Source organism: Neoarius graeffei, chromosome 9 (genome assembly GCF_027579695.1).
Source record: "Neoarius graeffei isolate fNeoGra1 chromosome 9, fNeoGra1.pri, whole genome shotgun sequence".
NCBI lineage: Eukaryota > Metazoa > Chordata > Actinopteri > Siluriformes > Ariidae > Neoarius > Neoarius graeffei.
The window spans coordinates 30,770,099-31,058,456 of record NC_083577.1 but is presented as its reverse complement, the minus strand read 5'-3'; the positions used below and the strand labels follow the sequence as shown (position 1 = coordinate 31,058,456).

The 288,358-nt window shown below is 41.5% G+C and overlaps 6 protein-coding genes and 2 long non-coding RNA genes across 12 annotated transcripts; 2 read left to right on the top strand and 6 right to left on the bottom strand.

The window, feature by feature from the left end:
• Window positions 1–76,511: 76,511 nt before the first annotated feature.
• On the bottom strand, window positions 76,512–97,360 carry nmi (N-myc (and STAT) interactor). Its single transcript, XM_060929301.1, has 9 exons — window positions 97,164–97,360; window positions 92,823–92,897; window positions 84,667–84,825; window positions 83,413–83,529; window positions 83,019–83,199; window positions 80,528–80,634; window positions 80,246–80,432; window positions 77,449–77,552; window positions 76,512–77,184 (listed from the first exon to the last, which is right to left on the bottom strand). The coding sequence occupies exons 1-9, from the start codon at window positions 97,194–97,196 to the stop codon at window positions 76,981–76,983; spliced, it is 1,167 nt and encodes a 388-aa protein (XP_060785284.1). The 5' UTR covers window positions 97,197–97,360; the 3' UTR covers window positions 76,512–76,980.
• Window positions 96,824–131,877, top strand: parp14rs3 (poly(ADP-ribose) polymerase family member 14-related sequence 3). 3 transcript variants are annotated; one of them, XM_060929300.1, is made up of 26 exons: window positions 96,824–97,652; window positions 102,847–103,028; window positions 103,314–103,338; window positions 103,446–103,604; window positions 103,790–104,026; window positions 109,432–109,668; window positions 110,344–112,412; window positions 112,527–112,623; window positions 112,728–112,832; window positions 115,909–115,971; window positions 119,868–120,044; window positions 120,116–120,282; window positions 120,378–120,408; window positions 120,533–120,637; window positions 121,461–121,523; window positions 121,718–121,894; window positions 121,988–122,160; window positions 124,563–124,713; window positions 124,786–124,905; window positions 125,059–125,121; window positions 125,270–125,446; window positions 128,083–128,265; window positions 128,370–129,002; window positions 130,757–130,911; window positions 131,004–131,178; window positions 131,264–131,877. In XM_060929300.1, the coding sequence occupies exons 1-26, from the start codon at window positions 97,481–97,483 to the stop codon at window positions 131,557–131,559; spliced, it is 6,192 nt and encodes a 2,063-aa protein (XP_060785283.1). In that variant the 5' UTR covers window positions 96,824–97,480; the 3' UTR covers window positions 131,560–131,877. The 3 variants fall into 3 exon arrangements, with proteins under 3 accessions (XP_060785283.1, XP_060785281.1, XP_060785282.1); XM_060929298.1 differs by having other exon boundaries at window positions 96,825–97,652; window positions 124,560–124,713; XM_060929299.1 differs by having other exon boundaries at window positions 96,826–97,652; window positions 103,317–103,338; window positions 124,560–124,713.
• Window positions 131,878–146,668: 14,791 nt separating this feature from the next.
• Window positions 146,669–181,765, bottom strand: ubxn4 (UBX domain protein 4). Of its 3 annotated transcripts, none has more exons than XM_060929294.1 (13): window positions 181,597–181,765; window positions 179,853–179,955; window positions 179,628–179,656; window positions 177,655–177,773; window positions 169,632–169,773; window positions 169,294–169,426; window positions 166,277–166,331; window positions 165,992–166,156; window positions 162,947–163,074; window positions 161,992–162,094; window positions 152,853–152,984; window positions 147,444–147,658; window positions 146,669–147,340 (listed from the first exon to the last, which is right to left on the bottom strand). In XM_060929294.1, the coding sequence occupies exons 1-13, from the start codon at window positions 181,676–181,678 to the stop codon at window positions 147,202–147,204; spliced, it is 1,545 nt and encodes a 514-aa protein (XP_060785277.1). In that variant the 5' UTR covers window positions 181,679–181,765; the 3' UTR covers window positions 146,669–147,201. The 3 variants fall into 3 exon arrangements, with proteins under 3 accessions (XP_060785277.1, XP_060785278.1, XP_060785279.1); XM_060929295.1 differs by having other exon boundaries at window positions 147,444–147,655; XM_060929296.1 differs by lacking the exons at window positions 161,992–162,094; window positions 162,947–163,074.
• Window positions 181,766–193,110: 11,345 nt separating this feature from the next.
• On the bottom strand, window positions 193,111–197,374 carry LOC132891583 (E3 ubiquitin-protein ligase TRIM39-like). The gene is made up of 6 exons (XM_060929293.1): window positions 196,853–197,374; window positions 196,604–196,699; window positions 196,281–196,511; window positions 196,130–196,152; window positions 195,925–196,043; window positions 193,111–193,981 (listed from the first exon to the last, which is right to left on the bottom strand). Exons 1-6 carry the CDS (start codon window positions 197,249–197,251, stop codon window positions 193,446–193,448), a joined length of 1,404 nt encoding a protein of 467 aa, XP_060785276.1. The 5' UTR covers window positions 197,252–197,374; the 3' UTR covers window positions 193,111–193,445.
• A 4,633-nt stretch (window positions 197,375–202,007) lies between these two features.
• On the top strand, window positions 202,008–213,513 carry LOC132892141 (52 kDa repressor of the inhibitor of the protein kinase-like). Its single transcript, XM_060930535.1, has 3 exons — window positions 202,008–202,119; window positions 211,121–211,430; window positions 211,833–213,513. The coding sequence occupies exons 1-3, from the start codon at window positions 202,008–202,010 to the stop codon at window positions 213,511–213,513; spliced, it is 2,103 nt and encodes a 700-aa protein (XP_060786518.1).
• Window positions 213,514–222,472: 8,959 nt separating this feature from the next.
• Window positions 222,473–222,801, bottom strand: LOC132891184 (uncharacterized). The gene is made up of 3 exons (XR_009655293.1): window positions 222,750–222,801; window positions 222,611–222,640; window positions 222,473–222,500 (listed from the first exon to the last, which is right to left on the bottom strand). It is a non-coding gene; the product is annotated as an uncharacterized LOC132891184 (long non-coding RNA).
• A 1,229-nt stretch (window positions 222,802–224,030) lies between these two features.
• LOC132891183 (uncharacterized) lies at window positions 224,031–224,423 on the bottom strand. Its single transcript, XR_009655292.1, has 3 exons — window positions 224,357–224,423; window positions 224,164–224,269; window positions 224,031–224,058 (listed from the first exon to the last, which is right to left on the bottom strand). It is a non-coding gene; the product is annotated as an uncharacterized LOC132891183 (long non-coding RNA).
• Window positions 224,424–283,420: 58,997 nt separating this feature from the next.
• LOC132891182 (E3 ubiquitin-protein ligase TRIM35-like) lies at window positions 283,421–287,713 on the bottom strand. Its single transcript, XM_060928650.1, has 6 exons — window positions 287,304–287,713; window positions 287,055–287,150; window positions 286,732–286,962; window positions 286,581–286,603; window positions 286,376–286,494; window positions 283,421–283,959 (listed from the first exon to the last, which is right to left on the bottom strand). Exons 1-6 carry the CDS (start codon window positions 287,700–287,702, stop codon window positions 283,421–283,423), a joined length of 1,407 nt encoding a protein of 468 aa, XP_060784633.1. The 5' UTR covers window positions 287,703–287,713.
• Window positions 287,714–288,358: the final 645 nt, after the last annotated feature.

Here is a 288,358-nt window from a genome sequence, read left to right as displayed (position 1 = left end):
TGTAAAACTTCCATGGTAGCGAGTGACCGTGACAGTTTGTAAACAAACATGGCCACCAGGTTTGCTTCATTAAAAGCAGAAGATTTTCAGAGAATTTTGGCTCCTTCATGTGTAGCTGTCGATGTTGATTTTAAAAGTAACAGTAAATTACACAGGGGGGAAAAAAATTAATAAATAAATAATTGGCTTGACTGCACTACCATTGGCCTGTGCCTGCATTGGCCTACACTAGCACTACACTGACTAGAAGGTAACTGGACTGCCGCGCTAACAGCACCGAGTCATGGGTAAGCTCATGTTAGCCTTTGCTAACGCTACTGCTGAATGCTACACTGGCTAGAAGGTAACGGGACTACCGCGCTAATAGCACCAAGTCGCAGGTAAACTCGCGTTGGCTTTCGAGAATACTGATATGAAGAGTGTGTGTGTATGTATGTATAATAATAATAATAATAATGTCTAGCGACGGCACGGTGGTGTAGTGGTTAGCGCTGTCGCCTCACAGCAAGAAGGTCCTGGGTTCGAGCCCTGGGGCCGGCGAGGGCCTTTCTGTGTGGAGTTTGCATGTTCTCCCCGTGTCCACGTGGGTTTCCTCCGGGTGCTCCGGTTTCCCCCACAGTCCAAAGACATGCAGGTTAGGTTAACTGGTGACTCTAAATTGAGCGTAGGTGTGAATGTGAGTGTGAATGGTTGTCTGTGTCTATGTGTCAGCCCTGTGATGACCTGGCGACTTGTCCAGGGTGTACCCCGCCTTTCGCCCGTAGTCAGCTGGGATAGGCTCCAGCTTGCCTGCGACCCTGTAGAAGGATAAAGCGGCTAGAGATAATGAGATGAGATGAGATGAGATGAGATAATGTCTAGCTTTTTTTTCATGGTCTATCAGATATATTCCATTCAGCTAGCATGATATTGAATGAGTCAAAGATAAGTTCAGTATCATGCTAGCTGAATGGAATATATCTGATAGACCACTCAAAGCCAGCCAATATTATTTAAATGTGATGTTTACTCTCAGTGTGTATATGAGCTGTCTGTAAAGTGGAAGGTCACCAGTGATCAGATGAATGACTGGAATGTTTGTTGTAATTTCCACTCTTTTTGTATTTTGGTTCTTAATCCTCTCCAGCAAATTGGTAACCAGGTTGGACACAAGAGACTGAAACTGAGAGTTTATTGACCTGTGGTTTATGAGTCAGAGATGTGGCTGGCTCTTTTCCTGGTCTTCTCAATGTTGTCATTACTGTCTGTTGGCTATTGCAGAGGTCAGATCCCTTCTAAATCTGTGGTTCAGGTCCTGCTTGGATGTTTTCCAGCACTCAAGGAGATCTGCAAAAGCACTGACCAAAGTTTGGCCTGCATTCCTAAAGCTCTGGCATTAAAACAGAGATGAAGACATGATCAGGATGCAGGGCTGGCCCAGAGATCTGTGATGAGTAAAATAAAATATACAAGGTATCTTATACTACAGGAAGTGGACAGGACTGGAAAAAGTAAAAAAAAAAAAACAAATGTGAAAGTGAACTTATTGTGTGAAAATATTACTCGAATGATTATGGTTTAAAAAATTTTAAGAAGAGGCAGGAAAAATATGCATTTAAGTGTACTGTATACATGTAAAAAAGTCAATTATTTTTAACAGAATTGTCATTTATTTTTGTCCCTCACTTCAAAAGTTCCAAAAGTTAGTAGTGGGGATAGAATTTGTACAACTTGATTGGTACAAAATCCAGTGAAACCTAGCAAAATCAACATCATGATTTTTTCACTAATTTGTGCAAAAATTTGTGTTTTCTTTTTACCGTTTAAGTCAAGTTCATGTGTATAGTGCTTTTAACAACAGACATTGTCGCAAAGCAGCTTTACAGAAAACAGTGTTGTGATCAATTCACTAAACTTTGAGTCCAGTCTTGAGTCCCCAGTCAGAGTCAAGTCCAAGTCATTAAAAAAAACTTCGAGTCGAGTCCGAGTCAAGTCCACTACTGATCCAAGTTGAGTCCGAGAACAAGACTCCAACTGCACCATTTGATGGTGGCTGTTTTAGCACCATTAACATTCATTTGTTCCTGAACATGACATACGAACAGGTGAATGTGCTTCTCAGGGAGTGTGAAGTATTCTGTCAGAGTAAACAATCCAGAACGGCAGGCAAAATCATAAAAGAATGAAACGGGCAATAGGTCGAGCAAGGCACAAACAGGCTATCGTAGACTCGGCAGAATCAAAGACGTCTCGTCTCGTCTTCTTCCGCTTTATCCGGGACCGGGTCGCGAAGGCAGCAGTCTAAGCATGGAAGCCCAAACTTCCCTTTCCCCAGACACCTCGGCCAGCTCCTCGGGAAGAACACTGAGGCGTTCCCAGGCCAGCCGAGAGACATAGTCCCTCCAGCGTGTCCTGGGTCTTCCCCGGGGCCTCCTCCCAGGGGGACATGCCTGGAACACAAAGTAAGTGTGTTTTCACAGTTTTTATATCAGTCCACTGATTGCGCTTTAATCCTGTGCAGGTGCGAGTCGTTTATGGCGCGTGTGCGAGAGTCCGCTTGGCGTGCACACTGTCAGGAGCGCGCCTGAGAGACTATCTGATGCATGCGCCAAGGCACGCAGGTGTGACACTCTTGCACAAAATTAGTACAAAATTAATATAAATATAAATATCTTATGCCAAATTATTATGGCATGTTACAAAAAATAAAGAAAAATTCAGAGTCCTCGTCTCCAATTTACGAGTCCAAATGCAGTTAATGCACGAGTCTGAGTCCAATTCCGAGTCATCAGTTCTCAATTCCAAGTCAAGTCATGAGTCCTTAAAATTAGGGCATGAGTCGGACTCAAGTCTAAGTCCTAGACTCGATTACTACAAGCCTGACAGAAAATTAAAGACTTTAAACACATGAACTGATTTTATCCCGAATAAATTTATTATTTATAATACAAGTTTAAATGTTAAAGTGGAAAAGGCAATTGAGACTAATTATTCAAAGGTGATTCACTGTGGTATCTGTCAAAAACAGCTTGAGTTACATTTGATGTTTTAAGTATTGTTACATTACATTACAGGCATTTAGCAGATGCTCTTATTCAGAGCAACGTACAACATTACAACATACCCAGAGCAGCCTGGGGGGTTCGGTGCCTTACTCAAGGACACTTCAGCCATTCCTGCTGGTCCGGGGAATCAAACCAGTGACCTTTTTGGTCCCAAAGCTGCTTCTCATGTTCATTAGACCATGGCTTCCCCATTTATTGTTAATACATACAGTTTGTTCATTTAATGTTTTCTACATTATCCTTCCCAATTTGGTCACCTGCCAATTCAGCTCTTCCTCCAGGGAGGGTGAAGCCCAACATGTGCTCCAAGACACATGAAGCCAACCAGCTACATCTTTTCAAACTGTTGCTCATGCTGCATTCCAGAGCAGTGTAACATCCTCGAAAGAAAGCCATTTCTGCCCTCTTCTGTACACATGTTCACAGACTTCCATTATTGGCTTGTGCCGCTGTGATTGACAGGGAAGAAACAGTGTGCCATCTCTCCCACCTAGACAGCACAGCTGATTTTGCTCCTTTGGCTCCCAGTCACACTGAAAAAATTTGAAAACTGAATTTGAGGAGAAAATTCCTTAATACTAGTGAAATTATCTTGCTGCATGGACAGATATTTTTACTTGATAAGACATCTGAGAATAAGTTGGTTGCAATCTAGAACTAGGTTTATGTGGCAGCTGGGGCGTGGCCAAGCGTCGGTCTGTGACCGGAGGGCGGAGTCGGGGAAGGTAAGTGGCAGAATCACTGCACCTGAGGTTGATTAATGTGTTTGTGTGTCTTCCCCAGTGACTGCACCCTATTTAAGGAAGAGAGCAAGAGCAGAGCAGGCTCTCTCCCCAACCTGACCACAACAGATGTGTGTGAGTGAGTGAGTGAGTGAGTGAGTGAGTGAGTGAGTGAGTGAGTGAGTGAGTGAGTGAGTGAAAGAAAGCTGAAAAGCAAGCTGAAAAGCTATAATAAATGGGTTTTGTGAACTCAGTTCTGACCTGCCGTCCTTCTGTGCTCCAGCCACCCATCCGAACTGCTACAGTGGTGCTGAAACCCAGGATTTGGAGCGCCGAAGCAGAACAGCCCCATGGAGTCCTCCCCTTTCGCCGAGCTGGTCCACGCCCTCGCCACAGCCCAGCAAAGCCAGCACCAGGCACTAATTGCCCTCTGGAAGGAACAGGAACAGCGGTTCAAGGCCCTGGTGCTGGCTCAGCAGGAAGAGCGACAGGCGTTCCGGCACCTCCTCGCGTCGGTGGGGTCGACCGCTGCGGGGCCGTCCCCCTTCACCCTGACGAAGATGGGCCCGCAGGACGACCCCAAGGCCTTCCTCACGTTCTTTGAGCAGGTGGCAGAGACCTTGGGGTGGCCGAAGGAACAGCGCGTGGCACACCTCCTCCCCCTGCTAACGGGAGAGGCGCAGCTGGCAGCACTACAGCTCCCCGCCGACCGCCAGCTGGCCTATGCGGACCTTCGCCGGGCCATCCTCCAGCGTGTGGGGTGCACCCCCGAGCAACAATGGCAGCGCTTCCACGCTTTGCGCTTGGAGGAAGTCGGCCGTCCATTCGCGTTTGGCCAGCAACTCCGGGACGCCTGTGGGTGGTGGTTGAGGGCCAACATCCGCGACGCCGAGGGGATCATCGACCAGGTGGCGCTGGAGCAGTTCATCGTGCATCTACCAGCCGGAGCTGCAGAGTGGGTCCAGTGCCACCGCCCGGCATCGCTGGATCAGGCAATCAAGCTGGTGGAGGACCATTTGGCGGCTGTCCCGACAGCAGACAACCTCTTCTCCCCTCTCCACTCTCTCTCTCTCCCCCTCTCCTCCTGTGTCTCATCCTCGCCCCGTTCCCCCACCGCGGAGGCAGGGGCCAGCCCCACCCCAGCCAGCCCGCCGCACCCGCGGTGCCCTCCCGTTTCTCCCTTCTGTGTCTGTCTCTCCCCCCCCTCAGGTGAGTAAGCCCCAGAGCAGCCACCAGTGCAGAGAGGAAGCCCGGGCCAGTTTGCTGGCACTGCGGGGAGCCGGGCCACCTCCAAGAGCAGTGCTCGGTAATGGAGGTGGGTGCAGTGGTTCAGATCCCCGACGCGCCAGGAGCCGCCCTCGATCGGGCCGGAGCGTATCGCATACCGGTGAGTATCCAAGGGGATACACATCAGGCGTTGGTGGATTCTGCTTGTAATCAGACCTCAATCCACCAAAACCTGGTGCAAGACAAGGCATTGGGGAGAGCACAATTGGTGAAGGTGTTGTGTGCGCACGGGGATGTTCACAGCTACCCTTTAGTGTCGGCCCACATTTTTTTTCAAGGGGAAAATTTTATAGTGAAGGCAGTTAATCCTCGCCTTACTCACTCGATAATTTTGGGGACGGATTGGCCAGGATTTGGGGAATTAATGAGTCACCTAGTGAAGAGTGGGTCCTGCCATAATTTAATAAGGGGAGGTCCCGGTGTTGCGTTGGCGGGAGCAGCTGTCACAGAGCCGTCTACGTCCGCTCCGCGTCAGAGTGAGGAGCCGCTGGCTCCTCCTCTCTCTATCGGGGAATCCCTTGCGGATTTTCCATTAGAGCAGTCGCGAGACAAGACTCTGCGGCATGCATTTGACCAAGTGAGAGTAATCGATGGTCAAATGCTCCAGCCAAACACCACCCCGTCCTTCCCCTACTTCACAATTATGAAGGATAGATTATACCAAGTGACGCAGGACACTCAAACTAAAGAGTAAGTCACGCAGCTGTTGATTCCGAAGAGCCGCCAGGAATTGGTATTCCAGGTGGCTCACTTTAATCCCATGGCTGAACACTTAGGGCAGGATAAAACAATAGCCCAAATAATGGCCCGGTTCTATTGGCTGGGGATTCGCGGCGATGTCCATAGGTGGTTTTCGGACGTATTCTCGCCCCTGCCTGGCCGCACCAACCTCATAGAGCACCACATTGAGATGCCCCCGGGGGTGGTAGTGTGTAGCCGCCCTTACAGGCTACCCAAACACAAGAAAAAAGTGGTTCGGGAAGAACTCGTGGCCATGCTCGAAATGGGCATCATTGAGGAGTCCCACAGTGACTGGAGCAGCCCGGTGGTCTTGGTTCCCAAGGCCGACGGGTCGGTCCGGTTCTGTGTAGACTATAGAAAAGTCAACACGGTGTCTAAATTCAACGTGTACCCAATGCCTCGTATTGATGAGTTGCTCGATCGACTAGGCATGGCTCGCTTTTACTCGACACTGGTTTTAACAAAGGGTTATTGGCAGATCCCCTTGACTCCATTATCCCGAGAAAAAATGGCCTTTTCCACACCGTTCGGCTTACACCAGTTTGTCACACTTCCTTTTGGGCTGTTTGGGGCGCCCGCTATGTTTCAGCAGCTGATGGATAGGGTCCTCCGCCCCCACGCCACCTATGCGGCCGCCTATCTCGACGATATCATTATCTATAGTAATGACTGGCCGAGGCACCTCCAAAATCTGAGGGCCATCCTTAGGTCACTGAGGCAAGTGGGTCTCACAGCCAACCCGAAGAAGTGTGCGATTGGGCAGGTGGAAGTATGGTATCTGGGCTTCCACTTGGGCAATGGGCAGGTGCGTCCCCAAATTAACAAGACAGCGGCAATTGCGGCCTGCCCGAGGCCCAAGACCAAGAAGGGGGTGAGACAGTTCCTGGGGCTGGCTGGCTATTATCATAGGTTTATACCTAACTATTCGGACATCACCAGCCCGCTGACTGATCTGACTAAAAAGGGGGCACCAGATCCGGTCCAGTGGACGGAGCAATGCCAGCGGGCTTTTCCTGAGGTAAAGGCTGCACTGTGTGGGGTGCCACTTTTACACTCCCCTGACTTTTCTGTCCCCTTTATGTTACAGACGGATGCGTCGGACAGAGGGCTGGGGGCTGTTTTGTCCCAAGAGGTGGAGGGGGAGGACCACCCAGTGTTGTACATCAGTAGGAAGCTGTTGGTGCGTGAGGGGTGCTACAGCACCATTGAAAAGGAGTGCCTAGCGATCAAGTGGGCGGTCCTCGCCCTCCATTACTACCTGCTGGGACACCCTTTCACCCTCTGTTCAGACCACGTGCCCCTCCAGTGGCTCCACCGCATGAAGGATGCCAACACGCGGATCACCCATTGGTATCTGGCACTCCAACCCTTCAACTTCAAGGTGATCCACAGGCCGGGGGCGCAGATGGCCGTGGCAGACTTCCTCTCCTGTCAAAGGGGGGAGTCAGCTGCAGGCCGGATGGCCTCCCGGCCTGAGTCGGGCGGTGGTGGTATGTGGCAGCTGGGGCGTGGCCAAGCGTCGGTCTGTGACCGGAGGGCGGAGTCGGGGAAGGTAAGTGGCAGAATCACTGCACCTGAGGTTGATTAATGTGTTTGTGTGTCTTCCCCAGTGACCGCGCCCTATTTAAGGAAGAGAGCGAGAGCAGAGCGGGCTCTCTCCCCAACCTGACCACAACAGATGTGAGTGAGTGAGTGAGTGAGTGAGTGAGTGAGTGAAAGAAAGCTGAAAAGCAAGCTGAAAAGCTATAATAAACGGGTTTTGTGAACTCAGTTCTGGCCTGCCGTCCTTCTGTGCTCCATCCACCCATCCGAACTGCTACAGTTTAATAATCTCAGAACTGGTATTTTGTACTCTTCTAGTAAGAAATGCTCGATCGTTTCAACTATTTTCAAGATATTTTCACCTGCTAAGATATAATTTTTTGCAGTGTAATAGGGCAATGACGTCTCTGGTGCACCATTGGGATCCTTAAATAAAGTAAAAACACACAGAAAAATGTGTTCCATTAAATTGTAATGTGCATTTGTAAGGTTTAAATGAAAATGGTAGGAGTTTAAATGAAAGGTTTAAATGAAAATGGTTGGAGTTGCATGATATTGTGGCATACAGCATGTGAACAATTAGTGAGCCATTCCACCAAATCGGTGCCATTTCCGTCCCTAGAAAATTATATGTATAAATGCACATAAAAATGTACTTTAAAATACATTTCCTTATTACGCAGAAGTCCTGCACATTGTTCTGATTTCAAATTTAAGATATATAATTGTAAGAATTAATAAAAACTACCTAAAACACTGAAAAATAGCATGTGTTACCTGTCCCCGCACTCTAACTTTATACTTAACTATGAAATATTATGAATAAAATCCTTCAGAAACAGTATTTCTTTTGCACTGTTGTGTGACTCCATATCCTATCCATGGTTTAAATATATTTTTTTCATAAGAAATCCACAATATCTTAGTTAAAATACACATTTTAGTCATGTCCCTGGGTTTTCACTCAGTCCTGTTACCCAAACACATTACCCCATCTGACATATTTGGAACATTCCATAAATCACATGCTCAACAGGAAGTTACATCAGTTGTGTCTTCTGAAGGCCATGGGAAGACCAAAAGTTAGTTCTCTCATTTACTTTTCTGTATATTTGATGATTTTTTAACTTTGACTGATAAGGGGGCGGCATGGTGGTGTAGTGGTTAGCGCTGTCGCCTCACAGCAAGAAGGTCCTGGGTTCGAGCCCCGGGGCCGGCGAGGGCCTTTCTGTGTGGAGTTTGCATGTTCTCCCCGTGTCCGCGTGGGTTTCCTCCGGGTGCTCCGGTTTCCCCCACAGTCCAAAGACATGCAGGTTAGGTTAACTGGTGACTCTAAATTGACTGTAGGTGTGAGTGTGAATGGTTGTCTGTGTCTATGTGTCAGCCCTGTGATGACCTGGCGACTTGTCCAGGGTGTACCCCGCCTTTCGCCCGTAGTCAGCTGGGATAGGCTCCAGCTTGCCTGCGACCCTGTAGAAGGATAAAGCGGCTAGAGATAATGAATGAATGAATGAATGACTGATAAGGTCAATGTCAACATATTGTCTTGTTACTTAAATTATTTCTTAGATGATATTTGTTTATTTTAAAAATACAGATTTTTGGTAAATCACTAGATTGTGCTAAGTGTGGTCATGCTATTAGCGATGACGCCATGTGGCTTAATTCCATGTATTAGCTAATCCTAAGCTAAAAACTCAGTCCTGTTATTTTCAGAGTTTTTGTAACAGGACTGAAAAAATGCAGCCATCTTTGACTTCCAAACCTTGTAACGTAGCCTGAGGTTGACCAATACACATTTTGAATAGTTAAATATGTGTGTTATTATAATCAGTGTTGAAAAGATATAACAAATTAAGTTTAATTTGGGAGTGGTACAACAAGCAAATGGCACCCATTCGGTGGAATGTCCCTAGTAACTTTATACCTTTATCAGTCATTCTTATCTGTAGGGATGGATTGTCATGCCCTTAACCATAGTAACCCTTTCACAGTACAGTTTGAACACACCAATCTCTGTACTCGACGCAATGTTCTATCTCCACCCATTCTTCTGATGCCCTGTAATGGTATTGGATACAGAGGATACCAGATACCAAATACAGTGATGTCACGACTGCTTTAAACCAGCGGCGGAACCAAAATTCTGCCTCTCTGGTGGTAGATTCCACACATGAAAGAGAGAAGCCATGCATTGGCGCTACAGAAGGACAGAGAACAAAGAACCAGCTATTGATACCAGACTTTAGCCAAAGTTCAATGTATTTTACCTTTGCAGAGTTATAATAATAATTGAACTGGTTAGTTACTGCAGCCCACGCAGTGTTTCAAAGAGAAAAGGTGACCAGATCCCTTTTCCCTTTCTCAACGTCGAAGAATTATAAACAAGATTCCTTCTAGATCATCGGACAACCGACAGGACACTGAGGATCTTCAGCTGACGAGCTGTAAGTAACAAAACTGTCTTCTTCCTTGATCTGTGTTCCACGCTATCTTCGGATAACAGAAGGCTCACTTTCAATCGCTAACAAGAGCAATCACCCCAAGTAAGGCTAGCATCTGGGCAATCGTTAGTTTTACTTGTAGCTAGTTAATGTGAAGAGTGTTGTTTATTTGAATTCATTTATGATTTAAATGTATGCATTTTGATTCACATGAAGGTTGGTCTTAGACCGCATGTTGTTTATTTACTTTGTTTACTATCTGTATTTAGTTAGATTGTGCATGCTCTCTCTCTCTCTCTCTCTCTCTCTCTCTCTCTTTTTAACTCCCGCCATATTGCACAACACCCCTCAACATTGGGTTTTCAGGAGTAGCTAAGGTTGAGTAGAAGTTTGGCTTTGAGGCCTAGCACAAAGGCTCGCACATTCCATTCACAGCCTCACTCCCCTCCTCCTTGTCATGTGCATGCGCACGCCCTCTCTCCCTAGCTCCTCCTCATCTCGTTAGTGCGCAGCTGCACACACACGTACATACCTACAGGGCCGTCGACAGGGGGGGACAACCGGGTATTTTGTCCCGGGCCCAGGCATGAGGGGGGGCCCAGAACTGGTCCCTCATGAAGATGCCATTAATCATTCTGTTTCATTTCAAAATGTGTTGATTTGGGGGAGAAAAATGTGCTATATTTGCATTCAATGAATGATTTCTGGTTCTTTTGCCTTTATTGTCTTCGAAAATAGATTCAAGAACCCACCTACCACCCCTAATGCAGAAATGGTTTGGTCTTTGATTAAGGCGCCAAATAACATGGCACTATTCCATCATAACGCTTCGACAATAAGCGTGCGAGCCCGTTTGCCAACATGCACAAGTCAGGAGCAAAGAAAAGAAAAGAGAAAAAGAGATGAAGAAGCCAAGAGCCTCAGGGGCTCACTGCATAGATATTTTAGAAAAGATTCAGATGATGCAGCAGGTGGTGAAGGCAGTGGGGCAGCTGAGCCAGGTAAGACACAGATAACTTTTTTCCAGCCCCGTAATGTAACCCCAGCACGCGCGACGCGCCATTCATAATTATAAAGTAGGGGATAGCAGGGTACACTGAGTGAACACTGAAATGCACAGGGCATTGAATTATTTCATAAACATATCAGTTTAATAACACTGTGTTGCATATATCTCAATGAAGCAAAGAATAGCACATTGGCCCGCAATCATATCCAAATGTTTTAGGCACGCTTGCTGAGCTGCGCTGAGCTGGACTCCGGTTAGCTGAAAGCCTGTGGAACGCTGCCTCTTGTTAATTAAACCTTATTTTGTTGGAAATCATCCCGTGTAGATACGACGGCATGTGAAATTGCCAGCTAGATAGAGTTTAATGTAACGAATGGGCTATAAATGGGGTGTTTTGAGGTTAGTCTGTTGCAAAACATTAAACTTTCACTTAGACTGGATACTCTTCAAACAATTCCCTTGCTCAAGTGAAAAATGATAGGCCTGTATGAAAAGCGCAATTAATGAAAGTAGCCTAATAAGCCCTAAATGAATAAAACAACCTCTGTTTTATTGTTGTTGCTTACACGTTAAGATTTTGAAATCTTCTCGGTCCAGTTCTATATCCGGGGAACGTTGTAATCCTTTTGGTTTATCCGTAATAAACGTGTCAGCCCCCAGGTCAGATAGGCTAATGTTACGTGGTTGGGAGGGTGTCAATTTTTTTTGTAACATTCTAAATCGAGTACAGAAAGGACGTTTATGAAAAACAAGACAAAAAATACACTGAAAAACTCACTGTACACATCACTAGTGGTGATGCTTCTATGTTCAGATTTTGGGAAAGCCATAACTCCATTCTCATTGAGGCCCAGTTCCATCCCGTAAACAATCATTTTGGTTTATCAACTACCTGCGCTCAAACATGTCACAGGAGAGGCTCAATGGGCTGGCTATGCTCTCTATAGAGCGCGAACTTGCAAAGAAGCTGGACTTCAATGACCTTATTGACGACTTTGCCACAGCAAAAGTCCGGCGCATTGCATTTTGCACCTGAATAGTTGCAGACTAAGGAAATGTTCAAACTGTAAATATGTTGAAATGTTGAAATAAAATGGTTGACTGTTATAATGGGCTTGGAATACCTGTTATTTAAGGGTTGGAGTGAATGGAGACTGTGAAAAGAGGGGTTGGGTGTGGGTGGTTGCTGTGTGGCGATGTGCGTGCGCGTGTGTGTGTGGGGGGGGGGGGGGGGGGGGCACTCAGATTATTTTGTCCCGGGCCCAGCCAAAGCTGTCAACGGCCCTGCACGCCTACACTCTCTCTCACACACACACACACACACACACACACACACACACACACACACACACACACTCACATAGACACACCTAAACACGTGATTTCCCTCACATTTTAACATCCACTCGCCCCTACACTGTAAACTTGTATATAGCTTATTACTTCTGATCACCGTTAGTGCCTTAGTTATCATCATATACACTACTGATTCTTATTTGTACATATTGTATCACCATATTGAATTATTCCTTGGCTGCTATTGTTGCTATATCTGATCAGTATTAGTTTGCTAATTCATGTCAGCTATTTCAGTAAATGGTATCTTTGGAATAAACTGTGTCCTGTTTATTGTTACAATATTCACTGAAGTGCCAACCTCTGCCAAGAAAAGTATTCTAATTGCCTTCACCCATTTGGTTGTATGAATGTTATAGATCTAGAGTAAATGTATTACATTAGAGCTACAATACTCACTAAACTATAGCAGCATCACCACCAAGTTATTCCAGTGATTTTAACAATTGAGCTATAAACTATTAGACACTTGAATTAATGATTAATGAATGTATGAGACTGATTCCTTTTTATATGAGACTGATTTGATAAACCTACATATCGCTCCTTTAATCAGTATTCAGGATCATGCTCTTCTGATTGATTTTATTTTCTTTCATCCTTTTCCCCCACTTTGCAGGAGAGTTTGAAGCAATCTGTTGTGCAGATGCAGACACTTAACTGGTTGTGTTAGCATTTACAATAATACTGGAATGCTTTGATCCAGAAGTTTTGTTTTTTTTTTAAATGACATTTAGCAAAGGTGGTGTAACCGAAATGTTAGTATGGTAGGGGACGGGGACTTTTCCACATGACCTTTTGCAAGTAAACAAGCAATTTACAGCCAAGCCGCCATCACTATTTTTCAATTCTGTCTGCAAATATCTGTTAATGCCATCAGCTGTCTGAGTTCCACAGAGGCTCAAAATCTCTATCACACACACACACCAGACATCAGAACTGGGATTGGGTATGGAATGCAAACTTTTGCAAACATTTGATCAATTGTGATTAAGTAAAGGCAAAAACTAATTCGGAAATCTTACTTTCTTAAACCTGAAAGGCAAAACCTTCTGTTCAGACAGAAAAGAACACACACTCACACACACACACACACACAGTTATTCTAACCTCTACTTTTATGTGCCATTTCAGTTTCTCATAATACAGGCTCAAACCAGAGGATACTGTGGCATTATGATGCCTACCATATGCTTTTCATTAATGTGCTGCATTACACATTCTCCTTTATAAGCAAAGGGTCGCTTTAGCAAATTCTCAGGGTGCAGTGACTGGGCAAACAGTTTTGTAGGTAGGTTTTTGTTTGTTTTTTTTACATTGGCATTTTTTGGCAATGCTCACTCATAAGGAATCTGGCTTTGGTTATGAGCCTTGATCTCCTGAGCTGTGATTGTTCAGACATACTCTCCATATTGTGTCATGCTTCCAGCAAATAAAGCTTATGATTCATCCCTGAAAGTGTCAGTGTTGAAATACACAGTACCATGGTGACCCCGTTTTGTCCCTTGAGTGCCTGTGATCTGAAAACTTTAGGTGTTTTTGTAATATGTAGGATAAAGAGAGGCATTTGCTGCCTAAAACATTCCCTGCATCCTTATAATTTCAGTCTTCTAAATATTTTTATTAAACAAGAGGACATACACTCACCACACACTTTGATAGGAACTTGTTCTTGATTGTAAGATTCCTGTTCTTGGCTGGCAGGAGTGGAAACTAATGTGGTCTTCTGCTGTTACATGCTGAGATGCTTTTCTGCTCACCATGGTTGTAAAGAGTGATTGTGTGAGTTACTATATCCTTCCGGGGAAAAAAAAAGCTTGAACCAATCTGGCCATTTTCCTCTGACCTTTTTTATCAACAGGGTGTTTGTTTCCACCCACACAACTGTCACTCACAGTGTTTTTTTGTTTTTTGCACCATTCTGTGTAAACTCTAGAGACTGTTGCTTGTGTGTGAAAACCCCAGGAGATCAGCAGTTTTTGAAATACTCAAACCAGTCCATCTGGCTCAAACCAACACTCATGCCACAGTGAAAGAAAGTCACACTCAAATCACAATTTTTCCCCATTCTGATGTTTGAAGTGAACATTAACTGAAGCTCTTGATTTGTATCTGCATGATTTGATGCATTGTGCTACTGCTGAGAGATTGGCTGATTAGAGAACTGCATAAAACATCAGGTATAAAGGTGTTCTGAATAAAGTGGCCAGTGAGTGTACACAGTATGTTTTCTTATTTCATCTCTCGTCATTATCTTTGCTAAATCCTGCCAATGTTATGAGGAGAAATAACCAGTTACATGTTTCTAAACCATTCTGCTTTATGTACATGTTAAAACTTTCCTGAAATATGGACAAGGTCCAAATCTTGGCCTGGGTCCTTTCATTCAATAGAGTTTATCAACTTTTATTCAAGTGGACAGAACCATTTCCTCTCAAAACAGCCATGAGCTTTTATGAGGAAAGCAGATATTAATTGTTGGCTGACTTTCTGGAAAATATTCTCTTTGCCTCTGGAGTCATTGACACATGAATGTTTTGCAGGGAACCATAGAAAGGGGAGTGGGGAAAAAAATGCAAAAACTATCTCTCCCAGGGGTTGAGATTGTGCCCAAACCCAGGCAAAAGTGCTTACTGAGAGCTATAAGTAACCTGGTACTATCTGATGTGGCTAACGGCTGTGTTTTCACCATAATAGCATCAAAACACTTGAGCAAAATATGATATTAAATATGATTGCCTGAGTGTTGAAATGTTGTATGTTGAAATGAGGTTTGCATTTGCCACCTTTTGAATACGCCCAGGAAGAATTACAGAGGAAGGATCAGATTTATCTGTGAAACAAGATTTGGAAAACTGATTAGGAGAGGAAAAGGCTGTAATAAGGCCAACACAATTTTCATTGACCTGTAATTCCTTATTGGCTTTGCACAAGAGATGTTCTTTCCCCCAGAAGAGCCATACAAAAAAAGGCTAAAGAATTTAATTTATGCTAAAATGAATTCAATTTTTTCATTAATTTATTAATATGTTTAGTTATGATTTCATGGAATGTATCATGTAGCAGAAGTGCAACATTACGTCTCATGTCAATGTACAACTGAGGCAAAAGTCTACACATAAATAGTAACTTTTCCATTAAAGGCAGATCACGTTCATACATATTAGATATGCATATACATGTATATATTATATAACATGCATAATGTACAATATGAATAATTATACGCTCACCGGCCACTTTAATAGGAATTTGCTCTTGATTCTAAGATTCCTGTTCTTGGCTGCAGGACTGGAACCCAATGTGGTCCTCTGCTGTTGCATGCTGAGATGCTTTTCTGCTCACCATGGTTGTAAAGAGTTGCTATGAGTTACTATATCCTTCCTAGTAGCTCGAACCAATCTGGCCATTTTCCTCTGACCTTTCTTATCAACAAAGCTTTTGTTTCCACCCACAGAACTGTCTCTCACTCACTGTTTTTTGTTTTTCATGCCATTCTGTGGAAACTCTAGAGACTGTTGCTTGTGTGTGTGAACCCAGGAAATCGGCAGTTTCTGAAATACTCAAACCAGTCCATCTGGCTCAAACCAACACCCATGCCACAGTGAAAGAAAGTCACACTCTGAGATCACAATTTTTCCCATTCTGATGTTTGAAGTGAACATTAACTGAAGCTCTTGATTTGTATCTGCATGATTTAATGCATTGTGCTGCTGTCAAAGGACTGGCTGAATAGAGAACTACATAAAACAGCAAGTGGATGGGTGTTCCTAATAAAGTGTCCGGTGAGCATATATACATACATATGACCTGCCCAAGGCGTACCCCACCAAAGTCAGCTGGGATTGGCTCCAGCTCACCCATGACCCTGATGGATAAGTGGTATAGACCATGTATGGATGGACATATACAGACATACATATTAGAGAATCTTCATATTTCATTCAGAAGTGAATCTGAATCAGCTTTTGAACTGAAATCATTATTAATATACCTTAACCTAATCTATTCAACCATTTTCATCCCTCGTCATGGATGTGTAACTTTGAATTGGGAAGTTCAACAACAGTTAATGACAAAAACATTGTGAGAGTTGTGAAGAAACACCTAAAAACAATAGTCAATGACATCATCAGTAGCCTCCGCAGGGCAGGGGTGAAGGGATAACAATGCACTATTCGTAGAAGATTTTGAGGCCATGTAGAAGATAAAGGGCCAGTCCACAAGATGCAACCCATTCATCAGTAGTAAGAATCTGGAAGCCAGGTTGGAATTCACAAAGACATACAGAAATGAGCCTCAAGAGTTCTGGAACCATGATCCAAAACATATGAGCTCATCAATCAAGAATGGTGGAGGTAGTGTCATGACTTGGGTTTGCATGCCTGTTTCTGGAACAGGCTCACTAATCTTTATTGATGCTGTAACTCATGTTGGTAGCAGCAGAATGAATTTAGAAGTCTACAGAAATATTTTGTCTGCCAATTTACAGAGAAATGCATCCAGTTTAATTTGGAGAAATTATATCAAACAGCAAGACAATGACGTAAAACTCACTGCCAACACAACAAAGGACTTCACGGAGGTGGTGGTGGTGGTGGAAGATTTTAGACTGGCTAAGTTAATTACCAGACTTTAACCCAATTGAGCAGCGTTTCACATCTTGAATCCAAAGAGACTTAAAGGAGAAATCCCCAAAACAAACAATAACTGAAAGAAGCTGCATTACAAGTCTGGAAAAGCAACACAAAAGAAGAATGCAACAGTTTCCCCTATCTGTTCCAATACATTTGCTCATATCAAATGTGTGTAATCTGCCACCAAAGGTGCCATGTTCTAAGTTGTTTAAAACATCAGGAAATGAAATCTGAAATTCTGATCTATTGTCTCATATTGATCTTTAGGTTTCAAACCCAAATGTCTTCAGTGTGTCACAAAAGCAAAAGACTTGCCCATGCAAGTCTTGATTTGTACAATTTGTGCATTACTATCTTCCCCCAGTACATTCAGGGGGACTTTATGGTCTGTTCTCTAGTCTGAGTAAAAAAAAAAGAAAAGAAAAGAAAACAATATATGACCTTGTAGCTCTTTTCAGAACATGGTTAGCAAAGAACCCAGAATAGAGCATTACAGCTACAAGGAGCTGTTAGTGAATCAGCATTTGCTGCTCTGCTGTGACTCTTCAATCTACATTAACTGATTTTCATTCGATTTAACATTTCACGATGTCCATTTAGTGCCCCCGTCTCGTCAATCATACTGTCTTCATATTAGGAATGCAGCTGCCCGTGGGAACGTCTGGAGCCTGGACTCGGGTTTCTGGGTCTCGTAAAAAAACAAACAAAAAAACCCAAAAAAACCCTCCACTGTGTGGATTTATTATAGAGAGGTCCTACTTATACACAATCTTAGGCTTGCTGTCAGTGCCAGCTCAGGAAATTTTACTCAGTTTCCCTACACACACACACAAACGCTGAAACTCTCCAGACAGGAAAGAAGCTTGGATCTCATACACAGACACAATTAGACTGCAGTTAATAAGGAAACAGTTCACAATGGCACATACGTCTAAGGCTTAAAAGCATCTCAGTGTCACATATAGATGTTGGACATATGACAAAAAAAATCCACAACTAGATAATAATAATAATAAAGGAAGGGCTATTTATCATGATGTTGGCTGGCCTTGTATTCTGCATTATATGAGAACTAAAATGTAAATAATTCAAAATTTTTAATAATAAAACTGTCATTGTTTTTTTTAAACATGTCAGTTATTTTGCATAAATTCTCTTTTGTTGTTTGTTTAAAATATAATATGCAGAATTATTCGAAGCCCAATCACTGATGATTTATGAACATGAGCTTCTTCTAATGTACTAAAGACAATTCTGATGTTCCCACCAACTTCACTGAGTTAGTTTATAAGAAGTATGTCATCATTACAAATGATGCAACCAGGAGCAAAAACAGCTTATTCCGGGTTATTTTACAAATGTATTGGTTATTTAACAGTTATTCCAAAAAATTGAGTCATACATGAGCTATAAGCCGTGTACGACAAGATTGAGTGGAATAACTGTTTTATTCTATCCACATTCACTGGATTTTGAGAAAACAGAGCATTTTTATTTGTATTTTTTTGCAAATTCGATAAATAAAAACTTTATACAAAACATTTTTTGGGGTTTTGTTTTCAAGTAGAGTTTTTATTTCGTTCTCGGTTGGTTGAACAACATGTGCCGCCATTTTGTTCTTCTCCTTCTTCTTTAGGGTTTTTTGGTGGTTGGAAAACCAACTTAAAGGTGCATTACTGCCACCAACTGAGCTGGAGTGTGGAACAGGAGATATTGGGGGGGGGGAACTATATTCTTTTAGCTATTTCTGTTTCTTTTAAAAACTTGATACCGCCATTTTGTTTTTCTCTACTCATGGTATACTGTATAAGCTGATAGCCTAGTAGTAGAGTAGCCAATCAGAGTGTGTGATTGCTCATATCCAGTGAATGTGGATAGAATAATTCCGGTTATCCTACAGTGTGGTTGAATTCTCGATTCTAACTGGTCAGAAAGTGTCGAACAGGTTTGTATAAGAGCAGCTCTGACTGTAGTACAAGCTATAATTCAAATCATAAGTTTATATTAACGTGCACATCCTAATGTTATTGTTTCTATAGCAACAACACATTCACAGGGGCTTGTAAGAAAGATGCTACCGAAACCTTGTGTAATTGTTGCTGGTATGATGGTAAGCTTTTCTATAACGAGATGTTTATTCTTATATATATATACACACACACTACCATTCAAAAGTTTGGGGTCACCCAGACAATTTTGTGTTTTCCATGAAAAGTCACACTTTTATTTACCACCATAAGTTGTAAAATGAATAGAAAATAGAGTCAAGACATTTTTCTGGCCATTTTGAGTATTTAATCGACCCCACAAATGTGATGCTCCAGAAACTCAATCTGCTCAAAGGAAGGTCAGTTTTATAGCTTCTCTAAAGAGCTCAACTGTTTTCAGCTGTGCTAACATGATTGTACAAGGGTTTTCTAATCATCCATTAGCCTTCTGAAGCAATGAGCAAACACATTGTACCATTAGAACACTGGAGTAATAGTTGCTGGAAATGGGCCTCTATACACCTATGGAGATATTGCACCAAAAACCAGACATTTGCAGCTAGAATAGTCATTTACCACATTAGCAATGTATAGAGTGGATTTCTGATTAGTTTAAAGTGATCTTCATTGAAAAGAACAGTGCTTTTCTTTCAAAAATAAGGACATTTCAAAGTGACCCCAAACTTTTAAACGGTAGTGTGTATATATATATATATATATATATATATATATATATATATATATATATATATATATATATATATATATATAATGAAGTCTCCAGGGTCAGTACTTTGTATCAGTCAAAGATAAAGCTGTCATGCTAAGTTTTCCCATATGGAAGAACCTTCAGAAAAGAGGATGATGCATTTTGAAGTTAACATGAGAACCAGAGAAGCACATTTTTGTCTTATTTGCTTCATGCAAGTAAAAAAAATAAGAGAGAGCGAGAGAGGAGGGGGGCTCTTTAACAAATAAAAAATTGTAATTGTTGGCAAACCGTTCTAGTATATGAGGAATAAAACACTTCAGGATGTGCTGTTATTGGAAAATAATCAACATCAGGCTGGTAATGGAATCACACTAGCTTCTCATTGTCTGTTTTCCCATAAGAGCATGCCAGGTCATGTTTTATTCTTTGCTTATTTTTGAAAGCTATATTATTTGCTGTTGCTGTTGGAATTCTTTGCACTTTAACTGTTGAATTGTTTACAGTCCAAGAACATAAAGGTCATGTCGACACGATCGCCCACCCAGCAAGTTCACCACTGTTCTTTCACCATGGACAAGAGAAAGGAATAACAAACACACTGTGTTAATATTTCTTATTCAAAACAGATACACGCCAAACGAATTCAGGAAGGATGCAAGAATTACGCCAACATAAATGTAAAACACAGAGTGACCTGCACCACAGAAGAAGTTGCATGATATCTTTTAATGCATTTTCTATTAGAAACCTGAGCAGACTTCAATTAGTAGCCAAAACAAACTATATGATTAAGTGAAACATAATCCTTTGTTGACCAGTGGATTGGTTGAAAAGTACAAATGACCTGTGTCCAGAAATCTGCCTCTCAACTAATATATACAGTCCTGTGCAGAAGTCTTAGGCACTCTATAGTTTTTTCATACAAACTTTGTGATAGATTTCTATTTTATGACTTCTACAGAATCGAGTCAGTCCAAAAACATTTTAGAAACCAAACGTTCGTTTTCCAGCACAAAATTAAATGTTACAGGAACAAAAAGTTTGTATCTGAGCAGCACATTGCATAAGAGACCACTTTTCAGATGAAAAAAGAAAACATAATGAAGGCTGCTAGGTTTTGGTGCAAGATTAAGAAGCGAGTGTGACAGTCAAAGTGTCCAGAAGAACTGTGGCTGGTTCTGTAAGATGCTCAGTAAAATCTACAGCTCATTTCCTTATAAAAGTGCACTCACTGTACCTCAGACTACTATTTTTTTTTTTTTTTTGAAGCAAAGGGTCGTCTCACACCAAATATTGACTTTGTTTCATTTGTTATGGCTTGTTTATAGTTGTTGTTTTTTTAAATGTTGAAACATTTCATTTCATTATTTTTTAACCATTTTTGGTCTCCAGCATTTCTTTACATGTGCCTAAGACTTTTGCACAGTATTGTATGTCATCAAGCAGTGTTGTTAAATATGAACATTTCACTGTTAAATGGAAAGTAACAAACTACACATACTCTTCTGACAGTACTTTATTGTAACGGTTCTTTTTTGAGTATGATTAAATCATAGTACTTTAACTTGAGGGTTGGGGGGGGGGGGGGGGGGGGGTCAGTGTTGCCAGATTGGGAGGTTTCCCGCCCAGTTGAGCGGTTTCAAGTGCATTTTGGTGGGTTTTGAACATATTTTGGGCTGGAAAACGTCAGCAGTAACAGATACTGCTGACGTTTTCCAGCCCAAAATATGTTCAAATCCCACCAAAATGCACTTGAAACTGCTCAACTGGGCGGTAAAAATCCCAATCTGGCAACACTGGGGGGGTGCCTGTTTTTATTTTTGATCACCATCTCAGAACATCCTCAGTTCTTCATAGCATGAATTTCTCAAGATGTTGGAAACATTCCTATGAGGTTCTAGTCCATGTTGATGTGATTAAATCACATAATTGATGCAGGACATTCATATTGCAAATCTCCCCTATCACCTCATTACATCCAAACCATTTTGCTCTGGGTAAAATAGTGTAGTCACAAGAAAAATATAACCAATTTAGCAATATGTCAGGGTTAACCAGCTCCTGTACAACAGAACCCAAAGAATTTCTCTTGGTGCTGCTGTCAAAACATGTTCATAATTAATTAAAAAAAACACAAAAGAATAAAAATTATATGTATGTGTATATGTACATGATGCTGACTATATTTAATGTTTAAAGCATACATTTTGAGCATATGTAAAGATTAAATGTGGAAAATCAACCCGTTCACTGATTTGTCCCTCTGGGAGAATCTTCAAATGCAAAATTATACAACACAGTGTTACTAATTTATTGAAGTAGGAAGAATTGCTGAAGAATGATTATTTCTAAAAGTGCATTGTATTTATACATATACTGATCAGCCTTAACAGTAAAACCACTGACAAATAAAGTGAATAACATTGATGATCTCATTACAGTGGCACCTGTCAAGGGGTGGGATATATTAGGCAGCAAGAGAACAGTCAGTTATTGAAGTTGGTGTGTTGATATGAAGCAGAAAAAATGGGCAAGTGTAAGGATCTGAGTGACTTTAACAAGGGCCAAATTGTGATGGCTAGATGACTGGGTTGGAACATCTCTAAAATGGCACATCTTGCGGGGTGTTCCTGGTATGCAGTGATTAGTACCTCCCAAAAGTAGTCCAAGAAAGGACAACCGGTGAACAGGCGACAGGGTCATGGGTGTCGAAGGCCCATTAATGTGCATGTACTATACAACCCCGATTCCAAAAAAGTTGGGACAAAGTACAAATTGTAAATAAAAACGGAATGCAATGATGTGGAAGTTTCAAAATTCAATATTTTATTCAGAATAGAACATAGATGACATATCAAATGCTTAAACTGAGAAAATGTATCATTTAAAGAGAAAAATTAGGTGATTTTAAATTTCATGACAACAACACATCTCAAAAAAGTTGGGACAAGGTCACTGTGAGACATCCCCTTTTCTCTTTACAACAGTCTGTAAACGTCTGGGGACTGAGGAGACAAGTTGCTCAAGTTTAGGGATAGGAATGTTAACCCATTCTTGTCTAATGTAGGAGTCTAGTTGCTCAACTGTCTTAGGTCTTTTTTGTCATATCTTCCATTTTATGATGCGCCAAATGTTTTCTATGGGTGAAAGATCTGGACTGCAGGCTGGCCAGTTCAGTACCCGGACCCTTCTTCTACTCAGCCATGATGCTGTAATTGATACAGTATGTGGTTTGGCATTGTCATGTTGGAAAATGCAAGGTCTTCCCTGAAAGAGACGTCATCTGGATGGGAGCATATGTTGCTCTAGAACCTGGATATACCTTTCAGCATTGATGGTGTCTTTCCAGATGTGTAAGCTGCCCATGCCACATGCACTAATGCAACCCCATACCATCAGAGATGCAGGCTTCTGAACTGAGCGCTGATATCAACTTGGGTTGTCCTTCTCCTCTTTAGTCCGAATGACACGGCGTCCCTGATTTCCATAAAGAACTTCAAATTTTGATTCGCCTGACCACAGAACAGTTTTCCACTTTGCCACAGTCCATTTTAAATGAGCCTTGGCCCAGAGAAGACGTCTGCACTTCTGGATCATGTTTAGATACGGCTTCTTCTTTGAAATATAGAGTTTTAGCTGGCAACGGCGGATGGCACGGTGAATTGTGTTCACAGATAATGTTCTCTGGAAATATTCCTGAGCCCATTTTGTGATTTCCGATACAGAAGCATGCCTGTATGTGATGCAGTGTCGTCTAAGGGCCCGAAGATCACGGGCACCCAGTATGGTTTTCCAGCCTTGACCCTTACGCACAGAGATTCTTCCAGATTCTCTGAATCTTTTGATGATATTATGCACTGTAGATGATGATATGTTCAAACTCTTTGCAATTTTTCACTGTCGAACTCCTTTCTGATATTGCTCCACTATTTGTCGGCGCAGAATTAGGGGGATTGGTGATCCTTTTCCCATCTTTACTTCTGAGAGCTGCTGCCACTCCAAGATGCTCTTTTTATACCCAGTCATGTTAATGACCTATTGCCAATTGACCTGAGTTGCAATTTGGTCCTCCAGCTGTTCTTTTTTTGTACCTTTAACTTTTCCAGACTCTTATTGCCCCGTCCCAACTTTTTTGAGATGTGTTGCTGTCATTAAATTTCAAATGAGCCAATATTTGGCATGAAATTTCAAAATGTCTCACTTTCGACATTTGATATGTTGTCTATGTTCTATTGTGAATACAATATCAGTTTTTGAGATTTGTAAATTATTGCATTCCGTTTTTATTTACAATTTGTACTTTGTCCCAACTTTTTTGGAATCGGGGTTGTATATTTATACTACATCATTGATGTCAGTGAAACTAAATGCATTTGTTTTTAAACTGATGACAAGACCACAAAACAGCACACACAATGTCCACTCGCCTATTTAAGTCCTTTAGGAGCAACAACCATTTAAAGTTTTAACCCAAATATGGGTTTTATACAGTTCTGCCTTGCATTCAAAATTCACCCATCAGAGAACTCGGAACTGGGAAGTCGGAACTGGGAAGTCAGAACTGGAAAGTCGGAACTGGGAAGTCGGAATTGGGAAGTCGGAACTGGGAACTTGGAACTGGGAAGTCGGAACTGGGAAGTCACAATTGGTTAGTCGGAACACGGAACTGGGAAGTTGGAACTGGGAACTGGGTAGTCGGAACTGGGAACTCGGAACTGGGAAGTCGGAACTGAGAAGTCGTAAGTCGGAACTGGGAAGTTGGAACTGGGAACTCGGAAGTGAGAACTGGGAACTCGGAACTGGGAATTCGGAACTGGGAAGTCAGAAGTAGGAACTCGGAACTGGGAAGTCGGAACTGTGAAGTCGGAAGTCGGAACTCGGAAGTCGGAACTGGGAACTCGGAACTGGGAACTCGGAACTGGGAAGTCAGAACTGGGAACTCGGAAGTGGAAAATTGGAACTGGGAAGTCAGTTTTTGCACATTTTTTGTTTGCAAAGTGTTTGCAAATCTTGTACAAGCTTCCTCTGCGTTCATGAAAACTGTAAGCTTTGGTTTTCAACCTCTGAATGTTACTCCAAAAAAAAATATTATAAGTTTGCAGTTTTGTACTTGCACTTCATCAAACTTGCAGAAAGTTTGATGAAAGTTCCAGAAAGATATTTTCCAAAATGCAATTTAAGTTTCCTAGTTCACATTTCCCAGCTCCCACTTCCCGTTTTCAAGTTCACATTTCCCAGCTCCCACTGCCTAGTCCCAATTTCTCATTTACATCCATCTCAAATCCAATCTATCCCCCATTTCCCAGTTTCCCATTTCTTTCCATTCTCAATCCATCCATCCCTCATTGGTTTATATTGAATTTAACACAAAGTTTGTGTTAATGTTAATGTGTTAGTGTTAATGGCTTTTCTTATATAAATTGTGTATATAGCAGTCAATTAGACTTCGCCATCTGCCAACAGGTAGTCTGGCCCACTCTTCCTGAGCAAACTGCTCCAGCTGTTTCAGGTTTGAAGGGTGTCTTCTCCACACTGCATGTTTCAACTCTTTCCAGAGATGTTCAATAGGATGCAGATCAGGGTTCAGATAAGGCCTCTTCAAAATAGTCCAATGTTTTGTTTTTTGCCATTCTCGGGTGCTTTTAGCTGTGCGCTTTAACCCCCAACTGCTCCTCAGGTTGCTCTGGGAATGTTGTATGTCGCTCTGGATAAGAGCGTCTGCTAAATGCCTGTAAGGTGACTTTTAATTTGTATCGCAATTTTTTGACCCTTCACAAAGTTCTCCATATAAGAGCTTTTTTGGTAGCCTGGTGCACCTCCATAGCTTGTACATAAGTCAGGCCAGTTATTGTCGTGCCCCCAATAAATGCCTCTCTGGACTTAAGAGATTGTATTCCGATGACACAAAAGATTACGATGATCGGGAAGCTACAAAGATGCCCCGCAGTGTCCTCTAATTGGACAGTTCTGTTGCTCCGTTGACTTGTAAAACTCAGTTCATCCCGGCACCAGATGCCTTACTCAACCATTGTCCTGTAAGAGTGTCTTCTGCAAGACAGCACCTCCCTGCTGCCAGAGGCGCACTATTGTCCGTACCCTGGACGGGGGCCCTTACCGGGTGCTGCAAGCTGAGCCTGGAGTAGTGGGTAGTGGACATGTCACTATTAGCAGGGTATTAGCATTTAGCAATCTGTCCAGTGGTTTCCACAGCACAAGATTAGTCTGTTTCCAGTTTGATCCTCCATCCCACTTGCTGGAAGACATCAAGACTAAATGAAACATGAAAATGTCAGCAATGGTGATGCTCAGCAGAGCACTTTTCACACATTCCTGGCTTGTCTTGGAGTGTTATATCAATTCAGCACTGCAATCTGCTTATTATAGATAGTGGAGTGATGGAAATAACATGCTCTTCTGTGCATCTTTTCGTTTTGTTTTAAATCTGTCATTATACAAAGCGAGGTGCCAATTCTTCAGTCTATATTTGCATTTCACCATCTCATGGTGCTGGGAGAAGTGAGTGGGAGGAAGAATGATGTTACTCTACACCAAAGCACAGTGGGAGTTCTGGAAATGTGCAGTGATACACTGAGAATAGTGATGAAGAAAAACATTTGACATTTAGATGATGAAAAACAGTGTGCTGGTATTGTATCATCTGGTATTATATGATGTATCCTCAAAAAGAAAGTACACTTTTCATCAAATCAATAATAAAAATTCTAATGTTTATCCGCAATTATATAATGGGTTTGGAATAAACCCTTCTCATCTGTCTGGAAGGGGGAATTTCCTTTCCAGTCTTGCAGTCAATGTTTTTTTCTACCTCAACAACCTCTCTTCTGATGGCATAAATGCCAGCCGAAGCTGCTGGGATGGTGGCCACAGACCACCGAGGAGAACAGAGCAATTTCACAGAGGGAGGCAAAGGAAACATGGGCCAAGGTTTAGGCTACAAAGCCCCTGGTGCATGCTTTGGTCTAGAGCCAGAAGCTCTTGATTGGTTGTTTACAGCCTGAGCCATATGCTGCACAACATCACTGAGATCATAACCTTATTTAGAGGCTGAATTTTGTTCCACTTCAATGCAGGGCTTAGTTTATCATAGTTTATTAAAAAGAGTCAAATCTTCATACTGGAATAACCCATTTTTATTGAACTCATGTAGAAACAATGTCCTAATAGACAGTAAAATAAAGTATTACCATTTGTTTAAGCATGTGTAATACTACAGCACTACATTCAACTGTTATAGTGTCTTGCAAAAGTATTCATCCCCCTTGGTGTTTGCCCTGTTTTGTTGCATTACAAGATGGAATTAAATGGATTTTTGGGGAGTTAGCAGCATTTGATTTACACAACATGCCTACCACTTTAAAGGTGCAAATTGTTATTTTTTTGTGACACAAACAATAATTATGATGAAAAAAAACAGAAATCTGGAGTGTGCATAGATATTCACCCCCTTTCATATGAAACCCCTAAATAAGAGCTGATCCAACCAATTCACTTCATACAGTAAGTCACATAATTAGTTGATTAAGATCCACCTGTGTGCAATCAAAGTGTAGCATGATCTGTCACATGATGTCTGTGTAAATCAATCTGTTCTGGGAGGACCCTGACTCTGCTACACTACTAAGCAAGCTACATGAAAACCAAGCACGTCAGAGACAAAGTTGTGGAGAAGTATGGATGAGGTTTGGGTTATAAAAAAAAAAAAAAAAATCCCAAACTTTGAATATCCCAGGGAGCACCATTAAATCCATTATAGCAAAATGGAAAGAATATGTCACCACTACAAACCTGACAAGAGAAGGCCATCCACCAAAACTCACAGACCAGGCAAGGAGGGCATTAATCAGAGTTTCAACAAAGGCACCAAAGATAACACCAAAGGAGCTGCAAAGATCCACAGCAGAGATGGGAGTATCTGTCTATAGGACCACTTTAAGCTGTACACTCCACAGAAAAGGGCTTTATGGAAAAGTGGCCAGAAAAAAGCCATTGGTTAAAGAAAAAACTAAGAAAACATATTTGGAGTTTGCCCAACAGCATGTGGCAGACTCCCCAAACACATGGAAGAAGATTCTCTGGTCAAATGAGACTAAAATTGAACTTTTTTGGCTCTCATGGGAAATGCCATGTGTGGCGCAAACCAAACATTTTTCATCACCCTGAGAACACCATTCCTACAGTGAAGCATGGTGGTGGCAGCATCATGATGTGGGGATGTTTTTCATCTGCAGGAACAGAAAAGCTGGTCAGGATTGAAGGAAAGATGGATGGCACTAAATACAGGGCAATTCTGGAGGAAAACCTGCTTGAGTCATCCAAAGGTTTGAGACTGGGACGAAGGTTCACATTCCAGCAGGACAATGACCCTAAACATACTGCTAAAGCTACACTGGAGTGGTTTAAAGAGAAACATTTAAATGTTTTGGAATGGCCTAATCAAAGCCCAGACCTCAATCCAATTGAGAATCTGTGGCATAACTTGAAGATTGCCTGTACACCAACGCAACCCATCTAACTTGAAGGAGTTGGAGCAGTTTTGCTTTGAGGAATGGGCAAAAATCCCAGTGGCTAGATATGCTAAGCTAATAGAGACATACCCCAAGAGACTTGAAGCTTCAATTGCAGCAAAAGGTGGCTGTACAAAGTATTGTCTTTGGGGGGGTGAATACCTATGTACACTCCAGATTTCTGTTTTTTCATCTTAATTATTGTTTGTGTCAATAAAACAACAATTTTCACCTTTAAAGTGGTAGGCATTTTGTGTAAATCAAATGGTGCTAACCCCCCAAAATCCATTTTAATTCCAGCTTTTAATACGATAAAACAGGACAAACACCAAGGGGGATGAATACTTTTGCAAGACATTGTAATTCTGTATTGTAGTGCTCGACAAAGGTTTGCCAAAGTAATCCTGAGCCCAAGTGGTTATATCAGCTTTAGATGAATGACAGTTCTTGATGCTGTGCCATCTGAGGGATTGGACATTCCTCTAGATTCCTTGAATCTTTTAACGATATTATACATCATAGAGGATGAAAAATCCAAATCCCTTCATACCTTTCTTTTGAGAAACACTGTTTTTAAACATTTCAATTATTTTCTGACACATTTGTTGGCAGACTGGAGATCCTCGGCCCATCTCTGCTCTTCAAAGGCTAGGCCTTTCCTGGATACTAATTTCGTACCAAATCAAGATTACAATCACCTCTTAACATGACCTGTTTCAAATTGTTTTACCTCATTACTAGCCCTAAATTGCCCCATCCCAACTTTTTTCAAATGTGTTACAGGCCTGAAACACGCACTGGCCACTTTATTCAGAACACCCACACACCTGTTGTTTTATGCAGTTCTCTAATCAGCCAATCCCTTGACAGCAGCACAATGCATAAAATCATGGAGATACAAATCAAGAGCTTCAGTTAATGTTCACTTCAAACATCAGAATGGGGAAAATTGTGATCTCAAAGTGTGATTTTCACTGTGGCATGGGTGTGGGTTTGAGTCAGATGGACTGGTTTGAGTATTTCAGAAACTGCTGATCTCCTGGAGTTTTCACACACAACAGTCTCTAGAGTTTACAAAGAATGGCGTGAAAAATAAAAAAAACATTGAGTGAGTGACAGTTCTGTGGGTGGAAACACCTTGTTGATAAGAGAGGTCGGAGGAAAATGGCCAGATTGGTTTGAGCTGCCAGAAGGATATAGTAACTCATAGCAACTCTTTACAACCGTGGTGAGCAGAAAAGCATCTCAGCACACAACAGCAGAAGACCACATTGGATTCCACTCCTGCAGTCAAAAACAGGCATCTTAGAATCAAGAACAAATTCCTAATAAAGTGGCCGGTGAGTGTATTTTAACACATGAAATTAATTTGACCAGACAAATCATGAAATATCTTGGGTTCATACTGTCTGCAATTAAATACAAGTCAAAGTAAATTTAGAAAATCACTGCTTTCTTTTTTATTTTCATTTCCTACACAATCCTAATTTTTTCTGATTTGAGGTTGTATTTCTTTTTTACTAAATGTTCCTTTTAGCCTTATATTTATCCATTCATCCATCCATTATCTGTAACCACTTATCCTGTACAGGGTTGCGGGCAAGCTGAAGCCTATCCCAGCTGACTATAGGCGAGAGGTGGGGTACATCCTAGACAAGTCACCAGGTTATCGCAGGGCTGACACAGAGACAAACAACCATTCACACTCACATTCACACCTACGATCAATTTAGAGCCACCAATTAGCCTAACCTGCATGTCTTTGGACTGTGGGGGAAACCGGAGCACCCGGGGGAAACTGGAGCACCCAGAGGAAACCCACGCAGACACATGGAGAACATGCAAACTCCGCCTTATATTTAGTATTTTGCTATTCTTGTTTTTGTCTTGTCTTGTTGCATAGATTTTGGATTTGCCCATGTTGTACTGTTTGCTGATCGCCTGACTTTCTGTCTGCTCTTGTTTATTGCTTTTAGCTTCATCTTTTGGGGCGCCATGGTGGTGTAGTGCTTAGCACTGTCACCTCACAGCAAGAAGGTTCTGGGTTCAAGTCCAGTGGCCAACAGGGGCCTTTCTGTGTGGAGTTTACATGTTCTCCCTGTGTCCGTGTGAGTTTCCTCAGGGTGTTCCGGTTTCCCCCACAGTCCAAAGACATGCAGGTTAGGCTAATTAGTGGCTCTAAATTGACCATAGGTGTGAATGTGAATTGTTGTCTCTATGTGTCAGCCCTGCGATGACCTGGTGACTTGTCCAGGATGTACCCCACCTCTCGTCCATAGTCAGCTGTGATAGGCTCCAGCTTGCCTGCAACCCTGCACAGGATAAGCAGTTACAGATAATGGATGGATGCTCCATCTTTTGGAGCTGTTTGCCAGTTCCTTTGAAATAAAACACTAACCTGTACTTGCATCTGCCTCTGACTCTGTCACATAACAGCTTATTTAAAATCCAGACAAAATTAAGCCCGAAAACTGCTTAACTGTGAAGCTACATGTGGATTTACAATCACAGTCCACAACAAGACATTATTGAGCAATATTTAAGATCTTTAATATCACATCACATAGCACAATGGGTTAAGAATTAGATGAGATTTAGTTAAGTCTAGATGAAAGGAAGATCTGTAATGTCGTGATATCGGTGCATATTCACCCTTTCTGAAAAGGAGTTCCTCAAAGGGTCTTTTCATATTTAAGTGCTTTTGGCTTCCTAAAGAATATCCTGCATGGAATCTTTTATGGCAGGGAAACAGTACATTCTCCTAGAGGCACACACTGAAGAATACTTTTCTAAGACTTCTTCCTAAGCCTATCCTACTATTTATTGTACTATAACTAATTGGACAATTGGATGATTGGTTGTTTATTGACATCTAAAAGAGAGTTAATAAAAGAGTCAAGGGTAGAAGCTATGGCCTAAAGGTTAGAGAAGCAGCTTTGGGACCAAAAGGTCACTGGTTTGATTCCCTGGACCAGCAGGAATGGCTGAAGTGCCCTTGAGTAAAGCACCTAACCCCCAACTGCTCCCCAGCCTGCCCACTGCTGTGGGTTGTCAGGGTCTTGTTGTACAACGCTCTGGATAAGAGCATCTGCTAAATGCCTGCAATGTAATGTAGAACTGCTGAAAAAAAAGGCTTCCAGTAGAACATAATGGGTGTATGTAAACAGCAAGTGGAGCTGAGCTCTGTACTATCATTAGGTTGAAATGTAAATCATAGCATGGTGATAATAGGAGGGTCTCTCAACAGCAGGACCAAAGAAGAAAACATCAGAGATGTCAACAGATAGAGATCATTATAGCACAGATATACTGTATTAAAGATTATTATTAAGAGATGAATATACCAATATGACATTTGAAAATGTAGAACGTTTAGAAAGGGCAGGGTACAGTATGCTAAAATGTGAATTAATTTGTAATGTCTGGAGAAATTTCATGTATTGTTAAAGTTGTCTGAAAAGATATGGCAATGATAGTCCATACTAGAGCAATGGAAAGAGAAGCTTGTTTATCTCAAGCATACAAACTCTGCTGTGGATCATGGTGCAGACATGGCTTGGGCATAATGCTGGGGGAACTGACCTAGTTCTCTTTATCGACAGCACCATCTGGATGAATTATGAAGCTTATACAAGCTCAGTACTGGGCGTATCTTCACCTTGTAGTGGGGCTACAAAAAAAAAAAAAACGATGCTGTAATGGAAATTTCTAATAAACACTTCAGAATGCTTAGCAGTCGTCTTTTCAGTTATTTATTATAGTAGATCATATAAAACAGATATAAAAAATAGGAAAGGAAAGAGAAGAATAGAAGATGACACTACTTCTGATGATGCCAAGAGTACGCACACTCTGAGTTGTGTTTTAGTGGCTGTTATCTATTATACTCTAAAGGCATTCGCTTACTGCTTGCATCTTCATGTGATTGGCTCAAGATTTTCTATGAAGCTTTGTTAAAGCGTGCACCTGGCGTGCTCTGGTATGTGCAGGCGGATGCATAGTTAAGGAGAACTCAGGCACCCTGCTTATTACCAAGGCCACAGAAAGGCGATTACAACATGGGAAAAACATCTTTCTCAGTTCACTAAGTCACTTGAGCTCAACATACAGAAACACAGAGAATAATAATGTTCATCCATTAAATTTCCCTCACAATGTTAAAATAAATATGTGGTTTTTAACACCAAAATGTGACTGACCATGTGAATCCTTTGACCTCAACTGAAGACAAAATCTCATCTCATTCTCATCTCATTATCTCTAGCCGCTTTATCCTTCTACAGGGTCGCAGGCAAGCTGGAGCCTATCCCAGCTGACTACGGGCGAAAAGCGGGGTACACCCTGGACAAGTCGCCAGGTCATCACAGGGCTAACACATAGACACAGACAACCATTCACACTCACACCTACGGTCAATTTAGAGTCACCAGTTAACCTAACCTGCATGTCTTTGGACTGTGGGGGAAACCGGAGCACCCGGAGGAAACCCACGCGGACACGGGGAGAACATGCAAACTCCACACAGAAAGGCCCTCGCCGGCCCCGGGGCTCGAACCCAGGACCTTCTTGCTGTGAGGCGACAGCGCTAACCACTACACCACCATGCCGCCCTGAAGACAAAATGAAAAAGCAAAAAGAACCCGCAAATAAAAGAAGTGAATGTGGGTGAATTAAAGATTTGGCAATACAAGAAACACAGTCTTGCATCTTAGACCTGTGGAATTTTCATGGCAGACAACTTACCACAGACTTTTTTTTTCTCTAGCCCACTGACAAACACATACGATTTCACTTACTTACCACTAACTGATTCTGTAAACTTTTACTAGTCCAGTCCAAGAAGATTATTGTCTCTGTGTTCAAACATTTTTCAAGTTTTCTGGCTCAAAAGCAGAGAGTGAAGCGGCTGGGATGAGAGTCAACACCTCCAAGTGTGAGGCCATGGTTCTCATCTCATCTCATTATCTCTAGCCGCTTTATCCTGTTCTACAGGGTCGAAGGCAAGCTGGAGCCTATCCCAGCTGACTACGGGCGAAAGGCGGGGTACACCCTGGACAAGTCGCCAGGTCATCACAGGGCTGACACATAGACACAGACAACCATTCACACTCACATTCACACCTACGGTCAATTTAGAGTCGGCCATGGTTCTCTGCCAGAAAATGGTGGAGTGTTCCCACCAGGTTGGGAGTGAGTTACTGCCCCAAGTGAAGGAGTTCAAGTATCTCAGGGTCTTGTTCATGAGTGATGGTAAAATGGAGTGTGAGATGGACAGGCGGATTGGGGCAGCATCAGCAGTAATGCAAGCACTGTACCAGTCCATCGTGGTGAAGAGGGAGCTGAGCCGGAAGGCAAAGCTTTCAATTTACCAGTCAATCTATGTTCCAACCCTCACCTATGGTCATGAGCTTTGGTTAGTGACCGAAAGGATGAGATCGCGGATACAAGCAGCTGAAATGAGCTTTCTCTGTAGGATGGCTGGGCTCACCCTTAGAGATAGGGTGAGGAGCTCAGACATCCAGAGGGATCTCGGAGTAGAGACGCTGCTCCTTCATGTCAAAAGGAGTCAGCTGACGTGGTTTAGGCATCTGATTAGGATGCCTCCTGAGTGTCTTCTTTTGGAGGTTTTCTGGGCACATCTAACTGGGAGGAGACCTCGGGGTAGACCCAAAACACGCTGGTATGGGAACGCCATGGGATCCCCCAGGGGGAACTGGAAAGCGTTGCTGGGGAGAGGGATGCCTGGAATACCCTGCTTAGCCTGCTGCCACCACAACCCGACTTTGGATAAGTGGAAGAAAATGGATAGATAGATAGATAGATGGATGGATGGCTCAAAACCAAGCATGGAATGAAAGAAAGAAGTGCAGAAAGCCAAATAGTAACCTTAAAAATCCTGAAGCTTGTGGCCAGAAAAGTGCACAAAAGACAATGCATTTCCAACCATTGTGTATGAAAACAAACAAACAAACAAAGAAAATGCCCCATCAACTCAGAATGGAAACTTGGGAAGGTCTCCTCAACCCTAAGTTCAACAAGTGATGTCAAATCAATATCAGAATGGAAACTTGGGAAGGTCTCCTCAACCCTAAGTTCAACAAGTGATGTCAAATCAATATGGCTGCTCACAGTACCAACAGGAAACAAAGTAGCACTTCCTTACTTTTAAATGAGTTATACTGTATTACTTGTATATTTGCTGTATTGAGGAGGTAAATATACATCACTCATTATAGTTAGCTAGACAGTTCTTAACAACTGACGAACATGGAAGCACCCAGGTTGAAAATTACACAATTCTGAGTTCTGACTTCCCTCTTCCAAGTTAAGCTATGTATCAGATACTCTGTGACCCATGGGCCTGAAACTGAAACTACTGGTAGACTCATTAGCATCTAGTGATGCCTGACATATACAGTTACTTGTACACAAAGGATTAGGAGCAGCACGGTGGTGCAGTTGTTAGGACTGTTGCCTCACAGCAAGAAGGTTCTGACTTTGAATCTCGTGGCCGACGGGGGCCTTTCTGTGTGGAGTTTGCATGCTCTCCCCGAGTCTGCGTGGGTTTCCTCTGGGTGTTCTGGTTTCCCCTACACTTCAAAGACATGCAGTTTAGGTTGCACAAGCCAGTGCATACTTAGTGCCAGTCCCAAGCCCAGATAGACTGGGGAGGGTTGCATCAGGAAGGGCATCAGGTGTAAAAACCTATGCCAAATCAAATCATGATTATCCACTGTGGTGACCCCAAATGGGAGTAGTCAAAAGAAGAAGGCTTGTACACAAGGGATTTACAACCAAGTGCTAAACATCACAACATTGTGTCATTTGTCCAATTATTTTTGGTCACATGAAATAGAAAGAAGTTGTGTGTAAAATGAGCAGCTACTTACATGATTCCCCAATACAGAATCAAATACCCTACAAATACTAATAAATCAAACATTTTGCAGGAACTGTTTAATGCCAAATGCTGTGTTGGGTTGTACTGAGCCTAGAATTCTAACTAATGCTCATGATTAAATATAAAGCATTATGTCTGTTGGGTAATGTTCATCTAATGTGAACTTAGATTCTGAAATCATTCTGAACTCTACGAGGTGTTTGGTTTCAGCAGTTTGTTTCCACCAAACTTTTTTTGTCATTAGTTTGGTACAAAGTCTAAGTTTGAATCATACATTTATACAGATTGTGACCATCAAATATATACAGGTCCTTAACGGCCCTTTGTTTTAGACAGGTTTGGCCTGCAGAAGCATTCAAATAGGCCGTGATGTCGTAGTTCATATTTTTATATCTCTTGGTTATGTGGATCCCATGGTCACAATGATGGGCTGGTTCATATTACTGGTTAAATGATGTAACCATGTCCACCAGTGTATCCAGCATGGGTCTGTTTTATCTCCAAAGAGAACCATGGCTCTCACAGTTCCCTGAGGCCACAGAGGAGTAGACACCAAGGACATTTCAGAGTGTTACCATAAAAACAGTCAAACTAGATGTGTTGAATAGATCGTATTGGCTAAAACTGGACGAAATGTTCTTTGAGCACATTTGAATAGCTAATCACAAGACTAAATCTTTGTCAAAAGACAATTATTCAGATAGAAAAACATAATTCAGAAAGGTTATTAGCCTATAAACCAGACCTGGGCATTTTACAGCCCGCGGGCCGCATCCGGCCCTTTGGTTCATTCTGACCGGCCCGCGTAAGGTTAATTAGAAATTACAAAATAAATGTATTTTCTAATTTTACCCCATGCATGGACTGAACGTGCATTGCTTTTATTTTGAAGTTGTGTTCAACAAAAACGCAATGTGTGCGACATGAACATGACATGAAATCCCACGAAACCTAATCCCGTGATAACTACTTCCGTAATTTGTCCAGACCAACCACAAACTTGTACGTCATCCTTCAAACGGTCCAGCCAATCACATAGTGTGATGTCACCAGCAGGCGCCGGAGCCCGAGCCGATCTGTAGATCTGATACCTACACCGAATCAACGTTGCTGGGAGCAGATCACAAGAAGACTTTAGCCCTCAAAATGTCTGCAAAAAGAAGAAAGGTAGATGCCGAATGCAGGGCTTTCAACAAAACATGGACTGCTAAGTATTTATTTACTGAAGTCAGAGATAAAGCCGTGTGTTTAGTTTGAGGAGAGCAGATCGCCATGTTCAAAGACTACAATTTGAGTCGGCATTACCAGACGAAGCACGCTGAGAAATACCGAAACTTGACTGATGCTGAAATAGTGCGGACATCGGAAGCTTTGCTGGCTAAGCTAGAAAAGCAGCAAGGCTTTTTTACCAAGCATCACACATCCAGGGATGCAGCAACCAAGACCAGCTTTGTGCTTTCCCACAAAATCGCTAAAAACAGTAAGCTATTCTCGGAGGGGGAATTTGTGAAAGAGTGCTTGGTAGACTTGGTGCTTGATATTTGGAGTAGAAAGACAATATTGTGATGTCTTTATTGTGTTTTGGGGTGAATGTGACTGAAAAAAAATGGTACAAACATTCACATTTTGTTAACCATTGTTTTGGGAAATTTGATTGAATAAATTACATTTTTTTGTAAGGCAACCTCGTTTTTTCCATACTCTTACCAGTCTTAGCAGCTTGTAAAAACAGTGTTATTTACTGCTTTATATTAAGAAATACAATTAATATTATGCAGAATTTAGTTCAGCCTTTTGGTCCGGCCCTCCACAAAATTTTCTGTTTCTCATGTGGCCCCATGGAAAAAATAATTGCCCACCCCTGCTATAAACTATCACTAAATTTCCTTGAAAAAATATGCTTACATGAATCATTTATGAATAGCAAGCACTTTATATGTCTTGTGTAAAAATAGTACATTAATTTGAAGCACAAAAAAAAACAGTGGCATAGGAGAACATACTGTTTCTATGTCATGTTTGAAACATTTGAGTCAGAGAGGGAGGATAAGGGATGAAGCTGGCCAAGGGCACCAAATGTGTTAGGTCCAGTACTGAGTAAGAAATATTAATGCTATTTAAATACTAGAGGACTAAAGTTATTCATAAGCATGACCCTGCTTAATCCCCCATCTCCTGAGCCTCTCCCCATTTAAGCCATATTGATTCTCCAATAACAGCTCTCTCTCTCGTTTATCTCAAGGCCACACTTAATCATGATGGCGACCTCTGTAGCTCATTACTGTTTGAAATTCCACACTTACTATGGACTGTAGTTTTGGATTTTAATGTTTACCTTCTCATCAGACGTCCGGTTCCTGGAGGCTCAAATGTTTTCCTGTTCTGCAATTAGTGTCACCTGGTGCAACAGAACATCTGCCAAATCTGAAGGCTGAGCTCACTAATTTAAACAAGAGGCCAACATAATCGCTTACACACTTCACAATTGATTCAATCCCCCTGGATGCTCTCCAAGCCGTCATCATTCCCACTTCTGTCAAAGTTTTTGTGTGCCTTGCATATGACACCAACTGTTTGTACCCTCTTGCAAATTCTGTCCCCACATGTCGCAGCACCATCTCCCTCTGCTCACCACTTGATTGGAGTTTGAAATGCATTAATTTGGCTATGGCTTTTGCTGTGGATATCAAATCAAGTGGAAATCAAGCTTGTCTTTGAGGAAGTAAACAATCAGATATTTTGCTCATGATTTTGTAATTTGTGCTATTTTAATTTACAGTTTTATCTGTCCGCTTGGTGGCACGGTGGTGTAGTGGTTAGCGATGTCGCCTCACAGCAAGAAGGTCCGGGTTCGAGCCCTGTTGCCAGCGAGGGCCTTTCTGTGTGGAGTTTGCATGTTCTCCCCGTGTCCGCGTGGGTTTCCTCCGGGTGCTCCGGTTTCCCCTACAGTCCAAAGACATGCAGGTTAGGTTAACTGGTGACTCTAAATTGACCATAGGTGTGAATGGTTGTCTGTGTCTATGTGTCAGCCCTGTGATGACCTGGCGACTTGTCCAGGGTGTACCCCGCCTATCTGTGAGTGGCAAAAGTATGTGAACCTCTAGGATTAGCAGTTAATTTGAAGGTGAAATTAGAGTCAGGTGTTTTCAATCAGTGGGATGACAATCAGGTGTGAGTGGGCACCCTGTTTTATTTAAAGAACAGGGATCTATCAAAGTCTGATCTTCACAACACATGTTTGTGGAAGTGTACCATGGCACAAACAAAGGAGATTTCTGAGGACCTAGCAACTGAAGGCCTAAGCAACTGAAGGCCTCTCTTACCTTGGCTAATGTTAATGTTCATGAGTCCACCATCAGGAGAACACTAAACAACAATGGTGTGCATGGCAGGGTTGGAAGGAGAAAGCCACTGTTCTCCAAAAAGAACATTGCTGCTCGTCTGCAGTTTGCTAAAGATCATGTGGACAAGCCAGAAGGCTATTGGAAAAATGGTTTGTGGATGGATGGGACCAAAATAGAACTTTTTGGTTTAAATGAGAAGCATTATGTTTGGAGAAAGGAAAACACTGCATTCCAGCATAAGAACCTTATCCCATCTGTGAAACATACTGCCGTATATCACAAAGAAGCCAATATGTTTGAAAAATAAATATTTTATAGGCTACTATCAAAAGGATAAGCACAACTACAGGGCAAGTACACTTAAACATAAGGTGCAAATATTTTTTGTGCCTTATGTTTAAGTGTACTTGCCCTGTAAAAATTATTACACTTTTGTTAAGTATATCTTGAACAAAAGTTTAAGTATAAGCTTAATATACTTTGACTTTTCTATATACTTTTCAGTATAAGCCAAGTATACTTATGTATAACTTTATTAAGTATATCTCTGATAAGTAAATAAAAAGTAAACTGAAAGCATATACTCTTATTTTTAGTTTAAAAGAAGTATACTAGAAGCACACTTGAATAAACTTCTTTTTTGCAAGGGCAGGGAAACATACGTAAGAATCCCCGTCTATCTGATCAGCTTTGATGAAGTACAGTTTCTTCTTTTCCAAAGTAAGGCAAGTCATTTTAGCCTACTTTCACCTCTAGTTACTCCACGTTGTGCAGCAAAGTCTGAAATCTGGTCCTAAATATGATGATCACAACAGAAAAATCACATGACTGAAACTCTAGGATACCAGATTACAGTTATAAACCATTCTGTAAACATAGAAAATAGTAAATATGTCAGGGAGAGTGGGGAGACTTGGAATAATTTGGATTTCCCTAAATTAATTTCAACCAATCAGGTTTTAGATGACATCAGAAGATAGATGTTGCCCCTTAGAGTAACCTACTTCCTTTGGAGCCATGAAGCTGGACACCGCAGTAAGGTCTGTGCAGGTAAATATTTTATTCAACCAAAACTTGTATTTTCTACTTCACCTCCACCTCCATTCTATGGTGTAATGTAAGCTGGTGAATTGGGGATCTGTTAAGAATTAAAGTATGTAGCCTAGAGTTGCTTTCTATAGTATTATTTATTAAACTTAAATTCTGGGGGGAAAATAATTAAGGATTTTGTTTGTCTCATCTCATTATCTCTAGCCACTTTATCCTGTTCTACAGGGTCGCAGGCAAGCTGGAGCCTATTCCAGCTGACTCCAGGCAAAAGGCGGGGTACACCCTGGACAAGTCGCCAGGTCATCACAGGGCCGACACATAGACACAGACAACAATTCACACCTACGGTCAATTTAGAGTCACCAGTTAACCTAACCTGCATGTCTTTGGACTGTAGGAGAAACCAGAGCACCCAGAGGAAACCCACGCGGACAACATGCAAACTCCGCACAGAAAGGCCCTCGCCAGCCACGGGGCTCACTCGGACCTTCTTGCTGTGAGGCGAACCCGGACCTTCTTGCTGTGAGGCGACAGCGCTAACCACTACACCACTGTGCCGCCCCTTGTTTGTTTGTTTGTTTGTTTGTTTGTTTGTTTGTTTTTCAAAATGACCAGATGGGGAGAGTTGGGACAGTTCATGATGTTACAGGTTTTTCCTTGTGGTTTACAAACATAAAACTGTTTAAAAAATTTTGTTAAAAATGCGGGCGTGTACCTGCACGAGGATTAAACTTAATTCATTCCTTCTTGAGAATGGAACTGTTTTGTCGAGTCGGGTTTTGGGTAAACTGACTTTTTTCTATCGCTGTAACAGCATTGTGTGTTCATACAGTTCATATTTTACAAGTCTTGATAATAAATAAAAATTAAATATGTAGGATTAAGCTAGGTATTTTATTTTTGTCCCATGTCTCCCTTCAATGTCTCATGTCTCCCTGCAAAAAATAATGACAGGAAAAGTGAAGCTTGAAGACCAGTATATGTGGCGAGCTGAGATCTAATGTTGTGGTAAGAGGGTATAGTAAATACTCTCTTATGCTAGCCTGGCAAGCCAGACTAAATGTGAATATTTAGTCTGGCCTCGATCCGTAGACATTTCTGAATGGTGGGGGTGGAACAAACCGCTGTCTTTCAAACTGTCTCTGTGTGTATAGGCCAACGCTCTGACCAATCAGTGCAACAGTGACTGTGACGTAGTCAGAGCGCGCAGTGGGGGAGGCCTTGAAATAAATAATTTTTCAAAATGCGTATTAATTAATAAACAGGTTCTAGATATTAAGAAGTTTGGAGATAATGACCACAAGTTTGGAGTCTGTACCACATACTTAACATACACTCATTTTTTTCAAGTGTTTTTCAAGGGTTTGCTTAAACTGTTTTTGAGAGTTTTTATTTAGTGGTGTTTGGTGAAATAATTTCCCTTAAATTTAAAATAACGGGAAAATAAGAAACAATCAAAAAGTAATGTTTCAAAGCTGTTTATTAATTCTTCATACTGCACAAACTAGCCCCATCCTTTTGGCTACGAGCGGAGCCAGCTGGTAGATCAGACTTTTGCCATAGCCGGTCGGCAAAACAGCGAAAACGTCCTTCTTGAAAAGGAATGAGCAGAGAGCCTCTTCCTGCTCATGTTTCAATGAAAACTCCAAGTCTAATTCTTCTAAACTGATTCCAAAGCGGAGTCAAACGCGCGCTGTTCACTAGCCGTAGCCATCTTTCCTGTTGCGCTTTCTCCAGCGTCGCGCAGCTTTGTCGTCACTCCTGCAAAAGCCCGCCCAAAGAATCCAAACAAAAACCTTGCATTGTGATTGGCGGGCACGATTTGATGCCCGGGGTGTTTTTGTTTATATGGTGCGAGGCTAGACCCATTCGCTAGGCAAAAATATTTTTGGCCGCTAGGCGGGTGGGTCTAGTTTACTAGGCTACTCTTATGCAATATGAACGTGACACTACCTGCAAAGAATTTTACACAATCTACAAAAGCTTAAATCTTGTCCCAAGTCTCCCTGTTCTCCCCTAATTTCAACATTATTTGCGTTCACCAAAATAGAAAACCAGAAAGTGAATTACCTTTTTCATTCACTAAAAAACGAACTGTATATTGCTTCATGATATGATGTAATGGGTAGCATGGTGGTGTAATGGTTAGCACTGTCACCTCACAGCAAGAAGTTTCTGTGTTCGAGGCCAGCGGCCGACAGAGGCTGTGTGGAGTTTCCTTCAGGTGCTCCGGTTTCCCCCACAGTTCAAAGACATGCGATTAGATTGGGCTGAAGTGCCCTTGAGCAAGGCAGCTAACCCACAACTGCTCCCTGGGTGCTGTAGTATAGCTGCCCACTGCTTTGGGTATGTGTGTGTGCATGTGTGTGTTCACTGCTTCAGATAAGTTAAATGCAGAGGAGAAATTTCACTGTGTGCTTAAGTCTGTGCTTGAGTGTACGTGTGACAAATAAAGGCTTCTTCTTCGAATGATGTTTATAGTAACTGCCATATAGTGTGCCAGAATGTACAGATTTCCTCACATTAAGAACAAAACATTTATATAACACTAAGTTTAAAAAAGAAAATTTAGTTTTTAACATATTTGTTGTTGTTGGGTTTTTTTTAAACTTTATACTCCATGTGCCAGTTTGTTCAGTTGTATGTCTGCAGTTGCAACCTCACTAGTCATGAAGGACAATCATTTCACAGGTCTCTGTTAGCCAACAAATCTGTAAGCAAGCTGGCTTTCCAGTGTAGGAAGGAAATTTTAGCCTGTCCAAAACATTAGTGCTTTGCTCAGCATATTTCTTACTTATTTATTTCCCAAAAAAATGACTTCAGGATTTTGCTGGGTATTGCAATAAAGCTGTAGGCCACCTGGGGGGGGGGGGGGACAAACACATTTTTCAACAAAAAGGCAGTAAACCTTGAACTGGTTTGTATTATGGGAGAAATATAGTTTGATGCAGATTAAATATATACAGTACCAGTCAAAAGTTTGGACACACCTTCTAAGATAGTGTTTTTCTTTATTGTTATTAATTAAAAGTCACTTCATGTCTTAAAGTAATGATGGATGTCATTTCTCTTTACTTACTTGAGCGGTTCTTGACATAATATGGATTACTACAGTTGTGGAATAGGGCTATTTACTGTGTTTTGATAATTTACCATTTACTGTCTGATCTCAAACGCATTAAGAAGGAAAGAAATTGCACTAATTAACTTTTGAATGAATGAATGAATGAATGAACCCTTTATTGTCACTACTCAGTGCCAGCGAAATTAACCATCAACCCGTCCTTACATATACACATACATACAATTGACAGAGGGGGAGTAGACAGGACAGGAAGACAGGGATGAAAAGAAAAAAATATGGAGAACATGATGAGAGGGGAGGAGAAAAAAGCAACCCCCACACTATGCTCCTGTGGGGAGTACAGTGTGGGAACATTAAAAAAAACACCTCAGCACATAAGTACAAATAACACAGTACACTTTATAACATGAAAACTCAGGACTTGAGGGGGAGGGGGGAGAGGGTGGGGGCGATCGGGGGGGTAAGGGGGGAGGGGCAGAGGTAGAGGTAACCCAGCACAAGCAAGCAGCCGGTTTCTGCAGCCACAACGGCGCTGGTCGCGCACCCGCTTGTCACACTGGGGGTAAAAAGCAGCGACCGTGGGAAGTGGGGGAAGGAATGCAAGAGCGTCTCACTGCAGTGATCTTCAGGGGGAGTTGTTGTTCCAGCAACGGCCTTGGCCAAGGTCAGTGCTGTCTGAGGGAGCCGAAAGCAGATAAGATTGGGATTGTTTGGTCTTGGGGCGAGTAGACGCATTCTTTTACATGACTACTCTGTTTGTTCATTCTGGTCTCCGAATCGATCCATTTTCCTTTGCAAAGACAAAAGCTTCTCCATGATGTTATCCATGTTGCGGTTCAAGTTCTGAATAGCCACAGTCTGAGTGCTGACAGCTCTGCCCACCACTTCAATCATGTCGGGCAGCTTTATGGGCTTTGGACAGCTGTCACCGTTTTCTGATTACCTTGATAAACCAGGGCAATGCCTAATCCAATCAGCAAAAGACATGTGATCATGGTTCTGAATAGGTAGATGTCTTCAATGTCCTCCACAGAAAGAACCGCCAGGCACACGAGCCAGCCCATCATGTAAAAACATTATGGGATCAGCGGAATGACTTCGATTCAGAGCAACTTTATATTCCTTGTCCTGCTCTCCCTCTCCCACGTGTCCATCGTGTAGCCAGCTGCGAACGTTCCAGCAGGACAGGACAGTTCCCCCGAACCCAGGCTTCTCATTGAGAAAATTGTGTCAATTGCGTGAAGAGACCAGTTTATCAATTCCATGATTTTTAGTTTAGAGAGCAGTGCGGAGAGAGTCTCTCAAAAGTATAGACAATAGACAGATGAGACAGAGAAGCAAAAGCAGGGAAGATAAGGGAGAGGAGAGGCAGAGAGATGCGACCGCCTTCCATGAGAGCATGGAGTAGAAGACCAAACGAGGCACCTGTTAATTGAAAAGCATTCCAGGTGACATCCTCATGAAGCTGGTTAAGATAATGCCAATAGTATACAAAGCATCATCAAGGTAAACATTCCACCATGTTTGTGTACAAGTGACTATAGTCATAATGTTTAGTTACAAGTGTGGCAGCGGGGGCGTGGCCAAGTGGCGGTCTGTGACCGAAGGGCAGAGTCAGGGAAGGTAAGTGGCAGAATCACTGCACCTGAGGTTGATTAATGTGTTTGTGTGCCTTCCCCAGTGACCGCGCCCTATTTAAGGAAGAGAGCAAGAACAGAGAGAGCTCTCTCCCCAACCAGACGACAGGAGTGTGTGTGTGTATGTGTATAGTTAAGGCTGAAAAGCTATAATAAACGGGTTTTGTGAACTCAGTTCTGGCCTGCCGTCCTTCTGTGCTCCACCCACCCATCCGAACTGCTACAGTGGTGCCAAAACCCAGGACTTCGAGCGCCGAAGCAGAACAGCCCCATGGAGTCCTCCCCTTTCGCCGAGCTGGTCCATGCCCTCGCCACAGCCCAGCAAAGCCAGCACCAGGCACTAGTCGCCCTCCAGAAGGAACAGGAACAGCGGTTCGAGGCAACGCTTCCGCCAACAACGGCAGCGCTTCTGCACTTTGCGCTTGGAGGAAGTCGGCTGGCCGTTCACGTTTGGCCAGCAACTCTGGGATGCCTGCGGGTGGTGGTTGACGGCCGACAACCACAACGCCGAGGGGATCATCGACCAGGTGGTGCTGGAGCAGTTCATCGCACGTCTACCAGCCGGAGCTGCAGGGTGGGTCCAGTGCCACCACCCGGCATCACTGGATCAGGCAATGGAGCTGGCGGAGGACCATTTGGCGGCTGTCCCGACAGCAGGACAGCAGACAACCTCTTCTCCCCTCTCCTCTCTCTCTCTCCCTCCCTCTCCTCCTGTGTTTCATCCTCGCCCCGTTCCCCCACCACGGAGGCGGGGGCCGGCCCCACCCCAGCCAGCCCGCTGCACCCGCGGTGCCCTCCCGTTTCTCCCTTCTGTGTCTGTCTCTCCCCCCCCCAGGTGAGAGAGCCCCAGAGCACCAGTGCAGAGAGGAAGCCCGGGCCGGTTTGCTGGTGCTGCGGGGAGCCGGGCCACCTCCAACAGCAGTGCTCGGTAATGGAGGTGGGCGTGGTGGTTCGGATCCCTGATGCGCCAGGAGCCGCCCTCGATTGGGCTGGAGCGTATCGCATACCGGTGAGTATCCAAGGGGATACACATCAGGCGTTGGTGGATTCTGGTTGTAATCAGACCTCAATCCACCAAAACCTGGTGCAAGACGAGGCATTGGGGGGAGCACAATTGGTGAAGGTGTTGTGTGTGCACGGGGATGTTCACAACTACCCTTTAGTGTCGGTCCACATTTTTTTTGAGGGGAAAAATTTATAGTGAAGGTGGCGGTTAATCCTTGCCTTACCTACTCGATAATTTTGGGGATGGATTGGCCGGGATTTGGGGAATTAATGAGTCACCTAGTGAAGAGTGGGTCCTGCCGTAGTTTAATAAGGGGAGGTCCCGGTGTCGTGTTGGCAGGAGCAGCTGTCACAGAGCCGTCTACGTCATCTCTGCGTCAGAGTGAGGAGCTGCCAACCCCTCCTCTCTCTATCGGGGAATCCCTTGTGGATTTTCCATTAGAGCAGTCGCGAGACGAGACTCTGTGGCATGCATTTGACCAAGTGAGAGTAATCGATGGTCAAATGCTCCAGCCAAACACCACCCCGTCCTTCCCCTACTTCGCAATTATGAAGGATAGATTATACCGAGTGACGCAGGACACTCAAACTAAAGAGCAAGTCACACAGCTCTTGATTCCGAAGAGCCGACGGGAATTGGTATTCCAGGTGGCTCACTTTAATCCCATGGCTGGACACTTAGGGCAGGATAAAACACTAGCCCGAATAATGGCCCGGTTCTATTGGCCAGGGATTCGCGGCGATGTCCATAGGTGGTGTACGGCGTGCCGCGAATGCCAGTTAGTAAATCCAGCATCCATTCCAAAAGCGCCTTTGCGCCCTCTACCATTAATCGAGACCCCGTTTGAAAGAATTGGGATGGATCTCGTCGGGTCATTAGATCGGTCAACACGAGGGTACCGCTTTATATTAGTTCTGGTGGACTATGCAACGCAATACCTGGAAGCGGTGCCTCTTCGCAATATCTCAGCACGCAGTATTGTGGAAGCGCTCTTCCGCGTTATCTCCTGAGTTGGAATCCCGAAAAAGATTCTGACTGACCAAGGCACCTCGTTTATGTCACATACACTAAATGAACTGTATAGGTTTTTGGGTATTAAGCCGATCTGCACCAGCACACCCACAAATGGACGGTTTAGTTGAATGGTTCAATCGCACTCTCAAGAATATAATTAAAAAATTTGTAAGTGAGGATGCACGTAATTGGGATAAGTGGCTTGAACCCTTGTTGTTTTCAGTGCGAGAGGTCCCCCAAGCCTCCACGGGGTTCTCCCCATTTGAATTGTTATATGGGCGTAAGCCACGCGGCATTCTACAGTGGTGCTTGAAAGTTTGTGAACCCTTTAGAATTTTCTATATTTCTGCATAAATATGACCTAAAACATGATCAGATTTTCACACGAGTCCTAAAAGTAGATAAAGAGAACCCAGTTAAACAAATGAGACAAAAATATTATACTTGGTCATTTATTTTCTGAGGAAAATGATCCAATATTACATATCTGTTAGTGGCAAAAGTATATGAACCTTTGCTTTCAGTATCTGGTGTGACCCCCTTGTGCAGCAATAACTGCAACTAAACATTTACGGTAACTGTTGATCAGTCCTGCACACCGGCTTGGAGGAATTTTAGCCCATTCCTCCATACAGAACAGCTTCAACTCTGGGATGTTGGTGGGTTTCCTCACATGAACTGCTCACTTCAGGTCCTTCCACAACATTTCGATTGGATTAAGGTCAGGACTTTGGCTTGGCCATTCCAAAACATTAACTTTATTCTTCTTTAACCATTCTTTGGTAGAACGACTTGTGTGCTTAGGGTTGTTGTCTTGCTGCATGACCCACCTTCTCTTGAGATTCAGTTCATGGACAGATGTCCTGACAGTTTCCTTTAGAATTCGCTGGTATAATTCAGAATTCATTGTTCTGTCAATGATGGCAAGCCATCCTGGCCCAGATGCAGCAAAACAGGCCCAAACCATGATACTACCACCACCATGTTTCACAGATGGGATAAGGTTCTTATGCTGGAATGCAGTGTTTTCCTTTCTCCAAACATAACGCTTCTCATTTAAACCAAAAAGTTCTATTTTGGTCTCATCCGTCCCCAAAGCATTTTTCCAATAGCCTTCTGGCTTGTCCATATGATCTTTAGCAAACTGCAGATGAGCAGCAATGTTCTTTTTGGAGAGCAGTGGGTTTCTCCTTGCAACCCTGCCATGCACACCATTGTTGTTCAGTGTTCTCCTGATTGTGAACTCATGAACATTAACATTAGCCAATGTGAGAGAGGCCTTCAGTTGCTTAGAAGTTACCCCGGGGGTCCTTTGTGACCTCGCCGACTATTACACGCCTTGCTCTTGGAGTGATCTTTGTTGGTCGACCACTCCTGGGGAGAGTAACAATGGTCTTGAATTTCTTCCATTTGTACACAATCTGTCTGACTGTGGATTGGTGGAGTCCAAACTCTTTAGAGATGGTTTTGTAACCTTTTCCAGCCTGATGAGCATCAACAACGCTTTTTCTGAGGTCCTCAGAAATCTCCTTTGTTCGTGCCATGATACACTTCCATAAACATGCGTTGTGAAGATCAGACTTTGATAGATCCCTGTTCTTTAAATAAAACAGGGTGCCCACTCACACCTGATTGTCATCCCATTGATTGAAAACACCTGACTCTAATTTCACCTTCAAATTAACTGCTAATCCTAGAGGTTCACATACTTTTGCCACTCACAGGTATGTAATATTGGATCATTTTCCTCAATAAATAAATGACCAAGTATAATATTTTTGTCTCATTTGTTTAACTGGGTTCTCTTTATCTACTTTTAGGACTTGTGTGAAACTCTGATGATGTTTTAGGTCATATTTCTGCAGAAATATAGAAAATTCTAAAGGGTTCACAAACTTTCAAGCACCACTGTAGATGTGCTGCGGGAAAATTTGGAGGAGGGACCTTCACCAAGTAAAAATTAAATCCAATACATTATTTACCTGCACGCAAAACTCCACACACTCACCCACCTAACCCAGGAGAATTTGCGGCAAGCCCAAGAACGACAAACCCGCCTGTACGACAAGGGTACGCGCCTCAGGGAGTTCGCACCAGGAGATAAAGTACTCGTACTGTTGCCCACATCGAGCTCCAAATTAGTCGCCAAGTGGCAAGGACCCTTTGAGGTCACACGGCGAGTCGGGGACATTGACTATGAGGTGAGGCGAACGGACAGGGGTGGGGCGCTACAGGTTTACCACCTCAATCTGCTCAAACTCTGGAATGAGGAGGTCCCCGTGGCATTGGTGTCAGTGGTTCCAGAGAAAGCGGATCTGGGGCCGGAGGTTCAAAAGGGAACATTGGCATCACATACCTCTCCGGTCCCCTGTGGAGACCACCTCTCCCCGACCCAACTCGCGGAGGTTGCCCAGTTGCAGACCGAATTTTCGGACATATTCTCGCCCCTGCCCGGCCGCACCAACCTCATAGAGCACCACATTGAGACGCCCCCAGGGGTGGTAGTGCGTAGCCGCCTTTACAGGCTACCCGAACACAAGAAAAAAGTGGTTCGGGAAGAACTCGAGGCCATGCTCGAAATGGGCATCGTCGAGGAGTCCCACAGTGACTGGTGGTCTTGGTACCCAAGGCCGACGGGTCGGTCCGGTTCTGTGTAGACTATAGGAAAGTCAACGCGGTGTCTAAATTCAACGCGTACCCAATGCCTCATATTGATGAGTTGCTGGATCGACTAGGCACAGCTCGCTTTTACTTGACACTGGATTTAACAAAGGGTTATTGGCAGATCCCCTTGACTCCATTATCCCGAGAAAAAACAGCCTTTTCCACACCGTTCGGCTTACACCAGTTTGTCACACTTCCTTTTGGGCTGTTTGGGGCACCCGCTACGTTTCAGAGGCTGATGGATAGGGTCCTCTGCCCCCACACCACCTATGTGGCCGCCTACCTCGACGATATCATTATCTATAGTAATGTCTGGCCGAGGCACCTCCAACATCTGAGGGCCGTCCTTAGGTCGCTGAGGCGAGCAGGGCTCACAGCCAACCCGAAGAAGTGTGCGATTGGGCGGGTGGAAGTACGGTATCTGGGCTTCCACTTGGGCAACGGGCAGGTGCGTCCCCAAATTAACAAGACAGCGGCAAATGCAGCCTGCCCGAGGCCCAAGACCAAAAAGGGGGTGAGACAGTTCCTGGGGCTGGCTATTATCGTAGGTTTATACCTAACTATTCGGATGTCACCAGCCCGCTGACTGATCTGACTAAAAAGGGGGCACCAGATCCGGTCCAGTGGACGGAGCAATGCCAGCGGGCTTTTTCTGAGGTAAAGGCTGCACTGTGTGGGGGGCCACTTTTACACTCACCTGACTTTTCTCTCCCCTTTATGTTGCAGACAGATGCGTCGGACAGAGGGCTGGGGGCTGTTTTGTCCCAGGAGGGGGAGGGGGAGGACCGCCCAGAGTTGTATATCAGTAGGAAGCTGTTGGTGCATGAGGGGCGCTACAGCACCATTGAAAAGGAGTGCCTAGCAATCAAGTGGGTGGTCCTCGCCCTCCGTTACTACCTGCTGGGACACCCTTTCACCCTCTGTTCAGACCACGTGCCCCTCCAGTGGCTCCACCGCATGAAGGATGCCAACGCGCGGATCACCCGTTGGTATCTGGCACTCCAACCCTTCAACTTCAAGGTGATCCACAGGCCGGGGGCGCAGATGGCCATGGCAGACTTCCTCTCCCGTCAAAGGGGGGGGGGGAGTCGGCTGCAGGCCGGACAGCCGCCCGGCCTGAGTCAGGCAGTGGGGGTATGTGGCAGCGGGGGCGTGGCCAAGCGTCGGTCTGTGACCGGAGGGCAGAGTCGGGGAAGGTAAGTGGCAGAATCACTGCACCTGAGGTTGATTAATGTGTTTGTGTGTCTTCCCCAGTGACCGCGCCCTATTTAAGGAAGAGAGCGAGAGCAGAGAGAGCTCTCTCCCCAACCAGATGACGAGAGTGTGTGTGTGTATGTGTATAGGTAAGGCTGAAAAGCTATAATAAATGGGTTTTGTGAACTCAGTTCTGGCCTGCTGTCCTTCTGTGCTCCACCCACCCATCCAAACTGCTACAACAAGCTTATTTATTGTAGCCTGCTAGTCACTATCATTCTGCATTCTGTAATAAGATTTCTGAGGACTTTAGCTAATGTTAGTTGATACCTGATAGGTTAATTTTGCTAACTCCTGTGCTAATGAATGTGTCCAAATTCACCAGCAAGCCAGGATCCAACACAAATCCACAATCCAGTCCATTTCAGATATTAGCTTGCTCTCACTTACCTGCCTATTGAGCTCGCATGTTTCCTGTTCATTGTCACTTTTGTGCACTTTGGCGCTTGGAGTGTGCAGCAACACATCTCAGACTGCAACTCTCATATAGTGCCATGCTCAAGCTCATTAGGATTAACTGCCATGCACCTGTTCCTGATCAGAGGGCAATCACAGCTCATGCATATAAGGACTCTCCTCACACACAGAGTTGGTGAAGTATATAATTTGTTCCTTGTATCTGATGTTACCAAGCTTTTATTGCTGTTTCACTACTCTGGTTTCAACTTTGTTTTCTGTTTTTCTGTCCACATTTTGCCTTACCTCTGACACCCTGTTTATGCCTCACCTGATCTTTGCCTGTCCCAGTTTATGCTCTTTGCCTCATGTTTCGGTATTGTTTGCCAGTTTGCTTTAAATAAACTCTTCATGCACTTACATCCATCCATTGCACATCTATGTGACAGAACACTTTGCCTACAAAATGGATGTAGTGGAAGAGAGCAGGCACACTGAGCAACGCCAAGCTCTAGGGAAAGGAAAACCCCTAGAAATTTGTTGGCAAGGGGCTGATACCGTTGGGGCCAACAAGGCAGCCAACAGGGAGGCCTTCACTCCAGAGCTCCCTCCAGAGGCTGACAGTCATGTTGGATGTCATCTGCCTAATGGTAACAAATAAACACCTTCATAAATAACAAGCCCACACACCTGCGCCAAACAAGCATATTTAACCTTAACTAACATCCATGTTGTAGCTCCAGTTGTACTTGGGAATAAACAGATTTTCCTCACTCATAGCCTAATAAATCTCCTCCTAGCTCATTTTATGTTTGCAATTTCATAAAGTTTAAGAGGTCCTTTTCTTCTTTTCTTAGGTCTATGTTGATGAAATTAGACTTGTTAGCAGTCACTAAAGCCACATTAATAGAACTGGGCTTTTTTTTCCCAGTTCTGGTCACATATGACATATGGCCACAGCTTAAGCAATCTCCTGAGCCAACCCTTAAAAATATTATTAATATTGTGAGATAACCTACACAAAAAGACAATACATGCTGGTTGTAGTGACATGATGAGGAATGAACCTCCATTCAGGCATGACAACAAAGCTTAATAAAAGAAAGAAGCCCAGGAAGAAAGCCGAAAAAGAGCAAACTACAAGTGGAGCGCTTAATATGGCAGAAAAAAGTGAGATCCAATGAATGTATGTTGAGTTGAAAGACTCGTTAAATAAAGGGATTAAAAAACTCAGAGATGGTCTTAAAGAATTCAGTGTGGGTTGTCAAGACAGTTATGCAACAAACAACGGATTTACACGAGAACTTAGAGATGACAAGAACTCACGTGGACCATTTGGAGGTCAGAGTGAGTGAATTGGATGATGCTGAGAATAATCTTCAGAAAATGGCAGAATTTCTGAGGTGATGAATTGAGGAACTTGTTGAACAGATGGACTACTTGGAAAGTAAGTCCAGGCGCAAAAAAATGTGTATTCATAACAGTGGAAAAAAGCAAAGGGAATAACATGATTACTTTTCTCAATCGGCTGATCGTTGAGGTTCTCGGAGTGTCAGGAAAAGTCAATAATATTCAAGGCCACTGTAAAACTATAAAGAGAATAAAAACTCGACACAATCGATTGTTGCTATCTTCCTTAATTCTGATACCAAAAAAGGGTGTTGAAAGTAGCATGGGATAAGAAAGAAGTGATGTTTAAAGGTACACATATTTACTTCGATCACAACTTCACCTTTTACAATTGAAGTAAATATGTGTAGCTTTAAACATCACCAGGCAACAGAGATCAAAGTACAAATCCATTAGGGACCAGATGAAAGCTCAGAATATCAAGATGCATTTTCTTGCACCAGCAAAACTGAAAAATGTCAATAAAGATGGAACTATAACGACCTTTACAAACCCTACAGAAGCAGCAAAGAAATTGAAGATGAGAGACTTATATAAAACTGGCAGAGGAGAGATGGTGCACCATGATGGAAAATAAAGCCCAGGTACGCCAGGGTATGAAACTAACTTTTTGATTGAGGTAGGCTGTTGCTATCACTATCCTTCTGACTGCTCTCCTCAATGTCTTCCAAATATGGTGGATGATGATGATGATGATGATGTAGCATGACTCCCTTCTCCCTGGTTGAGCCTGCAATGAGCTGTTTACATCCCTAGGTCAACAACTGGCTTTGGTCTCTAAAAACTCTGTTGTCATTTTAGACAAGTAGATGTGCATCAGGGATAAGAGGCAAAAGTCTGACAGGCAGGGTCTGTACATGCTTTTTATCATACTGAGATGTGATGTGAAAATCCCCTCTCACATGCAGCACTGTAAGGGACAACTGATTGACTTGAATGAATGTGAATGTGGGAGTAGCTATCTGGATTGCTTGTCTTCACTATGTTACCCAAGTCATATACAGAGGAGGGCAGCACGGTGGTGTAGTAGTTAGCACTGTTGCCTCACAGCAAGAAGGTTCTAGGTTCGAGCCCAGTGGCCAATGGGGGCCTCTCTGTGGAGTTTGCATGTTCTCCCTGTGTCTGCGTGGGTTTGCTGTGGTTTCCCCTACAGTCCAAAGACATGCAGTTTAGGCTAATTGGTGACTCTAAATTGACCGTAGGTGTGAATGTGAGTGTGAATGGTTGTTTGTCTCTATGTGACTTGTCCAGAGTGTACCCTGCCTCTTGCCCATAGTCAGCTGGGATAGGCTCCAGCTTGCCTGCGACCTTGCACAGGATAAGTGGTGATGGATGGATATACAGAGGAGGCTGCCAAACATTCCCTTCCTTGCTTTAAGCGCATCCATTCTCTTAAAGTGGTGTCTCTGTCAACAGACAAGCTGACCTCGTTTTTCTGAAGCATGTTACTCAGTGTTGTGTTGCCTAAACTGTGGACCTCTTGCATTTCATGAAACCAAGTTGAAAGATTAAAAATGAAAAATTGATCACATGATTTGAGAGATTCACATCTGCTTTCAAACTCATGAATTCCACCTCTAAATACATCAATCCTGTCTCTGTCAGCATCAGCATTTAATCCAATCTCTTTTCTGTACTCGCCTTCACTATCAGACAGAAGTGGCAGTAGTTTAATAGGTACTTGGACCTCCTCTTTGCATTCACCAATAGTCAAGTCCTTCTGCTGGAACCTGAGGGAGGTGAAGTACAAAATGTTTCCAGTATCAAGTACGTTGGCTAGGAAACACTGAAAACGATCTGTGCTCTGTTTTAGGTCACTGTCATCACTTGTATCTACTTGAATTTGAAGACAGGTAATGTCGTGGAAACTCTCTCAAGCAAGAATGCTCCAAGGTCAAAGAGTTTACAGAAAAGATAGATTTTTATTTAAACAGTAACAAAAGCCGAGTCAGTCTGCAGAGTGATCCGACTCAAAATCCCAAAGCTTTCATTTTATAGTGCTTTAACATAGTGTTCCATACAATTTAACAATTATAATGAATTCTGATTGATTCACACATCACACCACATCTGGCTTCTTTTCCACCAATATTTTCTACTGGTCCACATATAGCTTCTAAGTTGCAAATTTGTATCCACCAATATTTTCAGTGTGACAATGACATCATTAAAAAAAAAAGAATACTTTCAGGTCTCACTCTATTTCCAAGGCCACACTGAACTAACTAAAAAATAACATTTAAATAAGACTTTATTCTGATCTTGTGCATGAGTCAAAGTTCTGTAAAAATATAATGTTTTAACAAATCTACTTGTGATTTCTTTTAAGTAGGATCAACTTTATTTACTCTTTACTGAAAATCAACATGAATCAATATATAATCAGCATAAGACAAATCAGAGTATATGTGTGATTACATCAATGTGTGATTGTTGGCTCCTTCAATCTCGAAAGATCATGTTGATCTGCGCCAGGGGTCATCCATCAGTTGTCGAGTTGCAGCGCCTAGTTGACTGTATAGGCCGATGCCTGAGCCACACGGTCTGCTACAGTTGCTGCAGGTGAAATTGCTTGGTCGGGTGTCTGTTGTTGCCGACTGCAGTCTCCACTGTCGTCGGAGCCTCCTCTCCCCCCACCAGATCTCTCTCGTTTCCTCAGCTTCCCCAATGATGGCCTTAGTGGTGGACCACCAGCCGGCGCGGTCTGAGGCCGCCGTCTCCAGGTCTGCTGGGTTGAAGCCACCTGCCCTCAGGTCGCACTTGTACACGTCCTTGTAGCATAGTGCGGGTTGTTCTGTGGGTCTGGAGCCTGTGGCCAGCTCACCATACAGCACATCTTTTGGGATGTGGCCGTCGTCCATGTGGCTGACGTGGCCTAGCCAGCGCAGGCATTTCTGGGTCAGCATGGCAAACATGCTGGGCATCCCTGCCTTGGCCAGGACATCGGTGTTGGTGACATGGTCTTGCCAGGTGATGCCCAGAAGTCTTCTGAGACAGCACATGTGGAAGGCGTTCAGTCTGTGTTCCTGGTGGGAGTAGAGGGTCCATGCTTCACTTCCATAGAGGAGAGTCCTCAGCACGCAGGCCTGATACACTCTCATTTTGGTGTTAGTCATGAGCATGGTGTTGTCCCAGACTCTCTTCGCAAGAGAGTCTGGGACACATATGTTTTTATGCATATGTGTGGTTATGTATGCATAAAAACATCAACAGTAACAATGCCATTGTAAACTCCAACACTGACTGCAGCTCTGTCTGTGCACATTGAAACCAACTTCGTCTTCCACTCATCCCCTAAACCGCGTATGGAAGCATGGACGAGTTGTAAAAGCCTGTTCACTATGTTCTGAGCTGTTCGATTCAACCCCAAATTAATTAATCCAAGAAAATCTGAGGTAAACTCTCCATTGTTTGACATAACACAATGTACACAATTCCCTGCTCCACTTTTGTTATCTTCTGAGCCATCAAAGAGCACACCCCAAAATTCAGCTACCTTCAGTTTTTCACTCGATTCTGATTGATGCTGGTCCCCCTTCTCGTGAATGATATACAGTCCCAACTTTAACTCCAAGCCTTTTGAAAAGCACAATGTCCTCCTCATTTGAATGCATGTTAGGACATGCATGTTTCACTTTGTGAAAGGTCAACAGAAAAATATAATTACTCAGAAAAATATTATTATTATTATTATTATTGTTATTATTATTATTATTATTAATAAATAATGTAATTACTCATTTTTTTTAATGTTCAGGTTCAGTCTGGCATTTTTGTTTGTTTGTTTGTTTGTTTGTTTGTTTGTTTGTTTGTTTGTTTTTGAAGGTGGTGTAATATTAAATTCATTACTTAATGTAGCTTGCTTCTTGGACATATTTATGAATATGATAATCTTAAACCAGAGAAAAACATAAGTTAGTTATAAGGTAATCTAACTACTCGCTGGAGCTAAGCTTGGTAACTTGAAATAAATAAAAAAAACACATCCACTTAATCAAGAATGAAGGCTACAAGTTACATAATTACCAATTACCATTTCATAATGGCTGTTTATTTTAGTTTAGTTTATTGAGTTTGCCACATTTACACAGACTACAAAGAAAGAGAAAAATAACATGTAAAAATAATAATCATATGAAGATAACTATCCATTATCCATAAGTGCTTATCCTGTGCAGGGTCTCAGGCAAGCTGGAGCCTATCCCAGCTGACTACGGGCGAAAGGCGGGGTACACCCTGGACAAGTCGCCAGATCATCACAGGACTGACACACAGAGACAAACAACCATTCACACTCACATTCACACCTACAGTCAATTTAGAGCCTCCAATTAGCCTAACCTGCATGTCTTTGGACTGTAGGGAAAACCAGAACACTGACTACGTTTACATGCACATCCAAATCGAGCTGCTGTCGGTAATCGAGCTGAAGGTCCCAGCAGAGTGCCAGAGAAATCCAATCCTACATGCACACAATGAAATCGGGCTATTGTGTGAGGTGCATTGTGCACCCGAGCCACAGGTGGCGCAACACGCCCCATCGTGTTGGTACACTTCCGGTTGTCGTCATGAAGAAGAGCTATTCAAGAGTGTAAACAAAGTTATCAGTTCCATGTTCTCCATTGCGCGTTTTTCTCCCGTCCATGAATTTTAATATATTCAACTCCTTAAGCTGAATGAGCATGAACTCTGTCTCCTCATTGCTCCAGAAGTGCACGTTTCTGCTTGCCTGTGGCAGTGGGGGCGTGGTCAAGCGCCAGTCTGTGACAGGAGGGCGGAGCCAGGGAAGGTGAGTGGCAGAATCACTTCACCTGACGGTAATTAACCTGTGTTTGTGTGTCTTCCCAGTTACCGCGCCCTATTTAAAGAGGCAGAGGGAGAGCAGAGGGGAAACCTCATCCCGGGACTAGAACACAGCGCACGCGCGTGTGTGTGTGTGTGTGTGCGCTTCTCTCAAGAATAAAAGTAGGCTGTTAAACTGAAAAGTCTGACAATAAAAAGCCTATTAGTACCAGAAGCTTTGTCCTGCCGTCCTCTGTGCTCCACCCACACTTCAGAGAGCTCTACATCGCCATTTTCTCTTCTTCGTTTGTTCCTCCTGACCTCTTCTGCTGCTCGCTACTACTGTTGTCATGCCGACCAAGGCTGTTGTGTTTCCCGCTTGTGGTCTCGTCACTCATCACTTCCGGAAGTAGCTCGACAACTAGCTCGATAGGGTATACATGCACAAAGTAGCTCGGCAGAAATCGCATAAACTAGGTCGTGTAGCTCGATTCCGAGAAATCAAGTTCGGTTCAATTTCAGCCGAATTAAGGTGTATACATGGCATTTTGAACTTCGATTTCAGTCGAGCAACGGCAGAAATTCGATTCTCTCTATGTGCATGTAAACGTAGTGACTGAGAGGAAACCCACGCAGACACGGGGAGAACATGTAAACTCCACACAGAAAGGTCCCCGTCAGCCACTGGGCTCAAACCCAGAACCTTCTTGCTGTGAGGTGACAGTGCTAACCACTACACCACCGTGCTGCCCTGAAGATAACTAATTATAAACAAATGAAATGTGGCAGGGGACAGGAACAGGTCTTGCATCCCAATAGCCACCCAACCCCTACATGTTAAAGCATGGTACTACAAAGCTTACACAATAAAAAATACACTATAAGGAAAATAAACAATAAAAAATTGAGCTGATATAAATGAATGTATGTATTGATTAATGAATATAAGATATATAAAAATTAAGTCAGACACAGAAACCGTACAATATTAGCACTGAATGACAAAGAGAAAAAAAAGGAAAAGGTCAAATAGATAGACATGACAAAGGAAGGCTATATATTCAAAACTAGGCATAAAACATTGAACAAATCAATCAATTTCATTTCATTTTCATGCTCTCTTACCAGTGATGCATGGAGAATGTTTCAGTAGGTAACTGTGTCCCAAAAATGCCTAAAATGTTGGAACATAAAAGTCCTTCTTGTTGTAATACATGTTATAAAGTGGTATTCGGGGCTAGCTGGTTAGCATGCTAACTTCAGTGGATATCTCTACAACACAATACATGGACATTGTGAACATTACGTCAAAACTGTTACTTCTTCATATTCTGTTGATAATTTTTTTAATGTTTTGAACTAAAGTTCTTACAAATTCTGACATGTAGTACAAAATGGGGACACACCAAACACTACAAAACTCATGTGACTCATAAGAAATTCACGTAAATATTTCAAAGATCCTACTTTTCACTCAATAATATAATGTGTAATGAAAATCATTGTATTAAATTAGAAAAGAATGCAAGGAGAAGCATTTTCACTTATGGTATCTGTATGCTGTATAATAATTTCAAGAGTAGAACCAACACGAGTGCTTTGTTACTGGGAAGTATATTAAACATCACTCTTTGTTGGAGCACTTCAGCCCAATGCAAGCTGTAGCAAAACTGTTAATCACTGACGGCACACTCTCTGTAAAGTGCTGGATATCGTCTCCATTCTGCAAAATCTATCATCTCAATTGTCCAGTTAGAAGACTGTTTGTTGGTAAGAACTACGCCGTAATAAAAAAGTTATACAATAAATTTCCCAGCACCAATGTCGTCATTTACTACCAGCCCACACATCAAGCCTACTCACCTGGTCCAAACAGCTTTGGCTAATGGAGCCTAGAGCAAGAGGTTTGGCATTGATGGACCATGTAGCCAAGGGCCTTCATACTAAAACCTGTACCAGCACCAAGCTTCATCACTTTCTTCCATCTACACTGAGTGAATCGATCCATCACTCCCCCACACCAGGGTTTGTATGTTCAAGTGAATTAAGCTCAGTTTCTCCCATACAGAAACCCACACAGTCTTCAGGCAAGCAAGATGGGGGCTGTTTTGCCCAGTCTCGAATGGCATTTCAGCCTATAAGTCATTTGATCCCACAATTTAATACATTTTAGTAAACAGGGCTGCATCTGATATCACCAGAATTCTATTTGTCCACTGTATAACATTGTTTTGTGGTGTATCACCACAAAGCAATCGTATCACTGACAAAAAATGAAAAAGAATCAGTGCTACATGAAAAGAGATAACAGATTAAATTGATTGATTTTCCAAACAGGGATGGTAAAGGGATGTTCAGTATCCAGTTTATTTTACTAACCAACAGGATTGCAGGTTAAGTAAATCAGTCTAGCTCTTGGACCCCCATGGGAATATGAGTCACTGTTTGCATTGAGAAAGAAAAAAAAAACTACAAAGATTGCAAGTATTCAAATAAACAAACCTAATGACATGAGTTGGCCTACATCAGCTGTAAAGAAATGGTGTCAAGGCCACCATGTGTAACTCATTATATGGCTCAGAGAGGAAATTGTGTGTGTGTGTGTGTGTGTGTGTGTGTGTGTGTGTGTGTGTGTGTGCGCGTGCATGCACGTGCACACACCGACAGAGTGTGTAGCAAAACTTCACTCAGGAAGCAGTATGGGTGAAATACCCTCATATGCTAACAATTACCCAGGGCTTTATCAGAACGCCTCCGAATCAGAGCCAAAAATCCAAGTGATCACCTCAGATTTATTTACACATATTGGCTTATTTATATCTTTGGAGACTTTTAAAAAGCTCACAGGAAACAGAGTCTGCTTTCTCCATTTACAACAGAGCCTGCATTCAAATCTAAGCTGGTTTAACTTGAAAAATCAGAGGAGGTAGTTTTAAGTAACCTAAGTGAAGCTGTCACTGTAAAACTCATTACATGACCTCTATAGCAGGTATTACACAAGATATTACACTCGATCTCAATGGAGGCTACAAATCTGCCAGATCTTTTTATTCCTGGATATCAGTGAAAATTCTCATGTGGCGCATTTTAGATTTTGATTAGAAGCATATAAAAATGGTTCAAACCCTTAATTAACTCTCAGGAGTCTTCAGTGGATCCAGTCTTATATTTCTGTGTCTCGTAACGACAAACATTTCATTAATTATACTGTAGTTATGGAAAAAATAATGGTGGTTACTGAATATTCCTCAAGGCGGCATGGTGGTGTAGTGGTTAGCACTGTTGCCTCACAGCAAGAAGGTTCTGGGTTCGAGCCCAGTGGCCGACAGGGGCCTTTCTGTGTGGAGTTTGCATGTTCTCCCCGTGTCTGCATGGGTTTCCTTCGGGTGCTCCGGTTTCCCCCAAAGACATGGAGGTTAGGATAATTGATGGCTCTAAATTGACCGTAGGTGTGAATGTGAGTGTGAATGGTTGTTTATGTCTGTGTCAGCCCTGTGATGATCTGGCGACTTGTCCAGGGTGTACCCCGCCTCTCGCCCATAGTCAGCTGGGATAGGCTCCAGCTTGCCCTCGACCCTGCACAGGATAAGCGGTTATGGATAATGGATGAATATTCCTCACACCACAGCACTGTTGAATTCTCAAGTTGTTAAATTGTTTTGAATATTCTTGTTCTCATACATATTTTTTTTCTGTATTAACAACTAGTTCACTGGAACTTCTTTGAGAGACATTGCACAGAACCTAAAAAAGTGTTGTTATTATTATATAAGTGTAAATTAGTCGAGTATTGTGAAGTTGTACACAGTCATGAAGTAGGTGGGAGTGTGCGCTTAGAGCTTTTACAGCTCTTACTCATGTCTGCATTGGTTTCTTCTTTCTTCCCAAAAACATGCTGGTATGTGGTTTGGCTCAGATGAATTACCCCAGTGTGTGAATGTGTCATTCCCAAGCATTTCCAGGATAGGCTCGAGATGCAGAATGACCCTGTATTTATTATGTGAGAGCATGTAGGAAAGCTGGTCTTCCTATTGAAGTTGGCCTTACTAACTACATAACAAAGATCCGGCCCTTGCTAGACTTTGCCAGTCCCAGTTGGGGTGGTTTGCCTGAGTATCTCTATGTGGAGCTACAAAGAATGCAAGATCATTGTCTGACGATCCTTGGACTTCCAAAGGACACCCTGGAAGCACTGGTCCAAAGAAAAAACACTATGACTAAGAACGAACTAAAGCGTATGATGGACAGTAACAACTTTAACTACTTATTTCAATAATCTGAATCTGTACACAACTACAGCCTAAGGCATAGCAAAAGTAACCAAGCACCGCTTTCCAGAACTAAGAGACATCAGCAATCATTCATCCCTAGAACTTTGAGACTGTAGCTGAAGGAGCTATCTATTTAAATAATATTGGCTGGCTTTGAGTGGTATATCAGATATAGTCCATTCAGCTAGCATGATATTGTACGAGTCGAAGACAAATAGCTGAATGGAATATATCTGATATAGCATGAAAAAAAGCTATTATTATTATTATTATTATTATACATACACATTTGATAGAACAATTATAGATTTTACAAAAAGTTAAGAACAGGGTGTAACTTTCCAATATTGAATGCTGATTCTGAGTGAATGTAATTCAATGTTTTGTCAATCCAATGTACATGTACAGAGTCAAAGTTCTAGCAATTAAAATGGTACAAGTCCAAAAAGCCTGAAAAACAACCCAACTTATATGCAAGCTATATACAGGTTTACAGTTCAAATTCAAAGTTACTTTTGGTAGGAGTTAATTGTTACACTGTAGTTGTTCAAAACAAAAGGGCTTTGCTGAGTGAAGTCCACGAGTGAAGTCCTCTTGTAAAAGTCTCCGTCACTTTCCCTCACCTCCAAGTAAAACTTTAACAATATTTCCGCTATTGCGCTCTTTTCCAGTTTTTCAATGTCTGTTGACGTGTTTTTCTCTTGTAAGTATACATGAAGAATATCCAGTGATGTTTTGACAGCCTTTCGGATGTCCAGTATATCTCATCTCATTATCTCTAGCCGCTTTATCCTGTTCTACAGGGTCGCAGGCAAGCTGGAGCCTATCCCAGCTGACTACGGGCGAAAGGCGGGGTACACCCTGGTCAAGTCGCCAGGTCATCACAGGGCTGACACATAGACACAGACAACCATTCACACTCACACCTACGGTCAATTTAGAGTCACCAGTTAACCTAACCTGCATGTCTTTGGACTGTGGGGGAAACCGGAGCACCCGGAGGAAACCCACGCGGACACGGGGAGAACATGCAAACTCTGCACAGAAAGGCCCTGACCAGCCACGGGGCTCGAACCCGGACCTTCCTGCTGTGAGGCGACAGCACTAACCACTACACCACCGTGCCGCCTGTCCAGTATATCTTTCTCTTTAAATCTTCTGCTTTTAAAGAAGCAAACCTCATGGCCTTGTTTGTTTGCAAACTGTCACAGTCACTCGCTAGTATGGAAGTTTTACATCTCCAACGTCTCTCTTTTCCAGTTTTTCAATGTCCCTTGGTATGTTTTTCTCTTGTAAATATGCATGAAGAATATATAATGAAGTTTTGGTAGTCTTTCGGGTGTTCGGTGCGTCTTTAGTTTCAGTTTTCAGTTTATTAACCCCGCCGACAGTAGTCGGAGGGGTTATTATTTTCACCTGCGTCAGTCTGTGTGTGTGTGTATCTGTCTGTCTGTCTGTCTGTCTGTGTGTCTGCAAGATATCTCAAGAACCAATGGATCGATTTGGACCAAATTTTGTACATGTGTTGCCAATCACCCAGGAAGGAAACCATTAAATTTTGGAGGTCAAAGGTCAAAGGTCAAGGTCATGGCAGAACTTCGAAATTTTCACCCAATGTATTTTAATAGGGAAAAGGCGGGGTTTGCACTCGTTAGAGTGTCCCTGTCTAGTTTATTTTGTGCTTAAACCGAGCACTGAATTAACCCTGTCTTCTCTCTTTCCCGGCCGACAAAGAAATGATTGTGCGCACACGCAGCAAAAAAAAGCTTTGTCATTGGATCTTTGCATGAGCTCCAAAGTGTGACGTTGTGTTGTCTTGACAACATGCAATATTATAACAATATTGCATGCTCATTCTCTATTGGGTACAGTGGTGTAATACATGGAGGATAAGCGATATGATAACAATATTGCATGCCATCAGTAAACCCACTAGAAGGGAATAGAATGCATGTTTTTATTTCATGGAAAAAGTGGCCCGTATGTATAATAATCTATCATATTTAACATTCACATAAATATGCATATATGAACTATAGTAATTTATTGACTTTTTATTGTTTTATTTTAATGTAAAAGACACTGTATTTTTCACAGTAGTGTTTTAATAAAGATATTATTGTTAATCAGGAAAAGGCTGTGACTGAAGATGGATGAATGAACGAATGTTTAGTTCTAAACTGTGGATTTGTGTTTGTACTGTACGTCACTGATTAAATACATGCAATAAACAACATATTCCATGCCTGAAATGAACTTTCTCACTTTTAATAGGTACAGTTCCAACAACAAACCTTAGCTCTGTGAACCATAGCTCAAGTGGGTAAGCAAATGATACAGTGTAGGGGTTCCAACTTACCCTAACATTAAAGGATATGGGACATGGATTTTTACCTGGGCATAATTATGTATAAAGGACATAAGAAATGCCATCTAAATCACTGCAGGGTGTCAAAAATGTGAAAATCATCACATTATTCAAGTTTTTCTATACATCAGAGTAAAACAAGGATTCGTTAATGAGCTAGGTGGTCACGTGACCCGTGACGTCACAAAAACTTTCCAAGGAGCCAGCGCTTGGGAATCTAATGTAAACAGGTTACCGAAATGGACACCATCGACAGTGATATTCCCAATGTTTCACAGAGATGTGAAGTTAGACCCTATCAATTCGAACCGATAGCTGGAAATTCACATGAACATAGATCTTGTATTTACTCTGATGGGTCAGATGATTCTGAGAGTGAGAGTTCATTCAGCCCTCATGAAACTGAAAGCGGTCGGCTGGATAACACTTCCTGGTAAGTTAAAAACAATTCTGCTCAAAGGCTAATGATCTGTTGAAAGAAGTATTATTTTTGTATCATACATTGAAAGTTCATCATAGATCTAGCTAAAGTCCGTTGCAAGCTAGTTTTTTTTTTTGCTGATATTTTTCGAGATTGATTGAGATACAATGCTTCCAGAGTCCGAGATGAAAACATTCAAAATGGCGAAACGAGTCAGAATTATGATAATCAATAATTGATACACCCAAAATTATAATACTAATCCTTACCTCGGCTTTCAGTCGCTTAGCGCAGAGGTCTTCAACAGGGGGTCGCGAAATCGCACCAGATCACTCATATCAACAAAAATATTCCTGCCCTGTCCCCTGGCCTCCGTGCAGGGATGCAAACAGCGCGCCTTTCGGCGGATGCCGCCTTTTTCACGGCTGAATCGCGCAGATCCGATTTAAAAAAAAAATAAATAGCGATGTTGGTTCATGGAGCATGAGGCATGAAGTGTAAGGATGAGAGAGAGGCGGTTTGGGTCGGGAAGCTGCGCGCATTTGTGCAGCCTGGCACAGATGTGTGCGGCTTCCCAATCTGAACTGTTTTTTTTTCTCATCCTTATGCTTCCTGTTTCATGAATTAATATCGCTCAGTACCTGAGTATTAATGTTGAAAGAATCCTCAGTGAAATGGTCCGAATACAGTTTGTGGGAAACAGTAGGTGCAAAGTTTTTTTCAACAGGTGTTCTGTAAAGTTGTCCTACCAAGCCTACTGCGCATGCACGAAGCCTACTGCGTATGCGCAGGTGAGCCCACACTTTCCTCAGCTTCGGGTCCTTGGGGAATGCAAAAAAACTTACTCCAGGGCATTTCCCATTGGAATTATTGCAACCATAAGCAGCACAATACACCATGATGTCCAATGTATGATGTCCAATGTACTTTAAAGACTATAAAAACAATTTTCTTGTCATCCACTTCTCCATTCATCTACCCGCTTGTGCTGTGCCCGAAAGTTTTTGTGACATATGATCACGTGACAGCAGCTCTTCCGGTTACAAAAAATGCATATCGGAAGTCGAGCAGAAATGCCATATAATCATCACGAATATAACGATTTTGCTGAATTTAATAGATGATTTTGTATTTGTTGATGCAATTAATTCATATTTTTAATGGAAAGAAACTGATATAGCGTGCTTTTATGTTTCATGTCCCATATCCTTTAAGGCTTTGTGTAAGAAATAAATGTAATGTTTTTCAACTGGTGTGACAATGTAGTATATCTGGACACAAATCTATACCCAACACGTGTTGTTATATGTTTTAGTAACAGAATAGTAGGCATAATTTTTTTTCACCAAGGGTCAAATGTTGGCGTGTGTGTGTGTGTGTGTGTGTGTGTGTGTGTGTGTGTGTGTGTAATAAGCAACTCGTGTCATGCCAAAAGTGACAATTTCTCTTGCAGACATTCTCATTAGCATTTCCAATCTCCAACACTGCAGCTTTCCATACATCTGCCACTCAGGAACTGAACCAAGCCGCATTATGAGCCAGTCAGGTGCAAAGATTACTCTGTGTCCATTCTGTCTTCCTGGAGTTGCCATGGGAGATTGATCCCCTGTCAATGAGCACTTTAATGGTCGGCTCATAGAGTGGCTGAAGCCTTGTTAGCCCTGTCTACATTAGTATGTGACCACACTATCACAGCCATAATTGTTGAGGAAACAAGCTGGATCATGTTTTCAAACCTTTTTGGCTAACAATATAAGGCGAAATCGCAAGGAAAATTTGGACGCAGTTCAAAAAAGCTTCCTAGCATTGGCATAATGTTTAATCTTAAAGAGAAAACATGAAAATTAATTAATATTGTGCAGATTTAGCCTTTATAATACAATGATCTGTAAACCGTTCCTACATTGTAATGGTAGCACACCTCCACTCTAATGGCGCCAACGTCATATATTCATGCATTAATCCTGATCATATTTGAAAGGTTCTCCTTGGCAAAGGCCACATTTGTCTGGCCCATAGGGTGAAGTCACTATTATTCCAAAATCAACTGGAGAGCACTCTGGGCCCTTCAGCTTGGGCCTAATAGGATGGCGCAGTCACATGCAATAACACTCCAATGAAACCCGTTTATAATGAGCGCCCTTCCCAATGACGGAGCTGTCTCTGCAGACCCATAAATGTCTGGAGGAGGGTGTGGGCCAAGTCTCTCTATAAGCGCTGGATTACTTGAACTAGGAGTCCAATTTCATGTGAACTACAATCAAAGAGATTTTTCTGCAGGCTCTTCAAGAAACCACCAAGTGATGGATGGCTCTAGACTGCCAGTGAAGTTCCAGATCCAGGGAATGATGTGTTCAACTTTATATATATATATATATATATATATATATATATATATATATATATATATATATATTTTTTTTTTTTTTTTTAAAGAAAATATTTGCTAGCTGTATGGGTATATGACTGTTTTTTTTTTCTTTGTTTCAGATCAAGCTTCTTTTCCACTGACAGTGCGGAAATGTGATTGCTTTCACAAGACACTTTTAGACGCAACTTACATCTGGTATAAAAAGCTGTTACAGCGTGTTACGTTATGGTTGATGTAGAACATGATGACAGATTTTCACTATGATGCTGATTAATACTTTCTCCTAAAATAGTACAAATGCCATTTCTCTGAAGTAACACAAAATGGCCTTAATGAAGTTACTTACTCATCCTTACAGAAGTTACATCATACTGTGTCTTATTCTGATCCTGAGTCACAGCGTTGCTTGAATTTAGGTCTGTTGCTGTTGCAGCAGTTGCCAAACTCTGAACGTTACCATGGGTGCTGTTTTTCACTTTTCATTTTAGTGCTGATTTGGATCTAAGTTAGAATTTACTTCATTTCAGTTTTACAACACCTTTGTACAATTGGCATGGCACTTTTTACACCATAGTGGTTGTATTATAACAGCTAATTCACAGGGACTTGTATGGCGGACGCTCCTCATAATATAAGATTAATAATAAACAGACCTTTTAACAAAGTAAAGGTCCAATTGTTGATATGGTAGAGCTGTCTGTAAGAAGAGGTTTATTTAATGTTTATGAAAAGTCTGCACCATGAGAGAAGTTTTCCACCATGAGAAAGTCTTCAGGACAGAGGGATTTACGCTTTCTGGTTTCATACTGGTAGCATAACAAACTACACCATATGGCCAAAAGTTTGTGGACACCCGACCATCACACTCATACTGTACGTGTGTGTTCCTTCTCCAAATTGTTTCCACAAAGTTTGAATCACACAATTGTATAGGACGTCTTTGTATTCTGTAGTGTTACAATTTCCCTTCACTTGAAGCAAACCTGTTTCAGTATGACAATGCTCCTGTGCACAAAGCAAGCCATGAAGACATGGTGTTCCAAGGTTGGAGTGGAAGAATTCAAGTGTCCTGCACAGAGCCCTGACTGAACTTAACCCCACTGAACATCATCGGGATGAACTTGAAACACTGACTGCACTCCAGGCCTCCTCACACAACATCACTGCCTGGCTCTACTAATGCTCATGTGGCTGAATGAACACAAATCCCTACAGACACACTTCAAAACCTACTGCTATGGTATAAAAGGAAAAAAGGAATTTTGGGACATGTTATGGTGAGAACAATCACACTGATAACAACAAGCCCTTTCATGTATAGTACTGTGCAAAAGTCTTAAGCACATGTAAAGAAACACTGTAGGTCAAAAATGTCTTAAAAATCTCATCTCATCTCATTATCTGTAGCCGCTTTATCCTGCTCTACAGGGTCCCAGGCAAGCTGGAGCCCACCCCAGCTGACCACGGGCGAAAGGCGGGGCACACCCTGGACAAGTCACCAGGCCATCACAGGGCTGACACATAGACACAGACAACCATTCACACTCACAATCACACCTACGGTCAATTTAGAGTCACCAGTTAACCTAACCTGCATGTATTTGGACTGTGGGGGAAACCGGAGCACCCGGAGGAAACCCACGCGGACACGGGGAGAACATGCAAACTCCACACAGAAAGGCCCTCACTGGCCACGGGGCTCGAACCCGGACCTTCTTGCTGTGAGGCGACAGTGCTAACCACTACACCACCGTGCCGCCCTGTCTTAAAAATCTCATCTCATCTCATTATCTCTAGCCGCTTTATCCTTCTACAGGGTCGCAGGCAAGCTGGAGCCTATCCCAGCTGACTACGGGCGAAAGGCGGGGTACACCCTGGACAAGTCGCCAGGTCATCACAGGGCCAACACATAGACACAGACAACCATTCACACTCACATTCACACCTACGGTCAATTTAGAGTCACCAGTTAACCTAACCTGCATGTCTTTGGACTGTGGGGGAAACCGGAGCACCCGGAGGAAACCCACGCGGACACGGGGAGAACATGCAAACTCCACACAGAAAGACCCTTGCCAGCCCCGGGGCTCGAACCCAGGACCTTCTTGCTGTGAGGCGACAGCGCTAACCACTACACCACCGTGCCGCCCTGTCTTAAAAATAATGAAATTAAATGTTTCAACATTAAAAAATACTATAAACAGTAAGCCGTAAGCCATAATAAATGAAACAAGGTCAATATTTGGTGTGAGATGACCTTTTACTTTAAAAAAAAATAGTAGTCTCAGGTACAATGGGTGCAGTTTTATAAGGAAATGAGCTGTAGGTTTTACTGAGCATCTTGTAATGTTCTTCTGGACACTTTGATTGTCACACTTATTTCTTCATTTTGCACCAAAACCCAGTAGCCTTCATTATGTTTTCTTTTTTAATCTGAAACGTGGTTTCTTTCTCTGGGTGGCACGGTGGTGTAGTGGTTAGCATGGTCACCTCACAGCAAGAAGGTTCTGGGTTCGAACCCAACGGCCAGCGAACCCAGTGCCTTTCTGTGTGGAGTTTGCATGTTCTCCCCGTGTCTGCGTGGGTTTCCTCTGGGTGCTCTGGTTTCCCCCACAGTCCAAAGACATGCAGTTAGGTTAATATGGGACGGCCTTGGGCTGAGGTGCCCTTGAGCGAGGCACCTAACTCCCAACTGCTCCCCGGGCGCTGTTAGCATGGCTGCTCACTGCTCTGGGTATGTGTGTGTGCTCATTGTGCATGTGTGTGTTCACTGCTTCAGATGGGTTAAATGCAGAGAGGAAATTTCACAAGTGTGTGATGCATAAAGTTGTGCTTTCTTTCTTTCTTTCTTTCTTTTAATAAGCGGCAAAGTCTGTTTGTTTGTCTTGAGCTAACGTCCCTATTTCTCGATGGATTTTCACCAAATTTGGCAAGTAGGTCCAGGGATGACCCAGAATTTTGCAGATGTAAGCAAAATTCATGTACGGGCCCCAGGTAGGTCCCTGGGAGGCACAACATCCACCCACCCCCTCCCTCAATGCCTTTCATGTTACATTTATCAACACAAACTCTCAACAGATCTTCACTAAACTTGGCACATAGGTACAGGAGATAGCCACAATTTGGCAGAACTCAGAAATTCCATATTTGGGCCCCAGAGGGTCCCCGGTGGGCCCCTGGGTGGTGGATGTTTGGATTTTTGTTTGTTTTGGGTTAACATGACCATTTCTCAACGGATCTTCACCAAATTTGACATGGTAGTCTGGGAGCAACCCAGAATTTTGCAAAACCCGGGCAACATCAGGTAACCTGCTAGTATGTAATATGCTGCTCAGATACAAAAAAAAATTTTTTTCTGTAACATTTAATTTTGTGCTGGAAAATGAAGAAGCGTTTGGAACTCTAAAATGTTTTTGTACTGGCTCGATGATGTAGAAGTCATAAAATAGAAATCTATAACAAAGTTTGTATGAAAAAAAATAGGGTGCTAAACACTTTTGCACAGTACTGTATGTTTCCATGTCTACTCTATGATTGGTTGCTGGAAATGAAATGCATTTCTGCTTGCAGATAACCAAGAAAGTGGTATATGTTGTATAATGCATTATAAGCCACGTAATGTTGTATACTGGCCAGTTTTGAGGACTTTTTTATTTGGTTTTGCATTTTGTGTGTAGGTTGAGACTAGGAGAAAAGGAAGAGTATGGAGAAGACTGTATGAGGCAGCAGAATGAGGTTCCATTGCATGAGTGGCATCATGTGTGAAACTTTAATGGCAGATGGTTGACCCCTCAAGCTGTCCTCAAGCTAATCTGCTGTTTCATAATGCACCCATTTTCACAGCACCTCCCTGCTGTGACAACCTCACCTCTGAATAATTCAGAAGAAGTCCATCCAGGCCGTACTCCAGACCTGGGCTGCGTGTTGAAGATGGCTGACTTGCCCGACTGAGCTGCATCATGAAGTACATTTTAATGAGAGAACATGACTTTTTATAGCAGAATCCTTCCCAGTGTTGAAGAAGAGCTCTAAGATCAGTGCAGTGCATGGAAACAAGCTTTGTATTGAGCTCATAATCTCTGTTATGTTGTGTTTTATGAATATGAATACAATATTAAACATATCACCAGTAAAACAATTTGTTGTGAAAAAAGCTGTGCCCATTTTCCCCTCTTGCGTATAGCCTTCATCTGGGAGACGCCAGGCTTTTGACCTTGTGTAGCTTGTCTCTATGGCAACCGTGACTTTAAACATTTTTATGAGATTTACTGCCTCACATGTGAAGAAAAATTAAAGCAGTACCTGTCTTAAGGCCAAAAACTGAACCTCAAACTGCCAAACCTTGCAGCAAAAAACGTTCTCAATAAACCATGAGTATTACTGCGAAATGTGCATAAAGTTATTAACTCTTTAGTGACATAAACTGAATATCCCACTTAAAAGCAGTAAAATACAGATGGGGATTAAAAGAGGATTAATCACTAGGATTTTCAGCTAGTTCCCTAAAGCAATTTCTTTCTGGTTTTATGAGGACGTCGTGTGTCATGGAGAAGAACATCTAGACCCAATAAGTAACACAAAATAGACACAAATAAGGAAAAATGGCATTATCAAAGTAAAGGATTTAACTTTGCTCAAAAGTTATCTGTTCAGAAGACCCTCCCAGTTCAATGTTTTATTTTGTGAATGGTTCACAAGGTCATTTTCAATACATGGTATGATAATATGTAACAGGCTTGTAACATTGCCTGTATCTGGTAGTGAGGCAAATACTTGTATCAGTATTAAACTGGACATCAATTAGTCTTTCCTTCATCCATCCATCCATCCAACCAAGTAAACCCAGGGGTAGAAATGTCAACAGTGTCAACCTGGTCTGTGAATTCTCACTCTAACAGTTCCTCAACCTCAGCTACATCACTTGAGTTCATAATTAGTCTCAACTAGTGTCAAGAGACTGCCCCCCCCCCCCCCCCCCTTCATGCAGTTATGCTTTTTTGTTTGTTCCTGTATGTTCTAATGCAGGAGTTTTCAAAGTGTGGGAGAGTCAGCCCCCCCTCGGAGAGCAAATAAACAACAGCGCCCCCCCCCCCCCCCTTACAATTTTTGTTGTTGCTATACTTAATGTTCCATTCGTATTTTTTAAAAAATGGTTGTTGTACACATTATTTTTTCCTTTTTCACATTTTAAACATCTGTGCTTTTTAAAACATCTTGTTTTACACATTTTAAACATCCTATAGCATCGTTAGCTCGCACCTCTTGGCAGACAACACACTGTGGCAGTGGAGCATCTTCAGATCCAGTCCATGAAAATCCAAACTTTAAATAATCGTGGTCATACTTCCTTCTTTTTCCAGTCCCCCAGGATTCCGCAGGCCTTTTTTGTGATTGTTGCGGGCTAAAATGTCTGATGTTGCGGGGGGGGGGGGGTTTCCAAAAAAATTGCGATGAAAGTTGCGGTGTTTTTTAGGTTTTTGTTGCGATTACATTGCGGGAGGAAGTGAAAGTTGCGAGAAATTGCGATTTTCCCTTTTTGTGATTAAAATTGAGTGATATGTTAAATATTAAGTTATTACTGAAAAACTATTGATTAAAAAACAAAGACACTGAGAAATGGTCCTATAAACATCTTTACCAATATAAAAGATTACCAGGACTACAAAAATGCAGAAAAATAGGCTTTACTTATCCAAATGCACCTGTTGGTTCAAAAGTTAAAGTGCAGAGAACCTCACAGCACAACATGAAGTTAGCTTCAAATATAATATAATATAAATGCCTCAGCTTTCATGTAAGAAAAAAAAACTATTAATACTAGTACCGTGTGCAGGCAGTCTCTCCTGAAGACTAAATTAAACAATAATATACACGAATAAAATAAATGGCTCAGGCTTCATAGAAGAAAAAAACAATTTGAACAGAATCTCACAGTATGATGCTGAAGCTGCCTAAACAATGGAAAATAAAATACCATTTTGGCAAAAATGTCGGCATCCATTAACTTCTTGTATTAAGTAAAAAAAAAAAAATAATAAAGTGCACACAGTCCTTCACTGTAAACATAACACACTTTCAGTGTTGCCAGATACTGCTGACGTTTTCCAGTCCAAATTATGTTCAAAACCGCCACAGAGCACTTGAAATCGTCCAATCTGGCAACACGACGCGCATGCTGCTTCTCTTGAACACACGGAAGTAAGGCGGAAGGTAGTTTGTCGACGTCACCTCAAGACGACGCCAACGATTGGTCAAATTTGCGGGAAAGTTGCGGTGATTGGATATAATTGCAACACCGCCCTGAATTCGCGGGGATTGGTTGAATTTGCGTTGAAGTTGCGAATCGCAACATCCTGGAGGCTCTGTTTTTTTGCTTGGCCCAGACTTTGTCTCCTCACTCACTGTAGCTTTAGGTACTAAAAACCGATCCATTTTGTCTCTCACGTTGCGCCCCCCCGAAGAACTCTGGCGCCCCACACTTTGAAAAGCCCTGTTCTAATGAATTGAATTGGTTCTATTTCCCAAAATATAAAACCTAATTTAAACCATCATGACCCTGAACAGACATCGCATTCATGTTAATACAAGAAGAATTCAACGCCAGTGGCATCAACAGAGACGCCTCCATTGCTAGCATGTCCAGTCCTTCTTGTTACTAATTTGTATGCCAGAAATACCCTTTAAACTTTAATTCTTCAAATGTGAAGGAAACTATTGAAGAATGCAATTTCTGAACTTGCTGTGACCTTGACCTTGTTTGGATCAATTCCAAAATCGAATCAGTTCATCCCCTGGTTACGTTGATACTGTAGTTCACAGGCGTAACTTTAATAAAGACAGGTGGGGACATGTCCCCACCAACTTTGACAGGGCAGGGGACAGTCCCCACCAACATTTCACGCCTTTTCCGAACGTTTAGAGACACGCGCGACTGTTTTCCCCTGTTTTATCCCATGAATGACAAGCCCCGCTGTTGCCGCCGCTTAGCTGCTGTTTTGAGAGCTGTAACCTGATTGGCGGCAGCTCTCTGCTATGTGTGTAGCAACCAACGACTCATTGGTAGCAACGTCTAGAACTATTGGTATTCTAGTTCTACATAACGCGTGTGGTGTTGAATGGTGATGGCAGGTTAGCGGTGGTGTCATGTCGGAAAAAATGACAGTTGATATCCGGAGATTTTTTCCGAAAACAATCAAATGTAAGTAATGATGTCATATTGCCTCGTTATAACATAATATTATAGCATTTCACTGACTTTAGTTCTCCTTTCTTATTGTTGTTATTGTCTTATTGTTATGTTGAGATGTTCGTTTCTTTTTGAAATGTTTTAAATTTTGTAATAATTTGAATTGAATTGTTTGACTTGCAAATACATTTTGTGGTTTGCACAAATTACACAGATTATAAAATCACCTAGATTTCCTTTATATGTAAGATTATATTATTAATTTGTGCCTTGTTGAAACTGCTACACCTGTTTCTTCCCAGACCTGGTGTAATCCTGGTTTAGTCCAGGTATAATCTAGTTTATTATTATATTAATTCTAGTTTAGTTTGCTCTTGTTTGTGGTTTAGCCTTGGTTTAGTCCTGATGTGATCCGTGTTTGCCCTGGCTGAAACATTGAAGTTCTGGTTTAGACCTGGCTCGTGTATAGTCCTGGTTTAGTTTTGAGTAGTCCTGTTTATGTGCTATCCCTTACCCCTTAGTTTGTATCTGTTTTGACTGAGCATTGTTGGTGGCCCTATTGTTTTTTTGTGACACTAGAATCAACAATAAAAAGATGGCAATGAATGTTTTAAGATGATACTGTTTATTGTGTATTTTTTCATAGCGGTTGTACTGCAGGACACAAGTCCTTCCACAGAATCTAGTAATAATGTGTAATGTGTATATAGTTCATATGTAAAGTATGTTCAATCAACCAGTGTGCAAGAGAGTATTTGGTAGGTGTATTTTACCACCTTTTACCCATCAGAGTGCATCAGATTGCTTTATTTATGTGTGAAAATTCACAAAATTTTCTGGGGCAGGATCCCCCCCAGTTCTACATTTGTTTGGTCCATCATGTTTCCAGCCTTTCACTGCATACCCATTGACAGCCTGCCCTGAAATGGTTTTCATAAAAGTAGTGAGGCCATAGTACGCATCTCAAAATGCATCAAAATTAAGCCTTAAAACGGGATCTTTCTAAATTTTCTCCAGGGGGACCATGCCCCCTGACCCCCCTTGAAGGGAAGTATCGTGCCTGGAAATGTCCCCACCAACTTTGAACACAAAGTTACGCCCTTGCTGTAGTTCTATATAAATTGTACAAACATTCAGAAACTTGTTTCTGAGATATTTCACTAAAGAGAATCTCAGGTGGACACAGATGTATGGAAACCCAAAAACATAATGCCACAGAATGCATTGCGGAGGCATAGAAAGTGGTCTTTCTTGGTCCTGTTAGCATCATACTAGACCACTGGTTCAAACATTAAAGCAAAAAATAAAAATTCCTTCTTGTGTGAATAAGTGTGAATAGTGCACTTTGTATTTGTTTAAAACACATGATCTGTTCAATCCAAGTTATGTGTTCATATTTGGTTACATATGCATGTACACTCACTGGACACTTTATTAGGAACACCCATCTACCTGCTGTTTTATGCAGTTATCTAGTCAGCCAATCCCTCGACAGCAGCATAATGCATCAAATCATGCAGATACAAATCAAGCGCTTCAGTGAAATTAATGTTCACTTCAAACATGAGAATGGGAAAAATTGTGATCTCAGAGTGTGACTTTCACTGTGGCATGGGTGTTGGTTTGAGCCAGATGGACTGGTTTGAGTATTTCAGAAACTATAGATCTCCTGGGGTTTTCATACACAACAGTCTCGAGAGTTTACACAGAATGGTGCGGAAAACAAAAAACATCGAGTGAGCGACAGTTCTGTGGGTGGAAACAAACGCCTTGTTGATAAGAAAGGTCAGAGGAAAATGACCAGATTGGTTCAAGCTGCCAGGAAGGGTATAGCAATTCATATAATCATTCTTTACAACCATGATGAGCAGAAAAGCATCTCAGCAGGCAATAGCAGACAGAAGACCACATCGGGTTCCACTCCTGCAGCCAAGACCAGGAATCTTAGAATCAAGAACAAGTTCCTATTAAAGTGGCTGGTGAGTGTATATACTGCACACATAACATTTACTAATGATAATACCTGAGAGCTTTCCTACTTTCTAATACTGACGGATCCCTGGTCCTACACAAGCAGCCTCATTTTGCATCCATTTATCTTGTCAGTCTTTGAAAGGTTTAACTTGTAACAGAAAAATGAAGTGCAAAAGGAAAAAATGTTCAGCATAAGCTAAGATAATGTGCAAATGTACTGAGAAGGTAACATCCCAGTCCTCATGTACTGCATATTTTAGTTTATCAATTTTTTTTCTTCTTTTTTGTGATGCAAAGACCTATAGCATATACCTTAACTCATTTTCAGTGTTTATGTCTCGCATCAGGGGCGGCACGGTGGTGTAGTGGTTAGCGCTGTCGCCTCACAGCAAGAAGGTCCGGGTTCGAGCCCTGTGGCCGGCGAGGGCCTTCCTGTGCGGAGTTTGCATGTTCTCCCGGTGTCCGTGTGGGTTTCCTCCGGGTGCTCCGGTTTCCCCCACAGTCCAAAGACATGCAGGTTAGGTTAACTGGTGACTCTAAATTGACCGTAGGTGTGAATGTGAGTGTGAATGGTTGTCTGTGTCTATGTGTCAGCCCTGTGATGACCTGGCGACTTGTCCAGGGTGTACCCCGCCTTTTGCCCGTAGTCAGCTGGGATAGGCTCCAGCTTGCCTGCGACCCTGTAGAAGGATAAAGCGGCTACAGATAATGAGATGAGATGTCTTGCATCAGTCTTCTGCTTTGTCTGGTAAATAGCATTTTAGCCATAAGTCATTTCCACCTCATTTCCAGCATAAACCATAACAATGGATGAGGTCTAATCTTGTCTAATCTCTTTTTCAGAACTGTTCAGAGGATAGGATCCTGAAAGCAGAGACACTAAATGGCCAAAAGGCTGTTTCTGGGGTTCAATTTGACGCTGCAAAGGCATTAATTATTTACAACCACAGTCTGTTAATCTTATTTAAATGACTGTGAATGGGTTAAATGTTTATTGCTACGTATGTATATGACTTCTCTTTTCAATTGCTTTTTTTTTTCCAAGTAATTAGAACAGGAATTGTTGTACGTGTTTATCGTGTATGTATTTTTCAACATTATTTATCTCTGACTGATGGTCTTATTGATGCTGAATGCGTATGTACATGCTGATTCTTCTAGCCATTTGGGAGTGTTATACAGCTATCATCTTTCGCCTTTTAATTCAAGTCTTCAGTTAAAGCCGAGTACTGCCATCTAGTGCGAACAAATCCGAGCCGAGAATTTAAATCACAGCCAAGATCACAGTGAACCTTGACCTTTCTGAGATTGCTTCCGTCATGAAGAAAGACATACAACAGCAGCTTTAATAGATACGCTGCAGCCTCGTCTTGAATAAAATAAGGTTTATTTGTGACCTAAAAGGATATCAAGCTTGGTTAACATCGAGCAGAGAAAATATACTCACAATTAATAGTGTGAATCAGAAATATTGAAATAAAAATAAGGCAATCGCTGCTTTTTCTGTGATAATCCTTGTGCATAAAACCCAATTTCGCTAACATTCAATAATTAGTCATCTGTTTCACATAGCATAAGCCATCTCTGAGTAAAATATTAAAGGGAGTTACAGTACATTATTATTATTTGTTCAAGCTAATTGCGTTGACCATTTTTGAGAAGGAAAACCAAATCATAAGCCAGCCCTTAGTAAAGATATACCTGATGATACCACATTTACCTGAGTTATATATAGGAAAAGATCAATCTGGCATGAGATTGCTATAAGAAAGAGTCTGCTTGTCACTCAGCAGTTAAGCGTTGTGTGCTGTATCTGCAGATGATTTGCTTAAACTTAAATTATGCTTCCACTTCAGCGCAGTCCTCATTGAAGAAAGCCCTCACTTTCTTTCCATGCGGGACATATTTAATGCTCTCCACTTCTCCGCCATAGTTGCTGGGCTTCTGGAAATGGATCTCCAGGTGGTCCTGCATATCTTCCTCATCACTTACATCCTGAATGCCTCTGAGCAGTACGGTACGCTTTGGCACCCCCAAGAACGTCTAGAATGGAGCAGATATCACCCAGTAAATAACACACAGAGCGCAGAGAGTGGTTATTGAAAACAGCTTGGCCTGGCTGTACACCTGTTAAAGCAGTGTTATAGAATCCTGCTTCTGGAGACGCCACAAGAAACCAATTTCAACCTCATGTAAAACTTCTTAATCAGAGTCAGGTGTGTTGGTAAGGTAGAAAGTGCCAAAATACAGTATGCAAGTATGCAGATGTAACCCTAAAACACATTTTACTCAACATCAGCAAATCACCTGGAACTTCTTCAGCTGGTAGTCATACAGTGGTGCCACGCTGACTTCCATCCCGTCTCCGATATCTACGTAGAAATTTCCCCTAAGGGTCAAATTCTCTGCAACTACAAATGGAACAAAAAAGATGCACATCACTGAAGACGCTGCAGTTCTGTATCTTTATGAAAGAAGAGAGCAAAATGCTGATCAGCAGTGAACTATAATTTTTATTTTTTGCTGGAAGATGAGCTTGCAAGAGTTGCTCTTAACTAACCTCCAACCTAGGAAGAGCTGTGACTGCATATTGTATATGTATGGCTAACGTAAGGGTGTAATTCAACACTGCTATCTGTATTGGTTTAGTGCTCCAAATATGTGTAAAGTCTTTGAATTTATACCCAATGTTGGCATGGTTGAAACTTTTTTAAATTAAATATTACTCCTGCCACTATGCCCACAGAAACAATGGAAAACACTGAACAAAATCCCAGAGGTAGAAATGCCAACACTGACAGCATGGTGCGTGAATTCTGGCTTTGAAAGTTCTTCAAAGATGTGCACAGGACTGTTTTTTTAATGCTGCTAAGTACAGTTATTATTTTCGGTCGTTCTAAAGAATTTACTTGGGATCTATTTCTTTAAAATATAAATAAACTAGTAGCCTAATAGGTGGCATGGTGGTGTAGTGGTTAGCACTGTCGCCTCACAGCAAAAAGGTTCTGGGTTTGAGCCCAGTGGCCGGTGGGGGCCTTTCTGTGTGGAGTTTGCATGTTCTCCCTGTGTCTGCGTGGGTTTCCTCCGGGTGCTCCGGTTTCCCCCACAGTCCAACGACATGCAGGTTAGGCTAATTGGTAGCTCTAAATTGACCGTAGGTGTGAATGTGAGTGTGAATGGTTGTTTGTCTCTATGGTGGTGTTTACATTAGACCGTATCAGCGGATCATCAGATTAACGTTTTTAAAATGATTCGCGTGCACACAGCAACGCCAATACACGGATACGCTTGGCTCCGCAGGCATCCTGCTCTCCAAATCACTTCGCCCTGAACAGCGAGTGCCCTCTGGAGGGTGCGCACTCCGGCCCTGCGCAGCTCACAGAGCGCGTGAGTGAAGCGCACGAGCAGTGATTCGGGACAAATAGCAGGAAGTGAAAGTCCGCGCCGTTTTTCAGCAATCGCGTCACATGACCAACGTGGCATGACCAACGCCAGCGAATCAGGAAGGTGGATGTCACAGTGACGTTGTCCAATGATGACGTCAGCTAGTGCTCAGCACTGCGTATCCTCGTTCCTCAATGTTTACACAGCACCAGATCAGATACGTACTGGGTTGAATACGTGGGCCCTGGCGGATTCAAACTGTTCCGCCTGTGGAGTCGTTTCCCAGCGTTTTAATGTGCACGGACAGTGCATCCGCGACGAAAACGATACGGATACGGTCTAATGTAAACACCACCTATGTGTCAGCCCTGCGATAACCTGGCGACTTGTCCAGGGTGTACCCCACCTCTCGGCCATAGTCAGCTGGGATAGGCTCCAGCTTGCCTGCGACCCTGTACAGGATAAGCGGTTACGGATAATGGATTACCCTGACCAGGCAGTTACTAAGGATGTTATAAATGCATCTGTACCACGTGGTCTTTCTTTGTTCTGCAAGCTTCATATCTGACTGCTCACTTGCATCCGAATGAAACAATGGAACTCGTGCAACTATTTTGTTGTGTCCTAATCTCAACCAGACTTCTGGTAAGATTTCTCGTACCCTTTCTAAAAACAAAATACTGTAATAAAGAGTACACCTCCTATTTGTATCTGTATTGGTTTAAAACACATCTGTTCAATCTGAATGTTTGTATTTAGTTACATCCCATGTTTCGTGTACAATGTCAATGTTAATACAGTACTACTAGATTAACTGCACTACACTGCCATCTAGTGTTGACAAATCACAACCAATATTATAAATAACAGCTGAGGCTCTTGGAGTGGTAGACCCAATATTCCATCTGCTAATAATAAAGTCTGAAGTCTATGTAGCTGAAATATAATTTCTTGGAATAGAATTCATGAGAATGTACACTACCGTTCAAAAGTTTGGGGTCACCCAGACAATTTTGTGTTTTCCATGAAAAGTCACACTTTTATTTACCACCGTAAGTTGTAAAATGAATAGAAAATATAGTCAAGACATTTTTCTGGCCATTTTGAGCATTTAATCGACCCCACAAATGTGATGCTCCAGAAACTCAATCTGCTCAAAGGAAGGTCAGTTTTATAGCTTCTCTATAGAGCTCAACTGTTTTCAGCTGTGCTAACATGATTGTACAAGGGTTTTCTAATCATCCATTAGCCTTCTGAGGCAATGAGCAAACACATTGTACCATTAGAACACTGGAGTGAGAGTTGCTGGAAATGGGCCTCTATACACCTATGGAGATATTGCACCAAAAACCAGACATTTGCAGCTAGAATAGTCATTTACCACATTAGCAATGTATAGAGTGGATTTCTGATTAGTTTAAAGTGATCTTCATTGAAAAGAACAGTGCTTTTCTTTCAAAAATAAGGACATTTCAAAGTGACCCCAAACTTTTGAACGGTAGTATATATAATTATAAAATCAGAAATATAATGAATATACAATTCACAGAGTAATGGTCAAGTAATTCATGGATTAATCATTCATTTCAAGATGAGAAAGACACCTTGAGAAGAACTAAACTCAAAAGGGAACCCATCCTCTTCTAGGTGACACTGGATAGCGGGATTATAAACCACTCAGTATACCCCTATAGAACAGAAATGTGCAACACATACAGACCTCCAGTTTTGAGGAAGGTAATGCGGCCTGCTCCAGTCTTCACATCGTATTCTATTCTCTCCACCTCGCCTCCACCAAGGCTTGGTTTTGAGAAGCCGAGCTCCAAGCGGTCTCTCATTCGTTCCTCAGGCAGACAAGCAGCAGCGTTTGAGAACTCAATGGTCCTCTTGGACACCTTAATATGCACCTGTAGAGAAGAAACAGTGATCAGAAACAACCCTGGTTTCTTTTTCACAAGGACTATTTTGAACTGAAAGATGAAAAGATGCAACCTCAAGGTACCTCAAATTTTGCAGAAGGTTCAAGAGTTAAGGCGCCTGGCTTTACTTCACTCCTGGTTTTGTCGCAGGCCACAGTGCACTTCGGCAGCCTGAGGATCTGATCCGCAACTGAAAGACAGGATGAGGGAAAATGTCAGGTTATGCAGTGCAATGGCGATTAACATGATCCATTTTCTGGTTCCTGTAAGAGGGGAGCTTTTTGTAACTATCTGTGATTATAACTGTTTTCATATGTAGATGTTGTAAAAACACAATGTGTAGAATGTTTCAAGCAGAAGTCTTTTATAAGGTGTGTGTGAACTGGGGATTAAAATTTCATATAATATTCAATCTGTGGTAAAGTTCTATAGCAATTACCTAATTCTTATTACATGGCTTTGTTGAATACTCGATACTGATTGGTCAATTACGGCATTCTGTGGTCTTATTTCTGTATAACAGACCGTTGCTATGGACAACATCATTAGCGTAAACAAGGAAATCATATTTAAATCAATAAAATAATTTTTAAATCAATATTTTGTGTCAAATTATTGGTTTCTTGAGCAAGTAGTCATGTAATAAGCTTGATAATGTATAACAAGCCAGTCGTTATCACGAAATAAACCACTTCAAGATGATTCAAAACCCTTTTGCGTTGCATCAGGGTCCTGCATCACCCTATCATGGTTTATTGACTGGCTTTTTTTCATGGTATATCAGACATATTCCATTCAGCTAGCATGATATTGAACGAGTCGAAGACGAGTGCTAGCTGAATGGAATATATTTGATATACCACGAAAAAAGTCAGCCAATATTATTATTATTATTATTACACATACGCATTCCTTTAGAGCAGGGGTGGGCAATTATTTTTTCCATGGGGCCACATGAGAAACAGAAAATTTTGTGGATGGCCGGACCATAAGGCTGAACTAAATTCTGCATAATATTAATTGTATTTATTTATATAAAGCAATAAATATCATTGTTTTTACAAGCTGCTAAGACTGGTAAGAGTATGGAAAAAACGAGGTTGCCTTACAAAAAATGTCATTTATTCAATCAAATTTCCCAAAACAATGGTTAACAAAATGTGAACGTTTGTACCATTTTTTTCAGTCACATTCACCCCAAAACACAATAAAAGACATCACAATATTGTCTTTCTACTCCAAATATCAAACAAGATACATCATATTATAATAATGATGCCCACATTTGTAGTCTAATCACCTCATTTGGTGTTTTTTATTTGTTCAGTGAGAGAAATCTAGTCTCTGTTGGTCTTTAACGAGTGCATCAGAGTCAGGTTGAATGTCTGAGGTGGAGATGCGAAGCACAGCTGACAGATGATCATCAGTCGATTCGGTGTAGGTATCAGATCTACAGATTGGCTCGGGCTCCGGCGCCTGCTGGTGACGTCACACTATGTGATTGGCTGGACCGTTTGAAGGATGACGTACAAGTTTGTGGTTGGTCTGGACAAATTACGGAAGTAGTTATCGCGGGATTAGGTTTCGTGGGATTTCATGTCATGTTCATGTCGTGCGCATTGCGTTTTTGTTGAACACAACTTCAAAATAAAAGCAATGCACATTCAGTCCATGCATGAGGTAAAATTAGAAAATACGTTTATTTTGTAATTTCTAATTAACCTTACGCGGGCCGGTCAGAATGAACCAAAGGGCCGGATGCGGCCCGCGGGCCGGAAAATGCCCAGGTCTGGTTTAGAGTGTTCAATGCATCTTCCTCTTTCAAAATTCTCTCAAAATCTTTCGTATTTAACAAAGCAAACCTGGCGGCCAGGTTTGTTTACAAATTGTCACAGTTGCTCGCTAACACGGAGGTTTTATGTCCCCGACATGTGACATTATGCTGTCTTGACAATCATGCAATATCGTAAACAATACTGAATGCTCATTCTCCATTGGGTAGAGTGACGTAATACACGTAGGATAAGCGATATGCTAACAATATTGCATGCTATCAAACCAAATGAATGAAACCTGCTAGAAGGGAATAGAATACATGTTTTTATTCCATCGAAAAATTATCCTGTAATTCATGATAACGACCATCTCGCTGTACATTATCGCTTACATATTGTCTATTGCAGTAAAGTGTCTAAAGAGTCTAAAAACCTGTTCTAATATGTTCTATATTTTCTATATTTTTAGGTTATGTTTTTGCCTGTTCCCAATGTAACCCAAAAAGTAGTGAACGGATTGTGATGAAATTTGGAGGAAAGGTGATCCATTCGCCAATGAACAGCTGATTAGATTTTGATGCAAATCTGGATATGTATGTGGATTCAATATTTTTTGTCTTTTCCCAACATAACTCAAAATGTAGTGAACAGATTTGGATGAAATTTGGTGTCCAGCTTTAGTATTATCTGAAGTTCAAGTGATTTGAATTTGATGTTGATAACATGTGGCTTGGTGGAGGTATACACTCTACTGAGTTCCCTTCCAGTTCTATAAGGAAGATGCTGTTTTGGACTTTACCTTTCTCTTCTTCAAAAGTGAGGAGGGCTTCGCCACCTTTCAACAGAAAGAAAGGTCTCTGGATGACGGTGAACACTGCCCTGATATCCTGACCAGCAGGCTCTTGCTCATCACTCTCATCTTCCTCATTTCGTTCGATGCGAGTAAATTTCATTCTTTTCTCAGGGATCTGAGCTTTGATCTGAGAAAGTACATTTACACCAAGTTTGGTGATTAATGGATGTAACATGTTTGCATTATTTTCTATAACTTTTATGAAGGGGCAACTTTTGTTTGGCCATAATTACAGAACAATATTTAAACCAGAAAGTTCTGTACTGCCCTCTTGTGCTGTTGTAGTTTATTACATTACACCAACTCAAAGCCACAGCACACATCCATAACCGGTCATTACCTTAAATCTCTGTTGCAAATTGTCCGTTTCAGCCTTCTTAGCTTTGAGCTGCGCCATTTTCTGCTGGAGTTTTTTCTGCAGATCCTGGTTAGCCTTTATCATGTCATTTATATCCATCTAAAAGAGAAACAATTGTCTCAAGTAAGTGAGGCAATAGCAATAGACTTATAGTTTAGGAATATAAATATGACTTTAGTTATGCAGCCCAAATTTGTATTTGATTGAAATTAGTAAAGATCAAATTTTAACATGATTGTGGTATTTACTGTACATGGTGGTGTAAGTGGTTAGCACGGTCGCCTCACAGCAAGAAGGTTCTGGGTTCGAGCCCAGTGGCCGGTGGGGGCCTTTCTACGTGGAGTTTGCATGTTCTCCCCGTGTCTGCGTGGGTTTCCTCCGGGTGCTCCGGTTTCCCCCACAGTCCAAAGACATGCGGTTAGGTTAACTGGTGACTCTAAACTGACCGTAGGTGTGAATGTGAATGGTTGTCTGTGTCTATGTGTCAGCCCTGTGATGCCCTGGCGACTTGTCCAGGGTGTACCCCGCCTTTCGCCCGTAGTCAGCTGGGATAGGCTCCAGCTTGCCTGCGACCCTGTAGGACAAGATAAAGCGGCTAGAGATAATGAGATGAGATGAGACATCCATCCAGTATCTGTAGCCACTTATCCTGTACAGGGTCACAGGCAAGCTGGAGCCTATCCCAGCTGACTATGGGCGAGAGGCGGGGTACACCCTGGACAAGTCGCCAGGTCATCGCAGGACTGACACAGAGACAAACAACCATTCACACTCACACCTACAGTCAATTTAGAGCCACCAATTATCCTAATCTGCATGTCTTTGGACTGTGGGGGAAACCGGAGCACCCGGAGGAAACCCACGCAGACACGGGGAGAACATGCAAACTCCACACAGAAAGGCCCTCGCCAGCCACTGGGTTCGAACCCAGAACCTTCTTGCTGTGAGACGACAGTGCTAACCACTACACCACCATGCTGCCCATGTATAACACTAAGATATTATAATAATAATAATAATAATAGAGGTTTGTGTCAATTTTTTTGTAATAAATAACCATTAAAATGCTTGTAATGTCAATTAAATAAAACAACAAGCAGCAAATGAACAAAAATATCTAAATGACTAAATTAAACTGTATTTAGTAACAACATGCATAAACCAAAATTTTAACCATTAACTAAAATGGCATTAAATAAAACATCATGCAGTTTCATTGTATCCAGCATACCGTACCTGTATATCATTCACTGTTTTGCTGAAGCTGGCTGTAAGTTGCTCTTCAGCGTTCATCAAATCTGTGGTCTCCTGCTGTGCTTTCCTCTTTGCCTCTTCTGTATCCACTTTCTCCAGAAACAACCGGGATTTTTCTGTATCTGCATCCTCCACTAATTTCTATTAGAGTGAATAATAATAATAATAATAATAATAATAATAACAACAACTTCTATAAAATTATCTAATAAAAATGGTCACTAATTAATTTAAAAAATAATTATTTCCCTCTTGTGTATTGTCATTATAATATTTTACGTCACTCAGTTTGTTCCACATTGCTACTATTTATCTGATGTGTTAACTGAAGCACAAGCAAACTTGTTTTAAAGCACGACAGGTTGAAATTACTTGGTCACATTAATAATTTTTAAGGTAATAATTTGCATATATAACACATCTACTCTTCAACCGTAGTAATAAAAAAAGCTTATTTCACTGCTTTTGTCCATCTGCAACCACTGCTTTATGCCCAGGTCAGACAGCAGGCTGCGACTAGTTTTCAACTACTTGTGTCTATCTGCGATATCAAAATCGCAGGTAGATGCAAGACTGGTCTTGCATCGACGCACGACGATGCAGATAATGGCAGAGTGTTGCAGAGGGTCTTTAGCAGAAGCAGGCTGACGCAAGTAGATCACGATCTGTTCGCATTTCAGCTGCGATTCGCTTCCAATCGGTATAAATAGAAGGTTGACGCGTGTAGAGGCAGGCGGTCATGCAACGCTTGAGCGACCAATCGCGGGTTGAAACAGTTTGGAGTGTGTGGAGAAGAAGAGAGGAAGGCAAAAATGCACATTCACACAAACTCTGGGACTTCCACAATACTCATAGTTTATTAATTTACTACAGCAAAATTATCCAAGTTAATTTCCCAGTGTTAAGCAAAAAAGTGTTAAAATATTGAGTTGAAATGGCACTGTAAAAAGTTTATTTAACTTTAGGAAGTGTTAAATTAACACTGCAGAGATTGGGACAAAATAAAACACCAGCATAGTGTTAAAATGGACTCTCTCAGAGTTGATTTAACACTATAAAATTTGCTGTGTACATTTCAACCTTACCATGCCCGGTTGAACATTTCTATCTTATCATACATGAAGAAAATAGAGGTCACACATTCCCTAAACGTTACTCTTGAGTTAAGGAGCGAAAAGAAAAGGAGCTCATTAACAGACACCCATTTCCAACAAGGTGCACGGCTCAACGAACAGAAAACACAAGTATGAGCTGATGATGCCGCCTGTCTACATAACACAGCAAGGCACATTTCACAATTTCTACTGTTACAATGTGTGACAACGACGAAGGATTTAGTGCAAAACACCTGTGTCCACTTGCCACCCGACCGATCGCAGCATGCGTCTTTCTGCCGTCTGACCTGGGCATTAGCTCCGCCCACTTGGCACATTCCTGTCACATTACATAACCCTGAAAAACTCTCATCTCATTATCTTTAGCCGCTTTATCCTGTTCTACAGGGCCGCAGGCAAGCTGGAGCCTATCCCAGCTGACTACGGGCGAAAGGCGGGTTACACCCTGGACAAGTCGCCAGGTCATCACAGGGCTGACACATAGACACAGGCAACCATTCACACTCACATTCACACCCACGGTCAATTTAGAGTCACCAGTTAACCTAACCTGCATGTCTTTGGACTGTGGGGGAAACCGGAGCACCCGGCGGAAACCCACGCGGACACGGGGAGAACATGCAAACTCTGCACAGAAAGGCCCTCGCCGGCCACGGGGCTCGAACCTGGACTTCTTCTTGCTGTGAGGCGACAGTGCTAACCACTACACCACCGTGCCGCCTCCTGAAAAACTTTCTTCCTAATTATATACACTACCGTTCAAAAGTTTGGGGTCACTTTGAAATGTCCTTATTTTTGAAAGAAAAGCACTGTTCTTTTCAATGAAGATCACTTTAAACTAATCAGAAATCCACTCTATACATTGCTAATGTGGTAAATGACTATTCTAGCTGCAAATGTCTGGTTTTTGGTGCAATATCTCCATAGGTGTATAGAGGCCCATTTCCAGCAACTCTCACTCCAGTGTTCTAATGGTACAATGTGTTTGCTCATTGCCTCAGAAGGCTAATGGATGATTAGAAAACCCTTGTACAATCATGTTAGCACAGCTGAAAACAGTTGAGCTCTTTAGAGAAGCTATAAAACTGACCTTCCTTTGAGCAGATTGAGTTTCTGGAGCATCACATTTGTGGGGTCGATTAAATGCTCAAAATGGCCAGAAAAATGTCTTGACTCTATTTTCTATTCATTTTACAACTTACGGTGGTAAATAAAAGTGTGACTTTTCATGGAAAACACAAAATTGTCTGGGTGACCCCAAACTTTTGAACGGTAGTGTATTTAAATTTATTATAATTATAATTTATGATTTTTTTTCCAAACCTTATAAGCCACACTTAGTGTGAAAACAGATGACACCACATTTATTTTTAAACGTGTTTTTTCTCAAAATGGTGTGTATCATGACAAAATCAGTCCAGTTGGTCAAAAAAAAAAGGGGGAAAATAAGAAGAGTTGTTTTATTGGATATTCTAGCTCTATAATTAATTATCTTTAAAATAAAGGGTGATTCATTTGGTGCAGCCAATCCAGAGAAATTAGCGAAAATGTATCATCATCTTAACAGAAAATCAAGTTAGGAGAAAATTAGCTATAAATTTTGTGATGTATAAATGGAAATTAATGCAGAGCACACATCTATTTGTCCTGCAAAGTCATATTTATAGGTTTTGATGATAGATATATTATAGGTTAAGGAATGTATTTACAGCAAAAATAGAAAGAAAAAAAGATATGTGGGTCATTTTCTAATGTAATCTTGTTTAAAATCTCAGAAACAGGGATGAAAACGAAAAATATTAAAAAAGTCTGAAAAAAGCCGGGGGTTTGGGGGCCGCAGGCACCCAGCAGGGCCCGGGGCAGAGCCCCGGTGGGGGCCCAGGGGGCGGGAGCTAATGATTTTTGGATATTTTTTTTTTTTTTTACCCCAAAACCATTCATTTTATCAGCAAAAAGTTGCAATTTATTTGGAAATAAATTCCCCTTCTTGGTGGACTACCAGGTGAAAATGATTAATATGGTACAAGAGACTTGTTTTTAATCAATTCACATTTGATGATTTCAAAAAAATCAATGCACCTTTTAATATAAACGAGCTCTACAGTATTATATTTCTGCATTTTTGCTATTCATGTCTTTGAATATTCTAATCCTTTAAAATGAAGTGCAAACCAGAAAAACGTTCTATCATGTAATTCTCTTAAGCTTTCTTCTGATGTTATCATGGTAGCAGGAGGTCTTACATATTAAGCAGGCAACATTCAACATCACTTATCACTTCCCTTTCGACTGTTGTGTGCACTAACAAGGTTTTATCTGGACAGGATGTTGTGTAATGTAATACAGATACCATATGGTCAATTTGAAGATCAAGATGGTGATTTTGAATTAAAGAACAGGCATGTACAATTGGCATTATATATTGGAACTTTTTTTAAAATCAAAAACTATAAGTTCATCTCGGCCGAAAAAATTTGGGCAGATGCTCCCGCGCGGCATGCCAGCAATCCCCCCCATGAAATGAGCAATAAGTAGGAGAGTTATACATGGTATCATACCTAAAATTTTATCAGAAATATAGATATGATACTATGATTCTCCCCAACATGCTACATTAGATAAGCTAACCTCATTTATAAAAGATACACACTTATATATGACATGTATTTGAAATATATATATCAGGGCTTTACATTAACTTTTTTGCTCACCGGCCACTGTGGCTAGTGGTTTTCCCAAGTCACTCGCCATTCAGCCTTTTCACTAGCCACAATTTTGTTGCCAGGAAATCGCAGTTTTTTTCTTCACCATGATACGTTAAAGTTTGGAAGATCTAGATTTAATTATGAATGGCAGCGTATAATGTATCTCTACAGGAGCACTCAAGTATTCAGTGCTGTTAAGGTCGCTCCCTATATGAAAATATGCAACCAATTCAGACAAAAATATAAACAGAGTATTCTGTTTATTGAACTCAAATTCAAGCCCCTTACAATATGAAATATCGTATAATATGAAAAATAACATTCAGTACAACTGAACTGATTCTAATACTAAAAGTCCAATTCAAAACATTTTTCACTGAAAAACATTTGATGTTTTGATATGCAAGCATTATGTGTATTATCAAGTATTATTATACGTTTTGTGTATTATCTATTAATAGGATGTGTGTGTGAACATGTGTAGAGAGAGACATTAAATGTCCTCATTACATTCAGGGGAATTAGCTCAAGTGGTAGTGTGCTTGCTTAGCATGTAAGAGGTACTGGGATCGATGCCCACGTTCTCCAAAACAACAACTGCCCCCTTGCTTGCATTTTCTTAATTTCCTGAGGGAACCCGCCCAAAGGGATCAATAAAGTTTTATCTAATCTAATTTAAACATCAGATGAGTCTGAATGGTCCATGAAAAATGGTCTTCGTGACCTGAGGCTTCCAGCAGGCCATAAGTTGATAGCTGGGGCGAGATCAACTTCTTTACAATCGCGTGAACGTTTCTAAACAGCAGCTCCATCCTTTCCAGCTCAGCCGACTTCATGACAGCCAGGGACTTGAAAGCAATGCTGTCCTGAAGTGAACCAGCCGTCTTCGCCAGTTTTGATGTTATAGTACCGATGTGTGCATTTGACTTTTCGTGGTCCTTTTATAGTTTCGAGTTTAAAATTACTGGTGCCTGTCTTTGCCAGACTTTCTACAGTCTTCGCAGTACATGGCATTTTTGGTTTTGCTATGAACTAGCCAATCTCACCCGAACTTCCATTTGTCATTGAACTGTCTTATCTTCCTATTAGTGTCTTGTTCATCTCCATGGCCGCAGCCAGCTCTGAGGCCCCCGCGGTCCAGACCTTGGTCATTTTTAAGAGCTGAAAATACATTTGCATGCTAAATATTCAATGGATAAAAAAATAAAGAACATTAAAACATCTCCGTAAAAAGTGCATTGTTAATTATGTTAAACGTTGATTCTGTGTTCTGTGTCTGTTTCGTGCACATGGCTCTGAGACCAAGAACACAAAAACGAATGAGAGCGTGACTCGGGGGAGGAACGCAGTGCAGGAGACATGGGGTTTCCATGGTAACCATCAGTGCACTTTCCTGAAGCTGTTAAATTTACATTTTCGAAGCAGCGCAGTTGTAGCCTGCCTTGTTTGAGATTTTAAAAATAAATCATTTGATAAGCCAAAGCAATAGAGTGGAAAGTTTAAACTTATGTTTGCCTTGGATAACTTTGCCTAAAACATGGTGGTGTATACCGATTTTTTTTCCCAGAATGTTTTTTGTGACGGTGTAACGGATGCCAAATTGTTAATGTATCTTAGTTCCATAGGCTACATGGTTAGGGTATCTTTTGTCCTCATTGCTTGAGCCAGATCAAACCATTAAACACGCTTAAATTATTCTTACTCTTGCCAAATACATGATTTTTTTTTTTTCAAAACTGATGATATTCAGTTCAAACACTATTAAAAGTAATTTCAGGAATAGATCCCTTGTGTGATGTGTAATTCACCCCTCTCATTTAAATATGTCGAACATTTTTTCGGCGCGCACTTTGTGCATCACGGACCTCGGTGATTTTAAAATGCTGCTCCGGCCCTGATCATCTCTGCCCCTTTTTCCTGAGCAGCAGGGTTTGAAACTCCAGCTATATGCCGCCACATCGTGTGCTTGCCAGTCGTCAGCAACTCTGTCGCTTCGTTCATTAACCGCAGGTTACCGTATCATTGTTTTTATCTGAGATGTTAATGAACGTTCTAAACAATTCTAACATGTTGTCAGAATGTTTATGCAGGTGCTCATGGGAGTTGTAGGCACATTATATTACATTGCAATGTGTTTATTATATCAGATGCCTTCAGAGAAAACTACAATTAAAATATATTGTCATACCACAGAATAAACCACCCGCCAAAGTGGCGAGTGGGACTAAAGTCATTACCTGCCAAAGCCGAATTTTACCCGCATTTGGCAGGTGCTAATGTAAAGCCCTGATATATATATACACACACACACCATGGCATTGATTCGTGCGATATACATTATGAATATAATGAATCATTGAACAGGCAAAATAATTTTCGACCTACCTTTGTGTTTTTTGGTGTATATGTGAAGTTCGATAGTCCTTGCCCCTCTACTAGCATAGTTTATCATGTCAGAACACAATGAGCAAAGTACTTTTCCTGGGACGTCTATTTTCCATATGTGATCACCGAGCTTCGTTGCGACAGTCTGCTTGTCGATCTCGACATTCAGTGTTCTTTCTAACCAAGCCCATCGAAAACAGTTCTTTATTCCTGCACCTTTATCAATCTCCCTCGCTCGATCCTCTTCTTTCTTATCTAGGACTTTTGCCATTGTCGATATGCTGAAATATCCTGCCTGAATACATGGGTCTTTCCGATGTTACCAATGCGTATCGTCAAAAAGTGTGTACGGTCGGTGAACGGCGATTGCAAGCCACGCGTGGAGAGCATGCGTACTTGTGTTTATACACTGCACACGATGGGATTTCCCGAAAATTCTACCGCAAATAAGTCAAACATTGTCGCAAAAGTGAATGTTAATTACGACATGTCGAAAGACTCGAGTGTGTTAACCCGGAGCCCACCAAGAATCAAGACGTTATAAGGTGACCACAGATCGTTAACCATACACCCCCCCCGAAAATTTCTCAATGGATTTACATCGATCTCAAAAACGATCATTTTGGTCTGAAAAAGTCGGAAATCCGCCGATCGGCGGAAAATTCTCATCCCCACAGAAAGAACTTTTGCTACACTGGACTCATTTTATGGTGACACACCCCAAATCAGTTTTCTCTTTGCTCAGAAACAAAAATCAGTTTCTAGCTGGCCTGTTTTCATCAGAGGGGAACCATCAGGGCCTTCAGGGAAGGCCCAAACATATCAGCCTTTCAAATATTATATTTAATTTCTTTCATTCTTTAATTTCTTTCATCTTTCATAATTTCGTTATAATTATTCTCTTCTAATTTGGCCTCATTTTCTATCACATTGACTTCAGAAATGAAAGGGTTACTGTCCTGAAAACATTAAAATCAAGTTATCCAGTGAGATTTTTTTGTTTGTTGTCTCTAGGCTGAGAAGAGTTTAGAGCCGGCGCACTCACTGGTTAGGACTTCATTGCCGGGACAGAAGGCCATGGCAGTCTATGTTTATGTAGGAAGTGACAGATGAATTAACCAGTCAGATTTTGATTTATAGTAGGACGGACCAAAAATGTATCGCCCTCGGCCTTCTCGAAGGCCGACGCGAGCTTAACCGCAAGTCGGCACCGTCAGCGCAGCAGTGAAGTAACCGTCCAGCCAGTGTAGTGTTTATCAGTAGCGTTAGCGAATGCTAATAAAGTGATCAAGCCAGTGCTATCGAGAGCAAGTAGCACAGGCTAATGACCGAGAAACTAAGATTTCTGTATCCAGATGCTTCTTCCACGCTGCACGCTCGCTACAGTATTTTTCACTCATACTTAAGCATTCATTTCCCTATGTAATTTAGTTAGTTACTTTTAAAATCAACATTGACAACTACACACAATGGCGCGACCTGGCAGCCTGCCACGAATCCCTTACAAAATCCTTTGCCCTGTTGCTTTTTTGGTGTGTCTGGCTAAGTTTTGGCTGCGCTCAAGTCCCAGCTCTAACAGCAACAGTTTGCCACTGATATTTATGTAAATTTATGTGCCTTGCCTTCCTATCCTTATTTAGACACTTATTAAAGAGGAATTTCTTAAAATGTTGATAACGGTTTGATTTACAACAGATTCTGTCCTGAAAATCTCATTAATTTTATATCTTTATTTGAATGTAATGTTAATTTTATAGCATTTCATGGTACTTACTTGATTAAACTATAAATAATTGACATTCAAACAAAATGTTCTAGCAGAATTCACACCAATCTCATTGATACAAGATTCAAACTTTGCATATACAAACAAACGGTGGTCCAATTTGATTGAAAAGCTAAATAAAAAAACATGATGTAGATGTAAACGCACTTTCCATTTCTCCAGCTCCTCCCTGGCATTCCTCAGCTCATCTTCTGATGTCTTTTGAACAATCTGCTTGGAAAGCTAGTAGAGAGACAGAAATGTTAAGAAATGGTTAATAGATAAAGAAATAATAAATAAAGGAAAAGTTTTTTTAATGCATTCAGACAAACTTAACATGGCTTATCACAGACCACCAAAACAACCAAATGACACTAAATCTCTCACACACTTACCTTGTAATAACCACTATCCACTTTCCAAAGGAGAAAATGGAAAAAGAACAATGAAGTTCATGGTTTTGGCTCTACAAAAACTTATTTTAAAGATAACATCTCTACCAAAAAAATTCCAGCATGGTCTAAGCAGCTGCCAAAACAAAATGGCAGACCATATTTGCCAGCTGGTAAGCTATTTTCCAGCTTCCTAGTTACTGGATCGACCAGATTTTCGAACTGCCTTACTGTTTGTTTTGTTTTGTTTTTTAAAACAAAGCCACTTGTCAACAAGAAATATCCAAAATTTTCCTTTCCGCCATCTTCTGATCACTTTGACCAGCTTGGCCTGTGGTTTGGTATCTGGTCAGACCAAGCTGATGGTTTTTTAGCAGGGGAAAACTATTAAACACTTAATGTGTAAAAACAATGACCTATCTGCTACAGTGGGGCAAAAAAGTATTTAGTCAGTCACCTATTGTGCAAGTTCTCCCACTTAAAAAGATGAGAGAGGCCTGTAATTTTCATCATAGGTATACCTCAACTATGAGAGACAAAATGAGAAAAAAAAATCCAGAAAATCACATTGTCTGATTTTTAAAGAATTTATTTGCAAATTATGGTGGAAAATAAGTATTTGGTCAATAACAAAAGCTCATCTCAATACTTTGTTATATACCCTTTGTTGGCAATGACAGAGGTCAAACATTTTCTGTAAGTCTTCACAAGGTTTTCACACACTGTTGCTGGTATTTTGGCCCATTCCTCCATGCAGATCTCCTCTACAGCAGTGATGTTTTGGGGCTGTCGCTGGGCAACGCGGACTTTCAACTCCCTCCAAAGATTTTCTATGGGGTTGAGATCTGGAGACTGGCTAGGCCACTCCAGGACCTTGAAATGCTTCTTACGAAGCCACTCCTTCGTTGCCCGGGTGGTGTGTTTGGTATCATTGTCATGCTGAAAGACCCAGCCACATTTCATCTTCAATGCCCTTGCTGATGGAAGGAGGTTTTCACTAAAAATCTCATGATACATGGCCCCATTCATTCTTTCCTTTACACAGATCAGTTGTCCTGGTCCCTTTGCAGAAAAACAGCCCCAAAGCATGATGTTTCCACCCCCATGCTTCACAGTAGGTATGGTGTTCTTTGGATGCAACTCAGCATTCTTTCTCCTCCAAACACGACAGGTTGAGTTTTCACCAAAAAGTTCTATTTTGGTTTCATCTGACCATATGACATTCTCCCAATCCTCTTCTGGATCATCCAAATGCTCTCTCGCAAACGTCAGACGGGCCTGGACAGACGGGCTTAAGCAGGGGGACACGTCTGGCACTGCAGGATTTGAGTTAGAGCCCTGCACTCCCGCGGGACCCGACGCAAAGCACTGCGGCGCGGGACAAATTTTGAAAGCTAATTGCGGGCGCGGGGGGGGGGGGGGGGGGGGGGAGTGCACAATGCGGGCACGGGCGGGAGAGGTGATAAGCTGCAGTCCCGCTAACTAAAAACGTGTTTAAAATAAAATTTATAAATTATTAATTTATGTCTATCGTATATAATTTGTGCTGGATATTTTATTTGGCATTAATAAAAACATTTTAAGATGCCTAAATTTGCGGATGTGGTCTAATCTCGCGTACATTTCCGATTCCTTTCTGCTCTTCCGTGTTTGAGATCTCCGATCATGGCAGAAGAGCAGAGCTCCTCTAATGAAGCTCACAGTGCTTCAGAAGTAAGTGCTGCTTTAAAAAGAGGTGCATTTACCATTAAAAAGTCAAGAGTATTAGTCCTAAGTATTAAAAAGTATTTTAAAAAGCATTAAAAAGTATTAACTAGTATTAAAAAGGACTGTGTATCGCACAGATTGTTCAATTTAAAGCTAGAAATAGACAGTGTATAATCTGAGGAGCTGGTTGTGGTTGCGCAGCACTTCATATGAGAGGAGAATGAAATCGCGGTTGGAATCATAATGCCACAGACTCGGAAGTGGGGGTGCGAGTGCGCAAAGCGAGAGCTGTCAATCAAAGCGAGAGCTGTCAATCATGAGCGCATGCAGCGCTCAACTTGGAATGTGTCAGCAGAATGTCAGAGTCTAAACAATAAACTTACAATAAATGAAGGATCGGTCAGTGGAGAGCTCAGCTAAGCTCAGCATGTTTAATTCCCCAAGCCAATGACAAGAACTTTTGTGAGAAATAACGCGAACGTCTGCATCATGTGGGATTTGCGGGCGGGAGCGGGACAAAATATGGCAGGCGCGGGACTGAAAATCATAATTCTTTGTGGGAGCGGGACTGCACAATGCGGGAGCAGGCGGGAGCAGGACTGAAAATTCTGTCCCACGCAGACCTCTCATTTGAGTCCCTGGCGGCGTAGTGTGTTACTGATGGTAGCCTTTGTTACTTTGGTCCCAGCTCTCTGCAGGTCATTCACTAGGTCCCCCTGTGTGGTTCTGGGATTTTTGCTCACTGTTCTTGTGATCATTTTGACCCCACGGGGTGAGATCTTGCGTGGAGCCCCAGATCGAGGGAGATTATCAGTGGTCTTGTATGTCTTCCATTTTCTAATAATTGCTCCCACAGTTGATTTCTTCACACCAAGCTGCTTACCTATTGCAGATTCAGTCTTCCCAGCCTGGTGCAGGTCTACAATTTTGTTTCTGGTGTCCTTTGACAGCTCTTTGGTCTTGGCCATAGTGGAGTTTGGAGTGTGACTGTTTGAGGTTGTGGACAGGTGTCTTTTATACTGATAACGAGTTCAAACAGGTGCCATTAATACAGGTAACGAGTGGAGGACAGAGGAGCCTCTTAAAGAAGTTGTTACAGGTCTGTGAGAGCCAGAAATCTTGCTTGTTTGTAGATGACCAAATACTTATTTTACCGAGGAATTTACCAATTAATTCATTAAAAATCCTACAATGTGATTTCCTGGATTCTTTCCCCCATTCTGTCTCTCATAGTTGAAGTGTACCTATGATGAAAATGACAGGCCTCTCTCATCTTTTTAAGTGGGAGAACTTGCACAATTGGTGGCTGACTAAATACTTTTTTGCCCCACTGTATATAGTGACATAACCATCAAACAAAGCTAATAAGCTAATTATAAAGCATCAAGTTGTGCATTAAGGGTTTCCTATTACAAATGTATTATAGACTAATAAACACTTAAACATGGCTTAACGTCGGCCATCAAAACCACCAAGCAACACCAAATCTCTCAAATACTTACCCCGTCATAACCACTGTCCACTTCACAAAGGAGAAAATGGACAAAGAGCAATAATTTCATGGTTTTTTGGCTTGACAGAATATATATATTTACTAAATCGCGGCCATGTTTTAATAATTTGTAGCCACACTGTACTCATTCCCTCACTTTAATTAAATCATATCCAGGGTTAATACTGTCCAGCAGATGCAGACGTTTTCAGTGCCTTAAATGAGAGTGATGCATTAATAAAGAGCAGGCTATGCTATTCAGATCAAATTAATAAAAAGAGGGAAAGAATTATTAAACTTTGGCCACAAATTAAAACGAGGGAGTGAATTAGTAAACCACATTCGGTATGTGGTTAGACCAAGCTGAGGTTTTAAGAAGGTGTAAGCAAGTAAATAAATAAATCAATAAATAAAAAGAGTTAAAACACTATTAAAACAGTTCAGTGGTATGTCTACAGTATAATATCTCCTGTCATAAACAGTGTCCACATAAACACTCAACTTCCGGTTCGGCGCGTGAACCTATCCACTATTACAACACTAACATAAATGCTAACAAACAACGCTAACATAAATGCTAACAAACAACGCTAACATAAATGCTAAGAAACAACGCTAACATAAATGCTAAGAAACAACGCTAACATAAATGCTAACATACAACGCTAACATAAATGCTAAGAAACAACACTAACATAAATGCTAACATACAACGCTAACATAAATGCTAAGAAACAACGCTAACATACAATGCTAACATAAATGCTAACAAACAACAGGGTTTAAATGTTCGCCACCTAGAAACAATACACACTTTATGGATTATATTACTGCGTCCTGTCAAAAGAAACCCCCAGTAAACTATAAATAACAACAAATATTAGGGTTGTTGTTTTGGCTGTTTTTAACTGAGCTTACCTCTCCGTTCACCTGCTCCTCCTGACCCGACATAATGAGAAGTTTAAAAACCAAAAGACATGAACAGAGGAAATATTTCAAAAATAATGTTCACTTCGTTGTCTGTTACGAGTGTGTGTGAGAGAAAGAGGGAGAGAGAAAGGGTGGAGTGTTTCAAGGAAGTTAAACCTCAGGACGACGAAGCGAAAGTGAAAGAAACACTCCGAGTTAAATGCTGGGGGTTTTCCAGCCTTCACTCTGTGCGGGCTCCTCACTGATCACTTCACACAGCAATGGCCCGGCTGTCAGCTCAGTGCTAGACAGGATCTTTAATAGGAATGGAGGAGAAAACGTTGGTTCTTGAGGGTCTGCCGGGGGATTTAGACCTGGTGAGATCAAAACTAGAGCTTCATTTCAAAAACAAGAGGAAATCTGGCGGAGAAGTCATGCAGATCCGAGAGCATCCCGAGGACAAGAGGAAAGCTCTGCTCATCTACCTGCTAGAAACAGGTACCAAATCTCACTTAATAACCACTAACAACTCCATTTAATGACAAGATTATCATTAAGAACTCTAAGTAGACACACACACACACACACACACACAGCTGAATGTGCTTATTTACATAGCCAAAAACATTACAACTGAGCTGCTCAGTATTTCTAACATTTAACTAACATTTAAGCAACATTTCCTGCATCGGTTTATGGTAAACAAACCAGATAGCTGCTGTACTTTAGTGCCAATAAACAAGTACAAGGCCACTTGTTTTTTACCACTGCCAAGGAGGAAGTTATGTTTTCGCTTCTGTTTGTTTGTTCCCAACATAACTCAAAAAGTACCGTAGTTAAGGGTTGTTTTACAATCAGGGTACGCAAGCTAAAAATCACATCTAACACTTATTATCTTCAATATCAAAAGGCTTGACTAAATAAACTTGGTTGTTTATTGTAGGCCTGTGATAGCTCTATTTACCATGCAAAAAAAAAAAATTGGTGATAACGTTATTTTTGGTGAATGTATGGCAATATATGTCATATTTAGCAAAATTACTCGTGTCATTTAGAAAAAGTGCTTTTTTGACCACAGGTAGCTCCAAAAGGGATGCACTTAAATCATTCTTTATACCATCTCATTATCTCTAGCCGCTTTATCCTTCTACAGGGTCGCAGGCAAGCTGGAGCCTATCCCAGCTGACTACAGGCGAAAGGCGGGGTACACCCTGGACAAGTCATCACAGGGCTGACACATAGACACAGACAACCATTCATACTCACATTCACACCTACGGTCAATTTAGAGTCACCAGTTAACCTAACCTGCATGTCTTTGGACTGTGGGGGAAACCGGAGCACCCGGAGGAAACCCACGCGGACACGGGGAGAACATGCAAACTCCACACAGAAAGGCCCTCGCCGGCCACGGGGCTCAAACCCGGACCTTCTTGCTGTGAGGCGACAGCACTAACCACTACACCACCGTGCCGCCTCTTTATACCATAAAACAAATATTTGGTTCCATATCATTGGAAACATAGTAAAGTTTTAATGTTGAATGCCAGTAAGTTTTCAGACTATTTTGATCAAATGAGTATGTAATTGTGTCAAAAAAATGTCCCCTCTGAGACAGCTAATTTTTCAATATAAAATAACATATCTAAAATGATTATTTTCATCCTAAAATGTGGTCAAGATATTGGGACATAAATATTAGAGACAACTAACACAAAGCTTACAGCCTTATATTTAAAAGCACTATGGAAGTAGTGGATTCTGAATTGTCAAAAAAAATGTCCTCTCCGAGAATCACTTCATTTGTTTCTCCCAGCCCTGCTTAAAGCGACACTTAATCTTCTTTATCTTATAGCAGATTACACAAAACTACCATACACATATGTCAAAAAATTACCTGGAATCTGTTCTTTAACTTGTCCTTCACTTAAAAACTGGTACAAGAACCAGTTTGAATCAATTTGAATTTTGGACCCCCGTGACACAAACTTTGTACCCTGATTGTAAAACAACCCTTAACGGAGTTTGTTAAATTGTGAGGAAAGCTGGGCCAAGGAACAGTGGTATAGTGGTTAGCACTGTCACCTCACAGCAAGAAGGTCCTGGGTTCAAGCCCAGTGGCCGGCGAGGGTCTTTCTGTGTGGAGTTTGCATGTTCTCCCCGTGTCTGCGTGGGTTTCCTCTGGGTGCTCCGGTTTCCCCGACAGTCCAAAGACATGCAGGTTAAACTAATTGGTGGCTCTAAATTGACTGTAGGTGTGAATGGTTGTTTGTTTCTATGTGTCAGCCCTGGTGACTTGTCCAGGGTGTACCCCACCTCTCACCCATAGTCAGCTGGGATAGGCTCCAGCTTGCCCGTGACACTGTAGAACAGGATAAGCGGCTACAGATATTGGATGGATGGGCCAAGGAACAATTGATTAGAAAGAAGGAAAGAAAGCACAACTTTATTCATCACACACTTGTGAAATTCCTCTCTGCATTTAACCCGTCTGAAGCAGTGAACACACACATGCACACACACATACCCAGAGCAGTGGGCAGCCATGCTACAGCGCCTCGCTACAGTTAGGTGCCTTGCTCAAGGCTGTCCCATAGTAACCTAACTGCATGTCTTTGGACTGTGGGGAAAACCGGAGCACCCGGAGGAAGCCCACGCAGACACGGGGAGAACATGCAAACTCCACGCAGAAAGGCCCCCACCGGCCGCTGGGTTCGAACCCAGAACCTTCTTGCTGTGAGGCAACCGTGCTAACCACTACACCGCCCTATTTTGATGGAAATCCGGAGATCTATATGGATCCAGATATTACATTACAGGCATTTAGCAGACGCTCTTATCCAGAGAGACATACAACAGGATATAGGACCCCTGATATACCTACAGCAGTGGGCAGCCTGGGAAGCAGTTAGGGGTTAGGTTCTTCACTTCAACCATTCCTGCTGGTCCAAGGAATTGAACCCAAAGCTGCTTCTCTAAACTTTAGGCAATGGCTTCCCCCAAGCCGTTAGATTTTGATGCAAATATGGACATGTATGTGGATTCAGGATTTTTTGTTTGTTTGTTTTTTCTCAATGTACATCAAAAAGTAGCAAATTAATTTTGATGAAAATTTGAGGAAATGTAAACCATGGGCCAAGGAACAGTTGATTAGATTTTGATGCAAATCCAGATATGTACACAGCAAAATTCTCAGAATTAATTTCCCAGTGTTAAAATACAGAGTTGAAATCACACTGTAAAATGTTGACTTAACTGTGAAGGAGTCAACTGTGTATTTAGGAAGTGTTAAATCAACACGTCAGAGATTGGGACAAAATAAACACCAGCATAGTGTTAAAACTGACTCTCTCAGAGTTGATTTAACACTATAAAATTTGCTGTGTATGCAGATCCAGTTTTGTTTTGTTTTTTTTCCCCCAACGTAACTCAAAAATTAGTTAACGGATTTTGATGAAATTTTGAAGAAAGGTGGACCATGGACCACAGAACAGTTCATTATATTTTGATGTGGATGTGGATCCAGGATCTTTTTAATCTGTTCCCAACGTAACTTAAAAAAATAGTGAACAGATTTTGATTAAATTTGGTGTACAACTTTAGTATTATCCTAGGTTCGAGTGATTTGAGTTTGATGGGAGAAGTCATGGCGAAAAGGTCAGAGAAGCAGCTTTGAGACCAGAAGGTTATTGGTGTGATTCCCTGGACCTGCCAGAATGGCGGAAGTACCCTTGAGCAAGGAATCTAACCCCCAATTGCTCCCCAGGCTGCTCTGGATAACAGCGTCTGCTAAATACCTGTAATGTACTGATGTAATCTAATAATAAGTAGCTTTGGCAAGTGCCTTTCCATTCTTTATTGTTTAAACGTTGATCAGTATGTATTCCATTCGTGACTAAAAGTTAATTCACAATATGAAATATATTCTTGGTCATTTCAGGACTTAAGTGAAACTGAAGAGTGACCCAGTGACCGAGTTCCGTCCATAAACTTTTAGCAGCATGGCATAATTAAATGTTTGCTAATTTACAATATGAGTTCTCATTTTTTAGTCCTGGATGGAATATTTATGACCATTTTATAAAAACTGCACATTTTATGTATGTATGAACAGAAAATGTATGAATATAGACATAAAAATTCTGCTTTGTATGCACTTAAACTATAATGAGAACCTACTATATGGGACATTCCACCGAATGGGTGCCATTTGCTTGTTGTACCACTCCCAAATTAAACTTAATTTGTTATATCTTTTCAACACTGATTATAATAACACACATATTTAACTATTCAAAATGTGTATTAGTCAACCTCAGGCTACGTTACAAGGTTTGGAAGTCAAAGATGGCTGCATTTTTTTCAGTCCTGTTACCAAAACTCTAAAAGTAACAGGACTGTTTTTAGCCTAGGATTAGCTAATACATGTAATTAAGCCATATGGCGTCATCGCTAATAGCATGACCACACTTAGCACATTCTAGTGATTTACCAAAAATCTGTATTTTTAAAATAAACAAATATCATCTAAGAAATAATTTAAGTAACAGGACAGTATGTTGACATTGACCTTATCAGTCAAAGTTAAAAAATCATCAAATATACAGAAAAGTAAATGAGAGAACTAACTTTTGGTCTTCCCATGGCCTTCAGAAGACACAACTGATGTAATTTCCTGTTGAGCATGTGGTTTATGGAATGTTCCAAATTTGTCAGATGGGGTAATATGTTTGGGTAACAGGACTGAGTGAAAACCCAGGGACACGACTAAAATGTGTATTTTAACTAAGATATTGTGGATTTCTTATGAAAAAAATATATTTAAACCATGGATAGGATATGGAGTCACACAACAGTGCAAAAGAAATACTGTTTCTGAAGGATTTTAATCATAATATTTCATAGTTAAGTATAAAGTTAGAGTGCGGGGACAGGTAACACGTGCTATTTTTCAGTGTTCTCGGTCATTTTTGTTAATCCTTACAATTACATATCTTAAATTTGAAATTAGATCGGGGCATCATGGCTCAGGTGAATAAGGTGCCATACCATAAATCCGGGGACCCGGGTTCAATTCCGACCTGAGGTCATTTCCCGATCCCTCCCCGTCTCCCTCCCGCTCATTTCCTGTCTCTACGCTGTCCTATCCAATAAAGGTGGAAAAAGCCCCAAAAAAACTTTTTAAAAAATTTTGAAATCAGATCAATGTGCAGGACATTCTGCGTAATAAGGAAATGTATTTTAAAGTACATTTTTATGTGCATTTATACATATAATTTTCTAGGGACGGAAATGGCACTGATTCGGTGGAATGGCTCGTATACTCAGATTTATACAGACTGTGGTGGGTTTCCCAAAAGCCTGTTAATGCTAAGATCATCTTAACTAGGAGAGAGAGTGTTCATTGTGCCACTCGCTCTACCATTTAGCGATGATCTTTGTGCTACGATGCTTTTGGGAAACTCAGCACTGTTTAGTTAAATTACATTTAAACAAACATCAGTTAATTTGTTACAGTTACTTTCTGGTTATAAATGTAGAAATGAATGGTTTAGAAATGGTAAAACAGTAAATAATTATGTCTATAATTATGTTTCCTATTTGTACTTTTACTATGCTTTTACTTTGTTTTAGTTTGGGAGAAAATATAAATGTCTTTCTTTCTTTCTTTCTTTCTTTCTTTTAATTCCAGAGTTAAACAATGTCCTTAAACAAGGTGTGCACAAAATTGATTTCAAAACCCTCGGAGTTGTTGAATTGACAGTGAAACTCTTGAATCCCAAGACAGTAAAGGTTAAACCGCCTCTTTTACCAAGACCAAAGATAGAAAATCTTGAACACGTCAGATCTACGCAAGACACTTCAAGTGTACAGGTGAGGGTTGGGTTTTGTTTTTTTTAATCACTCTGTTTCTAATAACTGGTGTCTTTTCTCGGCTGCTATTAGCTTGTTATTCCGGTTAGGCCTGCTTGTACTTTACCCCGCAGGACTTTAAAGGAATGTTATGATCTGCTGATAAGCATGAACGATGAGGAAATAATTCTGTATTCTTGTTATCTAGGCAATTATACTTATTTAGTCAATAGGCTCATCACGTGATTAAGAAGCCTAATCTATTTTTTTTTTTTGTATCTTTTGGTATTTTATATGTAATATAAGAAGTCTGGCCCCAAAACTGAAAAAGGTACTGCAACGCACTTCACAATATGTAATATCTAATGATGTGTTACAGAAAGGCTGTAAAAGTCAGCTTCTAAACAAGTCTGTCATGAAATGATTTGTGTGTCTCAGGAAAAGAAGAGGACTCAAAAACCAACAAGTTGCTTATCAGCACCATGGAGACAGTTGATAAAGATATTCTTACAATGTACTTTGAGCAGTTTACAGACAAGGCTGAAATCACAAAACGTGGAACAAACAAGTGGATCCTAAAAGTAGCCAATCAGTCGGGTAAATTTTATCTATTTATATCTTCAACAGAGTCGTCAAAAACCTTCTGTTGCTTAAGATCACTAGTTTTGTGCACTAAAAGGAAGTAAGAAATTATGAATCACATACAATGAAATACAATGAAAAATGAATTATAAGGACAACAATACACCACCAACCCTAAAAATATTGATGCTGTTCTTTAGATTTGTTGAATATTCTGGCCCAGGAGAAACACGAGCTCAATCTGACAGTGGAGTTGTATAAAGAAGCAGCTGTTGCAGAGCAGTGGGACCCTCGGCGTTTCATCCTAACTGGGTTCAAAGACACCTGCAAATGCAAATTAATTTCCATGTTCATTGGGAGCTGCAGTCAGAAGGCAGCACACACCTGGGAGATAATAGATGATGAGAGAATTGTGGTCACCTTCAAGAATGACATCGGTGAGTTCAGGAGTCAAAATAAAGAGTTTTCTATTAGTTTTACCAAATTCTGCTCTGTTTCCATTCAATTAATGATCAGGGGACTGATCATGACTAATGACTGGACACAATATTTAAAACATAAAATCTATCCGTAAGTAGTGCTTCTCTTTTTTTTTTTTAAAAGCACTGATTTCAAAATTATCAGTAATCCATACAATTAATATCCGAAGAGGCTCGTGAGGAGAATAACAACACTGAGCTTCATTTTGTCATCATGTATAACAAGGTTGGAGACATTTCTAGGGGATTTTGGTCCGTGCTTCAATGTAGAGCACGCCAATCTTCTTTCTCATCTCATTATCTCTAGCCGCTTTATCCTGTTCTACGGGATCTTCTTTATATTCTTAAAATTGCATGTATAGACTTCATTCTGCCATTCAGAACATAGGCTATTGATAGGGTTAATATTCGGTCACCGGGATGGTCAAAACAAAACAGTTTTTTTGTTTGTTTCCCAACCATTACTGTGTCATTTAGGTGTATGTTTGGGATCATTATTTAATGATTCATTAAAGTCTTAACCGGTTCAAAGAGGTTCCTAGGTTTTTGGCTGAAATATCCTGGTAAGTAAGGCAAATCATGATGCCATAAATCTTTGAGACCTCCTGGGCCACCAGTCACAAAATCTTCCCACCAATCAGTGATCCATCTCCATACAGTGTCTTCCAAAATTATTCATCCCCCTTGGTGCTTGTCCTGTTTTGTCACATTCTAAGCTGGAATTAAAATGGATTTTTGAGGGGTTAGCACCATTTGATTTACACAAAATGCCTACCACTTTAAAGGTGAAAACTGTTTTTTATTGTAACACAAACAATAATTTAGATGAAAAAAAAAACAGAAATCTGGAGTGTGCACAGGTATTCACCTCCCCAAAGACAATACATTGTAGAGCCACCTTTTGCTGTAATAATAGCTGCAAGTCTCTTAGGGTATGTCTCTATTAGCTTAGCACATCTAGCCACTGGGATTTTTGCCCATTACTCAAAGCAAAACTGTTCCAACTCCTTCAAATTAGATGGGTTACATTGGTGAACAGCAATCTTCAAGTTATGCCACAGATTCTCAACTGGATTGAGGTCTTGGCTTTGATTAGGCCATTCCAAGACATTTAACTGTTTCCCTTTAAACCACTCCAGTGTAGCTTTACCAGTATGTTTAGGGTCATTGTCCTGCTGGAACGTGAACCTTCATCCCAGTCTCAAATCTCTGGCTGACTCAAACAGGTTTTCCTCCAGAATCGCCCTGTATTTAGTGCCATCCATCTTTCCTTCAGTCCTGACCAGCTTTCCTGTCCCTGCAGATGAAAGACATCCCCACAGCATGATGCTGCCACCACCATGCTTCACTGTAGGAATGGTATTCTCAGGGTGTTGGGTTTGTGCCAAATATAGCATTTGCCATGATGGCCAAAAAGATCTATTTTAGTCTCATTTGACCAGAGAATCTTGGGTTTCCATGTGTTTGGGGAGTCTGCCACATGCTGTTGGGCAAACTCCAAATGTGTTTTTTTTAAGCAATGACTTTTTTTTTCTGGCCACTCTTCCATAAAGTCCCAATCTGTGGAGTGAAGGGCTTAAAGTAGTCCTACTGTATGGACAGATACTCCCATCTCCGCTGTGGATCTTTGCACCTCCCTCAGCATTATTGTTGGTATCTTTGTTGCATCTTTGATTAATGCCCTCCTTGTCCAGTCTGTGAGTTTTGGTGGGCAGCCTTCTCTTGTCAGGTTTGTAGGGGTGACATATTTTTTTTTTCCATTTTGCTATAATGGATTTAATGGTGCTCCCTGGGATATTCAAAGTTTGGGATATTTTTTATAACCCAACCCTGATCTATACTTCTCCACAACTTTGTCTCTGACCTGTTTGACGTGCTCCTTGGTTTTCATGTTGCTTGCTTAGTAGTGTTACAGAGTCAGGGTCCTTCCAGAACAGGTTGATGTATCTAGACATCATGTGACACTGATTGCACACAGGTGGATCTTAATCAACTATGTGACTTATGAAGTGAATTGTTTGGAGCAGCTCTTATTTAGGGGTTTCATATGAAAGGGGATGAATACTTATGCACAATCCGGATTTCTTTTTTCCATCTTAATTATTGTTTGTGTCACAATAAAACAACAATTTTCACCTTTAAAGTTGTAGGCATGTTGTGTCAATCAAATGGTCCTAACCCTCCAAAAATCCATTTTAATTCCAGCTTGTAATGCGACAAAACAGGACAAACAGCAAGGGGGAATGAATACTTTTGCAAAACACTGTATTCATGATATTTGGTAAATCTTTATCACACACACTCATTAATTATTAATATGTCGTGCTTTCTAGCTCAAAGGTTCAATAGTGCCAGTATGGCCACCTACCAATCAGTAGCACATAACATTACCCACTGAATACTATTGCAAGACACTGTAAAACAACAGGCAGTTAGCAAGGAACAATGCCGTTGTTTTTTAAGAAAAAAAAGTGCTAATCCTAGGAATAAAACTGCATTTTTGTTACTAAACTGGCAAATTTGACGAAATGTTCTGTGCTAAATTGTTTTCCCCCCACAGAGTCCAGGTATTTCAAATTTTTTTAATTTACTTCCACACATCATTAATGCAACTAATTAGCATTAAATTATCAAATTTACATATGGCTTAAGAGGACAAGTGGTAATATTGATAGGTTTTCTTTTTATTTTTTGCTTGAATAATATCTTGAAGTTGCTGTGGACCATGAATGTTTTTAAAGTGCGTCAATGAGCTAATTTGCATCTCTCATATAATTTGTATATACAGGCTAATTTACATACACGCATTGATTAGGCCCAAATAATATTTTTAAAAATCTTGTATTCTGCCAGCAATTTTGGCTGAAAATGCTTTCAGTAGCCAAATCATGCTTCTGGCAGTCGTTTAAAATGTGGCTATCAACACCATGAAGGAAATATGTATATTAGCATATTTTAACTTCATTTGCATATAACCAACGATTCTGAAATGAGGGGTGATGGTGTTCAAAAGCAGCAAAACAACTGTTCCTCAGCTTAAATAATCGAAATGAAAGCACCATATCAGGCACAAGAGAGCAATCTGTCTTGCTATATATGCTTTTTTTGTGCAAATCACACCACTTACCTGGAAAATTTGTGACAAATTCACGAGACTTGCTGGCGATTCAGCTGTATGGTTTGAGTATTGAACAAGCTGTAGCTGTAGTATATATGGTTTGAAATCTGCATATGCACACATCCTACAATGCACTATGGTATCCCCAGTCATGTGCTGAAATTTCTTTTTTCCTAGCCAATGAGGAACCAGAGATTTGGGGGAAGTCCTTAAGCTATCAAAACCAAAGCACGCTCCAGACACAATGCCGTAGGCACACCTGTCTGGAGCGTATGTAGGTTGAATTTATCCATATTTAAGCCAGAGATTAAGCTATGTGCATTCATTTATGTATGGAGCATGTTTAGACATCAGAAATTAATATCATCAAAAATTATGAGCAGTGTCAATAAAAATATTTATTAAAAATCCCACCTAAAAAGGCATGAAATTTGAAAAAAAAAATTGCTGCATGCAACTGCCATAATGACTACTGTCTGAACTCACTACGAAAATGGCTGCAGCAAGAGCAGTTGCAGAAGTTAATGCTCAGGTATGGGAGGAGTTTGGAGAGCCCATAGAAAAAGGGTGGCCACAAACTCAGGTGGGGGAGATGAGACCATGCATAAGCTCTGTTAAGGGAAGCATTGAGCTGTGGATATTTTTGAGAGATGAAAGAAGCACTTTGAGGAATTCCTAAACTTCCACTTCATGAGGCAGTTCCAGAAATATCTAGTGTCTTGAAGTTACTGTGGCAGTTAGAAACCTTGTTTTAAGGCACTGAACAAGGTGGGGTTGTATGGTAAATATGCATTTAATCTTGAATGGAGATCTGGGGCAGTGCCTTTGGACTGGCATACTAGAATGGTGGTCCCTATGTTTCCAATTATAAAGGCATCACACTCATCAGCCTACCAGGAAAAGTCCAAGGCAGGATTCTGGAGAGGGGACTCCATCCAACAGTTTAACTTAGGATTCAGGAGGAATCTAGGATTCAGGAGGTTTTGCCCAGGCTGCAGAAGAGTGAACCAGTTCTTTACTCTTGCACAGCTTAATGAGGGGTCATGGGAGCATCCTAATCCAATCCATTTGGGGGAAAGAGGGTACAGGAGTAAAGGTAATGCCCCTGTTATTTGCAAATAATGTTCTATTGGCACCATCTGCAGTGGATCACCAACACACACTCAAACATTTCATTGCTGTGTGTGAAGCAGCTGGGATGAAAATAAGCACCTTCAAATGAGGCTTAGTTCTCTCTCAGGTAAGAGTAGGATGCTCGCTTTAGCTGTGGGGACAGACCTTACCCCCTGGTGAAGAAGTTTAACTCTTTACCCCTTAATGACGGCATATGACGACCCTGTGTATATCCCTTAATGACGACATATGACAACCCCGTGTATATCCCATAATGACGACATATGATGCCTTGTCTAAAACCTTGTCAAAACCTTGTCTTTAGACTTTTTTTCTTGTAAATATGTTCTCAGGGTGAACAGTATATACATATACAAGGGTGGCTGTAGCAACTGCTTTAAGGGGTAAAGAGTTAAGTATCTTGGGATCTTATTCACAAGTGATGTGAAGAGAGATTGTGGGAATCATTTGTCAGTGTTACAGTCACTACTAGCTTGTGGTAATGCAGGAACGCAGTTTGTGGTTGAAGCTCTCTGTTTACCAATCATTATAAGTCCCTATTCTCACCTATTATCATGAATTTTTGATAATTGAAAGAATAAGATCATGAGTAAATGAGGTTTTGTCGCAGGATTTCTGGGCTTTGTCTCTATGATGAGGGTGAGGAGCTGAGCGATTTGGGAGACCATCAGAGTAGAGGTGCTGCTCCTCTAATTTCAGAGGAGCTTGTTGACTACCTTAAAAAAGATTCCCCCTTGTTTGGTTCTGGTTAGAGATATATCCAGGTCACACCCAGAACCTGTGGAAAGAAAATGAATAAATAAAACTAATGTAGCCATTACATAGATGGTAGATGTTACCATCTCAGCTTTTAAATCCAAGAGTCGGATTGTGCTCCTGATAACATTAGATGACAAGACCATATGTCTCTGTTTAAAGACATAGGTTTTCTCAAGGTAGAATCAATCAATAGAGCACAGGGATGCAGAATTGTCCTCTGAATGTCTAATGTCCTCATATAAAGATATGTGGTCTCAGAAGGTTATGAGAAATTCAACAGAATACCTTGGCCATTATAATCGAATTAAATCAAGGAAGAAATTAACATAATTTTTCATTTTTATTTTTCTAGATTCAAAATCTTTCGTTGAGAAGTGTGCAGCCAGAAACCTGCAGGGCATGGAGATTGAAGCCTCTCATTTAGAGCTCACAGATTCAATTCTGGTACATGGGGATATGAGCAATCTTCCACAAGACGCTCTTAACCTCTACTTCAGCAACAACAAAAGGAGCGGTGGAGGTGATATCAAGTCTCTAATCTGGGTCACCAAACAAAAGCGTGTGGTTATATCCTTTCAGGATTGTCATGGTAGGTTTTCTGAGTATCTCAGTGTCATAAAGTACGACCCCAATTCCAAAAAAGTTAGGATGTTATGTAAATAAAAACAGAATGCAATGATTTGAAATTCGTTTTTGACCTATACTCAACTGAATGCAATATAAAGACAGGACATTTAATGTACACTCATTCTAAATTTGATGCCTACAACATGTTCCAAAAATGTTGGGACAGGGGCAGCAAAAGACTGGGAACTTGTGGAATGCTAAAAATACCTGTTTGGAAAATTCGACAGGTAAACAGGTTAATTGTTAAGTCCCAGTTGTTCCCAAGCAAGATTGGAGTGAGGTTCACCATTTTGTGAAAAACTGCATGAGCATTCGCATTCAGAATGAGTGTATATTAAAAAAAAAACAATAAAGTTTCAGTTTGAACATTAAATATCTTGTTTTTGTATTGTATTAAATTTAATATAGCTTGAAAAGGATTTGCAAATCATTGCATTTTGTTTTTATTAACATTTTACACAGTGTCCAAACTTTTTTTTGGAATTGGGGCTGTACTTTGAAGCATACTAAACTCATATTTATTATGCCACAATGTTAAATGTTAAGCTATTTATTTTACACTTTTCAAGACATTTGGAATCAGTTTATTTGATCCAGACATTTATGATGGTTCTTCTGCATTTTTCTTCTACAATAGTTGCACAACAAGTGGTGGCACAGAAACATCATCTTTGTGGCACAGACCTTAGCACCTTGCTTTTCTACCCAAGTCTTCAGAAGGCTTTGACAGGAGAAACACCTATGTTTTCCAATATATCCACTGATGTGATTACTCCTGTTGATGAGGTCTTCCTGAATTTCATTGAAAAGAACAAAAAGTGCAAAAATGATTTTGAGAGTCAGCTAAAGGCAGTTCATGCTAAAATAATTTTTGATAAAACCACTTCCCCTGGAGAGATTACACTTGAGATGGCTGTGGACAAAGAGTCTTTAGCTGCAGTTCGACTAGGAGCAACTTGGGAAAGTAAAGCACAAAGAGAAGCACAAGCCTTTCTGAGCAGGTACAGCACAGCTGAGTTGCCAGTTGAGATCGCAATCTGGAAAAGGGTAGAGCGTGACTGCCTTGGATTTGAAAATTCTGATGCTGAGGTGACCTACATGGAAACCAAATCCAAAATTGCAATAGTTGGCCTTAAAACAGAAGTCACAACCCTCTTGAACAAGATTCAGAACCTTCTTAAGGATGCAACTGCAGAATTAGAAGTGGAAAGAAACACTGTTGAAAAAGTGATTCCATTTGACTCAAAAGAGACACTAGAAGTGGTAGAAAAATGTGTACATACTAAACTCCAAAATGTAACATTAACCAAAAATGAAACTAACCTGACTTTTCACCTGCAAGGTTTGAGGAACTGTGTAGATGCTGCTGAAAGGGTCATCAAGCAAGCACAGGAGAGGGTTATCTTTCAACAACTGAACATCTCAGCCCATTTGCTTCAGTTTCTGAAGTCCTTAGATATAAAGAAATTTGAGCAAAGCCATTTTGTAACCAGCCATATACCAGCTTTATTCCGGAATGATGGAGAGCTTCTTGGGATTGTTGCAGAGAAAGAATACATCAAGGTAGCTGAAGACAAAGTGAAAAAGATCCTTCAGGAGGAGGTCATCCAACTGACTCCTGATGTAAACACAGTAATTAACACTGAAAACTGGGTGAACTTTTTGAACAAAATTAAAGTGGAATTACATCATAATTCACAGAATGTTAACATCATATCTTCAGAGGCACAGATAGTAATCTGTGGATTTGCTCAAGACGTGGCAAATCTTTCAAAAAAGGTCAAGAATTATCTGGAGAGCAAGATACCAGCAACCAAATGTATCCACCTAAAATCTTTGCAGGAAGTGGGGTTTGTTGACTCTTGCATGAACTTGTCAGAAAGCCCAGAAATAAGAAACCTTGGCATCACGATTCGATTTTGCAGAACAGTGAATTCTCCAAGTCTGAAGGTTACAGCAGCAAAAGAAAAAATCCAGGATGTAGTAACTGTTCTGAAAAGGTATTTAGCTTCCATTTCCAGTGAGAAGCATACCTATTTGAAAGCAGGAGAGTCTAAGGTCATACTTAAGCATGAAGCCAACATTCAAGCCAAAGCCAAGGAGTGGGGTTGCAAGGCTTACATTTCAACTCACAAGACTGGCCCCTCAAAAAGATACAGCCACCAAATAAACAGCTACATCACTTTAACAGTTACAGAAGGTGATCTGCAGCACTTTCCAGCTGATGCTTTGATTTGTCCTATGAGTAGCAAACTAGCTTTTGACAATCCTGTTGCTCAAAGGTTTCTTCAGGTCGCAGGTTCCGATATTCAAGAAGTGTGCATCAGACTTCAGAAAGAAAAGCAAACTTTACTTGCTGGAGAAGTGGTCCTCAGTCTTCCAGGAAATCTCAATGCCAACAGCCTAATTTACACTGTCTTGCCCCAGAGTGGTCAACAGTTCACTTTGGGCTGTCACTACCTGAAATTAGCCGTTCTTAATAGCCTCCAGAAGGCAGAATCTAGAAATGATACTTCTATTGCAATGCCAGTAATAGGCTGTGAAACCTTTGGGTTCTCCACCAAAGAAAGTTGTACTGCAATCAGAGAAGCAGTACTAGAGTTCATCAGTAATCAACAACATTCCCCAAATAATATAAAGAACATATTTGTGGTACATTCCGATGTGAAGACACTGGAGGAGTTCAACAACATCATTGCTCAAGAGGTATGTGTGCTTTTTTTTTTCTCCACCATGCTTCTTATTCATGTTACTGAGACATAGTTAAATAGTTAATCTTTAATAATTAATCTTACTTTTATTCTCCTCTCTTGGCACCAGGGTTTTTTAAATGTAAACACATCTGCCACTCCAACAAGCACTACCTCTCAAAACCAACCAAAATTTCTCAATCCTTTCCAAGCATCAGACACAGAAGGTACCCTTTTGTTAGTAATAATATCGAATGTAACTATTCATCTGAGACTTTACGGTATCTGATTGTTTGTTTATTTATTTATTTTCACACATATGGTTAAATAGTAATTGTTCATGGAGTGCTAGTGAATCTGAAAAAAGGAGATATCACCAAAGAAACAGTGGATGTCATTGTTAATTCCAACAACAGTTCCTTGGATCTTGACACAGGTATGTTAACCTTCTTTTGCGCATGTTACTGTGTTGCATTTGGTAGAAATTTGGGGTGAGGTGTGAGGAGAAATCAGCTTCCTGTTATTTAGTGTATTATGTTTGGTACACAAATGTAATATAACGATGTTTTATGAATGCAATACAAAACAATGGCAAACAAGGACAGGTAGAATAAGCCACCTACAGTAGACTAGAGTAGATAATGTTTAGCAGCTTGATTATACTTGGCAAATTAAGCTATGTTTTTATTATATGATTGTAGTGAAAACAGATGTGGTTGCTAGATAACCCTATTCACGCACCAAGGCTGCATGCAGAATGTGACCGACCAGTATATCCATGAGTAAACACCAGGAACTGGATGTGGTACTAATTGGACAGTGGCAACAGCTTAAAACTGAAAACTTGTCATCATTTTCAACAATTCCAGACTTTATGTAGATAGAGCATAGAGCGTAAGAGAACTGCACATAACATAGCATAGCATAGCATAGCCTTGGGACTGATTAAACTGAACTGTGTAACCATAGATATAATTATACTGGGAACTTCAAACATTCATGCAACATTTTGGATTGAAATCACAGCATAGCAACAACAGAAGACCAGGCAATAGTCTAGCCAGCAGACAATAGCGAGTAGCATTAGCAACAAGCCACTTGAAAGGCTAGCTCAAGACATGACAAGATGGAGGTGGGAGATCGTCGATGGCTCCAGGAGGAGCTAAGGGCCTAACCAATTAGGAAACCATGAGGAAGAAACCTTGAGAGGAACCAGACTCAAAAGGGAACCCCTCCTCATTTGGGTGATAACCAATAGCATGATTATAAATACCTCACTTCTATAACTGTGTCCTATAGAGTCACAAAGTACAACTGTGTAACCAGGAAATTCATTATAATTTTAGCATGAAGTCTATTTTGTTGAAGTTATCAACTGTTCATTGATGGAGACTTGCGTACAAAACTGTTCATGACAACTACAGTCCTAAAGTTATCATGGTAATTGTAGTCCTCAGTCATCAGAGCAAAACTAAGTGTCCAGAGCTGTCTTCTAAGTGTATCTTTAGTCTGTCCATTCTCCACAGGAGGGAAGTGATAAGAACCTCAGCTAGAAGTAGAGCATCAGGATGGATCAGGGTCTGTACATATGGGGCCATCCTCGCAAGAGTAAAGTGATGAGAACTCCAGCTAGAAGTAGGGCATCAGGATGGATCAGGCAGGTCCGGAGTGCAAGAGAGGCCAGTCTCACTGGTGTCTCAGGATCGACATGTAACTCAACAGATAGACAGACAGAGGGAGAGACAGGGGGCACGCGACACAGGTTGTTAGGTATGCCCATTGTCACCTACTGGTTATGAACAGGATACATTTTGTGCTGAGTGCAAATGGGGACTCTGGCAAGACTAATACCCTGTCCACACTAGGGATTTTGTACTGATACAAAACTACTTTCGTACTGCAACACCTGTCCACACTAGCAACTATACCGGTACTGTAGCGGTATAACTGTATCGTTACGAAACCCACAAATGTATGGGTTTTGTACCGGTACAGTATCGGTACTGTAGCGCTTCGCTGTAGTGTGGACAGATGAAGCGGTTCTGTATCAATACAAATATAACGCGCATGCGCAAAGTCACGCACCTCAATCGATGTCTTCACTGAATAAAATAGTGAAGAACGGAGATTCGTTTTCTTTGTTTCTTTCTCAACTGCCTCGCGCGTTTTATACGATTCGACTGAATAAATGACCACCAGAAATACAGACTGTACATTGACAACAAAAAGCACACACACGTTGTTTCATCCGTACGGAAGCCGAGAGAGGCCCTTCATATAATCCTTTTTTTTATTCACCTTGTTATCCCGAGATAACGACATAATTAATTCAGGATCCCGAGAAAACAACACAACTAATTCAAGATCTCAAGAAAACAAAACCGTTATTTCGAGATCTCGAGAAAACAAAACAATTATTCTGTGATCTCGAGAAAACAAAACAATTATTTCATGATCTCGAGTAAACAGCTGAGAAATGGTTCATTCAGGTGCGCCAAGAGACTTGTGATATGCTGACTTTGGGGCTATTTCTCATTCTGTATAGACGCAACTTTGGTCATTAGAATGTCTGGAATAATCGATCACCTAATAAGGCAATATTTTGATCAGGGGTTGACACAGGGAGAGATTGCATTAAGTCTTTTAATAAGGGATAATTTCAAAATTAGTCCGTGGCACCTCCGCAGAAGACTGGCCCGGCTTCGTCTCTACCGACGGAGATACAGTGATCCAGCTGAGATCATGAAATAATTGTTTTGTTTTCTCGAGATCTCGAAATAACGGATGCCATATATTCTCGGAAGGAAGTTACTCGGTAACCACGGAAACATTTCGCGCACGCGCATTTCAACTACCGTGAAAGAAAACCACAAACATTTCTCGCTAGTGTGGACAGATGCACTAAACTGTACCGGTATACTTTGTATCGATACAGTTAGACCACTTTCGTACCGGTATAAGTGTGAACACAGCATAACTCTAACAGAATAACTAAAAGGGAGAGCCAGATGGTAACACAGGCATGAGGGAGCCCTGGGACATAAAGCAGCCAGCCACTACACTGTCAACAAACCCAAGTGAATGTGTGAGAGTGGAGGGGCGACAGCATCCATACATCCCAGTTTACCAAAACACTATGCCCAAGAACCCTCCAGATCTACTTGTTAACCTAATATAAAGCTATTTACAAAATTCTTGACTAAACAAATATGTTTTCAGCCTAAACTTAAAACACTGAGGTACCGTTGAGGTACACTTGGTTCTACATAGAACCATTGACAGTTCTAGAGGGATAAATCGAAGGTGCTAGTTGAAACCTTTTCCAAAGAGTAGTATTGTGAATTTGCTACACCTGATAGTACTGGTGAACTAGAACTTCAGTAGTTAGCCCTCTGGTATACAGGACCATAACATGTGGTGTGACAAACTGTAAACTTTATACAATGGATTACTGTGTACTATTAATTGTATGTCTGACATATCTTTTATGCATGTCATTTTAATTTGTTTAGGTGTGTCTGGTGCAATTTTGAAGGCAGCCGGAAAGTCAGTGGAGGATGAATGCAAAAAACATGGTAATTAATAAATTGTCACACTCAGGGCCGTTGACAGCTTTGGCTGGGCCCGGGACAAAATAATCTGAGTGCCCCCCCCACACACACACACACACACACACATACGTGCGCACGCACATCGCCACACAGCAACCACCCACACCCAACCCCTCTTTTCACAGTCTCCATTCACTCCAACCCTTAAATAACAGGTATTCCAAGCCCATTATAACAGTCAACCATTTTATTTCAACATATTTACAGTTTGAACATTTCCTTAGTCTGCAACTATTCAGGTGCGAAATGCAATGCGCCGAACTTTTGCTGTGGCAAAGTCGTCAATATGAATGGTGCGTCGCGCGTGCTGGGGTTACATTACGGGGCTGGAAAAAAGTTATCTGTGTCTTACCTGGCTAAGCTGCCCCACTGCCTTCACCACCTGCTGCATCATCTGAATCTTTTCTAAAATATCTATGCAGTGAGCCAGGCCCGGCGCCATGGGCGGGCCTTAGGGGGCCGTGCCCGCCCTGAGACTCATGTGGGCCCGCCCTGCTGGAACCCAGAGCAGAGACTTTTTTTTCATAGGAGACAGGTCACTGAAGAAATCGTCCATAGAAATGAATGGGGACAGTTCGTAACGGCAGCAAACATTCTACTCAACCGTCTCTGACGGCAGTACAGGTCTGCAAATATCCCGCCTGTTCCGCTGCCAACAACCAATCATATGTCGATCTGAACCAACAGCTTTCCAATCATCTTGCAGCTTCGTGCTCCGCTGTCCCTCTCCTGCCGTTATAGAAGTACTGCGCCTGCGCAGTGTCAAAATAATCCACGAGAAAAGTGGATTTTAAAGCTTTTTCTGAGTCATGAGAACCAACCTAACACTTAAGTATAATCAACTTTTCATGGCGATTTCAATCATATGCTCTTCGCGACTGTTAGTTTTCACAGAGTCCAGTATTGATATCTCCCCATTCATGTTCAGAGGGTCTGGTCTCACTAATCCGAAAACGATGCCTGAAAGTGGCCGGCGAGTGACAGCACTTGCATGGCCTGATAGGAGCCCGTCACAGCTGCTTTTGTTTCCCCCCTCAAAAAAAAAAACAAAAAAAAACGTAAACTACAAGTCAAAGTTTTTCAGTATAACAATAATAAAGAAAAATGTGCTCAATTTAAAATGTATTGAAACTATTCGAAATCGGCTGATCGGTTCATTCATTATTATCCGTGAGTACAGAAACACTAGTAATAATTTCTGGATCATTGCTATAAACGTGGACCAATATTTCTTGGGAACCAATGGGTTAATGTCATGGAATGAACCAACCGACCAATCGCATTTTTCCTTCAGATGGTATCTGGGTAAATCAGCAGCTGTCTCAGCCAATCACATTTTATTGCTGGACGGGATCATATCACGACATCTTCCGGTAGATACCCGAAATCAGCTTTGTGTATTGTGAGGCCAGCGGAGCAAATAAAAAAAAAAAAAAAACTTTTAATATGCTGAGCAATGTTTGATACATTTTGGAAAGTTGTTTTGGTTGCTTTATAGGTTTCTTAGAATATTTAACTCGTCACGTCTGTGCTGCTCTCCTGGGTTGCTAGAAACAGTTGTGTTGCCCTGGCTTGGCGTATAAAATGTGTGCCCCCCCCCCCCAAAGCAATTCAAGGCCCGTCCGTCAGTCCGTGTCTGGCGCGGGTCTGCAGTGAGCCCCTGAGGCTCTTGGCTTCTTCATCTCTTTTTCTCTTTTCTTTTCTTTGCTCCTGACTTGTGCATGTTGGCAAACGGGCTCGCACGCTTATTGTCGAAGCGTTATGATGGAGTAGTGCCGTGTTATTTGGCGCCTTAATCAAAGACCAAACCATTTCTGCATTAGGGGTGGTAGGTGGGTTCTTGAATCTATTTTCGAAGACAATAAAGGCAAAAGAACCAGAAATCATTAATTGAATGCAAATATAGCACATTTTTCTCCCCCAAATCAACACATTTTGAAATGAAACAGAATGATTAATGGCATCTTCATGAGGGACCAGTTCTGGGCCCCCCCTCATGCCTGGGCCCGGGACAAAATACCCGGTTGTCCCCCCCTGTCGACGGCCCTGGTCACACTTGCTTCTTAAAAACAAATATCGCCCGGGTCTGAATTACTTTACCTCATGTCCACTTGCCTGCAATTAACATTATCTCTTATTACCAGATCCTATAGACTTAGGGCCCGTCCACACGAGTACGTTTTTGTCGAATCCGCATAAATACTTTATCGTTTCGGCCTCGCGTCCAGACGGATCTGGCTTTTTCGAGGTGTGAAACCAGTATTTTTTGAAAACGGGTACCAGAGTGGGAAAATCCTAAAACGCCGGATAGCCCGGAGTTGTCTGGACATCAAATGCGGATTTTTTCAGAACCGATGACGTATAAGCCCCGCCTCTCTAACCTTTAACCTCAGCCTCCGCCACTAGACGCATCATAACAACAACAATGGCGGACTACAGGCTTCTACCGTATAGTTCCACTTCATTGTCGGTCCACACAAAAGACTCTCCTCTTCCTCTCAGAGTTGCGCTGGTCATGATCGTCCTCTTCTCGTGTTATGAGCTTGTTTGTAAACAGCACGTGACCTTTATACGCATGCTCCATGGCCTCTCTTCCGGTTTTAGTGTATTGGTGTGGCAGCGTCACAGCGCCACATACAGGCCTGGCATATGTACTACAGCGTTTTGGGTCGTTTCCAGTGAATCCGTGTGGACGCAAATATTTCTGGAAATGACGCCGTGTTTATGGAGATTTTTTTCAAAACGACAGCGTATTGGGTGAGGCCGCGTACTCGTGTGGACGGGCCCTTATAGAGCTTGGCATGCTCGATTTAACCCAGCTCTTAATTGCTTTTACTGATGGCAGTGATTGAAACCCGACCTCCCCTGGGGTCGGGAGGTCAAGCAGCAGATTGTTTACATACTGTACGTGTCAGGAAAGGGTGAGTGATGGGGAGTATCGTGCACATTTCAGACTTCCCAACCCTTAGGGGCCAAGGGGCAAAACAGTTTTTCCCCCACATCCATCACTCTGAAAAGAGTCTAAATTTGTTGCCAATTCCTGCTTATAACTTTTATGTGTCTGCTTTCAGTCACTAATTACTAACCTCTTGACTGCTCCCAAGTCCTAATTCTTTCAGTAGATGGCAGTCAGTTCCGATGTAATATTACTAAATTTCAACACGGACCGTGCCCTGGTGCTATTTTTTTGCACCACTAAAACTGGGACCACCCCCAGTACCTATTTACTTGCTCCACTAAAGCTGGGACCACCCCCAGCGACTATTTACTTGCACTAGTGGGTACCCCCAGTTCTTCAGTGCTTTTCCCTAGTAATGCATGATCGCTTCCAGTTACTAGATGCTGATAGCTTATCAGGCCCAACTGTTATGTAGTTTAACACAGGCAACAACCCAAGTCCTAATTACTTTGCTGGGAAAATCTAGGCCAAAGTACTGGATTGACACGGCAGTAAGGAAATAGGAGTTGGGAGGATAATCAGACCTTGCATAGGTCCGTATGGGGCTAAAAGGATTACTTTTGCAGCAAAACCCAGTCGCCTTCATGATGTTTTCTTTTGTAATCTGAAAAGTGGTCTCTTAGATAATATGCTGCTAAGATACAAACTTTTTTTTTCTGTCACATTTAATTTTGTGCTGGAAAACGAACTCTAAAATGTTTTTGTACTGACTTGATAATGTAGAAGTCATAAAATAGAAATCTATAACAAAGTTTGTATGAAAAAAAAGAGTGCATAAGACTTTTACACAGTACTGTATATATGCCAGTTCAATTTCTTGCAGAATTACTGTAGCAAAGTGCGACATGTGTGTTTTTCTCAGTCCCAGAGGATTTGATGTACTATTGTGTAATTTTGACAGGTCAACAGAAACAGAATGGAGTGGTATTGACGAGCGGAGGTAAACTTTCATGTAAGCACATTGCTCAGATGGTTGGACCCAATAATGCTGCTGATATTACTACTTCTGTGGACAAAATCCTGAAACTGTGTGAAAGTACAGCGTCTGCTACGATAGCCATCCCTGCAATTGGCACAGGTGAGAGCACAATCATTAAAGCAACAGATGTATCGAAATCTATGCAAAATATTGATTAAATATTTTCACAGGGAAAGGTGGTATCGGAGCAAATGACTCCATCATGGCTATTTTTGCTGGAGTGGAAAGCCATTTGGCTCTGTCAACATCAACCAGCCTCCAGAAAATTACTGTGGTGGCATTTGAGCAGAAGGTTTTTGATGCATACTGCAACTATTTCAAGGAGAAGAACAACAAGGTTAACACTGTGTAGTTGAGTCATTTTGTGGTTTTAGTATTGTTTGATTTTGGATTTAGTAACCATTGATTTTGCTGTTTTGTTTTTTCTTTTAGAGTGCACCTTCCAGTATGCCTACAAATAAAAGTATGGAATACTGTCCTTCACAATCCTAGGAAAATAAATCACCAAAGTATTTTTTTTAGGAATTATGATTTATTTCCGATAGTGGTTATTTGTTTTTACAGTGGAAATATTTTTCTCCCACTAGTTAGAATTGGAGGTGTGTGGATTGAAATAAAGAAGGGGAACATCATCACCGAATCTGTACGTGGTATTGTCAACACCACCAACAAAGAAATGAACTTGACAGGAGGTGTGTTATTATGATTTATCTCTACTCATACTGTGTATTCTGGATTATATATCAATAGTATAGTGCCACAGAAGCATCCTTGGACAGGAACCATTTCAAGGTTACTGGTGTATTAAATGTATTTTCGAAAGAACTTGGTCAATATGACCAAAAGTAAAAGTTCAAGTTCAGATATGTACACTACCGTTCAAAAGTTTGGGGTCACTTTGAAATGTCCTTATTTTTGAAAGAAAAGCACTGTTCTTTTCAATGAAGATCACTTTAAACTAATCAGAAATCCACTATATACATTGCTAATGTGGTAAATGACTATTCTAGCTGCAAATGTCTGGTTTTTGGTGCAATATCTCCATAGGTGTATAGAGGCCCATGTCCAGCAACTCTCACTCCAGTGTTCTAATGGTACAATGTGTTTGCTCATTGCCTCAGAAGGCTAATGGATGATTAGAAAACCCTTGTACAATCATGTTAGCACAGCTGAAAACAGTTGAGCTCTTTAGAGAAGCTATAAAACTGACCTTCCTTTGAGCTGATTGAGTTTCTGGAGCATCACATTTGTGGGGTCGATTAAATGCTCAAAATGGCCAGAAAAATGTCTTGACTATATTTTCTACTCATTTTACAACTTATGGTGGGAAATAAAAGTGTGACTTTTCATGGAAAACACAAAATTGTCTGGGTGACCCCAAACTTTTGAACGGTAGTGTATAATATTCTCAAGAATGTTGTACAAAATCAAGTTCTCATCTTAACTACGTCTTTACCCTGCCTGAATAAAAATACTATCCTTTTGTTTTGTTTTAAAATGTGACCTTTTGTACAGGAGTCTCAGGGGCCATTTTTAAAGCTGCTGGGCCCTTTGTTCAACAGGAGTGTAAAAAACATGGTAAGTTCCTGATGATGCCAACAAACTGTATACACAAATTTAACATAATTCCACACAAATTGTTCACACTGTTCATGAGCAAAGTTTAAAAAAAACTAAATATTTTATGTACAGTATATATGAAAATGCATATATTCCAATCCTATGTGTGCCATTCGTGTGTCTTACTTTAAGTTTACTGTTTGTCTTTTAAGGTCCACTTCAGAGTGACACAACTGCAGTGACCAGTGCTGGAAATCTGCAATGTGATTTCATCATTCACATGACTGGACCCCACTCCAGTGCAGAGGCAAGATTACGGGTAAAGAAAGTATTGGAGAGATGTGAGGAGAAACAGATCAGCACCATTTCATTCCCTGCTGTTGGTACCGGTATGCATTAAATCGTAAAAATAAGTGTTGTCTTCAGAAATGTTTTATATAAAACCATAGATACATTTCTCAGCTGGTTTCATTCTCCTAAAGGTGGAGGTGGTGTTAATCATGTGGACGCCATTACTGCTATGCTACAAGGCTTTCATGACCACTTGTCTCAACGTTCCTCCACTGTCATCAAACTCATTTATATTGTCATTGACAAAGATGAAGTTCTGAAAGCCTTTCAGCAAGGACTGAATCAATGGACTGCAAACCCCAAGGTAGAAAACACCGACATACACTATATAGCCAAAAGTATGTGGACACCACACTCATATTAGGCTTGACAGCACGCTGCTGCGCTGATGAGTTTGTATGGGAGAACAGCATGTTTTTGTTTGGCCTTTAAAGACATTTAAAAGTGTTTATTCTGCATAAAACTAGTGTCGATTCAAGAATAAATAGCATCTACGGAATATATTGTTAATTTTGTGTGACATTGTGATGAGCTTTTATTGTAAACGTTTTTTGTTTTTTACTTTGTGTAATGCAATACACGAAACTCACAGGTGCCGCCATCTTGGGTTTTTTACTGATATTCGTCACCGGTCCGTGTGTTTTGTTGTTGCTTCCAGCTCGCTCACTGTTGGTTCAATCAGCTTGAAACTCATGATTCCCACCTAGTGGTCGAATGTTGACTTGATTTTTCCAATAAAATCAGCTGAACACTTTGCTGTCTAGTGCCCATGAAAGATCGGATCATCTCATCTCATCTCATTATCTCTAGCCGCTTTATCCTGTTCTACAGGGTCGCAGGCAAGCTGGAGCCTATCCCAGCTGACTATGGGCGAAAGGCGGGGTACACCCTGGACAAGTCGCCAGGTCATCACAGGGCTGACACATAGACACAGACAACCATTCACACTCACATTCACACCTACGGTCAATTTAGAGTCACCAGTTAACCTAACCTGCATGTCTTTGGACTGTGGGGGAAACCGGAGCACCCGGAGGAAACCCACGCGGACACGGGGAGAACATGCAAACTCCACACAGAAAGGCCCTCGCCGGCCACGGGGCTTGAACCCGGACCTTCTTGCTGTGAGGCGACAGCGCTAACCACTACACCACCGTGCCGCCCAAGATCGGATCACTGAGGAAAATTTTGTATCCTTAAAAATCAATGAGTTTCCTAATAGTTTTTCATGGAGAAAAAAATGAGGTGTATCAATATCAGTAATACTGTTTTGAAGAGAATTAACAAAAGTTTGACCCTCTCATACACAGCGCATTTGAGCACCACCGTCCTTAGTCATGATTGGTGTCCACAATTTAAAGTGAAGAAGAACAACAACAACTTTATTCAATCACACGCTTGTGAAATTCCTCTCTGCATTTAACCCATCTGAAGCAGTGAACATGCACACACACGTGAGCAATGAGCGCACACACACACGTACCCAGAGCAGTGGGCAGCCATGCTAACAGCACCCGGGGAGCAGTTGAGAGTTAGGTGCCTTGCTCGAGGGCACCTCAGCCCAAGGCTGTCCCATATTAACCTAACCGCACGTCTTTGGACTGTGGGGGAAACCAGAGGAAACCCACACAGACATGGGGAGAACATGCAAACTCCACACAGAAAGGCCCCCACCGGTCACTGGGCTCGAACTCAGAACCTTCTTGCTGTGAGCCAACCGTGCTAACCACTACACCACCGTGCTGCCAAACATGCCTGCTAAATTCTGGCTTTTATGTTTCAACACAAAGGATGGACCAATTTTCTTGATGTATTACTTTTAAGCCTTCTCGGTGCATAATTGTGATCTACAAGAAGAAGCCTTTATCTGTAATTCTTACCCTGATATTCAAAATTCGAAATATCTTTATTTTTGGCTTTGTAGTCTATTAATTTCTGATTGAGTTTTTTTTTCATGGATGCAAAATTAAACCAATGGAAAATGATTGCTGGTTTGTGACCGGGGCAACGGACAGAAATGGAAATTTTATAAAACACTGTATTTTCAAATGTTCATAACTTTTTTTTTTTAAAGACATATTTACAAAATTAAACAAGTTTTCAATTCAGATCTTCACGCTCTTTAATTTGATACATTACTACTTTAAAAAACGGCCTGTCATTGCTACTCATATGTGGTTCTTTCTCAAAATGTTGCCACAAAATTGGAAGCACACAGCTGTATAGCATGTCTTTGTATGTATGCTGCAGCATTCCAATTTCCCTTCCCTGGAGCCATGGCAATACCCGTGTGTTCAAAGCGAGTTCCACGAATACATAGTCTGCCAAGGCTGCCATGGAAGAACTTGAGAGTCTTGCACAGAATCCTGACCTCAATCCCGCTGACACGTTTGGGATGAACTGGACCATTGACTGCACCCCAGATCTCCCTGCCCAACATCAGTGCCTGACCTCACTAATGCTCTTGTTGATGAATGACCACAAATCCCCACAGCCACGCCCCAAAATCTAGTGGAAAGCCTTTTCAGAAGAGTAGAGCTTATTATAACAGCAAATGGGGACTAAATCTGGAACGGGATGTTCAACAAGCACAAATGGGTGTGATGGTTAGGTGCCCACATACTTTTGGCCACATGTCAGTATTTATATATTGAATTTATAGTGACACGCCGGTCTTAAATATAACAATATTACCAACATTAGCAGAGCATTGATGACACTGAAGAATATGATGGTGATGATGAAGATGGTGATGATGAAGATGGTGATGATGACGATGGTGATGATGAAGATGGTGAATCTTACAGGAGCTCAGATGAAGATAGTTTGTTTTCAGAAGAAGAGGATCACTGTAGTGGTAAGAGTGGCATCACAAATAAATGCAAGAAGATATTTTACGAGACACTAAAATCAACTTTATATTCTACAGGAAAAATCACAGAAGCAATCATTGGCCCATTGAAAGTTAAAGTGCTTTGTGGTGACATCACAAAAGAGACGACAGACGCAATAGTCAGTAGCACTAACACCAACCTCAATCTAAGCTCAGGTAGCTTACACAATTATTTATTACATTACACTTATTACATATTATTTACTGGACATGTCCGTATAGCCGTGTTTACATACAGTGGCTCTGAACAAGGCCTTAGATGGCAAGACTGTATAAACATATCACAGTCCTGTAATTCATTGTTTTCAGGTGTATCAGGAGCTATCCTCAAAGCAGCCGGACAGAGTGTTGTGGATGAGTGCACAAAATTAGGTATGAGTTCAATCTTATTCATTGTGAAACACTACATAGCTTTATCTATACCTCACTGAAAGGCAAATAAGGCTGTGGCTTAGATGTTAACTCTGCTTTAGTCATGATTGTTGATGAGTGGTTGCGATCATATTTTCCCTGGATAAAGGTGTTCAACCCAGTGATGGTGTGGTTCTCACAAAAGCTGGAAACCTTACAGCTAAGCACATTGTCCATATGGTTGGTCAGACCAAGGAGAAGCCGATCACAAACTGCATGTATAAAGTTCTGAAGAAGTGTGAGGAAAACAAGATTCAATCCGTTTCATTCCCTGCTCTTGGGACTGGTAAGCTGCCGTTTCTACTAAAAATCGTTCAGGTGGAAATAATAAAACATGACATGCTGTGGACATGCTTTATAGGAAAATATTCCACAATTGGTTGCTGTGATGCGGTCCGACGTGAAATGGAGTGAACAGTTATGAGCCTGAATTGGATTATTTTACAATAGCAGTGCAATGTGTTTTATTCCTCTAATACCACAGGAATTTGTCAACGATTACAATTTTTTTTATTTATTAATGAACAAAACATCATACTTTTTAACTGTTTATAGGTGCTTTTGTTATCAAATGTCCACAAGCCAAGTTAGTTGCTGTTATCACTTAAGACAGATATTTAACAATTATTCCACGAAATCAAGTCGTACATGAGCTGATAGCGCCGAGTTGGCTATAAGCCAAGTACGATGAGCTTGAGTGGAATAACTGTTTTATTCTATCGACATTCACTGGATTTTGAGAAACAGAGCATTTTTATTTTTTGCAAATTCAATAAATAAAAACTTTGTACAAAACGTCTGACAAAATAATTTCCGCTTAGAATGTAAACAAACCAGCGAAATGACAGGAGCAATTTGTGAAAAATGCTATAATAATAATTCTTGAAAAAAAAAAGATATGTTCTTACCATCAAATACTTTCATTCCATATTTTGTTGCTTTTTTTGTTTTTTTTTGGGGGGGGGTTGTTTTCAAGTTTTTATTTCGTCCTCGGTTGGTTCAGCAACATGCTCCACCATTTTGTTCTTCTGCTTCTTCTTTAGGGTTTTTTGGTGGTTGGAAAACCAACTTAAAGATGCATTACTGCCAGCAACTGGGCTGGAGTGTGAAACAGGAGATATTGGGGAGGAAAAAAAATACTTTGGCGCGTAGCACCAAGTTGGCTATAAGCTATGTACGACAAGACTGAGTGAAATAACTGATTTATTCTATCCACATTCACTGGGTTTTGAGAAACAGAGCATTTTTATTTTTTTGCAAATTCGATAAATAATAACTTTGTACAAAATGTCCAACAAAATCATTTTCACTTAGAATGTAAACAAACCGGTGAAATGTCAGTAGCAATTTGTGAAAAATGCTATAATAATTCTTGAAAAATCAAAAATATGTTCTGAACATGAAATAATTTCATTCCATATTTTGCTGCTTTTTTGTATTTTTGGGGCTTTGCTTTCCAGTAGAGTTTTTATTTCGTCCTCGATTGGTTCAGCAAGATGTGCCGCTATTTTGTTTTTCTCTACTCACAGTATATATGAGCTGATAGCCTAGTAGTAGAGTAGCCAATCAGAGCATACGATTGCTCATATCCAGTGAATGTGGATAAAGTAAAAACTGTTGTTCGCCCTTCACAGTCTCTCTTTTTCTGTCTTGAAGTTATTAAAACAAAAAAAGCATAGCTTGTTATGTTACTGAGAAACCAGAAAGCTTGAAAGTGCTGACACTGGAGACTCCTTCCATTAATGTTAAACAAATGTCTCCTAACAGAAAGCTTTACTATATTGATGATTGTGTATATACTATTTTTTTTAAATCCATTTATTATAAGTTTTAGATGATGCAGTATGTCCTCTGTGTGAATGATTAGTTAGGCCACACCAATTCAATTAGTTGGTTCTCAGAATCGTCGCTTGAAGAAAATCCAAAATGCAAAAAAAAAATCGAAATCAAACTCCAGCCAACAGAAAAGGTCACGTGACATGAGGTTACGTGACGTCGAAAACCAATCATATAGCCCCTTTCACTTTCGATAAAGACTTGTGGAAGAAACATGCCTGTGGAGGGGAGTCCTACAAAGCCTGTGTTTGTGATTGTTAGGATATTCAGCGAACAGAAGCGTAAAATCTTTGACAGGTGTGTTGAAATTTTGTTTACTGGTTTGCCTGTATTGTTTGGTCTATTTCCACCGCTAATTTTACCATCAGAGCATTTTTTTTTATTTTATTTTTATTTCACCCGCTTGCTTCATATTTTTCCTGAAAAAATCAGAGAACCAACTACACTACCGTTCAAAAGTTTGGGGTCACCCAGACAATTTTGTGTTTTCCATGAAAAGTCACACTTTTATTTACCACCATAAGTTGTAAAATGAATAGAAAATATAGTCAAGACATTTTTCTGGCCATTTTGAGCATTTAATCGACCCCACAAATGTGATGCTCCAGAAACTCAATCTGCTCAAAGGAAGGTCAGTTTTATAGCTTCTCTAAAGAGCTCAACTGTTTTCAGCTGTGCTAACATGATTGTACAAGGGTTTTCTAATCATCCATTAGCCTTCTGAGGCAATGAGCAAACACATTGTACCATTAGAACACTGGAGTGAGAGTTGCTGGAAATGGGCCTCTATACACCTATGGAGATATTGCACCAAAAACCAGACATTTGCAGCTAGAATAGTCATTTACCACATTAGCAATGTATAGAGTGGATTTCTGATTAGTTTAAAGTGATCTTCATTGAAAAGAACAGTGCTTTTCTTTCAAAAATAAGGACATTTCAAAGTGACCCCAAACTTTTGAACGGTAGTGTAATTAAATTGGTGTGGCCTTACTATAAAAAATGATAACATACTAGAATATAAACTTAAAACATTACTTTAAATTCAAGTAAGCCGAATGAAAAGTGGTGTGTGTTTTCCCCAAGGAGCAGGAAACCTGGCAGCAGCTCAAGTAGCAACTGCTATGATGGAAGCATTGGGAATTTTTTCTCTTTCCTCACCAGTATTTTTAAAAACCGTCCATATTGTGATTTACCAAAGTGCAATATTGTCAGACTTTGAGGATGCTATGAAGAAGTTCAAAAGGATTTCTCGAAAACTCTCTTCAGGTAAACTTTGGATTGGACACTGACCATTGAAACACTTGTCACAATATACAGTGTGATATATTTAAAGATTTTTAACCGACAATGCTTTTGTGCATTCTGTACAGAAACTATCCCCAGAGTACCTCAGCAAACAGAGACACCGGATTCCACCAAGCCAAAACTGTGTCTCGCTACTGAGACTAATGCAGTGACTTTCCCAATCACAAATGTAGAGATATATGGCATATATTCTACTGACATTGCCAAGGTCAAAAAGTTCCTGGATGATTTGGTTTCAGAAGAATGTATAAGCAGGGATGTTGAGTCCAGCCATCTAGCCAACTTTCCTGAAGCTGAAAACAAGGCGATTGTGGAGCTCAGCCAAAGGAACCAAGTGCATGTTCTTGTGGCTGCAAAGGACAAATTGATTGTGTCAGGAAAGAAGGATGATGTTTTAGACACTGTTCTGAACATACAGAAGTTCATCCAGGCAGCCCAGGACAGGGAAAACAGAGAAGGTGAAGAAAGGAGGCTAAGCAAAACACTGCGATGGGAGGTAGCAGAAGAAGAGACGTGGGTACCACTGAACTCCAGCATTAGCTATGAACTGGAGTTGGCCTTTCACAAGAAAGAGCATACCTTTAGCTACCAGGATAAAGGCAAATCCTTTACAATAGACTTCAAGGAGATGAAACAGTTTAACACCAAGGGGAAGGCCTGGAAAGTCAAAAGAACTCTGTTTGCTGACTCGGACACAGGTAATGTTATGTAATGTTTCTGCAAGCTTGGACTTAGAGTATGCAGTGCCTTGCAAAAGTATTCATCCCCCTTGGTGTTTGCCCTGTTTTGTTATATGACAGGCTGGAATTAAAATGGATTTTTGGAGGGTTAGCACCATTTGATTTACACAACATGCCTACCACTTTAAAGGTGCACATTTTTTTGATTGTGATACAAACAATAATTAAGATGAAAAAAACAGAAATCTGGAGTGTGCATAAGTATTCACCTCCCCCCCAAGTAAATACTTTATAGTGCCACCTTTTGCTACAATTACAGCTGCAAGTCTCTTGGGCTATGTCTCTATTAGCTTAGCACATCTAGCCACTGAGATTTTTGTCCATTCCTCAAGGCAAAACTGCTCCAACTCTTTCAAGTTAGATGGGTTGCATTGGCGTACAGCAATCTTCAAGTTATGCCACAGATTCTCAATTAGATCGAGGTCTGGGCTTTGACTAAGCCATTCCAAGACATTTAAATGTTTCCCTTTAAACCACTCCAGTGTAGCTTTAGCAGTATGTTTAGGGTCATTGTTCTGCTGGAACGTGAACTTTCGTCCCAGTCTCAAACCTCTGGCTGACTCAAACAGGTTTTCCTCCTGCCCTATATTTAGTGCCATCCATCTTTCTTTCAGTTCTGACCAGCTTTCCTGTCCCTGCAGATGAAAAACATCCCCACAGCATGTTGCTGCCACCACCATAATTCACTGTAGGGATGGTGTTCTCAAGGTGTTGGGTTTGTACCACAAATGGCATTTACTATGATGGCCAAAATGTTAAATTTTTGTCTCATTTGACCAGAGAATCTTCTTCCATGTGTTTGGGGAGTCTGCCACCTGCTGTTGGGCAAACTCCAAATGTGTTTTTTTTAAGCAATGACTTTTTCTGGCCACTCTTCCATAAAGCCCCAATCTGTGGAGTGAAGGGCTTAAAGTGGTCCTATGGACAGATACTCCCATCTCCGCTGTGGATCTTTGCAGCTCCCTCAGCATTATTGTTGGTATATTTGTTGCATCTCTGATTAATGCCCTCCTTGCCCAGTCTGTGAGTTTTGGTGGGTAGCCTTCTCTTGTCAGGTTTGTAGTGGTGCCATATTCTTTCCATTTTGCTACAATGGATTTAATGGTGCTCTGTGGGATATTCAAAGTTTGGGATATTTTTTATGACCCAACCCTGATCTATACTTCTTCACAACTTTGTATCTAACCTGTTTGGAGGCTCCTTGGTTCTCATGTTGCTTGCTTAGTAGTGTAGCAGAGTCAGGGTCCTTCCAGACCAGGTTGATTTATACAGACATCATGTGACACTTTGATTGCACACAGGTGGATCTTAATCAACTAATTATGTGATTTATGAGGTGAATTGGTTGGACCAGCTCTTATTTAGGGGTTTCATACAAAAGGGGGTGAATACTTATGCACACTCCAGATTTCTGTTTTTTCATCTTAATTATTGTTTGTGTCACAAAAGAACAAAAAAAACAACAACAATGTGCACCTTTAAAGTGGAAGGCATGTTGTGTAAATCAAATGGTGCTAACCCCCCAAAAATCCATTTTAATTCCAGCTTATAATGCGACAAAACAGGACAAACACCAAGGGGGAATGAATACTTTTGCAAGGCACTGTACTTAACTTTTAAAACTATGTGGGATTTTAAGATACTGCAACAATAACTTAAGGCATAAAGTAACACACTATAGCAGTACTATTAAGTACTTTTTTGTTTTTCAGCTATCATTCAACCTCCACCAACTTGGACCAAAATGGATGGAAGTGATCTGGAAATCATTGTTCTATCTCCAAGTTCAGAAGAATACAAGAAGATAGATAATGAGTTTGTATGCTCAAGCCAACACCAAGACGTAGCTCCTGTCCAAGTGGTGCAGGTATAAAGACCATTTTGGTTAGATTTGTCACCACATACTGTATGACTCTTGCAATTTTGTGAATAATTATCAATAAATGCATTCATCCTCAGATCCGCAGAATTCAGAGTCAGCCACAATGGCAAAGATACTGTGTGTTGAAGCAAGCAGTGGACAAAAAATACCCCAAGCAGAAAAATGAACAGTTTCTCTATCATGGCACTACCAAAGACATTTGTCAGAAAATCAATAAGAATGGCTTCAACAGGAGTTTCTGTGGGAGAAATGGTATGTGCTAAGGTGTCTTATGTTCTCAACACTCTTCATAATATTTGGTCCGTAGTACTGAATTTTATCCATGCTTCTTTTTAAGCTGTTGTTCATGGCGATGGAACGTACTTTGCCAAAGATGCTTGGTACTCTTGCCAAGACCATTATTCAAACCCAGATGAGAATGGATTGAAGTATATCTACAGAGCTCGAGTTGTGACCGGGTCACCATGTAAAAGTCGAGGCGGAATGAAGGAGCCAGACCCTCTGGACCCAAAAGATCCTCGTGCTGGGCTGTATGACTGTGCTGTGGACGATTTGCAAAACCCATTCATCTTCGTAGTGTTCTGCGATGCAGGAGCATACCCTGACTATCTCATCAGCTTTAAAAATGTTTGATCGTATATTTGGGTACTTTTAGCACTTTTTCTAGCAAAGGACCTTATACATTTATAAGTCATCAAGAATCTTTATCCAGCAAAGGCATCCAAATTTAAAATGACAGTGAAAAAGAGGTGCTGATGTTTTTATACTGTTTATAACAACAGTGTAAGGAATAATTCATATTCACAAGTAATAATTCAAATTCATTCAGTTTCAAGAAATCATGTTGTGCCTTAACAGTGGTCACCTCAGGCGCTAGTTCAGATTCAGTTGTTTACTTTTTGTAATGGGAGGATTTGTATATAAGGGAAATAAATACAAAGAAAAATAAAATGCCTCATACATGTAATTGTGTACCATAAATGCAGCAATTCAGAGAATTTAACTCTCACCAAACCTTTGGCCATTTAGTGTACTTTACAAAGTAAGGAACCATCTAAATCAAGAAGGTCTTGGGTTCGAGCCCAGTGGCCGGTGGGGGCCTTACTGTGTGGAGTTTGCATGTTCTCCCCGTGTCTGTGTGGGTTTGATGATGATGATGATGATGATGATGCCCTTTATTGTCACTAGTCACATGTACCAGCGAAATTAGCCGTCAACCTGTCCGTACATATACAACATACAATTGACATAGGGTAGACAGGACAGGAAGACAGGGATAAAGATAAAAAGGAAACACAACATGAGGAGAGATAAGGAAAAAAAGAAACCCCCCCCCACACACACACTATGCTCCTGTCAGGAGTACAGTGTGGGAACATTTAAAAAAACCTTTGCATAAGCACACACAACACAAGTACACTTTAAACACGGGACTTGAGGGGGGGAATCGGGGGGAGGTAATCCAGCGCAAGCAAGCAGCCGTCCGCACTTGAAAAGTGCTCTCTTTTGTAATATGATGCTCAGATACAAACTTTTTTCCCTGTCACATTTAATTTTGTGCTGGAACATGAATGAGCATTTGGACTCTAAAATGTTTTTGTACTGAATCGATAATGCAGAAGTCATAAAATAGAAATCTATTACAAAGTTTGTATGAGGGCAGCACAGTGGTGTAGTGGTTAGCATTGTTGCCTCACAGCAAGAAGGTTCTGGGTTCGAGCCCAGCGGTCGATGGGGCCTTTCTGTGTGGAGTTTACATGTTCTCCCTGTGTCCGCATGGGTTTCCTCCGGGTGCTCCGGTTTCCCCCACAGTCCAAAGACATGCAGGTTAGGCTAATTGGTGGCTCTAAATTGACCGTAGGTGTGAATGTGAGTGTGAACGGTTGGTTGTCTCTATGTGTCAGCCCTGTGATGACCTGGTGACTTGTCCAGGGTGTACCCCGCCTTTTGCCCGTAGTCAGCTGGGATAGGCTCCAGCTTGCCTGCGACCCTGTACAGGATAAGCGGTTACAGATAATGGATGGAACCATCTAAATGTGTTCCTTCCCCAAACCGTTGCCAGTTTACTTTGCTGGAACTAAGGGGTCAAGTCCAAACCTGTTCCAGCACGACAATGCCCCTGTGTACAAAGCAAGCTCCATGAACATATGGTTTTCCAAGTTTGGTGTAGAAGATTTTGAGTGTCCTGCACAGAGCCCTGACCTGAACATCTTTGGGATGAACTGGAACACTGACTCACCTAAGTGCTGGACAAGTTGCCAGGTTATCGCAGGGCTGACACACAGAGACAACCATTCACACTCACACCTACAGTCAATTTAGAGTCACCAGTTAACCTAACCTGCATGTCTTTGGACTGTGGGAGAAACTGGAGCACCTGGAGGAAACCCATGCGGACACGGGGAGAACATGCAAACTCCACACAGAAAGGCCCCGTCAACCGCTGGGCTCGAACCCAGAACCTTCTTGCTGTGAGGCAACAATGCTAACCACTACACCACTGTGCTGCCCTCATACAAAGTTTGTAATAGATTTCTATTTTATGACTTCTGCATTATCGATTCAGTACAAAAACATTTTAGAGTCCAAATGTTCGTTCATTTTCCAGCAGAAAATTAAATGTTACAGGGGAAAAAAGTTTGCATCTGAGCATCATATTACAAAAGAGAGCACTTTTCAGATTAAAAAAAAAAACCAATCAATTTTGGTGCAAAATTAAGAAGCGAATGTGACAAAGTGTCCAGAAGAACTGTGGCTGGTTCTGTAAGATGCTCAGTAAAACCTACAGCTCATTTCCTTATAAAACTGCACTCACTGGACCTCAGACTACTTTTTTTTAAAGCAAAGGGTCATCTCACACCAAATATTGACTTGGTTTCATTTATTATGGCTTACTGCTTACTGTTTATAGTATTTTTTTTTTAATGTTGAAACATTTCATTTCATTATTTTTAAGCCATTTTTGTTCAACAGCATTTCTTTACGTGCCTAAGACTTTTGCACAGGACTGTATTCTGATAAGACAATAATGAAATGCGTAACAAGCTTTTGATTCAATACTAGCAGGCAAGCCTTCAAATACACCATTAGGCACCCATGCCATAATTTCATTATTAAATTAAATGCAAGAGCGTTTGTAATGATTCTGTGAGAATCCCTATTAGTTTGATATAACAAACTCTTAAAAAAAAAAAAAAAGACAGTGTTGCATATCAGGAGCAGAGATTCTAATGTGGCAGGACAACAGGGTCTAAATAATCAACAAGTTCTAGCTTTCAGATAAAAATAATAAATCAGAAGAGGAAAAGACAAAACCATCTGACGTTATATACAGTAGGTGGCCCACACAATTTAGCAAGCTGATCACAGGGCATAGCATTCATTATACATTTTAAGTTTGTGGCCTGACTGCAATAAATACTTCCTACTTCCTGTTGCCTGCCTCAGAGAAATCTCAGGGTCTGAGAAGAGATTACACTTAAATTCAGAGATTAAACTATTTTCAGTGAGTCAAGTTAGATGATTCATTCATGTGGGTGGCACGGTGGTGTAGTGGTTAGCACTGTCGCCTCACAGCAAGAAGGTCCTGGGTTTGAGCCCAGTGGCTGACGGGGGCCTTTCTGTGTGGAGTTTGCATGTTGTCCGTGTGGGTTTCCTCTGGTTTCTCCCACAGTCCAAAGACATGCAGGTTAGGTTAATTGGTGGCTCTAAATTGACCGTAGGTGTGAATGTGAGTGTGAATGATTGTCTCTATGTGTCAGCCCTGCGATGATCTGGAGACTTGTCCAGGGTGTACCCCGCCTCTCGCCCATAGTCAGCTGGGATAGGCTCCAGCTTGCCTGCAACCCTGCACAGGATAAGCGGTTACAGATAATGGAATGGATTAATTCACGTTTCTCCAAATGTGCAGTAAGATCATGCAGCCAACAAACAGCTTGAGTAAAATAGCTAATGATTGTTGCAATTTGTGTTCATTTTTTTTTTAATTGTACCATCCACCATTTCATTGAAAGAAGCCATGTTCGGTTACTATAACAACATTTAGCTTTTGCATAGATTTGCTCCATGTCAGGCTTATGTTGAGACTTGACATGATCAATTCCACCAGACAAGCTTGTGTGATGTCATGGGTCCATGGGACTAAAACAATGTCCAACAACTTCCCCCAACATGCTTTAACATCGTAACAAGGATATCCATCCATCTATCCATTAGCTATACCACTTATCCATCAGGGTCACAGAGAAGCGAGAGCCAATCCCAGCTGACTTTGGGTGAGAGCTGGGGTACACCCTGGACAGGTTGCCAATCTAACACAGGGCTAACACAGAGATGAAACCATTCACACTCACACCTATGAGCAATTTAAAGGAGCCATTTGACCTAATCTATATGGTTTTGGACTGTGGAAGGAAACCCACACAATGGGAGAACATGCAAACTCCATATGGTCAGCTGTGACGTTCCAAACCATAACCTTCTTGCTGTGAGGTGACAGTGCTAACCACTGCACCACTGTGCTGTCCAAAAACAAGGATCTTCTTCTTCTTTTGGCTGCTCCTGTTAGGGGTCACCACAGTGGAACTGTTCTGCATATTTGATTTGATATGCTGTAGGTTTTACACCAAATGCCCTTCCTGATGCAACCCTCCCCAATCTGTCCGGGCTTGGGACTGGCACTAAGTATGCACTGGCTTGTGAAACCCCAATGGCTGGGTATTTTATCTAACCTGCATGCCTTTGAACTATGGGGGAAACCAGAGCACCTGGAGGAAACTCCATGCAAACTCCACACAGAAAGGTCCCCGTTGGCCATGACCTTCAAACCTGGAACCTTCTTGCTTCTTGCCTATAAAAGGATTTTAAAAATTAGTCAAAGTCATATTTAGGTATCATGGAATTTGATAGTGGAATGCGAGTGTGGATTGACCTGCCTTTGTAACTTAAGTGAGACTATTTCAAATAAGCCTGGATTTCATCTCCAATATGCCGAATTCAAGCTCGTTTATAATTTTCAACCATGTAAACACTACATAGCCATCTGTTAAGTATTTTCCTTTGCAGCATTACAGACTTCTGTGGTAAACCCCATAATTAGCTGCGATCAGCAACTTCTTGACACTGCAAAAGTGATGTTTTGCTTTTCATTTGCTGAACCACAGTCTCACCAACAACTTCCTGCAGAACATTGGTTTGTCTAAAGCAGTATCTGCAAAGGCAACATAATCTAAAGCTACTTTTTCTGCCTTTTGCATTCTATAGGAAGTGAGGGACTTCAGGACTGTGTAACGGCCCCTCCTGAAGTATACTAATAATAATTTGTGGTTGATTGTAATCATGCACTGAAGCATAATACCTGTAGTATACCTGTCTTGTATTGACAACATAGGGTGATATTTTTTTAATCGGCCCTGTTGTTTCAATTTTAAACTGTAGCTGTGTGATCCAAAGAGACACAGAGGAGAGAGAGAGAGAGAGAGAGAGAGAGAGAGAGAAATTGCATGTATGTACTATCTGCGACCTGGTACCCACAAGATAAATCATCATCAGTCACCTATGTGTCCACTAATTAAGCTTTTCAGTCTTCAGGAATAGGAATAGTTGTCATTCTAATCCACATGAACACTTATGAGCGTGTTATATATTACACAAATTATATTTACAACTGGGCGGCACGGTGGTGTAGTGGTTAGCGCTGTCGCCTCACAGCAAGAAGGTCCGGGTTCGAGCCCCGTGGCCGGCGAGGGCCTTTCTGTGTGGAGTTTGCATGTTCTCCCCATGTCCGCGTGGGTTTCCTCCGGGTGCTCCGGTTTCCCCCACAGTCCAAAGACATGCAGGTTAGGTTAACTGGTGACTCTAAATTGACCGTAGGTGTGAATGTGAGTGTAAATGGTTGTCTGTGTCTATGTGTCAGCCCTGTGATGACCTGGCGACTTGTCCAGGGTGTACCCCGCCTTTCGCCCGTAGTCAGCTGGGATAGGCTCCAGCTTGCCTGCGACCCTGTAGAAGGATAAAGCGGCTAGAGATAATGAGATGAGATATTTACAATTTCTTGCTTTAGAGCTCATTCTTAAACCAGGCTTTAAAGGTTAGTAATGTACAACCCCAATTCCAAAAAAATTGGGACACTGTGTAAAGCAATAAATAAAAAATAGAATGTGAAGCTCTGCAAATCATAGAAACCCTATATTTCATTGAAAATAGTACAAAGACAACATATCAAATGTTGAAACTGAGAAATTATTGTTTTTTGAAAAAAAATGCTCATTTTGAATTTGATGTCAGCAACATGTTTCAGAAAAGTTGGGACAGGGGCAACAAAAGACTGAAAAAGTTGTGTAATGCTAAAAAAAAACCCCACTAATCTGGTTAATTGGCAACAGGGCAATAACATGATTGGATATAAAAAGAACATCCCAGAGAGGCAGAGTCTCTCAGAAGTAAAGATGGGGAGCGGTTCACCACTCTGTGAAAGACTGTGTGGGCAAACAGTGCAACAATTTAAGAATAACATTCCTCAATGTAAAACTGCAAAGAATTTGGGGATCACATCATCTATGGTACATAATATAATTAAAAGATTCAGAGAATCTGGAGAAATCTCTGTGTGCAAGAGACAAGGCTGAAAACTGACACTGTGATCTTCAGGCCCTCAGGAGACACTGTATTAAAATCAGACAAGTGGCTGTAGTGGAAATCACTATATGGGCTCAGGAACACTTCAGAAAACCATTGTCTGTGAAAACGGTTTATTACTGCATCCACACGTGCAAGTTAAAACCAGATATAAACAATATCCAGAAACACCGCCACCTTCTCTGGGCCTGAGCTCTTTTACAATGGACTGAGGTGAAGTGGAAAATTGTCCTGAGGTCTGATGAATCAAAATTAGAAATTCTTTTTAGAAATCATGGAGACCATGTCCTCCAGGCTAAAGAGGAGAGGGACCATCCGGCTTGTTATTAGTGCACAGTTCAAAAGCCAGCATCTGTGATGGTATGAGGGGGCATTAGTGCACATGACATGGGTAGCTTGTACATCTGGGAAGGCATCATTAATGCTGAATGATATGTACACGTTTCAGAGTAATATGCTGCCATCCAGTCAAAATCTTTTTCAGGGAAGGCCTTCCGTCTTTCACCGAGACAATGCCAAACCGCTTTGTACACGTATTAAAACTACATGGCTCTGTAGTAAAAGAGTCCGGGCGCTAAACTGGCCTGCCTGCAGTCCAGACCTGTCTCCCATTTAAAACATTTGGCGCATTATGAAGTGCAAAATACGACAAAGGAGACCCTTAGCTGTTGAGCAACTGAAATTGTATATCAGACAAGAATGGGACAACATTCCTCTTTCAGAACTACAGCAATTAGTCTCCTCAGTTCCCAAATGTTTACAGAATGTTGTTACAAGTAAAGGTGATGCAATACAGTGGTAAACATGTTTCTGTCTCAGCTTTTTTGAAATGTGTTGCTGACATCAAATTCAAAATGAGCATAAAGAATATAAAAAAACAATAAAATTTCTAAGTTTCAACATTTGATATGTTGTCTTTGTACTATTTTCAATGAAATATAGGGTTTCCATGATTTGCAAATCTTCACATTCTGCTTTTATTTGTTTTACACGGTGTCCCAACTTTATTGGAATTGGGGTTGTAGTTTAGACTATACTAGGCTGTCAGAGATTAATATTATTTGTAAATGCACATAGATAGGACTTAACTGTATAATTATGACAATTCAGAAACAAAGTTTTCTCTTTTGTATTTTGAGTTATTATCTTATTATAGGCCGCTATTCTGACATTCTTCTGTATTTGTTGTTTCCTCAATGATTGAAAGCTATCCAGGCCCTGAGCCAGCAGCAAATCAATCCTAATGCTCCAAGCCCCAGTTAGCACTTATGTAGTATTTATCCCCAAACTTGAGGAGCTGAAGATTTATGAAGGTCATTTGCTGGTAGCCTTGGGTGGTGGTGGTTCTTTTTCTTTTTCTTGAATGTACAAAAAATGTGTGTGGGACAGACCCTGTCAGTAACCAGATTTTTTTTTATAGGCATGGGCATCTCTACCTTCCACAATTACAACCTCATTAATCAAAACATCTGACTTAAATCAGCTTTTAGAGAATTGTTAGCCCACAGGTCAAAGTTCCCCAGTCACAATGGTGGAACGATTCTTAGCGCCACATGGAAATGCCCACTCATGCCTCCTCACTGAGAATCAGGTCTCTCTTCGGAGAGATGGTTCAAGGTGGACTCCCTTGGGAGACCAAGTGGCAGGTGGCCATTGGATGGCGGCATATAAATCATGTGGTGGCAGTGCATTCCTAACTCTCTTATCTCCTGGAGGACCACCATAGGGTGTACCTCTCTCCCTAGGCCCCACCACAATGGATGCAACCTGGGACACCGCTGTCGTCGCAGATCTTTGTGCCACGGATAAATGGGATCCCAGGCCTTGACTGGGAGTAGGAAGTTGCACCCTTTCCCGATCTCATGCAAACGGTGATTCCTCAACTTCCCTCAGTTCCTTTGTAGCGGCGATGACATTTGATGTCTCAATATGGAAGTACGCTGAGGAGCGAAAACAATGACGGAAGGAGAAGTTAGTCTCCGCTCATGAAGAACTGTCCCTCCTGTGTCCGTGTTGTAGAAGACTCCTCTGTTCTAGACTCCAGAGTCATGTTCAAGCTCAACAATGTCAAGCTTCTCAAGCTTAACGAGGAAGGAGAAGAAGAGGAGGAAGGAGATGACTCCCTACTCGAACTCAAGTGGACCGACGATGAGCCCAAAGGTTCATACACATTTTAAACATAGGCTGTAGATCTTCAAATCGTCTAATCAGTATTGAGAAGAACTAGTACAACCACGAATCCAAAAAAGTTGGGACAAAGTACAAATTGTAAATAAAAACGGAATGCAATGATGTGGAAGTTTCAAAATTTCATATTTTATTCAGAATAGAACATAGATGACATATCAAATGTTTAAACTGAGAAAATGTATCATTTAAAGAGAAAAATTAGGTGATTTTAAATTTCATGACAACAACACATCTCAAAAAAGTTGGGACAAGGCCATGTTTACCACTGTGAGACATCCCCTTTTCTCTTTTTCTGCGCTTCTGGATCATATTTAGATACGGCTTCTTTATTGAACTATAGAGTTTTAGCTGGCAACGGCGGATGGCACGGTGAATTGTGTTCACAGATAATGTTCTCTGGAAATATTCCTGAGCCCATTTTGTGATTTCCAATACAGAAGCATGCCTGTATGTGATGCAGTGCCGTCTAAGGGCCTGAAGATCACGGGCACCCAGTATGGTTTTCCGGCCTTGACCCTTACGCACAGAGATTCTTTCAGATTCTCTGAATCTTTTGATGATATTATGCACTGTAGATGATGATATGTTCAAACTCTTTGCAATTTTACGCTGTCGAACTCTTTTCTGATATTGCTCCACTATTTGTCGGCGCAGAATTGGGGGGATTGGTGATCCTCTTCCCATCTTTACTTCTGAGAGCCGCTGCCACTCCAAGATGCTCTTTTTATACCCAGTCATGTTAATGACCTATTGCCAATTGACCTAATGAGTTGCAATTTGGTCCTCTAGCTGTTCCTTTTTTGTACCTTTAACTTTTCCAGCCTCTTATTGCCCCTGTCCCAACTTTTTTGAGATGTGTTGCTGTCATGAAATTTCAAAATGTCTCACTTTCGACATTTGATATGTTGTCTATGTTCTATTGTGAATACAATATCAGTTTTTGAGATTTGTAAATTATTGCACTCTGTTTTTATTTACAATTTGTACTTTGTCCCAACTTTTTTGGAATCGGGGTTGTATGATTATTTGCATTATTTAACACAATGTGTTTCATCTTTAATTGTGACGTAGATAATCAGGCTACTTTTTAAATCCTGGCAAATCAAATCAGGCATAGATTTTTTTTTCATGCAAATACACGGTGTGCATTTTATTTCTTCTTGCATGGTGTAAATTGGATGTAACACCACTTAATATGTGTAAACATTCAATAACTCTCTCATTGTGTTTAGTAAAACACACTAGACTGTTTCATTCATTGTAGAGATACACTTGCAAAGGAAAATATGATAAATAACCCAAATAAAAAGCTGATGCATAAATATGGCGAAAGGTTTGGCATAAAAAATTCTACAAATGATTAAATATCACCATCTGTTGGTAGCACATTACAACTGCAGAACTGACAAAATAAAAAGACAAATGATGCAGTGCACATTCATAAATGTACTTTTTCCATAGGTCTGCAAATTTCTGTAACATGCACAGGCACAATTTAACTCGTATTTCAACTTTTGTGGGGGGTTTTCCCCACATTTTGCAAATTCAGCTTTTGAAATTGTTTAATTTCAGACTGAATCCAATTCAGGCAGGATTGTGCTTAAAAATTGTGGTTAAGTAGGAAGTGACGCAATGTAGTGAGCCAAACCTTCAATGTTATTTTATTAGAATAACTGTGTTAAAATTATTCAGTCTGATCCAAACCAAAGGTTTAGTTAATCTTTAAAAAAAAAAAAGCAGAGGAAAAAAAAAACACACAACACAATTTTCCCTTTATCATAAATATAGTTCATCAGCCAAGATTAATGTTTACACTGAAGCTATGAGGCTAATTATGAAGGAAATGGAAATGTAAAGCCACCAGCTTTGAAAACTTAAAATGTTTAAAGGAATACAGGACTTGATTCATCCTGGTACGTCTTCTGCTTGGAGAATCTGTGTTTGTTACTCATTGTGGATATCCTGACATGGATACACTGAAGATTAACATCTTCACTCATATTAAATAGCAGCAGATTTAAATCAAATAGAAAATAGAAATATTATCATCGGAAATATTAAGTAGAAATATCACTGGAATCCTGTTTGATTTACTTTAAATTCACCATTTTAAATCTTTAGTAATCTAAAGAGTCTAGTGCTTCAACAAAGATGATGATGATAATGATGCTTTTATGTATTGGGGGCCAAGCAGTGAAGCCTCGTTGGCACCCATTGCATTTCTACCTTTTTAGGGGCCAAGCAGAAAAGCTGTGTGGGCATCTATTGTCTCATCTCATCTCATTATCTCCAGCTGCTTTATCCTGTTCTACAGGGTCGCAGGCAAGCTGGAGCCTATCCCAGCTGACTATGGGCGAAAGGCGGGGTACACCCTGGACAAGTCGCCAGGTCATCACAGGGCTGACACATAGACACAGACAACCATTCACACTCACATTCACACCTACGGTCAATTTTAGAGTCACCATTTAACCTAACCTGCATGTCTTTGGACTGTGGGGGAAACCGGAGCACCCGGAGGAAACCCACACGGGGAGAACATGCAAACTCCACACAGAAAGGCCCTCGCCGGCCACGGGGCTCGAACCCGGACCTTCTTGCTGTGAGGCGACAGTGCTAACCACCGTGCCGCCCTGGCATCTATCGTGTTTCTACCTTTTCTTCTTCATCTTTTTCTTCTGGCTATGGTGTCTACAGCAGCCCATAGAACCATATGGTAAAAAGTTTTGAAACTTGGCTCACTGACTAGGGACAGTCCCCTGATTCTTTTCCCCAAGTTTCAAGTTTGCCCCTCAAGTGCTTTAGCGCCACCAATGGGTCAAATTTGGAGGTGTGTTTATGCAGGTAACTTTTGAACCATATTCCTGATTTTTATCCCCCAGCATATAATGCGGGGGGGGGGGGGGGGGGGGGGGGGGGGGGGGGTATAGCTATTGTTCTGTCCGTCTGTAAACATTTTAGTTTCCGGAGCATAACTCAAAAACTGTTAGGAATTTTTTTCACAAAACCTGACAGTTATGTTTAAGTGACTACAGGAATTGTGTCTTTTTGACATTTTGGGATTTCTGTGATTTTTATTTTTTTCGTATTTCCATGGCAACCAATTCAAACTGAGGGAAATTTGGAGCGTGGTTTCATGTGGCGGCCAAGGGGATATGACATCTCCTGATGACTCTTGTTAAACGAGGTACCGATGGATCCCTTGGCTCAAGCAGAGTTCAACACACCCCACGATGTTAATTTCCACTATATCAAAAACTGAAAGCTTTCACAGACCCAAGTGTTGCCCAATTTTCACTAAATTTGCTACAGGTCATCTTCAGACCAAGCCTCACAAAACATTCTGATAAACCATTTGTCCATTACGGCCAATGAAAATCAGCAGCAAAGCCCCAAATGGGATGTCAGGTCATATATCAGGAACTGTTTGAAGTATCAACAGCAAACTTGATATACAGACTGAGTACCCCTTCCTGAGATTCTATAAAACTGGGACATGCTGCAATGAGTAAAAATCCATTTTGCCAATTAACCGTTGATGTGTTTGCCATTCTTGTATGTGGTTATATCTTGGGAGATTCCAAGGCACAAACAAAAGAGTTCATCCATTACAGTTAGTCAAAAATGGTTGAACGGCTGAAACCACCAAACAGGAAGTGAGGTCATAACTCGGTAACGCTAGGACACATCAAAACCAGGCTTGGTTTATGACTTGGGATGCCGTACTGAGGAATCACAAAAAGTTTTGTATCACTTGACCACTGGGATGTGCTACCGTAAGCAAAAAAGCATTTTGGCTGATAACTGCTTTAGGTGTCTAATGATACAATGGGTGGTTCGAAAGCCGAGACAGCCACAAATATTGTCCAACATTCATCAGATTTGGCAAGAATGATCTTTGGTCCAAGATTCACGGAAGTTATTAAATGGATTTTTCATTTTCAAAAGCGTTTGTCCATTACAGTCCATTGGAATCGGTGGAGAATTCACCAAACAGAATATGAGATTGTATCTGGACTTGGGACCCTCATCACTGTTTGCAGCTATATTTCGGGGCTTAGCAGGGAAGCTGCTGAGGCACCCATTGTGTTTCTACTTTTTCTTATTCATCTTCATCTGGCTACAGCATCTATGACACCCCATAGAACCGTATGGTAAAAAATTTTGAAATTTGGCACACTGATTGGGGACAGCGCCCTGAATTTTTTCACCAAGTTTTATTTTGTACCTCGAGAGCTCTAGCACCACCAATGGGTCCAATTTGGAGGTGCGTCTACTTTTGAACCACATTGATTTTCAAAAATGAGGTACCAAATTGGGGCGGCACAGTGGTGTAGTGGTTAGCGCTGTTGCCTCACAGCAAGAAGGTCCGGGTTCGAGCCCCATGGCCGGTGGGGGCCTTTCTGTGCGGAGTTTGCATGTTCTCCCCGTGTCCGCGTGGGTTTCCTCCGGGTGCTCCGGTTTCCCCCACAGTCCAAAGACATGCAGGTTAGGTTAACTGGTGACTCTAAATTGACCGTAGGTGTGAATGGTTGTCTGTGTCTATGTGTCAGCCCTGTGATGACCAGGCAACTTGTCCAGGGTGTACCCCGCCTTTCACACATAGTCAGCTGGGATAGGCTCCAGCTTGCCTGCGACCCTGTAGAAGGATAAAGCGGCTAGAGATAATGAGATGATGTTTGTCTTTTTTAAAAAATAATAATAAAATAAATTTTTGTCTCTTGTAATACCAGGGCACGTCCCAAGGTTAAGACATGGCAACAGGCCACTAATTTTGTCCAATCAGCACCAAATTTGGCACAGCTGATATTCAGACAAAGCCTCACAAACGTGAGATGTTCACGCATCTCTTCCGATCTTTGCTCAACTAACATGAAATTTGCTGTCAATGCACACAACCATGGCCTTAACTTAATTTTGTCTTCATGGTACGGTGGTGCTTGAAAGTTTGTGAACCCTGCAGAATTTTCTATTTCTGCATAAATATGACCTAAAACATCATCAGATTTTCACACAAGTCCTAAAAGTAGATAAAGAGAACCCAGTTAAACAAATGAGACAAAAATATTATACTTGGTCATTTATTTATTGAGGAAAATGATCCAATATTACATATCTGTGAGTGGCAAAAGTATGTGAACCTTTGCTTTCAGTATCTGGTGTGACTCCCTTGTGCAGCAATAACTGCAACTAAACGTTTCTGGTAACTGTTGAACAGTCCTGTACACCGGCTTGGAGGAATTTTAGCCCATTCCTCCATACAGAACAGCTTCAACCCTGGGATGTCACTGGATTTCCTCACATGAAGTGCTCGCTTCAGGTCCTTCCACAACATTTCAATTGGATTGTCAGGACTTTGACTTGGCCATTCCAAAACATTTTTATTCTTCTTTAATCATTCTTTGGTAGAACGACTTGTGTGCTTAGGGTCGTTGTCTTGCTGCATGGCCCACCTTCTCTTGAGATTCAGTTCATGGACAGATGTCCTGAAATTTTCCTTTGGAATTTGCTGGTATAATTCAGAATTCATTGTTCCATCAATGATGGCAAGTCATCCTGGCCCAGATGCAGCAAAACAGGCCCAAACCATGATACTACCACCACCATGTTTCCCAGATGGGATAAGGTTCTTATGCTGGAATGCAGTGTTTTCCTTTCTCCAAACATAACGCTTCTCATTTAAACCAAAAAGTTCTATTTTGGTCTCATCTGTCCACCAAACATTTTTACAACAGCCTTCTGGCTTGTCCACGTGATCTTTAGCAAACTGCAGACGAGCAGCAATGTTCTTTTTGGAGAGCAGTGGCTTTCTCCTTGCAACCCTGCCATGCGCACCATTGTTGTTCAGTGTTCTCCTGATGGTGGACTCATGAATATTAACATTAGCCAATGTGAGGAGAGGCCTTCAGTTGCTTAGAAATTACCCTGGGGTCCTTTGTGATCTCGCCGACGATGACACGCCTTGCTCTTGGAGTGACGTTTGTTGATCGACCACTCCTGGGGAGGGTAACAATGGTCTTGAATTTCCTCCATTTGTACACAATCTGTCTGACTGTGAATTGGTGGAGTCCAAACTCTTTAGAGATGGCTTTGTAACCTTTTCCAGCCTGATGAGCATCAACAACGCTTTTTCTGAGGTCCTCAGAAATCTCCTTTGTTTGTGCCATGATATACTTCCACAAATGTGTTGTGAAGATCAGACTTTCATAGATCCCTGTTCTTTAAATAAAACAGGGTGCCCACTCACACCTGACTCTAATTTCACCTTCAAATTAACTGCTCATCCTAGAGTTTCACATACTTTTTCCACTCACAGATATGTAATATTGGATCATTTTCCTCAATAAATAAATGACCAAGTATAATATTTTTGTCTCATTTGTTTAACTGGTTTCTCTTTATCTACTTTTAGGACTTGTGTGAAAATCTGATGTTGTTTTAGGTCATATTTATGCAGAAATATAGAAAATTCTAAAGGGTTCGCAAACTTTCAAGCACCACTGTAACTATGCCCCCTGCATGTTGCTTGACCCCATCATTGCTGCAACATGCTTTTGTCTGTTATTACAGATGTCAGAAAACTAGTGAAAGTTTGACTTTGAGTCAAACTTGTCAAGTCAAATTGAGATCCCTGAACGACTTGATGCAATTTGAGATGTGTGAGAGATGATCTAAGCCTGAGAGGTTTGCACATTTCTAAACTCCTGGCGAGAAGCTTCCCTTGAAATTTCGGCAGAATTTTCAACTAAAAATGTAAACATACGACGTATCTTGGCTGATGGAATGAATTTCATGTACAGGGGAAATTCTGCAAAAATTCCCCCCCCCTTTTATTTTTGATTTTTTTGTTTTTTAAAATTGTTTGTTCCTTTCATTTGTTTGCTTAAAAAAGGAAACCATTAAAGTTGATCAAAGATTTAATCGAAAAATCTTTATTGTTTTGTTAAATGACAGTGTTAAAGTGACTTCCACTTTCAACTAGTAGAAGCATTCTTTTGCCAAGGGGTCCAAGTTTCCATATAAAATACACTGGTTGCCAAGACCCTATTGCCCCAAACTCAACCACATAGTTTTGCTGGAAACCTTTTGTGTCATACAGGTTACAGTTTAAATAAAAAGGCAGCAGGATTCAAGCTTCCAAGCCTCTAATTGAGCCTGTTTAGCCTGCAAGATGTTACTGTAAGAATAGTGCTAGAAAGCAAATGGCAAAAATCAAGAAATCTGCACACAGTGGATGTCTGTTTAAGCTTACATGAGAGATTAACTTGGTTTTTATCTACCCATGCAAGGAAGAGGTGAAGGGTCGGATAGAGAGAGGGAAAGAATGAAAATCATATCTATAAATCATTTATAATCCACCGTTAAGACACGCAAAATCAAACCAAGTCAGAGAGTGAGAAGGCCGGAGACAACTCGGCAAAACGAGAGAGATCAAGTGGTGTTATTGCACTACATTTGCTGGGTGGAGTTGCCGTTCCACGTGTTGTTGTCGTCTTCGCTGTCCTCTTGGGTCCTTAGCCGGTAGATTTTACCGTCTTTTTTAAAGTCTTCTGGTCGCTTCTCTAGGACGCGCTTGCGGATTGTTTCTCTGGAAATATATTTACATTAATTGATGAAGATCAATAAATGACCAGCATGCATTTAAGAAATGGAAAGGGCGTTTTTTTTTTTTTTAAAACAACGTGGCCCACCTCTTTGGTTCTCCAGAGCTGGCGTTTAAGGAGTTGGAAGGGCGCTGCGGCTGGTTACGGGGAGCTGCTGTGGCTCCAGGAGGAGGGCTACCAAATAGGACGCCGCTCAGGAACCGCCACACTGCTAGCAGAGGGTACAAGATCGTGCCCAGAAAAGCCCAGATGCCTCCTGTGCTAGAGGACTGGACTACAGTGTTAGCAGGCCTTCCTGACTGCTGTGGGAACGACACGAAAACAGACTGATACATACAGTTGTGCTCAAAATAATAGCAGTGTCTTTAAAAAGGCGAGTAAATGTCAAAATTCTTCAAATAAATTGTACTTTAATGAACACAAATGCATTGGGCATACTGCACATTCTATTTCAAAGCAAGAAAACTGGAAAAAGTAATTACATTTCATAATATTTCACAGAAAGTCAAGAAATGTAATGTTCAAAAAAATAGCAGTGTTGACATCTTTCTTTGGAAACTCAAAAATGTACCATACAAACTAAGAAATTCTTGAAAATTCAACTTTGCTGAGTATCCTAAACTAATATTTTGTTGCATAACCATGGTTTCTGATAACTGCTTCGCATCTGTGGTGCATGGAGTCGACCAACTTCTGGCAACGGTCAACAGGTATTGCAGCCCAGGTCAATTGTACTACGTTCCACAATTCCTCTGCATTTCTTGCTTTTGCCTCATGAACAGCATTTTTTATGTCAGCCCACAAGTTTTCTATGGGATTGAGGTCCGGGGATTGTGCTGTCCACTCCATTAGTTAGATGCTGTTTGTCTGGAACCATGATTTTGCTCGCTTGCTGGTGTGTTTGGGGTCATTGTCTTGTTGAAACACCCACTTCAAAGGCATTTCCTCTTCAGCATATGGCAACATGACTTCTTCCAGTATCCTGATGTACTCAAACTGATCCATGATCCCTGGTATGCAGTAAATAGGACCAACACCGTAGTATGAAAAACATCCCCATATCATGATGCTTGCACCACCATGCTTAACAGTCTTCACTGTGTACTGTGGCTTGAATTCTGTGTTTGCAGGACGTCTGACAAACTGTCTGTGACCCTTAGACCCAAAAAGAACAATCTTACTTTCATCTGTCCACAAAATATTACGCCATTTCTTTTCAGGCCAGTCAATGTGTTCTTTGGCAAATTGTAGCCGCTTCAGCACGTCTTTTCTTTAACAATGGGACTTTGCGGGGGCTTCTTGCTGGTAGATTGGCTTCACATAGACGTCGTCTGATTGTACCAGTACTCACAGGCAAGTTTAGATCTTCTTTGATCCTCCTGGAGCGGATCATTGGCTGAGCCTTTGCCAGTTTGGTTATTCTCCGATCCATTCGAGAAGTTGTTTGTCTTTTTCTTCCTCGTCTTTCTGGTTTTGGCTGCCATTTTAAAGCGTTTGATATCATTTCAGCTGAACAGCCTATAAGTTTCTGCACTTCTTTGTAGGTTTTCCTCTCTTTTATCCATTTCTTGATTAAAAGCCGCTCTTCATCAGAACAGTGTCTTGAACGACCCATTTTACTTGGTTTTTCAGGACCAATGCAGGACAGCCAGCATATGCAATGTCAGTTGCCTTGATCCTTAAATAAGGACCACCTGTTAACACCTTTTTTTTTCACAAAATCAATGCCCTCCCTAATTGAACTCACCACTGCTATTTTTTTGAACACACCCCTTTCAGCTAATCATTCAATTTCACAGAATCAGTAGCATGCACAGTAGGGTTTTGACTTCGAACTTCGATATTCGAATACAATTTGAATGTTGTGAAAAAAAGTGATGTTCGAACGAATATTAGGCAGCTCTAAATATTCGAACCTGTATATGGTATCATTAGGCATAATTCTTTTATTTTTGTGAATGTGGTTGTAAACGTTTTCAGTTCAGGTCGCAGGTTTTGTTTTTTTTTTTTTTAACGTCTGTGGAATTTATGTGAATCGCGAAGGTCATTGTCTTTTGTCTTATCTGGGCACCTGTAGACGTTAGCGTCAAGCTGGCACGCATTGAACAATGGAGTCAGATGCTAGCATGTTGGAGATTTGCACTCCGGAGAATTTAAAAAGTGATGCGTGGTGCTATTTTGGATTCGAAAAAAAAAGATGGAGAATGCGATAAAAAAAAGGTTACCTGTAAAATATGTGGAAACAAATTGGCCTATCAATCAACAACTTCAAACTTGAGGGCCCACTTGAAGACATTGCACGCGGGAGCGCTAGAAGGTGAGAGGGGGCTGCGAGAGGGGTCTGTGATACGCCGGCAGGTGAAGATAGACACTCTAATTCCTAATATTAACTCTAATATTTTTCATTTCCTCATCAGAAGTCAGTCATTTTTGCGAGATTGGACAGAGTCTGACTTTATTAAGTACAACATAGGTCTACAATAAATGAAGTGTAATGTAACTGCTGATGTGATTAAATGCAATATAAAATGTGACTTTTTCTTCTGAAAATATCGGTGTTTGGTTTTTTTTTCTGCAGGTATTTGGTTGGTTTTTGTACACCTGATGTTATAACATAAGAAATGAAATTACTAACGTAGACTATGCGACACTGCGCAGTAATGCTTTCATGTGCTGTTATTTTTGTCAACTTTGGATAGTTGCTAAAAAAGAAATTAAAAAAAATTATTAGCTTACTTGCGCAAGTAGCCTATAGGCCTAAATTAATTTAGCCTACACATGGTGGAATTTACATACCATGAAGTTCATAAGTTAACGAAGTGAGCACGTAAAACTAATCTGTGATCTTATAACATATCGTGTCCGTGTTTGTTTGAATTGTGAATCAGAGACGCGAGCAGGAAGCAGAGACATGACAGCTGACACCGGTCTCATTCAAAACAAACATTCTCAAAAGCCAACACGAATGGGCTCGGAACGGCAGTGTTATAAACTCACAGATTAGGTGTAGGCCTAGCAGTACCTGCTCATTTTGTAAACGTTCCCCTTTGATTGTCAGTGAGGCTACAGTTTAGAGGCTTTCATCAGTACAAGCAACCAGGAAACCGAAGGAACAGCGTTTCACACAAAAACGGCAACGGACAAACGACGAAGTTTGTGGATTATGTAACGTTAAAAGTGTCAGCCGGTATAATGCCAATTACTACGACACTGCACGTTTCATTAGTAGTGGTTGTAAAAACACGCCTGAATATTTCATATTTCCTGCACGTAATCTTATTGACATTGACCGAACACTGCCCCCTGGTGGACTGAATATCATATTTAATTTTGATGCCGAGGTGTTAGTGAGGCATTTAAGAATAATATAATTAATAAAAGTTCGAATACTATTCGAATGTCTAGATTAATTTCCAAACGAACTTCGAATATGATTTTTGGGCCAAGGTCAAAGCCCTAATGCACAGCAGGCCTGTTGGTTTTCTATACCTTTACTATACCCTCCAGAAACTTGCTTGCGGTGTAAAGGTTGAAATTTTAACAAAAACAGTGATTTATCTTGCTACTGTTGAGGGACTGCTATTATTTTGAACATAACTGTACATACAGTACATACATACAGTACCAGTAAAAAGTTTGGACACACCTAATTCAATGGTTTTTCTTTATTTTTTATTAATTACTTGAAAGACATGAAGGTGTCTTTTAATGATGGACTGTCGTTTCTCTTTACTTAGTTGAACAGTTCTTGACGCAAGATGGATTATTATTGCGTACGGACCCGCGCACGCGCTCTTAATAAAACCATTGGGAAAAGTCACGTCACTGACTGGGCAGATACGGATTTTTGAATCCGGCCTGGAAAAAGCCGTATGCAGCCCTGGACCCGTTTCCTTCCCTTCCACCATTTTCATTTTGCTCTGAACTGTTACTCTGAAAAATGAGCGCCACCACTGAGCACAGTGAAAGTGAATTTTATTATCTCGATGATGTATCAGACACAGACCTAATTGAACAAGCTGAAATTGTTGGGGGGGAGGTACTTTTGAGCAAAGAAATTCACTTGTTTATACAAGGACAACAAGAAAACACCGTAAAGAAATAAGTATGACATGAACGTTTGCTGTCAATCAAATAAAAATTGAGTGGTTCATTTTTTCACACACTGTAGTTCATTGTTTTCTACTGTGTATGTTAGTTCAAAAGGTCACCTGATAAAATGCTTATTGACTGAGTTAGGTCAGACCGGATGGGAAAATATTTGACTCTTGGTCAGACCTCGAGCCAAATATTTTCCTGTCTGGCCCGAACTATAGGGGTGTTCACACGGCAACTTTTACTCCGGTGTAGCACCGGGGCTGCCCCGGTAGAGCGTTCACACGGTACAAAGTTATACCAGTGTAGCCCCTGAAAGCTGCTTAAACCGGTGCAAATCTAACCCTGCTCGGGAGGTGGTTTAAGAAATTTACTCCGGAGTAAATGCTAGTTTGCGGGGCAGCACCGATATAAAATGGGACGTCTGAACGCTACAGGGGTAGACTCGCTACGCATGAGGAGAGTTGATTACATACGGGCATTGCATAATTTGCATCCTGGTATTTTGCGCTTCCAAAATGGCGAATACCAACAACAACAGAACTGCGTGTCTTCATCCACGTTGTTTTCCCGGCGCTTGGTGATGCCATGACAACCGGGAAAAGGAAGTACGTTTTCACGCATGCGGGTATTTCATTTCCGCATTATTACTATCGTATAGCACGGTCACAAAAACTGCCGTGTGAACGCAAGTGGGGCTGCACCGGTGCTAACACACTTCTCTCTAGTAAGCAGGTTTGTGACGTGTGAACGCTCCACAAAATTTACACCGGTGTAAGATATATCGCAACAAAATACATCAGTGCAGCATCGATGCAAATATGTGCCGTGTGAACACCCCTTAACTCAATACATATTACTACAGTTGTGGAATAGGGATATTTAAAGTATTGTTATTATTTACTGTTTGATCTCAAACGCATTAAGAAGGCAAGAAATTGCACTAATTAACTTTTGACGAGGCACGCCTGTTAACTGAAAAGCGTTCCGGGTGACTACCTCATGAAGCTGGTTAAGATAATGCCAATAAAAGGTAAACGGTGGCTACACTTTGAAGAATCTAAAATATAAAATATTTTCTGTTTTTTTTAACACTGGTTTTGTTTACTACATAATTCCATACATGTTCTTTGATAGTTTTGATGTCTTCAGTCTTGTTCTACAATGTAGAAAATAGTCAAAATACAGAAAAACCTATGAATGAGTAGGGGTGTCCAAACTTTTAACCGGAACTGTGTATACATGTGCGCACACACACACACACACACACACACACACACACATTATATATATTATATAAAAATACACACAGTGAATTGTTACATCTCAACCCACTCTTAATCTGCAGTATACTGTAACCTGAGACACATCGCTACTCTCAGTAACTAGCAAGCGGCTCACCGGCAGCAAGACGATGGAGGCACTGGGTGCAAGCTCGAGCTCCAGCAAAGTCTTCTCCAGATCTTCAGCTGTGAACTCACGCCTTGGGAACATGGTGGCCAGAGAAAAGTGGCCGAACCTGTTGCCCACCTCCTGTGAGAATCAGGTGAGTTACAGAGAATACAAATTCACATTAAATGCTTTTAATGCCAAGAGCATTTTAATGCAACTACACTACCGTTCAAAAGTTTGGGGTCACCCAGACAATTTTGTGTTTTCCATGAAGAGTCACACTTTTATTTACCACCATAAGTTGTAAAATGAATAGAAAATATAGTCGAGACATTTTTCTGGCCATTTTGAGCATTTAATCGACCCCACAAATGTGATGCTCCAGAAACTCAATCTGCTCAAAGGAAGGTCAGTTTTATAGCTTCTCTAAAGAGCTCAACTGTTTTCAGCTGTGCTAACATGATTGTACAAGGGTTTTCTAATCATCCATTAGCCTTCTGAGGCAATGAGCAAACACATTGTACCATTAGAACACTGGAGTGAGAGTTGCTGGAAATGGGCCTCTATACACCTATGGAGATATTGCACCAAAAACCAGACATTTGCAGCTAGAATAGTCATTTACCACATTAGCAATGTATAGAGTGGATTTCTGATTAGTTTAAAGTGATCTTCATTGAAAAGAACAGTGCTTTTCTTTCAAAAATAAGGACATTTCAAAGTGACCCCAAACTTTTGAACGGTAGTGTGTATGGTTCCTACTACACCTTTAAGTCTTCACCACTTTCCTGTTGTAAAATACAATTGGAAACCACAGAATCAAAACAGAATGAGAAATACCTAAAAGTGAAAATCTCCAACTCCATGTATGTATATCGATTTGGTCACTCATTTTTCTTTAAGAACCAAAAAATTCACAAGTATCAAAATGTTTACGAAAAATCATGCTATTTAAAGTAATGCAGACACCCAAGTCTCTCTATTTGCTCTCCAGTTTTTTGATACTTGTCCACATTTTTTGGCTTGTAAAAACATTATGATGTAACTATTTTCATAATTTATGTGCAAATTATTATTTGAATAGTTCAAAGAGATAAAATAAACAATGCTAAAATTGTCAGTTCATTTTCTGCACTCTACTGGCCCTTTTCCACTACCCTTTTTCGGCTCACTTCAGCCCGACATGGCTCGCGTTTCGACTACCTCAGAGCAGCACGACTCAGCTCGCTTCAGCCTTACTCAGCACCCAAAACTCGCACGGTTTTGGAGTGGGGCTGAAGCGAGCCCAACCGAGCCGAGTGGGGTTAGGGGCGTGAGGAGACACTCCCCTGTGCACTGATTGGTGAGGAGGAGTGTCCTCACACGCCCACACACGCCCCGCGAGCACGCTGGGATCTGTAAACACCGTAAACCTGGAAGAAGAAGAATTACGAATTGCGAGAATTTCTGAAGCCTTATGCGCCTCGCCTCATCTATACGCTCCTGCCAGTATCTGTTGGCGTTGTCGGTGACAACAAGCCACAGCACCAAGACCAGCAACACTAACGACTCCATGTCCTCCATGTTTATTGTTTACTATCCGGGTCGTGAGACTACCGCTTAAAAGCTCACTGATGTCACTGTTTGCGCTGCCTAACGACATCATGTGACGTCCACCCACTTTTGCTAACTCCACCCAATGTGTCCACCCACTTCCAGCCAGCACGGTTCAGTGCGGTTGTAGTCGAAATGCAACTCCAACAGCCCCGCTCAGCTCGACTCAGCCCAACTCAGCACCGCACAGCTCAGCCCAACTCAGCCGCGCTGGTAGTGGAAAAGCAGCATAATGCAGACGAAAGTGCAAGAATCTGCAGAATTTCATGGTATAAAATTTGGACATGAGCGATGGGACACAAATCTTTAAAGCTTTCCTCACCTTTTAAATGTAAATAATGTACAATTTTGAACTTTATTCACAATATAAATTATATACGAATATAAATACACCTTTTGTTGAACTGGAAGTTTGAGGTAAAAAAACAAAAACAAAAAAAAACCATGGTCATTCAGCGACAGACACTGTTTTCATGTAACTATCTGTCCGAGAGACGGCACGGTGGTGTAGTGGTTAGCGCTGTCGCCTCACAGCAAGAAGGTCCTGGGTTTGAACCCAGCAGCCAGCGGGGGCCTTTCTGTGTGGAGTTTGCATGTTCTCCCCGTGTCCGCGTGGGTTTCCTCCAGGTGCTCCGGTTTCCCCCACAGTCCAAAGACATGCAGGTTAGGTTAACTGGTGACTCTAAATTGACCGTAGGTGTGAATGTGAGTGTGAATGGTTGTCTGTGTCTATGTGTCAGCCCTGTGATGACCTGGCGACTTGTCCAGGGTGTACCCCGCCTTTCGCCCGTAGTCAGCTGGAATAGGCTCCAGCTTGCCTGCGACCCTGTAGAACAGGATAAAGCAGCTACAGATAATGGATGGATGGATGTCTGTCTGAGTGCAGTGATCGTGAACAATTTCCAAATATGAAGAAAAAGACAAGAAAATGTGTTTTAATGAATTTCTAATCAATAAGAAAGGTGGGTTTTTTTATTACTTCGCTTATACAAAAAGAAAAATTTGTCGTATTTGCTTACATGTCAAGCGTCTGTCAACATGTTTCAGCTCACGTAACGACACATTACCTTATTTTGGTTGGAAATCCCCCTCAGAAGCTCAACTGCGCATTCTACATCTTTATCCGGATCTTTTGTGTGAATATATAAATAGGCTGCCCTGCAGCCATTTTTAAGCCTAGATTGTACCGGATGTACGATTTTTTGGCCGTGCGATTTTTGGCGTTTCCCAAATCGCTGCGTTTTTTTTGTTCATGGAGAAAGACGCGCATTGGCCGTAAGTTTGTCCTGCAACCTGAAAAAAAGTAAGCGCCCGTAGAGTTTGTTTGACATGACAAAAGAACCTCTGCGGCCGGTCTACGGCTCGAAAATCAGCACATCACACGCGTGCCCTCCGTGCATTTCACGCGTGCCCTCCATGTGTTTCTTGCATTTTTTGCACGTAGACCAGCCGTAGGAGCACGTACGGCCGGTTGTGACCGAGGCTTTAAGCCTAGGTCACAACCAGACAGATGTACGATTTTTTGGCCGTGCGATTTTTGGCGTTTCCCAAATCGCTGCGTTTTTTTGTTCATGGAGAAAGACGTGCGTTGGACGCAAGTTTGTCTCGCAACCTGAAAAAAACGTAAGCGCCCGTAGAGTTTGCTTGACATGACAAAGAACCTCTGCGGCCGGTCTGCGGCTCGAAAATCAGCACGTCACACGCGCGCCCTCCATGCGTTTCTTGCGTTTTTTGCACATAGACCAGCCGTAGGAGCACGTACGGCCGGTTGTGACCGAGGCTTTAAGCCTAGGTCACAACCAGATAGATGTACGATTTTTTGGCTGTGCGATTTTTGGCGTTTCCCAAATCGCTGCGTTTTTTTGTTCATGGAGAAAGACGTGCGTTGGACGCAAGTTTGTCTCGCAACCTGAAAAAAACGTAAGCGCCCGTAGAGTTTGTTTGACATGACAAAGAACCTCTGCGGCCGGTCTGCGGCTCGAAAATCAGCACATCACACGTGCGCCCTCCGTGCGTTTCTTGCACGTAGACCGGCCATAGGAGCACGTACGGCCGGTTGTGACCGAGGCTTTACACACGCTTTGAATGGAAGTGTTATGTCGGTCCTGATGTTACATGAACAAGGTAAGTTATGTTAAACACATTGATTCGCAAGAATTTTCCCCATTATATTCTGTTATTAGAAATAGAAGTCAAACACGCAGAATCCACGGAAAAGTTATTGAATGTGTGTTACTTCAGGAGTATGACTCAACGAATGGGGATTCCCGAGGATTTCCTTTTAAATATGGCAGAGCAGACAGACATGTACGAAACTCTCATGTAACCTTGACAGACGCTGCTGTATCTGTCCTCATTAGCATTTTTTTTTTTTTAATTCCAGATCAAGGAGGTTTTTCCAGCCGAAGTTAAATTACAGTACATGGAGGAAACTTCTACTGGCCAACACGTCCTGACATCTCGAGAGAATCCATTACCAGCATCACCAAAAGACCATCAATGCCTGTTCTGGATGAAAAGAAAACTTCAACCAGAACACAGTTTTTCAAGTTTTTCTAAGTGATGAAATGGTGTGTGTTACACTTCCTGATGATATGCCTATAATAGCTGTGTCATTTTTTGAACTATCATTTTTCCATTACACGATTCTTTTTCCCTAGTTCCAGACTACATGGCCTACTTAAATAGGAGTTGAAGTATCTCATCTCATCTCATTATCTCTAGCCGCTTTATCCTGTTCTACAGGGCCGCAGGCAAGCTGGAGCCTATCCCAGCTGACTACGGGTGAAAGGCGGGGTACACCCTGGACAAGTCACCAGGTCATCACAGGGCTGACACATAGACACAGACAACCATTCACACTCACATTCACACCTACGGTCAATTTAGAGTCACCAGTTAACCTAACCTGCACGTCTTTGGACTGTGGGGGAAACCGGAGCACCCGGAGGAAACCCACGTGGACACGGGGAGAACATGCAAACTCCACACAGAAAGGCCCTCGCCGGCCACGGGGCTCAAACCCGGACCTTCTTGCTGTGAGGCGACAGCGCTAACCACTACACCACCGTGCTGCCGCTAGTTGAAGTATGTTTGTAAATAAGAGTTGAAGTAAGGAAAAAATTACTTTATAAATGTCAGTTTTTGAAATGAAAATGACCACAACAGACCTCAATTTGTAAATCTATTTACAATCATTGAATTTCCGAACAAAGAAACATTGTTTAGATAACTTGTGTTGTCTGTCCTGTTACGTGAGAAGAGCTGCAGCTTCATAATGAACCTGTCATGTATGTAGCATGTTCCAAATCTTGAAAATAAATATATTATCAATAAATTAAGTAAAATAATGTCTTAAAACGTATATTAAAATCTATTTTTGATCAGTAAGTAACATTATTTTCATAGTAAAGACAGTGGCACATTTCAGATTTGAAGGACTTTATATTAAAAGAAAAAATGTCTTTCAAAAATGTACCATGATGGGTTCGTTTTTGATAAATGGGGATATATGGTGGTGTTCAGGTATCAGAATGCATTACATTTGCTGTAAAATTCAAGATTCTGTAAAGTAGCTGAACAGATTTACATGTTACTTGTAAAATGTCTGTCCTGTTACGTGAATGAGGTTTGAGTATAAATACAGAGCAATTCTGAAACAGCTACTAAAAAAAGTTATTTTTATTGCCGTTTCTGTGAAATTGAAGGATCAGTTAAAACAAATAGTTTTGAATTCCAAATTGTGATGTTTATTTTTTTTTTAAACTATATGTCCTGCTAAAAGGCTGAAGAGCAAATAGAGACCCTAAATAAATTCACTCTTCCCAAAGGACTCCATGAAAATAAAGATAGTTATGATAATTTTCATCCACAATGCAATTGCGAATAATAAGCCTTTGATCATAAAAAAGTATGGGAGGGAACCCACACCAAAGCGCACGATGGAGCAGATGGGAACTGCGGCGCCTTGTGACGTAGATTGGGGAATCTTCAGAAACCAGAAGTGCGTGCACAGTGTCTGAAGCCAGGACTTTTAAACAAGAACCCCAAGCTGAAGCTCGGTACAAAATATCAAGCACTTGTGATTTGTAGTTGCTCAGAAAAGTCTCATCTCATCATCTCTAGCCGCTTTATCCTTCTACAGGGTCGCAGGCAAGCTGGAGCCTATCCCAGCTGACTACGGGCGAAAGGCGGGGTACACCCTGGACAAGTCGCCAGGTCATCACAGGGCTGACACATAGACACAGACAACCATTTACACTCACATTCACACCTACGGTCAATTTAGAGTCACCAGTTAACCTAACCTGCATGTCTTTGGACTGTGGGGGAAACCGGAGCACCTGGAGGAAACCCACGCGGACACGGGGAGAACATGCAAACTCCACACAGAAAGGCCCCTGCCGGCCCTGGGGCTCGAACCCAGGACCTTCTTGCTGTGAGGTGACAGCGCTAACCACTACACCACCGTGCCGCCCTGCTCAGAAAAGTGTTACAAAAATTTTATAAATCCACCCTGTGTGTATACATTCAGTCGGTAAACAGGAAGTTGATGTGCGACAGACCTGAAAACGGTATACACGGTATAGAACCCCAAGCTGAAGTTTGGTACCAAGTAGGGCTGGGCGATATGAGAAAAAATTATATCACGATATATTTTTTTCAAAATTTTCGATAACGATATATATCACGATATAAATCAAATCACCATTTTTGTATTTTCTTTCATTTTCTGCTCAAAATATGAACATTACAAATTAGTAGTTCCTTCCTAATTAACAAAAATAGCTTAACAAGCCTTCAAGTTTCACAGAACCAAAACAAACTGGATGCACATTCTTTTGTTCTTTTTGTTCAAATGAATAAACTGAAACTGAAAAATAAAAACTATATACCATTGTTAATCATTTGTGCAAATTCTAGCAGCTTTCAAATAAACATAAAAGACGTATTGACGTGTAAACCTTATGCTGCAAGGAGAAAAAAAAAAGTGCAATCCTGTACGTCAGTGTGTTTAAGGTTTTGTGTAACACTTTGTTGTATGTCCGATTTTAAATATCCAAAACACCTCCACACAACCGAAGATCTCTGGCCCTTCTTTTCAACGATGTCCTCCAGGGCAGTGCTCTGACTTTCCTGTTCAGAACTCCGGTCAGTCGGCTTCTCACTCATTTTTATAATCGCTTTGTTTCACGCTTTGTTGGAGAAATGCCGCGCTCCTGCAAACTTCACCACAGCCATGCTGTGCGTTGCTGCTACACGTGTGTGTGTTTGTGTGTGCACGCAACCTAACTTGACGTGGCTCTCTTCCAACTGATTGGTTACATGCGGTATTGTTTAGTTATGATTGGCTATTCGCGTGTCTGTCAAAACTTCGGATGAAGTAATTTTATTGAAGGCGTAGGCTTATCGTAGGCATATCGTACGTGTCTAATTTCTAATCGTAGAGATTTTATATCGTGAATAACATCATAATCGTAAAATCGCCCAGCCCTAGTACCAAGTGGCTATGATTTGTAGTTGCTGAGAAAAAGGGTGTTTTGGACAGACGGGCAGAAGTAAACCAGTATATAATAATAATAATAAAAAACTGATAGAGATGCTGGAGTTGCTGAGAAAGAAAATGAGAAAATTGATAAGTACCAGGATTTATGAAGGGAGGTAGCAAAGTTATGGAACATTAAAGCAAGAGTGGTTTTAGTAGTGGTGGGCACGCTGGGCACAGTCACACCAAACCTAACTAAACACCTTGAGTCGATCGACGTGACCACGAAGATTGAGCTGCTTCAGAAGGCAGCCCTCCTTGGCACAGCATGCCTCCTCAGAAAAGCACTTTAGGCCTAAGGTTACCAAGATGTAGCTTGCCCTCAGTACTAAAATTTGATTCCAGCTACCAACTTATAGCTGTGTAACAATAATAATAATAATCTCATCTCATTATCTCTAGCCGCTTTATCCTGTTCTACAGGGTCGCAGGCAAGCTGGAGCCTATCCCAGCTGACTACGGGCGAAAGGCGGGGTACACCCTGGACAAGTCGCCAGGTCATCACAGGGCTGACACATAGACACAGACAACCATTCACACTCACATTCACACCTACGCTCAATTTAGAGTCACCAGTTAACCTAACCTGCATGTCTTTGGACTGTGGGGGAAACCGGAGCACCCGGAGGAAACCCACGCGGACACGGGGAGAACATGCAAACTCCGCACAGAAAGGCCCTCGCCGGCCACGGGGCTCGAACCCGGACCTTCTTGCCGTGAGGCGACAGCGCTAACCACTACACCACCGTGCCGCCCCAATAATAATAATAATAATAAAACATTTATACAATTGACAAACGTGTCATTTGAACAAAGTGCTCTGTCAATAATCAATAATTATTATTTGGAAGCTCGAAGGCTTTTCTGGTGGCAGGTTTGCAGTGATGTGTGAATGTATTTATATAATTAATTAATTAATAGATAAATAAATGTGTGTGCAAGTGTGCGCGCGTGTGTGTGTGGGGGGGGGGGGACCAATATCCTCAATTTCACACAAACCAACAATAATGCTGATGTTCCATGCGTCTCTTCTTCATGGGACAGCCTTGGGCCCAAAGGGTTGCCTGTTCGATTTGATTCCTGGGACCAGCAGGAAAAATGTGAGGGGAGTTGAGTGAGTGAACAGCACTTTCCCCTCCCTCTGTATCATGGCTTCAGCAAGGCACCGAACCCCCCAACTGCTCCCCAGGCACTGTAGCATAGCTGTCCACTGCTCTGGGTGTGTGCGCGCGCATGCTCGTGTGTTTACTGCTTCAGATGTGTTAAATGCAGAAGAGGGGTTTCACTTAGTCTGGCTAACGCGACTTCAAAGCTCTGCGAGCATTTGGTCTGGCAAAGATATTAAGCCCAACCGTTTCCCAAAGTGCATGGTTGACCCGCCTCCCTGAAATGCCTCAGTTTGCTACTGGTCGAAGCCAGAAAAGGCTGTGACGAAGCTTAAACCAATCACATCACTCTTTCCTCTGACGTATGTGACGCGACGGGGCTAACTGGTAGATTAAACTCTTACCGAAGCCGGTCGGGAGCAAGGCGAAAACGTCCTTCCTTTCAATAAATACCTCCAGGGCTGCTCTTTGCTCTGTTTTCAATGAGAACTTGCTCCATGTTTGTAATGTTTCTAGTGAATGAAGCGCTTCCGGCATAGATTCTGTAAACAATCTATGGCTTCCGGTTGCAGTTCTACTACGTCACTGCCTTGACCACGCCTCTACCCAGGGCCGTTGGAGATGCTCAAAGTTGATTGGCTCCCGATTTTTCGGGAGCTTGGAAGAGCTGTAGATAGCTTGCCTGGCCAGACTAAGCTCGCAACAGGCCCTCGTGTTGCATCACGCTTAGGATGGGCGGCCCAGGCTAGGTTTCACTGTGCATGAGTGTACACGTCACAAAGGCTTCTTCTTCTATTTTCCCGCATTTGTGTCTCATTTGACAGATCTCATGTTGAAGAGAAAGCGTCACTGGACCCTGTATAAACACAAGCTTAAACTGAATGCAACTGATGCACTGACTGACCTGAGCTGCAAACTGCCTGGCCTCCTGCAGCTTCGTCTCTGAAGGAAACTGATTAGTCAGGGAGGAACCATCAGGTAGGCGGAACTGTATCCTGGCAACCGCACTGTGAGCAAACACACACACACACAGTTCAATAATATGATACAGGAAGCTGCTGCAAGTCCAGCGCTGCGTTTCCCAAAAGCACCGCAGCACAAAGATCATTATTAAATGATAGCGCGAGCAGCACAATGAATGCTCTCTCGCCCAGTTAAGACGCTCTTAGCATTAAGAGGCTTTTGGGAAACTCGGCACAGCTTTGCAACAACTGCAACTGTGCAAGTCATTCCTGATTTGGCTGAATAAAACCATATATTCACATATTCTATTTCTCTCTCATCCTTCCCAGAATCCAATTCAGTGTTTTGGTTTTGAAAACACTAACTGCTCGCTTTCTGCGCAAATTCACTGTTCGTAATCCCTTCAAAACACATCTTGAACTTTTTCCTTCATCTGTGTGTCATACATAGAACTTTTTGAACAAAATACATCTCTTTTTCTTTCCTTCGTGGCTGCCTGCGAGACAGCTGAGACCGGTTCTGGTCCATTACAACGGAGTAATATATGAAAACAGAATGGATCAGTTGAAAGAATTTAAAATATAAAAATACTTTGAGAAAATATTTTCAATTTCACGTTACAAGTTAAAATCTATGACTGATGATGTTGCTACATTCTTGAACACATCATCCAAAATGGTTCCTGAATCCACGCCACTAAATGAGAGATGACGACTAATTTAGCACAATTTAATCTGCCAGAATGATTCAGATTCAACAGTTTTTTAAAAACGGATTCACCTGCTTGTATACAAATAAATACCAAGAACAATTCAAACAAACAAACAAAAAGATCTAGAATGTAAATTGTCTACTGTTCATTTTCAAATAAGTGCTCGCTTTTGGAAATACGGGACCTTCTCTCTCTCTGCGCAGCCTCTTTCTTCATCTCCTGTTCAGCCTGTCTGGCTTGTAGCGCTGCCATTCTGGCTGCATCGGCCTCCTCTTGGGTTTTAGCGTAGCGGGCTGCCCGCTCTGCCCGGTCCTGCAACAGCACACAAGTATCACATACTCACTCCCTTTCACAATACCTTGTAATAGGAGGTTTGTCCCATGTTTGATACACTACCGTTCAAAAGTTTGGGGTCACTTTGAAATGTCCTTATTTTTGAAAGAAAAGCACTGTTCTTTTCAATGAAGATCACTTTAAACTAATCAGAAATCCACTCTATACATTGCTAATGTGGTAAATGACTATTCTAGCTGCAAATGTCTGGTTTTTGGTGCAATATCTCCATAGGTGTATAGAGGCCCATTTCCAGCAACTCTTACTCCAGTGTTCTAATGGTACAATGTGTTTGCTCATTGCCTCAGAAGGCTAATGGATGATTAGAAAACCCTTGTACAATCATGTTAGCACAGCTGAAAACAGTTGAGCTCTTTAGAGAAGCTATAAAACTGACCTTCCTTTGAGCAGATTGAGTTTCTGGAGCATCACATTTGTGGGGTCGATTAAATGCTCAAAATGGCCAGAAAAATGTCTCGACTATATTTTCTATTCATTTCACAACTTATGGTGGTAAATAAAAGTGTGACTTTTCATGGAAAACACAAAATTGTCTGGGTGACCCCAAACTTTTGAACGGTAGTGTATGTTACATAAATATTCTCAACATGTGTTTTTATGTTGTGTTTGTTACATTTACACTTTCAATGTAGGTGGCATCAAGTGGAATAGGAAAAAAAAAAATAAAGCCTGACCCTTTTATGTAAAAGGATATCCATTTTTATTCTAGCCACATTCACTGGATATGAGTAATTGCGTGCTCTGATTAGCTACTCTACTACTAGACTATCAGCTCGTATACCGTGAGTAGAGAAAAACAAAATGGCGGAGCGTGTTGCTGAACCAACCGAGGATGAAATAAAAACTGTACTCGAAAATAAAACCCTAAAAATTGTTAAAGTATTTAAAAGAAACAGAAATGGGTAAAAGAATATAGTTCCCTCCCTCCAATATCTCCTTTTCCACCTGGTCAGTGGCGGTAATCAGACCCGTTGCAACAAGGTAGGCAGACTTGGCAATTGCCTAGGGCCCCAGCCCTCGAAGGGCCCCCGCTGCCGAACGACTGGTTATGTATTCAATAGCAATGACGACTTTTTGAGCGCGGCAGCGCAGCACCTAATGACACTTGTTGAAATACCCTAGTTCCAAGGGGGGCCCCCCTAATGCACAACAGCGCCTCCCTACATGCTTTGGCCAAAAAGTGCAATGACAGTCTGTTGTCAACCCCTCAATGCCCAGCTCCGTCCAGTCAAGTGGTTGCAGAGCTCCGCGGCAAAAAAAAAAAAAATCAAATATGAAGCGAAATTACCCCTCAGGGAGCCAGAAGAGAAAGAAGAAAAGGGAAGAGGAAGACAGAAAAAAACAAGACACTGGTAAGTGAGAATGTACACACTCATTAATACCAAGCGGGTTGACAAGCAAATTTGGTAGCTAGCTTACGTTAATGGTAGTTATCTTGTAGACAGTGTTTATAACAGTGATGTAAACGTTGTCATGCACAACAGGCTTACAAACTTGCAAGGACTGGCCCGCAAGCAGCAGTTTTAGACATTTTGCCCATGATTCTAGTTGTGTATTCTTAAATTTTTATGTGTTTTTCTATACCTTTTGCACTTTTCTGTGTGTGCTGGTTCTTATTAAGATTCTTATTCATGTTTGTAATCATTTAATCACCATTTGAAGTTATTTCTACTTGTGTATATACTGTAAATATTTAGTGTTGTGTTATTTGCACATTTTATATTACTTTGTCTTATTTTCATATATATATATATATATATATATATATGTGTGTGTGTGTGTGTGTGAATATTTTGTCTATTCTTGCGTTTAATTGGGTTTGATAATTATTTATAATAATGTAAAGAGGTCATTTATTAAGTAAAAATCTTAAGAATGATTAGAATATGTGTGATGTTTATTTATTAAGTCTTCAGTGGGTAGGCGGCCATAAGGCCTTTCGTCGAGGGGGGGATAATTATGGGCCCCAGATCCCCCTTTGCCTAGGGCCCCCAAATAGCTTGAAACGGGCCTGGCGGTAATGCACCTTTAAGTTGGTTTGCCAACTGCCAAAAAACCCTAAAGAAGAAGACGACCCCCCCCCAAAAAAGCAACAAAAAATGGAATGTAAGTATTTGATGGTAAGAACATAATTCTTGAAATTTTTTTTTAAAAAATAAATAAATATTTTAGCATTTTTCACAAATTGCTCCTGTCATTTCGCTGGTTTGTTTACATTCTAAGCTGAAATTATTTTGTCAGACATTTTGTACAAAGCTTTCATTTATTGAAATTGCAAAAAAAAAAAAAAAAATTAAAAATGCTGTTTCTCAAAATCCAGTGAACGTGAATAGAATAAACAGTTATTCCACTAAATCTCCTCGTACACAGCTTATAGCCAACTCGGTGCTACGTGCCTTCTCGGCTATCAGCTCATGCACGACTCGATTTCATGGAATAACTTAATTATACCCAGACTGCTCGCTGAGTGCGTAATAAACAGATCTGCACATTTTATGAATTTATTAGGATCCATCATAATCGAGAAAGGCACAGCAGACGTTCCTGCAAGAGGTCTGGAAACCAGTCAGCTTTTAGCATAAAGGTCACGCTAAAATTCTCATCTCCGCTAACCTACCTGTATCATCTCATATTCATCTCCTCCTGCTTGTAACTGTAAACGTCTCCAAAACCTTGGATCTATTTTACTAAATGAGATTTGAAATCAGCTATTGTTTTAAAACTGAGGTGTTTTGTGTGAACATTTTAAAGAACTTTTACTCTTTTAAGCCATTTAACTGCATGTATTGTTTACATGTTTGCCTTTGCATTTGATGTACTTAATAGAAATAAGTCAACGCCGCGCAGTGACATATGAAAGGCAGTCGTTCGAGACCTGAGCGATCTGCTGTTTGACCCTCTCTCTGGCTGCCTTCTCTTCAGCCTTCTCTCGGTTTCTCTCCTCCAGCATGCGCTTCGTTTTCTCCTCCTCCTGCTTCCGCTTGAAGTCCAGCACCTCCTTGCCCAGTTTCCGCCGCTCGATCTCCTTCTTTATCTCATTCTGGTCGTGAGAAGGGAATCGGCATTAGACAGGCTTTATCTCGTGTAAGAGTAACCATAACAACAAAGCACAATAATCTGCACAGTGTGGTGTGAAACCGCTATAAATCACACGACTTGCCTCTTCTTCTCCCTTCCGTTTCTGTTCTCGCCTTTCTTCCAGTTTCTTTGTTAACCTAAAATAAGGAAATGCGTGAAAAAATAAATAAATATATATATATATATATATATATATATATATATATATATATATATTACCTGATTGATAAAAAACATTAATCTAATACTAAAATGAACACTAATGAGATACTGCATGGCCAAGAAAAGTCACCATTTGGATTTAAATAAACAAAATACATTAGAGCCTTTGATTGGATAATTACTGCAGTGATTAATGTGTTTCATCTGGCAACAATTTTTTTTTAACCCTAACTGATGCAGTGAGTAGCTTCTCATTTCTTAAACAAACATGTCAGAAGATGTATTCCATAGTCATGGAAAAGATGTTACCGCGTTTCAAGGTAAAAAGGTCAAATTACAACTAAGGACTAAGGAGATTACAACTAAAGGCCCGGTCCCACTGCACTTACGGATGCAAAGAGGATGTAAAACGTAAAAAAATCTTTGCCATCCGTTGGAAAACGCTATGCATCCGTTGTGTACTCATTGCATACGTGCTTCATACGCTCTATCCATCGAGCATCCGTCCACTGTGATTTCATCCGCGCAAAAAGTTTTGAGCTGCACAAAACTTTTAGAACGGATGAACTTTCCGCCGTGTACGATGTAAATCCGCGACATATACGAGCAACAAACGTTCTATGTCCGTTATCATCCGTTAAACGTCTGCTGTATCCTCTCTGCATCCTCTGGGCATCCTCGCAACTCACATCCGCTGCAGCTGAAAACGGAAAGAGGGAGGAAAGATAAGGTACATGAAACGTCTATTCATCGTTAGTAGCACGGAAATAGAAAGGATGTAAGCGTATGCATCTCGTATATAAAGTATTCAAAATGGACAAAGCGTTTATATCTGGGATGTATCTCGTATATTTAGGATGTCTGGATTATGTCTAGAGTATGTAGAAGGACACCTAGCAGACAATCGATATTTTGTATAAAAAGGGGGAGAAAATCATCTAGTAGTAGAGACGTATTGATGTAGCCGCCAGCACGTCTTTCCGCTTTATGCTGACGGCGTGCGTGCTGCATCCCTTTATTTCTGCAGAGCAGACGCAATTCATACCCCCCGCATGCGCAGTGAACGGTCTGCATCCGATATACATCCGCGCAACATCCCCTTTGTTTCCGTTAGGCGTACGTGATGCATTCCCTTCATATGCTATGCATCCGCTCTTTCTGCTATGCGTCCGCTTCTCAGTTATCACCGGTAACCCCTTCGGAGCTGTCCTCCACTTCCATCCGCTAGGCTTCCTATGAACATGCGTTTAACATCCCCGCTATATACTACCCACGTCCGTTCTTTTCCGTTCTGTTTTCGCCAATTTTGTCCATTTCTGGAGCGGATGAAAACGGATAGAGCCACCCCCGAAATTTTGCTCGTCCGCTGTGTCCTTTTTGCATACGTTTTGTGTCCATCGGCCAGTGGGACCGGGCCTTAAGGAGATTCCTGAAATGACTGAATAACTGTCCAACGCATTATTAAAACCTGGAAGGATAGTGGTGATCTGCCAACTTTACATAAGAACTGTGGTTGGAAAAAATCTTGACTGACCATGATCAGAGATCACTTAAAAACACTAAGTTGAATCATAAAAAAAAAAAAAGACAGTAGAACTCATGGCCATAGTGAAATTAAGGGCACATTCAAAAATGTGATGAGAACTCACAGGATTGGGACTAAACAGCTGTGCGTCCATAAGAAAACCACTTGTTAGTGAGACTAATCAGGAGAAAAGGCTTCAGTTTGCTAGGGAGCATAAAGATTGGACTCTGGAGCAATGGAAAAAGGTCACGTGGTCTGATGAGTCCTATTGATTGACCCTATTCCTGAGTGATGAGAAGGGAAGCTCATGAAGCGATGCACCCATCATGCATAGTGGCCACTGTACAAGCCTCTGGAGGCAGTGTTATGATCTGTGGTTGCTTCAGTTGGTCAGGTCGAGGCTCAGCAACGTTAAGGGGCAATAAAATGAAGTCAGCTGACAACCTGAATGTACTGAATGACCAGGTTATCATCAAACCAATGGATTTTTTATTCTCTGATGGTACGGGTATAAAATTAGGGCCCAGATTGTGAAAGAGCGGTTCAGGGAGCCTGAGGAATCATTTTCACACATGAATTAACCACCACCTTAACCCTATTGAGAATATTTGGGATGTGCTGGAGAAGACTTTACGCAGTGGTTTGACTCTCCCATGCTCAACACGAGATCTCGGTGAAAAATTAATACAACTCTGGACTGAAATAAAATGTTGTGACATTGCATAAGTTTACCGAAACAATGCCACGGCGAATGCATGCTGTAATCAACGCTAAAGGCGGTCCAACCAAATATTAGAGTGCGTGACTTTGTTTTGGCAGGACGATATATATTATACAGACTGAGCTTAACCTTTACGCAAGCGAACGTGATAATTTTCATTTGTTTGTTATTTGGACAAAAGTCAGTAGCTGAGGAGAGTGTAGGAGGCCAGGAGAAATCACAGAAATCAAACAGAAGCATAGAATTGGTTACAAATAAACATTTTGTGCACCATAGCCAGCATTTCTTTTCTTTTTATTCGCCCTCAGTCCAGATTTCTGAGGAAAAAAAAAATTCTATAAATACTGCCTGAAACCAAAATTGCACTGCATACTGAGTTCACTTCCTGCATGTTGGTCAAATCAGAATCGAAAGCACCATATGTGAAAGCAGACATGGCTTTTCAAGTGAGAATCCAACTGTCATTGTAAAGTAGTCAAAAAAAATAATTCTGGAAAACTCTATAATAATAATAATAATAATAATAATAATAATAATGGCTTCTTGTAGGACTTAAGGTCATGCTTCCTATAATATCACACTATAAAAAGGTATCTCACGAGACATTTGTGTCATGCATAAATTGAGCAGATTTGCTGATATTCATACTTTGTTCTTATTGCCCCATGAGACCCCTACACAAAACACTTACCTCTCGACCTTGGTATCCAAGGGCTCCTCTGCCTGAGATGCCGGTGATGTGTCATCTGATGACTGGCTTCTATCATCACCTGGAGTCACATGACCTGAAGCCCCTGCTTCTTCCATGTGCATGGACAGAGATTCTATAAAGATTTAAAAAAAAAAAAAAAAGGGAACAATAAAACTAGTTCAATTTAAGAAAATTTTCATCTGACAACGTGAAAAGGTCTGATGGTTCTGCCAAGCAACTCTGCCTTGAATGAACCGAAACCATGACATGCAAATGAAGAAGCTTTGCATGGTTCCAACAAGCATAAATCTTTTAGTTTGATATTCCACAGGTCTTGCCTTTAGATGTAGCAGCAGTGGAGGGGTTTCCTGTTGCGATATCCGAGTCTACAGAATGGCTTTCAGAAGTAGAAGGACTTTCAGCCTGGAGTGACGTCTCTGAGACCGGCTGAACCGGAGCGGATGTCTGCTGAGTGTGTATCTATACAGGTAGCAGGGGAAGAGAGACGCAGTGACACGATCAGACAGAAATGTGGCGCAGGAAAAAAAGAAAAAGGGGGGGGGGGGGGGGAGATATCACACTGCATAAGGTATTACTAGAAAAAGGGGGAATTTTAACCCTCTGGGGTCGAGAGTTTCGCCGGCGAAGCTCAGCAGGCTTAGAATGAGTAGGTCATGCATTTAGATAAATCTCTTCATGAATTTATCATCATACAAGCATGATAAACATATTGACAAACTTTATACTTTCCTATGTGCCCACTGACAAATAATATTATAGTTTTTAAATTACCTAAATTAGATAAAACATAAAACTGGTCACCTTCCTCAGTCACACCAGAGTCAGAGTGCAGAGCACTCACCTGCGTATTCATAAAAGACTAATTCACATGGTAACGGCATGATAAATCACTTTCACTCTTTCGGTTTCGATTTGTTTCTCTCAGGAACGCCCACCGTAAACAGGATAAAATCTGTCAGACATAGATTTTATTATTTATTTGGAGGTAAAACTTGTTGCGAGATGGCATGCGGATTTTGTGCGCTTCGGATGATTCAGGACAGCGATTCAATTCATGATTAATTTCATGATTCAGGACAGCGATTCAATTCAATCTTGACAACTGCGACACTGATGATCAGCTGTGCCTTTTTTTTTTTTAACTTCGACTTGATCCAGCCATAGATCAACTCCAGTAAGTGTAAATATTTCTTCTATTTCTGATGAGCAGATCGGTTGATGTAGTGCATACACAGGAAAAATGGCCGAGCAATTTTTTCCAGAGTTAAAAGCGTTTTCCTTAAAAATAGTTAATTTTGCTCTACTTTGAGTTGAGTGTAAAATTTGGAGTTGAAGTGGGAACAAAATTACAGAGTAATTATGTAAGAGAAACAGAGATGGTTGTGGCTCTGAACTGAGTAAAATAGTACAAGAGTTAATTTCAAGACACATTGAATAGAGTCAAATACCAAAATAAAGTCAAATACCAGATAAATGAAGCTGTTGTAAAAAGCTGTTTTAGAACTGTGTTGGAGTGTGTGAAAAACATGACCTGACCCATTGGGACTTGACCTGATGGGATTAAGAGTTGGCAGTGGGAGGGGTTTTCACTCCTCTCATTGAATGGAATGGAATTTTTTACTCTTCTCATTGAATACCCCTCCCACTGCCAACCCTTTATCCCAAAACAATAGGTCATACATTTTTCTGATGGCCAGTTAATTGTCTAAATCAATGGAGCAGATTTAAGTTTTTGTGCTGATACATTCCTAAGACTGAACAGAATCATCTCAAGTGACCAAAACTGTTCGACAGAATGAGTAAGGTCATGTTTTTCACACACTGCAACACAATTCTAAAACTGCTTTTTACAACATCTTCATTTATCTGTTATTTTTTTTAAAAGAGTACAATCATGACATACATACTACATAGACATTTTAGGAGCTGAACTTGTGCTGAATACAAAAAAAGTCATATGACTTTGAAAATACTGCTTAGATTTGTTGAAATTGACAAAATCAGAGCATGGCAAAATCATTAGAGTGCCAGAAAATACCCTCAGACCCCAGAGGGTTAATAACCAAGGACAGAAAATAATCCATTTACTATAATAGCAGGTGCTAAACTGTTTTATTCCTCTTATACCACACTGATTTATCAACAATTACAATGCTTAAACTAATAAGGAACAAATTTTGAATGTCCATGAAGAACGTTCCGGTCAGCACTTGTGTTACAACTGCTACAGTGACATGCAAAAGTTTGGGCACCCTTGCTGAAAATGTCTGTTACTGTGAATAGTTAAGTGAGCAGAAGATGAACTGATCACCAAAAGGCATAAAGGTAAAGATGAGACATTTCAGCGTTTTATGCAGGATTTGTGTATTTTTTTTTTTGTACAATTGGAGAGTGAAAAAAGAAAAGGAACACCATGTGAAAGTTTAGGCACCCCAATAAATTTGAGTTCTCGGGTAACTTTTACCAAGGTTCCAGACCTTAATTAGCTTATTGAGCTGTGGCTTGTTCAAATTCTTCGTTAGGAAAGGTCAGATGATGCAGATTTCAAAGCTGTATAAATTCTAGAGATGAAAGTGGGGCAAAGAAAAAAAACCTGAAAGTCAAACTAAGATGGGGGGGCAATGTCCCCCGAAACTATTTTAATAACATTACATGCAAAACCCTGCATTCTAGTGCATTTTAGTACTTATTTTCACTAAAACAAGTTATAATTTTAAGCCTTTTTCTTTCATGTACATTAATGATTAATATGTCAAAAATATCAAATTTAATTCCCCGAGTTAATGAGTAATTTTCAGGAGTGCATTTAGAAAACGCAGTGATTTTCCTGCTACACAGTTCATTACTTTGGAAAAAAAATCAGACAGTTGAAGGGAAACTCAGCAAAATCCCAAAACAGTCCTGTTAAAAAGTAAAGGTCTGTTAGAGTTTCTAAAGCTTTCAGGTTTCAATGTTGGGGACACTGAGCCTCGTTTATCAATCTTTTAGTAGAGCTGTGCGTTTGCAGAAGCTAAAGTGAACTAAACATTTCCAATTCATATTTATGCGAGTTGAAGCCAATTGTTTACATTAGTTCGTATTGTCTGTAAATTTAAACACACCAATGAATACCAAATTTCTCATGTAAATCAGGGGCGTCGGGTGTGTGTGTGTGTGTGTGTGTGTCACACAATGACTGGCAGCCTGAGTACATTATGTAACAAAAAATAATTACCATTGCTAGTTTTAGGCAGCTTAGAAACCGGCTCTTCCATTATTGCTGTTTCTTCCACGTTTTCTTGATGATGTGTTCTAGAAACAGCACTAAAACTTAGCTTCGAAACTACAAAATGCAACTTTGATGGGAAAATTATATATTATATACACAGTGGTGCTTGAAAGTTTGTGAACCCTTTAGAATTTTCTACATTTCTGCATAAATATGACCTAAAACAACATCAGATTGTCACACAAGTCCTAAAAGTAGGTAAAGAGAACCCAGTTAAACAAATAAGACAAAAATATTATACTTGGTCATTTATTTATTGAGGAAAATGATCCAATATTACAGATCTGTGAGTGGCAAAAGTATGTGAACCTCTAGGATTAATAGTTAATTTGAAGGTGAAATTAGAGTCAGGTGATTTCAATCGATGGGATGACAATCAGGTGTGAGTGGGCACCCTGTTTTATTTAAAGAACAGGGATCTATCAAAGTCTGATCTTCACAACACATATTTGTGGAAGTGTATAATAGTACAAACAAAGGAGATTTCTGAGGACCTCAGAAACAGCATTGTTGATGCTCATCAGGCTGGAAAAGGTTACAAAACAATCTCTAAAGAGTTTGGACTCCACCCATCCACAGTCAGACAGATTGTGTACAAATGGAGGAAATTTAAGACCATTGTTGCCCTCCCCAGGAGTGGTCAACCAACAAAGATCACTCCAAGAGCAAGGCGTGTAATAGTCGGCGAGGTCACAAAGGACCCCAGGGTAACTTCTAAGCAACTGAAGGCCTCTCTCACATTGGTTAATATTAATGTTCATGAGTCCACCATCAAGAGAACACTGAACAACAATGGTGTGCATGGCAGGCTTGCAAGGAGAAAGCCACTGCTCTCCCAAAAGAACATTGCTGCTTGTCTGCAGTTTGCTAAATATCACGTGGACAAGCCAGACAGCTATTGGAAAAATGTTTTGTGAAGGATGAGACCAAAATAGAACATTTTGGTTGAAATGAGAAGCGTTATGTTTGGAGAAAGGAAAACACTGCATTCCAGCATAAGAACCATATCCCATCTGTGAAACATGGTGGTGGTAGTATCATGGTTTGGGCCTGTTTTGTTGCATCCGGGCCAGGACGGCTTGCCATGATTGATGGAACAATGAATTCTGAATTATACCAGTGAATTCTAAAGGAAAATGTCAGGACATCTGTCCATGAACTGAATCTCAAGAGAAGGTGGGTCATGCAGCAAAACAACGACCTTAAGCACACAAGTCGTTCTACCAAAGAATGATTAAAGAAGAATAAAGTTAATGTTTTGGAATGGTCAAGTCAAAGTCCTGACCTTAATCCAATCGAAATGTTGTGGAAGGACCTGAAGCGAGCAGTTCATGTGAGGAAACCCACCAGCATCCCAGATTTGAAGCTATTCTGTACGGAGGAATGGGCTAAAATTCCTCCAAGCCGGTGTGCAGGACTGATCAACAGTTACTGGAAACGTTTAGTTGCAGTTATTGCTGCACAAGGGGGTCACACCAGATACTGAAAGCAAAGGTTCACATACTTTTGCCACTCACAGATATGTAATATTGGATCATTTTCTTCAATAAATAAATGACCAAGTATAATATTTTTGTCTCATTTGTTTAACTGGGTTCTCTTTATCTACTTTTAGGACTTGTGTGAAAATCTGATGATGTTTTAGGTCATATTTATGCAGAAATATAGAAAATTCTAAAGGGTTCACAAACTTTCAAGCACCAACACATTTTTATATATATATATATATATATATATATAAAAAATAAATTGCTTACCTCTCTTCTCGTCGAAAGAAGGAGGAAAGTTTTGCTTGTTTTGACATGGCGAATTATTAACACAAGAGAAAATACTCGTAATTCGCAACTAAAAAGACTGCAGCTCCACTGGCAGCTTGAACATGCTTTCTAGTGCGATTGTGTTGCGCTTGCGCAGGACGGTGTCAGTCCTGCGCGCCTTAGCATGTGCACCTGAAGGCGCACCCTGGGCGCACGCGCCTAACGAGCTCCGGCACGTGCGCCATTAACAAAGAACACCTGTCTTTAATCAATGAACCATGTTTGGGCTATTTAAGGATCGCGCCCATGCAAGGACGATGCGAAGTATTACGCCGCGTCTAGGAACGCGATAAATCCGAAAAATAAATTTCTCCATTCGGAAAACCGGAGATTTTCAAGAGTTTTGTCAAATATCCGGATTTCCGGGTATTTCGTCATTAGCGGAAAAAATCCGGAGGAATTTTCATGAAAATCTAAAAATCCGGAATTCCAGGAAAATCCGGAACACTTTCATGACTAAAATTCTCTGACTCCTCAAATGGTCCCTAAAATCAACAGCCATGGGCTCCTCTAAGCGACTCCCTTGCATTCTGAAAAATAAAATAATTGATGCTCACAAAGCAGGAGAAGGCTACAAGAACGTAGCAAAGTGTTTTCAGGTAGCCGTTTCCTCAGGCTGTAATGTTATTAAGAAATGGCAGTTAACAGAAACAGTGGAGATCAAGGTGAGGTCTGGAAGATGAAGAAAACTTTCTGAAAGAACTGCTTGTTGGATTGCTAGAAAGGCAAATAAAAACCCGTGTTCGACTGCAAAAGACCTTCAGAAAGATTGAGCAGACCCTGGAGTGGTGGTGCACTGTTCTACTATGCAGTGACACCTGAACAAATATGACCTTCATGAGAGAGTCATCAGAAGAAAACCTTTCCTGCGTCCTAGCCACAAAATTCAGCGTCTGAAGTTTGCAAATGAACACCTAAGCAAGCCTGATGCATTTTGGAAACAAGTCCTGTGGACTGATGAAATCAAAATAGAACTTTTTGGCCACAATGTGCAAAGGTATGTTTGGAGAAAAAAGGGCGCCAAATTCCAGGAAAAGAACACGTCTCCAACTCTGAAGCATGGGTGTGGATCGATCATGCTTTGGGGTTGTGTTGCAGCCAGTGGCACAGGGCACATTTCACTGGTCGAGGGAAGCATGGATTCGAATAAATACCAGCAAATTCTGGAAGCAAACATCACACCATCTGTAAAAAAGCTGAAGTTAAAAAGAGGATGGGTCCTACAATAAGATGATGATCCAAAACACACCTCAAAATCTATAATGGAATACCTCAAGAGGCCCAAGCTGAAGGTTTTGCCCTGGCCCTCACAGTCCCCTGACCTAAACATCATTGAAAATCTGTGGATAGATCTCAAAAGAGCAGTGCATGCAACACAGCCCAAGAAACTTGTAGAACTCGAAGCCTTTTGCAAGGACGAATGTGTGAAAATCCCCCAGGTAAGAACTGAAAGATTATTAGCTGGCTACAAAAAGTGTTTACAAGCTGTGATACTTGCCAAAGGGGGTTACTAAGTACTGACCATGTCAGGTGCCCAAACTTTTGCTTCAGGTCCTTTTCATTTTTTGGTATTTTACGCCTGGAAATGATGGAAATAAAAATGTAATCTTGTGGAAAACATTAAAGAAATGTGTCATCTTTACCCTTACGCCTTTTGGGGATCAGTTCATCTTCTGCTCACTTAAAGGTCCCATGGCATGAAATTTTCACTTTCTGAGGTTTTTTAACGTTAAAATGAGCTCCTCTGACCTTCTTAAGTCACCCCAGCGGCTAGAAATGTCATAATGTGTAAACCAAACTATGCCCACCCTTTGTCAACATTTGAGAATGGCGCGTCAAAATGGCGCGTTGATAGGCTCTTCCCTTTACTACGTCAGCAAGGGAGGTGATCCCCACGCCCCCCCTCTGGATTCCCACCCACTGTATGGATTGCCCGCTCAGCTCAAAAGTTGCCACCATAGATACATCACTTCAATTTTGTAGTGAGGAGACCATAGAGGACACAACAACATGGCACCACCTAAGCGAGCGAAACATGGAAATTGCGCTGTACAGGGATGTGACAACACAGAAAGGAGTCTGTTTTTACTGCCGACGGGAGAGCCCCTGAAGACGCAGTGGCTTAATTTTATTTACTCCGATAATACGCCGTCGAGTCTACCTAAGACGGTGTATGTTTGTCGGAAGCATTTTCCTGATGAATGTTTCCACAACTTGGGACAGTACAGGGCAGGTTTTGCACATCAACTGTCACTGAAGCCTGGGTCCGTACCAAGCATCCCTGCCGCATCAGCCACAAACACCGAACAAGTAAGTGTATAACTGTTAAGTCGTTTTGCCGTGTTTTAAAATCGGTGCGTTAGCCTTGCAATGGCTACATTAGCTGTGCAGCTAACCGCTTCCTGCAGTTAGCCAGGTAATCTGCGCTACAAAACTAAAGAGCATGCAGCATGCTCTGTTAAACTGAGTTTAGTCTGGAAATTGACTGTAACTTATGAGCTTATGTTTGACTATTGCTCCGCAATGCATGTCTTCTGTTGGATAAGCGATATGTTGCTGTAGTTGCTGCTTCTATCCTCTTTGGTTATGCAGTGCGTGTTCAAGCCTAGGGTATTATACGTTCGTAAACTACCACTCCGAACACTCTCACTCTCTGTTCTCTGTGTCACGTTGAGTTTACGAAAGGAGTCCGAGGGAGAACGAGGTTTTGTCTTAGCAGCATGGCTACAGGCGCTGATAGCAGCAAGTATGTGTGCGCGCAGCTTGGTCAAGCCCCTCCCCCCATGGCCCGCCCCCACCCTCTACCCTTCCCCGCCTCCTGCTTCTCATTAGCAAAATGACGCACTGGGAAAAGGGCTGAAATGGGGCTTTCTCCCAGGAGGCTATATCTACGTGCTGAGGGTTCATTTCGAGAAAGCCTGCGGATATAACATCCGGAAACCTCCACGAGCCCGTTTAAAGCATCAGCAAACCACCATGCTATGGGTCCTTTAACTATTCACAGTAACAGACATTTTCAGCAAGGGTGCCCAAACTTTTGCATGCCACTGTATAACAGGTTGTTCATAGTGTCCTCTCTTGAACAAATGAATATAGAATATAGGAAAGTTTACCTTTTTGGATTAACTTACCAAAAATAACTTTTTCACAATATTCTAATTGTTTGAGACGCACTAGTACAAACACAGTTTTCTAATGTTTCAATTAACACTGTTGTTGTTCGTTATGCGTGTGTGTGTGTGTGTGTGTATATACCTGCTTGACTTTCTTTATCCTGTTAATCAGTTCCTCTGCAGAGACGCCACCAGCGATGATCTCCAGGGGAATTCCATTGTCACCTATGAAGAAGCTGGATGGAATGCACACCACGGGATCTACCAGGAACTAACGTTAAGGCAATGATAAACAGCTTTGGCTTTCTCACTGAGGCCATGTTGTTAAGTGCATCAAAACACGAATGTATCAGGACATAATCAAAGTCTGTCAACTATAGGGGTGTTCACACGGCACATATTTGCATCGATGCTGTATTTTGTTGCGATATATCTTACACCGGTGTAAATTTTGTGGAGCGTTCACACGTCACAAACCTGCTTACTAGAGAGAAGCGTGTTAGCACCGGTGCAGCCCCACTTGCATTCACACGGCAGTTTTTGCGACCGTGCTATACGATAGTAATAATGCGGAAATGAAATATGCGCATGTGTGAAAATGTACTTCCTTTTCCCGGTTGTCATGGCATCACCAAGCGCCGGGAAAACAACGTGGATGAAGACACGCAGTTCTGTTGTTGTTGGTATTCGCCATTTTGGAAGCGCAAAATACCAGGATGCAAATTATGCAATGCCCGTATATAATCAACTCTCCTCGCGCGTAGCGAGTCTACCCCTGTAGCGCTCAGACGTCCCATTTTATATCGGTGCTGCCCCGCAAACTAGCATTTACTCCGGAGTAAATTTCTTAAACCACCTCCCGAGCAGGGTTAGATTTGCACCGGTTTAAGCAGCTTTCAGGGGCGACACCGGTATCACTTTGTACCGTGTGAACGCTCTACCGGGGCAGCCCCGGTGCTACACCGGAGTAAAAGTTGCCGTGTGAACACCCCTAATCTTAACTGAATTTAGGACCGATATGAATCCTGGACCAAACTACAGGGATCCGTAGGTTCCACAAAGTGGAAAATTTTGCAGAATTGATAGAAATATTAAAAGCGGTGCAGAAAAGCAGAATCTTAAATTTTTTGTAGAAACAACGTGGAAATATGGCCATATTTCTGTGAATTATATGTGCATTTCTTCTCATTCGAGTCGGTATCTGCCTGCCATATTGAATGCCATAAACCAGCGTGGATCATGACATGCAGGTCAAAAAAAAAAAAAGGTACACATGTATTTCTACTCATTCGAGTCATAGTGCCCCAATCCCTCGCTTGCAGGTGAAAAAAAGATACGCTATTATAATGTTTTAGCCATACAGTTCAAGTTTAAGTAGACACTGTGTGTTATGGAGCACAAAGTTTCCAGTGTTTTTAACAGGGTTGGAATCAGAATGCCAGGTTTTTCTCTCAGGAGGTTGCTACGACAAGCACATTGTGCCATGTAAATAATGTTTGTGACGATGAAAGATGTTATAATGTTTTAGTCATCCAGTTCAAGTTTAAGTAAACAATCTGTGATATGAAACACAGAGTGTTTGTTGTTTTTAGTCAGGTTTGAACCAAAATGCCATGTTCTTCTCTTGTATGATCTCGTGTTATTTTTGCACTGATTAAATTTATTATTATTATTATTATTATTATTATTAATATTGAATTGTTCTAGCCGTATAATTCAAAGTAGACTAAGAGCGTTCATGGTATGAAACCTATAGTTTGAAAGGTTTTGGATGTTTTGCATGACCTGCACCTTCTCGAGTAAGATCTTGTGAGGCTGCTGGGACAACTATCGTGATTCATGTCATTTTTGTACTGATCTAAGGGTTCTGAGCAAGGTTCTAGCCATAATAAGTTCTAAGAGTTGTTTTTGTTTCAATAAAAATATTGCAAATTTACTCATGTTTGCTAGTATTTTCTTATTTGTGAGCTTTTTTTTTAATTAGTGTTATAAAACAGAAAAATAAAGCAGAATTGGCCATTTTTAAAGCAGAATCAGGGGTTTTATAAAGCAGAATTTACAGATCCCTGAAACTAGAACAATTTCTGAATGCTAATTGTGGTTCAGAAAGGATACAGATCTGTGAAAATTGGACACACGTCTCACTGAGAGAGAGAGAGAGAGAGAGAGAGAGAGAGAGAATTATTTCATTTCATACAATGAAAAAACATTCTGGCAGCTATACATATCTCATGTTCCCAAAATGGCTGCCCTCATCTCCTTCCAGCTGTTTTAGCTCAGGTATAAAATAATGCCTTAGTGCACTAAATGTCCAGTCAGGAGCTGTTTGGAAGTCGTCACCTTTTCGCGTCCACTTTAATGGCAATGAAGCAGTTGTTGGTGAGCTCAGCTACCCGCTCGTCCTCCCAGCTGGATAACATCTGTGTGGACTGCTCATCGTCTCCTAGTGGTCAAGACAATATTTGTTAATTCAGTTCCATTTTATTTATAAAGCGCTTTTAACACTGTCACAAGGCGACTTCATGGAAATCCGGATATAGATTTGTTCTTAAAAGGAGAACTGAAGGCAAATTTTTTAGCATCAAAATTCTATTTCTCTCATTTTATTAAATATCGGAACGCATTTTCGATCGCTATTTTGTCGCTGCTATAGCAAGTTATGAGTGTGTGAAATATGCTCTGTAATATATCAGTCCATATGTCAAAGCAACGGCCGTAAACGAGATTCGCTGAGACCTGTGCGAGACATCGTAGGACGGAAGTAAAACGTACAGCGGAAATCAAAGTGACCGACATCTGCCAACGTTGTCGAAAGACGCGCGCACCCGCTTTCGAATGCTGATGTAATCAAGCCGAAAGTTTTCCCTGTGTCCGAAATCGCTCCCTACTCACTATATAATGCACTATATAGTGGGGACGCCATTTTGTAGTGCTGTCCGAAACCTTAGTGAGGATTATGTGGGAAATGTCTCATCTCATCTCATTATCTCTAGCCGCTTTATCCTGTTCTACAGGGTCGCAGGCAAGCTGGAGCCTATCCCAGCTGACTACGGGCGAAAGGCGGGGTACACCCTGGACAAGTCGCCAGGTCATCACAGGGCTGACACATAGACACAGACAACCATTCACACTCACATTCACACCTACGGTCAATTTAGAGCCACCAGTTAACCTAACCTGCATGTCTTTGGACTGTGGGGGAAACCGGAGCACCCGGAGGAAACCCACGCGGACACGGGGAGAACATGCAAACTCCACACAGAAAGGCCCTCGCCGGCCCCGGGGCTCGAACCCAGGACCTTCTTGCTGTGAGGTGACAGCGCTAACCATTACACCACTGTGCCGCCCCTCATTGTTAATTATCATTCAAATTTTAGGTAAATTATTTTAATTTGCATCTTATACGGATTTTATAAGGGAAATACGGATTTTGGAGGTTGGTTATACAGGTTTGATTGACCAAAGGTTGACATGTATGTCTGCGTCACTTCTCTCTGCACTTGAAGCTTACAGAAAAATCAGCTCGGTGCAAATATCTAGTCCTGAATGACTTCCTGCTGGACATGTAGTGCACTACCTCGAGGCTGGATTCACTTCTGCTGCATTCTTGCTGTATTGCACCAGGGAAGAAATATGGTATTTAGGACACAGCCCCTGATATCAACAACAAACTAATCTGTGCTATTACGTGTTTGTTAGAAACCTTTCTGTATTTATTAATTAATTACTTCCCTGATTTCTGGATGATGATGATGATGATCTGATTCAAGGCACCAGCAGATGAACCAACAGTTACGGCTGTGTTCCAAATCACTCCATATTGAACAAATAGTGCACTACGTGTTACTTCACCGTAACCTTAGTGCTTTCTAGCGGACATGAAGATTCCCACCGAACGTTATTAATTTATTAACTCCGTGCATTTAACTGTGAGATTTAGATTCACTGTTACCTCAGACATGCTAGCTGGATTAGCACAGCTTTCTTTGCTGAGCTTTATTTACATTTCCAAGGCCTTTCCCGTAGCTGTTAGCATTAGCAGGCTAGTTTTGCGCGTCACGAAGTCTGAGTTTTAATAATTTACCTGCAATGACGACGACAAAAACAGAGCTGTGCTGCTTGGAGGTGGCAATGGCTGCCGGGATGGAGCCCTCAAACCAACGCATCTTTCCTTCAATCAGCCGCTTTGGATACTTTCTCTGTGACAGTTGTCGGTTTACATCTATACTGTTAGATCAACTAGAAACCTGTAATCTCATCACGGAAGTGACGTATAATAAACGCGACATGGAATATGTAGTCTTTTTTTTATGGAGCGTAGCTACTGTGGCTAAAATCTGATAACTATCTACCCATCTTATATATAAACACGCTTCCAAAAAAGAAGTTTATTCAAGTGTGCTTCTAGTATACTTCTTTTAAACTAAAAACAAGACAGTACGCTTTCATTTTACTTTTTATTTACTTATCAGAGATGTACTTAATAAAGTTATATAGAAGTATACTTGGCTTATACTGAAAAGTATATAGAAAAGTCGAGGTATATTAAGCTTAAACTTAAACTTTTGATCAAGATATACTTAACAAAAGTGTAATAAAGTATTAAAATATTTGTGTCTTATAAAGACAATAAGAGACAAATAAATTATTTGTCTCTTATGTTTAAGTGTACTTGCCCTGTAGTTGTGCTTATCCTTTTGATAGGAGCCTATAAACTACTTCTTTTTCCTCACATATTGGCTTCTTTGTGATATACAGTACACTACCGTTCAAAAGTTTGGGGTCACTTTGAAATGTCCTTATTTTTGAAAGAAAAGCACTGTTATTTTCAATGAAGATCACTTGAAACTAATCAGAAATCCACTCTATACATTGCTAATGTGGTAAATGACTATTCTAGCTGCAAATGTCTGGTTTTTGGTGCAATATCTCCATAGGTGTATAGAGGCCCATTTCCAGCAACTCTCACTCCAGTGTTCTAATGGTACAATGTGTTTGCTCATTGCCTCAGAAGGCTAATGGATGATTAGAAAACCCTTGTACAATCATGTTAGCACAGCTGAAAACAGTTGAGCTCTTTAGAGAAGCTATAAAACTGACCTTCCTTTGAGCAGATTGAGTTTCTGGAGCATCACATTTGTGGGGTCGATTAAATGCTCAAAATGGCCAGAAAAAAGTCTCGACTATATTTTCTATTCATTTTACAACTTACAGTGGTGCTTGAAAGTTTGTGAACCCTTTAGAATTTTCTATATTGCTGCATAAATATGACCTAAAACATCATCGGATTTTCACACAAGTCCTAAAAGTAGATAAAGAGAACCCAGTTAAACAAATGAAATAAAAATATTATACTTGGTCATTTATTTATTGAGGAAAATTATCCAATATTACATAGCTGTGAGTGGCAAAAGTATGTGAACCTCTAGGATTAGCAGTTAATTTGAAGGTGAAATTAGAGTCAGGTGTTTTCAATCAATGGGATGACAATCAGGTGTGAGTGGGCACCCTGTTTTATTTAAAGAACAGGGATCTATCAAAGTCTGATCTTCACAACACATGTTTGTGGAAGTGTATCATGGCACGAACAAAGGAGATTTCTGAGGACCTCAGAAAAAGTGTTGTTGATGCTCATCAGGCTGGAAAAGGTTACAAAACCATCTCTAAAGAGTTTGGACTCCACCAATCCACAGTCAGACAGATTGTGTACAAATGGAGGAAATTCAAGACCATTGTTACCCTCCCCAGGAGTGGTCGATCAACAAAGATCACTTCAAGAGCAAGGCGTGTAATAGTTGGCAAGGTCACAAAGGACCCCAGAGTAACTTCTAAGCAACTGAAGGCCTCTCTCACATTGGCTAATGTTACTGTTCATGAGTCCACCATCAGGAGAACACTGTACAACAATGGTGTGCATAGCAGGGTTACAAGGAGAAAGCCACTGCTCTCCAAAAAGAACATTGCTGCTTGTCTGCAGTTTGCTAAAGATCATGTGGACAAGACAGAAGGCTATTGGAAAAATGTTTTGTGGATGGATGAGACCAAAATAGAACTTTTTGGTTTAAATGAGAAGCGTTATGTTTGGAGAAAGGAAAACACTGCATTCCAGCATAAGAACCTTATCCCATCTGGGAAACATGGTGGTGGTAGTATCATGGTTTGGGCCTGTTTTGCTGCATCTGGGCCAGGACGGCTTGCCATCATTGATGGAACAATGAATTCTGAATTATACCAACGAATTCTTAAGGAAAATGTCAGGACATCTGTCCATGAACTGAATCTCAAGAGAAGGTGGGTCATGCAGCAAGACAGCGACCCTAAGCACACAAGTCGTTCTACCAAAGAATGGTTAAAGAAGAATAAAGTTAATGTTTTGGAATGGCCAAGTCGATTTGTAAATTATTGCATTCTGTTTTTATTTACAATTTGTACTTTGTCCCAATTTTTTTGGAATTGGGGTTGTAAACTTACACGTGTAAGTTTGTGGTCAGCACTGGCGTGGAATAGCTTAAGAGTAAACAGTGTTGGAACTTAAACTTATCTTTTATGTAGCCTATACTGTATAGTGTTTTTAACCCACAAAGAGACAGATAAACACTTCTCTTATTTTATTTGCCAACAAATTTGAAAACAAAGGTGAGAGAGAACATTGCGACAGACTTGAATCATACTGGCTGTCATTATACACCATCACCGAAATACATCTGAATTTTTACAATTTCATCAAAAACAAGTCAAATTTCATCAAAGGTTTTTTATTATTATTATTATTATTTCTCAGGAGTGGGATAATTAATTAATTTCTTTCTTTCTTTTGAGCTTGGATGTCAATTTCAGTCGTCATTGCCATTTTTTTATACTTTGGCATTTAATACAATCTCATCTCATTATCTGTAGCCGCTTTATCCTGTTCTACAGGGTCGCAGGCAAGCTGGAGCCTATCCCAGCTGACTACGGGCGAAAGGCGGGGTACACCCTGGACAAGTCGCCAGGTCATCACAGGGCTGACACATAGACACAGACAACCATTCACACTCATACCTACGGTCAATTTAGAGTCACCAGTTAACCTAACCTGCATGTCTTTGGACTGTGGGGGAAACTGGAGCACCCGGAGGAAACCCACGCGGACACGGGGAGAACATGCAAACTCCGCACAGAAAGGCCCTCGCCGGCCACGGGGCTCGAACCCGGACCTTCTTGCTGTGAGGCGACAGCGCTAACCACTACACCACCGTGCTGCCCCATTTAATACAATGTTACTTTAAATTTTGATTTTTTTGAAAGAAAATTAATATGTTCTTAATCCTGAGTATCTATTGTTATTTTGTGAATTCTTACCTTTATAACTTCATTGTAACTTAAGGTACAAAACACTTAAGTTGTCTCCTGGTAATGTGCATGAGGTAAGGGTTAGGGCGCGAAAACTAATAGTATACCTAGAAGGGTAATTGCAGTATACTTCAAAACTAAAGCATGGACTAGATGTATATAACCAGTAACTAATAGTATATTTCCAATATGCTATAAAATATACTTTTATAAACTAAAAAGTGGACTAGAAGTGTGTAACGAGTAAACCAATAGTATATTTCCAGTATACTACAAAGTATACTTTAGTAAACTAAAAAGTGGACTAGAAGTATAAAACAAGTAACTCATAGTATATTTCCAGTGTACTATGAAGTATGCTTTTGTAAACTAAAGAGTGGACTACAAGTATAGAACTAGTAAACTATTAGTATATAAGTTTACTTGTGGTTTACTTACAGTACAAAATAAAAAATACTAGTTGTATACTCAAGGTTTACTTCTCTTAGACATAACGTATACTTTATCAACTAAAAGTGGGCCAATTTAGTCCCAAGAAGTATTAGATTAGTTTACTTACAAGTATACTGTAAGTACATTGATATCAGTATACTTGGTACAAAAAAAGTATACTTAAGGAAATATACTTTTACTTTACTTAAGTATACTTAATAAAATTAACTTGAAGTCTGCTTCTTTTTGATAAGGGTATACACAGCTCTGGAAAATTTTAAGAAGCCACTGCAAAATTATCGGTTACTCTGGTTTTACTATTTATCAATATGTGTTTAAGGAACATGAATATTTTTCTTTTGTTCTGTAAACTACTGACAACATTTCCTCAAAACTCCACATAAAAATACTTCCACTTGGAGCATTTAATTGCAGAAAATGACAACTGGTCAAAATAACCAAAAGGATTAAGTGTATTCAGATCTTGAATAATGCAGAGAAATCAAGATCATATTAAATTTTATACAACACAATACCAATGTTTGAACTTAGGATGAGTTCAGAAATCAATATTTGGTGAAATAACTAGCATTTAATCATAGTCAAGTCAAGTTTATTTATAGAGTGCTTTGAACAACAGACACTGTCGCAAAGCAGCTTTACAGAAAATTAAAGACTTTAAACATAAGCTGATTTTATCCCAAAGTTATCCCTGCTTTATCCCCAATGAGCAAGCCTGTAGCAATGGTGGCAAGGAAAAGCTCCCTCAGGCGACACGAGGAAGAAACCTCAAGAGGAACCAGACTCAAAAGGGAACCCATCCTCATTCGGATGATAACAGATAGCGTGATTATAAATAATTTGCTCCTTTAAATGTGTCCTATATAGACACAAAGTATAACTGTGTTACCAGGAAAATCATTATAGTTTTAACATGAAGTCTGTTTTGTTGAAGTTATAAACTGTTCATTGATGGAAACTTGAGTGCAAAACTGTTCATGACTATCAACTGCAGTCCTAAAGTTAGCAAGTCAGCTGTCGTCCTCAAACATAAATGTATTACTGTAAGTGTCCAGAGCTGTCTTCCAAATATGACTTTCGACTGTCCATATGGGGCCGTCCTCCACACTCCATAACTTTCATACCTCTTGGCATGCTCTCCACCAGTCTTTCACATTGCTCTATTGTGACTTTATGCCACTCCTGGTGCAAAAATTCGATCATCTCAGCTTTGTTTGATGGCTTGTGACCATCCATCTTCCTCTTGATCACATTCCAGAGGTTTTCAATGGGGTTCAGGTCTGGAGATTGGGCTGGCCATTGTGGTCTTCTATCCACACCTTGTTTGACCTGGCTGTATGCACTGTAAAAAAAGAATAGTTGAGAATACTTGAAATTTCAAGGAACAGTCTGCATTAAGAATTTTATGTTTTTCCAATGATGTGCCCATGATAATCCAAACTATGATAAAACTGTTATCTTTATTAAGAATTCTTAATCAAGTCAATTTTCAATTCCTCATTCTGCCAACATAGATTTCTCTTTTTGCTGAACAGTGGCATTCACAGTAGTACAAAAAGGCAATCAGACTTTTTGGGGGGGCTTTTTTCACCTTTATTTGGATAGGACAGTGTAGAGACAGGAAATGAGCGGGAGAGAGATCAGGAAATGACCTCAGGTCGGAATCGAACCCAGGTCCCCCGATTTATGGTATGGCGCCTGAGCCACGACGCCATACCCATGATGTGGGTTTTAAAAACTTTATTTCAATATTGAAGTTTTGCAATTGTGCACTGTAAAAAAAGAATAGTCGAGAATACTTGAAATTTCAAGGCAACAGTCTGCATTAAGAATTTTATGTTTTGCCAACGATGTATGCCCATGATAATCCAAACTATGATAACACTGTTATCTTTATTAAGAATTCTTAATTAAGTCAATTTTCAATTCCTCATTCTGCCAACATAGATTTCTCTTTTTGCTGAACAGTGGCATTCACAGTAGTACAAAAAGGCAATTGAGGTTCTCACAATTTTTGGGGGGGCTTTTTTTACCTTTATTTGGATAGGACAGTGTAGAGACAGGAAATGAGCAGGAGAGAGAGGGGGCTCGGGAAATGACCTCAGGTCGGAATCGAACCCGGGTCCCCGGATTTATGGTATGGCGCCTTATCCACCTGAGCCACGACAACATGAGCTTCAACCGGAGAGAGAACCACATTGCCCAGCCTTTGCATTTGGGAGAGGAAACCCCGTGTCTTGGTCATTAAGAGCATGCGCTGAATAAACACCTGTGGCAATTATGTATTTTCAATTCAGATTATTCACTATTGCATATTTACACATCATTGAGATGCACCCTATCAGTTTGATGTGGATTTTTCTGTTCGTTAATAATTATTCATATTTTCTTGTCCATTCAATTGTGAATATGGAATTACTTGAACAAAGCGTAATTCTATTTTTTAGAATTATCCACATCAAGAAAAATCCACATCAAACTGATAGGGTGCACCTCAATGATGTGTAAATATACAATAGTGAATAATCTGAATTGAAAATACATAATTGTCACAGGTGTTTATTCAGCGCATGCTCTGAATGACCAAGACACGTGGTTTCCTCTCCCAAATGCAAAGGCTGGGCAATGTGGTTCTCTCTCCGGTTGAAGCTCATGTTGTCGTGGCTCAGGTGGATAAGGCGCCATACCATAAATCTGGGGGCCTGGGTTTGATTCTGACCTGAGGTAATTTCCTGATCTCTCTCTCTCCTGCTCATTTCCTGTCTCTACACTGTCCTATCCAAATAAAGGTGAAAAAAGCCCCCCCAAAAAATTGTGATAACCTCAATTGCCTTTTTGTACTACTGTGAATGCCACTGTTCAGCAAAAAGAGAAATCTATGTTGGCAGAATGAGGAATTGAAAATTGACTTAATTAAGAATTCTTAATAAAGATAACAGTGTTATCATAGTTTGGATTATCATGGGCACATCGTTGGCAAAACATAAAATTATTAATGCAGACTGTTGCCTTGAAATTTCAAGTATTCTCAACTATTCTTTTTTACAGTGTGTAGAACAATGAAAAAAGGCATGTATAGTTTAATGATAAATTATGATAACCTCAGGGACGTCGTGGCTCAGGTGGATAAGGCGCCATACCATAAATCCGGGGACCCGGGTTCGGTTCCGACCCGAGGTTATTTTCCGATCCCTCCCCATCTCTCCCGCTCATTTCCTGTCTCTATGCTGTCCTATCCAAATAGAGGTGAAAAAAATCTAAAAAAAAATAATTGTGATAACCTCAATTGCCTTTTTGCACTACTGTGAATGCCACTGTTCAGCAAAAAGAGAAATCTATGTTGGCAGAATGAGGAATTGAAAATTGACTTAATTAAGAATTCTTAATAAAGATAACAGTTTTATCATAGTTTGGATTATCATGGGCACATCGTTGGCAAAACATAAAATTCTTAATGCAGACGGTTGCCTTGAAATTTCAAGTATTCTCAACTATTTTTTTTTACAGTGTGGCATGGAGCATTCCGCTACTGTAAAACCCAATCCTCAGAGTTAGGGAACATTGCCAGAGCAGAAGGAAGCAAGTTTTCTTCCAGGATAACCTTGTACATGGCTTGATTCATGTGTCCTTCACAAACAAAAATCTGCCCCATTCCAGCCTTGCTGAAGCACCCCCAGATCATCACTGATCATCCACCAAATTTCACAATGGGTATGAGACAAAGTGGCTTGTAAGTTTCTCAAGGTCTCCATCTAACAACTAGATGACTAGGTGATGGGAAAAGATGAAACATGGACTCATCAAAGAAGATGACCTTACTCCAGTCCTTCATGGTCCAATCCTTATGGTCTTTAGCAAACCTCAGCCTGGCTCTTCTTTGATGAAGGGCTTTTTTCTCACTTTGCATGACTTCAGCCCCTCCTGGAGGGGCCTGTTTCAAACAGTCCTTGCCGTGCACTTAACCCCAGCTGCCATATGCCATTCTTTTTGCAGGTCACTTCATGTCATCCTATGGTTGTTGAGTGACACTTGAAGGAGCTGATGATCATCCTGGTCAGTGGAGAGTCGTTTTCACCCTCTGCCAGTCTGTAACTTTGTTGTCCCTAATGTCTGCTGTTTGACCTTGTTCTTATGAACTGCTATCTTTGAAATTTTGAGGATGGAAGCAACCTGACACTCACTGTATCTCTCTGCCAGTAAAGCCAGAATTGGAACCCTTCTTTTCCTCACTCAAAACTTTTCTTTTTCACTCTTTTGGCATGATACATAGATATTTTTGTATTCCAATTAAATTTAAGGTACTACACGCACTGTTTTCACCATCCAAACTGGTCCTATTGCAAAAGAATAGTGATGACCACAGCAGTGGTTTTTATACTTTTCCACATTAAATAAGATTTGGTTCAGGTGATCACCTAATCAGTACAGAAAAAAATAGTTTCTGAGCAGCATATTACAGAAGAGAGCACTTTTCAGATGAAAAAAGAAAACATAATGAAGGCTGCTGGGTTTTGGTGCAAAATGAAGAAGCGAGTGTGAGAGTCAAAGTGTCCAGAAGAACTGTGGCTGGTTCTGTAAGATGCTCAGTAAAACCTACAGCTCATTTCCGCATAAAATTGCACTTATTGTGCCTGAGACTACTATTTTTTTTTAAGCAAAGGGTCATCTCACACCAAATATTGACTTTGTTTCATTTATTATGGCTTATGGCTTATTGTTTATAGTATTTTTTTAATGTTGAAACATTTCATGTCATTATTTTTAAACCATTTTTATTCTACAGCATTTCTTTACATGTGCCTAAGACTTTTGCACAGAATTGTATATTTTAAGGCCCAAAGCCAACATGATGAAGAGAAAAAGAAAGAGACAGCTTTCTGACACACTGCTGTTCACTCAAGTGTGAAATCACAGCAGCACCAAGTTCATTCTCTCATATCCCATTTCACAGAAGGCAGGGTGTTGAACGTATGACCAGTTTGATGAAGATTATAATCCGGCCCTCCAGATGAATTTAAAAGTAGACGGCCTTTCGATTTCATAGAATCGGTGAAGTTTAGTTCCCGCTGAAATTTGGTCATTGTGATGTATGTTTATTTCTGTAATATCGAAATAAGGGTGCTCTAAGAGCACAATATCCCCCTGACAAAATATTGCAAATTAAATTTTAATATGCGTATTACTGTCCTATAACAAAGCCTTTTGCCAAGTTTTGTGAAATTCCTCCAAAAATTGTGAGAGGAGTTGATTGCAGAAGGTGAGAACCCTTTCCGGGACAGACAGATGGACAGACAGAAGGATTTTGCCACGACATAATCCCTCTTTGGGCCTTTCAGCCAGCTGGGGATAAAAAAAAGCCAGGCCATTCTATGGCTGGGAAGTGATTTGAGGGGATTCCTGACCAAATAATGTGCATGAAATCGCTCACTTCGTGCAGTCAAGCCGACAGAGGAAGTCTGTGTGCGCATGCTCAGGTTTACCTGCTTCTTCTTTGGGGTTTTATGGCAGCTGGCATCCACAGCGTTGCATTACTGCCATTTACAGGTTTACCTGTGACTGTACACTGACAGTTCCATCATTCTGTCACTAAACGAACAGCTGATCACACCGAAGTGTTTGCTGACCGCCGATATTTATTAGTTTGGTCCTGAGTTTCCTTTCCTTCGCAACAAAACGTCTTTTCCTCTCGCTTTCCGTTACTGTAGTAGGTCTTTCACATTTCATTCGCACACTCACATCCTCCATTTTTCTCTCCTGTTTCAAATTTGTATCCCATAATGCCTTGCACAAACGGGGAAAGCCCACCACGTGATGCATGATGTAGTATTTTGAATTGGGTCATGGTGAAGCAGGAAAAAATAGCGGAAAATTTTGCGCCACATGGCCCTTAATTCATTCATTGTTCTGTGAAAAAAACTAATAAAATTGGAAATCTGTGATTTGAATTCAGTAGCGTCTGCTCCATTAAACAAAAAAATAATTGGGTGTCAGGGGAAAATTCTTTTTATGACCTAAACTTGAAAAATCTGAAAGGCAGTACAGCTTCAAAATTAGTGTTCCTCATAAAAATCTACTTACAGTCCTAAATTGAATTGAAAGATAGAGAAAAACCCACAGTATCTGTCCAACTAGTCCCACTCGGGGATGGTTGTGGAATCTTATGCAAGGCCCCCAAAAGTATTTGGACAATTAAACACCTGTCCATCAGGTTTCCAAGTCAAGCTTTAAAAGGTTTCACAGTTTAAACACACTGATGATCTCTGTTTCTCTTCAAACATTCCACTGTCATCATGATTGTTGTCATGAGCTGTGCTGCAAATCAAGATCTCTGACCTTACATTCAAAAATAAATAAATATATAAATCCAGAAAGTCCAAAGCCTGGCACACAAAACAGACCTTTTGGTAAAATTCAAACATGAACTGTAAGAGGAAAACTGGATCGTGTTCATACTCAATAATGGTCTCGAAAAAGACACAGTGCTCGTTTGTTTAGCAGCGGTAGCTGGATGGGGAACTTTGTCCATTTCTGTAGCCCTTGTTTTTCTTTTTCTCCCCCAGGGTTGATCTATTAGAACAGCCGTAAGCAGCACAAACCATCAGGACTTTTGCATTGTTCGTGATCGTTTGCAAAGAACCCATGGCTCCAGGTTAGTTTAGGCCAAGGATCATTATGTTCATGTAAATGAGTGAGCGATAATGTACAGTAAGCTGGTTATTATCATGAAATACACCCTGACAGGGTGATGCAGGAGTCCAACACAAAGCAGAGAAGGTCTTGAATCACCCTGAAGGGGTTTTATTTTGCGATAAGAATCGGCTCACTATACATTATCCCATTTATTACACAGCGATGTACTAAAGAACTCAACAATCTGACACAAAATATTGTTGTAAAATGATTTTATTGCTTCTGGTAATGTCGTGGTCTATAACAACAGTTTGTAATAAAGAAAAAACAGACTGTAAACCAATCAGAATCAAGTATTTAACAAAGCTTTGTAATAATAATACAACCCCAATTCCAAAAAAGTTGGGACACTGTGTAGTGGGAAGACATGGGACAAAAATAAAATACCTAGGCCTAAATGTTTAATTTTTATTTATTATAGACGAGACAGATCTTGTCATGTTTTAACCCATATGATACAGCAGTCAGGGATAATGGATGAGAGTTAAATATAACTTGCGGTTAAATGACGATAGAGAACATTGAGAAAATTGTTGCTTTTAACACCTTTAATGACTGACTCTCTCACCTGCCTCTCTCTCTTCCACATCCTCTCAGTGATCACTTACACACACATTAAACTGAACACATCCCTGATACTAATCATGTAAATAACAACAACCACTGCACACATCTGTACAAATATATATAACTGTACATGTCACACAGTTTAACTGTTAATAATAAACATTACACAGATTACAGATATATTTATTTGTGCATATTTAATTGTCCTATTCTGCAGATTAACAGTGTTTAATATCAGAATGAACAAAGTGAATTTATTTCACTCAGAATTGATTTGAACTTGTGAATCATCACCTAATGCAGCATTAACATACAAATCCATCTGATCTTTACAAAACCACAAACTGCTGGTGGAGGGAAACTTAGAGCTGGAATTCTCCTCCACTGCACAGTTTCTCACACACACACACACACACGTTTAATCCAAGATTAACAGCAAATGCAAACAAGTACAAATACAGTAAAGACATATTTACTGAGAATAAACTAAGAAACAAATTCTCAGTTTATTTAAACTATTTAAAACATAAATAAAATAAAATTCTTTTCAGCTCATTCTGCATTTAAACACACTTTTGTAATTTTAATTAAATGCTAAGTCATTATTTTGAGTTAATACCTTGTTATTTCAAGACAGTGTGTCATTTCACTTATTATTTTGACTTCCTTGTGCTTTCAAAATATATCATAATATATTTTAAGATATTTTATTATTTGAGTTAATTCATTATTTCAAGATATTCTGTCAATAATTTGAGTTTATCCCCTTGAAAAAAATCACAGTGTGCGCTTCAGGGTTTCCAAAAGGGGGAAAAAAAGACTTACACAAAGAACACTAATCTTTTAATCTGCAGTATTTTATTAATGAACTGGAATAAAACAACATCAATGCTAACTGATCTGATTCACTCTTACAGAGCACTCAAGTGGGAGGATCTTTATGGAACCATTAACATGTAGGAATGGCAGTAATTTATCAGTAAATGTGTGTGTGAAAGTGTGTAAGTGTGTGTTAGTGAGAGGGTCGGAGAATGACAGTTTTCCTCTGTCCCAGTCCAGCTTCACTCTGATCCTCTGGAGTTTCTGTGCTACTGAGAGCTGAGTGCCTGGATGTGGTGTAGAAACTGCGTAATATTTCTCAGCATAATACCGCACATGCCAGATTCCACTTCTGGAGAATATCTCCCCCTTCCTCTGAGCAGATTCTGTCATCACACCCACACTCCACCACGTACCGTCTCCAACTTCCACATCCCAGCAGTGTGTCCCTGAGTTAAAGCCCTCAGATCCCAGGATACACCAATATTTATCAAATCTCTCTGGATTATCAGGAAGTTTCTGTTCCTCATCGCTGCGTCTCACACTTTTCAGATCATCAGATACAATGAGTTGAGGATGAGCAGTGTTGGGGTCCAGAGTTACAGGTGCTGAAAACACACACACACAGAATTAAGAGTCTTACTACAGAGGTGTAGAATTGGGTATGGACGGTATGGGCGTGTCCCGACCGATATTTCTGACTGAAGAAAAAAAAAATGGCGGTACACAAATGGTTCCTGTAGGTTTCCACTGGGCGAAACAGCATGCAAAATTCACTCATGAATATTCGCTCTCAAACATTTTCACGTAATAAGCAAAACAGCCTCCGCCTTCTGGATCAGAAATGTTTGGTTCCTCCCGCCTCTCTTTTGAAAACGTCCCATACCGAGAACACACATCCGCTGAACTGATTGGTTCTCGAGGGGCTTCATTTGAAAGCGGGGGCAAAAACTTTTCTCTGTAGAACCCTGTCACTCCCTCCTCCCCCTCCCCCCTCCGCTCCGGGCTCAAGACAACAGAAGGGCAATAATATAACAACAACCAATCAGAATTCAGATACAACAACCAATCAGAATTCAGATACATTCTGTTGCCAAGTAAAATTGTAGCCTTTCAGCGTGTCAGAAAGGTTCTAGAGCAGGGGTTTCAGAGTGTGGGAGAGTCAGACCCCCCTCACAGAGCAAATAAACAACAGCGCCCCCCCACACACAATTTTTATTGTTGCTATACTTAATGTTCCATTCGTATTTAAAAAAAATGGTTGTTGTACACATTTTTATTTTTTTATTTTAAACATATGTGCTTTTTTAAAACATCTTTTTTACACATTTTAAAACATCTGTGCTTTTTTAAAACCTCTTTTTTTTTTTTACACATTTTAAACATCTGTGCTTTTTTTTTAAACATCTTGTTTTACACATTTTAAACATCTCATAGCATCGCTAGCTCGCACCTCTTGGCAGACAACACACTGTGGCAGTGGAGCATCTTCAGATCCAGTCCATGAAAATCCAAACTTTAAATAATCGTGGTCATACTTCCTTCTTTGTTTGCTTGGCCCAGACTCTGTCTCCTCACTCACTGTAGCTTTAGGTACTAAAAATCGATCCATTTTGTCTCTGGCAAAGGCTAGCTGAAGTTCGCTAAATGTCCGCAATAGTAACTTATTCTGGTTTATTTTTCCTCACCTTGCGCCCCCCCTGAAGAACTCTGGCGCCCCCTAGGGGAGGCGTGACCCACACTTTGAAAAGCCCTGTTCAACAGCCTTTGTCCTGTTTTACCGTTAGATCAATCACATATCAGCTTAAACTAGCATTCTAAAACTAGTGAAAGATCCCACAGAAGAGAGCCGACTCCCCCTGCCAGCCTCATGGAACGCAGTGTTTAAGGCTCCGGATGTGCTTTACTTCCATTTATGAGGGAAAGGAACATACACCCTCCCGACAGTCAATGTGTTATTCACTTGTAAAACACATTTGCAAATTGGTAGAATGAGTTAATCATCACATGCAAGATTTGCAATTAATCAAATGAATTGCATCCATCCATCCATTATCTGTAGCCGCTTATCCTGTTCTACAGGGCTGACACAGAGACAAACAACCATTCACACCTATGATCAATTTAGAGCCACCAATTAGCCTAACCTGCATGTCTTTACACTGTGGGGGAAAACTTGAGCACCCAGAGGAAACCCACGCAGACACGGGGAGAACATGCAAACAACACACAGAAAGGCCCCCGCCGGCTGCTGGACTTGAGCCCAGGACCTTCTTGCTGTGAATCGACAGTGCTAACCACTACACCACCATGCTGCCCAATGAACTGCATATTATTATTATTATTATTATTATTCATGAATTATTACAGTTCTGAACTTCAAATTTTAAAAGTCTGGACTTTGGAGAGATGATGGATACTCTTTTGGTGGAACACAACAGAGCAAAATATTGCGACTCTATAATGTTGACCTGAAGTTGGCGCCAGTGGGGGTTGGCATTGGGTTTATGTCCCCACCCATGCTAAGAACAAACCTAAGCCATTGTCTTACTGTATTGGACGGTATACTGCATCTTCTCCCAGACTCTGAACTGCAGGTTGGCCAGATGTTTTGCCACATGGATCAGTGCTCCTGAAAGCTCCTCTGGATGCTGCAGTGTGCTCTGGGCTCTGCAAAAACATTCAGGAGTCAGTGTTGCTGTGGGTTTGGATTCAGAAACACAGAGAATGAGAGAGACAGGAAGCACATCATTCACCTTTTCACTGTGGCCTTGTAGTTCTGTAAAACAACAAAGCAAGTATCAGTGGATATGATTTACATTTTTACACCACTGAAATGTGACGTTTCTGGTGATGGAAAGAAGTTTTACTTTCTCACAGTATAAATACTGACTAAATGACCCTCACTTCTAAGAATGAAACATCTTCAGCTCTCATCTCCTCTTCTACGGCTCCGATTGTGTCTGAAAGAGAGGATATGTCTTTGCTCAGCTTCTCAATCTTCTCCTTCATCATCTGACTCTTCTGCTCCTCTTCCTCTCTCAGTGCAGTGATCCTGACTGCCTCTTCATCTCGTAGAAACTGGTGAAGCTTCTCAAACTCCTCCTTAATCTGACGCTCTGTGTGTTGGGCCTGAATCTGCAGTGAAGAGGAAATCAAATGAAACATCACTGAATATGCAATGAAACAAAATATAATTATAATATCAAACTCATGTTATTGATTCTAACCTTTATATGTTCTGCAGTCTGACTCCATTTCCATTTCCATTCTTTAAGTATCTTCACTTTCTCCTGTAGGGGTTTCAGTGCAGTTTTGAGCTTCTCCTGAAATAAATTAACATGCTGCATGTAGTCTCTGTGTTTTAGATATTATTTGAACTCAGATGAACTAAATTGATTATAAAGTAATTGTCATAGTTATGAACAACAGCATTTGTTCACATGTGACCCATGAGTTCATATGTCCATTTTATTTACCTTACAGTCTGTTACTGCCTCATCAATGGGGCAGAATTTGTGGTTGGTGTGTTTTCTTGAAGTCTGACACACCAAACACACCGGCTGTTGATGATCCAGACAGAAGAGTTTGAGTTTCTCACTGTGCAGACTGCAGACTGTTTCAGACCCTGATGAAGATCTCTGACTTCTCTCCTGTAAGAAAGTCTCACACAGGTTCTTTAAGGCCAGACTTATGGGAGGAAACTCCATAGACGACTTCCTCCTACAAACAGGACATTCTCTGGATCCTTTGGTCTCCCAGAACTGCTGCAAACACACTTTACACACACTGTGACTGCAGTGCAGAACAACAGGATCCTTGAAGATTTCACAGCACACAGGACAGGACAAATCCTCCTCTGAAAACTTAGAAGCCATTGTGTTTGCTGCTGTTGTTCTCTCTCGTCCGAATGCTCAGAGTTTCACTTTCACTTCTGTGAAAAGTAATCACACCCTGATTTCAGGATTCTGTAAAGCTAAATAGATGACTTTGTAGGTTCAGTTAATCATCACTTCCTTTCACTGTGCTGAAAATGAGACACAGATTTCTCCATAAACTGAGAATAAATCTCAACTCACCAGAGCAGAACACTGCAGGCTGTTAATGAAGGACTTTGGTCATGTCACACTTGGCACTTCCTTAATAGGAGGAGTTTTCGAGAGACACATTATGACCTGTTACACTCCTCAGTTACATCAGAAACAGCACACGGCACTTACTTATGTTTAAGCACTGAGCATTAACTGTAATTTTGGTACAAATTTATCCAGTTATGAATTTCACTCTTCTGAACTGAAAATAATGTTTCATTTCTGGAATCATTTAAAGTCGATCTTGCAGTTTCGGACACAAGACCCTGAAAGCTCTAATCATCAGTGGGATGAACTGGATCTCAGTCAGAAGAGTTATAAGCTCTTATAAACAGCAAGTGATACTGCACCTTATCCTCAGACCTGAATAAGAAAGACACCCACAGGAAACAGCGCAATGGCAAATAGTCACATACTGTACTGAGTGAGTTTATAGTTTTTAATAATATTTACTCTACATAACACAGTTGATGCAAATCCTGTAGTGCTACAACTGATGCAAGATGTTGATGATAATAAATGGAAAATATTTACCAATATTGAATGGCAAATGATATTCATCATATTTGTATAATATTGTGTGACATTTTGTTGCATTAACCGTTTTATAGAAGGGGGTCAGTTGCAACATTTTTCATATTTTTTTAAAAATTCAAACCTCATTTCCAGAAAAGCAGGAATATTTTCCAAAATGCAATAAAAACAAAAATATGTGATTTGTTAATTCACGTGTATCTTTAGTTAACTGATAAAAGCACGAAGAAAATATTTTCAAGTTTTACTCATCTCATCTCATTATCTCTAGCCGCTTTATCCTGTTCTACAGGGTCGTAGGCAAGCTGGAGCCTATCCCAGCTGACTACGGGCGAAAGGCGGGGTACACCCTGGACAAGTCGCCAGGTCATCACAGGGCTGACACATAGACACAGACAACCATTCACACCTACGGTCAATTTAGAGTCACCAGTTAACCTAACCTGCATGTCTTTGGACTGTGGGGGAAACCGGAGCACCCAGAGGAAACCCATATGGAGAACATGCAAACTCCGCACAGAAAGGCCCTTGCCAGCCACGGGGCTCGAACCCGGACCTTCTTGCTGTGAGCCGACAGCGGTAACCACTACACCACCGTGCTGTCCCAAATTAATTCTATTTTGAAAATATAAATTAAGTTTGAATTTGATACCTGCAACACATTAAAAAAAAAGTTGGGAAGGAGGCAAAATAAGACTGAAAAGTTTATAGGATATTCAAGTAACACCATTTTGGAAGATTTCACGATAAGGAGCTTAATTGGTAACATGATTGGGTATAAAAGGAGCAGCACCAAAAGCACCAGCCTTTGCAAGCAAGGATGGGTTGTGGCTCACTCTTTGTGCCAAAATTTGTGAGAGAATTGCTAGTTATTAAAAAAAAAAATCCTCAATGCAAGATTACAGAGAATTTAGCTCTTTCAAAAACAACAGTACATAACATTTTGAAAAGTTTTAGGGAATTCGGAGACATCACAGTGCAAAAAGGGCGAGGTTGGAAACCACTGTTGAATATGCGTGACCTTCAAGCCCTCAGGCGGCACTGACTGGGAAACTGTCATGCTAATATGAGAAATACAGCCACATGGGCTCGGGAGTACTTCGAAAAGCTGTTGTCACGTAACAGACTCAGGAAATCATGGATTACAGCTTGAAAGTTCCAACACTCCAATCAACTAAAAAATGTACAATTTAAATGGGAAACGTGCTTCAGTTACACTGTGTTCGCTATACTTTCCAGGGGTGTCAATAATTTTGATTTTTTTTTTGTTGAAAATAATTATTTCTTGATAAGTCATTTGTTTTTCTCTGAATAAATTTAGTTCAATTAAACATTGGATTTTTCTCATTTTTTTCAGTGTGAGATGAAGCGACTTCACTAAAAGGTCGATTTTTTTCTAACCCTTTTCACTAATGTTTACAAGGGGTGCCAATAATTGTGAAGGGCACTGTACATGCAGTGGCTTCTGAGAAAAACATTGGAATACTGTGCCTTGATAAGCTTTATGAATCAAGATATAAGGATCTCACTACTCGACTTGATGCCTTCTTGATTTCTTGCTCCTGCATCCATCATCCTTCCATAAAATAAAATCTTTATGGATGTATCAATTCTCACTCAGAGGAAACAAGGAGAGCAGAGATAGGAGACCTTTTTTTTCCATCGCATGTGACATAAGCACAGTATAATGCCACCTCCTCCAAAGAACAAATTCCAAAAAATAATCATCCAATCCATCCATATGGTCCGCATCTAGGAAGATGATCGGGGACCCTTCTCACGACGTCGTCGACGCCTCGCTGCTGCTCGTTCCATGAGCTGATGCTCTGACAGGGTTCGACCAAGCTTCACCTGGGCACGCCATGCCATTCTGTCAGCCGCCACCTCAAACCAATTGTTGCCGAAGCCAAAGATTTTTAGGTCTTCTTTCGCACAGTCTTTCCATCTTTTAAGGGGATGGCCTCTCAGTCGGGTGCCGTGCGAGAGTTCGCAGAAGAGAAGCTGCTTTGGGATCCTGTTGTCACCCATCCTACAGACATGACCCAGCCAGCGGAGTCTATTAGCTCGAATCATAGTTTCCACTGTAGTTGAGTTGGCACGTGACAGGACCTCTGCGTTCGTGATGTGATGCTACCATTTAACTCTGAGGAGTTTCCGCAAGGATCGTTGATGGAAACTTTCTAGCATTTGCAGTTGCTTTGAGAGAGTTGGCCATGTCTCACTGCCGTAGAGCAGAATCGGTAGTATAATGGCTCTGTACACTGTCAGCTTGGTGGTGGTGGACAGTCCATTTCTGTCCCAACATCTCGTAGCTAGACTGCGGAATGAGTGAGCTGCTCGGCTAATTCTCTTCTTGACCTCGGCTTGAAGGCTCCCATCGTCGCTGAGGTTGCTACCCAGGTACACAAAATTGTGTGCCCGCTTGAGTTTAAAGCCATCTAGGAGGATCGGTGGTGGTTCTGGGCACTGAATGTGCATTACCTCGGTCTTGGGTTTGCTGATGGTGAGGCCATAGTCGTTACATGCGTTGTTAAGGGCTGTTGTGACATTCTGTAGAGAGTTAAGGTCTGCAGTGGCTAAGGCTGCATCGTTGGCATACAGGAAGTCGCTCAGTGTCGTTTTGGATGCTGATTTAGACTTGAGGCGGCGAAGTTGGAAAAGCTTGCCATCCAACTTGTGTCGTATCTCAACTCCACAGTCTTGCATTTCCTTATGTGCATGGCGAAGCATGAAGGAAAAAAAAAAAGGATAAACAGCGTGGGTGCGAGAACACAACCTTGCCGTAGTCCAGAGGAGACTTTGAATGCTTCAGTGAGTTTGCCTTTGATAGAGACTTTGGCCTGCATGCTGTCATGGAAGCTGCTGCTGATGGCCACCAGCTTAGGGGGGATTCCAATCTTGCGCAGGATATTCCATGTGAGAGACCTATCCACTGTGTCAAACGCTTTGACAAGGTCAATGAAGATGATATGGAGCTGCTGGTTCTGCTCGCGGCTCTTCTCAATCAATTGGCGCAGGGCAAAGATCATGTAATTGGTTGAGCGCCCTTCTCTGAAGCTACACTGTGCCTCTGGGATGTGCTTTTCTATGCTTGGCCAGATACGATTCAGGATCACTCGTGCAAACAGTTTTCCGACGATAGATAACAAGGAGATGCCACGATGGTTTCCACATGTAAACCTGCAGTTCTTCTTTCTTGTGTTTTCAGTCGAAGGAGACGAGACAGATCTTGTCATGTTTTAACCCACATGATACAGCAGCCAGGGATAATGGATGAGAATTAAATATAACTTGCGGTTAAATGACGATAGAGAACATTGAGAAAATTGTTGCTTTTAACACCTTTAATGACTGACTCTCTCACCTGCCTCTCTCTCTTCCACATCCTCTCAGTGATCACTTACACACACATTAAACTGAACACATCCCTGATACTAATCATGGAAATAACAACCACCACTGCACACATCTGTACAAATATATAACTGTGCACATCATGAACATTTTAACTGTTAATAATAAACATTACACAGATTACAGATATATTTATTTGTGCATATTTTAATTGTCCCATTATGCAGATTAACAGTGTTTAATATCAGAATGAACAAAGTGAATTTATTTCACTCAGAATTGATTTGAACTTGTGAATCATCACCTAATGCAGCATTAACATACAAATCCATCTGATCTTTACAAAACCACAAACTGCTGGTGGAGGGAAACTTTGAGCTGGAATTCTCCACGACCCTGTATAGGATAAGCAGCTACAGATAATGGATTGCTGGATGGAGTTTCCATGACACACAGACCTTACAGACCATTTGCACTTACATCATGAATCTCCCGTGATGCTCTCCGATTTTGTTGTGTTCACCATCTTTGTGGTATAACATCCATGGCGACCGAGGAGAGTACATTGACAAAACGTAATTTTTCGCAAATATATCATGAATTGAGTAACAGTGACAAGGTCAGATACAGGGAAAAGATAAAAGAATGGTCAGGGATGGATCCGTACAGCAATGTTGCAGAGTATGAAGACGATGTACGGATGTGGCCGAGTGTGAATTACACAGACATTGTGAATTACCAGGTGTTAACTACTAGCTTCGTCACTGGTACCAACTGACGTACACTATCATTTACTGTTTAGCGCAAGTTTACTGTAAGGCGCTAGTAGGTTCCTGATGTGGGCAAATGTTACACAAAACACAAACAAAAAAAAACAACCTTGACGTCTTCGAAGGCAACATTTTCCCGAGCTCAGTGACCTACATTTTACTGGGGCTTTGTGCTATGCAATTGTAACTGCACTATGAATTGGAGTAGCGCTTACATGTATATCACTTACAGTATGTCGCATCTTTATATATAGTTTGTCTATGGTTCACATAAACGGTAGAAATATAAACTTACCCTTTACGAAAGGATCTGCACATTTGTACATATTTGTATCTGGTCTCTTTTTTGTCCGATCTATTCAGATTTGCAAGCCACTGTCTCTGTCGTCTACGGGTTAGATCTTCCATTTGGGGTGCTTCTCGCATTTTAACTGAACAATCTGACTCCAGCCTCAGCAGAATTGTTCAAGCAGCCGATAACTGAGCAAATTTGTGGCATTTCGTATAAAAGGAGAACTGAAGGCAAATTTTTTATTATCAAAATTCTATTTATCTCATTTTATTCAATATAGGAATGCATTTTTCATAGCTATTTTGTCACTGCTATAGCAAGTTATGAGTGTTTGAAATATGCTATGGAATATATCAGTCCATATGTCAAAGCGATGGCTGTAAACGAGATGCATTGAGACCTGTGCGAGATATCGTAGGGCGGAAGTAAAACGTTCAGCGGAAATCAAACCCTGTGTCCGAAATCGCTCACTCATTCACTACTCCCTATCTAGGGAATTACTATAAAGAGGACTATATAGTGGGCGGCATGGTGGTGTAGTGGTTAACGCCTCACAGCAAGAAGGTCCGGGTTCGAGCCCTGTGGCCGGCGAGGGCCTTTCTGTGTGGAGTTTGCATGTTCTCCCCGTGTCCACGTGGGTTTCCTCCGGGTGCTCCGGTTTCCCCCACAGTCCAAAGACATGCAGGTTAGGTTAACTGGTGACTCTAAATTGACCGTAGGTGTGAATGTGAGTGTGAATGGTTGTCTGTGTCTATGTGTCAGCCCTGTGATGACCTGGCGACTTGTCCAGGGTGTACCCTGCCTTTCGCCCGTAGTCAGCTGGGATAGGCTCCAGCTTGCCTGTGACCCTGCAGAACAGGATAAAGCGGCTAGAGATGATGAGATGAGATGAGATGAGATGAGATGAGGACTATATAGTGAGTTCATTGGTAAAATGAAAAAATGCTTTTGGACACTACTCCGTCGTGCTGGTATTTACATCATTACTGTTGCACAATTAAAACCAGATCAGTCGGCTGGTGGGTTTTCAAAATAATAAACACATGCATGTATTTTTGTGATAAATCTTTATTATACTGAGCGTATTTCCCACATTAATCAATACAAAGTACTGCATCTTTCAGTTCTTTTAAATCAAGGCTGAATACTTTCTTCTTTGCCGCTACCTTTTATTAAATCAAATTTGAGACTTTTAATTTGACTTCTTTCAACACGACTACAATACATGATGGGATATATTGCTTGGGTTAGTGACCATCGGTTGTACACTACTTTTCATGATGCATTGTGGGATACTTTGAGTGCAATATATAGGGTGTAAATAATCCTCACTACGGTTTTGGACAACACTACAAAATGGCATCCCCACGATATAGTGCCCTATACAGTGAGTAGGGAGCGATTTCAGGCACAGTGAAAGTAACCAACATCTGCCAACGTTGTCAAAAGACGCGTGCCCTTGTTCGAATGCTGATGTAATCAAGCTGGACATTTTGTTTGTTTTGATAGCAATCAGGAAAGTTTGAAAAAAGTAGGCAGTAATCGCCATTTAAACTCGTTTTTGTGCAATATTTCATTTGGAAAACAGTTTTCAAAATGGTGGCACAGACACCTGGCTGACACTTCACGTTTCGAAGTCTCGCACAAGTCTCGTGAAGATTGTGCGGATAACCGACGCCTGCCGTGGACCAAACGAACTAAATTCACCATGGCTAAAAACCAAACAGGCCAATAAGTATAATATTTAATTGCAATTAATTGCCAATATGAGTCACGATATAAGGTTACTAAAAACAAAAATGTAATTGAATAACACGTTAATTAAGAAATAAAGCAAGTTTTAAAATGACTTCAGTTCTTATTTAAATACTCAACCAAGACTCAGGCAAAGCCACATGTGGGTACATTCTGTCCGACATGCCCGCAACAAGATCAACTGTGAGCTACTGCTCACTTACGTATCCCCTGCTCTCACTTCTATCAGAATGCAAGCAATCAAAGGAACAGCACACTGATTATGAATGTTGACTTCAACAAATAATTAACCCTGAAACAAGTAAGTAAAGAGCAGTGTTCTCCCCAGGGATTTCAAATAGCATCCCGGTAAACGGTCATTTTGAAATAGCATTTTGCTTCTTGAAATAGCGTCAAAATCCACCCTATACTGTATGTTTATTTCTGGAATATCTAAACAAGGGTGCTCTAAGAGCACAATATCCCCCGCTACAATATATTGCAAACGAAATTGCAATATGCACATGACTGTCCTATAACAAAGCCTTTGGCCAAGTTTCATGAAATTCCTCCAAAAATTGTGAGAGGAGTTGATTTCAGAAGGTGAGAACCCTTTCCGGGACGGAAGGATGGACAGACAGACGGACGGACTTCGCCACCAAATAATCCCTCTTCGGGCATTTCGGCCAGCGGGGGATTAAAAAAAAAAACATAGGCCATTCTGTGGCTGGGAAGTGATTTGAGGGGATTCCCAAGCAAATAATGTGCATCAAATCGCTCGTTTCGTGCAGTCAAGCAGACAGAGGAAGTCCGTGTGCACATGCGCAGGTTTATCTGCTACTTCTTTTGGGTTTTACAGCAGCTGGCATCCACAGTATTGCATTACTGCCATCTACAGGTTTACCTTTGACCCTGCCCTGACAGTTCCATCATTCTGTCGCTAAACGAACCGCTGATCACACCGAGGTGTTCACTGACCACTGATATTTATTAGTTTGGTCCTGCGTTTCCTTTCCTTCGCAACATAGCATCTTTTCTTCTCACTTTCCGTTACTGTACCTGCTATACCTCAAGTGCCCTTGACTGTTTGGTTATTTGCACCAATTTACGTGTGTGTGTGTATGAGTGTTTAGTCTATGTCTAGTTCTTATCTAGAGTGTTTATACTGTTTATATTGTTTTTGTTTTTCAATTATTCTATTTTTATTTATTGCATTGCCTGTTTGCACCGTGGGTCAGAGAGGACTGAAATTTCATCTGTGCTGTATGTCGAGCATGTATAGCATATTTGACAATAAAGTTGACTTGACTTGACTGTAGTCGGTCTTTCACGTTTCATTCGCACACTCACTTCCTCCATTTTTCTCTCCTGTTTCAAATTTGTATCCCACAATGCCTTGCAAGAACAGGGAAAGCCCACCACGTGATGCATGACATAGTATCTTGAATTGGGTCATGGTGAAGCAGGAAAAAATAGCGGAGAATTTAGCGCCACATGGCCCTCAGTTCATTCAGTGTTCTATTAAAAAAACCTAATAAAATTGGAAGTCTGTGATTTGAATTCAGTAGCGTTTGCTCCACTAACCAAAAAATAATTGGGTGTCAGGGGAAAATTCTTTATATGACATAAACTTGAAAAATCTGAAAGGCAGTACAGCTTCAAAATTAGTGTTCCTCATAAAAATTTACTTCTAGTCCTGAATTGAATTGAAAGATAGGGAAAAACCCACAGTATCTGTCCAACTAGTCCCACTTGGGGATGGTTGTGGAATCTTATGCAAGGCCCCCAAAAGTATTTGGACACTTAAAAACACCTGTCCGTCAGGTTTCCAAGTCAATCTTTAAAAGGTTTCGCAGTTTAAACACACTGATGATCTCTGTTTCTCTTCAGACATTCCACTGTCATCGTGATTGTTGTCATGAGCTGTGCTGCAAATCAAGATCTCTGATCTTACATTCAAAAAATAAGTAAATATATAAATCCAGAAAGTCCATAAGCCTGGCACACAAAACAGAACTTTTGGTAAAATTCAAACATGAACTGTAAGAGGAAAACTGGATCGTGTTCGTACTCAATAATGGTCTCGAAAAAGACACAGCGCAAGTTTGTTTAGCAGAGGTAGCTGGATGGAGAAATTTGTCCATTTCTGTAGCCCTTGTTTTTCTTTTTTGCCTCCAGGGTTGATCTATTAGAACAGCCGTAAGCAGCACAAACCATCAGCACTTTTGCATCGTGAGTGGTCGTTTGCAAAGAACCCATGGCTCCAGGTTAGTTTAGGCCAAAGATCATTATGTTCATGTAAATGAGTGAGCGATAATGTACAGTAAGCTGGTTATTATCATGAAATACACCCTGACAGGGTGATGCAGGAGTCCAACACAAAGCAGAGAAGGTCTTGAATCACCCTGAAGGGCTTTTATTTTGCGATAAGAATCGGCTCACTATACATTATCCCATTCATTACACAGTTACGTACTAAAAAAAACTCAACATCTGACACAAAATATTGTTTTAAAATGATTTTATTGCTTCTGGTAATGTCGTGGTCCAAAACAACAGTTTGTAATAAAGAAAAAACAGACTGTAAACCAATCAGAATCAAGTATTTAACAAAGCTTTGTAATAATAATACAACCCCAATTCCAAAAAAGTTGGGACACTGTGTAGTGGGAAGACATGGGACAAAAATAAAATACCTAGGCCTAAATGTTTAATTTTTATTTATTATAGACGAGACAGATCTTGTCATGTTCTAACCCATATGATACAGCAGCCAGGGATAATGGATGAGAGTTAATTATAACTTGCGGTTAAATGACGATAGAGAACATTGAGAAAATTGTTGCTTTTAACACCTTTAATGACTGACTCTCTCACCTGCCTCTCTCTCTTCCACATCCTCTCAGTGATCACTTACACACACATTAAACTGAACACATCCCTGATACTAATCATGTAAATAACAACAACCACTGCACACATCTGTACAAATATATAACTGTGCACATCATGAACATTTTAACTGTTAATAATAAACATTACACAGATTACAGATGTATTTATTTGTGCATATTTAATTGTCCTATTCTGCAGATTAACAGTGTTTAATATCAGAATGAACAAAGTGAATTTATTTCACTCAGAATTGATTTGAACTTGTGAATCATCACCTAATGCAGCATTAACATACAAATCCATCTGATCTTTACAAAACCACAAACTGCTGGTGGAGGGAAACTTAGAGCTTGAATTCTCCTCCACTGCACAGTTTCACACACACATACATTTAATCCAAGATTAACAGCAAATGCAAACAAGTACAAATACAGTCAAGACATATTTACTGAGAATAAACTCATCTCATCTCATCTCATTATCTCTAGCCGCTTTATCCTGTTCTACAGGGTCGCAGGCAAGCTGGAGCCTATCCCAGCTGACTACGGGCGAAAGGCGGGGTACACCCTGGACAAGTCACCAGGTCATCACAGGGCTGACACATAGACACAGACAACCATTCACACTCACACCTACGGTCAATTTAGAGTCACCAGTTAACCTAACCTGCATGTCTTTGGACTGTGGGGGAAACCGGAGCACCCGGAGAAAACCCACACGGACACGGGGAGAACATGCAAACTCCACACAGAAAGGCCCTCGCCGGCCACGGGGCTCGAACCCAGGACCTTCTTGCTGTGAGGCAACAGCGCTAACCACTACACCACCGTGCTGCCTGAGAATAAACTAAGAAACAAATTCTCAGTTTATTTAAACTATTTAAAACATAAATAAAATAAATTTCTTTTCAGCTCATTCTGCATTTAAACACACTTTTGTGATTTTAATTAAACGCTAAGTCATTATTTTGAGTTAATACCTTGTTATTTCAAGACAGTGTGTCATTATTTCACTTATTATTTTGACTTCCTCATACTTTCAAAATATATCATATTATATTTTAAGATATTTTATTCTTTGAGTTAATTCATTATTTCAAGATATTCTGTCAATATTTTGAGTTGATCCCCTTGAAAAAAATCACAGTGTGCGCTTCAGGGTTTCCAAAAGGGGGGAAAAAGACTTACACAAAGAACACTAATCTTTTAATCTGCAGTATTTTATTAATGAACTGGAATAAAACAACATCAATGCTAACTGATCTGATTCACTCTTACAGAGCACTCAAGTGGGAGGATCTTTAGGGAACCAGTAACATATAGGATTGGCAGTAATTTATCAGTAAATGTGTGTGTGAAAGTGTGTAAGTGTTTGTTAGTGAGAGCAGGGCCGTAACCAGGATTTTTCAAATACCGAGGTCAAACATGGCTGACAGCACCGAAGGCCCCCCACGGCACAACTTAAATAAATAAATAACAAACCAAGGATAGATTTGGTGGTGGACACATTTATTTTAACAATTCTATAACTGTGGCACCATAACTGTGGTGTTTTATCTGACATAAAAGTAGAAAGGTAGTGAACTCTTGAACTGAGTATCCATACCTAAAGTACCAGTTACCTAAAGTATTGGCATTATTTACATTGCAGCATACACATGACAGAAAGGGTGTGAACTGCTGAATTGTAAGCTTTAGTATTACACCTTATAATAAGTGTGTGTGTATGTGTGAGAGAGAGAGAGAGAGAGAGAGAGAGAGAGAGAGAGTTTGTGTGTTATTTGTGGGTGTCTGTATGTGGAGAGACATTCTGAGCAGTAATGTAAAGGCATCAGTCTATCTGGCTGTCTTGAATTGAGATCCATTTGCATGCATTCTCTGAAACAGAGTGTTCTCACCATTGCCTGTAATGTAAGTTTGGCTCATAACACATTTACTTCAACAATTCTAAAACTGTGCCATCATAACTGTGGTGTTTTGTCTGACATACAAGTCAAAACTGAACTGAACTGAGTGTATTGCTCAGGGTCCGTGTATCATCCGATCATTCAAGTATTCCACCAATCCCTCATTTTTTGGTCATACAGAAAAACAGGAAAACGAAATATTGAGTGTTTTTTTTTTTGTTTTTTTCATTTTCCAGATTGAATGAAATACATTAACAACTTAATATATTAAATGAATAGGATGTATGTATAAATTACTTGATATATACATGCACATGCAATTTTTCTGTTTCATAGACGCAGAGATGATGATGGACTGTCGCTGAGGATCATGGGAAGGCTATGTAGCGTGGGGAATAGAGAAAATCAATAATCGTAAATTAGAGTTATTATTTCGTTTTGGTTTCCCTGTTTATTATTTGTTCTGTTTTGAGTTGAAAAAAGGAAAACAAACACCAATCCCTCATTTTTTGGTCATACAGAAAAACAGGAAAATGAAATATTGAGTGGTTTTTTTTTTGTTTGTTTTTTCATTTTCCAGATTGAATGGAATACTTGAATGATCGGATGATACACGGACCGCTCAGCTACCTGAAGTATTGGCATTATTTACATTTCATTATCTTAAATTACATTAGAATGTAGGGCTATTAGTTCTGTGTGAAGACTCGTTTAGAGAGAGTGTGTGAGAGTGTATTATTTGTGTGTGTGTGTGTGTGTGTGTGTCTGTGTGAGTGAGTGAGTGAGTGAGTGAGAGAGAAAGAGAGAGTTATGAGAGAACAAACAAACAAGCCCGTTTAGTCAGCCCTGCGCAGGGCTGCCTGTGACAACGTAGTTTTGAATGTTTCTCGAAATGCTAACTAAAATGTAATAGGCAATGACAATGAAACGTTTCCCCTTGGAAAGTTGGCATGACACCGCTGAATGGTCTGCCACTGCACTGACAGTATTTTCTCACCTTCCCTCCTTCTCTTTCCCTGCTCTTCTGTTGGCTGTCTGTTGCAACGTTTTCATTTTGCACTCGGGTAAAGCTCTATAATGCGATGTGACTATTAGCCTATGTTAGGTTAGGTAGGCATATGTGATAGAGCGTAGACTACACCCTGCCTGTTTTATCCAAAACCCAACTTCCCCGGCCGACACTAGTATAGGCTACGCCGCGTGACGCTGCGTTAGACACGGCAACGATAGAGATAGAGGCTGAGAGATTTCAGATGACATTAGACAAATGTGAATTTTATTGGGGGGAAATACAGATGACATGTGGATGTGGACGCTGCGTTTTACATTGATCACTGCTCGAATTCAGCGTAGACCAATTTTAAATTTCTGAAAAAATACCGAGGACATGACCTCGGTATCCTCAGTGGTAGTTACGGCCATGACCACGGGATACACAAGAGCTGAGAAGTGTTCTCATCAAGGCCCGACTCCGCAGCCAGTTTGTCAATTAGTCACGGAATCTGAAAATTGACATAAGGATGAAGAATTCTACTACACTAAAACAAACCAAACTCAGCTCTGGAAAGTCAACAAGTGAGAGAAAAAGAAAGAGGGAAGAAGGGGAGTTAATTTTGCCAGTGACTGACAGTTATGTGCCGGAATGCTTATGATCATTAACAGTGCAATTTTAATTAGCATTTCAAGCAACAACAGTGGAAGCCACTTAGCTAGATAGGATTTTCGTTTTCCAGGCGGCACAAACTCTTTTATTCTCTCTCGTCTCGATTTGATTTGGTGCGTTTCAGATCAGAAAAGGCTGGGCAGTCGTGACCTGTTGTTTATGAAGTTACTGGGTGCTGACGAGACTTGAGCTATTTTGCTAACTTACCAGACTATAGGCTAACGTGAACACAAGACACTATTGTTTTGATCATTGGTTGTATTTTCGAACGGAAATGAAAACGGGTAGCAAACTTATTATGTTCACATTTTATTTACAACATGATGTACCACCTCTGACTGCTTTCTGTCAATCATGAAGAGCCCAGCCGCGTTCACAGCTCCTCCTCCAATCACCAATAATAATAATAGTAATAATAATAATAGATGATAATAATAGATGATAATAATAATAATAATAATAATAATAATAATAATAATAATAATAATAATGTTTTAAAATCAAATAGAGGACACTGGAGAGGGTGAGGATCAGCGAGTTGAAGAGAGAGAGCCAGGAGAGGAAGAGAAGGAAAGAACTGAGCCAGTAGAGGAAGAGAAGGGAAGAGCAGAGCCAGTAGAGGAAGAAAAGGGAAGAACTGAGTCAGGAAAGGAAGATATAACAGAATCAGGAGATAAAGATAGGGAAATAACAGGTGAAGATCAAGAAACTCCAAGTACAAGTTTGTCCATCCATGATCCGGCAAGCTATAAAAACAAAAGTTCCTACACAGATGAGGAGAAAAAGAACATTCTTCAGGGTAGATGGAGTAGGGACCAGTATAAATACCCCCAACGTCAATTTGGGAAAAGGCTTCTGAGATATAGTGCTGAGTGCATGGGAAAAAAAACACCCCTGGCTACGGTACTCTCCATCTGAGGATGCTGCATATTGTTGTGTATGCATGTTGTTCAATAAACAGAAGGGGACAAACATGACCTTCCAAACAGAGGGATTCAAGGACTGGAAGAATGCTGTTGGTGAAAAAAGAGGGATAATTTCTAATCACGAAAGCACTCCAGGGCATGTAACAGCTTCAGCATTTGCTGAGAATTTCCTGTCTGTGACAAAAGGTGAAAAAAAGACATACATTCGGTGATCAGCATTCAGTATTCAGACAAGGTTGAGACAAATCGCAAGATTTTGTTATCTATACTGGATGTGGTTTTAAACCTTGGAAGGAGAAACATTGCTTTCCGTGGGAACTGGAAGAATGATAGTAGTGAAGATGGCAATTTCATGCACTTTATCCAGTGGAAAGCGCAGTTTGATGACATCCTTAAACAGCACCTGGAGACTGCACCTGCAAATGCGAAGTACCTGTCAGCAAAAATACAAAATGAAATGATCACATGCTGTGGAGAAGAAATCCGTGACAGTATTGTTGCTAAAATCCAGGAATCAAAATATTTCACAGTATTGGCAGATGAAACATCAGACATAAGCGGGACGGAGCAGTTGTCAATCTGCATACGTTATGTAACTGCTGATTTTGACATCAATGAGGATTTCCTAGGATTTTGTCCACTTCTCAAGCAGGACTCCGCATCAATCACGCAGACCATCATTGCGCAGCTGGAGAAATGGGGGCTTCCTCTCTCTTTTCTGCGGGGACAGGGGTATGATGGGGCAAGTAATATGAGTGGCAAGGTAAGTGGGGTGCAGAAGAGGATACAGGAGCTTCAACCACGGGCCTTGTACACTCATTGTCGTAGCCATGCCCTAAACCTTGTTGTGGTTCATGGATGCTCAGATGTTCCAATTGTACGAAACACAATGGCCTTCATTGAGAAGGTGGCTGTGTTTTTCTCAGCAGGAATGAGCAAGCATAAGCTCCAAGATGTGCTTCAAGAAGAGGGAGGTGATGGACCTAGTAGAATACCTCTGATGTCTGACACAAGATGGGGGTCCAGGATAAAAACAGTCTATGCTTTTCTGTCACAACTTGGGCCAACTCACAGGGCACTGCAAGAGATGGAAAGCGACTGCACCCACAACTCGGAAAAAGCCAGCAGGTTGCTGAAAACCATGGAATCCTTTGACACAGTCGTCACTTCAGTGGTTGCACAAAGTGTTCTCGGGTACATATGGCCACTAACAATAAAACTGCAGTCACCCAAAGTAGATCTCTTAATGGCCTACAAAGAAAGGAGAGAAGTTGCTGAAGTTATTGAGAGCCTCCGCAATGACGGCTTCAGCAAAATTTACGAAAAAGCAGTGCAGCTGGCAGACACCATTGGTGTTACTCCTGTGAAAAAAAGAATAGCGGGAAAACAGCAACACAGGGGAAACGCACCTGCAGAGTCAATTGAGGACCACTACAGGGTTAATTTATTTCTGCCCTTCATTGACCATGTCACCACAGAATTGAGGACCAGGTTTGCCAAGTCCACTGAGCCTGCCCTGCTTGCAGCCCTCTTGGTGCCAACGGAATTGCCACAGCTAAGTGAGGAGAGAGAGGACCATTTACTGCTGAGGTATAAAGAAGACTTGCCTTTTCCTGACACTGCAAAGCAGGAAATACACAAATGGAAACATCACTTCCAGAATCACGCTGGGAACCTCCCTGCAACTGCAAAGGAGACATTGCAAAGTGGATTTTTGGGATTTTATCCAAACATTCAGCAGATGCTATCACTGTACTTGACACTGCCAGTAACCACATGCTCGTGTGAAAGGTCCTTTTCTTCATTACGGCGACTTAAAACATGGCTTCGCTCGACCATGGGTGATGAGAGGCTATCTGGTCTTGCGCTCATGCATGTCCACCAGAACAATATTGCAATTGATCCCAAACGAGTGCTCCATAGATGGGACGCCTCTGACCACAGAAGGATTGTCAGCTGTTTTGACAAAAGGTGAGACTAAATGTAATTGAAATACTTTTACTACTATGCTTGTACTACACTGCTGTAATAATGATATGAATTATGCTTATCTGTTGTTTTGTCTATACATTGTGTCATTGCAGTTAATGTAAATACTGTACATCAGAGGATGGCTGCCTGCAGATCTGCTTTGGCGCTGATGTGACAAGACCTACAAATATATCTCCCTCACACACACACACACACACACACACACACACACACACACACACACACACACTCACTGACTCTCACTATTTCACTCACTCACACTCTCACTCATTCTCACTCACTCACACTCACTCACTCACACTCCATCACTCACTCAAACTCTCACTCACTCACTCACACGCACACACACACACACACACACACACACACACACAATACTTTTGTGATCGTGCAGTTTTGAAATTGTTAAAATAAACATGTTCACCTACATGTTCATCTCCTTGTTGGGCTTGTGATTTTGACTCGTTTCCAAAATGTATGAAAAGTCACCATATTAGGACGGGTTTTTTTTGGCAAATAAGATGTATCGCAATGTTTGACCTCGGTATTTGAAAAATCCTGGTTACGGCCCTGCCCGTGGTGCTTAGCTGACTATCGCGACGACTAATATGAAATGTTTCCAATGTCGGATATTTCAGCTTCGTTTAAAAATGATTATGGGGACTTTATTTTTAGACAAACAAATGAGAACAGGGGGATGCAAGCTGAATTTAGAATTTTCCACCGATCAAAGTCAGAACGATTTTCATCATATATTAATTTCACATTTCTGAGTGAAAAAAAAAATACCGTGGGAAAAAAAATGCCGAGGACATGATCTCGGTGTCCTCAATGGTAGTTACGGCACTGCATGTGACATATGCACACAGTATAACTCCACCTCCTCCAAAGAACAAATTCCAAAAAATAATCATAAAATATACTAATATTGAACTAATCAAACATTAGATAAAGGTCCAGATGTGTGTGAGAAGCCAAACTACAGTTTTATATATGATTTGTTTTTACACAACACACACAAGTCTGGATCTCGAAGAAACTGCCGGAAAATTAAAACTGAAACTGACACTTGTCACTCGGATGTGTAATTACACATCAAATATAATCCAGATTAAAGGTGTGGGGAAAAAAGGCTTGTGCGCAGTTCTGGATATACAGGTTGGGTTAAAATGTTCGGTTTTAAAACACTTTGAGGCAGAAAATTTGTCAGGACAAAGTGAATGTAGCGGTTCACTATTGGTGGGTGGAGCACAGAGGACGGCAGGACAGAGATCAGGTTCACATAGCGTTTATTGCTCGACTTTTCAGTTTCGCAAACACACTCTCCCAGCCACACGCATACACGCACACGCAAGTCATCTGGTGCGGGAGAGACTCCCCTCTGCTCTCGCTCGATCTCCCTCCTCATATAGGGCGCGGTCACTGGGAAGACACACAAACACAGGTTAATTGCTCTCAGGTGTAGTGATTCTTGCCACTTACCTTCCCTGACTCCGCCCTCCTGTCACAGACCGGCGCTTGACCACGCCCCCGCTGCCACAGTGAACTTAAAAACCATCGAGCAGGCACAGTGCAGGTGATGAGCAAATAGACAGGGAGAGACTCGATAATGATCACAAACCGGGATATCAAACACAGAATAAGCAGCTCACTAACGTCCCGAGTAAAGACCAAGTGTGAGATTTCACAGTGATTAATTGAAATCGAGTGATTGTGAATGTGATGTGGTCGGTACTTTTGAGAATCATGGCAGTTGGAGTTTGTGTTTCAGTCGAAGGAGACGAGACAGATCTTGTCATGTTTTGACCCACATGATACAGCAGCCAGGGATAATGGATGAGAGTTAACCCTTGTATGGTGTTTGGGTCTGTGGCCGTTTTCATTTTTATCAAAGGAATAATGATACGATTAATTATTTTTTCAAACTCAGACTCAGTGGCCTTGGCTCATTTTCTGTGAAGAACATATATCAGATGACCACACACTGTACAAAAACAAGTGTATTAAAAAACAAACAAAAATGAGTCGCACTTTTTTAAATAAATGTAATCTAACAAAGGTAAAGGGCAAATATTAATCATAAATGCTGTTTCTATTGCTTGTAATTAGGGTGAAGTAAACATCTGTGAAGTAAAGTTGTTTGATTGTGTTGAATTGAAAACATCAAAATGCAGCGGGTCCATCAGACCCACAAACACTGGCTGAGTAACAAAAATATGAACACTACCCAGATAGCAAAAGGGCGTTGATTCGACGGGGAATCATCGGCATGTTCTTCGACCATACGCCGTCGAATCATCGTGGATCACCGGCGTTGATTCAACACCGCTTTGCTCATACGAGTTTGCGTTGAAACGACGTTGAAAAGTGGATGGTGGCCGACAGAGAATAGACCCCCTTTCACCCTTTATTCAACTACGGATTTCGGTCGATTTATAGTTTAATTTTCGGCGATGATTCATCCAACTTTACTTCCTGTTTTATGTACAACAGGAAGGCTACAAATTAAGCAAAACAGGCTAAATTAAACTAGCTAACAATAAAGCATCGGGGCTCTTGCCTAGGATGAACACACACATGCATACTTCAACCATGAAAGTGAAACTTAATTTATATCAATATGCGTAGGCTACGTCCTGTTTAATGTACAACAGGATATAAAAATGCATGCAACAATGCACCTCTCCTAATGTTTGTCAGGCTATCTAATGAGGCATAACTTTTAACATTTATAAGGAACAGAACACACTTGAACAAGTTCTTAGAAACATTTTATGATTTATTTATAATTTAGAATTGTGGCCTATATTCCTCCTGCGGCGCAGACACCTGTACATGGAAACAGAAAAACATAACCAAAATTAATTTGATGCAGCATTGATAAAGAAAGTCATCCCTCCCTCTCTCTCTGGCGCATACTTAAGCCACTTCTTGATTGCGTCACTAAAAGTAGCGTGTGTGCTCCCTGGCAGCTGCTTTTGTAGAGCATTTGAAAGAAAAAGAACAAAACAACATTGAGACTTTGCATGGTGATAATTGTTAAAGTTTGAGTTGTTAAGACTATGCACCAGTGGCGTAGGCACATAAGGGCAACAGTGGGCCGGTGCCACTATGATTGACGGCTGGCCCACCCTATCGGAGGTGTCCAACTTGATTGACAGCTGGCTCGCCCACCATAGAGGAGGTGTTTTTAACGTGAAATTCAATGAACAGCAGGATAACAATAATGTAACACGAAACAAAACACTTTGAATTAAGTATAATGTTACAACTATTTACAGAAATTATATTTTTGTCAGTGTTTTTTTCTCTCTATAATCATTTTGATTGGCTAATGCCCGCGTTTTTGATAAGCAGCAAGAAGCAAACATCCGTTGCTATGCCAAAAAACGGAAGTCATCGCTGACCTAGAATGCTAGTTTAGTTGCGCTAACTTAAACAGAAAATGTCTAAACAGACATCGCTGTCCTCTTTCTTTAATAAGCCAAAAAGATCGAAATCAGAAGAAACAGATGTGGACAATGATGATAATGCCGTCCCGGTATCAAGTTCGACCTCCGCCACCACACCAGATGCAACCCGCTCCACTCTCCCCATGACTAGCCCTCCTTCTGCCTCTCAGCCCAGCAGCCCCCCTGCAGACCTGTCCGCTCTCCTGGAACCGGCTACCCAGCCCGATCTGAAAGAATTCCCACGGACCGTGATAAACGGAAAGGCCAGGTCGTTTTCGGCGAAATGGTACAAAGAATTTCGTTTTCTAGAGTACAGTATTTCAAAAGATGCGATATTCTGCAAGGCCTGTCGTCATTTCCCTCCAGAGATGCAGGACCGTGTATGTTTAAACGGATACAGAGATTGGAAGCACCTTCGACAAGCATGCGAAAGACACAGTGCTTGTAAGTACCATCAGAACGCTGTTGAGAAGCTACGTGGCTTTCGCGTTAGTCAGACTTCTGGGAGTGTGGTTAGCCAGATGAACCGCGACATGGACAGTTTGGTTAACAAGAACCGGGAACATATCAAGGTGGTGCTTGATGTCGTAGTTCAAATGGCCATGTTTTTAAAAATTCTGTTGTTCTTTTTGTGAAAAATATATTTTGTTCTCTCTTACAAAACAATAGCGAATAAAGACCCGTTGTCTATAATGTAGGTTTTTGTTTTTTTTTTTAAAGTAAGCAAAATAGGGGGGTGAAAGGGTAGGGTTGTCAACTGTCCCTTACAATCAGTGTTGGGTAAGTTACTTTAAAAATGTAATTCGTTACAGTTACAAGTTACCTTGTTTAAAATGTAATTGTAGTGTAACTTTTTCAATTACTTTTAAAAAGTAATGTAACTAGTTACTTTTGGATTACTTTTTAATTACTTTAAGGTTTTAATGAATATTGACCCATGTTCACCATTTAATTTTTGAAAACCGACAGTGTGAACCTTAAAGCAGTACTAAGCTGAGAGGGAATTGCTGACAAGCAATCACAGGAGGTCCATAAGAGATGCTTGCACCGTGCATGTGATTCTCAGACTCCTGTCATAGGGGCCATACTCTTCTGTTCCTCCCCTAGGCTCTACCGTTTTCACAGTTTGCAGACTACACAAGCAGGTTCAGAAACCACTTCTTTCCCACAGCGGTCACCTTATTGAACTCTTCCCAAAGACCAGTCTTTCGTTCCCCTCTATCCACACCTTACCATCCATATAGTGTTCCTCTTCAATTCACATCTGTATAGCCCTATCTACAGTGGTATAGGATTACCTGTATAATGATTCCATCTGTATTCATCACATTTATTTATACCATGCTATTTTTCATTGCCCTGTGCATTGTACTGCCATAACTACATTGTACATACTCTGCGCATACATGCTCTGCACATATAACCATCTTTACTTACACTAGCTGTAAATAACGGCATTTTGTCTCTAAATACTGCATTATGTGCAGTCTGCACGTGTTGCACTTGATTAGATGCCAAACTGCATTTCATTACTTCATACATGTGCAATGACAATGAAGTGTTCTACTTTAATCTAGTAATAAATAACCAAAGTGAGACTTTTACATCACATTTTATTTTTCTTGTTTTTCTCTTTGCTTGTAAAATGAAACATGGCACAATACAGCCCATCAAGAATTAAGACTGACGATGGGTAGTCAGTCATTGAACATTTAAGAGTCAATGGAATGTTGATTACAAAAAAATACAATAAACAATAAACACATTCAAGTGAATGGTAGTAGCCTAGCACGTAGCTAACTAGGGAAACGACATGTGTGCTTAACCGTTGTTGTGATATATGACATTGAATCAATCGTACATCATTATATTATGTTGCCCACTGGGATTAATAACAACGATGGTATGTAGGTGGGTGTCAGTTGTTCTAGAGCTGGTAGTTCAACATATTTCGTCAGCATAGCCTACCTTGCTGTTAATGTGCTTACAACCTCAAAATGAATGCCTTCTGATCGGAAATAAACCAGTGAGTTGCACTTACCTCTAAATGTTTCCTTAGGTTTGACATAGACTGCTTCGACGTGGACAACTTCTTGATGGCCGGCAAACACTGCTTGCATTGGACAGTTAAATTTGAGCCATTTTCAGTGATGTAGATGAAATGCTTCTTAAATTTCCAATGCTTGAAGGCGTCTGACATGACTGCTGCCAGGGCCGTAACCAGGATTTTTCAAATACCGAGGTCAAACATTGCGATACATCTTATTTGCCAAAAAAAAAAGTCCTAATATGGTGACTTTTCATACATTTTGGAAACGAGTCAAAATCACAAGTCCAACAAGATGAACATGTACATAGGTGAACATGTTTATTTTAACAATTTCAAAACTGCACGATCACAAAAGTATTTTGTGTGTATGTGTGTGTGCGTGCGTGAGTGAGTGAGTGAGTGAGTGTGGGTGAGTGAGTGAGAGAGTGTGTGAGAGTGAATGAGTGAGAGTTTGAGTGAGTGATGGAGTGTGAGTGTGTGAGAGTGAGTGAGTGAGAGTTAGTGTGAGTGAGTGAGTGAGTGAGTGAGTGAGAGTTTGAGTGAGTGATGGAGTGTGAGTGTGTGTGAGTGAGTGAGTGAGTGAGTGAGAGTTTGAGTGAGTGATGGAGTGTGAGTGTGTAAGAGTGAGTGAGTGTGAGTGAGTGAGAGTGACAACGCAATCTAGCCGAGCCTGAATGGACTTCAATTGCTTTTTAAAAAATATCTGCCCTTTTCAATAGCAAAATACTAGACGGTTATTGGACAAAACCGACTAAAACGCTCCATTCGGAGACTGAGCCTCACTGGAGATGGGAGTCAATAAGAGGGGCGGGACAAGACTTCCCGAGAGGAGGCTCATCTCAGCTGGTGATTGGAGGAGGAGCTGTGAACGCGGCTGGGCTGCTCATGATTGACAGAAAGCAGTCAGAGGTGGTACATCATGTTGTAAATAAAATGTGAACATAAGTTTGCTACCCGTTTTCATTTCCGTTCGAAAATACAACCAATGATCAAAACAATAGTGTCTTGTGTTCACGTTAGCCGATAGTCTGGTAAGTTAGCAAAATAGCTCAAGTCTCGTCAGCACCCAATAACTTCATAAACAACAGGTCACGACTGTCCAGCCTTTTCTGATCTGAAACGCACCAAATCAAATCGAGACGAGAGAGAATAAAAGAGTTTGTGCCGCCTGGAAAACGAAAATCCTATCTAGCTAAGTGGCTTCGACTGTTGTTGCTTGAAATGCTAATTAAAATTGCACTGTTAATGATCATAAGCATTCCGGCACATAACTGTCAGTCACTGGCAAAATTAACTCCCCTTCTTCCCTCTTTCTTTTTCTCTCACTTGTTGACTTTCCAGAGCTGAGTTTGGTTTGTTTTAGTGTAGTAGAATTCTTCATCTTATGTCAACTTTCAGATTCCACGACTAATTGACAAACTGCCTGGCTGCGGAGGCGGACCTTGATGAGAACACTTCTCAGCTCTTGTGTATCCCGTGGTGCTTAGCTGACTATCGTGAGGCTGCCGAATATGAAATGTTTCCAATGTCGGATATTTCAGCTTCGTTTAAAAATGATTATGGGGACTTTATTTTTAGACAAACAAATGAGAACAGGGGGATGCAAGCTGAATTTAGGATTTTCCACCGATCAAAGTCAGAACGATTTTCATCATATATTAATTTCACATTTCTGAGTGAAAAAAAAAAAAAAAACCGTGGGAAAAAAATGCCGAGGACATGACCTCGGTGTCCTCAATGGTAGTTACGGCCCTGACTGCTGCTTGAGCTGAGCTGAACTGAACCGCGCGCTTCTTGCTGCTCTAGTGTTCAAGCACAGAAACAGAGTGGCGCTGCTGCTGGCAAACATGATAGGAAAACCCAGGACAGACAAGGAGCCGTGGCGGGAAACGGCAAAATTATGCGCAAAGCAATAAAAATATCCTTGCTCATGTCGCAAAGGTTTTTGTTTTTCAAATGTAACTAAAATTGTAATTCTCAATATTTCCATAAGTAACTGTAACTGAATTACATATTTTCCTGTTGTAACTGTAACGAATTACAGTTACACTTTTTTTGTAATTAAATTACGTAACGTCGTTACATGTAATTCGTTACTCCCCAACACTGCTTACAATACGGAATCGTCCTGTATTTGAAAACAAAAGATCTGACCTGCTCTGAGCTGAAACTTGACACAATTCTTAATCTTGCCATTAATCAGAGGGCTGTGAATCAGATGGGATTTGCTAATATATTCACCCTAAAATTGGTTAGAATGCAGGAAATTGCATCTAAGAAATACAATTTTTTCTGGGGGAGGACCCCCAGACCCCCCGCTTACAATGGGGTCCACTCTATTTCATAGAAGTCCACAGTATTACAAATTTCTGCCTACGCCCCTGCTATGCACGTCACACTCTAGTGGTAGGTGGCAAGTAATGGTACTAGTACAGAAAATATATGTAAAAATCAGAAACCATAGATGTGAATCTTGTGACAATTTAAACGGGATTAAAAAAAAAAACATTTTAATTTCCCCATTGACACAAAGCGGAAATAGAAACGCCACTACCGGACCGTTCGTCACTCAGTCAGCCTCCCTGGACTTGCCTGCACACCTGCTTTTTCTGAGTAAGGCGCCTGGTGAGTTTCTTAATCCTTTGCATCTTTCACAATATGTTTGTCGTTGTCGTTATAATCGTAATGTTACAGTTAGTGAAGGAGTTATCAAAGAACGTTTAGAAGTAGTGTGCAAGTACTTGCGACAGCTTACTATTTTACCCTCTTTTACAGCTTTGTGCACATGCATAACCTACCAAACAGGACATCATGGATCTTGGTGTCCTTAAACGCAGTTTTTTCCCCCTTTCCAGCCCAGTTAAATTGGCTGGCCAAGCTGTTGACCAGGAGGCTACGCAGCATCCGCCTCACTGTGACCCCTACGTTGGTTCCTCCACAAAGGGCTAAGGTAGACACCTGATAGAATAAAATGTAGCATGAAGACAATAATGAGAAAGTATTCAGTGTTTATCATTGTTTCATTGATTCACAATGATATTAAGTATTTGTGTTTCTTTTTGCAGGTGTTGCAGATGACTGGAAAGGAAAGGTAAGACTCAATAAGTACCATTAGCTGCTTTTGTTTGGCATCTTCCTTCACCAGGGCCTCTGCTGCCAAAAACTCCTCCATGGTGGAGAGTGGGAGCTTGATTAGGGGCGATGTCTGGGGTGTGTCTTGTCTCCCCATCTCTCTCCTTAGGGCCCTGACCTCTTGCGCCAGCCTTCCTACTTCCCCCTTCAGCTCCCTGTTTTCCTCCCTCAGCTGGCCAAGGAGAGCGATGACTGTGCTGATGCCCATGTCTGTTAAGTAACACCAAACATTAGGACTTTTATTTCATATTGCTGGTCATTTTTGAACAGTGATTACAGTTGTGGACTCACCATGCTGCAACTGATTGTTCCCCTGTTGCGATGGCAGAGGTGTGGCTGAAATATCAGAGAGTACAATTTAGTTCACTTCAAGGTGCGCCTTAATTTAATTTCTGTTCTAAATTCACAATTTTCATGTTGATTGATTGATTTCCTCTTTGACTTACCATGGAAGCGGTGACGTGGCTGGGGTGAATCTGAAAAATTGTATAGTCAGTTGATCAAAATGCATCTACATAGATATTTGTTTGTCGTTTTGTTGTTTTTTTGTTGTTTTTGGCATAAATAAAGGCAATGCATAGTTACCATGGGTTAGTGGCTGGCTGTGAAGGAAAGGGCCTGGCGGGGTTTCTGAAGATGGTGAATCTGAAAAATAGTACGCAGTCAGTTTTCCTCCCTCAGCTGGCCAAGGAGAGCAATGACGGTGCTGATGCCCATGTCTGTTAAGTAACACCAAACATTAGGACTTTTATTTCATATTGCTGGTCATTTTTGAACAGTGATTACAGTTGTGGACTCACCACGCAGCAACTGATTGTTCCCCTGTTGCGATGGCAGAGGTGTGGCTGAAATATCAGAGAGTACAATTTAGTTCACTTCAAGGTGCGCCTTAATTTAATTTCTGTTCTAAATTCACAATTTTCATGTTGATTGATTGATTTCCTCTTTGACTTACCATGGAAGCGGTGACGTGGCTGGGGTGAATCTGAAAAATTGTATAGTCAGTTGATCAAAACGCATCTACATAGATATTTGTTTGTTGTTTTGTTTTTTTAGTCGTTTATGGCATAAATCAAGGCAATGCATAGTTACCATGGGTTAGTGGCTGGCTGTGAAGGAAAGGGCCTGGCGGGGTTTCTGACGACTGTGAATCTGAAAAATAGTAAGCAGTCAGTTGATCAAAACATATCTTCACTTACTCATTGGTATTTTAATTTCTGGCATAAATAAAGGAAATGCATAGTTACCATGAGTTAATGGCTGGCTGTGAAGAAACAGGCCTGGCTGGGTGTCTGAAGATGGAAATGAAAGCATTATTATTTCAGACAACTTCTAGGTCAGGCGGCACGGTGGTGTAGTGGTTAGCGCTGTCGCCTCACAGCAAGAAGGTCTGGGTTTGAGCCCCGTGGCCGGCGAGGGCCTTTCTGTGTGGAGTTTGCATGTTCTCCCCGTGTCCGCGTGGGTTTCCTCCGGGTGCTCCGGTTTCCCCCACAGTCCAAAGACATGCAGGTTAGGTTAACTGGTGACTCTAAATTGACCGTAGGTGTGAATGTGAGTGTGAATGGTTGTCTGTGTCTATGTGTCAGCCCTGTGATGACCTGGCGACTTGTCCAGGGTGTACCCCGCCTTTCGCCCGTAGTCAGCTGGGATAGGCTCCAGCTTGCCTGCGACCCTGTAGAAGGATAAAGCGGCTAGAGATAATGAGATGAGATGAGAACTTCTAGGTATTTAGTAGAACAACAACAACAAGTGGTACAGATAGTCACCTTCATTAAGGGAGGGGAATTGCCACTCGCTGTCCAGCTGAGTGGCATCAATAGATGGTGGCCTCCTCCCCCTACGGCTTGGTCCTGCCTCCTCCTCCCTGTCCTCCTCCAAATACCTTTTGTTTGGTCTTTAAAATAAACCCAGGACCTTACTGACACAGCTCAAAACACAAACGAAACCGTAATTGAACTTATAACTGCAAGTTGTGATTTAAAAAAGAAAACACTTTTACCGTCTTTTCCTTGGCCCCATCTCACCATCATCCGATTGCAGGTCTGCTGTAAGGCAGCCTTCCTCAAGCGATCGGGTCAGGTAACGTCTTGCTTTGGCAAAGGTGCCTGAAAGGGAAGGCAGTCTTAATGAAATTGGCTTAATGCAGTATTGAAGTATTGTCATTGGTTTAATGAAGTAGCTATGCAGCTCACCACAGGTTGCCAGCACCCTTATTTTTTGATGGAATCGCCATCCTTGTCCCAGGGGGGTGCAGTTCATGGCAGCCTTCACAGCTTTGTTTCCGCCAAAAGGTGGCCAGTAGCATCCCACTTCTCCGTCAACATCTACCACCCAGCTGGACGACACAACTGCTGCACTCCGGTCTTGGAATTCCACAACTTTCCAAATCTGTGCCATCTATAATAAAAAAAAAAATAAAAAAAGTACTCCATGGAAAGGATAGTTAGTGCCTGCCATCCAGCTGGAGTACTCCAACTGTCCAGATTCCTTCTAATGCATAAGTAAAGATGTGTTTCTTTGTGTGTGGGTGGGTTTTTTTTGTGTGTTTTTTTTTTTTTCTTCCCATATAGGTTTACGAATGGTGACGAAGAGGGATTGCCACAAAGGTCTCTCCATCTGGGAACAACACACATTTGCCCTGGACAACCTCAAGCCGGTCAACGTTAAGGCAGCTGTCTATGCCAAATACTCTGTAGCAGCCAATGCTTGTGGAGGGGCAAGGATAGTGGAAATATGACTCCCTCCTCTTGAATTTCATGTAAACCACAAAGACAGAGTTACCATGTTTAATTATGTTTTTCACCATTACGATTTCATTTTTAATCACTAGGCAATCATCGCCCTGCTTTGAAGAAAAACAGAAATCATTGAAATGCACTTTTTTAAATTGCTGGCCAGAACTTAAGTGTTGGGGTAATGGGCCCTCCTGGTGTGGGTGTAACAACTGTGGTTGTGTAGGTGGTGGTGGAAATAAACAAACTGGCTCCTCTGAAAGGCGTTTGACAACCTGTTGTAAAGGTTGAGATGGCTTGCGTAGCATTTTTTTTAGTTTACCCAAATAATTCTCGTAAGGAAAGGATGAGATGTTGTCTAGGGAACCATACTGGTGGTACTCATGTGTCAGATGTATTGTTTGATGTACGCTAAATACAATCTCGTCTTTACCATACACCTCTCCAAAATGCTTTACAAAAGCCATTAACAATTTTTCGGAAAAACAAACCATACTTTCAGAAATGTTTGGTGTGAGTAGCAAAAACATGGCCACAGAAAACAACATGAAGTTTTCATAGAGATCTTGTGGAAGAATGTCCCTCAGAACTAATGGCCCACTGTAAATCATAAATTGGCGCAGCTCTGCCGCTTTCCACCTATCAGTTTCGGCGAGTTCACGGGGTTTCCGTGCAAATTCAGCTGGAGTATAGGGACGAAGCTGTATTAACTTTTCGGAGATGGCTTTAATGGCTCTTGTAGGCTGCCTTGTAGAGTTTTTCCCCCTCATCCAAAAATGTATCAACTTTTTCATAACGCCAAGGCAACATAAATGCATATAATCTATTGGGAAGGCAGACACCATTTTCACCAGACCCGTCAGAGGACTTCTGTTGATGTGGTGGTCCTCATCTACCATATTTTCAAACTCCTCATCTGACCTTAGCCTAACATCAGTCTCAGGATACGTTATTTTTTTCTGCCAAATACCAGTCTGATGGCATTTATCGCATCCGGAGTACCCATTATGGCATTTAATTTGTTTTACAAATGCTCGAGCAGGAGCATCACAAATGAAGGATGAAATGGCCACCCTCAGCTTTCTACCTCCAAATGTTACCCCATTGCAAAGCAGATCAGAGAGGTCTTTAACAAACTGCGTCAGATAATCAAACACATTGGAGGGTTTTCCAGGGCCACAAAAGATGCCAACTAAAAACGGTGTTCTGGTGTAATCGCAATCAATCAGTGCCAAAATAGGCCAAAACTGAAGCCTGGTGCTTTTGAAAATAGGGAGACCATCGATGTTAAATTGAACTCTTATTGTTTGAATAACATCTGGTAAATGGATGGTGCTTAATTTGGACAAAATTCCCTTTGCCAAGCCAAAATGGAAGTATTCCCCATTACCTACGGTCTGTAATGGTACTGCAGGCTTAGTGCCCAATAAGGTCCTAGCATCCTTGGGCAGTTCAGGGTGGCTTGTTCTCAAAATGGTCAACAGAGCAGTAATGGCAATCAAAGGCACAGAGAATGATGCAGCCCAGTGTTTTAATTTTTGGTGAAGCCCTGACTCTTCAAAAGAGTCACCATCAATATGACTGTCACTGTCACCCTCTGAAGACATGCTACTGCTGTCAGACTCTGCATCACTGCACCCTCCCAACTCAACAGAATCCCCACCATCCTCATCTAAACCCATTGATGATGCAGGCCTGGGTGATGCAATTGAAGGAGAGACTTGAGCAGCAGGATTACCCAGAGCTGACTCAAAATCGGACAGAATCTGCCTTTCTGACATTTCAGTAGCTGTCACAACACGTCTTCTTTTTGACCAATAAGAAGCCATGTTCTCTCCCCTAAAGAAATAAATGTCTGCAGTATCTTTTGAGGGAATGACAGGGTAGTGGTCTTCAGGTTCCATTGAGGTAAACATGGGGGGAACAAAGACAACAACATTTACGTCATTACATTTGAAATAACCTTACACAAACACACACACACACACACACACACAGTTCAAACAATTGTTTTATAGAAAGTTCTGTTTTAATACCAACAATGTTTTAACAATGTCTGGAGTCATGTTCTAATGGCTGCGACCCATACTGCCCTACAAAGCCAAAAGACCTTAATATCACTTAAGGTCAACATGAGTTATTGCCATTTGTGGAACAGAGGACATCAGTTGTATCATGTGATGAATTATTTCGAGTCATTTCTGTTTTTTTCTGGTAACAATAAGACGTCGTTTTTACCGTAACTTCCAAAATCAAAGGGAAAACCAAGGCAGAAGCCTGTAATGAGTCTGATGAGTTAAGGTCTTTTGGCTTTGTAGGGCAGTATTGAGGTATTTCACTCACGTGACCAAGTCATGTGATGCTGCCATTTTGGACGGCACGGCTCGAATCAGTTTGAATGCGAGGAAGGCGACAAATGAAAAACATAAAAGAAAAAGGAGCGAGATGCAGAAAACACCTTCACTATCCAGCGACGTAGGGCATTTACAGGGCGAGCAGAGGGAGAGGTATTTGCAAAAATTGAGGTTAGCAGGCTTAGAGAACGACGTTTATCTGCTTCCACCAGGACTGTTCACTGACAGCTAAGATTTGTTCACTGACAGCTAAGATTTGTTCACATTTTCATTTACTTTCGGTCCTCAGGATAAACAAAATGTTATTAAATGTCATTGAAATAACTTCTTAGTCTGTTGAGACATGGCCCGTTATAAGTTTTTCCTTTACTGTATTTACTAGTTTACTGAGCGCGCTCCGGGGCTGGCTGGGGCGGGCTAGCTAGCCGGCGCTCCGGGGCTGGCCGGGGCTAGCCGGCGCTCCGGGGCTGGCCGGGGCTAGCCTGCGCTCCGGGGCTGGCCGGGGCTAGCCGGCGCTCCGGGGCTGGCCGGGGCTAGCCGGCGCTCCGGGGCTGGCCGGCGCTCCGGGGCTGGCCGGCGCTCCGGGGCTGGCCGGGGCTGGCCGGCGCTCCGGGGCTGGCCGGGGCTAGCCGGCGCTCCGGGGCTGGCCGGCGCTCCGGGGCTGGCCGGGGCTGGCCGGCGCTCCGGGGCTGGCCGGGGCTAGCCGGCGCTCCGGGGCTGGCCGGCGCTCCGGGGCTGGCCGGCGCTAGCTAGCGCTCCGGGGCTGGCCGGCGCTAGCTAGCGCTCCGGGGCTGGCCGGCGCTAGCTAGCGCTCCGGGGCTGGCCGGCGCTAGCTAGCGCTCCGGGGCTGGCCGGCGCTAGCTAGCGCTCCGGGGCTGGCCGGCGCTAGCTAGCGCTCCGGGGCTGGCCGGCGCTAGCTAGCGCTCCGGGGCTGGCCGGCGCTAGCTAGCGCTCCGGGGCTGGCTGGCTCAGTAAACTAGTAAATACAGTAAAGGAAAAACTTGAGACTGAAAGGTTTTAACAGTCATCCAAATGACTGAACGTAAACGTTGCTACAGCAACATACTAGGTACTATGATGTTGACATTAGCTAGCTTGCCGTCCAAAACGGTGGACACCGGGGCGTCACATGACCCTGTGACGTCAGGTGAAATACCTCAATAGCAGTGGCGGTTCTAGACCAAAATTACTAGGGGGGCCGAGGTGGGGCCAGTGTTTTTTCAGGGGGGCACATATAAGGACAAAACATGGCAATATTTAAGTGTTCAAAATGTTTTGTTTAGTTTATTTAAAACCAAAACAACATACATTGAGCATAAATACAATGAGATAAACATTCTGTCTCAATAGCCTAAACATAAAATAAACTGTGCTCAATAAATCTTAAAACCATGTTTCTCTTTTTTTGTAAAATAAGATTTCTATTTTTGCATACAATGAACCTTTTCTTCAGATGTGGCTGCACTGGAGTGTCGTCCAAGCACTTGCTGATATCTGGAGAAAGATGAATACAGTAAATATGAGAGTCCGACTGAGAACATTTATTTATCATTATTCATTTATTAATTTATTATTATATCTATCATTTATATTTTATATTTATTAATTATTATTCAGACTTCACACTTTCAGGGTAGGCTATATGAATTGTAGGCTAACACTGCTCACACACATGCATTTGTTCAACATCACAAACCTGATGGTGCTGTACTTGATATGCATGGTGAATCTGGTTGTCCCAATGACTCGTTGTGTTGTCCCTCATTCTGTCCCTCAATCTGATCCTGAATGTCTTCATCCTCACTCTCAGATTGCCTTTCAGATGCCTCACTTTCCACCTCTCCAACCACCACCTCTGGCTCTCTCTCCACCTCTGGCTCTCTCTCCTCTTTCATAATCTTCATCTTCCTTACTCTCTCTATGTTGCTTTTTGCCAACAGGGACAAAAAAGGACATAATGTCCTTCTTGCTCCTTTTCATGATGATAGCCTACAGTAGGCCTATACTAAAAAGTAAACAGAGAGGAATGTAGCCTCTACATATCAAAAGGCCATTCGAGTTTTACAAGAAGGTTAAACACTGTCGGTTATTTTACCCATTTCCCAAAAATATTAAGTTAGGCTACTTATTGCTGTGCAACGCACTTTTAAGAAAGCGCAATAAAACGGATTTATTATTGTAGTGAACAACAACAGTAAAACACGGATATGTGCAAACACTGACGTTACAAAACTGAATAATTTTCCTTACCTTCGCCTCTTTGCAGTAGCCTCCTTGCAGGGCTGCAGCTGTTATCTCTCACATCCGAAGTTTACAATTCGCGCTGCTGCTGATCTTTCTGCTGCAGGTAACAGTGTGCGTGTAGCGCTTTAAGGAGTCCGTGTAGAACACTCCGTTATGTCAGTTCCGATCTTTGAGCCAGCGCACGTCGAAATTAATAAATCTTATCTGTTCAGCACAGGGGCCACAACAGGGGCCAGGAGCAATTTTACAGGGGCACTGGCCCCCCCTGGCCCCCGTTTAAAACCGCCTATGCTCAATAGGCCTACAGCGTTACAAAGCCCAGCCCCCTCAAGCCGGGTATAGCTACCGGTTATAACCACGGCCTATATACTCGATTGAAATGCTTTGTTTTCACTCCATCAAGACCACTACTTTGACTAGTTTTCGACTAAACAATGCATCTGCATGTTTATTGTATTAGTTGAGGGAATATAAGCAATTTCGTTCGTGGTACCTCAAACAAAGTGGTCACTACAGAAGCGTTGGTAGCCTGGATAATCTTTAAAGTTCATGGCCGCGAGGCGCGACCTAGGCCTACATGCTCGATTTAAACGCTAAGTTTTCACACCAACGCTAAGTTTTCGCTCCAACAAGACAACTACTTCGACTCGTTTTTCAATTGAATAATGCATCTGCATGTTTATTGTTTCAAATGGACACACACACGCACGCGCACACACACACACACAGTTCAAACAATTTTTTTTATAGAAAGTTCTGTTTTAATACCAACAATGTTTTAACAATGTCTGGAGTCCTGTTCTAATGGCTGCGACCCATAGCGTTACATCAAGACAACTACTTTGACTAGTTTTCGACTAAACAATGCATCTGCATGTTTATTGTATTAGTTGAGGTCAGCTCAAAACGACATGCGACTAGGCCTACATGCTCGATTTAAACGCTAAATTTTCACTCCAACAAGACAAGTACTTCGACTCGTTTTTCGATTGAATAATGCATCTGCATTGTTGTTGTTTCAAATGGATACTAGTTGAGGGAAATTTCTCCAACGCGTGATATGACTGAAGTTCATCATAACTTCTTAAACTGCTTGAAATTGTATTCGAAATTCCCTTTATTAATAGTGACTGAATAATGGTACGTACCAGCTGTCCAGGGATGAATGAAAATGTAGCGTGGTCCAGTGTTTTTCTCAATGTTGTTTCAATGGTCCAAGCGTAACAGCAGGCCGATCCACAAGAGAGTCGCGATCCAACCGAGTGGTGGAGTTTCACGTGCACCCAGGTATATAACGAAAATGATGTCATCCAGTAAACAGCAGTGGTAATCGCACTGCATTATGGGACATTATGAATTAAATAATTATAATTATAAATTAGAATTAATTTATGATCATCTTGGAAAAGGCGGCACGGTGGTGTAGTGGTTAGTGCTGTCGCCTCACAGCAAGAAGGTCCTAGGTTCGAGCCCCGGGGCCGGCGAGGGCCTTTCTGTGCAGAGTTTGCATGTTCTCCCCGTGTCCGCGTGGGTTTCCTCCGGGTGCTCCGGTTTCCCCCACAGTCCAAAGACATGCAGGTTAGGTTAACTGGTGACTCTAAATTGACCATAGGTGTGAGTGTGAATGGTTGTCTGTGTCTATGTGTCAGCCCTGTGATGACCTGGCGACTTGTCCAGGGTGTACCCCGCCTTTCGCCCGTAGTCAGCTGGGATAGGCTCCAGCTTGCCTGCGACCCTGTAGAAGGATAAAGCGGCTAGAGATAATGAGATGAGATGAAATGAGATCATCTTGGAAATGTTAAGTTATTTGCAAAAAAACTTTCAAAGATAGAAGGTCAAATCCATTGCTGAGTTAAGAAAGTAAACTGGTTTTTGTTCTTTTTTTTATCATTTACTTATTATCACTTATACTTATATCATTTACTCGTATCTATGTGTAAGCAAGATAAGACAAACAGTGGTAATTTATATTCTGAACAATTAGTTGCTCATCCTACCAATGTTGAAAACTGGCCGGCAAAAGGGACGATGGTTCAACATCGTATATTCGACCTTCTCTGACGGTCGACAGATCAACCTTTACCCACGGTGATTCAACAGTGATAAATCGACCTTCTCCAACGGCGGAGAAATCGACGTTTCACGGCACCGTTTCAGCGTTGATTTTCTGACTTACAACGGAAACCGACCATTCTGACCAAGAATCGGCGCCATTTCAACGTCCCTCTACTATCTGGGTACACACACACACACACACACACACACACACACACACACACACACACCATACATGGCAAGTTATACAGTTTCCTCGTATTTTGTACGGGAAAATGCAATTTTTTGGCTAATATGACGTACACTGATTTTTATACGGGAAAATTACATTTTATCAGAGATTTTTTTCCGTTACTCCAAGAATTTTCTTAGAATCCACCATTTATTTTTTCAAACACGCATGCCCAATGAAACGGAACTATTTTCGATTTATGTGGTTTTATAGCTGCACGTGGTTTTCTTGGTCCTTTAAGTCCATCGGCTCAGACTGCCCAGACTTCTGTGACGGCTGCAGAAGTTATGTTCTGCCAATTTCTCGTGGAACACAACATCCCCCCGACTGTGGCAGACCATTTTTCGGAGCTAGCGAAAAAATAAAAAGTTTCCCGATTCAAAGACTGCACAGATAAGCATTTGTGGGTTTTTTTGTTGTTTTTTAAAAAGTTTTTACTGTTTGCATGGAGGAAAGCTTACTCCATTATGATGATAATTTAGGGAGGCGATACTGGGAGTCGCTGTTTATATGACGGCATCTGTAGTTACCCAGCGATTTCTGGTTTCTCTTCCCTAAACATTTTAATTGCTGATAGACATTATATGTAGACACAGATGAGCAACACCCGTGACTACCATCAGTTGTCAGTAAACTGAAAAAGTTTTGAATGAAGAGTAATGGTGGTAACGACCGTTGGTAACTTGTCTCTAAAATGTGTAGCAGAGGATGGAAGCAATTTAACATCATTTACTAGTGCATCTCAAAAAATTAGAATATTGTGAAAAAGTTCAATATTTTCCATCAGTTTTTTAAGAAAGTGAAAATGTTATATATTATAGACTCATTACACATAAACTAAAATGTTTCAAGCATTTTTCTATTTTGATTTTAATCAGTATGGCATACAGCACAAAAACATTAAAAAAACCCATCTCAAAATATTAGAATATTTCATTTCGAGTTTGAGTAAAACAGTATGAACACAGTGTATCTCTCGGTCTAGTTCAGTACACGCAACCACAATCATGGGAAAGACTGCTGACTTGACTGTTGTCCAGAAGATGATCACTGATGCCCTCCACAAGGAGGGTAAGCCACAAAAGGTCATTGCTGAAAAGGGTGGCTGGAAAAGGTGCACAAGCAACGGGGATGGCCGCAGTCTTGAGAGGATTGTCAAGAAAAGTTGATTCAAGAACTTGGGAGAGCTTCACAAGGAGTGGACTGAGGCTGGTGTCAGTGTATCAAGACCCATCACAAACAGACATCTTCAAGAAAGGGGATACAACTTTCGCATTCCTAATATCAAGTTACTCCTGAGCCAATGTCAGAAGTGTCTTATCTGGGCGAAGGAGAGAAAGAAATGGATTGTTGCTCAGTGGTCCAAAGTCCTCTTTTCAGATGAAAGTACATTTTGCATTTAATTTGGAAATAACGGTTCTAGAGTCTGGAGGAAGAGTGGAGAGGCACAGAATCCAAGGTGTTTGAAGCCCAGTGTGAAATTTCCAGTCTGTGATGATTTGGGGTGCCATGTCATCTGCTGGTGTTGGTCCACTGTATTTTATCAAGTCCAAAGTCAACACGGCCATCTACCAGGAGATTTTAGAGCACTTCATGCTTCCATCTGCTGACAAGCTTTTTGGAGATGTTGATTTCCTTTTCCAGCAGGACTTGGCACCTACCCACAGTGCCAAAACTACTACCAAATGGTTTGCTGACCATGATATTACTGTTTGATTGGCCAGCCAACTTGCCTGACCTGAACCCCATAGAGAATCTATGGGGTATTGTCAAGAGGAAGATGAGAAACACCCGACCCAAAAATACAGATACGCTGAAGGCCACTATCACAGCAACCTGGGCTTCAATAACACCTCAGCAGTGCCACAGACTGATCACCTCCATGCCACACCGCATTGATACAGTAATTCATGGTAAAGTAGCCCCAACCAAGTATTGAGTGTACAACCCCGATTCCAAAAAAGTTGGGACAAAGTACAAATTGTAAATAAAAACGGAATGCAATAATTTACAAATCTCAAAAACTGATATTGTATTCACAATAGAACATAGACAACATATCAAATGTCAAAAGTGAGACATTTTGAAATTTCATGGGAAGAGGGAAGAGGATCACCAATCCCCCTAATCCTGCGCTGACAAATAGTGGAGCAATATCAGAAAGGAGTTCAACAGTGTAAAATTGCAAAGAGTTTGAACATATCATCATCTACAGCGCATAATATCCTCAAAAGATTCAGAGAATCTGGAAGAATCTCTGTGCGTAAGGGTCAAGGCCGGAAAACCATACTGGGTGCCCGTGATCTTCGGGCCCTTAGACGGCACTGCATCACATACAGGCATGCTTCTGTATTGGAAATCACAAAATGGGCTCAGGAATATTTCCAGAGAACGTTATCTGTGAACACAATTCACCGTGCCATCCACCTTTGCCAGCTAAAACTCTATAGTTCAAAGAAGAAGCCGTATCTAAACATGATCCAGAAGCGCAGACGTCTTCTCTGGGCCAAGGCTCATTTAAAATGGACTGTGGCAAAGTGGAAAACTGTTCTGTGGTCAGGCAAATCAAAATTTGAAGTCCTTTATGGAAATCAGGGACGCCGTGTCATTCGGACTAAAGAGGAGAAGGATGACCCAAGTTGTTATCAGCGCTCAGTTCAGAAGCCTGCATCTCTGATGGTATGGGGTTGCATTAGTGCGTGTGGCATGGGCAGCTTACACATCTGGAAAGACACCATCAATGCTGAAAGGTATATCCAGGTTCTAGAGCAACATATGCTCCCATCCAGACGATGTCTCTTTCAGGGAAGACCTTGCATTTTCCAACATGACAATGCCAAACCACATACTGCATCAATTACAGCATCATGGCTGCGTAGAAGAAGGGTCCGGGTACTGAACTGGCCAGCCTGCAGTCCAAATCTTTCACCCATAGAAAACATTTGGCGCATCATAAAACGGAAGATACGACAAAAAAGACCTAAGACAGTTGAGCAACTAGAATCCTACATTAGACAAGAATGGGTTAACATTCCTATCCCTAAACTTGAGCAACTTGTCTCCTCAGTCCCCAGACGTTTACAGACTGTTGTAAAGAGAAAAGGGGATGTCTCACAGTGGTAAACATGGCCTTGTCCCAACTTTTTTGAGATGTGTTGTTGTCATGAAATTTAAAATCACCTAATTTTTCTCTTTAAATGATACATTTTCTCAGTTTAAACATTTGATATGTCATCTATGTTCTATTCTGAATAAAATATGGATTTTTGAAACTTCCACATCATTGCATTCCATTTTTATTTACAATTTGTACTTTGTCCCAACTTTTTTGGAATCAGGGTTGTATAAATGAATATACTTTTCAGAAGTTGGGCATTTCTGTATTGTAAATCCTTTTTTGACTGATCTTAGGGAATAGTCTAATAATTTGAGATACTGGATTTCTGATTTTCATCAGCTATAAGCCATAATCATCAAAATTAAAACAAAAAAGGCTTTAAATATTTCACTTTACATGTAATGAATATAGAATATATGAAAGTTTACCTTTTTGAATTAAATTATGAAAAAAAGGAACTTTTTCATGGTATTCTAATTTTTTGAGATGCACTAGTACATGTTTGCCGTGCTCTGATTTTCTTTTATTGACCAGGAAAATAATCGATGTATATTGGGGAAAGGTCTTCAATGTAAAAACTGCTCTGGGTGTTGCCAGGTTTCCAATGCTGAAACAACTTTTTTCTGCTTTGCTGTGCCTCCCACATAGCAATGCAAATAGTGAGAGGGCTTTTTCATTGGTTAGGAAAATTCATTCTGAGGACAGAAAAAATATGGCTGCAGACACATTAACTGCATATCTGCAAATTAAAATGAAGTGTGATGAGGAGCTACAACTGCTACCCAAGCAGTGATATTATAGCTAGTGCCAGATCTGCAACATCTTTGTACAACAAAGAACACTCCAAAAAGGAATAAGATTTAAATTCTTGTTATAAATTGCTGGGAAGATTTTCAATTTAACTTCATAATTTATTAATATTTTCACTTATCTTTGTTTACATGTACTTGATGTGGTTCAGTCATCTTTAGTTGGATTGAACACTGCTTGTGGTGTCAACACTTTTTTTCTCAAATGGAACTTTTACTAACCTTCATTTACTGTTTGACATGATTATATATAATTAATTACATGTAACCTACTATTTTAATTAACATACCTACTTAGCACTGCTGTTATATTTCAAGTAATTTTCTTTGGTGGAATGGAATATTGTAGGTGATGTCAACACTTGTCAAATAGAACTTTATATAATTTTTATGAACTATTTAATATTAATACATTTTATTTGCAAAATTTACGTCAATAATTCTGGTATTACTGATACAATGTAGATTAAATAATTAAGTTTATAGTTCATTCATTCTCTTTAGGAGATAATTGTTTACTTGACTGGACAAATAGTCCTTTTTAATTCAGTTGTTTTCTCTGGGATCTAAAATTTCTTTTTATTCAGTACATGCTTATTTGATCCCTTTAACTTGATGCAGTGTGATAAATATGCCTATTACAAGAGGAGTGTATAATGTGGAATAAAACAATCAGTGCTTTGGATTATATATTGGAATTTTTTTCTCGTGTATAAGGGCTCATGGGTGTATGTGAGGGAAAAGTACAGATTTTGTAAGGGCATGGGGAACTAAAGGTTGATGTATGCACACACACACTGTCACACACCCGGGCTCGCCTCACTCTCTGAACTCCACTTCCCACAATCCCCCTCACACACCTGACACTACCACGTGCACCCAATCCACCAATCCGCCCCCGAGTTCTAATTGTTATCAAGTCAAGTCAAGTTTATTTGTATAGCGCTTTTAACAATAAACATTGTCACAAAGCAGCTTTACAGAATTTGAACGACTTAAAACATGAGCTAATTTTGTCCCTAATCTATCCCCAATGAGCAAGCCTGTGGCGACGGTGGCAAGGAAAAACTCCCTCAGACGACATGAGGAAGAAACCTCGAGAGGAACCAGACTCAAAAGGGAACCCATCCTCATTTGGACAACAACAGACAGCCTGACTATAACATTAACAGTTTTAACATGAAGTCAGTTTCATTGATTTTATAAACTCTTCATTGATGGAAACTTGAATGCAAAATTGTTCATGACAACTGCAATCCTAAAGTTAGCAAGTCAACTGTAGTCCTCAGCCATAAAAGCATTACTGTAAGAGTCCAGAGCATCCTCCAGGTATAACCCTCAACTGTCCTCATGGGGCCGTCCTTCACAGGAGCGATGCGATAAAACTCCGACCAGACACAGGGCACCAGGATGGATCAAGCAGGTCCGAGGGGCAGAAGAGGCCACCTGTACCTTATCACCTATACCTTTTGTTTATGTCTGTATTTATACCCCTCTATTTGTTTAGTTCTTTGCACAGTATTGCCTCCACAGTTTCCGTGAGCCTGCTGAGCGGTTGTATCTGAGTGCATTTCTGTGTATGGCCCTTTTTGCCTTCCGGTTTCACCTTGCCTTCTGTTTGTTTGCTCTTTTCTCTCGCTTCCCGGTTTCTCGAGTCCGGTTTGCCCAGCCCTTGTGTTTATTCTGCCTGTGTTTTCCTCATTTCCGGTTCTTGGACTCTCGCCCGTTTCATGATCATGATTTGTCTCGCCCTCATGACTCAGTTGGATTCCCCGTTATTGACTCTGGCCTGGTTATTGTACAACCCCGATTCCAAAAAATTTGGGACAAAGTACAAATTGTAAATAAAAATGGAATGCAATAATTTACAAATCTCAAAAACTGATATTGTATTCACAGTAGAACATAGACAACATATCAAATGTCGAAAGTGAGACATTTTGAAATTTCATGCCAAATATTGTCTCATTTGAAATTTTATGACAGCAACACATCTCAAAAAAGTTGGGACAGGGACAATAAGAGTCTGGAAAAGTTAAAGGTACAAAAAAGGAACAGCTGGAGGACCAAATTGCAACTCATTAGGTCAATTGGCAATAGGTCATTAACATGACTGGGTATAAAAAGAGCATCTTGGAGTGGCAGCGGATCTCAGAAGTAAAGATGGGAAGGGGATCACCAATCCCCCTAATTCTGCGCTGACAAATAGTGGAGCAATATCAGAAAGGAGTTCGACAGTGTAAAATTGCAAAGAGTTTGAACATATCATCATCTACAGTGCATAATATCATCAAAAGATTCAGAGAATCTGGAAGGATCTCTGTGCGTAAGGGTCAAGGCCGGAAAACCATACTGGGTGCCCGTGATCTTCGGGCCCTTAGACGGCACTGCATCACATACAGGCATGCTTCTGTATTGGAAATCACAAAATGGGCTCAGGAATATTTCCAGAGAACATTATCTGTGAACACAATTCACCGTGCCATCTGCCATTGCCAGCTAAAACTCTAAAGTTCAAAGAAGAAGCCGTATCTAAACATGATCCAGAAGCGCAGACGTCTTCTCTGGGCCAAGGCTCATTTAAAATGGACTGTGGCAAAGTGGAAAACTGTTCTGTGGTCAGGCGAATCAAAATTTGAAGTTCTTTGTGGAAATCAGGGATGCCGTGTCATTCGGACTAAAGAGGAGAAGGACGACTCAAGTTGTTACCAGCGCTCAGTTCAGAAGCCTGCATCTCTGATGGTATGGGGTTGCATTAGTGCGTGTGCCATGGGCAGCTTACACATCTGGAAAGACACCATCAATGCTGAAAGGTATATCCAGGTTCTAGAGCAACATATGCTCCCATCCAGACGACGTCTCTTTCAGGGAAGACCTTGCATTTTCCAACATGACAATGCCAAACCACATACTGCATCAATTACAGCATCATGGCTGCATAGAAGAAGGGTCCGGGTACTGAACTGGCCAGCCTGCAGTCCAGATCTTTCACCCATAGAAAACATTTGGCGCATCATAAAACAGAAGATATCACAAAAAAGACCTAAGACAGTTGAGCAACTAGAATCCTACATTAGACAAGAATGGGTTAACATTCCTATCCCTAAACTTGAGCAACTTGTCTCCTCAGTCCCCAGACGTTTACAGACTGTTGTAAAGAGAAAAGGGGATGTCTCACAGTGGGAAACATGGCCTTGTCCCAACTTTTTTGAGATGTGTTATTGTCATGAAATTTAAAATCACCTAATTTTTCTCTTTAAATGATACATTTTCTCAGTTTAAACATTTGATATGTCATCTATGTTCTATTCTGAATAAAATATGGATTTTTGAAACTTCCACATCATTGCATTCCGTTTTTATTTACAATTTGTACTTTGTCCCAACTTTTTTGGAATCGGGGTTGTACATTGCCTTCCCTCACTGTGTCGATTAAAACCCTCATTTTGCTCTGAATCCGCGAGCGGCTGCTCTGTTTTTGCCACGTTACTTACTTACACACTCTCTCTCTCTCTCTTTCTCTCTCACTCACTCACACTGACTCTCTCACTCACTCACACAGCTAAACATTTCACCCAAGATTAACAGCAAACGCTAACAAGTACAAATACAGTAAAGAAATGAGCTTTCAAATTCTGTTTATTTAAAATACATCAATAAAATTAAATAATCTTTTCAGCTCATTCTGTATTTAAACATTCGTGATTTTAATTAAATGTTAAGTCATTATTTTTGAGTTAATGCAGGAGAGACTGCCTGCACACAGTAGTAGTATTAATAGTTTTTTTTTCTTACATGAAAGCTGAGGCATTTATATTATATTTTAAGGTAACTTTGTTGTGCTGTGAGGTTCTCTGCACTTTAACTTTTGAACCAACAGGAGCATTTGGATAAGTAAAGCCTATTTTTCTGCATTTTTGTAGTCCTGGTGATCTTTTATATTGGTAAAGTTGTTTATAGGACCATTTCTCAGTGTCTTTGTTTTTTTAATCAATAGTTTTTCAGTAATAACTTAATATTTAACATATCACTCAATTTTAATCACAAAAAGAGAAAATCGCAACAATTTCTCGCAACTTTCACTTCCTCCTGCAGTGCAATCGCAACAAAAACCTAAACAACACCGCAACTTTCATCGCAATTTTTTGGAAACCCCCCGCAACATCAGACATTTTAGCCCACAACAATCACAAAAAAGGCCTGCGGAATCCTGGGGGGACTGACAAGATATCTTTTTATTCAAGTTAATTCATTCTTTCAAGATATTGTGCGGGCGGCACGGTGGTGTAGTGGTTAGCGCTGTCGCCTCACAGCAAGAAGGTCCTGGGTTCGAGCCCCGGGGCCGGCGAGGGCCTTTCTGTGTGGAGTTTGCATGTTCTCCCCGTGTCCGTGTGGGTTTCCTCCGGGTGCTCCGGTTTCCCCCACAGTCCAAAGACATGCAGGTTAGGTTAACTGGTGACTCTAAATTGAGCGTAGGTGTGAATGTGAGTGTGAATGGTTGTCTGTGTCTATGTGTCAGCCCTGTGATGACCTGGCGACTTGTCCAGGGTGTACCCCGCCTTTCGCCCGTAGTCAGCTGGGATAGGCTCCAGCTTGCCTGCGACCCTGTAGAAGGATAAAGCGGCTAGAGATAATGAGATGAGATTAAGATATTGTGCCAATATTTTGAGTTGATTCACTTGGGAAAAAAAATCAGTTTGTGCTTCAGGGTTTCCAAAAAGGGGGGAAAAACACCTACACAAAGAAAACTAATCTTTTAATCTGCAGTATTTTATTCATGAACTGGAATAAAACATGAATGCTAACTGATCTGATTCACTCTTACAGAGCACTCAAGTGGGAGGATCTTTATGGAACCAGTAACACATAGGATTGGCAGTAATTTATCAGTAAATGTGTGTGAATGTGTGTAAGTGTGTGTTAGTGAGAGGGTCGGAGAATAACAGTTTTCCTTTGTCCCAGTCCAGCTTCACTCTGATCCTCTGGAGTTTCTGTGCTACTGAGAGCTGAGGGGCTGGATGTGGTGTAGAAACTGCAAAATATTTATCACCATAATACCACACACACCAGATTCCACTTCTGAAGGTGATCCCCCCCGCTTCCTCTGAGCAGATTCTGTTATCACACCCACAATCCACTACGTACCGTCTCCAACTTCAACATCCCAGCAGTGTGTCCCTGGACTTCCGGCTTAGTGACTAATGGAGTGAGACGCGTTTACGGGAGCTCCTGCAGAACTCCTTTGGGACTAACATTGGGGCATCTCCATGAACCCCCCATCATTACATTTTGACTCCAAGAGCTTGTTGTGACTAAGCTGCATGTTGATATGCCTTCAAAACCAAAGAGTGTGAGCAACCCAGCAGCTATGCAGATGAGGCCCGCTCCTCATCCTCGCCTCATAGTGTTGCAACTATCCTGCTGCGAAGCGGGGCTGCTCAGCCGCTTCCTTCAGAGGGGGCTGATGCCGCCTCGAGCATGGCTTCTGCAGACTTTAAGGTTGAACTGCTCGCTGCTCTTCGAGAAGAGATAGTATGCATTTTTAAAACTGAATTAGAAACGGCAATGGCAAACAACTTGATCCAGATAAAGTCCGAGCTACAGAGCGTGAAAACTGAACTAACTGCTAACATGGTGGCTATCAAGTCGGAGGTGGATGTGCTAAGGATGACTGTGAATGACATGGAGGGCTCGCTGTCAACATGTATTGACGATGTGGTTTCACTCAAAAGTAAAATAGACAAATTTTCGGCCCAACTTGCCACTCTTGATAGTAAATGTGAAGATTTGGAGGCGAGGTCTCGCCATAATAACATCAGGATAATAGGACTACCCGAGGAGCACAGCCCAGTCAACGCGGCCACAGTTTCCACCCTTCTTAAAGATGCTCTCTGCCTGGAGCAAGGGCCAGTTGTGGACCATGCCCACCGATCCCTTCAGCCTAAACCAAAACCCAGTGAATGTCCCCGTCCAATAATAGCATGTATGCACTATTATGCAGATTGTGTTGATGTCCTACGATGTGCCAGAGCCCAACAGCAGATCAAAGTAAAGGATTCAACAATCTCCATTTTTCCAGATTTTACTGTGCGTACAGCAAAAGCCCGCGCAGCCTTCAATGATGTCTGACGCCAGCTCAGGGACATTACAGACATAAGATTTGGGCTGCTACACCCAGCTCGCCTCCGGGTCACAAGAGGAGATGTCACAAGAGAGTTTACATCACCCAGCAAAGCTGCAGTTTTTGTGAGAACACTCAAATAAACCGGTTTGCGACTCCAAAATCATTGTATCACAGTTCTGAGTGTAGGTCCCACTGCAGTTATGTTACATTTTAAAGTGGTGGTGCTAAAACGACTTTTAACAGCGCTATCTACAATATAGCTCTGAATATTATTTCACTATTGTAGTTATGTTTTGTTGACTTTGATGTAAATGGCACCTCAACTCCCACTGTTTGCACAAGTTTTGTTTTTAAGATGGTTCTTGGTTTTGTGTTGTTTAATATTTCAGCCTTGTCCTCAGCTGAATATTCCTTAGAGGAAAGTTTGCAGGAGCTCCAACCATATTGGAGCGAGGTGAAGATGACTGTTCGGTCCAAAGCCTTGATTTTGTTTTTTTGGTTCATGACTCCTTGTGGAGTTAGCACTGGTATCCTGTCGTTTGGGGATGGGGTAGTGGAAGGTGCTATGGGGGGAGGTTGCGGGTTTGGGGGTAAGTTGACTAAGTCTGTTGTTTGTTTGTCCCCCTCTCCTCCTTTTTTTTCTCTTTTCTCCTGGAATCCGGGGTCGGGATCCTGGCTGCCTCCTATCTTAATTCATACTTTACATGGCTAATGTTATAAGCTCAAATGTAAGATTTATCAGTTGGAATATTAAAGGTTTAGGGGGTGCTGTTAAGCAGTGTAGGGCGTTCTCCCATTTAAAACGCTTGAAGCCTGACATTGTCTTTTTGCAGGAGACCCACATGAGGAACAAAGACCAGGTCAGACTGAAATGTCCCTGGGTTGCTGAAGTATTCCATTCTAGTTTCAACTCTAAGGCCAGAGGGGTTGCCATTTTGATTGGTAAATCTGTTGCATTTACACTGACCAAAACCATTTCTGACAAAGACGGCAGATATCTGATAGTTCTGGGTACTTTGTTTCGGGTGCCTATCCTACTGGTTAATGTGTATGCACCAAATTTTGATAATCCCTGCTTTATGAACAAGTTGTTTGAAAATCTACCCTCTCTGAGTGACTGCTTTCTGATTTTTGGAGGGGACGTGAACTGCGCTATTGATCCTCAATTAGACTGTTCTAAACCTGGCTCAACCCAGTCATTAATGGCTAGGACCCTTTGCAATTTCCTGTCTAGTAATGGCTATGTTGACCCGTGGAGATTATTGTAATCCATACAATAGGCAATACTCTTTTTATTCACATGTGCACCAAACATTTTCTCGCATAGATTATTTCTTCGTAGATGCTAATCTTATGCCAAAAGTGACAATTGTATCGTACCATCCAATTATTGTTTCAGATCATGCGTCTGTGTCCCAAGATGTTCAGATTTCCCCCAGACCTCACTATCCCAATCAATGGCAATTCAACACGTTATTATTAGCAGATGACAAGTTCCATAAATTCATTACAAGTGCAATAGAGGATTTTATTACTCTTAACGACTCTGATTCTGAACCCATCTCTAGGGCACTACTGTGGGAGTCCTTAAAAGCATATTTACGAGGTCAGATAATTTCATATTCGGCACATATAAGAAAATTAAGGATATCAAATATTCAGAAGCTTTCAACTGATTTAGAATCAGTAGACCAACAGCTTGCGACCGCCCCATCTGATGATCTCTCTAAGCATCGCAGGGTCTTGCAAACTGAGTTGGATCTTATCACAACCAACGAAGAAGAATGCATGTTACTTCACTCCCGTTCTAGATATTATGAACATGGCGACAAGGCTGGTAGGTTACTATCTCACCAGTTGCGTCGTGAAACAGCCTCTCGTTTAATACCTCGCATTAGGGATGGATCAGGAGAGCTCCAGGAGGAATTGGATGTTATTAACTCTGTCTTTTCATATTTTTACGAGTCCCTGTACAAGTCTGAGCTTTCACCAGGTCTAGCCGACATGCACGTTTTTTGATGAACTTCGGTTTCCCTCCGTAAATCCAGAATGGATTTATCAATTGGACTCTGCCCTGACTATTCAAGAACTAAATTCAGCTTTACAAAACATGCAAAATAATAAAACCCCGGGACCTGACGGGTTTCCGGTCGAATTTTTTAAAGCATTTCATAGCCAATTTACTCCATTGCTTTATTCTGTTTATGTTGAATCTTTCTCACTCCGTTCTCTCCCTCCTACATTGAGACAGGCCTCTATTAGTGTTCTTTTAAAAAAGGACAAGGATCCTGATCTTTGCACCTCCTATAGATCAATCTCTTTAATGAATGTAGATACAAAGATTCTTGCAAAGGCCATGACTCGCCGACTTGAGAAGGTCCTTCCGACTATCTAAGGAACAATCTGGCTTTATAAAGGGGCATTGGCTCTATTATAATATTCAAACTCTATTAAATGTAATCTACTCAAAAGAAACTACAGTTACGCCTGAAGTAGTAATATCAATTGATGCTGAAAAGGCGTTCGATCGAGTTGAGTGGAACTATCTATTTGCAGTCTTAGCTAAATTCGGATTTGGTGAAAGTTTTATATCATGGACACGCCTTCTTTATACATTCCCATGTGCCAGTATTACCACTAATAACATTCAATCTGGCTATTTTCTCTTTAATCAAGGTTGTAGACAGGGCTGCCCCCTATCTCCCCTCTTGTTTGCACTTTCAATAGAGCCCCTGTCTATTTATTTGAGGACCTCCCCACCCGGAAACTGAAATTTTTTTTAATGTTTTTAGAACGTGCGCATAGAATTGTTCGCGAACATGAAACGAAAATTGCACGAACATTACATGAACAAAGAATGAGGACAGGTAATGTTCGTATGCGAACATTATATGAACATTATACAAATGTTTAAAAACATCATGAACAGTTGAAGCAGAACATTCTATGAACATTTGTAGCAGGTGTCCATCCAGCCAAACCAGGGAGCTGCTATTCACAGGGGATCTGGATATTTACATACAGGCAGTGGGCCTACAATTTTTATGATTGTATTAAAGGCTTACTCTCCAATATTGAGAATTAAAAATGAAGTAAAACAAACTTTATGAATGTTTTAAAATTCAATGTTTTATTCCAATAATGACTTGCAAATGATATGCTGGATAAACATAAGCATTATTAAATCTCCGCTTGAAACAAAACAAACTGTACACCAATCTTTTCATGTAGACATCTACATACAATTAATAATACATCATTATATTTAAGAGCAAAACTGAACATTTTTAACACAAACACATTACAATCAATAAATTTCCTGAGAAAATTCATATGATGAAAAATTATATCATACAAAAAAATACAAAATTAATAATTAAAATTAATGTTTAATCTCCAGAGAAAAAGTTTCTCCAGAAGTAAAATTCAATTTTATCAAAAATATTGTACAACCCCGTTTCCAAAAAAGTTGGGACAAAGTACAAATTGTAAATAAAAATGGAATGCAATGATGTGGAAGTTTCAAAATTCCATATTTTATTCAGAATAGAACATAGATGACATATCAAATGTTTAAACTGAGAAAATGTATCATTTAAAGAGAAAAATTAGGTGATTTTAAATTTCATGACAACAACACATCTCAAAAAAGTTGGGACAAGGCCATGTTTCCCACTGTGAGACATCCCCTTTTCTCTTTACAACAGCCTGTAAACATCTGGGGACTGAGGAGACAAGTTGCTCAAGTTTAGGGATAGGAATGTTAACCTATTCTTGTCTAATGTAGGATTCTAGTTGCTCAACTGTCTTAGGTCTTTTTTGTCGTATCTTCCATTTTATGATGTGCCAAATGTTTTCTATGGGTGAAAGATCTGGACTGCAGGCTGGCCAGTTCAGTACCCGGACCCTTCTTCTACGCAGCTATGATGTAATTGATGCAGTATGTGGTTTGGCATTGTCATGTTGGAAAATGCAAGGTCTTCCCTGAAAGAGACGTCGTCTGGATGGGAGCATATGTTGCTCTAGAACCTGGATATACCTTTCAGCATTGATGGTGTCTTTCCAGATGTGTAAGCTGCCCATGCCACACGCACTAATGCAACCCCATACCATCAGAGATGCAGGCTTCTGAACTGAGCGCTGATAACAACTTGGGTCGTCCTTCTCCTCTTTAGTCCGAATGACACGGCGTCCCTGATTTCCATAAAGAAATTCACATTTTGATTCGTCTGACCACAGAACAGTTTTCCACTTTGCCACAGTCCATTTTAAATGAGCCTTGGCCCAGAGAAGACATCTGCGCTTCTGGATCATGTTTAGATACGGCTTCTTCTTTGAACTATAGAGTGTTAGCTGGCAATGGCGGATGGCACAGTGAATTGTGTTCACAGATAACATTCTCTGGAAATATTCCTGAGCCCATTTTGTGATTTCCAATACAGAAGCATGCCTGTATGTGATGCAGTGCCGTCTAAGGGCCCGAAGATCACGGGCACCCAGTATGGTTTTCCGGCCTTGACCCTTACGCACAGAGATTCTTCCAGATTCTCTGAATCTTTTGATGATATTATGCACTGTATACGATGATATGTTCAAACTCTTTGCAATTTTACACTGTCGAACTCCTTTCTGATATTGCTCCACTATTTGTCGGTGCAGAATTAGGAGGATTGGTGATCCTCTTCCCATCTTTACTTCTGAGAGCCGCTGCCACTCCAAGATGCTCTTTTTATACCCAGTCATGTTAATGACCTATTGCCAATTGACCTAATGAGTTGCAATTTGGTCCTCCAGCTGTTCCTTTTTTGTACCTTTAACTTTTCCAGCCTCTTATTGCCCCTGTCCCAGCTTTTTTGAGATGTATTGCTGTCATGAAATTTCAAATGAGCCAGTATTTGGCATGAAATTTCAAAATGTCTCACTTTCGACATTTGATATGTTGTCTATGTTCTACTGTGAATACAATATAAGTTTTTGAGATTTGTAAATTATTGCATTCCGTTTTTATTTACAATTTGTACTTTGTCCCAACTTTTTTGGAATCGGGGTTGTATAAAGCAAATCAAATGCATACTGCTAATCTGCCCGAAAGCTTTGATATTATAAAAAAAGTCGTTCTACAGATAACACGACAAAACAGGCATGTATCACAAAAATAAACTTGACAATATTGCCACTAAAGTGACCAATATCCCCCCGCTGCAAGCTATCAGAAACTCTTAAGTCAAGGTTGAGATTTTTTCAAAGTTAAATTTTACCAAGTTTTTCTCAAAAAAGCTTGAATTTACGAAGAAACAACTAAAGCAATATTATTACCTTTCTTGCAAAATTATAAATTGTTTAAAACTAATAAATATTTCAAGCATAAGCACATTCTGAAAAACTTTAACCAGACGGACGGACAGCCCCTATGTCCCCCCGCTCCTTTTCAGAGAAAAGGTGGGGGGACAAAAAAATTTAGATATAATATCTAAAAATAAAAAGGCCTCTTAATAAATTTAATACAAATGCATGTAAAAAAAACAAAGTACAAGTTAATAATATATAAAGGAACACACATCCTATTAGAAAAAATGTTACGGTTTCTCAAACCTGCAATTTGGGTCATCATCAGAGTCATCTGAGTAACCCACTTCCAGTTCTACCTCTTCGGATTCAGATTCAGAAGAATTCTGACTAGAAAGCAGTACGTGACACACTGATGTCCGAATTTAAAATGAGAAAAATGTAGCCCACAGTACTGATGCCTGTGTGGTAATACACACTACTTAGAGATTTAACCTGAAAGATAGCAGATTGACAAACAACTCAAAAACATGTCTTTGCTAGTGCAACATGGGGGCATAAAACACTGCATAAATATCTATATCCCTGACATTTGGTCATGCAAATAAAAATATATCCTCAGTACTATGTTATATAACTGCACATTTTAACTAAGTAATTGCTATCATGCAATGTTTGTACAATCAAATTATGTTTTATAGCAAATGCAATGCAATATTCAAGTCTAAAAATGGTTTTGACACTATATTATCAAACCATGACTAGTCAGAAGAACATAACAAGCAGGCATCAATCCAAACAGTGTTTGGGCACAAGTTTCATCTTCATTTTCCTGATAAAGCCTTCAAAGCAGTGACAGATCTGCAAAATAAATAAAGCATGCAAATGATAAAATACTCATGCATAATTAAGGCCTGCAAAGGCTATTGCAATACCAGAATGGATAAAAACATGGACAAAATTTTTTAATTCTAAAGGCCTGTCAAAAAAATTGCTTGTTTCCGGTCACTCGCCCGACCCTGCCTAAATATCCCCGACCCTAAGTTTTAAGTCTGGGAGCAGGAAATTTCAAGTTGAGCCATGCTCAGTTCAACGTCAGCAAAAGTAGAGGAATTTTGCAAATCAACATCATGCTAGCTGAAAACAAGCATGCAAATACATGTACATCAGAAGCTATCACATAACAATTTTGTGGGCAATGTTGCAAGAAAACACATAAAAAAAATTTATTTGACAAAAAAATCTGAAAAAAAAAAAAATTTCCGACCATCTGCCCCTGAATTTTTTTGAGGCTGTGACAGGAAACACACAATATTTTTGATAGGCCTTAATTAAAGGACTGCAATTTTTATCCATATGATATTTTACATTTCAGCTGGCTAATATTACTATTATTAGGCAAAAGAGACATCTTATGGGAGCAGGCCCTATAGATATATCTAGTCTGCCAAAAATGGCACTTTATCATATATACTAGAATCTATATCATACACAGTGAAACCTGTCATTCAAGATCACTACTTTGTCCACAAAAATGTGGTCTTTGTTTTTCAAGACAGATGGTCTTAAGATACATGGATAATGTATAAATATGAACTGTTATCTTAAGACAGGTGGTCTTACAATCAAATGTCAGCCAGACTTAGGCTTAATTCAAATTTCAAATTATGAATGTGTTAAATATCTAGTAGGGCCTATTTTGTTTTTTTGCTATTACTTTATTATCATTTTCACTGTATTCTAAAAATTTTCTAAAACTCCATAAAAAAAATTCTATATTATAGGTCATAAATAGATTCATGAGTTAAATTTTTTTACTTGCTTGGATAGTGGACGTTAAGTCTATATATAGGGGATTACTACAGATTAGGCCTAATTTGTCAAATTTATGGAATTATATTTAATAAGACAGGTATTAAAATGCAAAAATGTGCATGGTTTTAGACTTACTGACTACACATTTGTATGGTAAAATATATAGTAAAACCAGGGGGAATGGGCTTGCTTGTCTACTCTAGGCCTAAATAGCGCTTTATATTCTTTTACGTTTGGAGAATGTAGTTTCTCAATATATATGGAGAAAAGAAACAGCATTTCATGTCATTTATCTAATATTTTGGCCTAAAATTCCAAACACTACTTGTAAACATACACATAGAAGCATCATAGGTTTGATATTTATAAAAACTATTTGTATTTATAACACGCCTATATAGAACACATCTAAGTACAACACGTCTGAACAGCATACCGTCCATTAAGTGGGGCTAATTTTGAGTGTGTCTATTTAGATGATTTACGGCGATAACCCTCCCTGGCAAAAACCTGTCATTGAAATAGGTGAAAACCTCCCAGCAGAAAACAAAGGAAGAAGTCGTCCATAACAATGGTGAGTCAGGGAGGTTTTCGATCATAATGTTAACTGTTGAGTAAACAAACCTTCCATCTGTTGTTGACAGACAACAGGGACGTTTTTGACTTTTGTGAAATTATTAAATGTCAGATAAACAAAATCCCAGGCCGGGACCTTTTGAAATCTTTTGAAGATTATTGCCAGTGTTAAAGTAATTAGCCAACTGGATAACATGATATGTTTATGTTTGTTTATGCCTACATGCAATTAGGCAATTCACATACTGTACATTTAGTAAATTATATAAAGATATTATTTACAGTACAAGTATGAATAAATATATAGTAAATAAATAGTCCCAACAGCTTCAACTGCGAATAAACAATAATAGTTAATCACATGATTACTGCAGTGATTGATTTATAAAAGGCATCTTGAAAGATTTATATCTGTAAGCTGCTTACTGTATTTACACTTAAAAATATAAGGAATATAAGATATCTTTATACTCATAACTCAAAGCACTTAGGTCGATTTATCTGCTTAATATCTCTGGGTTGTGAAAAGGTCTTTAAAAATGCAAGTCTTAAATTTAATCTTACTTTTTATATAATTCCCAGAGGCCAGGGTAGGTAAGTAGGTTATTATTTTCACATTTTTAGTTATGTATGGTGACAGTAAGTAAGTTAAGTCAAAATATGTGTGATTTCTGTGTTAAAATATAAACTATAGTATAAAACATAGGCTAGTATCAAAAAACTCCTAAATAATATACACCCGCCCAGTTGCAGGTTTTTAGTAGGCCTAAAAGACACAAGTGACTAGTGTAGGACAAAATGCTCACTTATGAAACTGGAAATATTATGATCTTCCAAATAACAACTGATTAGGACAAATACTTACCTTAACATTATACCAAAGATGCAAAAATATACATTTAAAATTTTATTATACATTTAAAATATTAGGGCGGCATGGTGGTGTAGTGGTTAGCGCCGTCGCCTCACAGCAAGAAGGTCCGGGTTCGAGCCCTGTGGCTGGCGAGGGCCTTTCTGTGCGGAGTTTGCATGTTGTCCGCATGGGTTTCCTCCGGGTGCTCCGGTTTCCCCCACAGTCCAAAGACATGCAGGTTAGGTTAACTGGTGACTCTAAATTGAGCGTAGGTGTGAATGTGAGTGTGAATGGTTGTCTGTGTCTATGTGTCAGCCCTGTGATGACCTGGCGACTTGTCCAGGGTGTACCCCGCCTTTCGCCCGTAGTCAGCTGGGATAGGCTCCAGCTTGCCTGCGACCCTGTAGAACAGGATAAAGTGGCTAGAGATAATGAGATGAGATTTAAAATATTATCATATAAATTAATAAATGGTGAAGTGGCTCATGCAGTTTTCCAGCACTGTTTATTGTTAGATTAGAATACTTCTTTTTATACTAATTTTAATATATTTAATTTGTTGATTTATTTTTGTAATTTTATTGAATAAAATCATTATTGTCTTCACAGTAATAAAATATTTCATGATCATAAAATGCTATGTTGTTATCTTTTATTCAGTGAATTGCATTGGTACATACTCAATCTTGTCCCCCTACAGTACATATTTAATGTTCTGAAAATAATTAAAATTATTCAAACAATAGTTTAATGATGGAATAAAAAAATAAATAATTATAGTATGTTCATCGCCCTGTTACAAAAGAAAGTTCTGCTATTGTTTATATAAAAGGTACTCACACTATTAATTACACTTATTAAGCTTAGCTTTGATTAAACCATCTCTTAATTCTTGTTTGTACAAGCTGTTGGTCAGTGGATGCTTGACAGACAAATCCAACTTAATTACAATTGCTCACAGACTGTATAGCCACTGGATAACAAAATGGACCAGTGAAATTCTTTCACCACAGAAGAATGAGTTGTACGGTCAATTCCTGTTGGCCAGGTAGGGTTTGGGAGTCTAAGGGAATCATGTCAAATTTCAAGTTAATTCATTTATTTTCATTTGATTAAACTTTAGTGAAATGGGGCGTCGTGGCTCAGGGGGGCGTCGTGGCTCAGGGGGGCGTCGTGGCTCAGGTGGTTAAGGCGCCATACCATGAATGCGGGCGACCCGGGTTCGATTCCGGCCCGAGGTCATTTCCTGATCCCTTCCCGTCTCTCTCTCTCCCGCTCATTTCCTGTCTCTACACTGTCCAATAAAGGTGCAAAAAGCCCAAAAAAAATCTTTAAAAAAAAAAAAAAAAAACTTTAGTGAAATAAACCTTCTATAATGTTATTGCATTCATTATTAAATTTTGAGTCACAATTTACATAGTTTGCTAAAATAATTTGGCCTAAATAAATTTACAAGGAACACATGCATTTTAGAAATATTGGCATATGTTAAAAGAATGATCTCTAATGCTATTGCTTTCATTATTAAATTTTGACAGTCACAGTTTAAATAGTTTGCCAAAATAATTAGGCCAAAATAATAAATTTACAGGGAATATTTTGTCTCTTTAAAATATTGGCCTATTTTAAAATAACAATTATTAGAATATGCCAGTCAGTATAATAAAAACAACTATTTTTATAGATTTTATAAAAAGAAACAAATAAGTATGTTTTTTGGTATATTGGTGACCACTGGGATTTTTAACATAAAGATGCAACAAAATTATGCCACAAGCTATTAGTCCCTTAATTGATCAAGGATTTATAGATCTGCTCAGATTGGTGGTGGTGGGGAGATACTGAGGAGGAAGGGAAAACCAAGCCGAGCTGCCATTTTGAATCCTCATTCACGGCTGTAATGCAAATTGCTTCCTCCTCAGTATACAAGTGCACTTCCATGGCAGGAAAAAAACTACATTTTGCCGCCTATGTAGTCCCCTATTTATACAAATAGGAGTCATTCAGAATTCAGTCATGTTATTGCTCGGTGTTTTTGCTCGACCAAAGTTATACAGTAGGCTAGGCCGTCTGCTTTTAATGGAAGTAGCCTAGCCTATGACGTTAAACCATTTCATATCATGAAATTACGTGATATCATGTTATTACATGATAAATATATTGTAAAAACGTGATAAGATATTGTTATAACAATAAAGTTTTCACGTAATTACTTGATACTAAGCCAATTTTTTTGAGTGTGGCAGCAATACGCTTCCATAACAACATAATAACAAAGACAATAATTATAATATGTAGACCTACGTAAAACCACAACATGCAGATAATGTTTATTGTGTGTTTTAAAGTGTAGTAATAGATATTTCTTATCTGATGGCACTAGATTTTAATCCACAAATTGACTCAATTTCAAGTCGGTCTCAATCAACAAAATGGCGACAGGAAGTCAACTCCAAGGCTGTGCACAGGTGCATACTGGCCGGGGCGTTCCGGAACCGTCCGGGTACTGTCCAGACACTTTTATGGAGTATTGAACGTATGATATGATTGTCAACATGTAAATTCTATACTATAGGCCTAATTGCAGTTTCACTTTGGGCCTATGCACCCGACCTATTATAGGCCTACATGTCTGTTAAAGTGCAATTGCAACATTTTGTCAGCCGTTTGTAGGCCTATCTATATGCGAAATTTGTTAATTAATTAATCAATTTATTTATTTATTTATTTACATATTTATTTTATTTAAGTTTTATTGAGCACAGTTAAAGTTGGGGGCTGGTGCAGAAATATTCCAAATATAGCATGTGAACATTCAAAATATAAAATAAAAATTAAAAATAATTGCGGCGGCATGGTGGTGTAGTGGTTAGCACTGTCGCCTCACACCAAGAAGGTCCGGGTTCGAGCCCCGTGGCCGGCGAGGGCCTTTCTGTGTGGAGTTTGTATGTTGTCCGCATGGTTTGCTCCGGTTTCCCCCACAGTCCAAAGACATGCAGGTTAGGTTAACTGGACTCTAAATTGACCGTAGGTGTGAATGGTTGTCTATGTGTCAGCCCTGTGATGACCTGGCGACTTGTCCAGGGTGTACCCCACCTTTTACCCGTAGTCAGCTGGGATAGGCTCCAGCTTGCCTGCGACCCTGTAGAACAGGATAAAGCGGCTAGAGATAACGAGATGAGAAGAATAACAGTTAAGCCATTAAAAATCATAATTAGGGTTCATGTAATGAGGTATGTACAGAGTCCATAATATTAGACCAATAACTATCACCAACAAAAATATTTTGGTTTTTATTTTTAATTTTAAAAATGAAGTTTCAAGTAATGGTTTCATATGTATATGAATATCGTTTAAAAACGTAGCATAGGCTAAATTTGCTACAAAATTCCTAGCTACACATTAATTTTGTAAGCATTGGATATAATTATAAACTATACAAGTATTTAATTTCAAGTTTTATAATACACCGTGTCAATTAAACTGACTCTGATATCTATAGTAAAATCATAAAATGTAACTTTTTATGAAGTTTCTTTTAATAACTCTCTAAACACAAGCATAACAATTAACAAATTATAATGAAAACATGCCATGAAATAACAAGATATGTTAAAACACCATGTCAATTATGCCGACATACTCGAATAACACCATTAAAAATATTTTATAAAATTCAAACCATGAATTATTATTTGAAATTTCCAGACAATTTTTTGGTTGAAGAGATTGAAGCCACACATCACACGAATTTTATGCCTTATAGCAAAAATTTTCTGCACATAGAAGTGACATAAGCTAGCAATCATTTTTATTTTTTAATTATGCAATTTAATTTTGTTCAAAGGAATTAAAAAATAATATCATAATAGCTTCCTGGGGTATATACTTTTATTTAGAGGCAAGCTATACACATACAACATGAACATTATATGAATGTTCGCAAACACACTGAACATGATGCAAACATTCTATGAACATTTCATACGTTTGCAAATGTTTGCTTCCATGCAAACATTACACAAACATCATGAACATTACATGAATGTTCGCAAACTTGCTGAACAATAAACAAACATTCTATGAACATTTGATTGATGTTCGCAAATGTTCACTTCTGGGTGGGATTGGAGGTGGATGCAAGTTGTTTTATTATGGAGTCGATGGAAAGAGAAATGGTGTTGGTATTGTTTTGAGGGGAGAATTGGTCAACAGTGTGATTGATGTGAAGAGGGTGTCAGAGTGATAGGCATGAAGTTGGAGATTCAAGGAGTGGTAATCAATGTTGTGTGTGCTTATGCCCCACAGGAAGAGACAGTCTTTCTGGGAAAAGATGGATGAAGTGGTAGAAAGTATACCGAGGGAGGAGCGTGTGCTGATAGGAGCAGATTTCAATGGACATGTTGGCGAGGGAAACAGAGGAGATGAGGACTGTAATGTTCCCTAAGTGTGGGTGGAGCACAGAGGACGGCAGGACAGAGATCAGTGGTAAGTAGCGGCTTTATTGCCAAACTTTTCAGTCTAACAATCGGTATACTTGTAATACCCAGAGAGACACACACACACTAGCGGCTTGTTCAGGGATGCTCCCCTCCGCTCTCACTCTCCCTCCTTAAATAGCGCGCGGTCACTGGGAAGACACACACAAACACAGGTTAATTGCTGTCAGGTGTAGTGATTCTGCCACTTACCTTCCCCGACTCCGCCCTCCTGTCACAGACCGGTGCTTGACCACGCCCCCGCTGGCACATACCCCCACCGCCCGACTCAGGCCAGGCGGCCGTCCGGCCGTCCGGCCTGCAGCCGACTCCCCCCCCCCTTGGCAGGAGAGGAAGTCTGCCACGACCATCTGCGCTCCCGTCCTGTGGACCACCTTGAAATTGAAGGGTTGGACTGCGTTGGCATCCTTCATGTGGTGGAGCCACTGGAGGGGCACGTGGTCCGAACAGAGGGTGAAAGGGCGCCCCAGCAGGTAGTAACGGAGGGCGAGGACCGCCCACTTGATCGCCAGACACTCTTTTTCAATCGTGCTGTAGCGCCCCTCACGCACTGACAGCTTCCTGCTAATGTACAGGACGGGGCGGTCCTCCCCCTCCACCTCCTGGGACAAAACCGCCCCCAGTCCTCTGTCCGACGCGTCGGTCTGCAACACAAAGGGGAGAGAAAAGTCAGGGGAGTGTAAAAGTGGCCCCCCACACAGTGCAGCCTTCACTTCAGAAAAAGCCCGCTGGCATTGCTCCGTCCACTGAACCGGATCTGGCGCCCGCTTTTTAGTGAGGTCAGTCAGCGAGCTGGTGAGGTCCGAATAATTAGGTATAAACCTACGGTAATAGCCAGCCAGCCCCAGGAACTGTCTCACCCCCTTTTTGGTCTTGGGCCTCGGGCAGGCCGCAATCGCTGCGGTCTTATTAATTTGGGGACGCACCTGCCCGTTGCCCAAGTGGAAGTCCAGATACCGTACTTCCACCCGCCCAATCGCACACTTCTTTGGGTTGGCTGTGAGCCCCGCTCGTCTCAGCGACCTAAGGACGACCCTCAGGTGTTCGAGGTGCCTCTGCCAGTCATTACTATAGATGATAATATCATCCAGATAGGCGGCCGTATAAGTGGCATGAGGGCGGAGGACTCTGTCCATCAGCCGCTGAAACGTAGCGGGCGCCCCAAACAGCCCAAACGGAAGGGTGACGAATTGGTGTAAACCAAACGGTGTGGAAAAGTCCGTTTTCTCTCGGGATAGTGGAGTCAAGGGGATCTGCCAATATCCCTTCGTCAAATCCAGCGTCGAATAAAAGCGAGCAGTGCCGAGTCGATCGAGCAACTCGTCAATACGAGGCATCGGGTACGCATCGAATTTAGACACCGCGTTGACTTTTCTGTAGTCCACACAGAACCGGACCGACCCGTCGGCCTTGGGTACCAAGACCACTGGGCTGCTCCAGTCACTGTGGGACTCCTCGACGATGCCCATTTCAAGCATGGTCTCCAATTCTTCCCGAACCACCTTTTTTTGTGTTCGGGTAACCTGTAAGGGTGGCTATGCACTACTACCCCCGGGGGCGTCTCTATGTGGTGCTCTATGAGGTTGGTGCGACCGAGCAGGGGCGAGAACACATCCGAAAACTCGCCTGCAACTGGGCGACCTCCGTGAGTTGGGTCGGGGAGAGGTGGTCTCCACAGGGGACCGGAGAGGTACGCGATGCCAATGTTCCCTTTTGCACCTCCGGCCCCAGCTCCGCCTTCTCCGGAACCACCGACACCAATGCCATGGGGACCTCCTCGTTCCAGAGTTTGAGTAGGTTGAGGTGGTAAATCTGTAGTGCCCCGCCCCTATCCGTTCGCCTCACCTCATAGTCAACGTCCCCGACTCGCCGTGTGACCTCAAAGGGCCCTTGCCACTTGGCGACTAATTTGGAGCTCGATGTGGGCAACAGTACGAGTACTTTCTCTCCCGGTGCGAACTCCCTAAGGCGCATACCCTTGTCGTACAGGCAGGCTTGCCGTTCTTGGGCCTGCCGCAAATTCTCCTGAGTTAGGTGCGTGAGCGTGTGGAGTTTTGCGCGCAGGTCAATAACGTATTGGATCTCGTTTTTACTTGGTGAAGGTCCCTCCTCCCAATTTTCCCGCAGCACATCTAGGATGCCGCGCGGCTTACGCCCGTATAACAATTCGAATGGGGAGAACCCCGTGGAGGCTTCGGGGACCTCTCGCACTGCAAAAAGCAAGGGTTCGAGCCATCTATTCCAATTACGTGAGTCCTCACTTACGAATTTTTTAATAATGTTCTGGAGGGTGCGGTTGAACCGTTCAACTAAACCGTCCGTTTGTGGGTGATACACGCTGGTGCGGATCGGCTTAATACCCAATAACCCAGACAGTTCGTTCAGTGTACGTGACATAAACGAGGTGCCTTGGTCAGTCAGAATCTCTTTCGGGATTCCAACTCGGGAGATAACGTGGAAGAGTGCCTCCGCAATACTGCGTGCTGAGATATTGCGAAGAGGCACTGCTTCCGGGTATCGCGTTCCATAGTCCACTAGAACTAATATAAAGCGGTACCCTCGTGTTGACCGATCTAATGGCCCGACGAGATCCATCCCAATTCTTTCGAACAGGGTCTCGATTAATGGCAGAGGGCGCAAAGGCGCTTTTGGAATGGCCGCTGGATTTACTAACTGGTATTCGCGGCACGCCGTACACCACCTACGGACATCGCCGCGAATCCCTGGCCAATAGAACCGGGCCATTATTCGGGCTAGTGTTTTGTCCTGCCCTAAGTGTCCAGCCATGGGATTAAAGTGAGCCGCCTGGAATACCAATTCCTGGCGGCTCTTCGGAATTAAAAGCTGCATGACTCGCTCTTTAGTTTGAGTGTCCTGCGTCACTCGGTATAACCTATCCTTCATAATCGCGAAGTAAGGGAAGGACGGGGTGGCGTTCGGCTGGAGCATTTGACCATCGATTACTCTCACTTGGTCAAACGCATGTCACAGAGTCTCGTCTCGCGATTGTTCTAATGGGAAATCCGTGAGGGATTCCCCAATAGAGAGAAGAGGAGCCGGCGGCTCCTCACTCTGATGCGGAGATGACGTAGACGGCTCTGTGACAGCTGCTCCCGCCAAAGCGACCCCGGGACCTTCCCCTGTTAAGTGGCAGGACCCACTCTTTACTAAGCGTGTCATTAACCCCCGAAATCCCGGCCAATCAGTCCCCAGAATCAAAGAGTGGGTAAGGCGAGGATTAACCGCCGCCTTCACTATAAATTTTTCCCCTCTGAAGAAAATGTGGGCCGACACCAAAGGGTAGCTGTGAACATCCCCGTGCACACACAACACCTTCACCCCCTGTGCTCCCCCCAATGCCTTGTTTTGCACCAGGCTTTAGCGAATTGAGGTCTGATTACAACACGAATCCACCAATGCCTGATATGTAGCCCCTTGGATACTCACCGGTATGCGATATGCTCCGGCCCGATCGAAGGCGGCCTCTGGCGCGTGAGGGATCCGAACCACCGCGCCCACTTCCATTGCCGTGCACTGTTGTTGGTGGCCCGGCTCCCCGCAGCGCCAGCAAACCGGCCCGGGCTTTCCCTCTGCACCGGTGTTCTGGGGCTCACTCACCTGGGGGGGGAGAGACAGACAGAGAAGGGAGAAACAGGAGGGCACCGCGGGTGCGGCGGGCCGACTGGGGTGGAGCCGGCCCCCGTCTCTGTGGTGGGGGAATGGGGCGAGGACGGGACACAGAAGGAGGGGGAGAGAGAGAGAGAGAAGAGGAGAGAAGGGTCGGCGTCGTCTGCTGTCCTGCCGCCGGAACAGCCGCCAAATGATCCTCCGCCAGCTCGACTGCCTGATCCAGCAACGCTGGGCGGTGGCACTGGACCCACTCCGCGGTTCCTGCTGGTAAGGTGGCGATGAATTGTTCCAGCACCACCTGGTCGATGATCCCCTCGGCGTCGCGGTCGTTGGCCCTCAATCACCGCCAGCAGGCATCCCAGAGCTGCTGGCCGAACGCAAACGGCCGGCCGACTTCCTCCAATCGCAGAGCGCGGAAGCGCTGGTGCTGTTGCTCCGGCGTGCGCCCCACGCGCTGGAGGACGGCCCGGTGGAGGTCCGCATAGGCCAGCCGGCAGTCGGCAGGGAGCTGTAGCGCGGTCAGCTGTGCCTCTCCCGTTAGGAGGGGGAGGAGGCGCCACGTGCGCTAGAGCCCTGCACTCCCGCGGGAGTCCCGCGGGACTCGCGGGACCCGCCGCAAAGCAGTGCGGCGCGGGACAAATTTTGAAAGCTCATTGCAGGCGCGGGCGGGACTGGAAGTGCACATATGCGCGCGCGGGCGGGAGCGGGAGTGCACATATGCGGCACGGGCGGGAGCGGTGATAAGCTGCAGTCCCGCTAACTAAAAACGTGTTTGAAATAAAATTTATAAATTATTAATTTATGTCTATCATATATAATTTGTGCTGGATATTTTATTTGGCATTAATAAAAACATTTTAAGATGCCTAAATTTGCAGAGAGAGTCAGATTGCCAGCTTGAGTGAGGAATGGCATCTTAAATTTGCCATTGATCACCCGAACGGGAAATCCTTTGATCACTCTAATGACTCGCCGTTCACACCCAGCCTCCAGTGACCCACACTAACATGATGCCTCAATGACACCTTAGATGAGCTGGTCATCAGAATTCTGATTCTGATTCTGATCCAGGAGAGGATAAATATCTCTCGTTCGTTTCTCGATTCTTTTCCTCTTACGTGTTTGAGATCTCCGATCATGGCAGAAGAGCAGAGCTCCTTTACTGAATCTCACAGTGCTTCAAAAGTAAGTGCTGGTTTAAAAAGAGGTACATTTACCGTTAAAAAGTCAAGAGTCCTGAAATCTGACATTTGGAAGTCGTTCTCACTCGTGTACGACGCGGATGGAAATCAGCTGCCCTTTGCTTGCTGTGATAAGTGCCAAAAGGTTCTGACATACAACATACAATTTCCTTACTCCAAAGCTGCGTCATCTTAGGATGATCAATGCAAATGAAAGACAATACGTGACGGAAGCTGTGAAAGAGATGACCGAGGAGTTGGGGTTTGATGTCCAAACTGATGAAAGCGTGGAGCCACCTCCACCTAAAAAGGTCACTTTTCGTGAGTTTGAGGAATGGGAGGATGTTGGTGCTACGGGTGCTGATTCGAAGTCTGTGAACTCGGAGATTGATGATTATCTGAAAGTGAAACTCATTGGATCCAAATCACACCAATCTAAAGATATCCTGCTGTGGTGGAAAAATCACTGCTATGACTTTCCCACACTTGCCAAACTGGCACGGCATGTACTGGCCATTCCAGGTTCCAGCGCACCATCCGAGCGCGCGTTCAGCATATGTGGTCGCATACTGGAGGAAAGGCGCAGTATGTTGAAGCCCTCAACAGTGAACAATTTGCTGTTGTTTCATTTACCTGCATTTGATTTTCTCGTTTTTCTTATTCATATTCAAACAAGGTCAGCTATGTTAGGGCCCTGTCACACTACGACGTTCTCACCAGCGTTCGAGTAACGTGTTGCGAAACGCAGAGGAACGTCGAGAACGTTAGAAAAAAGTTACAAGAAAGTTAGACGAGCGTCGGCAAACGTTGGGGAACGTCGAGGGACGTCGGCGAACGCTGAGGGTGAAAAATAGTTTTGGGTGTGCACAAAAATTCAGGACGTTCTATCAAAACGCTACTTACACGTTAGAGGAACGTTACACAAAAGTTTGCGGGCGTTACTCGAACGTTACTCGAAAGTCAGGACGTTCCCTGGACGCTAGGCGGACGCCGGCCCATCAGGGTCGAGTGTCCAGCGCGTGCCTAGCGCTTGGGTAACGCTTGCCTAACGCCTGTGTAACGTCCATCGAACGTCTGTCCAGCGTGTCGCCAACGTTTTTCAGCGTTCGTCAGCGTTCGCCGAGCGTTCTTAACGCTCATGTAACGCTCTTTCAACATCTTTCTAACGTCTGTCAGCGTTCTGAATTTTTCCAGCGTCTGTGTAACGTCCAGAACATTACCTGGACGCAAGGCAGACGCTACCCAAATGCTATGATAACGCTATCAAAGCGCTGTGGACGCTATGAGAATGCTAGGTTTTGCTGCTATTTTGGACCACAAACGTCGCCTGACACTGAGGGAACGTTGGCTGAGCGTTACCCAAGCGTTACAAGAACGTTACAACATCGTTGACCTAGAAACTTAATTTGAAGAACGTCGACGTTCCCCGGCGTTTCTCAAATTTTTAAAAATGCAACCAAACGTCGAACAAAACGCTATAGTGTGACAGGGCCCTTATATTGAGTTTAACACTTGCACGGAGGCTCAAGCCCAAATAGTTTTAGAAATGTGCAACCATAGCCCTATAATGGCTACAGTAGCCTATACTGTCAATTTTTTGTTGTTGTAGGCTAGGACTGTGTTTTATTATAACATTTATATATGCTATGCTAATAGGGTATTCTATAGGATATTCTAGTTAGAAATGCTTAACAAATGTAAACTGGGTTAGCCTAATGTTTTGTATGGCTGAACAATAAATACACCAAATTTCCACTTGGAATTACGTGCTCGCCTGTCTTTTATTATTATTATTATTATTATTATTATTATTATTATTAGTGCTGTAAAAAATGTTGCGTTATTATCGCGTTAACTTGACTCAATTTTAACGGCAATAATTTTTTTTATCGCGAGATTAACGCTCTGTGACATGATGTTTTTTCATGTGACATGAGGTTTTTCATAAGCTTTTGAAACTAGTAGAGATGGGATTTATGGCTCTTTGATGGGATCTGCATCTTTGTGATCCGTTCTTTGAAAAGAGCCGTTCAGAAGACTGGCTCATTTGGCTCTTTTTAAATATTTATTCAGTTTTAAGAAGACAGCGTCTGTAAACTCAATGCTATCCCAGAAATCCTTCCTGTAATATGCAAATTTGGCCGCCTCTGATTGGACAGCGAGATGCATCAACAGGCAGAAAAAGTGTAAAAGTACGAAATGTGTTAAGTGAGATGAAACAGTAAAGATCAGATTCAATGCAATATTTATCAACGAACAACTTAAAGTTAATATAATAGTGTACTTTATATTATAATTAAGCATGTCAAGCATACCGTTACTGTGTAACCTGTCTCTCTGATTAAAGTTGTAGACTAACTCAAGCAGTAAATCATTTCACTGAGTGAAGTGGAAGAAGAGTGAAGTTCACTCCTCTTGCTAGCTCTGCTTTGCAATAAAAAAAAAACGCCATTGGTACAAAGCAAGCCCATTCACTTTTTTTATGCTGATCAGAGAATTACAATGGTTTCTCATGTGATAAAAATGTGCGATTCACGATTAAACATTTTAATCGCTTGACAGCACTAATTATTATTATTAGAGACACTACATGCTGAATTCAGAAACAAGGTAAATAATAACGAAAGTGAACGTGAGCTGTAGATATTTATGCTCAAAGTAGGGGGCGGGGCACCATCACGCTGGGTCAAGACAAGAACTTTCCTGAGAAATAACGCGAACATCTGCATCATGCGGGATTTGCGGGCGGGGGCGGGACAAAATATGGCAGGTGCGGGCGAGAGCGGGACTGAAAATCATAATTTTTTTGTGGGCGCGGGCGGGAGCGGGACAAAATATGGCAGGCGCGGGCGGGAGCGGGACTGAAAATCATAATTCTTTGCGGGCGCAAGCGTGACTGCACAATGCGGGCGCGAGCGGGAGCGGGACTGAAAAATCCGACCCGCGCAGACCTCTACATGCATATGCAACTCGGAGTGACCTATGGTATTTCAAAAAGAGCAAGTATTAAACGGTTTGTCGTGGAATGACACCTTTAATTGCGCCTCGGTAAAAAGCCCGGTAAAAGTGGACTAAACCATTTTGTGCAAAGGGTGGGGGGGCCTGTCCCCAGGCACTATCAGTGTTGCCAGATTGGGCGGTTTCCCGCCCAGTTGGGCGATTTTGAATTTTACTTTGTGGGCAAAAAATGGCTTGGGCTGGCTGACAAAAATTGGGTAGGTTTGATGTTTAGTTTGGCGGGTTTTTATCAGATGTTTATGAATATTTCGCACCAACGTTCTGTGTGAGAATGCAGCCAGAGATACTTACCTGTATATAGCCTTAGAAGGACTTTGATGCAGCACATTCTATGTACTATTTACGTCCACTAGTCTACATCCAATCCAATCCATATTAAACACTTCTGTGACCCAATCAGAGATCGTGGGCATCACACGACACAGAGTGCAGTTAGTGAACGACGGCTAGTCAAGATGCCAAAGTGGGCAAAATACAAAAAAAAGTACAGAAAGGAGTGGGAAAATGACCCAGATTGAAAGTTATGGATAGTTTCATTGAATGACGGAGAGAAGGCACACTGCAAAGTTTGCAACACCGACATAAGAGCTCACCTCAAGGACTTGAAAGACCACGCTGCAACTAAAAAGCACAAGATGAGGTGCCAGCCAACGGTCAGAACTTTTACGGTGAGGAGAGCTAACACGACTGATATCCGTGATGACCAGAAACGTCATGAACTATGGATAGCAACATACGTTGCTTGCCACACTTCGATTAATGCTGTGGATGAGTTATCTGACAAACTGCAGGATGTCAGATAACTGTAAGACTAATATGAATGTGTGTAATGTAGTGCAGAAACTGAACTCATAAACTAGTAAATAAGAATGATGCAATCCATTCTCCATTTTCTCATGTTACATTCAGCCATGCATCGTAGCCTACCTTTTTTTTAAATTGAAGTATATTAAACAGGTACAATCTAACAAATCCACAAAAATCAGGACAACAGATGAAGAAAATACATGGATGTAGACAAAAATAAATTAAGTAGAATAACTAGGCCTATAAAATTAATAAAACAAACAGGATAAATAAAAAGATAAATAAATAAAAGACAAATAAAAAATAAATAGCTTCAGCAATGCAGATGTTAGATATGCATCGTAGCCTAACATAGCCTACATAATATTATGCGTGTGCATCACCTACTGGTGCATTTAGGATTCAGAACACAGTAGATGATTGCAAAGTTATAATCTGATTCAACCATACATAGCCTAGTACCAGACAGCAGATTTTTCACCTCCAGCACTGATGGTCTCATGTTGCCATTTAGAAGTTGTTTGCATTGTTGTTCGATTTACAAATAGTATACTGGTCTTTAGCTGCATATTTTTAGTTTACAAGATAGGCATCAAGTACATTTTATATTTTGGGCGGTTTTAAGTGCATTTTGGCGGGTTTTGAACATATTTTGGGCTGGAAAACGTCAGCAGTATCTGACAACACTGGACACTATATTTAGGCTAGGATACACAATTCAATCCATTAATCAAACAATTTATTTACCCAAAACATTACATTTACATTAGTGAGCAACATATATTGTGATCTTTAAATGGTATTGATATTTAAAGGAAAATAAAATTACAGACTCCTCAAGGGCCCTCCCCCCACTTGGGGCCCTGGTAACTCAGTCCCCCCCCCCACTACCAGTGATGGATACCTTGACGGACGAAGTGAGGCAAGAGTCACCATGGAACATGATGGTTGCAGATATTGTGATATGGTGAAAGTAGAAAGGAGGTTGAGTTGGGTTTGGAGAGATGGAGGTATGCATTGGAAAGAAGAGGAATGAAGGTGAGCAGTAGCAAAACAGAATACATGTGCATCAATGAGAATGGGGATGAGAGTGTAGTGAAGATGCAAGGAGTAGACGTAAAGAAAGTTGGTGATTTCAAGTACCTGAGGTCAACTGTGCAGGAAAATGGGGTCTGCGATAGTGAGGTCGAGAGTGCAGACAGGGTGGAGCAGTTGGAGAAGGATTTTGGGAGTCATTTGTGATAGGAAAGTCCCAGCAAAAGTGAAAGGTAAGATGTATAAAACAATAGTGAGACCAGCTATGATGTATGGATTGGAGACAGTACCCTTAACGAAGAGACAGGAGGCAAAGTTGGAGGTGGCGGAGTTGAGGATGTTAAGGTTTGTGATGGGAGTGACAAGGTTGGACAGGATAAGGAACGAGCACATCAGAGGGACAGCACATGTGGAGAGCTTGGGAATGAAGCTAAGAGAGATGAGACTGAGATGGTATGGGCACATCCTGAGAAGAGATGCAGAGCATGCTGGAAGGAGAATGTTGAGGATGGAGCTGCCAGGCACACGAAAATGAGGAAGGCCAAAGAGGAGATACATGGATGTGCTGAGAGAGGACATGAAAGTGGCAGGTGTGGTAGAGAAGGATGCGGAAGACAGGGAGCAATGGAGACGGAAGATCCACTGTGGCGACTCCTGATCAGGAGCAACCAGAAGAAGAAGAGGAAGGAGAAGAAGAAGAAGATTCACTTAAAAAAAATCAGTGTGTGCTTCAGGGTTTCCAAAGGTGGGGGGGAGACTTGCACAAAGAACACTAATCTTTTAATCTGCAGAATTTGATTAATGAACTGGAATAAAAGAACAACAATGCTAACTGATCTGATTCACTCTTACAGAGCACTCAAGTGGGAGGATCTTTAGGGAACCATTAACACATAGGAATGGCAGTAATGTATCAGTAAATGTGTGTGTGAAAGTGTGTAAGTGTTTATTAGTGAGATGGCTGGAGAATGACAGTTTTCCTCTGTCCCAGTCCAGCTTCACTCTGATCCTCTGGAGTTTCTGTGCTACTGAGAGGACAGTGAATGCATGTGGTGTAGAAACTGCGAAATATTTACAGTACCATCATAATACCCCACACACAAGATTCCACTTCTGGAGGTGATCGCCCCCTTCCTCTGAGCAGATTCTGTCATCACACCCACAATCCACCATGTGCAGTCTCCAACTTCAACATCCCAGTAGTGTGTCCCTGAGTTAAAGCCCTCAGATCCCAGGATACACGGATATTTATCACCAAATCTCTCTGGATTATCGCTGCGTCTCACACTTTTCAGATCATCAGATACAGTGAGTCCAGGATGAGCAGTGTTGGGGTCCAGAGTTACAGGTGCTGAAAACATACACACACCTTAGTCCAGGTGAGCTAAAAATTAAAATTGCTCTCACATTTCTTAGTATCAAAAGGCACATATACATTACTTAATCAACACATAATAACTTTCAAGACCATACCACTCATAGTTTTCAAATTCTGCTCCGGAAACAAAACCTACCCCGAAGACTAGGTCTGAAATTGTTTCCATGGAAACATGAAAAATTAAAATTTCTCAAATTTCTTAGTATCAAAAGGCACATCGACATCACCTTGTTAACATGTATACCAAGTTTCAAATCCGTATCATGAATAGTTTTGGATATATGCTCCAGAAAGGAATATTGCTCTGAGAAACTAAATCAAAATCTATATTTTATGTAAACATTTGAAAAATACTCTTTTTCAAAAAACTAAAATGGCAAAAGGCACCAGTTCACATGTTGCTTGATATTTATACAAAGTATCATGAAGATATCTTCAGTAGTTTTAAAGATATGGCCCGGAAATGAAAACGTGACCGGACAGACAGCTGGACAGACGGAATCCGTTTCTGTATCCCCCAACAAATTATATTTGGGCGGGGTAAAAAAAAAGTATTCATGTTCAACACGCAGACACACAAAGAGTTAGGTGTTTTACTGTATTGGACAGTGTACTGCATCTTCTCCCAGACACTGAACTGCAGGTTGGCCAGATGTTTTGCCTCATGGATCAGTGCTCCTGAAAGCTCCTCTGGATGCTGCAGTGTGCTCTGGGCTCTGCAAAAACATTCAGGAGTCAGTGTTGCTGTGGGTTTGGATTCAGAAACACAGCGAATGAGAGAGACAGGAAGCACATCACTCACCTTTTCACTGTGGCCTTGTAGTTCTGTAAAACAAACATCAGTGGATATGATTTACATTGTTACACCACTGAAATGTGACTGTGGCAGTGGGGGCGTGGTCAAGCACCGGTCTGTGACAGGAGGGTGGAGCCGGGGAAGGTGAGTGGCAGAATCGCTTCACCTGACGGTAATTAACCTGTGTTTGTGTGTGTTTTCCCAGTAAACCGCTCCCTATTTAAGGAGGCTGAGAGAGAGCAGAGGGAGCGCGACCCGGGATTGGAGGCTGAGTGTGTGTCTGTGTGCGTGCGTTAGACTGAAAAGTTGATTAATAAATACGCTGTCTCTACCTCCAAACATTGTCCTGCTGTCCTCTGTGCTCCACCCACACATTGTCCGCGCTACAGTGGTGCCGAAACCCGGGAAAAGGTGGAGCACCAGTTCTGCAGCTCCATGGAATCCTCCCCGTTCGCAGACTTGGTCCACGCCCTCGCCACGGCTCAGCAGAGCCAGCACCAGGCACTCGTCACGCTCCGAAAGGAGCAGGAGCGCCGCTTCGAAGCCCTGGTGCTGGCCCAGCAGGAAGACCGAGAGGCGTTCCGGCGGCTCCTCGCGTTGGCGGGGTCCACCAGCGCCCCGGCCGCGGGCCCGTCTCCCCTCACTTTGTCCAAGATGGGCCCGCAGGACGACCCCGAGGCTTTCATCACCTTGTTCGAGCAGATCGCCGAAGCCTCGGGGTGGCCGATGGAGCAGCGCGCGGCGCGCCTCCTCCCCCTCCTGACGGGAGAGGTGCAGCTGGCCGCACTACAGCTCCCCGCCGACCGCCGGCTGGCCTATGCTGACCTTCACCGGGCCGTCCTCCAGCGCGTAGGGCGCACGCCGGAGCAGCAGCGCCAGCGCTTCCGCGCGGTGCGGATGGAGGAAGTCGGCAGCCCGTTCGCGTTCGGCCAGCAGCTCCGGGACGACTGCTGGCGGTGGCTGAGGGCCGAAGATCGTGACGCCGAGGGAATCATCGACCAGGTGGCGCTGGAACAGTTCATCGCCCGCTTACCAGCCAGAACCGCAGAGTGGGTCCAGTGCCACCGCCCGGTGTCGCTGGATCAGGCCGTAGGACTGGGAGGATTGGGAGGAGGGACCTTCACAGAGCAAAAACGAAATTCAGTACGTTATGGATCTGCGCGCAAAACTCCACACGCTCACCCACCTAACTCAGGAGAATTTGCGGCAGGCCCAGGAACGGCAAGCCCGCCTGTACAACAAGGGCACGCGCCTTAGAGAGTTCACACCGGGAGATAAGGTACTCGTCCTGTTGCCCACGTCGAGCTCCAAATTAATCGCCAAGTGGCAAGGACCCTTTGAGGTCACACGGCGAGTCGGGGACGTAGACTATGAGGTTAGGCGAACGGACAGGGAGGGGGCACTACAGATCTACCACCACAATCTGCTGAAACTCTGGAACGAGGAGGTCCCCGTGGCGTTGGTGTCGGTAGTGCCGGAGAAGGCGGAGCTGGGGCCGGAGGTCCCTAAAAGGTCATTGGCATCACGTACCTCTCCGGTCCCCTGTGGAGACCACCTCTCCCCGACCCAACTCACGGAGGTCGCCCAGTTGCAGGCCGAGTTTTCGGATGTGTTCTCGCCCCTGCCCGGTCGCACTAACCTCATAGAACACCACATAGAGACGCCCCCGGGGGTGGTAGTGCGTAGCCGTCCTTATAGATTACCCGAACACAAAAAAAAGGTGGTTCGGGAAGAACTTCAGGCCATGCTCGAAATGGGCATCGTCGAGGAGTCCCACAGTGACTGGAGCAGCCCGGTGGTCTTGGTTCCCAAGGCCGACGGGTCGGTCCGGTTCTGTGTGGACTATAGAAAAGTCAATGCGGTGTCTAAATTCGACGCGTACCCAATGCCTCGTATTGATGAGCTGCTCGATCGACTAGGCACGGCTCGCTTTTACTCGACACTGGATTTGACGAAGGGATATTGGCAGATCCCCTTGACTCCATTATCCCGCGAGAAAACGGCCTTTTCCACACCGTTCGGCTTACACCAGTTCGTCACACTTCCGTTTGGGCTGTTTGGGGCACCCGCTACGTTTCAGCGGCTGATGGACCGGGTCCTCCGGCCGCACGCCACCTATGCGGCCGCGTACATAGACGACATCATCATTCATCGTAATGACTGGCAGCGGCACCTGCAACACCTGAGGGCCGTCCTGAGGTCGCTGAGGCGGGCGGGACTCACTGCCAACCCGACGAAGTGTGCGATTGGCGGGTGGAATACGGTATCTGGGCTTCCACTTGGGCAACGGGCAGGTGCGTCCCCAAATTAATAAGACAGCAGCGATTGCGGCCTGCCCGAGGCCCAAGACCAAAAAGGGGGTGAGACAGTTCCTGGGGCTGGCTGGCTACTATCGTAGGTTTATACCTAATTATTCGGACTGACCTCACTAAAAAGGGGGTGCCAGATCCGGTCCAGTGGACGGAGCAGTGCCAGCGGGCTTTCTCTGAGGTAAAGGCTGCACTGTGCGGGGGGCCACTCTTACACTCCCCTGACTTCTCTGTCCCTTTTTTGTTACAGACGGATGCGTCGGACAGAGGGCTGGGGGCCGTTTTGTCCCAGCAGGTGGAGGGGGAGGACCGCCCGGTCCTATACATCAGCCGCAAGCTGTCAGTGCGTGAGGGGCGCTACAGCACAATTGAGAAAGAGTGCCTGGCGATCAAGTGGGAGGTCCTCGCCCTCCGTTACTACCTGCTGGGGCGCTCTTTCACCCTCTGTTCGGACCACGCGCCCCTCCAGTGGCTCCACCGCATGAAAGATGCCAACGCGCGGATCACCCGTTGGTATCTGGCACTCCAACCCTTCAACTTCAAGGTGGTCCACAGGCCGGGGGCGCAGATGGTCGTGGCGGACTTCCTCTCCCGTCAAGGGGGGGGGGGGGGGGGGAGTCGGCTGCGGGCCGGACAGGCGCCCGGCCTGAGTCGGGCGGTGGGGGTATGTGGCAGCGGGGGCGTGGTCAAGCACCGGTCTGTGACAGGAGGGTGGAGCCGGGGAAGGTGAGTGGCAGAATCGCTTCACCTGACGGTAATTAACCTGTGTTTGTGTGTGTTTTCCCAGTAAACCGCTCCCTATTTAAGGAGGCTGAGAGAGAGCAGAGGGAGCGCGACCCGGGATTGGAGGCTGAGTGTGTGTCTATGTGCGTGCGTTAGACTGAAAAGTTGATTAATAAATACGCTGTCTCTACCTCCAAACGTTGTCCTGCCGTCCTCTGTGCTCCACCCACACATTGTCCGCGCTACAGTGACGTTTCTGATGATGGAAAGAAGTTTTACTTTCTCACAGTATAAATACTGACTAAATGACCCTCACTTCTAAGAATGAGACGTCTTCAGCTCCATACAGCAACATGAACTGTATGAACACACAATGCTGGTACAGCGATAGAAAAATGTCAGTTTACCCAAAACCTGACTCGACAAAACAGTTCCATTCTCAAGAAGGAATGAAATCAGCTTCATCCTCATGGAGGGACACGCCCACATTAAAAAAAATTATTTGTGAATCACAAGAATCAACCTGAAACATGATGAACTGGTCCAACTCTTCCGATCTGGCCATTTTGAAAAAAAAAATCCTTAAATATTTTTCCCCAGAATTTAAGTTGAATAAATAATACTATATATTATATGGACACGAGTGTTTTACTGGGAAATACGCCACTCATATTTTTCATACGTGCTCCATCCAGGACATGGAGAATCAAAACCGTGACATAAATCTCTATCTGTGACTTGTGAGTAAATCGATTAATTGTTTTGATAAATTTGGGTACTTGTTGTTTGTGAATGTGTCTATATAATAAAAAACCTCAAAGATGTGAATTTTCTCTTCTCATGTTGAAAAACTTGCATGTTTCATACGAACTACATCATGGATCTGAGTGATATATTTAAATATCATTGGCTGGTGTTGAGTGGTATATCAGATATATTCCATTCAGCTAGCATGATATTGAACGACTCAAAGATGAGTTAGCTGAATGGAATATATTTGATATACTACAAAAAAAGCCATCCAATATTATTATTATTATAATACATACACATTCCTTTCGGTGTTCAACATCTCATCTCATCTCATTATCTCTAGCCGCTTTATCCTTCTACAGGGTCGCAGGCAAGCTGGAGCCTATCCCAGCTGACGACGGGCGAAAGGCGGGGTACACCCTGGACAAGTCACCAGGTCATCACAGGGCTGACACATAGACACAGACAACCATTCACACTCACATTCACACCTACGGTCAATTTAGAGTCACCAGTTAACCTAACCTGCATGTCTTCGGACTGTGGGGGAAACCGGAGCACCCAGAGGAAACCCACGCGGACACAGGGAGAACATGCAAACTCCACACAGAAAGGCCCTCGCTGGCCACGGGGCTCGAACCCGGACCTTCTTGCTGTGAGGCAAGAGCGCTAACCACTACACCACCGTGCCGCCCGGTGTTCAACATGTCTTTCAAAATTCTTTCAAAATCTTCTGTACTTAACAAATCAAACCTGGCGGCGATGTTTGTTGACAAATCTTCACAGTCGCTCACTTGCGTGGAAGTTTTATGTCTCTGAAATGTGACATCATGTTGTCAACCATACAACATCGTAAACCATATTCAGGGCTCATTCTCCACTGGTTAGAGTGGTGTATAATACATGTAGGATAAGAGATATGATAACAATATTGCATGCTATCAAAATGAGAACTTTGTGATTTTGAGTTGGTTCACTCTGCAGACCAAACTCGGCTTTTATTATTTTATTTAATAAAAGTCTAAACTTTTCTGTAACCTCTTGGACTTTGAATCATTTTTGCTCAGAGAGTTTAGGTTTTGAGAGTTTCCATGACGGGTGGCATGGTGGTGTCGTGGTTAGCACTGTTGCCTCACAGCAAGGAAGGTCCTGGGTTTGAGCCCAGCAGCTGATGGGAGGCCTTTCTGTGTGGAGTTTGCATGTTCTCCCCGTGTCTGTGTGGGTTTCTGCTGGGTGCTCCGGTTTCCCCCACGGTCCAAAGACATGCAGGTTAGGCTAATTGGTGGCTCTAAATTGACTGTAGGTGTGAATGGTTGTCTCTCTCTATGTGTCAGCCCTACAGTGATCTGGCGAATTGTGTACCCCGCTTTTCGCCCATAGTTAGCTGGGATAAGCTCCAGCTTGCCCACGACCCTGTATAGGATAAGCAGCTACAGATAATGGATGGCTGGATGGAGTTTCCACGACACACAGACCTTACAGACTGTTTGCACTTACATCATGACTCTCCCGTGATGCTCTCCGATTTTGTTGTGTCCACCATCTTTGTGGTATAACATCCATGGCGACCGAGGAGAGTACATTGACAAAACGTAATTTTCGCAAATATATCAAGAATTGAGTAATAGTGACAAGGTCAGATACAGGGAAAAGATAAAAGAATGTTCAGGGATGGATCCGTACAGCAATGTTGTAGAATATGAAGACGATGTACGGATGTTGCCGAGTGTGAATTACACAGACATTGTGAATTACCAGGTGTTAACTACTAGCTTTATCACTGGTACCAACTGACGTACACTATCATTTACTGTTTAGCGCAAGTTTACTGTAAGGCTCTAGTAGGTTCCTGATGTGGGCAAATGTTACACAAAACACAAACCAAAAAAAACAACCTTGACGTCTTCGAAGGCATTTTACCGAGCTCAACGACCTACATTTTACTGGGGCTTTGTGCTATGCAATTGTAAATGCACTATGATTTGGAGTAGCGCTTACATGTATATCACTTACAATATGTCGCATCTTTATCCAACCCCGATTCCAAAAAAGTTGGGACAAAGTACAAATTGTAAATAAAAATGGAATGCAATGATGTGGAAGTTTCAAAATTCCATATTTTATTTAGAATAGAACATAGATGACATATCAAGTGTTTAAACTGAGAAAATGTATCATTTAAAGAGAAAAATTAGGTGATTTTAAATTTCATGACAACAACACATCTCAAAAAAGTTGGGATAAGGCCATGTTTACCACTGTGAGACATCCCCTTTTCTCTTTACAACAGTCTGTAAATGTCTGGGGACTGAGGAGACAAGTTGCTCAAGTTTAGGGATAGGAATGTTAACCCATTCTTGTCTAATGTAGGATTCTATTTGTTCAACTGTCTTAGGTCTTTTTTGTCGTATTTTCCGTTTTATGATGCACCAAATGTTTTCTGTGGGTGAAAGATCTGGACTGCAGGCTGGCCAGTTCAGTACCCGGACCCTTCTTCTACGCAGCCATGATGCTGTAATTGATGCAGTATGTGGTTTGGCATTGTCATGTTGGAAAATGCAAGGTCTTCCCTGAAAGAGACGTCATCTGGATGGGAGGATATGTTGCTCTAGAACCTGGATATACCTTTCAGCACTGATGGTGTCTTTCCAGATGTGTAAGCTGCCCATGCCACACGCACTAATGCAACCCCATACCATCAGAGATGCAGGCTTCTGAACTGAGCGCTGATAACAACTTGGGTCGTCCTTCTCCTCTTTCGTCCGAATGACACAGCGTCCCTGATTTCCATAAAGAATTTCAAATTTTGATTCGTCTGACCACAGAACAGTTTTCCACTTTGCCACAGTCCATTTTAAATGAGCCTTGGCCCAGAGAAGACGTCTGCACTTCTGGATCATGTTTAGATACGGCTTCTTCTTTGAACTATAGAGTTTTAGCAGGCAACGGCAGATGGCACGGTGAATTGTGTTCACAGATAATGTTCTCTGGAAATATTCCTGAGCCCATTTTGTGATTTCCAATACAGAAGCATGCCTGTTTGTGATGCAGTGCCGTCTAAGGGCCCGAAGATCACGGGCACCCAGTATGGTTTTCCGGCCTTGACCCTTACGCACAGAGATTCTTCCAGATTCTCTGAATCTTTTGATGATATTATGCACTGTATACGATGATATGTTCAAACTCTTTGCAATTTTACACTGTCAAATTCCTTTCTGATATTGCTCCACTATTTGTCGGCACAGAATTAGGGGGATTGGTGATCCTCTTCCCATCTTTACTTCTGAGAGCCGCTGCCACTCCAAGATGCTCTTTTTATACCCAGTCATGTTAATGACCTATTGCCAATTGACCTAATGAGTTGCAATTTGGTCCTCCAGCTGTTCCTTTTCTGTACCTTTAACTTTTCCAGCCTCTTATTGCCCCTGTCCCAACTTTTTTGAGATGTGTTGCTGTCATGAAATTTCAAATGAGTCAATATTTGGCATGAAATTTCAAAATGTTTCACTTTCGACATTTGGTATGTTGTCTATGTTCTATTGTGAATACAATATCAGTTTTTGAGATTTGTAAATTATTGCATTCCGTTTTTATTTACAATTTGTACTTTGTCCCAACTTTTTTGGAATCGGGGTTGTATATAGTTTGTCTATGGTTCACATAAACGGAAGAAATATAAACTTACCCTTTACGAAAGGATCTGCACATACTTGTACATATTTGTAGCTGGTCTCTTTTTTGTCCGATCTATTCAGATTTGCAAGCCACTGTCTCTGTCATCTACGGGTTAGATCTTTCATTTGGGGTCCTTCTCGCATTTTAACTAAACAATCTGACTCCAGCCTCAGCAGAATTGTTCAAGCGGCCGATGACTGAGCAAATTTGTGGCATTTCGTATAAAAAGAGAACTGAAGGCAAATTCTTTCTGATCAAAATTCTATTTATCTCATTTTATTCAATAAAGGAATGCATTTTTGATAGCTATTTTGTCACTGCTATAGCAAGTTATGAGTATTTGAAATATGCTATGTAATATATCAGTCCATATGTCAAAGCGATGGCTGTAAACAGGGCCGCTGACAGCTTTGGCTGGGCCCGGGACAAAATGCTCTGAATGGGCCCCCCCAACAACTCCCCCCCTCCCCCGGGCCAACCCACACACACACACACCTCTCTTATCCCAGTCTCTACTCACTCCAACCCTTAAATGACAGGTATTCAAAAACCATTCAACCGGTCAACAACCATTTCATTTTAGCATTTCAACATTTTTACAGTTTTAACATTTTAACATTTCCTTAGTCTGCAACTATTCAGGTGCGAAATGCAATGCGCTGGACTTTTGTTGTGGCAAAGTCGTCAATAAGGTCATTGAAGTCCAGCTTTTTCGCAAGTTCGTGCTCTATAGAGAGCATTGCCAGCCCATTGAGCCTCTCCTGTGACATGTTTGAGCACAGGTAGTTTTTTATAAGCTTCATTTTACTAAGCAGTTACTGTTATTTTGTATCCTTTAACCGAACGCCATTAAATGTATTCCGTTACGCCCCAAGCCTGCATGCGACAGCCCCCGCAATGCCTTCCTAAACTCGTGGATAGTCTACTATAATCACGCGATTGGGGTGCTCTTGAAGGAGCAGCGATGGACGGGGGATTTCGGGCAGGGCTGGGGCGAACATACAGTAGTATACTGTGCGTGCATACTGTCCAGTGTGAAAAGCAGAGAAGAACACACCGCTCAAGAAATGGCGGGATATGATTGCGGACTAATGTGAATATTCTTAGCTTCAATCAGATATATGAAACACAATGTTATTAAGCCGTTGTGGTTATGAAATGATTCAATGCCCTGTGCGTTTGATATGGTGTTCAGTGTGACTTGCTCTCCCCTCGTTTGTAACATGAATTGCGTGCCACGCGTGCCTTGGTTGGGGTTACTTTACGGGGCTGGAAAAAGTTAGCTGTGTCTTACCTGGCTCAGCTGCCCCACTGCCTTTGCTAGTACCTGCAGCATCGTCTGAATCTTTTTAAAAATATTTATGCAGTGAGCCCCTGAGTCTCTTGGTTTCTTCCTCTCTTTTTCTCTTTTCTTTTCTTTTCTTTTCTGTGCTCCTGACTTGTGCATGTTGGCAAATGGCACGCACGCTGATTGTCGAAGTGCTATGATCGAACGATGTCGTTTTTTTCCCCTTAATCAAAGAGTCAGACCAAACCATTTTTGCATTAGGGGTGGTAGGGGGTTCTTGATGCCTTTTTCAAAGACAATAAAGGCAAAAGATCTAGAAATCATTTATTGAATGCAAATATAGCACATTTCTCCCCCAAATCAACACATTTTGAAATGAAATAAAATAATCACAACTTCATGAGAGCCCAGTTCTGGGCCCTCCCCATTCCTGGGCCCGGGACAACATACCCGTTTGTCCCCCCCGTCGGCGGGCCTGGCTGTAAACGAGATGCATTGAGACCTGTGCGAGATATCGTAGGACGGAAGTAAAACGTTCAGCGGAAATCAAGCCCTGTGTCCGAAATCGCTCACTCATTCACTACTCCCTATCTAGGGAATTACTATAAAGAGGATGTGGCAGCGGGGGCATGGTCAAGCGCCGGTCTGTGACAGGAGGGCAGAGTCAGGGAAGGTAAGTGGCAGAATCACTACGCCTGATGTCAATTAACCTGTGTTTGTGTGTGTCTTCCCAGTGACCGCGCCCTACTTAAGGAGGGAGAGCGAAAGCAGAGGAGCTCATCCCTGAACCAGACGCCGGTTGTGTGTGTCTGTTTAGTTTATGAGTTGTTCACTGAAAAGTGTGGCAATAAAACCACTGTTTCCGAACCTGATCTCTGTCCTGCTGTCCTCTGTGCTCCACCCACCCATACAAACTGTTACAGTGGCCCACTTACCTTCCCTGACTCCACCCTCCTGTCACAGACTGGCGCTTAACCACGCCCCCGCTGCCACAGAGGACTATTTGGGCGGCACGGTGGTGTAGTGGTTAACGCTGTCGCCTCACAGCAAAAAGGTCTGGGTTCGATCACTGTGGCTGGTGAGGACCTTTCTGTGTGGAGTTTGCATGTTCTCCCCGTGTCCGCGTGGGTTTCCTCCGGGTGCTTCGGTTTCCCCCACAGTCCAAAGACATGCAGGTTAGGTTAACTGGTGACTCTAAATTGACCGTAGGTGTGAATGTGAATGGTTGTCTGTGTCTATGTGTCAGCCCTGTGATGACCTAGCGACTCGTCCAGGGTGTACCCCGCCTTTCGCCCGTAGTCAGCTGGGATAGGCTCCAGCTTGCCTGCGACCCTGTAGAACAGGATAAAGCAGCTACAGATAATGAGATGAGATGAGATGAGATGAGATGAGGACTATATAGTGAGTTCATTGGTAAAATGAAAAAATGCTTTTGGACACTAGTCCGTCATGCTGGTATTTACATCATTACTGTCACACAATTAAAACGTGCCAAATCAGTCGACTGGTGGGTTTTCAAAATAATAAACACATGCAAGTATTTTTGTGATAAATCCATATTATACTGAGCGTATTTCCCACATTAATCAATACAAAGTACCTGCAACTTGCAGTTCTTTTAAATCAAGGCTGAATACTTTCTTCTTTGCCGCTACCTTTTATTAAATCAAATTTGAGACTTTTAATTTGACTTCTTTCAACACGACTACAATACATGATGGGATATATTGCTTGGGTTAGTGACCATCGGTTGTACACTACTTTTCATGATGCATTGTGGGATACTTTGAGTGCAATATATGGGGTGTAAATAATCCTCACTAAGGTTTTGGACAACACTACAAAATGGCGTCCCCACTATATAGTGCCCTATATAGTGAGTAGGGAGCGATTTCAGTCACAGTGAAAGTAACCAACATCTGCCAACGTTGTGAAAAGACGCACGCCCTTGTTCGAATGCTGATGTAATCAAGCTGGACATTTTGTTTGTTTTGATAGCAATCAGGAAAGTTTGAAAAAAGTAGGCAGTAATCGTCATTTAAACTCATTTTTGTGCAATATTTCATTTGGAAAACAGTTTTCAAAATGGCGGCACAGACACCTGGCTGACACTTCACGTTTCGAAGTCTCGCACAAGTCTCGTGAAGATTGTGCAGATAAGCGACACCTGCCGTGGACCAAACAAACTAAATTCAACATGGCTAAAAACCGAACAGGCCAATTAGTGTAATATTTAATTGCAATTAATTGCTAATATGAGTCACGATATAAGGTTACTACAAACAAAAACGTAATTGAATAACACGTTAATTCAGAAATAAAGCAAGTTTAAAAATGACTTCAGTTCTCTTTTAAATATTCAACCCAGACTCAGGCAAAGCCACATGTGGGTACATTCTGTCCGACATGCCCGCAACAAGATCAACTGTGAGCTACTGCTCACTTACGTATCCCCCGCTCTCACTTCTATCAGAATGCAAGCAATCAAAGGAACAGCACACTGATTATGAATGTTGACTTCAACAAATAATTAACCCTGAAACAAGTAAGTAAAGAGCAGTGTTCTCCCCAGGGATTTCAAATAGCATCCCGGTAAACGGTCATTTTGAAATAGCATTTTGCTTCTTGAAATAGCATCAAAATCCACCCTATACTGTATGTTTATTTCTGTAATATCTAAACAAGGGTGCTCTGAGACCACAATATCCCCCGCTACAATATATTGCAAATGAAATTGCAATATGCGCATGACTGTCCTATAACAAAGCCTTTGGCCAAGTTTCATGAAATTCCTCCAAAAATTGTGAGAGGAGTTGATTTCAGAAGGTGAGAACCCTTTCTGGGATGGAAGGATGGACAGACAGACGGACGGACTTCGCCACCACATAATCCCTCTTCGGGCATTTAGGCCAGCGGGGGATTAAAAAAAAAAAAAACAGAGGCCATTCTGGGCGGCACGGTGGTGTAGTGGTTAGCGCTGTCGCCTCACAGCAAGAAGGTCCTGGGTTCGAGCCCCGTGGCCGGCGAGGGCCTTTCTGTGCGGAGTTTGCATGTTCTCCCCGTGTCCGTGTGGGTTTCCTCCGGGTGCTCCGGTTTCCCCCACAGTCCAAAGACATGCAGGTTAGGTTAACTGGTGACTCTAAATTGACCGTAGGTGTGAATGGTTGTCTGTGTCTATGTGTCAGCCCTGTGATGACCTGGCGACTTGTCCAGGGTGTACCCCGCCTTTCGCCCATAGTCAGCTGGGATAGGCTCCAGCTTGCCTGCGACCCTGTAGAACAGGATAAAGCGGCTAGAGATAATGAGATGAGATGAGAGGCCATTCTGTGGCTGGGAAGTGATTTGAGGGGATTCCCAAGCAAATAATGTGCATCAAATCCCTCGTTTCGTGCAGCCAAGCAGACAGAGGAAGTCCGTGTGCACATGCACAGGTTTATCTGCTACTTCTTTTGGGTTTTACAGCAGCTGGCATCCACAGTATTGAATTACTGTCATCTACAGGTTTACCTTTGACCCTGCCCTGACAGTTCCATCATTCTGTCGCTAAACGAACCGCTGATCACACCGAGGTGTTCGCTGACCACCGATATTTATTAGTTTGGTCCTGCGTTTCCTTTCCTTCGCAACATAGCATCTTTTCTTCTCACTTTCCGTTACTGTACCTGCTATACCTCAAGTGCTTCAAGTGCCCTTGACTGTTTGTTTATTTGCACCAATTTACGTGTGTGTGTGTGTGTGTGTGTGTGTGTGTGTGTGTATGAGTGTTTAGTCTATGTCTAGTTCTTATCTAGAGTGTTTATACTGTTTATATTGTTTGGTTGTTTTTCAATTATTCTATTTTTATTTTTATTTATTGCATTGCCTGTTTGCACCATGGGTCAGAGAGGACTGAAATTTCATCTGTGCTGTATACCGACCATGTATAGCATATTTGACAAGAAAGTTGACTTGACTGTAGTCAGTCTTTCATGTTTCATTTGCACACTCACATCCTTCATTTTTTTCTCCTGTTTCAAATTTGTATCCCACAATGCCTTGCAAGAACGGGGAAAGCCCACCACGTGATGCATGACATAGTATCTTGAATTGGGTTATGGTGAAGCAGGAAAAAATAGCGGAGAATTTAGCGCCACATGGCCCTCAGTTCATTCAGTGTTCTATTAAAAAAAAACTAATAAAATTGGAAGTCTGTGATTTGAATTCAGTAGCGTTTGCTCCACTAAACAAAAAATAATTGGGTGTCGGGGAAAATTCTTTTTATGACATAAACTTGAAAAATCTGAAAGGCAGTACAGCTTCAAAATTAGTGTTCCTCATAAAAATCTACTTCTAGTCCTGAATTGAATTGAAAGATAGGGAAAAACCCACAGTATCTGTCCAACTAGTCCCACTCGGGGATGGTTGTGGAATCTTATGCAAGGCCCCCAAAAGTATTTGGACACTAAAAAACACCTGTCCATCAGGTTTCCAAGTCAATCATTCAAAGGTTTCACAGTTTAAACACACTGATGATCTCTGTTTCTCTTCAAACATTCCACTGTCATCGTGATTGTTGTCATGAGCTGTGCTGCAAATCAAGATCTCTGACCTTACATTCAAAACTAAATAAATAAATATATAAATCAAGAAAGTCCATAAGCCTGGCACACAAAACAGACCTTTTGGTAAAATTCAAACATGAACTGTAAGAGGAAAACTGGATCGTGTTCGTACTCAATAATGGTCTCGAAAAAGACACAGCGCTCGTTTGTTTAGCAGAGGTAGCCGGATGGGGAAATTTGTCCATTTCTATAGCCCTTGTTTTTCTTTTTCTCCCCCAGGATTGATCTATTAGAACAGCCGTAAGCAGCACAAACCATCAGCACTTTTGCATCGTGAGTGGTCGTTTGCAAAGAACCCATGGCTCTAGGTTAGTTTAGGCCAAAGATCATTATGTTAATGTAAACGAGTGAGCGATAATGTACAGTAAGCTGGTTATAATCATGAAATACACCCTGACAGGGTGATACAGGAGTCCAACACAAAACAGAGAAGGTCTTGAATCACCCTGAAGGGGTTTTATTTTGTGATAAGAATCGGCTCACTATACATTATCCCACTTATTACGCAGTTATGTACTAAAAAACCTCAACATCTGACACAAAATATTGTTTTAAAATTATTTTATTGCTTCTGGTAATGTCATGGTCCATAACAACAGTTTGTAATAAAGAAAAAACAGACTGTAAACCAATCAGAATCAAGCATTTAACAAAGCTGTGTAATAATAATACAACCCCAATTCCAAAAAAGTTGGAACACTGTGTAGTGGGAAGACATGGGACAAAAATAAAATACCTAGGCCTAAATGTTTCATTTTTATTTATTATAGACGAGACAGATCTTGTCATGTTTTAACCCAGATGATACAGCAGCCAGGGATAATGGATGAGAGTTAAATATAACTTGCGGTTAAATGATGATAGAGAACATTGAGAAAATTGTTGCTTTTAATACCTTTAATGACTGACTCTCTCACCTGCCTCTCTCTCTTCCACATCCTCTCAGTGATCACTTACACACACATTAAACTGAACACATCCCTGATACTAATCATGTAAATAACAACAACCACTGCACACATCTGCACAAATATATAACTGTGCACATCATGAACATTTTAACTGTTAATAATAAACATTACACAGATTACAGATATATTTATTTGTGCATGTTTTAATTGTCCCATTATGCAGATCAACAATGTTTAATATCAGAATGAACAAAGTGAATTTATTTCACTCAGAATTGATTTCATCTCATCTCATCTCATTATCTGTAGCCGCTTTATCCTTCTACAGGGTCGCAGGCAAGCTGGAGCCTATCCCAGCTGACTACGGGCGAAAGGCGGGGTACACCCTGGACAAGTTGCCAGGTTATCATAGGGCTGACACATAGACAACCATTCACACTCACACCTACGGTCAATTTAGAGTCACCAGTTAACCTAACCTGCATGTCTTTGGACTGTGGGGGAAACCGGAGCACCCGGAGGAAACCCACGCGGACACGGGGAGAGCATGCAAACTCCGCACAGAAAGGCCCTCGCCGGCCCCGGGGCTCGAACCCAGGACCTTCTTGCTGTGAGGCGACAGCGCTAACCACTACACCACCGTGCCGCCCAGAATTGATTTGAACTTGTGAATCATCACCTAATGCAGCATTAACATACAAATCCATCTGATCTTTACAAAACCACAAACTGCTGGTGGAGGGAAACTTAGGCCCTGTCCACACGGCAACGGATTCAGGTGACTCCGATACAATTGCTTATCGTTTAGGCCTGGCGTCCACACGGCACCGGCGTTTTGGGTGCCCAAAACGCAATCTTTTTGAGAACGGGTTCCAGAGTGGAAAGCTCTGGCAACGTTGCCGTTGTGAAGTCGTCTGGATGAGTAAAACGGATTTGTTTACGATGACGTCACAACCACATGACTGTGAGTGCTTCACGCCGGGTAGAAGTGTAACGAATATCACCAGGAAAAAGCCTTACAGAGCACTAGTGAGAGTGAAACACGAGCTTGGATATTATTATTATTATTATTATTATTATGTTCAGTGTTAGTTCACAGTAGTAATGCAAGAAGCAGAATAGTGACAGTAATAGTGAAACAAAAACATGCAATTGTACAAACACTGCAGCTCTACAGCAAAATATTCATTTATGAAATGGTCTGATTCTTAACACCAGTAGTGCCAATGATCTTCTCATTGCGATGCGAGTTGTCAACAAATCCTATAACTTGGTTCATGAAACGCGCTTACAAAATATTTTCACTGTGAATATTTATTGTGTAATGGTGCAAAGTGAGAGAGAGAGTCAATCCCGCCAGCAAAAATAGAGAAAAAAAGAGCGATCTCACCTCTTCAGATGTGGGTTTAAGTCCTACAATACATTCCTCAAAAAGGGCGTAGAGGAGCAAATTAATCATTATTTAATTAGCATTCAATTTATTCCGGACCATTAAAGATGCCGCCTTCCGCGTAGAATCATAGGTCATCCTCGCCGCCATTTTGGAGAGGTCAAAGCGGAGAATAAAGATTAGCTGCGTTTAACTGTACCAACAGGTTTGCCGTCCAAACGAGATCACATGGGATTACCTTTCACAGGTGAGACTGGAAAAATACTTTTCATTGTATTTGGTCATTATAATGTAATTTTACAAACAGATTTTCCTGACTTTGTGGCTAATATGCATCCTTACTTCTTCTATTGTTCTGGTGTCTCCGAAGGGACCGTCTTACAGCGCCCCTAGAGGTGTGGCATGTGTATTGCATCGTTTTCAGCAAGCGTTGCGTTGCCATATGGACCTGATATTTTACTGATTGTTGCCCATTTGGACGCGATATATTTTTAAATAACATCTCGTTGCCGTTGTCGTGTGGATGAAGCCTCAGAGCTTGAAATCTCCTCCACTGCACAGTTTCACACACACACACACACACACACACAGCTAAACATTTCATCCAAGATTAACAGCAAACGCTAACAAGTACAAATACAGAAGAGACATGAGCTTTCAAATTCTCAATTTATTTAAAACTATTTAAAATAGATTAATAAAATTAAATTATCTTTTCAGCTCATTCTGCATTTGAACACACTTGTGTTATTTTAATTAAATGCTATGTCATAAGTCTGAGTTAATACCTTGTTATTTCAATACAGTATATCATTAATTCACTTATTTTAACTTCCTCATACTTTCAAAATCATTCATAATAATATATTTTAAGATATCTTATTATTTGAGTTAATTCATTATTTCAAGATATTCTGTCAATATTTTGAGTTGATTCACCTGAAAAAAAAAATCAGTGTGTGCTTCAGGGTTTCCAAAAAGGGGGAAACAAGACTTACACAAAGAACAGTAATCTTTTAATCTGCAGTATTTTATTAATGAACTGGAATAAAACAACATCAATGCTAACTGATCTGATTCACTCTTACAGAGCACTCAAGTGGGAGGATCTTTATGGAACCATTAACACCTAGGATTGGCAGTAATTTATCAGTAAATGTGTGTGTGACAGTGTGTAAGTGTGTGTTAGTGAGAGGGTCGGAGAATGACAGTTTTCCTCTGTCCCAGTCCAGCTTCACTCTGATCCTCTGGAGTTTCTGTGCTACTGAGAGCTGAGTGGCTGTATTTGGTGTAGAACCTGCGCAATATGTATCACCATCATACCCCACACACCAGATTCCACTTCTGGAGAATATCCCCCCCTTCCTCTGAGCAGATTCTGTCATCACACCCACAATCCACCCTGTACAGTCTCCAACTTCCACATCCCAGCAGTGTGTCCCTGAGTTAAAGCCCTCAGATCCCAGGATACACCAGTATTCATCATCAAATCTCTCTGGATTATCAGGAAGTTTCTGTTCCTCATTGCTGCATCTCACACTTTTCAGATCATCAGATACAATGAGTTCAGGATGAGCAGTGTTGGGGTCCAGAGTTACAGGTGCTAAAAACACACACACATATAATTAAGAGTCTTACTGCATAGGTGTAGAATTGGGTATGGACGGTATGGGAGTGTCCCGACCAATATTTCTGATTGAAGAAAAAAAAAGGCGGTACACAAATGGTTCCTGTAGGTTTCCACTGGGTGAAACAGCATGCAAAATTCGCTCATGAATATTCGCTCTCAAACATTTTCACATAATAAGCAAAACAGCCTCCACCTTCTGGATCAGAAATGTTTGGTTCCTCCCGCCTCTCTTTTGAAAACGTCCCATACCGAGAACACACATCCGCTGAACTGATTGGTTCTCGAGGGGCTTCATTTGAAAGCGGGGGCAAAAACTTTTGTCTGTAGAACCCTGTCACTCCCTCCTCCCCCTCCCCCCTCCGCTCTGGGCTCAAGAAGACAACAGAAGGGCAATAATCATAGACATATAAACATAGACACCGCCTTCTGCGTAGAATCATACGTCATCCTCACGGCCATATTGGATGTGGCAAAGTTTAGATTCTTCAACCGTCTCTGGTATAGCATCTAGACAGTAGCCAAGAATAAAGATGCCTCATTCATGTGCTGCGTTTCACTGTACCAACAGGTTTACCGTCCAAACGAGATCACATGGGATTGCCTTTCACAGGTGAGACTGGAAAAATACTTTTCATTGTATTTGGTCATTATAACGTAATTTTACGAACAGATTTTTCTGACTTTGTGGCTAATATGAAGTCTCGCACATAATAGCTGCTCGGTGAAACCTGTCTCCAAACAACGAAGTATTTCCTTCATAACTACGCTGATTATTGTTAGTTGCTTAGCTAACTTTTCACATATTATGTAGGTTTCCCAAAAATAAAGACATGAAAAAGCAGTGGGAGACAGCTGTGCGACGGGAAGGGTTTTCTGCTACTCCGTCATCCATGCTCTGCAGTGAACACTTCAGAACGGAGGATTTTGACAGAACAGGTCAGACAGTCAGGATCAGAGAGGGAGCTGTTCCTTCAGTCTTCAGTTTCCCAGCTCATCTCCACCGGGTAGGTGTATAGTTATAAGCAGTGAGAATTAGATAATACAGTGCCACACTATGATGAACATTTTTGAACGTATTATGAATGTTTTTAACCTTTCTGAATGTGAAGGAATCAGTGATGTATTTTGTTTTGGTATGACGTTAGAACCTGGCCGAACTCAGTTTGGCGGTCATTCAGAATATTGATGGGTATTTCACACACTATTTATAACCATCACATTAAAAGTTATATATGTTGTTTTGATGCCTGTTTGTTTCCCAAATATATACGTGTGTCTTAATGGGTGAATAAAAGGCATCGAGTTAAATATTATTGTAGAAAGGGGCTTTATGAAGTTCAGTCCATTTACTTGTATTGGTTTACAGGGAAGATTTGCCACATCCAATATGTCGGACACTCTGACGTATCCCAGCAACGGGCCACCAGCTCAATGCGGCGTCTATGTTTATATGTCTATGGGCAATAATATAACAACCACCAATCAGAATTCAGATCCAACAACCAATCAGAATTCAGATCCAACAACCAATCAGAATTCAGATACATTCTGTTGCCAAGTAAAATTGTAACCTTTCAATGTATCAAAAAGGTTCTCGAGCCCTCGTCCTGTTTTACCATTAGATCAATCACATATCAGCTTAAACTAGCATTCTAACACTAGTGAAAGATCCCACAGAAGAGAGCCGACTCCCCCTGCCAGCCTCATGGAACGCAGTGTTTAAGGCTCCGGATGTGTTTTACTTCCATTTATGAGGGAAAGGAACATACACCCTCCTTACAGTCAATGCATTATTCGCTTGTAAAACACATTTGCAAATTGGTAGAATGAGTTAATCATCACATGCAAGATTTGCAATTAATCAAATGAATTGCATCCATCCATCCATTATCTGTAGCCACTTATCCTGTTCTACAGGGCTGACACAGAGACAAACAACCATTCACACTCACATTCACACCTACGGTCAATTTAGAGCCACCAATTAGCCTAACCTGCATGTCTTTAGACTGTGGGGGAAAACTGGAGCACCCAGAGGAAACCCACACAGACAGAGTGAGAACATGCACACAACACACAGAAAGGCCCCCACCAGCCGCTGGACTTGAACTCAGGACCTTCTTGCTGTGAAGCAACAGTGCTAACCACTACACCACCATGCTGCCCAATGAACTGCATATTATTATTATTATTTATGAATTATTACAGTTCTGAACTTCAAATTTTAAGTGTCTGGACTTTGGAGAGATGATGGATACTCTTTTGGTGGAACACAACAGAGCAAAATATTGCGACTCTATAATGTTGACCTGAAGTTGGCACCACTGGGGGTTGGCATTGGGTTTATGTCCCCACCAATGTTAATACCAAACCTAAGTCATTGTCTTACTGTATTGGACGGTATACTGCATCTTCTCCCAGACTCTGAACTGCAGGTTGGCCAGATGTTTTGCCACATGGATCAGTGCTCCTGAAAGCTCCTCTGGATGCTGCAGTGTGCTCTGGGCTCTGCAAAAACATTCAGGAGTCAGTGTTGCTGTGGGTTTGGATTCAGAAACACAGAGAATGAGAGAGACAGGAAGCACATCACTCACCTTTTCACTGTGGCCTTGTAGTTCTGTAAAACAACAAAGCAAATATCAGTGGATATGATTTACATTTTTACACCACTGAAATGTGACGTTTCTGGTGATGGAAATAAGTTTTACTTTCTCACAGTATAAATACTGACTAAATGACCCTCACTTCTAAGAATGAAACGTCTTCAGCTCTCATGTCCTCTTCTATGGCTCCGATTGTGTCTGAAAGAGAGGATATGTCTTTGCTCAGCTTCTCAATCTTCTCCTTCATCATCTGACACTTCTGCTCCTCTTCCTCTCTCAGTGCAGTGATCCTGACTGCCTCTTCATCTCGTAGAAACTGGTGAAGCTTCTCAAACTCCTCCTTAATCTGATGCTCTGTGTGTTGGGCCTGAATCTACAGTGAAGAGGAAATCAAATGAAACATCACTGAATATGCAATGAAACAAAATACAATTATAATATCGAACCCATGCTATTGATTCTAACCTTTATATGTTTTGCAGTCTGACTCCATTTCCATTTACAGTCTTTAAATATCTTCAGTTTCTCCTGTAGGTGCTTCAGTGCAGTTTTGAGCTTCTCCTGAAATAAATTATCACACTGCATGGAGTCTCTGTGTTTTTGATATAATTTGACGTCAGATGAACTAAATTGATTACAAAGTAATTGTCATAATTATGAACAACAGCATTTGTTCACATGTGACCCATGAGTTCATATGTCCATTTTATTTACCTTACAGTCTGTTACTGCCTCATCAATGGGGCAGAATTTGTGGTTGGTGTGTTTTCTTGAATCTCGACACACCAAACACACCGGCTGTTGATGATCCAGACAGAAGAGTTTGAGTTTCTCACTGTGCAGACTGCAGACTGTTTCAGACCCTGATGAAGATCTCTGACTTCTCTCCTGTAAGAAAGTCTCACACAGGTTCTTTAAGGCCAGGTTTATGGGAGGATCATCCATAGATGACTTCCTCCTACAAACAGGACATTCTCTGGATCCTTTGGTCTCCCAGAACTGCTGCAAACACACTTTACACACACTGTGACTGCAGTGCAGAACAACAGGATCCTTGAAGATTTCACAGCACACAGGACAGGAGAAATCCTCCTCTGAAAACTTAGAAGCCATTTTGTTTGCTGCTGTTGGTGTTCTCTCTCATCCAAATGCTCAGAGTTTCACTGTCACTTCTGTGAAAAGTAATCACACCCTGATATGTTTCTACTCACTTTGGGATGAGATCCCTTCGACTGGTGCGGGAGTATGAGAGGACTTCCAGAAAACTGGCAGATATCTTAGCCAGAGAGGATTGTTCATTTTTGTCAACCTGGAACGACCATCATTGAACAGAGGTGGGTGTCTATGACATCTTTTATCAGCCACCTACAATGCAGCCATCAGCATTCTGATTCGGATTCTATGATGATCCATGAGAGGATAAATACTGGATACTCCCTAGTAGTCAGACAGAACTGAGGATGCCTTTAGGATGAGAGGCGAAACGTTTTCAAGAATCGTCAAGCAAGTCCAGTTGCTCTCTTCAACCAACCACAGATTACTATGTACCTGGACGACTGAATTTCTTCACAGGTATAATCACACCCTGATTTCAGGTTTCTTTAAAGTTAAATAGATGACTTTGTAGGTTCAGTTAATCATCACTTCCTTTCACTGTGCTGAAAATGAGACTTGGATTTCTCCATAAACTGAGAATAAATCTCAACTCACCAGAGCAGAACACTGCAGGCTGTTAATGAAGGACTTTGGTCATGTCAGACTTGGCACTT

What these genes read in the sequence shown, in the direction of transcription:
- ubxn4 (XM_060929294.1), bottom strand. Translation starts at nt 181,678, where the DNA reads ATGCGTTGGTTTGAGGGCTCCATCCCGGCAGCCATTGCCACCTCCAAG. An exon ending in ATTAAAGTGGACGCGAAAAG is followed by an intron (nt 179,657 to 179,852) that starts GTGACGACTTCC and finishes TCTCTCTCTCAG; the next exon opens with TGAGACGTGTGTCCAATTTT. An exon ending in GCTGCGCAGAGAGAGAGAAG is followed by an intron (nt 162,095 to 162,946) that starts GTCCCGTATTTC and finishes GTTTGCTCACAG; the next exon opens with TGCGGTTGCCAGGATACAGT.
- LOC132892141 (XM_060930535.1), top strand. Translation starts at nt 202,008, where the DNA reads ATGGATCCGTACAGCAATGTTGCAGAGTATGAAGACGATGTACGGATG. An exon ending in AACTACTAGCTTCGTCACTG is followed by an intron (nt 202,120 to 211,120) that starts GTACCAACTGAC and finishes AAAATCAAATAG; the next exon opens with AGGACACTGGAGAGGGTGAG. An exon ending in GGTAGATGGAGTAGGGACCA is followed by an intron (nt 211,431 to 211,832) that starts GTATAAATACCC and finishes AAACCTTGGAAG; the next exon opens with GAGAAACATTGCTTTCCGTG.
- parp14rs3 (XM_060929298.1), top strand. Translation starts at nt 97,481, where the DNA reads ATGGAGGAGAAAACGTTGGTTCTTGAGGGTCTGCCGGGGGATTTAGAC. An exon ending in ATTCCCTGCTGTTGGTACCG is followed by an intron (nt 121,895 to 121,987) that starts GTATGCATTAAA and finishes ATTCTCCTAAAG; the next exon opens with GTGGAGGTGGTGTTAATCAT. An exon ending in CAACCTCAATCTAAGCTCAG is followed by an intron (nt 124,906 to 125,058) that starts GTAGCTTACACA and finishes CATTGTTTTCAG; the next exon opens with GTGTATCAGGAGCTATCCTC.
- LOC132891583 (XM_060929293.1), bottom strand. Translation starts at nt 197,251, where the DNA reads ATGGCTTCTAAGTTTTCAGAGGAGGATTTGTCCTGTCCTGTGTGCTGT. An exon ending in AAGATGTTTCATTCTTAGAA is followed by an intron (nt 196,153 to 196,280) that starts GTGAGGGTCATT and finishes GTTGTTTTACAG; the next exon opens with AACTACAAGGCCACAGTGAA. An exon ending in TACAAGGCCACAGTGAAAAG is followed by an intron (nt 196,044 to 196,129) that starts GTGAATGATGTG and finishes ATGTTTTTGCAG; the next exon opens with AGCCCAGAGCACACTGCAGC.
- nmi (XM_060929301.1), bottom strand. Translation starts at nt 97,196, where the DNA reads ATGTCGGGTCAGGAGGAGCAGGTGAACGGAGAG. An exon ending in CACTTTTGAAGAAGAGAAAG is followed by an intron (nt 80,635 to 83,018) that starts GTAAAGTCCAAA and finishes CCTGTCTTTCAG; the next exon opens with TTGCGGATCAGATCCTCAGG. An exon ending in TACCTTCCTCAAAACTGGAG is followed by an intron (nt 77,553 to 80,245) that starts GTCTGTATGTGT and finishes TTCCATTTGTAG; the next exon opens with TTGCAGAGAATTTGACCCTT.
- LOC132891182 (XM_060928650.1), bottom strand. Translation starts at nt 287,702, where the DNA reads ATGGCTTCTAAGTTTTCAGAGGAGGATTTCTCCTGTCCTGTGTGCTGT. An exon ending in AGACTGCAAAACATATAAAG is followed by an intron (nt 286,963 to 287,054) that starts GTTAGAATCAAT and finishes TCTTCACTGTAG; the next exon opens with ATTCAGGCCCAACACACAGA. An exon ending in GCAGTATACCGTCCAATACA is followed by an intron (nt 283,960 to 286,375) that starts GTAAGACAATGA and finishes GTGTGTTTTTAG; the next exon opens with CACCTGTAACTCTGGACCCC.